The sequence below is a fragment of the Hemiscyllium ocellatum genome, chromosome 10 (assembly GCF_020745735.1).
Source record: "Hemiscyllium ocellatum isolate sHemOce1 chromosome 10, sHemOce1.pat.X.cur, whole genome shotgun sequence".
NCBI lineage: Eukaryota > Metazoa > Chordata > Chondrichthyes > Orectolobiformes > Hemiscylliidae > Hemiscyllium > Hemiscyllium ocellatum.
This window is the reverse complement of record NC_083410.1, coordinates 58,090,696-58,321,948: the sequence shown is the minus strand read 5'-3', so window position 1 is coordinate 58,321,948 and position 231,253 is coordinate 58,090,696. Positions and strand designations below refer to the sequence as shown.

Below are 231,253 nucleotides of genomic sequence, written 5' to 3'. Positions count from 1 at the left end.
CACACAGAGAGAGGGAGGCAGACGAGATACAGACAGAGACAGGGAGGCAGACATAGATAGATAGACAAAGAGTGTGAGACAGAGACAGACAGACAGAGAGGCAGACACAAAGAGAGAGAGAGAGAGAGATATAGACAGACACTGAGAGAGAGGCAGACACAGACATAGAGAGAGAAACAGACAGACAGAGACACACACACACACACATAGAGGGAGGCAGACACAGAGATACAGACAGAGACAGAGAGAGGAAGATACAAGGATAGATAGAGAGAGAGAGACAGACACAGAGAGACAGATGAGAGAGAGACAGAGATGCAGACAGACACCGAGAGAGAGAGAGACAGACACAGACATGGATACAGAGAGAGGGAGGCAGACACAGAGAGGCAGACAGGGAGAGAGAGAGACACACACACACAGACACCGAGAGAGAGGCAGACACAAAGATAGAGAGAGAGAGAGAGATAAACCCACTAAGCTAAAACTGACACAAGTTGTGTATTGGTTCTCAACAGGCAGTTGATTGGTGGAGCCTTGGGGTCCTTGTGTATGAACTGCTGACCGGAGCTTCGCCTTTCACCGTGGATGGTGCAAAGAATTCTCAATCAGAAATCTCAAGGTGGCATCAGGATAATGTTTTTTCTATTCTACAAAAACTAGTGTTGAACACTATGCTGTAATAACCCCAATAAGGCCCACAGGGAGATTAATTAGTGATTCCGCACGGGCCTTGTAGGGGTTATCACACAAGAACAAAGTACCAAGTGGCTCAGCTGTACAATTTATTAATTAAACCTTATTTTTTTCATTTAATCACTTTATTTAATGTTACAGTCAAAGATTTCAACATGTCCACATTTGTGTTTTAGTCAGTTGAAGGGGAAGAGCAATTTAAGCTGCATAATGTTGCATGGCCACTTTAGTGTGAAAGTCCCTTTTTATGAGACAACGCAAATATCAGTGTTGCCATTCTAAAAAGATTATTTCAAAGAGCTCAAAGCCAGCATTATCAATTTTGAGTCATAATTGGGATTGTTATTCATGTGTTATTCCTTTGCATTTGAATCCACAGCTGTAATGCTTAAAGCTGTATAATGCTATCAGAAAAGCAAAAATTTTAATTTGTTACATCAGGTGAACTTCAAACCTGTGCTACTGAAATTCTTAGAAGTATTCTGTTATGACCCCTGAAGTATACTGTCTGTAGTGACTGAAATTCTTAAAAGCATACTGTTAAGACGTCTGAAGTTCTTGCTGAGTTAATTTGGGTAGAATTAACCAATTTAGGCAAACAACCACAAATGAAGCCTAGTAAAGCAAAAATAATACCAATTCTGTTTACACTCTATCAACAATTGTTCTTATAAAGTGCGATTTTAGGAGGAGAGTTGTTTGGGCGGCACGGTGGCACAGTGGTTAGCACTGCTGCCTCACAGCGCCTGTAGACCCGGGTTCAATTCCCGACTCAGGCGACTGACTGTGTGGAGTTTGCACGTTCTCCCCGTGTCTGCGTGGGTTTCCTCCGGGTGCTCCGGTTTCCTCCCACAGTCACAAAGATGTGCGGGTCAGGTGAATTGGCCATGCTAAATTGCCCGTAGTGTTAGGTAAGGGGTAAATGTAGGGGTGGGGGTATGGGTGGGTTGCGCTTCGGCGGGTCGGTGTGGACTTGTTGGGCCGAAGGGCCTGTTTCCACACTGTAAGTCTAAAAAAAATCATAGAGATGTACAGCACGGAACAGACCCTTCAGTCCAATCCGTCCATGCCAACCAGATATCCCAACCCACTTGCCAGCATCCGGCCCATATCCCTTCAAACCCTTCCTATTCAAATACCTATCCAAATGCTTCTTAAATGTTGCAATTGTTCCAGCCTCCATCACTTCCTCTGGCAGCTTATTCCATACACATACCACCCTCTGTGTGAAAAGGTTGCTCATTAGGTCTCCTTTCTATCTTTCCTCTCTCACTCTAAACCTATGCCCCTCCAGTTCTGGACTCCCTGACCCCATAGAAAAGGCTTTGTCTATTTATCCTATCCATGCCCCTCATAACTTTGTAAACCTCTATAAGGTCACCCCTCAGCCTCCAACACTCCAGGGAAAACAGCCCCAGCCTGTTCACCCTTTCCCTATAGCTCAAATCCTTGTAAAGAGGGTTGCAGGAAGTTGGAGTATTGACATAGGATATGAGATTACTGCAATCTGTTTGCAGCATAATGTACTTACTTCCACAGGGCAATAGGTTGCAGTGGCAAAATGCACCAAATCCTTCCTGCTGTAATTTTAGATATGCTAACAGGTATAATTTGGTCCAAACCTCTTTGCATTTATAGACTATGCAGGATTTCACGGATCTGGAAAAGAGGCCAGGTCTTTTAAAGTTTATGATTAGCGGTAAAAGAGAACCTGAGGGGCAACCTTTTTTTACACAGAGGGTGGTATGCATATGGAATGAGTTGCTGGAGGCAGTTATTGAAGCATGTACATTAACAACATTTAAAAGGCGTTTGAATAAATACATGGATAGGGAAGTTTTAGAAGGATATGGGCCAAGTGCAGGGAAATGGTGTTAGCATAGATGGACATTTTGGGTCAGCATGACCAGATTGGGCTAAAGGGCCTGTCTCCATGCTGTAGGACTCTGACTCTATGACGCAGATTGAGCCTGTATATTGAAAATATTTTACCATTTATATCTGAACACTTTTTTAAAACAAAAAACAGGTTATGTATGCTTTGTTTGTTTAATTAAACCACTGAGCTTCCAAGATTAAAAGTTGCACAATCTTTATCTATTACATGTAACTGCGTACAAATTTCTCCTTTAATTTTGATAAAGATTGACCTCTTATTTAAATTCAATAGTTTGCCAATTCGATATTTTTTTCTGAAATTAGTTACTAGTACTGTATCTGCAGCATGCTGCATTGAGCTGATGTTTGAGTTGCAACACAAAATATGAAACACTTTCTGTAACAAAATGAATTCATAAGTACATTTTACCAACTGCTTGAAGCTCTTTAAAATAGTTTTTTGTTTTTAAAGCCCAAATGGATCATGGATATACAGTGTGGGACACTGGCTTTTCTTACTTCCAAGAGCTGCGCTCCAGATTTCAGTTGTGACCCTGTCAGGAAATGGCATCTGAAGACTGTGCAATCACCCACAGTGAAAAGAATTGAGGGGAAGAAGTCACAGGAAATTACAGTAAATGAGCATTTTGGGTGTTGTTTTGAATCACCCACAATAAATGATGGGCAGCCAACCACTTTTTAAAGCTGAAGATGGAAAGGAAATTTTACTTCGGAGAGTTTAAAAACTGCTTTGTAAAATGTAAAACAATCCATGACTTCAACCAAATTTGGAGGAACGACTAACATTTGTTATCTGTGTTGACAAGTTTAAACTTTAATTCTAAATATTGCATTATTCTAATTTTTGGTAGTAAAAATTTGTCGGTCAAAAACAGTTCCTGAAAGAATAATTGTATTTTTTTCTTAGGCGAATCTTAAAAAACGATCCTCCATTTCCTTTGGAAATTCAGCCCACTGCCAAGGATCTAGTACAGAAACTGTTGGTGAAAGATCCTAAACAAAGACTTGGGTCGGGGCTAACAGGAGCTGCAGAGATAAAGTCTCATTCGTTTTTCCAGGTGCTGTATCATTTTGAAACTACTCCAGTCATAAATATAAGTTTATCTTGTAGCAATAATGAAATGAGGAAGATAGATATAAGTTTTTAATTTTCATTAGATTTCTCAAAAATTTTTTGACATAATTGAATAAAAGCATACTTTTTGGTGGTAATTTCTAAATTTTGGGATTTGAATTTACACTGAGGTAAGATTGAGGCTAATCCAGAAGATTAACACCACGTAGCACCTCTGTCACTTCTTTGTTTCATGAAAACCTTCTTGAGTAAAAGTGGTCTTAAGACAGAAATAGCTATTTCATCGTTGTGATAATGCGGTTGGTTTAAGAGGTGTATTTTGTCCTGGTTTATTTAGAGAGGGATTGAACAAGAGATAAAGAGCTGCTTGTGGTAATGTAAACAGCTTGTGAGGCCTTGGAGTTTTTTTTAAGTTGTAACAACAGAAGCATCGTGGGTGTGGCCAGCTCTCTCAGACCAAGATTTCTGGTTTTTTCAGCTTTTAGATTCAGCAGAATCTGCTGGAGGTTTGAAGAAATAGAAGCTATTTTTTCCCCATATCTTGGTTGCAGCTAGAAGTTGGGGTTTCTGTTCTAACTGCAGGTGTTGCATGTGAGAAAATCTAATTTCTGAATTTGTCTTTTTTTGCCAAAGGGTTGTTCGTGGTATGTTGGAACTGTTAATTAGTAATACTTACAGTATCTGTTATTCAGTTAAGTTTTCCAATAGAGTTGTTAGTCTTTCATTGTATTTTAACTATAGTGTTTGAATAAATTGTGTTTTGTTTAACACCGAGTAGTTTGTCTAGTCAAATAGCATTTGGAACATCGCATTGTATATTTGTTTTTAAAATAAGCAAAAGTTAGGGATTAGTCTAACTTACTAAAATATTTTGAGGGGCTCTGGTATGGTCCATAACTATCATGCACAATCCTATTCTAGGAAATAATTATTTTGTATATTAAAAAGTATAATTGAATTTGAACTGGAATAATTTCTTTCTGCTGCACTAACTTGTTATTCACAGTTTGTCATGCCTGATATTTAGCTGTTGATTGTGTTCATGGTGCCGAAGTTACAAAATTAATGATCAAAGCATACTTGCGCACTCAGATTTTCATCTTTCATTATACCTAATAAATGCACAGAATGTTGAAAGTGCATATATGCATAATGAATGAGAATCTTGAAATTAGATGCTCAAGGGTATTGTATATTACTTATCTTTTAATTACTAACTATAACTGAAATTATTCACATCTGTTTTTCTAATAAGCTGTTATTGACTAACAAATTGGACAATATTGGTTTAAACTAAATCTCCATTAAGAAATTATAAAATATAAATCAGAATCAGTGTTCCTGACATAAGCCATTCTCAGTGGGAGTTTAGCTGTCAGATTCATTAACGTTATTGTTTTCTGCTGCTGTTCAGGAAGGCTGTATGCCAGAAAGACACTAATGCTGAAAGACAATATTAAATACACAAATTTCTCATGTTTTAATGTAGCATGGGTTGTTCAGATCAAATTGTCTAATTAACCCCACACTCTTTTTTTCATACAAGCAATCTCTAAAATAATGTGAAAATATGAGAACTAATCTGTAATTGTAACTTCACATCTGTCTCCAGTATTGGCAATTATAGATCCATAAATACATCAAAATATCGAATGATATATAGCTACCCATCAGTTCCAAATGATAGTAATAGTGGAGGTAATGGAGAGAGTACCATATTCATTTGGAAAATTACACTGATCTGACTTTGCAATTTTTTAAGCGTAACATAACATGTTCGTAAACATCATTACTAAAAGCCAGATTCTCATGGTCCACCATAAACTCAGCCTCAAGTATTATTTGGAATGTTTATTTTATAGGTTTTTAAAAAATGTATATTTCTAAACTTATCTTCAGGGCCTAAATTGGAGAGATTTAGCAACCAAGGCAATCAAACCTCCCATCAAACCAGTCATCCAAAATGAACTTGATGTCAGCAACTTTGCAGAGGAGTTTACAAGAATGGATCCAGCCTATTCTCCTGCTGCTCTTCCTCAACATACAGATTTATTTAAGGTATATTAAAATGTTCAGCATATGTATGACCAAGCATTAAAGTATTGGCAAATGTTAAATAAAATTTAGCAATAAAAGTTAGCAAATATTGTAGTTGCTGGAAATCTGAAACAATCACAAAGAATGCTACAGAAACTTAGGTGTGGCTGCAGCTGTGGAGAGAGAAACCGGGTTGATATTTCAAGGCCAGTATGACTTCTTTTCGGAGCTGAAAGGATTTGGAAAATACTTTTCTTCCACCACTTTTGAGAGATGTAGAAGAGGAAAGAAGGGAATGGATGGTGTATAGGCCCAGTACAAAAGATTCTGTAAAGCAGTCAACCGGTCTGCATTTGGTCTTGCAATGTAAAGGAGACTGAATTGTGAGCCACAAATATTTTTAAAAACATTGGAAAAAAAAGTCAAACCCCACTTCACCTTGAAGGCATGTTTTTGACAAAGCAATATACAGAGGAACCTCGATTATCCAAACGAGATAAGTGGGCACTATTTCTTTCGGGTAATCGATTATTTGGTTAATCAATTCAATGCCTTTCCTCTGGGCTCGGAGTTTATTTTAAGTTTGCTCCCCGTTCAGGTGACAAGGCAGCAACACACCACGCGTGAGCCACTGCTTCCAGCCTGGTCCCCAACCCCGTCCCCACCTGTCTCCCCACCCCCAACCCCGTCCAACACTGCCCTCCCCCACTCCCATGTGTCCGCCCCCTCTCTGGGGCAGCCGGACTTGACCAACAACAAGACTGCTGGTGCTGCTGCCTTTTGGGGGGGGTGGGCTGAGTCTCCGAATAGCGCGCATGTGCGCTCGTGCACACACGCGGACACAGCTACAGCCCCACACACAACCATTTACTGCAACTTTTTGACAGATTCCACCTTCACCCTGTACAGGACAATGTTGGAGAACTCCAGGGAAAGTGTGGGGAGAAAGAGAGGGTGGGAGGTCAGTTATTGGGAGATGTTGCCTGTTTAATCACTGTAAATAAAAGACACAATCACTGCTGGAAACACATCTTTGATGTAATGTTCCTAGTGGGACCTCAAGATCTCCTTCGGATAATCGAGGTTCCTCTGTATAGGTATTGGAATTGCAAAAAGGTATGGAGTAGATTTCATTAGTAATTGACCAGGAAATAGATTATTTCATTAGTAAAATTGGTGATTGACAATTGCTGTTATTTATACACAATTTAGACTGAAAATAATTGCGTAAAAACAAAGGCTGCAGCTGTTGGGAATCTAACCTACAAACATAATGTTGGATATCGGTCAGTTAGCAACAATAGATTGTGAAATAGAGCTAACATGCAAATAAGGAGCAGGAGTAGGCCCCTTTTAACCTATGCTCCACAATTCAATACATCATTGCTTATCTGATTGTAACACAAATCCAAATTCCCACCTTGATAACCTTTCAGCACTTACTAAATAAAAATCTATCTACTTGTGTTTTAAAAATACTTAAGGCCTCTGCTTCCCCCACTTTTTTAGGAAAAGACAGGAGAGCATCTGATAGGGGAGAAAGATCTCATCTCTATTTTAAATGAGTGATAATTAATTTTTAAATAGAGACTCCTAATTCTTGACTTTCCTATAAAGAGAAACATCCTGTCCACATCCAACCTGCCAAGCCCCCTCAGGAACTCATGTTTTAATCAAGTCGCCTTTTACTCTTCTAAACTTCAGCAAATATAAGCTTAGCCTGTCTAATCATTCCTCATAAGACAGCCCAACCATTCCAGGTATTGGTCTGATAAACCATTTCTGAAATGCTTTCAGCACATTTACATCCTTCTTTAAATAAGGTGACCAATATTGACACAGTATTGTAGATGTGGTCTTACTGGTGTCCTACATAACAGGCTTAACCTGTTTTAATTTTCCTAATTACTTCCTAGATCACTATATTAACCTTCTGTGATACATATACTAGGACACCTTGATCCCTTTAAAGCTGAGATTCCTGTTCAGCCTTCCAATTTAGGTAGTTCAGAAGATAATTTCTGCATGCATTTACAAACAACAGAGCGCGTTTCCAGGTCCCAAAATAATACTCCTAAACGACAGGTACAAGAAACACAAACTTTAAATCAGAGCTCAGCACTCAGATCGCAAGAGAGACCTCCTTCAGGCTGTAGGAGTCGCAATGCAATCCCAAGGGGAAGGAAGACTCCACTGGATAGTTTTAACCTTGAACAGAAGGTTTGCATTTTTTATTGTCAGTGTTAGATCTCAGTGTATTTTCTCAATGTGAGTCTGAATCGCTGGGCAGGTTTCTGGTGACCTTTACTTGCTTCATGACAGTAAAAAGCAAGGCATGAAAAAGCACGCAAACTTCAGAATGTCTTATTTCATATATGTTAACTTAGAGTGCATATGCGACCACCACCCCTCCCCCCGGTTACTATTAGTCAGCAGTACCGAGCTGTCACTCCGTGATTGGCTGTCTCGTACAGCATCTTTACTGAGATGGACAGGCTCAAGGCCTAACTATGGTCCTTCATGATGTTCTTGAGGCTTTTCACAATGGTTACTGTCTAGTAACATTTGCCAGAACTTCCAATTAATTAATCAAGAATTTTAAACTTATTATTAAAGGGAAAACAAAAGAATGTTGACATCTGATCAGTTCCAACAGTTATGTGGTTTAGTACATCCCAATTCACATTCCAATATCTTAAAATAGAAAAGGGACCTAAGGGGCAACTTTTTCACACAGAGGCTGGTGCATGTATGGAATGAGCTGCCAGAGGAAGTGTTGGAGACTGGTACAATTATAGCGTTGAAAAGACCTCTGGATGGGTATATGAAAAGGAAAGGTTTAGAGGGATATGGACCAAGTGCGGGTAAATGGGACAAGAGCAGGTTAGGACATTTGGTTGGCATGGACGAGTTGGACCGAAGGGTCTGTTTCCGTGCTGTACATCTCTATGACTCTATGACTCTCACCATTTAGATAATAGATCATTATTTTTCATTTTACGTGCCAAAATGAACAATTTCACATTTTCCACATCATACTTGATTTGCTAGATGTTTGCCTTTGGTGTATCCATCTATATCTTATGGTAGCCTTCCTCTGATCTCTTCACAACTTTAGTATCTTTGTGTCATCAGCAAATTTGGCAACCGTACTTTCTGTCCATTCATCCGTGTCATTTACATCAATGTTAAACAGTTGAAATCCTAGCACTGATCCATGTGGCATACCACTCATTACAACTTACCAAGCTAAAAAATATCCACTTGTCCCTAATCTGGGCTTTATATTAGCCAGACAATCTTGTATTCCCTGTCAAAATACTACTCCCACCCCCCAAACCCGGCTTCTGTTTTCAGAGGTAACCTTTAATGTGGCACTTTATCAAATGCCTTCTAAAATTCTAAGTGCAGTACTCCACCAATTCCCCTTTATCCACAGTACATGTAACTTCCTCAAAGAACTCCATTAGATTGATCAAACAAGATTTCCATTTCTCAAAACCATAATGACTCTACTTACTTGAATTTTTTAAGGGGCCTACTATATACTATTAGCTTCCATCGTTTTCTCCACAGATATTAAGGTAACTGACTTATTGTTTCATGCTTTCTGACTCTTACCTTTTTGAACAAAAAATCTATACTTGCATGCTTCCAATGTTATGGGCCCCTTCCTGAATCAGGGAGCTTTGGGAAATTAATACATCAACTTTCACGATAGCCATTTCTTTTTAAACCATAGGATGGCATTCATCAGGCCTGGGCATTTGTATATCCACAGCTCCAACAATTTACTCAGTACCATTTTTCTGGTGATTGTAAATTCTTGAGTACCAAATTTCCATTTCCTGATTTATATCTGCAACTTGGATCCTCTGTAGTAAAGATTGATGCAAACTTTGAGTGTGATTCATCTATCACTTTCTTATTTTCCAGACTCACTCTCTATAGAACCAACACTCACTTCATTTACTTTACTTTTTAAGATATTTATAGAAACTCTTATTATCTGTCTTTATATTTCTAGCTAGCCTTCTCTCATACTCTATTGTTGTTCCTTCTTGCTGTTTGTGATCTTCTGTCCAATCGTCTGACCAGCTGACTATCTTTGTACAATTATCTGTTTTTCTTTCAATTTTGATATTATATTTAACCATAACCTGTGCACCTGAATCTTTGACGTTTTAATGTGTTGGAATGTATTGAGTATGTATATTGTGAACTAAACTGACACAAGTATCTGTCTAAGCATCTCCTTTAACTCATTTTGTCAATTGCCTAGCCATCTGTTTCCTTGCTGGCCTAATTGTCCTTATTTAAACGTTAAAAACAGTCTTGGACCCATTTCTCTCTCCCTCAAAAAGAATAAAAAATTCAGCCCTACTATAGTTGCTGCTAACGAGGGATGTTTTCACAATGAGAGAGTTCATTAATTCTATCTTGTTGGACAGCACTAGGTCTAGAATGCCTGCTCCTAGTTAGCAGCAGAGAATACTATAAGACCATTAAAACCATAGGAGCAGAAATTAGGCCAATCGGCCCATCGATTCTGCTCCGTCATTCAATCATGGCTGATGGGTCTCTCAATCCCATTTTCCCCCTTTCTCCCCGTAATCTTTGATTCCCTTGGCAATCAAGAACTTTTGTATCCCTGTTTTAAATATACTCAATGACCTAGCCTCCATTGCATTCTGTTGCAATGAATTCCACAGATTCACCACTCTCTGGCTAAAGAGGTTTCTCCTTATCTCCATTTTAAAGGGTCTTCCCTTTACTTTTACGTTGTGCCCTCTCTTGTAAGAAATGATCCCAACAGCATTCTATTTTCTCCACACCTAAGCTATCTTTCCCATCTGACACTTCCAGTTTATATTTAGATCAAAATCTATGGTTACAATGGTGCCTTTCTGACAAGCTCACATTATTTCTTCCTGTATATGCAACCCTACCATTGAGGAACCTATAAACCACCCCCACAAATGACCTCTTATTTTTATTATTTCTTATCTGTTTCCAAATCATTTCCACATTCTAGCTTCCCAAACTGGTGTCACTCCTTTCTATGGTGTTAACCATCATCATTAACTAATAAAGTCACTCCGTCACGATTTCCTAACTTCCTGTTCTTCCAGCAAGTTCCCCTTGAGACTGCTCAACATTCTAGTTTGAAAATATATCACCATACCTTCAATGCCACTGAGTTAAAACCTTGGAACTCCAGGAGTGCAAGTTCATAGTTCCTTGAAAATAGAGTCGAAGGTAGATAGGATAGTGAAGAAGGCTTGGTGTGCTTTCCTTTATTGGTCAGAGTATTGAGTACAGGAGTTGGGAGGTCATGTTGTGACTGTACAGGACATTGATTACACCACTTTTAGAATATTGCGTGCAATTCTGGTCATCTTCCTATTGGAAGGAGGTTGTGAAACTTGAAAGGGTTCAGTGCAGGGCTTCTGCACTACAGCACAGAAACAGACCCTTCTGTCCAACTCATCCATACCGACCAATCCCAACCCAATCTAGTCCCACCTAGCACCTGGCCCATATCCCTCCAAACCCCTCCTATTCATATACCCATTCAGATGCCTTTTAAATGTTGCAATTATACCAGCCTCCACCACTTCCCCTGGCAGCTCATTCTATACACGTACCACCCTCTGCGTGAAAAAGTTTACCCTTAGGTCTCTTTTACATCATTCCCCTCTCACCCTAAACCTATGGCCTCTAGTTCTGGACTCCTACAATGCAGGGAAACGACTTTGTCTATTTATCCTATCCATGCCCCACATGATTTTATAAACCTCTATAAGGTCACCCCTCAGCCTCCGACGCTCCAGGGAAAACAGCCCTAGCCTATTCAACCTCTCCCTATAGCTCAAATCCTCCGATCCTGGCAACATCCTTGTAAATCTTTTCTGAACCCTTTAATGTTTCACACCATCTTTCCGATAGAAAGGAGACCAGAATTGCATGCAATATTCCAACAGTGGCCTAACCAATGTCCTGTCCAGCCGCAACATGACCTCCCAAGTCCTGTACTCAATACTCTGACCAATAAAGGAAAGCATTCCAAATGCCGCCTTCACTATCCTACCTACCTGTGACTCCACTTTCAAAGAGCTATGAACCTGCACTCCAAAGTCTCATTGTTCAGCAACACTCCCTAGGATCTTACCATTAAGTGTATAAGTCCTGCTAAAATTTGCTTTCCCAAAATGCAGCATCTCACATGTATCAGAATTAAACTCCATCTTCCACTTCTCAGCCCATTGGCTCATCTGATCAAGACCACATTGTAATCTGAGGTAACCTTCTTCCCTGTCCACTACACCTCCAATTCTAGTGTCATGTGCAAACTTACTAACTATACCTCTTACGCTCACATCCAAATCATTAATATTAATAATGAAAAGAAGTGGACCAGCACCAGGGCGGCACGGTGGCACAGTGGTTAGCACTGCTGCCTCACAGCGCCTGTAGACCTGGGTTCAATTCCCGACTCAGGCGACTGACTGTGTGGAGTTTGCACGTTCTCCCCATGTCTGCGTGGGTTTCCTCCGGGTGCTCCGGTTTCCTCCCACAGTCACAAAGATGTGCGGGTCAGGTGAATTGGCCAAGCTAAATTGCCCGTAGTGTTAGGTAAGGGGTAAATGTAGGGGTATGGGTGGGTTGCGCTTCGGCGGGTCGGTGTGGACTTGTTGGGCCGAAGGGCCTGTTTCCACACTGTAAGTCTAATCTAATCAATCCTGGTGGCATTCCACTGGTCACAGGCCTCCAGTCTGAAAAACAACCCTCCACCACCACCCTCTGTCTTCTACCTTTGAGCCAGTTCTGTATCTAAATGGCTAGTTCTCCCTGTATTCCATGAGATCTACCTTGCTAACCAGTCTCCCATGGGGAACCTTGTTGAATGCCTTACTGAAGTCCATATAGCTCATGTCCACCGCTCTGCCCTCATCAATCCTCTGTGTTACTTCTTGAAAAAAAACTCAATCAAGTTTGTGAGAACTATGTACCTATTCAGTATGTCGATGTACCTATTCGAGAAGGTGCAAAACTTGATCTAATTTTGGGAAATAAGGCAGGACAGGTGTCTGAGGTGTCAGTGGGGGATTTGGTCTATCCTTTCCATCACTATTTTAAAACTAATAGAATTGTGGTCGCTGGCCTCAAAGTGCTCCCCCACTGACACACCAGACACCTGCCCTGCCTTATTTCCCAAAATTAGGTCAAGTTTTGCACCTTCTCTAATAGGTACATCCACATACTGAATCAGAAAATTGTCTTCTACATGCTTAACAAATTCCTCTCCATCTAAATCTTTAAACACTATGGCAATCCCAGTCTTTGTTTGGAAAGTAAAAATTCCCTACCATAACCACCCTATTATTCTTATAGGTAACTGAGATCTCCTATCATATTGATGTTGCTACTCTTCTTTCCTACAGGGTTACTCATTTGTTGCACCTTCTATACTGTTTAATCGAAATGCCATAATGAACCATACGTGCATCTATGATCTGCAGATGGCCATAGATCGACCAGACAATAACACTGTTGCACGTAGTGCTATGTCAAAGGTTGGACTGTTTACATTGTTTCTTGGATATTCTATTCTACTTCGCACTACAATAAATATCTTTTGATAATCATTACAGATTTATATTTGAACGAATGAAATATTAGGCGTACAATAACTTCTAAAGACTGTAAAGCTCTATAGTTAAGTTTTATATCGGACCGTCGTCATACTTTTAAGTTTATGCACTCACCATACCTAACTGAACTAAGAGGTTCATGAAATTTTCATTCTCAAGCTATTTTACCACATGGATAAATCTGAATTTTAATTTGTGTATCCCTAGGATTCCCTCTTTTACCAGAATTATGAATTGAACATGAAAGAGAAGCCACTCGGTGAAGGAAGTTTTTCTGTTTGTCAAAAGTGTCAACATAAAAGGACTGGACAGGAATACTGTGTCAAAATAGTCAGCAGACGGTAATGACTATTGGTTTATAAAACTGAAGAGATCAATTTATTGGGCAATTCATTAAATTAATATAGCTTTGTTTTTAGTAATCTACTATTTTGTTTGTAATTTGTTTTCATTTTCAAAATAACAGATGTAAGTGGATCCTTCAGATGAATCATTACATTCTTGGAATAGCTAAGGATACCCTTTATTTAAGTTTCACTCTTTTTGCAGAAGTCTCAATCAATGATGAGGGTACATTCTGTCAAGTGATCTCTTAGAGTTAGATGAGTGAGGAGAAGTCAAATAGGAATTTTGTTTTTATGCAGCCAATTGCTGAAAGTATGCAGCAGATAATTGTCGACATCAAGTGATCACAAATTTGGGCACTAGCTTAGTTGTGGTGCGTCTAACAGAATCTGCTATTCAGTATTGAGGTTCATTAATAATTAATTCTGACTTAGACCATAAGACCATAAAACATAGGAGTGGAAGTAAGGCCATTCGGCCCATCGAGTCCACTCCGCCATTCAATCATGGCTGATGGGCATTTCAACTCCACTTACCCACATACTCCACGTAGTCCTTAATTCCTTGTGACATCAAGAATTTATCAATGTCTGCCTTGAAGACACTTAGCGACCTGGCCTCCACTGCACTCTGCGGCAATGAATTCCACAGACCCACCACTCTCTGGCTGAAGAAATGTCTCCGCATTTCTGTTCTGAATTGACCCCCTCTAATTCTAAGGCTGTGTCCACGGGTCCTAGTCTCCTCGCCTAATGGAAACAATTTCCTAGCGTCCACCCTTTCCAAGCCATGTATTATCTTGTAAGTTTCTATTAGATCTACCCTTAATCTTCGAAACTCCAATGAATACAATCCCAGCCGTATGTTAGACCTACCATTCCAGGGATCATCTGTGTGAATCTCCGCTGGACACGTTCCAGTATGTCCTTCCTGAGGTGTGGGGACCAAAACTGGACACAGTACTCCAAATGGGGCCTAACCAGAGCTTTATAAAGTCTCAGTAGCACAACGGTGCTTTTGTATTCCAACCCTCTTGAGATAAATGACAACATGGCATTTGCTTTCTTAATCACGGACTCAACCTGCATGTTTACCTATAGAGAATCCTCGACTAGCATTCCCAGATCCCTTTGTACTTTGGCTTTATGAATTTTCTCACCGTTTAGAAAGTAGTCTATGCTTTTATTCTTTTTTCCAAAGTGCAAGACCTCGCATTTGCTCACGTTGAATTCCATCAGCCATTTCCTGGACCACTCTCTCAAACTGTCTAGATCCTTCTGCAGCCTCCCCACTTCCTCAGTTACTACCTGCCTGTCCACCTAACTTTGTATCATCAGCAAACGTAGCTAGAATGCCCCCATTCCCTTTGTACAGATCATTAATATATAATGTGAACAGCTGCGGCCCCAACACTGAACCCTGCCGGACACCCCTTGTCACTGGCTGCCATTCCGAAAAAGAACCTTTTATCCCAACTCTCTGCCTTCTATCAGACAGCCAATCCTCAATCCATACCAGTAGCTCACCTCGAACACCATGGGCCCTCACCTTGCTCAGCAGCCTCCCGTGTGGCACCTTGTCAAAGGCCTTTTGGAAGTCTAGATAGACCACATCTACTGGGTTTCCCTGGTCTAACCTACTTGTCACCTCTTCAAAGAATTCCAACAGGTTTGTCAGACACAACCTCCCCTTACTAAATCCATGTTGACTTGTTCTAATCAGACTCTGCTCTTCCAAGAATTTAGAAACCTCATCCTTGATTTATTTTGACTTAGAACTGTTTCTGAACAATGAATTCTCTGATGATTTGTCTTCCATGAAGCTGTAGAAGTGAATCACCCTAACATGTTATGTTGGTTTTTAGAATGGAAGCCTGTACACACCGGGAAATTGCAGCACTGAAGCTTTTAGGGGCACATCCTAACATTGTTGAACTACGTGAAGTTTACCATGATCAGGTACAATAAAAAGATAAGATGCAAAAATAAATCTAAAACTTCAGTAATTTGAAGAATAATGATTCTCTAACCTATTAACCATTACAAGCTTAACCTGATTTGTAATGTCTTTTTGAGTTTGGCATTTCAAGCAATCTTTTTCTTAAAACCATATTCTTTCTCAAATCCCAGGTCAGCCAAATACACAAGCCAGAAAATAGTTAGCTTTAATATTATCAAAGATAATATTATAAAGCATGCATCCACACAGCTGTGTTTACAAATAAGAATTTTTGATTAGTTTTAAATTTGTCATTAAAATCTAATGTTTGAATTGCACTGTCTATGATAGGAAATTTGTAATTATTTGTATGGGAGTGTCTGCTATGCAAGCCAAAATCCCTAAAGCTGTGTTTTTTTAAAATTAGGCAAAGTCATAGAATTGTTGCCAAATATAGTGTTAACTTGTACATCAGTAACATTATAAATTGATTAACTGTTACATCACACTGATTTGTAATTATTATATATTTCACTATGCGTAATATGCAATTAAACATTCAAACAAATGTGATCAATGTTTCCCAGTATGTAATAGTCCACCTCCTTGTTAACTTACTGTCTTTGTAAATTCTCTGGTTAAATTCTTTTACCTCGTTAATAAAGCCAATAATTTATTTTTAAATGGGTAAGATTTTCCACATGGAATTCAGGATCCTGTCATCAAGGTCAACTGGGAGTTAAAAGCAGGAACAGCCATCTGGCAATGATTTTCTCTGAATTGCCCACCAGAAGCTGAGCTTGCCATTCCTAACCTGTAGGAGGACTGTCAAAATTGGAAGACAATAGAAAGATTCCACTGCTGTAGAAACGGAATCTTGCACTCCTGGACAAATGAGACTTTGGGCATCTGAAGATGTAGGTGCCCTATCTGTAATTCTGTTAATTTTAAAATTAAAAACTTATCTTCAGTAGCCATGCCACTCATATGGGATGACCTTTGGCTGAAACCAGGAAGTTGGGAAGACCTCTAAGCCTGACTGGAAAGCGAGCCCACCTACTCTGCTAATAGGAGGCCATTTTCAGGCAGATCTTTTTCCATGACATCTCTGGGGGCCTTTAATAGGCCGTTAGCAAGCTGAATTGAGTATCCGCCCCTTGCAGCTCAGTGCACATCCCCTCCCACCCTACTAAATTCCATCTCCCAACCAACATCACTAAAAATGGCTTGGGAGCAGAATTGTGTCAAGAAACTGGTACACCACTGAAGTGAATTTACAAGCCTACCTGCCTCTTATAGGTCATTAAAAATTGTTTTTCTGCTTACACAATAATTCTGTTTTGCTCTTCTCCCAGTTACATACATATTTGGTTTTGGAGTTGTTAAAAGGAGGTGACCTACTGGAACGTATTAAAAAAAGGAAGCACTTTAGTGAATCTGATACAAGAAGAATTATGAGCATGCTTGTTTCTGCAGTTCGTTATATGCACGATTGTGGAATTGTGCACAGAGATTTAAAACCGGAGGTATATTAATGTTTCAAATTTTACTTGTAATTTTGGAAACTAGTACCTATCTATTGGAGAACTTTCACCATCAAGTAATTTTTTTTAACCCAAAACATGTATAACTGTGTAACTACCAAACATTTTGATTTGAAAATTGCATTAAGTGTAATAGAAATGAATTTGTGTCCTTGCATCATTTCCAGTCTGAGTGCTTCAATATAATTTTAATACCCTTGACATTCACAATCAACATTTCTCTTGAGGTATACAGCCTGAGGGGTTTGGCAGTTTTCTGCCTGTCAGTACATAATAGCTGAAAGGCCTTAGACAGTACCTATTCCCTATTGTGTCTTTATGGTGACTGCCCCAAGTTATAGTGCACCCCTAGCATGTAGTCTTGGACTTTGGAATGTGCGAGACTACAACATTCATTTGAGGACAACTGTTTTATATTTAAAGACTAGCAAGTTAGATAGATCAAAGAGTATATTTCACAGAGTTGATGATATTCGAGCAGCAGAGATGTTTATCCCACTATGTTCCTGATAACGGCTTATAGAATGCAGAGTCCTGCGTTATCTACTTGGGATGAACTCTGACAAAAATCAGTATTTCTCTCTAGGTTCATGACTATAGATAAAATCTTTCAATACAATTTTATTTTTCAGAGCATGTACAGTTTCTTGAACCTCTCAAGTACAACTCCTCTTTTAGTTCAGCATAGATCACAAAGTTTTGCACATAAGATGATAAGAGAAATAATTTTTCTTGGAAAATGAAGGTCTAAATGGGAACAAAAATATTTAAGGACACAACTTCAGAAATCATTAAAATTTACAAGTTGGCAAGTCATTAAAAAAAACAAACATGCAGGGTCTACATCTGAATCAATAGAATGCAAAAGCAAATAAATAGTGTTAAATTTGTGTATAGTTTTGATACATAGAAAACTGAGCTATTCTGGTCTCCAATTAATAAAGAAAATGCATATTGTGGCATTGCAGAAGGTACTGTAAAGGTTTACAAGATTGGTACTAGAATTGAAAGGTTGTACCTATTATGAAAAAAAATGAAACTGGCTGATGCTCTTTTCCCTCAGAGAAACTTGGAGTGACCTTTATAGAGGCCTTTAAAATTATTAAGGGGTTTCATAATGTACATATAGTGAAAATGTTTCTTCTTATAAGGAAATTCAACACTAGGGATATAAATTTGTCACTGATAAATTGAGTAAGGAATTCATCTGAAACTTTATTGCCCAAAGATTGGTTTGAATGTGGAATGCTACCACTTGAAGTAGTTCAGGTTTTAAAAAATGCATTTTGAAGGGAATTTAAGTATTTACATGAAACATAAAGCAATAAAAAAAAGTCATGCTGATGAGTTAGATAAAGTGGAAAGGTGGCTCGTGTAGAGCAAAATATTGGGACAGACCAGCTAGGGTGAATGCTTGCCTGCTGTCATTCTGCAACTACCACTTATTGCATCTGTAATTTAATAAATTGTCTCATTATAATTCACTGGAGCATTCTAAAACAAAAATGGCACTGAACCACTTGAGTTATTTGTGCATATAACCAGAGGCTTAGTCAAAAAGGTAGATTTTAAAGAGCATTTGAAAGAGGGAAAGCAAGGTAGAGAGTGTGAGCAGCATAATCACCAAAATTGTGATTAAAATTATCCGGTTTCCTCCGGGTGCTCCGGTTAGGCTATCAACAAACCTGTTTAGTCTCAGACTGTTGTCAGAGAGGGGGATATATATTCAATAGTACGGAATGAAATTTGAAGCAATTACTGAAAACAAAGGCTCAGTCTTCCCAGTGCTTAATTAGAAGAAATTACTACTCATTCATAGCAGAAATTGATGAGCTATCTGATAACATTGTAATATCGGAGGAGTTGGGAGAGGAGATGGTGAAGTAGAACTGCATGTCTTCAGAATATTAGTGAAAACTAACACCCTGCTTCTGGATAATGTTGCTTAACGGAAGCATGGAGATGAGAAATAGAAGGAAGCATGTACCGTAAGTAATCATGTAGGAGCCGAAAGAGAAACCACAGAGTGAATCGATAAGTACAGTTTGAGAGGCGAAAACTAAATCATGAGAACATCCCACCTAGCTGGGAACAATGAAGAGCGATGGAGGAGGATAATATGGTCAACCACATCAAAGACTATGACAGATCCAGGAGGAGAAGTTTATCTTTCTCCCAATCACAAAGGATACCATCTGAGAATTTGATAGGAGCTAGTTCACTCCTGTTCACGTAGAAAACCTTATAGGAGTGGTCCAAACTAGGAAAATAGATGGACGTGGATTTAGAAGTTACACCACATTCAGAGACCTAGAAGAGTAAAGGGAGCTTGGAATTTATGGCAGGATTTACAATGATTATGGTGTCTGGGTTTTTTTTTTAAAAGAGTATTGAAATCAGACTTAAAATAGAGAAGGATAATAATTCAAGACAAAATCATAGTAACAATATTAGTTAATGGGACCTGGAGCAGGCTGTTGGATCATCAGTGATTTAGTGGATATAGAGTTGAGGGAGCAATCATTACATCTTGTGAAGTTTTGAGATGGCATTAGGGAAAATAGGAGAGAAACTGGAGGAAGATGTGTATTCAAGACTAGTATTGGAGGGAGTTATGGAAAACAATTGGCCAGTAGAGATAATGGAATTCTTAGGTAATTTCCTCGCCCATCTTGTTCTTTTGTAATTATTTGAAATTTATGTCCTCTAGATTTTGACTCCACTGATAGTGGAAACTATTCTCTTTGATGGAAAACCAATACATTGCCAAACTGTTTTGTTCTGACCAAAGCTTTAGGTTTACTTTAATAATTTCTTCTGATCCTGTTTTTAAAGGTCAATACTAATATTGTTTTGTTTTTAAAATGACTAAAGTCATGGAATACTTGAGAATGCTAAAACTATTATCTGCATTTTGCATATCCTTCCAGAAGAATCTTAAATGAACCTTATTTTAACATCCCATTGCTTCTTAAATAATTACAGGGCAAAACTTCCTGACACCAGTCTTAGAATGTTTTGACCCGTGTTCTTCTCACAATTAGATTTAAAGTCATTTTACAGATTCACCTTCTCAATCTCAGCATCTTATACACCTCTTTAAGATCACACCTAGGCCAGTTCTCTACCTGCCTGCAGTAAATTTAGTTGTAAAGGCAAAGAAATTAATGAAAAATGGTCTTAGTGATCTGTTATTCTCAGATGGACAAATGCAAAAATAATTGTATTGCTTTATATAAATGAGTGGTGTTAATTGTAACAATGATAATATATCTTGTTCTGTCAATGTATTCTTCTATATCACCCATTGCTGCACTTTATAGAGTCATAGAGATGTACAGCATGGAAACAGACCCTTCGGTCCAACGCATCCATGCCGACCAGATATCCCAACCCAATCTAGTACCATCTGTCTGCGTCCGGCCCATATCCCTCCAAACCCTGCCAATTCATATACCCATCCAAATGCCTCTTAAATGTTGCAATTGTATCAGCCTCCACCACATCCTCTAGTAGCTCATTCCATACACGTACCACCCTCTGCGTGAAAAAGTTGCTCTTTTAGGTCTCTTTTATGTCTTTCCCCTCTCACCCTAAACCTATGCCGTCTAGTTCTGGACTCCCCGACCCCAGGGAAAAGACTTTGCCTATTTATCCTATCCATGCCCCTCATAATTTTGTAAACCATAAGACATAGGAGTGGAAGTAAGGCCATTTGGCCCATTGAGTCCACTCCGCTATTCAATCATGGCTGATGGGCATTTCAACTCCACTTACCCGCATTCTCCCCGTAGCCCTTAATTCCTCGAGACATCAAGAATCTATCAATCTCTATCTTGAAGACATTTAGCGTCCCGGCCTCCACTGCACTCTGCGGCAATGAATTCCACAGACCCACCACTCTCTGGCTGAAGAAATGTCTCCGCGTTTCTGTTCTGAATTGACCCCCTCTAATTTTAAGGCTATGTCCATGGGTCCTAGTCTACTCGCCTAACGGAAACAATTTTCTAGCGTCCACCCTTTCCAAGCCATGTATTATCTTGTAAGTTTCTATTAAGTCTCCCCTTAATCTTCTAAACTCCAATGAATACAATCCCAGGATCCTCACCGTTCCTCGTATGTTAGACCAACCATTCCAGGGATCATCCGTGTGATTCTCCTGGACATGTTCCAGTGCCAGTATGTCCTTCCTGAGGTGTGGGGACCAAAACTGGACACAATACTCCAAATGGGGCCTAACCAGAGCTTTATAAAGTCTCAGTAGCAATGGTGCTTTTATATTCCATCTTGAGATAAGTGACAACATTGCATTCGCTTTCTTAATCACGGACTCAACCTGCATGTTTACCTTTAGAGAATCCTCGACTAGCACTCCCAGATGCCTTTGTACTTTGGCTTTACGAATTTTCTCACCGTTTAGAAAGTAGTCTATGCTTTATTCTTTTTTCCAAAGTGCAAGACCTCGCATTTGCTCATGTTGAATTCCATCAGCCATTTCTTTGACCACTCTCCCAAACTGTCTAGATCCTTCTGCAGCCTCCCCACTTCCTCAGTATTACCTGCCTGTCCACCTAACTTCGTATCATCGGCAAACTTCACTAGAATGCCCCCAGTCCCTTCATCCAGATCATTAAATATAAAAAGTGAACAGCTGCGGCCCCAACACTGAACCCTGCAGGACACCGCTTGTCACCGGCTGCCATTCCGAAAAAGAACCTTTTATCCCAACTCTCTGCCTTCTGTCGGACAGCCAATTCTCAATCCATACCAGTAGCTCACCTCGAACACCATGGGCCCTCACCTTGCTCAGCAGCCTCCCGTGTGTGTGGCACCTTATCAAAGGCCTTTTGGAAGTCTAGATAGACCACATCTACTGGGTTTCCCTGGTCTAACCTACTTGTCACCTCTTCAAAGAATTCCAACAGGTTTGTCAGACACAACCTCTCCTTACTAAATCCATGTTGACTTGTTCTAATCAGACTCTGCTCTTCCAAGAATTTAGAAACCTCATCCTTAACGATGGATTCTAGAATTTTACCAACAACCGAGGTTTGGCTAATTGGCCTATAATTTTCCATCTTTTGTCTCTATAAGGTCACCCCTCAGCCTCCAACGCTCCAGGGAAAACAGCACCAACCTGTTCAGCTTCTCCCTGTAGCTCAGATCCTCCAACCCAGGCAACATCCTTGTAAATCTTTTCTGAACCCTTTCAAGTTTCACAACATCTCTCCGATAGGAAGGAGACCAGAATTGCACGCAATATTCCAACAGTGGCCTAACCAATGTCCTGAACAGCCGCAACGTGACCTCTCAACTCCTGTACTCAATACTCTGACCAGTAAAGGAAAGCATACCAAATGCCACCTTCACTATCCTATCCACCTGTGACTTTCAAGGAGCTATGAACCTGCACTCCAAAGTCTCTTTGTTCAGCAACACTCCTTACATTATTAAGTGTATAATCCTGCTAAGATTTGCTTTCCCAAAATGCAGCACCTCTCATTTATCTGAATTAAACTCCATCTGCCACTTCTCAGCTCATTAGCCTATCTGGTCCAGATCCTGTTGTAATCTGAGGTAACCCTCTTCGCTGTCCACTACATCTCCAATTTTGGTGTCATCTGCAAACTTACTAACTGTATCTCTTATGCTTGCATCCAAATCATTTATGTAAATAACAAAACGTAGAGGGCCCAGCACTGATCCTTGTGGCACTCCACTGGTCACAGGCCTCCAGTCTGAAAAACCAACCTTCCACCACCACCCTCTGTCTTCTACCTTTGAGCCAGTTCTGTATCCAAATGGTTAGTTCTCCCTGTGTTCCATGAGATCTAACCTTGCTAATGAGTCTCCCATGGGGAACCTTGTTGAAAGCCTTACTGAAGTCCAAATATATCACATCTACTGCTCTGCCCTCATCAATCTTCTTTGTTACTTCAAAAAACTCAATCAAGTTTGTGAGACATGATTTCCCACGCACAAAGCCATGTTGACTATCCCTAATCAGTCCTTGCCTTTCCCAATACATGTACATCCTGTCCCTCAGGATTTCCTCCAACAATTTGCCCACCACTGAGGTCAGGCTCACTGGTCTATAGTTCCCTGGCTTATCCTTACCACCCTTCTTAAACAATGGCACCATGTTAGCCAACCTCCAGTCTTCCGGCACCTCCCCTGTGACTATCGATGATACAAATATCTCAGCAAGAGGCCCAGCAAACACTTCTCCAGCTTCCCACACAGCTCTAGGGTACACCTGATCAGGTCCTGGGGATTTATCCAACTTTAACCATTTCAAGATATCCAGCACTTCCTCCTCTGTAATATGGACATTTTGCAAGATGTCACCATCTATTTCCCTACAGTCTATATCTTCCATATCCTTTTCCACAGTAAATACTGATGAAAAATATTCATTTAGTGTCTCCCCCATTTTCTGTGGCTCCACACAAAGGCCGCCTTGCTGATCTTTGAGGGGCCCTATTCTCTCTCTGGTTACCCTATTGTCCTTAATATAGTTGTAAAACCCCTTTGGATTCTCCTTAATTCTGTTTGCCAAAGCTATCTCATGTCCCTGTTTTGCCCTCCTGATTTCCCTGTTAAGTATATTCCTACTTTCTTTATACTCTTCTAAGGATTTACTCGATCTATCCTGTCTGTACCTGACATATGCTTCCTCCTTTTTCTTAACCAAACCCTCAATTTCTTTAGTCATCGAGCATTCCCTATACCTACCAGCCTTCCCTTTCACCCTGACAGGAGTATACTTTGTCTGGATTCTTGTTCTCTCATTTCTGAAGGCTTCCCATTTTCCAGCCGTCCCTTTACCTGCAAATATCTGCCTCCAGTCAGCTTTTGAAAGTTCTTGCCTAATACTGTCAAAATTGGCCTTTCTCCAATTTAGAACTTCAACTTTCTGGTCTATCCTTTTCCATCACTATTTTAAAATGAATAGAATTATGGTCACTGGCCCCAAAGTGCTCCCCCACTGACACCTCAGTCACCTGCCCTGCTTTATTTCCCAAGAATAGGTCAAGTTTTGCACCTTCTCTAGTGGGTACATCCACATACTGAATCAGAAAATTGTCTTGTACATACTTAAGAAATTCCTCTCCATCTAAACCTTTAATAGTATGGCAGTCCCAGTCGATGTTTGGAAAGTTAAAATCCCCTACCATAACCACCCTATTATTCTTACAGATAGCTAAGATCTCCTCCCAAGTTTGTTTTTCAATTTCCCTCTGACTATTGGGGAGGGGGCGGGTCTATAATACAGTTCCAATAAGGTGATCATCCCTTTCTTATTTCTCAGTTCCACCCAAATAACTTCCCTGGATGTATTTCTGGGAATATCCTCCCTTAGCACAGCTGTAATGCTATCCCTTATCAAAAATGCCACTGCCCCTCCTCTTTTGCCTCCCTTTCTATCCTTCCTGTAGCATTTGTATCCTGGAACATTCAGCTGCCAGTCCTGCCCATCCCTGAGCCAGGTTTCTGTAATTGCTATGATATCCCAGTCCCATGTTCCTAACCATGCCCTGAGTTCATCTGCCTTCCCTGTTAGGCCTCTTGCATTGAAATAAATGCAGTTTAATTTATTAGTCCTACCTTGTCCCTGCCTGCCCTGACTGTTTGATTCACTTCCGTTCTCAACTGTACCAGTCTCCGATTGATCTCTTTCCTCACTATCTCCCTGGAACACCCCCCCCCCCCCCCCCCCCCCATTACTAGTTTAAATCCTCCCAAGCAGCTCTAGCAAATTCCCCTACCAGTATATTAGTCCCCTTCCAATTTAGCTCCTTCCAATTTAGGTGCAATCCGTCCTCTTTGTACAGGTCACTTCTACCTCAAAAGGAGATTCCAATGATCCAAAAGTGTGAATCCTTCTCCCATACACCAGCTCCTCAGCCATGCATTCATCTGCTCTATCCTCCTATTCCTGCCCTCACTAGCTCGTAGCACTGGGAGTAATCCAGATATTACTACCCTTGAGGACCTCCTTTTTAAATTTCTACCTCTCTGTAATCTCCCTTCAGAGTCTCAACCTTTTCCCTTCCAATGTCATTGGTTCCAATGTAGACAATGACCTCCTGCTGACCCCTCTTCCCCCGTGAGAACATTCTGCACCCTCTCTGAGACATCCTTGATCCTGGCACCAGGTAAATGACACACCATTCTGCTTTTTCTCCGCTGGCCACAGAAATGTCTGTCTGTACCTCTGACTACAGAATCCCCTAACACAATTGATCTTTTTTTTCTCTCTCTCTCTCTCTCTCTCTCTCTCTCTCTCCCCCCCCTGCGCTGTCCTCACCATGTGCTTCCTTTTTCTGCTCTTCTCCCTTTTAAACTACTGTTGTTTTGAATTTTTTTTCCCAAAATTTCCAAAACAATGCAACAGCATATAAAACATTAATTGCTGCTCCTGGAATTCGAGGAAGTCACCTCCAACACCTAAAATACCTCAATCCTAGAGGTTCTACTTTTGCCCTATTGTCATAATTTATGACAATTGGAGGCTGGGTGTTGTCCAGTAAACAAAATATATTACTACGACATTTGTTTTTATGTACCTTTTAAAGGTAGCAATGAAATACACCTGCAGTGAGACTGCACTTGCCAGAGATTGTCATAATGTGCAGTGCCACTATGCTTGTAGTACATCTCAATACTACCACTTGCTGGCATGCTAATGTATTTGAAAGTGTACTTTTTTTTTTGTTGTTAGGTTGCTAGATGATCATTTAACATTGTTGATGTGCAGTTGTATCACAAGACTTAGTTTGTGCACTCTAATAATGCTAATCACTGATACAGATTGCCTATTTGGAAAAATCCAGTTGAATATTTATTGAACTAGAGTTGAGAGGCTAAAGTACTTTTATTAAAATTAACCACTTTCCATATATATGATTCAGAAGGATTTATTCGTTTTTAAAAATTTTATAATACATTCCAGCCAATGTTTTGAAAATTGATTCAAATTTTGAGTTTTTGGGCTAAATGTTGGGTTTTGATAGAAGAAATGCATACTGTGTGTGTGACTTATTTTGACTGTATATTGCATGTGCCATAAGGAAACAAAAATTCAATGCTGACACTGCTAAATAAATGTACATAAGCCCATGCAAGAAATGCTTCAAAATTTAGTTATTAAATCTTAACACTTAATAATTTTATCTTTATAGCTTGTGAGCAAATATTTAATCACTTAATCATTGTTTCTTTTTATAAACAGAATATTTTGTTTACTGATCAGAATGATGATGCAGTGATCAAAATAGTAGATTTTGGGTTTGCAAGAGTTAAGCCTTCTGACAGCCAGCCATTGAAAACTCCGTGTTTCACTTTGCAATATGCAGCTCCCGAAATTTTCAAGCAAAATGGTTATGATGAGTCTTGTGACCTGTGGAGTATTGGAGTAATATTAGTAAGTATGTAAAATATTTGAATTATGCATCATTCAAACATTTGTGAAGGAAGAATTGATATTGCTGCATATTCAATGTGTAGGATTTAAGTTCCAAAGGTCCAAGCAATATGAAAGTCCAAATCTTGCAATGCTGTTAGGAATTCCATACACATCACCTTAAATGAAATAGTATATCAAAAATTAACACACAATTGTAGTCATGCTTGGAAAGGCTATAAAAAAAATAGCCAGTTTACAAGCTTTAGCCTAATCTTATTTCTGTAAGTGAGTATGGGAAAAGTTTTTCATTTCCCAACTCTAAGATCTTCGTGCCTTCAGTGACCAGAAAGTTTACATGGAAGAAAATTTACTAATTTATTTAATGGCATGGCCCTATAAAAGACTTGTGCAAATACTTTATCAAATTTATATATAGAAAGGTACAATTAAATAATAATAAAAAGAGATGCAAGTTATATCTGTGATTTCACTTGTGGTATCTTGTACTATTCAAAAAAAAATGTGTTGCAGCAGGTACATGGGTAATTCATCAAATCTATGTTCCCAATGTGAACAGATTTTTTTCTTCAAAACCAATTCATGCAGTTTTGCACTGTATCTCTGATTTAAACTTTCTTTTTGAGTTTAATTTCCTCCCAGGAGCAGCAGATCAATTAATTTATCCTAATGTAATTGCTACAGTACAAGCTTGCAGCTTCAGCCAGTGTGGAGCATTGCCGTGGAAGTATTAACACAGATACATATAAAATAATTGTAGGCCATTTGGCTGTTTGAGTCTGCTGTGCCATTCAATACGATCGTGGCTGATCATCCTGCTCAGTATCTGTTCCTTCTTTCACCCCATACCCTAAAAACTGCATCTAACTCCTCCTTAAAAACTTTTAATGTTTAACCACAACCATTTTCTGTGACAGAGAATTCACTGGCTCATCATCCCTTTCTAACATATTGCCATTAAGATAATTTTCTTCCTGTTTTTGCTACCAAATTGGATAATCACACATTTACTGGAGTTGGGTGGTGCAGGGGCTAATCTAGATTATGATATCTCAATGTACAAACGTTACCCTGATCCATTATTTTTAATTTTTGCAGAAGTTTATTGGAAGACGATTCCATACTTTTTTAAAAAATTAATCCTGATATGTGAATATAAATGACAAGGTCAGGATGTATTACCCAGCCCCTAGTTGTCAGAAGAAGGTAGTGAACCTTTGTCTTGGACTATTGCAACCAATTTTTTCTTGTGGTTGTTGCATTGTGATTTATTACAATTGAATGGGTTGTCAGGCTTCTAAAGAATGCAGTCAAGAGTCAACCTTATTGGTGTAAGACTCGAGTGGCATGCAGACAAAGATTAATGTTTTCTTCTCCAGAAATAGCATTAGTGAATCAAATAGGTTGCTATTACAATCAAGTCATTTCATGTCACTTTAACTGATACCAGATTTTTATTTCCAGATTTTTAAAAAATGAAATAAAATTCTCAAACTACCGTGATAGAATCTGAAATCCTATTTTGTCTTGATTAATAGTCCATCACTCTGAATTACCAGTCCATTAACACTGCTTCTACTAAATGTATCTAAATTTATACGCTGCCAAAGTAGTCTGAATTACACATTTGCTCAAAAACCAGGTGTAAGTGATTTTTTAAAAAATTTTTACTTGAAAAATAAATGAGAAAACTACCTCAGATCCAACCCTCTAATTCGGCACTGTCCTATCTGTCCGTCTTCCTTCCCACCTATTCACTCCGCCCTCCACTCCAACATTTCGTCATCACCCCCCACCTTCATCCACTTGTCGCATTCCTAGCTTCCTACGCCCCTCAGCCCATCCCCTTCCCATTTGTCTCTCAACCCCCTTGGGCACCCCCACATTCCTGAAGAAGAGCTTATGCTTGAAATGTCAACTCTCCTGCTGCTCAGATGCTGCCTGACCGGCTGTGCTTTTCCACTGCCACACTTGTTGATTTTATGCCATTCCTTGGCCATTCAGACTAAATTGTCACTGCCAAGAATTTCAAGTGGAGAAAGGAAAAGAAGTGGCAGATTTAATGTTCTGCTACAGGATATAGTAGCCTCCCCAAATTAAGCCAAAATCTTTTTTCTGATGCTGTCTAACATTTTTTATATATGGAGCAACAATCATCTAATTAGAAAGGTAATCTGTGAGATTGATACTTTCTCCTAATTACCCAACTATTTACTACATTTTCCATTACTTAGAAACCTAGTTCAGGTAGTGTTGCAATAAAACACATTTATGTAAACTAAAATGATGTAACTTATTTATTACTTACAAATGTGTACATATGTATAGATAATACACGTACATAGATAAAAGTAGACCAGGGAATAGTTTTTTTAATGTACCTTTATCTATTTTGGAATCTTTTAAAGATTAGAAAGGCACTACATATAATTCCTAATTACCCAAATATTTACTATGTTCCATTGCTTAGAAAATAGCCAATTATAATGGTTATGTATTTTGTTGCATTCTAGTATACAATGTTGTCAGGACTGAATCCTTTCCAAAATATGCAGCGAACTGTGATATCGAGTATTGATGAAAAAACAAGAACAACAAAAGAGGGAAACTACTCGCTTGCTGGAGAAGTCTGGAACAATGTTTCTCAAGAAGCTAAAGAGCTGGTGCAAGGTAATGTACCTTTCAATTTTAAAATTGCAAATAAATTGCTCAGGTGTTGCAACAAAAGACATTTATGTAAATTAATATGTCACTTATTTATTATTTACAAATAAATGTACATATAGATAATACACATACATTCATAAAAATAGACCAGGGATTTTTTTTAATATACCTGTATCTATTTGGGATATTTTAGAATGACAGTACATATTCTATAGGTTTACTTACTGTGGATCCAAACTCTCGTCTGAAGTTATCTAGCTCAAGATTCAACAACTGGTTTCAAAATAGCCATTGCTTGTCCTCTAATCCATTGATGTCTCCAAATATTCTTGAATCTTCCACAAACAGTTACTTCAAAGCTTCTTTTATGGTAAGATCTTAAATCAGAAATTACACTGGAATGATAATATTACTGCAATGTCTCTGCATTGGTTTGTCAGTTTATTCCAAGGCAGTAAGAAAAACTGAAATTGCTGGAAAAGCTCAGCAAGTTTGACAGCATCTGTGGAGAGAACTCTTCTGAGGAAGGATCATTGCTGCTGAAATATTAACTCTGATTACTCTCCACAGATGCTGCCAGATTTGCTGAACTTTTCCAGCAATTTCGGTTTTTGTTTCTGATTTTCAGCATCCACAGTTCTTTCAGATTTTACTCCAAAGCAGTGTTCTTTTCAAAAAAAATCAAAACAATTTTGAAGATTTACAAATATAATGCACTAGTATTCATGAAGTAAACACAAGTATCACATTTACAAAGCTACTCAAATGTTAGGATTAGCTTGAAACATTATAGCCCCTTCCCACAATGTAAATTCTAGCTTATTTACATATTTCAAATGTGACCATGTTCCAACAAGTTGCTGAGGCCATCCAGTAGTTGGTAACTAGGATAGTTGTTGGCATCTGGATTTAAGTCTAGAAAATTGAACTTATAGAAATTTGTTCATGAATAATAGCCACGTGGATGAAATAGTAGAGGTTGCCTTCTACCTTTTGAACTGTACCCCATCACAAAGTTGAAAACCTTCAGAAAAGAAGGCCGGAAAATTGGCAAGCAAAAAATAATTCTTTATGGCATTTTGCATACCTGGTTTCTCATGTTTCTTGGTGCACACCACATCTGTTTTAGAGCTGGAAGTAGCTTGGGAAAAATTGGCAATTGGAAAGAATGTGTGATATCAGCTTGTCATCATTGAAAACTTTATCAAAATTGGACAACCTCACATTGTGAACAGTTAAATTAATCCCACCATCCTACAGTTCTCCAACGCATTTAACTAGGATGTTAGGAAATCTTTCAAGAATATTTTATGTAATGTTACATTTGTTATGACAATAGCATATTTTGAGTGTTGCTTTCTACTTTAGGCTGTTAACAAGTGCAAGAGAGAAGGATTTTTCCTCCAAAGTGTTGAAAACGCTCCTTTGGCAAAGAGACGAAAGATGAAGAAAAGTAGCACAAGTACAGAGACTCGGAGCAGTTCTAGTGAAAGCTCAATTTCTTCTTCATCTCAGTCTCATGGCAGAACATCTCCCATATGTATCGTCCAAGTTCCTCTACCAGCAAAAACATCTGCATGTGTCTTCCAATTTTCTGAAACTTTAAGTAATAGTTTCAATAATACTTCACTCTAGCTATTATAATAATAATTTTCAATATTTAATGCCTTTTAAGATTGATTGGCAGCTGTACTTTTGGTCACTCAGATGCCAAACTGTGGAATCCTTCTCTAAAACCCTTTGGTACTCCAACTTTTCCTCCTGTCTGCCCCCTTTCCCATCCACTCAATCCCACTTATTCTTCATTGAATGCCTTCCAATTCTATTGAATGGTGGAGCAGGTTCAAGGAACTGAATGGTTTACTCCTGCTCCTAATTTTTGTGTTCTTTAAACTCACCTCTTCTACCAAGATTTTTGTCACCTTTCCTAGTCTTTTCTCCTTTAGTCAGTTTTAGCAAAATTTCCCTTGGACCTCCTGAAGCACAAAAATGCAAGTCAATAATTTCATCTTGTAAAAAGAGCTCAAAAGGTAACTTTGTTATGAAAGTGTGAGTACTTTACAGAAAAGTATTCTTGTACATTGCCAAACAATGAAGCTTGTTCTCTGATGCAAAGAGAAGCAGCTTTAGAGTGCAAATTTGAATAACCAAGTGGCTTAGAGTTGAAAACTTAACAGCTTAATGGTGAAATAAGGATGATTTTAAGGGTGTGTTTCTGTTGTGAAGGTGAATTGTCTCATACTTAGACGTAGCTATGATTCTGGTTTTGTTTCGGTACAGCATCTATTTACTGTTCAACCTTGGTAGGGAATTTTGATGTTTGATTTCTAGAAAGAATGGGCTAAAGATATAGAAAGAAATGTTTTACAAACAACTTGGGTGGCACAGTCATCTCAACATTTTGGGGTTTGTGAGAAGGAACAAGCAATTAGAGAGCTAACCACTGACAGATAATTAGAGGAGGATTAGGCGGAGTAGATGGGCATTAGCATAAGAATTGTTGGGGGATAGGGAGAGTTATTGTGAACTGTGAGTGTCTTAATGTGCTTGATGTGTATCTTGTAATTTTGTAAAAATTAATATCGTCAATAGGGTGCTTCAAAAGCTGTTACTTTAGAATCTCGAATCATTGAAAATATCGCAGCCCGATCGTGGAAAATTAAGCAACCTGACTCCTGACAAATTGCAATTTTGTAAGACTATGATAATGCTTTAAATGGATCTTCTGGAATAGAGGAAAAAACAGTAATCATAAGAAACACAGCAATGGTGGCACAGAGATATTATATTTTGCAAACAGATTTCTTGGAACAGGCATGCATTTAATAGCAGTTTATTTTCTTATGTTTTTGGTTTGTTGTTCTTTGCAATAATGTTGCTGTAAAAATAGATGGGCGTTATTGGGCTGGGAACAGGTGAATTAGCTCAGGGGCCTGGAATCATTGAGGCCCAAAGATGTGTTATACAGTTCTGACTGGAAGAACTTTGTGTGTTAATGTTCTTGAATTCGAAAAACAGTGCATGAAGTACGAACTGAGAGGGAGTTGTGTGTACTTTTGTAGTAGTATTATATGAAATATAATTGGCTTCAGAATGATCTGTAGGTAGACCCTTTAAAAGCATGAGTGAATCCCTTCTGGTGTTCTTTGGGAATCACAGCCCATGGAAAGTAGTTTGTTGTGAAGAGGGTGCAAAAATGAAGGCAGGTGAAAATAGGTAGACCTCATTAAAAAAAACTTATTGAACATGTTTCCAACAGATGTTGGGTGTTTTCCTGGGAAAAATGGCACAACATCTGTTACGTCTGTACGTCTAGGTCAAAAGGTCAATTTAGATTCCCATGGTAGGAACCTTTTGGCAATGGAAAGTATGTTTGTAAAGTGACCAAACAGATTGACTATCAGCCTTTAAGTCCTTCTGTATGGCAGATGGCAAGAGTGGGAGAGACTTTTGGTCAGCCATCATACAGAAGGCAATGGGAAACTACAGCAATACTTTGCCCATAGCAGTGATTTCATCAAATAGAAGTCCTTGACCCAACACATTGAACTAGACTGGGAGAAAAAACAAAGAGATGTTATTAAATCTCCAGTCATAAATTTTATTATTCAGGTTTATTCAGTTGGTGACTCAGGCAATATTGTAGCTGTAAAATACTTAAGTAATTGTTTCAATAATTTTTTTGCAGTACTTCATTTATGCATATAGTTTGTTAAAAATCTGAAGGAACTAAATGCTCTTATTTTCCCTCTTTACTCTATCATATTGGTACTTTGTACTACTTTGAATTCAATCACATTTACTTGGTAACTCAAAACAACTTCTAATTCCCTGAAATAATAACTTAACAGATGCATGATGCTATGATGTCTAATACCTCTGAAACCACACTTTCATATGAGAAACCTTTGGAAGGGCTAATGTTATGAACATGTGCTAGATGCAAGAAATTAGTTATATAGATGGAGAAACCTATTTAGGTAAACTGGGCAATTATTGCTGATATAAGCTATTAAATAAAGCAATAAAGAATATTTGTTTTGTTTGTAAATAAGCATTAATAATTATCATACTTCAAATATATTTTAAAACTTCACTGTGTGATAAATACCTATTTTGAAATAAATTTCACTTCCTGTCAAGAAAAAGAAATCTGCTTCCACTACTCTGATAATGTATCAGCTATGTGAGATCAGGCAAGCTTTTAATAATAGTTCTGAAGTTTTGTCTGTAATCTGTTAAAAGTATTTATTTTAAAGTATTGTTATAAGTTCAATTATAAATTCTTTTAATGAATAAGATATTCTAGCTGGTCTAGGAGAAATAGTCATAACTGTTGCAAGCTATTTTCTATTCTGTACGTCTGCGGTTGTAAATTATTACTAATCACATGGCTGCTTTGAGTAAAGAAATGAGATACCATCTTCCTGATGTGTTCTTTCTTTAAACACAATATTTTGATTTTTATATAGTTTGCTTTTTGTGCAGTTTAATTTTAAATATATTTATTTGTCTCTATTAGAGTAATTGGGTACAGGAAACAAAAACAATTCAAGCAGAAACGTTCCTTAGAGTGGAAAAGTGCTTGTATTTTCCAATAAACTAGTTCAAAATCATTTCATGTATATGTTTGTGTTTTATTAGCAGTATTTTTAGATTCTTCTTGCATACTAATAATCATACAATTTTCTGCAGTTATTTCAGAATCTTAGAACAGTTATAGTTCAGGAGGACGATTAGCCCAATGTATCTGTGCTGACTCTCCGAAGAAACAATTCATCTTGTGTAACTCTGCTGCCTTTTTCCCTCAGTCTTGCTTGTTCTTCCTATTTGAATAATGAACCAGTTCCCTCTTGAGAGCTTTGATTGAACCTGACTCCATATAACACTGCAGAAGTCTAAACCCTCTACTAATTAAAACCAAACACCTGTGAAACTTGCTTTGTACTCAGTTTAAAAAATGTGAGAGTGACAGAGAACTCCTAATTTCCACTATTTAAAGGAAATTAACAATTTCTTTCCCTAATAAAATGCAAAACAAAAACTATTAACAAATCCAAACAGGGGTGGCACGGTGGCTCAGTGGTTAGCACTGCTGCCTCATAGCGCCAGGAACCCAGATTTGATTCCTGCCTCGGGTGACTGTCAGTGTGGAGTTTGCACATTCTCTCTGTGTCTGTGTGGGTTTCCTCCGGGTGCCCCGGTTTACTCCCACAATTCAAAGATGTACAGGTCAGGTGAATTCGCCATGCTAAATTGTCCATAGTATGAGGTACATTAGTCAGGGTACATATAGGGTAGGGGAATGGGTCTGGGTGAGATATTCTTCAGAGGATTTGTTTGGCCGAAGGGCCTGTTTCCATATTGTAGGGAATCTAATCTAATTACATAAACTTGAGATTTAAGTCCATATAGTCTCGGTCTTCTCCACTGTCTTCAACCTTTCACTTGATCTCCCTGGTCATCATTTTTACTACTTTTGCAGGAAAAGGGACCTTTCAATATAGTGTGCCTTCTTATTTCTTTGAGAACAAGATGTTCAGTGGGCAGTTAGCTCTCCAGCTCCACGGCAGTTGCTCTGCTGTTCGATGGCAGTTGCTCTGACCCATTTTCAAATGTCCTGGTTTTGTATCACCCACTACTGTAACCTGCCAATACAATAAATTCAAACTCAGTTGAGTTTTAGTATGCTGGGCATAATTTATATTAATTGGTTAAATTTGAATTGTTGTCAAAACAGTAACCAAAACTCAAGTACTCATTTAACAGCTATTTGCTACATGTATCTACTTTGGGACAGCCCATCTTTTAACTGTTCTGTTCTGCAGCTGTGGCTGTACTTTAAATTTACTTTATAAATTCAGAAAACATTCTTAAAATGAACATACACTCAGACAGTGCCTTCCAAATTCTAAATACTCGCAGCGTGAAGATTTTCCTTCCAAAGGCCATTGCTGCTTTTACCTGTTATCTGTGCTCTCCAGTTCTAATAGGAAATTTTCCCCATCTGCTCTGTCCATACCCCAAATGATTTTGGATACGTCTATCAAGTCTCTTCTCAACACTCTCCAAGAAAAACAGTTTCAGATTGCCTACATAACTAAGTTTTCTGACCCTGAAATAATGTTTTTGAATCTCTTCCACATTCTGCCATCCTCATCTGGCCAACGTGTGACTCCAGACCCACAGCAACGTTGTTGACTCTCAATTGCCTTCTCAATTGGCCTAGCAAGCCATTCAGTTGTATCAATCACTACAAAGTCTCAAAAAAAATGAAACTGGATGGATCACCTGTGATCAAACTAGGCACCAGAAAAGATGACGACAGAAACAGCCCCATTGACCCTACAAAGTCCTCCTTACTAACATCTGGGGATTAGTGCCAAAATTGGAATAGCTGTCTCGAGCAACAGCCTGACAAAAGTCATGCTCTTAGAATCATACCTTACAGACAATGTCCAATACATCACCATCCCACTGGCAGGACAAACCTGGCAAGAGGTGGCAGCACAATGGTATATAGTTGAGATGGAGTTGCCCTGGGAGTCTTTAACATTTAAGCTAGACTCCATGGCTTCAGGTTAAAGGTGGGCAAGGAAACCTGCTGGTTACCACAGCTGATGAATCGGTACTCCTCCATGTTGAACAACATTTAGAGGAAGCACTGTAGATGGCAAGGGCACAAAATGTACTCTGGGTGGGGGAATTTCAATATCCACCACCAGGAGTGACTAAGTAGCAGCTACATGTTGAGATGGTCATATCCTAAAAAAAATAGCTGCTAGACTGGGTCTGTAGTAGGTGATGAGGGAACCAACAAGAGGGAAAAACATACTTTACCTCATCCTTACTAATCCTTACTAATCTGCTAGCTGTAGATGTATCTGTCCATGACAATATTGGTAAGAGCGACCACCGCACTGTCCTTGTGGAGTCAAAGACCCACCTTCAAATTGAGAATAACCTACATCATGTTGTGTGGCACTATCATGGTGCTCAATGAGACAGACTTTGAATAGATCTAGCAACTCAAGACTGGACATCCATGAGACACTGAGGGCCATCAACAATAGCAGAACTGTAATCCAGCCTAATCGGAAATCTCATGGCCCGGCATATTCCCCACTCAACCATTATCATCAAGCCAGGAACAGCACAAGGTATTCCTGAAATGAGGTGTCAATCTGATGAAGCAACCAAACAGCACTACTTGCACGCCAAACAGCATAAGCAGCAAATGTTAGGCAGAACTAAGTACTCCCACAACCAACGGATCTGATCTAAACTCTGTAGTTCTGCCACATTCAGTTGTGAATAGTGGTGGACAATTAAACAACTCACTGGAGGAGGCAGCTCCACAAATATCCCCATCCTCAATGTTAGAGTCCAGCACATCAGTGCAAAAGATAAGACTGAAAATTTTGCAGCAATCCAGTCAGAGGTGCTAAGTGAATTATCCATCTCTGCGTCCTCCTGTTGACCCCAGCATTACAGATACCAGTCTTCAGCCAATTTGATTCACTCCACATGAATATCAAGAAACGATTGGAGACACTGCATTCAGTGAAGGCTAAGAGCCCTGATAACACTCCAGCAATAGTGCTGAAGACTTGTGCTCCAGAACAGTTACAACACTGGTATCTATCCAACAAAGCGGAAAGTATGTTCTGTACATAAAAAGCAGGATAAATCCAATCTGGCCAATTCCTGCCCCATCAGTCTATTCTCTATCATTAGCAAGGTGATGGAAGGTGTCTGCAACAGTGCAGCTGCTTAGCAATAACCTGCTCGGTGATGCCCAGTTTGGGTTCCGCCCTTGCCACTCAACCTCTCACCTCATTACAGCCTTGGTCCAAACACAGCCAAAAGAGCTGAATTCCAGAGGTGTCATGAGAGTGACAGCCCTTGACATCAAGGCTGCATTTGACCGAGTGTGACATCAAGGAGCCCTATCAAAACTGGAATTGACACATAGGAAGATGGTAGTGATTGTTGGAGGTCAGTCATCTCAACTCCAGGAAATCTTTTCAGGAGATCCTCAGTATAGTGTCCCAGGCCCAACCATTTTAAGCTGCTTCATCAGTAATCTTCCCTCCATCATAAGGTCAGAAGTTGGGATGTTTGCCAATGATTGTGAAATGTTCAGCAGCATTCAGGATGACTCAGACCCTGAAGCAGTCAGTATCCAAATGCAATACGATGAACAATATCCAGACTTGGGCTGACAAGTGGCAAGTAACGTTTGCGACACACAAATGTCAGGCTATGACCATCGAAAATAAGACAATCTAAACACTATCCCTTGGTATTCAATGGTGTTACCCTCACTGCATCCACCACCGTCAATATCCTTGGGGTTGTCATTGACCAGAAACTCAACTGAACTCACTATATAAACATTGGCTAAAGAACAGGTCCGAAGCCAGGAATATTGCAGTGAGTAACTCACCTGATTCCTCAAAGCCTGTCCATCATCTTCAATGCACAAGTCAGGAGTGTAATGCAATATTCCCCATTTGCCTGGATGAGTGCAGCCCCAACAACACTCAAGACACTTGACACCATCCAGGACAAAGCAGTCCATTTGATTGGCACTGCATTCACTCCCTTCATCACTAATGCTTAGCAGCAGCGGTGTGTACTATCTACACGATGCACTGCAAAAATTCACCAAAGATCCTCAGACAGCACCTTCCAAACTCAGGCTACTTCCGTCTAGAAGAACAAGGGCAGCAGATATGTGAGAACAATACCACCTTTAAGTTCCCCTTCAAGCCACTCACCCTCCTGACTTGGAAATATATTGCCATTCCTTCACTGTCACTGGGTCAAAATTCTGGAACTCCCTCCCAAATGGCATTGTGGGTCAACAGGTGGACTGCAGCAGTTCAACAAGGTGCTCACCACCGCATTCTCTAGGGCAACTCGGGATGGCAATAAATAAATACCTGGAGACAGGCCAGCAACACCCACATCCCACAAATGAATAGAAGAAATAATTCACTGGTATCTTCACATTCGTTCTGAAGTGCGATACCCAGATTTGGACGTGATACTCCAGCTGAGGCTAAACCATGCTTATGTAAAAGCTTAACGGAACTTCTTTGCTTTTGTACTCTATGCCCCAATAATGAAGCAGAGCATACTATATGCTGTTTTGCTCTTTCAATCTGTCCTGCCACCGTCAGTGATTGATGTACATATACCCTCAGATCCCTCTGCACTTCCACTTCTCTCAAACTTGTACTTTTTATTTTCTACTGTCTGACCACATTCTTCCTACCAAGGTGAATCATTTATGCATTATATTTCATTTGTCTTTCCATTTCATCAACTTGTCTGTGTTCTTTTGAAGTCTACACTTCTACCCCCTTCTCCATGTTCACAAAATTTCCAAGTTTTGTATTGTCTGCAAATTTTGAAATTTGGTCCTTATTCCAAAGTTTAGGTCAGAGCAGAGAACAAAGCTTGCCCCTGGAGAGTTGCATTATAAACCTTCCTCCAATCCAAAACACATTCATTAGCCACTACTTTATTTCCTGTCACTTAATAAATTTGCATTCATGTAGTTTCTGTCCCTCTTATTCTATGAGCTTTAATTCTGCTCAAGTCTGTTTTGCAGAAGTAAATGTATATTATATCATAGTGTTAACCTCATTAACCCTCTGTGATTACTTACTCCAGTAAATTTGTTAAATGCTATTTGACCTTAACAAATCCAGGCTCCTTTTCCTTAGTTAATATACGTTTGCACAAATGACTATTAATTTCTTCCAAAATAATTTTTTCTCAAAGTCCTCCACTTCAGAGGTTGAGCTGACTGACCTGTAGTTGCTGAGCAACAAAAGCACAGAAAGACAATGTAGTAGATTTACCTCCTCCATCTACCCGCTCCCCAGCTTCACCCACCTCCCATTTATCTCACCGTCCCCTCGGCTCACAGCCTCATTCCTGATGAAGGGCTTTTGTCCGAAACGTTGATTCTTCTGCTTCTCTGATGCTGCCAGACCAGCTGTGCTTTTCCAGCATCACACTCTCAGCAACATCTGCAGTCCTCACTTTCACCTAGATCTTACCATACGTAGGTCCTGGTACAGCTGATTCTCTGGGAATTGCTCAAAATGTTGCAACTTCTGATTGCTAATTATTTGTCATCTAGAGTTCTCAGAAAAAGTCCCAGGTGTCAGGATTCCCATTTATTACATTAATGATTAGCAGGAAAAAATTAGAATTTAAATTTTCTCTCATGCTGATTAATATTAAACTATGAAGACCCCCAAAACCCCAATTCAACACTGACCACTTCATCACCCTACCCTAACCTGTACTCCACAGGAGCCATCTGATACTGAAACCTAACCAGACATAGCTAAACCCCTCCCTTCCCCATCTCATCAACTGCCAGCCACTCTCACCTGACACCTTTACTTCTTCATCCCTCCAGACCCCCAAAACCTCAAATCAAAACAACCTCTCAATGTACATGGACCTGACACCAAACCCCACCAGACATAACCGCAACCCCCTCCACCATCTGCAATCCCCCTTCAGCTCCCTAATACAAACACAACCCCATCCCATCAGAACTGCACTCACTGATGTACCACAAGCCCTCATCTGATTATCTGTCACATTTCTCCTCCCACAAACCACCATCACCAACCGGATATATATTGCATTTGCCTCCCTGGCATGATACACCTTCGCTCATCACCCCTGGCATCAGTGCCTTCCTAACTGCCAAATGAATCTGTATATTAATCTTGAGACAATGGACCAAAACCAGAAATTGCTGGGAAAACTCAGCAGGTCTTTCAGCATCTACGGAGAGAAAGCAGCATTTGTTTCTGGTCCAGTGACCTTTCAAATCAGCTTATATCCTGGAATCTGATGCACTTCCAACATAAATAGAAAAACGTTGCCCCATTTAATTTAACCCTTCTGAGTTTCACGCTACTACTCAAACTTTATGGCTCACCAACTATTTTGTTTAAAGCCCTAGTTATATAATTCGCCAGGACTCTGGTCCCAGCACTCAAGTGGAGCCTGTCCTATCCCAACAGCTCCCTCCATGTCCAGTGCTGATGCCAATTTCCCAGAAATTCTAACCCAGTTCTCCCACACCAATCTTTCAGTCACCTCTAATTTTTTTGACCTTCTGCCCATTTGACCTTGTCAACAAGGGGGGCACAGGTAGTAAGTTGGGGATTATTATCTTATTGTATCTGTTTAATTTAGCTTCTAGTTGCTCAGAATCCTTCAGCAGAACCTCTTTCTATCTATATCACAAGTAGCTACACAGACTACACAACTGAATCTTTCCCTTTCCACTCCAAGTTTCTCTGAAGCTGAGGGGATAAATCCTAAACTTATTACCAGGCAGGCAATGCAGCTTCAGAACTCTCAATCCTGATCATAGAGAACAGTGTTTATTGCCCTGACTGTACTATCCCTGATACTATACTACCTATACTATCCATATTTAATGCATCTATCTATCTATCTATCTACTAATCTTCCCCAAAGCTCCCACTCTTGTTTACACAGGGACCAAGAATCTCAAACCTGTTAGACGAGCTCAAGAGCTGAGGCTCCTTCACTACCTCCTGGATCGCTTAACCTGACTTGCTCATAGTCACACCCTCCTGTCCCTGACTCTATACAGATAGTTAATCTAAGGGGTGTCTGTCTCTTGAAACACAGCATCCAGGTAACTCTTCCCTCTCCCCGATTAGTCGCAGTGTTCAAAGCATAGATTCTAGTTCGTGAACTCAGGGCTGAAGTTCCTCAAGAAAAAAAATTTTTCAATTTCAAAAATATTCTTTATTTATAAAAATATCTTTATACACATAGTCACTAAAGCAGTTCGGTTCAATACAGTAGCATATGAGGAAACAAACATTGACTCTATCCAGCAAATAAACCAAACGCCAAAGACTTTTCTTACTTGTACAAAATTATATTTACATACATCTGAGGCATCAGAAGGATCCAATAACTGTATGAACCTCCATTTAACTTTGACAGAAAGATCTTATACGGTCATCTTTCCCCACTATGCCTTGGCGGCAGCTGCCCCAAGCTTTGGTGCATCTGTCAACACTTATCACAGATGTGGTCATTATGAACCACAATGGGGTCCACCAACTGCCACATAATGCTGGTCCAACACATCACCAGGTGCTATTTAATTAGTTATTCATTTCCTTCTTAATTTCCTCATGGTCTTTTAGTTTATCTGTATATCATAATATATGATTATCTGTAAATATTTCTCCTATTTACCTTCAATTTGAAATAACCTATAATGAATACTCTAATTATTACTAGCTATTAGCTAGTTATTAGCTATTACTAACTAATGAAGTTATGGTTTTCATGTGATGCTACTCTGTTTTGAGCCAGGCTTCAATTTATCTAGTTTTTTAAAAAAACCTAATGCACTATGAGCCAAAAAAGCACCTTTTTCCCACTGCTGCTTCCAAAGTCTCCAAACTATTTTCCCACCCCTATGTCTTAGGGGAGGCAATGGACTAGTAGCATCTTCATTGGACTGTTAATCCAGGAAATGTAGGTAATGTTCTAGGGTCCTGAGTTCGAACCTCACCTTGGTAGAATTTGAATTCAATGAAAATCTGAAATTAAGAGAGTCTAATAATTGCCACAAATCCAATATCAATTGTCAGGAAAAACATCTAATGCCTTTAGGGAAGGAAACTGCCATCTGTCTGGCCTACATGTGACTCCAGATCAACAGGAATGTGGTTGACTCTTAACTGCCCTTGAGGCAATTAGGGATGGGCTATACCTGCCAGCCTTCATCTCATGAATAAATAAAAACTCCGGCTCTGACCTCTCCTTCTTGACCATGTGAAACTTACTGATCTTCCACTTTCAACAGGCCTTCTCTTCCATAGAGACAAAAAAACCTGCAGATGCTGGAATCCAAAATAGACAGACAGGAGGCTGGAAGAACACAGCAAGCCAGGCGGCATCAGGAGGTAGCGAAGTCAACATTTTGTTTGTAATCCTTCTTCAGGGCTTGGGGTGGGTGTAGAGGGAGCTACAAATAAAAAGGGGTGGCTCTTCCATAGAGCTGAGATGACTCACATTAAGACTCAGTAGTATTCCAGCTTCAGGTTGCTACCTTATTAATCTTTTAATTGGAGTACTGAATGATAAACCTTTTCTTTCTCCTTTTTAAAAGTTTATCAGTTATATTTCCACACTGCCTCCAAAGTCCCCGAACAATATACTCATTTTTTTTTATTTTCCTTAGGGTTTTCTGCCTCCACTTTGCTTTTTTCTCCTTATCTTGGGCATGCAATCTTTATCTAATGGAATCTTGAATCAGGAGGGCTTCAGAGATATTCTTAGCTTGTGAGAAGCCTGCTTGCCATACACTAGAGCAACAAGAAATCATGGCACTTCATTTCAGTTGACCTCCAAAGGTCTTGGCAAGGTGCTTATCCTCATTGATAATTAACACATTATCAATGAGGATGCACATCTCGCCAAGACCTTCCTCACACCTCCACTGCTCACCTTTAAACAACCACCTTATCTCAAAAAGATCATTGTTCGTAGCAAACTGTCAGGCTTTCAGGGCAACTCCATACAACCCTGTCATGGTAGACGCTGCAAGACAAGTCAGAGCATGGACATGGATACCACCATTACATGTGGAGACATCTCCCATCATGTACATGGCAAGTACTCATGTGATTCAGGCAACATTGTCTATCTCATATGCTGCAGGCAACGATGCCCTGAGGCATGGTACATTGATGAAACTGAGCAGAAGATACGGCAACGGATGAATGGGCACCACACAACAATCAACAGACAGGAGTGTTCCCTCCCAGTTGGAGAACACTTCAGCGGTCCAGAATATTCGACCTCGGACCCTCAGGTGACCATCATCCAAGGCAGACTTCGGGACCGGCAGCAGCGAAAAGTGGCCAAGTAGAGGCTGAGAGCCAAGTTCGATACCATAGGGATGGCCTCAACTGGGACCTTAGGTTCATGTCACACTACAGGTGACCCCCATTGCACTATCCCACACGTACCCTCTCACAGACTTATACCCCTTTACACTGACACACACATATACACTCTCTTACAGGCACTCTCAACCAATCCCCCACCCACCCACACACACAGGTTTGTGGGGTGAATTTGTACTTGCAGAGTTACATTGTACTTTGCTCAAAAACTGCATGAATCCATGTAAAATTCTGTTAATTCATTTTTTTAGATTAGAAATCAGTCTAAACATTATGGCACAGACAGCAATACACAGGGGTGCTAACACCTTCAATGCATTATCTGGGCTGACACAAAATTGTTAAAGTTCACTTGATAATGTAACTTTTTAAAAATGTTCACAATTTACATATAAAAGAAGAGAAACTAACATGGTCATTCTAACAGATGAGAGACTTTGAAAAATACCTTGATTGTTTGCCATGTATAATTTCAGTTCTCTCACACTGTAAATGTTTGCTCTAAATTCTGTGTTTTACAATGGTGTACTCCACAACCACCTGAAGGAGCAGCGCTCCGAAAGCTAGTGCTTCCAATTAAACCTGGCGTTGTGTGATTTTTAACTTTGTACACCCTAGTCCAACACTGGCATCTCCAAATCATCAATTATTAAACCCATGTTTGCTCGAAATTCTTCCTGTCATTAAGTTAGGCTTATTAAACCAAACAACCATGGCTAGACAAAAGCCCTAATTAAAATGGTGGACAGATCTGCTTCCAAATAATTCAAAAGGACTGCCATGTATTATAAAAATTCAGCACCACATTTGTAAGAAAGTCCTAAGGAATGTGTTCCATAATTAACTTATGCCAGCCCGGCAGACCCGGGCAGGTATTCTCAGGCACCCAGCACATCAGAATGTTCTTCTTCATACAAAAAGTGAGGATGCTAAAAAGCTTTCTCTCATGTACATCTAAGGGAGATGAATTTGGCGAACCCAGGAGAAGAGAAACCAGGTCTACCGTGACTTTGGTCCCCAAGACCCTCTCTATTACTTCTGCCACAGCGTTCCAGTATGTACATTTGCCTGTGGCAGGACCACAGACAATGGTATTTGATTTTACATTTGGGGGCACATTAAAGACGCACACTGCTTAAATTTTGCAAGACAATCTGGGGACCAGGTGAGCCCTATGAAGAATCTTCAACTGCATAGAATGGGTCCTATTACATATTGAAATCTTCCTCGCATTCTCACAAATATCCTCCCAAGTTTCCGGAGTGATCTCCACTCCTAACACACTCTCCCAGACCTCCTGCAATCACTCGATGTCACCCGAGGAACCTCTCCTCAATAAATGAGAGAGAGTACTCACTGAAAGAGTGGTCTTAGCCTGAAGCACCCCCTTTTCCACATCAGATCTATAATCCTCAGTCAGAAGTGTGGTTTCTTTTCGGATAAAATCTCTGATCTGAAAGAAATGGGAGAGGTCCCTTCTCGATAATCCATACTTTTGAGTTATTTGATCAAATGACATTAATGTTTCATCTTCAAAAAGGTCATCCAAACAAGAGACTTCCCTATCTGCCCAAGACTTAAACCCAGAATCCACTGTCCCTGGCTGGAAACCTGGCATTCCAAATATGGGAGTACAGAGAGATGTTTTGAACATATTACCCTCCATCTGTCTCATTGCCCTACATGCTTTCACAGAGTTAATAACTATCGGATTGTGGCAATGTTTGGCAACTACCCATATTTTGTCCAGAAACAACAGGTTAATAAGAGGACACTTTGCCTGGGAGGCCTCAATGTCCAACCATATCAGCACACAGTCCTCACAGACCCAATCACTCCCAAAAGATAAAAGGGAGCTCAACTGATACCTTCTGACATCCAGGAGATCACCTCCTCCAACCCTTGGGACATTTGCAATTTCATAAGCCTGATAAGGGGCCACTTATGGTGCCAAATAAAAGAACTAAACCAACCATTTAATTTCTGAAATATTTGTCAAGGAAAAAGCAAGGGAATCATCCGCAGTGAGTATAATAAGCGAGGAAGAACATTCATTTTAACAAGAGCAACTTGACCTAGCCATGATATTGGAAGGCCCCCCCCCCCCCATCTTAGAGATCTTGTTTAATCTTGTCAAACAAAATGTACAAGACTAGCCTTGAATAACTGATCAAAACGAGGGGTAACAGAGAGGCCCAAATAAAGAAAGCTTCCCTGTGCCCACTTAAAGCGGAACACACCTTCAAATGTCCAGTATCCCCCAAGACCCCCCATAGGCATAGCCTCCAATTTTGAAAGATTGATCTTGCACCCTGCGAAAAAGCCAAATAGGGCACCAAAACTGTCAGATTCAAAAAGAAAATGACAGCATCATCTGCATATAATGTGATCCTATCCACCTTCAACCCTACCTTTGGGGCAGCTATATTAGGGTTCCATGAATGGCCTCTGCCAGCAGCTCAATCACCAATGTGAGGAGCAAAGATGAGAGGGGACAACCTTGCCAACTACCCTTACTAATGTTAAAATTATCAGACCTTATACTGTTAGTGAGAACTGCTGCCAGAGGATCAGTGTAAAAGACCCTGACCTGTCTAGGAAACACTTCACCCAGGCCAAACCGCTCCAGGGTATAAAAACAATCTGGCCAAATTGCCTTCTTCGTGTCCAAGGAAACCACCAACCCTAGGACTGACCGTTGCTGGCACACTTGAAACATGTTAAGTAATCTCCTAACCATTATTAGAAGATCCCCGACCCTTTATAAAGCCCATCTGATCCTCCTTAACAACACCCTTTCCAACCTCAATGCCAGAGTTTTTGATAAAATTTTAAAGTCAGAGTTTAAAAGCGAGATGGATCTGCAAGAAGCACAGTCTTCTGGGGTCTTCCCTTTCTTGAGGATAAAGAGAAATATTAGCCTCTCTCAAGGATGTTGGGAGGCAATCCTGACTATATGAACAGTTATACGTGTCTAACATTGGTCCTGACAGTATATTTACAAATTCTTTATAAAACTCACTGGGCAAGCCATTAGAGCCTGGCGCCTTCTCAATTTGAAGTTGCCTCACCACCCCCTATAACTCTTGGGCTGTTAACGAAGCACTAAGGAGAGACACCTGTTCAGCAGACCCACCAGGAAGATCCAAATTCCTAAAGAAAAGACTCCATCTTGTCCCATCTGTCCTCACAGCATTCAGACTGATGAAGTTCAGAGTAAAGCCTCCGAAACGCCTCTTTGATCTTTTTAGCATCATAAGTAAGAGACCCATTCCCTTCCCTAATAGAAGCAATAGATGGGAGGCATTGTTCTTCCTGACCTAAAATGCCAAGTACTTACCCGGCCTATCACCATGCTCAAACAGTCTCTGCTTCGCAAAGAAAAGTTCCTTCCTTGCTGTACACGTTATCATGGAGTTTAAGGCGGATCACAGAGCTGTGGTTCACTGCAGCTTAGTCACTGCCAGTCCACTGTAATATGCCATCTCAGCTGCCTTCAGTCGTGCCTTAAGCAGATGCTGCTCTCCCTTCTGTTGTTTCTGGCTGGCAGACAATGAGCTAATTATCCTTCTACCATACGCCTTAGCAGTCTCCCAAAGAATGGACGGTTTAGTAGCTGTACCTGAGTTGGTGGCCCAAAAAAAGCATCAAATTCCCTAAAGTATTCTACAAACTTGCTGTTCTTGAGGATGAAGGAATCCATTCACCAGTTTGTGAGCCCATTGCATCACCCTTAATCTAACCCATTAAATACACTGCTGCATGATTAGAGATGATCCGAATCGAACAGGATAACACCAATCTAAAAAACTGCAGGAGTTAGGAAATAATCAATCCTTGTGTGGCATTTATGATTGAAAAGAATGTAAAATCTTTGCCCATTGGGTGTAAACATCTCCAAACATCCAGCAACCCCAGTTCCACACATAGATCACCCAGCTGTTTAGATTGTGAAGGAAGCTTTGGGAGGGGTCTTTGGGCATTCTATCCAGCACAGGATCCATAAGGCAATTAAAGGTACCTCCCCCCCTCCCAATAATAATATGGCGCAAGGCCTAGGCCATCAGCTTAGATAGTACATCTGACTGATGTACTAACACCTTTTTCCTTTTAACTGGTGAATGAATCCCTCTGTTATTCCAGGTGCATCATTTAAGAATGCTGCTAATCATGATCTTTTACAATCACCGTTGACCTGCCAAAAGGAAGAATTCATCTTACAACACGCCATGCATACTCAAAAGGAGACTCATAGATTCAATTTACACAAAAAAACCCCAAAAAAATAACTAACTACAAAACACAAAAGGCACTTAATGGGGGACTCTACCCTCTGCCCACAGAGGGCGCTTACATTTCCCACACACAACTACATTCCCCCCTTCCTGCTCGAGCCGCACCCCAAATCCAACCAATGGAAGAAACCAAACAAAAGGACATTGTAAACACAAAGATATTAAAAAAAGTGAGCACTCTCCCCCCCTCACACAATATATCAAAACCACTCCAGCTTGGACAGAAAAAAAACCCCACCAACAACAGCTTCTTTGGGAAAAGATTGAAAGTACAAGAAATAAGAGCAAGACAAAAAAAAAAAGCCAGACACTATTGTCCATGTCCATAAATGCATGTACATTATTTTAAAGTATCCAAGTAGTTTTTGGCTTGCTCCAAGGAATAGAATGACCGCACAGTCTCCTCATAAGTAATACGAAACATCGCTGGGTATCTCATCAAATATTGTATAAGGAGTTCCTTTTATCTTCTCAACAAACGATTTCCTTTAATGGAGCACTGCCACAAAAAAGTCCTGGAAAAACATTACCTTAGTTCCCTGATATGTCAGGGCCTGTGGATCTCTCCCCAACCTTCTAGACGTTTCCATGACTTTCTGCTAGTCCCTGTAGCATCAAAATTGTATCAGAACCGGGCTGGAGCACTGACCCTGACCGAATCTGCGCACTGCAACCCAGTGAGCTCTGTCAAACTTCACCTGGGCCACCTCGGTATCGCAGCCAAGTCTAAAAAAAACTTGCTGACTGCCCACCTTCTACTCCCTCCAGCAGCCCAACGATCTGGATATTTTTCCTTCTACCCCTATTTCCCAGGTCATCAATGTGCTCAGTCGGGGCCCAAACCTGTTTCTCAAAGGCCTGGATCTGCCCCGCCAAGGTCTTGACCTTGGTCTCCGATGCCGCATCCAAAATTATGATTTTGAAATTCTGATAAAATATATCGGAAAATTTAAACCTCTGAAAATCCAATAAAACCCTGAATTCAAATAAAGGTACTAAAACAAAAAGACTATCCTAGTGCAAAAATAAAAGTTTAATCCTTTATGTGCCTATTATGTTTGCAAACAAACAAGAAATTTTATCAAAGACATATTCTGTTATTATAGTTCATAGAAGTTTTTACCTGCAGAGCTGAAGCCATTATCACCTGAAGAAATCCAGGTGAAGCATTTAAAATCGCCACAGCTGTCAAAACAAATGTTTCTGAAAAAGGGCCAATAGCAAGATTGGTACTAAACTGGATGTGGGATAGAAAACATTAACAGTTAATGGGTATTTTCAGGCTAAAAGGTGGTTTGTAGTGGAGATCCCCAGGGTTCAGTATTGGGACCGTTTGCAGCCAACATAAATCTTGTCAGAATTGTTGAGATCTATGACAATGCTTCTAGGGATGAGGCACCAGTCATATGGAAAGATTGGAAAAGTTGGGATTGTTATCCTTAGAGAATGGAAGGCCGAGAGGAGATTTGATAAAAGTTAGATAGAGAGAAACTGAGTTCAGAAATAAACTTTTTCACACAGCAAGTGGTCAGGATGTAGAATGCTCAGCCAAGTTCAAGCCAAGCATTCACGAGGGCACGGGATGATTATTTAAATAGAAACAATGCGCAAGGTTATGGGAAAAAGCAAGATATTAGCATAGAGTTGAAGTTATGTCTCAAGTAATTAATTGGATGAGAGGTTTAAGTTTTCTTTTTCTTGACACTGTCTAATGAAATGGAAGCGAGGTCAGAGTCCAAAACAACAAGGTTAAAAGGCCTGCCTTCATTCCCAAAATAAAACAAGCCCAGTATTTCTCAGTCAATTTCAGCCATCTACAGGTGAACCTTGACCACTTTAAGCCCCCTACCAATTGCCAACTTTATGTACAGAGCTCATGGATTCTATTATAACAGTTGAAAGTTGTTGAATTGTCCATAAAATTTCATGCATAACTGAATAGACAGACAAGGTAGTTGAATTGCAACGGAGATTCCATAATACTCCGAGTAAACAAAAAGAACTGCAGATATCTGGACTGAATACATAAAAGCAAATGGTAAAAAATGAAATATTTCCACTTGGCTATCATACTGGGTTAAAATCTTCGAGGAGAAAGCGAGGACTGCAGATGCTGGAGATCACAGCTGAAAATGTGTTGCTGGAAAAGCGCAACAGGTCAGGCAGCATCCAAAGAGCAGGAGAATCGACGTTTCGGATCATGCCCGAAACGTCGATTCTCCTGCTCTTTGGATGCTGCCTGACGTGCTGCACTTTTCCAGCAAAACATTTTCAGCTATCATACTGAGTTACACTTGTATTCTTAAAATCCACTCTACTGTTATCCATTAAATGCACATTTTTTTATAACTCATTTAAAAACTTCCTCAATTATATAATGTTGACCTCTTACTTGATTGCTTGGCATCTGGCAGAAGTAACAAACTAGCAAGCATGTTGCTTAAAGTTTATTTGCATTGTCCAATTACACCACTGTTACAATTCAGCTTATTCAACATTGGTACACCTAACATTACATCATTCAATAATGGTTTATAAAGGGGGCAAAACCATTTCACTTACCTTATAAACTCTTCTAGCTTCCAAAGCCTGCAGTTACTCTAATACCCAACAACTGCTTGCTAATTTTCATGGACCTGGCCAGAGTTTAACAGCATTCTTTCAAATCAGTAATCCCCCAAGTTGGATAGTGTGGAAAATGGGAAACTGTCACAGTGAGATATAAGGAATGACTTGTCCGATTTTGGAGCAGGAGCATACTTTTAGGAAGGAGTAAAGATTTATTCTGCATCAAATTATGTTTAATCTGATTTCAGATTGCTTGATAAAAGATGACACATATTCAAATGGAAATTTATGTATGCCTCCAGCATTAATTTCACCTCCATCTCCAAGGAAATAAATGACAAAACATTGCATAATGAACATTTTAATAAAAAGCAAATAAACTCACACACACTGAGTGATTCTCTTCTTTTTTTATATAATTGATGGGAAAAGACAGAATACAGCAGGTAATCAATAACATTTGAGACAGTGGCATACTTCATTAATACAATGGATGAACCCCTGCTAAAAATTTAAAACCATGTAGAGGGAATATTTACTGCAATGTAAGTAATCTCAATTTCAAAAAAAAGTTACTGTAGAAATTGACTACATCCAGCCAGTTGCAAGTCATTTCATTTAAGTGTTTGTTTCTATTTTAATCAAACTTTACAATTGTAGGTTCATGTCCTGTTTCCTTCACAAAATGCAAGAAGTCTATAGGCTTAATACCCATAGTGGCTGAATTAATCATTGGATGAAAATAGATTCTTTCATGTCCTCCATCCACGAAGTTTGAATCTAACACAAATTTTACATCACCTTGTTTATCATAAAACAAAGCAAGAGGTGTTGCGCAACCTTGACCAACTTTTAATTTTTCCAGCATTGTTCCTTCATCTGCAAAGCGCAGATTTCCACTTCCACAGCCCAGCTTCTTTGCTAGGTCATTCAAGTTGATTTGTCTGTTGTGTAAGACTGTCACTAACCATAAGCTTTTTTTCTTCTTGTCTTTCAAAAACAGATTCTTACTGTGGGCCCCTTTAAGGTGTTGTACATAAGGCATCATGGCTTCAACGGTGAACACCTACAGAAAAAACAAATTTTCTAAACTTTCATCATAAATTTAGTCTTTGTAGGATATAATAGTCAAATCTGCTTATATATTACATATGAATCTTTTGTCTGCATTCACTTCCTGTCATCTAATTTCTGGTGTATTTTAAATTCATACTTATAATGGGAAATAATCTAGATAAACCTGTACTAATGTTATTCCAGTGCGTGAGAGATCAAGGGAATACTCATGGACATAAACATTTATCAAGTAAATATTCCAATAAGACCAGAAATGGATCTTTTAAAATTGGGCCTATGAATTCTGATACAATTATTACCTGTCCCAAAACTATTTCACCTGTGAAATGACAGAAAACACAACCATTAATATATCAGGACATGTGTGCAGTCCCTTAAAAATGATGTGTAATAATTTCCTGTGGAAAATTCCACTGCAAAAGAAAAGTCTACATATTTATTCCCTAACATTTATCTCATCACTTGCCTGTCATGATTCTCTGTACCACCACAATGTGGCGTTACATCATCTTTTAACCATAATTTTCTTTCAGAATTTGTGATTTATGACCATTTGTTTTCAGTGATTGAAACTTTGAATGCTTTTTAGGGACATTAGAATGTAGTAATTATATTGCTGGACTAATAATTGTAGAAATGTGAAATCAAGACCACCATGACAGTTTAAGAATTTGAATTCAGTTTGAAACCAACCATAAACAAGAAGTTACTATCAATTAAACAACTACAATTCTCTCAAATTTATGCAGAAACCCACTGGTTCACTTAATCTGTCCTTACGCTGAATGACTGACTCCTATCACACATAACAACATGGTTGATTCTCAACAGCCTTCTGAAGTAGCCTGGAAAGACAAGCAGTTGTATCAAATCATGACAAAGATATACATTATCACTTATCATGATTCAGTTAGACACTCAGAGCCTGTTTTTGTGTTTTTAGGTGATATATATTCTGGGTGTCTGTGGTTCAAAATGGTCCACTACCCCCGTCTCAGTACAGCTAGGGCAGGGCAATAAATGCCAGTCACATCCACATCCTGAGAATGCATTTTTAAAATGCCATTATTTTCTTCATTTTATTGCCATCATTCATTATTTCAACCTTCTGAGAGCCTTAGCCTAGATTTGAATGCTGATAGTGCAGATAGGATTGCCAAACCTCCAGTTTTGGCCATAAATTGAAGGTCAATCTCCAGGACATAGCTGTTTGCAATCATAGGCACAAAAGTCACAGGCATTAATTATTTTGTTATTGATGTTTCCTATAATTCATCATGTTCTATCCATATTTTTTCTTTACCAGATATAAAAATATTGAAAAAGGAATAAAATTCAGCTTGGCTAACAGTCAGTAGTGAGTCCTTTGCTTTTGAATTGATAGAAGAAAGCAGCATGATGTAAGGACTAATGTTTTTGACAACTAATGGCTGGAATGTGGGGCAGAACATATAATGGAACCTCGAGGAATACATTTAATCTGTTGGCAACCCTAAATGCAATCTGAGCATATAGTATTTAACCAATTTGTAAAGATGCTTCAGTGCAAATTAACAAGTCAAATGAGCAATAATTTCTTTAGAATTTAGCACTTTCTCATCCAATGTTTCTTAAAATTAAAGAAATTCCAGGGCCAAATTTCAAAAGCCTTAGTTGAAATTTATAATTAATCTTGCCTTTTTAAATACAAAGAAGCTAGGAGAGAAAAATGGCAGGCTGATTACACACCCATGCTAATTTTTCTGCATTTTCAATGCTTAGGAAAGTGGGGGTTGGTCAGCTCAATTGACTGGTTTACAATGCAGAGCAACACCAACAGTGAGGTTTCAATTCCAACACTGGCTGAGGTCACCGCGAAGCTCCTGCCTTCTTGACCTCTCCTTCAGCGGAGGTATAGTTAAACCAGATGTCTCCGAGAGAGCAGCCGTATGGGCCTCTAGGAGCAATGACGACTTTATGCTTCAGAAAACATTAAATTTACAAAAATGTTCCACACATTTTCAAAAAGGGCTGAACTGTGAAGAGGCAGAAAGCCCCGAATCTCTTGGACACTGAAATAAAATGTCAACTTTCCATTGAATGACAACTGTGTTTGAAAGACACAAACATACAGTTCTAGATCGAGGATTCATACAGTGCACATGTTTTTAAAAGCCAAGTGTAGGCAGGTTACAGTGCATGCAGGGAATTAAATCCTTGGACATTGACATCAAATAGAGATTCTGACATCATCCAGTCCCTGCTTGGCTTACCCCAGGTGTGTTTTGATGCCAGCAGAGTATCATTTTGGCAGCAAAATAGTGTGGCACTGGAAAAGCACAGCACATCAGGCAGCATCCAATGAGCAGAAAAGTGAATATTTCGGGCATTTAAACCCTTCATCAAGAATGTAGCATGGGAAGGGGCTGGGAGATAAATAGAGGGATGGGGTAGGCCTGGGAGGGAAGGTAGTTGGGAAGGCGATTGGTAGATGCAGATGGGGGGCAATAGTGATAGGTCAGTGGAGCAGATAGGCGGAAGGAACATGGACAGGTAGGAAAGGGGAACAGGGCGTTGCCAAGTTAGAGGGGTGGATCTGGCATGAGTTGGGGGGGGGTGGGGGAAGAGATTTGGAAACCAGTGAAGTTGATGTTGATGCTGTGTGGTTGAAGGGTCCTAAGGTGGAAGGTGAGGTTTTCTTCCTCCAGTTGTGATGACTTTGTTTTGGCGGTGGAGACAGCCCCGGACTTGCATGTCCTTCGGGGTGTGGGAGGGAGAGTTGAAGTGGGCAGCCACAGGGTGATGAGATTGTTTGGTGTATGTGTCCCAGAGATGTTCTTGGAAATATTCCGTGAGTTGGCATCCTGTCTCTCCAATGTAGAGGACATCACATCGAGAGCAACAGACACAGCAGATGAGGTGGGTGGATGTGCAGGAAAATCTCTGCATGATGTGAAAAGATCCTTCGGGGCATTGGATGGAGGGGAGGGTGGAGGCGAGTGTGGGTTTTACACCTTCTGCAGCAAGGTGTGAAGGTGCCGCGTTTGGAGGGTGGGTTGTGGACCTAACAAGGGTGTCACAGAATGGTCTCTGTAGAAAGCAGATAATGGGCAGGGAGGGAAATATATCTTTGGTGATGGGATCTAATTGTGGATGGCAGAAATGGCAGAGAATACCAGAGATTAGTGGGATGGAAGGTGAGGACCAGGGAGTTTTATCTTTAGGAGAAGATTTATAGCTCGGGTGCTCGTTGTTGTGATTCTGTTCGCCGAGCTGGGAATTTGTGCTGGAGATGTTTCATCCCCTTTCTAGGTGACATCCTCAGTGCTTGGGAGCCTCCTGTGAAGCGCTTCTGTGATGTTTCCTCCTGTATTTATAGTGGTTTGTCTCTGCCGCTTCCGGTTGTCAGTTCCAGCTGTCCGCTGCAGTGGCCGGTATATTGGGTCCAGGTCGATGTGTTTGTTGATAGAATCCTAGAGGCATGGCACTCACCCACAGATTCTATCAACAAACACATCGACCTGGACCCAACATACCGGCCACTGCAGTGGACAGCTGGAACTGACAACCGGAAGTGGCAGAGACAAACCACTATAAATACCGGAGGAAACATCACAGAAGCGCTTCACAGGAGGCTCCCAAGCACTGAGGATGTCACCTAGACAGGGGACAAAATGTCTGCAACACAAGTTCCCAGCTCGGCGAACAGAACCACAACAACCCGTGTTTGCGTGGGTTTCCTCCGGGTGCTCCGGTTTCCTCCCACAGTCCAAAGATGTGCGGGTCAGGTGAATTGGCCATTTGGGCCGAAGGGCCTGTTTCCACACTGTAAGTAATCTAATCTAATCTAATTCTATCTTTGTTGCGGGTGAAGTTCAAGGACGGAGGTGTGAGAAGTGGAGGAGATCCACTGGAGGGCATTGTTGATCACATGGGTGGAAATTGCAGTCCTTGAAATATGAGGCCTTCTGGGACTGACGGGAGTGGAACTGCTCCTCCTGGGAATAGATACAGTGGAAGCAGAGGAATTGGGAGTAAGGGATCACTCTTCTATGCAGTGATGGGGGTAAGTCAAGGTAGCTGTGGGAGTCGATGGTTTTGAAATAAATGTCTGTATTGAGTCAGGTACCAGAGGTAGAAACAAAGAGTCCAGGAAGGGGAAAGTGATGTCACAGATGGTCCATGTAAACTTAATGTCAGGGTGAAAGGTGTTTGTGAAGTTGATGAACGGTTTAACCTCCTTGTGGGAGCATGAAGTGGCGCTGATACAATCATCAATGTAGCGGAGGAAAAGGTGAGGGATGTTGCCAGTGTATCTGTGGAAGATGGACTGTTCCACATATCCCATGAAGAGGCACAGTATATTATCCTCTGCATTTCTGCCACCTACAATCAGACACTACCACCAAAGATTCTTCTCCCTCTTCACCCCTATCCACGTTCTGCAAAGACCATTCCCTCTGTGACACCCTTGTTAGATCCACGCACTCGTCAACCCACCCTCCAAAACCAGCACCTTCCCATGCCACCGCAAGAGGTGTAAAACCTGTGCCCACACCTCGCCCCTCACCTCCATCCAAGGCCCCAAAGGATCTTTTCATATCTGGCAGAGATTTTCCTGCACATCTACCCACCTCGTCCACTGTGTCCATTGTTCTTGATGTGGTCTTCTCTATATTGGAGAGACAGGACACTAACTCACAGAACATTTCAGGGAACATCTCTGGGACACGTGCACCAAACAACTCTAACTCCCTGTAGCTGACTACTTCAACTCCCCAGACAACTGGAGGAAGAACACCTCATCTTCTGCCTTGGGACCCTTCAACCACACATCATCAACATCAATTTCACTAGTTTCCAAATCTCCCCTCCCCCCACTCATCCTAGATCCAACCCTCTAAATCGGCACTGCCCTCTTGACCTGTCCTGTCCATTTTCCTTCCCACCTTGCCCCTCTCCCTTCCTCACTGAACTATCACTATTATCACCCCACCTGCATCCACCTACCACTTTCCGAGCTATCTTCCCTCTCAGCCCCACATTTATCTCTCAGCCCATTCCCCCTCCACATCCCTGAGGAAGAGCTTATACTCAAAACACTAACTCTTCTGCTCCTCGGATGCTGCCTGATCTACTGTGCTTTACCAGCGCCACACTTCGACTCGGAAGCTCCAGCACCTTCTCTTAGCAAAACAATCGAATCAATTAAAAGGTCAATAGGATTTTTAATATTGGATTCCTTCTTCCTCACCCAGTGCACAGGTTCCACAGTGTCCAAACCTTGCCAGTTTGTAAAAGGTGGGTGCACTGTGGGCAATTTTTATTGAGTAAAATGTACTACTGATAACAGTAAAAAGGCTGAAATCAGCCAGCCAATGGTTAGTAGTGAAAGGCTAGCATAAATAGTTGTTTCTCCCTGAGTTCACTGATCTTGCTGGAGCAGCAACTTTGTGTAAGTTCTAATGTGTCTTGGGTTCTAAGGAGAGTAATTTCACTCAAGTGCCAAAAGACTTTCCTGTAACATAGGAGCTACATATTACAAAGTTATTTGGAGCTCAGAGGAGGTACATCATGCTTCAACAAAGCACTTTCAGCAGTGTAGAAGTTGTGACAATCACATGCAACTGATTGGACACAAGGTTGTATGTTGGAGAAGGCAATATCCTCAGTGCATGTTCTGTTGGCTAAGGGTCATCTTCCACAGTATTACTGAAAGCAATACCTTCAAGGCTTATGCATGTGGTTGCTGATACCTCTGCAATCTCTTCGAATGCATTCATCTACATCTGGTGTTGTATAGTGACTATCACGCCCAATTTCAGGTTCAGGTCTGGTGACATCTTTAAGATCTAACATACTACAACAGCCAGTTCCACAAAACCTTGTTTGCTAAGACTTCCATCTTTATTCACTTTGATACAGATAAGGCCAGTTAAACCTGGAGGGTGTTGACTTTGTTTCCTTCACAGGATTTCCTTGCAGGTCCAGGGGTCATAGGTGGCACCTTTCCTTTGCCCATGTGTGCAATCAGTCCAGTCAAGTGTCCTAATTGGACAGGTTTTCACTCAATGTGCAACTGGTCAGTGACCACTGCAGGAAGCTTACACGGCAGGTTATTAATTACATAGTTCAATGAAACAGCAACAAGTCATCTTAATTAGTTTTTGTCATTTATACAAATGATTTGGATGTGAATATAGGATGAATGGTTACTAAGTTTGCAGATGACACCAAAGTTAGTGGTGCAGTTGACAGTAAAGGAGGTTATCTCAGAGTACACAGAACCTTGATGAGATGGACCTATAGGTCGAGGAGTGGCAGATGAAGTTTCATTTAGAAAATGTGCATTTTGGAAAAGCAAATCAGAGACCTTGGGGTGCAAATTCATAGTTCCTTGATGGTGGAATCACAGGTAGAGAAAGAGTAGTGAAGAAGGCATTTGGTATGCTTGCCTTTATTGGTCAGTGCATAGAGTACTGGAGTTGGAATATCATGTTGCGGCCGTATAGGACATTGGTTAGGCCACTTTCAGAATACTGTGTTCAATTCTAGTCTCCCTGCTACAGGAAAGATATTGTTAAACTTAAAAGGGTTCAAAAGAGATATAAGGATGTTGCCAGGGTCAGAGGGTTTCAGAAATAGGAAGAGGCTGAATAGGCTGGGGTACTTTCCCTGGGCTGTCAGATGCTGAGAGTTTATAAATTTATGAGGGGCATGGATAAGATGAATAGCCGAGGTAGGAGAGTCCAAAACTAGAGGGCATAGGTTTAAGGTGAGAGGGGAAATGATATAAGGTCCTAAGGGACAAACTTTTAATGCAGAGGGCGATGTGCGTTTGGAATAAGCTGCCGAAGAAAGTGGTGGTGGCTGGTATAATTACAACATTTAAAAGGCATCTGGATGGGTCCATGAATATGAAGTGTTAGAGGGATATGGGCCAAATTTTCTTAAATGGGACTAGATTAATTTAGGATATCTGGTCGACATGGACAAGTTGGACCAAAGGGTCTATTTCCGTATTGTACAATTCTATGACTCAATGAGATTCAAAAGGTGGTCCTGCTTTTCCACGAGATTTCAATTGACACACACTTCAGACTTGTCTTTTCCTCTCAATATCTTTGAAATTCAGAGAATTCAAAGATTCTTTTCAGGAAAATTGTAAGGGTGGAAAAGCAGATATGGCAATGAAGTTAAGAAGTCACCTTTTTTTGCCACTGACCAACAGGCAGAGTGAGTAATAGAAGTCTAGGTAAGTGACTGTAGAGCAAGTGGGAAAGAAATATTCAAGATTTGAGTTGAAGTGGTAGAGGCAGCAGTGGAAATGGCAGTTGAAACTATGAAAAGGCAAAGGGGTAGATTGCATGTAAATAGTAGTATGAGTGACGGGGAGAGAAGAATTATTTGGGGATGCAAGCCATGTTTCCCTCAGAATTTTGAAAGGTTAATACAGCCTGCAATCCAGCCTCAGTGGTAATTTCTCCTGTCACACTAAGTACCCAAACAGAAAGATAAAGACAAGAGACATGGTGAAGAGGGCAATAAGAGTTAAGAAAGGAGAAATTGAAAAAGAAAAACAGAAATAGAAAAAGGAGACATGGAGAACTAACACAAAGGCAACAGAAACAGTAAGGAGATTAACTGTGAAATACCACAGGAGGTGAACCAGTTTCATTTAATCACATTTATCAAGAACTACACTGCTCTAATCTATGCTTCCTATCAACCAAACTTACCCCTCACATGAATCCTTAAGTAAAGATGTGACAACTGGCTTGGGAAGAAATTATTCAGAACAGCATTCACTTTTCCCAATTAGGGCAAAAACACATCAAGCCCATTATTACAGTATTAAATAAAATCTGAAAGAACAGCAAATGCTTTAATTCAGAATCAAAAGACATTGATCAAGGAGCATAGCAGGATCTGTTCTGAGGAAGGGGCACTGGATCCAAAATATTAACTTTGATTTCTCTTCACAGATGCTGCCAGACCTGCTGAACTTTATGTTACATTTTTAAGCTCTTCATTACAGACACTATGTTGTTCTTCAGACTTCAGTACTGAAGACAGTCAGGATATCATCTAATTTTTTTTTGTTTAGATTTATTTTTGCTCACAGTGAATAACTCCAACTTGATCAATGGATCCCAGATACAACAGGTGGGGGATAAGGGAGACTCCCTCAGCTACTGTTATATTGTGCATTAGCCATTGGAAAAGCCTCTTAATAAGGAGTACCTTGTGTATGGTTTTCCATCATATTTTCATATCTTAAGTAACTTTTGCCATTACGGATGTTCATTTTTCATTGCTCACGAGTCATTTTAAAGCAACAAGAGATCGTTATACCATTCACCTGTAAGATACAACCATGACCTATTTGGAAATTTTACTTTACTGATCGACTATATATGCTTTTCAGGGAATATCGCTTACCCGTATACATTCTTTGGCTGCAGGCATTCTGGGAAGTGTGTTAAAGGAAACTCACCTAATTGACCATTTAACATCTTAATGAGTACAGTACAATCACAACCTGTTAAGCCCGAACAAACTCACTTCCATGGATAACATAACACTTTGTAATCCACTGAAGTACGAGAACAGCACTGAAAAAGGCCATGTCGCTCAACATGTCCGTATCCATGTTTATGCTCACCAGAAACTTGCTATTCTCCTTCACCTTAACCCATCAACAGGACGTTCTTTTCCCCAGTTTCTCCTTAAACGTTATCTATGCTAGTCAGCTTAACTACTCCTCAGCAAGCTCCACGTTCTCTACGCAAAAAGATTCCACTTGAATTAAATAACTCACTCTGTTAACAGCATCATATTTGTAAATACCATGGCATTTATTTGCGGAGAAGCATTAAAATAGATCCGAACGTGCGCTCGGTTTCCCTTTTAATTTCGGTTTAAGTTTAGCAGTCCCCTGGGCTGCTGACCCGGAAGAAGGGCTCAGCCTGCGCCCAGACGGTGGCTCAGCCCGTTAGACACTGCAAGATACAACCATGACCTATTTGGAAATTTAACTTTATTGATCGATTATATCTGCCTTTCATGAAACATCGTTTGCCGTTAGGCATGCTTTGGCATTCAGGGAAGTGTATTAAAAGAAACTCATCCAACTGAACACTTACCTCGGGATGTTCCTCACACACAGTCTCGATGTTCAACCCTTTCAAATAATCTTCCACTTCTTTGCGCAACTCGGCTGCAGCCATTTCCCGCTGCTTAGTGCTGCAAGTAGAATCAAAGAGTGTGTCCCCAAGAGCCACGTCTCAGCTGTACTGCTCAATCACATCCTGCAGGATCGCTCTTCTAGAGTCACGCAGCACGGAAACACACCCTTCGGTCCAAATAGTCCATTTTTATTCCTGATGAAGGGGTTTTGCCCGAAACGTCGATTTCGCTGCTCCTTGGATGCTGCCTGAACTGCTGTGCTCTTCCAGCAACACTAATCCAGAATCTGGTTACCAGCATCTGCGGTCATTGTTTTTACCAAATAGTCCATGCGGACCAAACTAAAGTAGCCCCATCTTCCTTCGCTTGTCCCATGCCCTACTATATTTTTCTCATTCATGCACTTATCAAAATGTCTTAAACGTTATAACTGTACCCGCACCCACCATTCCTCTGGAAGTTGATAACACATACAAACCACTGTCTGTACAAAATAATTCTTCAATTTAAAAAAAAATTTTTCCTCTCACCTGAAAAGTATGGCTCCAAATCTTGAGATCCCCCACCTGAGGGAAAAGACATCTGCCACTCACATTGTGGATGCTCCTCATGATTGTATAAACCTCTGTAAAGTCGCCTCTCAACCTCCAGTGAAAGAAGTCCCAGCCTCTCCCTGTAGCTCAAACCCTTCACTCCTGGCAACATCCTGGGAAATCTCTTCTGAACCTTCTCCACCTTAATAATATCCTTCTTATAACAGGGCAACCAGAGCTGGACATAGTATCCCAGGAAAGGCCTGATCTCTGTCATGTACAACCTTAATATAACACTCCAACTCAGTGCTCTGATCAATGAAGGCAAACCTGCTAAACATCTTCTTAACCACCCTGTATGTGATAAAAACTTCAAAGAATTATCTGAATCCCCAGGTCTCTCTGTTTGACAGCACCATCCAAGGCCCTACTTTTAACTGTATAAGTCCTGCCCTTGTTTAATTTACCAAAATGCAATAACTGGCATTGATCCAAATTAAATTTCATCTGCCACTCTTTAGACCATTGCCTCAATGGATCAAACTTTCTTTTTAATCTTAGATTACCTAGCATTGATCCCTGTTGTACATCAGTGGTGACAGGCCTCCAGACTGAAAAATAGCCCTCTTTGTTACTTGAAAACATCACTTAGGCCTTGAAAGTAACAGTTTCACAATTCATTTCAATGTGGTTATCACAATGACTAGTATTAATAAGACAGAAAAGAAACACAGTTGTCAATCAACATCTGTGGAGAACAGAAAAGTTAACATTTCAGGACTGAACCCAGTCCTCGAGTGTGGAAGGTTTTATCCTTCAAGCAAAGCAAACTATTGCAGATGCTGGAGATCTCAAATAGAAACAGAAAAACCTGAAGAAAATCAGGTCTGGCAGCATCGTCCGTACCAGAGTCATGTAGGACTGAAAACATTTTCTCTCTTTTTGTCTTTCCACAGCTGCAGCCAAGTGTAATTAAGAGCTACTTCAAATCAGATGCAAGCTAGCACCATCATTGGGGCAAGTATTTATTTTCAGCAAAATTTTCTCCCAACGACTAATTACCATTTCTTCCCAATACTAAAACTAGTATTTTGCCCCAAAACTCCTGTAACCCAGAAACTGCCTTAAATTGGAACCCAAAAATCACAGAATTCAGTGCAACAGGACATCTAACAGCATCAGCCATTAATTTATTGGCCCTTTACTCTTAAGCTCAAAATATTTGCTTGCAAGGTTGCTAGACGTGCAAGCTGTTTAATGGTGCAGCAAGTGATGGGCAAGTACAACAGATGAACAAGGAACCATTCAACCCCTTGAGCCAGTTCTGCCATTTAATAATTCATGGCTGCTCTGATTGTAACCTCAAATCCACATTCCCACCTACCCCTGATAACACGTCAACCCCCATTACCAAGAATCAATCCAATTTGGACTTAAAAATATTCAAATACTTTGTTTCTCTTAAGCAAGAGTTCAAATTTCTTATGACCCTTTGTGAGGAACTAAATCATATACTTTGAATCAATGATCCCTTATTATTAAATAGTGGCCCTATGAGAGGAAACATTTCTCAACATCTACACTGTCAACACAATTAGGATCTTCCATGTTTCAAATTCCCTGTTACTGTTTTAAACTCCAGCAGAATCAAGCCTAACCTGTCCAACTTTTCCTAATAAGGCAACTTGCCCATTCCAGATCGTCATCTGATAAGCCTTCTCTGAACTATTTCCAAAATATTTACATCTTACTAAATAAGGCAACCAATATTGTACGCACTACTACAGATGTGGTCTCATCAGTGCCTTGTAAATTGAGAGCATAAAACAAAAATAGAAATTGCTGGTGAAACTCAGTAGATATGAAAGTTGCCCACATCATAACAGGGCCTGAGGTAAGCAGAAAATCAGCATCTCATTTCCATTTGGGAACCCTCCTTCCCTCAGGATTCAATATCAATTTCAATCATTTGAGAACTTGAATGTCTTCTTCCGTGTCCTTTACTTTTCCCACATCCAGGCCCTGTCATAAGAGGGGCTGCTTTCAGCACAACCAACATATTTTCACCTATTTATGATCCTCATTATCAGTTTTCTTTCTCCCTGGCATACCATCACCTATCACTTTGTCTCCCTTATTGTCACAGAGTCATAGAGATGTACAGCACGGAAACAGACCCTTCGGTCCAACCCGTCCATGCTGACCAGATAACCCAAACCAATTTAGTCCCACTTGCCAGCAACCGGCCCATATCCCTCCAAACCTTGCTATTCATATACCCATCCAAATGCCTCTTAAATGTTGCAATTGTACCAGCATCCACCACTTCCTCTGGCAGCTCATTCCATACACATACCACCCTCTGTGTGAAAACGTTGCCCCGTAGTTCTCTTTTATATCTTTCCCCTCTCACCCTAAACCTATGCCTTCTAGTTCTGGACCCCCGACCCCAGGGAAAAGACTTTGCCTATTTACCTATCTGTGCTCCTCATACTTTTGTAAACTTCTATAAGGTCACCCCTCAGCCTCCGACGCTGCAGGGAAAACAGCCCCAGACTGTTCAGCCTCTCCCTATAGCTCAAATCCTCCAACCCTGGCAACATCCTTGTAAATCATTTCTGAACCCTTTCAAGTTTCACACCATCTTTCCAATAGGAAGGAGACCAGAATTGCATGCAATTCTAACAATGGCCTAACCAATGTCCTGTACAGCTGCAACATGATCTCCCAACTCCTGTACTCAATACCCTGACCAATAAAGGAAAGCATACCAAATGCCTCCTTCACTATCCTATCTACCTGTGACTCCACTATGAACCTGCACTCCAAGGTCTCTTTGTTCAGCAATACTCCCTAGGACTTTACCATTAAGTGTATAAGTCCTGCTAGGATTTGCTTTCCCAAAATGCAGCACCTCACATTTATGTAAACTAAACTCCATCTGCCACTTCTCAGCCCATTGACCCATCTGATCAAGATCCCATTATAATATGTGATAACCTTCTTCACTATCCACTACACCTCCAATTTTGGTATCATCTGCATACTTACTAACTATACCTATTATGCTCACATCCAAATCATTTATATAAATGATGAAAAATACTGGACCCAGCACCGATCCTTGTGGCATTCCATTGGTCACAGATCTCCAATCTGAAAAACAGCCCTCCACCACCATCCTCTAACTTCTACCTCTGAATGAATTCTGTATCCAAATCGCTAGTTCTCCCTGTATTCTGTGAGATCTAACCTTGCTAGTCATGGGGAACCTTGTCAAATGCCTTACTGATGTCCATATAGATCACATCCACCATTCTGCCCTCATCAATCTTCTTTGTTACTTCTTCAAAAAACTCAATCAACTTTGTGAGACATGATTTCCCATGCATAAAGCCATGTTGACTCTCCCTAGTTAGTCTTGCCTTTCCAAATACATGTACATCCTGTCCCTCAGGATTCTTGCCCACCACCAACGTCAGGCTCACTGGACTATAGTTCCCTGGCTTGTCCTTATCAGCTTTCTTAAACAGTGGCACCACGTTAGCCAACTTCCAGTCTTGCGGCACCTCACCTGTGACTATTGATGATACAAATACCTCAGCAAGAGGCCCAGCAATCACTTCTCTAGCTTCCCACAAATTTCTAGGATACACCTGCTCAGGTCCTGGGGATTTATCCACTTTTACCCATTTCAAGATATCCAGCACTTCCTCCTCTGTAATATGGACATTTAGTAAGATGTCACCATCTACTTCCTTACAGACTATATCTTCCATATCCTTTTCCACAGTAAATACTGATGCAAAATACTCATTTAGTATCTCCCCCACTTTCTGTGGCTCCACACAAAGACTGCCTTGCTGATTTTTGAGGGGCCTTCTTCTCTCCCTAGTTTACACTTTTGTCCTTAATGTATTTGTAAAATCTCTTTGGATTCCCCTTAATTCTATTTGCCAAAACTATCTCATGTCCCTTTTTTGCCCTCCTGATTTCTCTCTTAAATATACTCCTACTTCCTTTATACTCTTCTATGGATTCACTCGATCTATCCTATCTATACCTTACATATGCTTCCTTCTTTTTCTTAGCCAAACCCTCAATTTCTTTAGTCGTCTAGCATTCCCTATACCTACCAGCCTTTCCTTTCACCCTAACAAGAATCTACTTTCTCTGGATTCTCGTCATCTCATTTCTGAAGGCTTCCCATTTTCCAGCCGTCCTTTTACCTAAGAATATCCGTCCCTCCTTTTGAAAGTTCTTGCCTAATACCATCAAAATTGGCCTTTCTCCAATTTAGAACTTCAACTTTTAGATCTGGTCTATCCTTTTCCATCATTATTTTAAATCTAATAGAATTATGGTCACTGGCCCCAAAGTGCTCCCCCACTGATACTTCAGTCACCTGCTCTGCCTTATTTCCCAAGTATAGGTCATGTTTTGCACCTTCTCTAGTAGGTACATCCACGTACTGAATCAGAAGATTGTCTTGTATTCACTTAACAAATTCCTCTCCATCTAAATCCTTAACACTATGGCAGTACCAGTCTATGTTTGGAAAGTTAAAATCTCCTACCATAACCACCCTATTATTCTCACAGATAGCTGAGATCTCCTTACAAGTTTGTTTCTCGATTTCCCTCTGACTATTGGGGGGTCTATAATACAATCCCAATAAGGTTATCATCCCTCTTATCTCTCAGTTCCACCCAAATAACTTGCCTGGATGTATTTCCGGGAATATCCTCACTCAGCACAGCTGTAATGCTATCCCTTATCAAAAACACTACTCCCCCTCCTCTCTTGCCTCCCTTTCTATCCTTCCTGTAGCATTTGTATCCTGGAACATTCAGCTGCCAGTCCTGCCCATCTGAGCCATGCTTCCGTAATTGCTATGATATCCCAGTCCCATGTTCCTAACCATGCCCTGAGTTCATCTGCCTTCCCTGTTAGGCCCCTTGCATTGATATAAATGCAGTTTAATTTATTAGTCCTACCTTGTCCCTGCCTGTCCTAACTGTTTGATTCGTTTCAGTTCTGAACTGTACCAGTCTCAGATTCATTTCTTTCCTCACTATCTCCCTGGGTCCCACCTCCCCACCTGACTAGTTTAAATCCTCCCGAGCAGCTCTAGCAAATTTCCCTGCCAGTATAGAACATAGAACATTACAGCGCAGTACAGGCCCTTGGGCCCTCGATGTTGCGCTGACCTGTCATACCAACCTAAAGCCCATCTAACCTACACTATTCCATGCACATCCATATGCTTGTCCAATGATGACTTAAATGTACTTGAAGTTGGCAAATCTACTACCATTGCAGGCAAATCATTCCATACCCTTACTACTCTGAGTAAAGAAACTACCTCTGACATCTATCCTATATCTATCACCCCTCAATTTAAAGCTGTCCCTTGTGCTCACCGTCACCATTCTTGGAAAAAGGCTCTCCTTGTCCACCCTATCTAACGCTTTGATTATCTTACACGTCTCTATTAAGTCACCTCTCAACCTTCTTCTCTCCAACGAAAACAGCCTCAAGTCCCTCAGGCTTTCCTTGTAAGACATTCCTTCCATACCAGGCAACATCCTAGTAAATTTCCTCTGCACTCCTTCCAAAGCTTCCACATCCTTCTTATAATGCAGTGACCAGAACTGTACACAATACTCTAAGTGCGGTCTCACCAGGGTTTTGTACAACTGTAGCATAACCTCATGGTTCCAGAACTCGATCCCTCTATTAATAAAAGCTAAAACACCGTAAGCCTTCTTAACAACCCTGTCAACCTGGGTGGCAACTTTCAAGGATCTGTGTACCTGGACACCGAGATCTCTCTGCTCATCTACACTACCAAGAATCTTACCCTTAGCTCAGTACTTTGCATTCCAGTTACTCCGACCAAAGTGAATCACCTCACACTTGTCCGCATTAAACTCCATTTGCCACTTCTCAGCCCAGCTCTGCAGCTTATCTATATCTTTCTGTAAACTACAACATCGTTCATCACTATCCATAACTCCACCGACCTTAGTGTCATCTGCAAATTTACTAACCCACCCTCTACGCCCTCATCCAGGTCATTTATAAAAATGACGAACAGCAGTGGACCCAACACCGCCCCTTGCGGTACACCACTAGTAACTGGACTCCAGGATGAACATTTCCCATCAACCACCACCCTCTGTCTTCTTTCAGCAAGCTAATTACTGATCCAAACTGCTGTATCTCCCACAATCCCATTCCTCCGCGTTTTGTACAATAGCCTACTGTGGGGAACCTTATTGAACGCCTTGCTGAAATCCATATACACCACATCAGCCGGTTTACTCTCATCTATCTGTTTGGTCACCTTATCAAAGAACTCAGAATTCTGTAATACTGAGTATTCTATAATACTCAGTACTCAAAAATCTCAGTATTCTCCTTGACAACATTGTCGTTTTCTAGAATGAATACTGTCGAAAAATATTCATTTAGTGCTTCCCCTATATCCTCTGACTCCACACACAACTCCCCGCCATTATCCTTGATTGGCCCTAATCTTACTCTTGTCATCCTTTTATTCCTAAATACCTATAGAAAGCCTTAGGGCTTACCCCGATCCTATCCGACAACAACTTCTCATGTCTCCTCCTGGCTCTTCTGAGCTCTCTTTAGGTCTTTCCTGGCTACCTTGTAACCCTCAAGCGCCCTAACTGAGCCTTCACATCTCATCCTAACGTAAGCCTTCTTCTTCCTCTTGACCAGAGATTCAACTTCCTTCGTAAACCACAGCTCCCGCGCTCTACAGCTTCCTTCCTGCCTGACAGGTACATACTTATCGAGGACACTCAGGGGCTTTTCTTTGAATAAGCTCCATATTTCTATTGTGCCCATCCCCTGCAGTTTCCGTCCCCATCCTATGCTTCCTAAATCTTGCCTAATCACATTGTAATTGCCTTTCCCCCAGCTGTAACTCTTGCCCAGTGGTATACACCTATCCTTTTCTATCACTAAAGTAAACATAACAGAATTGTGATCGCTATCATCGACTTCCAAATCTAACATCTGGCCGGGCTCATTACTCAGTACCAAATCTAATGTGGCTTCGCCCCTTGTTGGCCTGTCTACATACAGTGTAGGAAGCCCTCCTGCACACACTGGACAAAAACTGACCCGTCTATAGTACTATAGTGTTCCCAATCGATATTGGAAAGTTGAAGTCCCCCCATGACAACTACCCTGTCTCTCTCACTCCTATCGAGAATCATCTTTGCTATCCTTTCCTCTACATCTCTCGAACTATTCGGAGGCCTATAGACCTCTTCTTTCCTGTTTCTAACTTCAGCCCATACTACCTCAGTTGACGAGTCCCCAAACATCCTTTCTGCAACTGTAATACTGTCATTGACCAACAATGCCACACCTCCCCCTCTTTTACCATCTTCTCTGTTCTTACTGAAACACCTAAATCCTGGAACCTGCAACAACCATTCCTGTCCCTGCTCTATCCATGCCTCCAAAATGGACTTAACATCGAAGTCTCAGATACCAACCCATGTTGCAAGTTCATCCACCTTATTCCGGATGCTCCAAGCGTTGAAGTAGACACACCTCAAACCAACTTCTTGTTTGCCAGTGCCATCTTGTGCCCCTGAAACTTGATTTCGGGCCTCCCTACTCTCTACCTTTTCTATACTCGAACTACAATTTTGGTTCCCATCCCCCTGCTGGGTTAGTTTAAACCCACCCCAGTAGCCTTAGCGAATTTCCTCCCCAGGATATTGGTACTCCTCTGGTTCAGATGAAGACCATCCTGCTTGTAGAGGTCCCACCTACCCCAGAAAGAGTCCCAATTATCCAAGAATCCAAAACCCTCCCTCCTGCACCATCCCTGTAGCCACGTGTTCAACTCCTCTCTCTCCCTATTCCTCACCTCACTAGCATGTGGCACGGGCAACAAACCAGAGACAACAACTCTTTTCGTCATAGCTCTAAGCTTCCATCCTAGCTCCCTGAATTTCTGCCTTAAATCCCCATCTCTCTTCCTACCTATGTCATTGGTGCCTATGTGGACCATGACTTGGGACTGCTCCACCTCCCCCTTAAGGATCCCAAAAACACGATCAGAGACATTACGAACCCTGGCACCTGGGAGGCAACACACCAACCGTGAGTCTCCCCACAGAACTTCCTATCTGTCCCCCTAACTATGGAGTCCTCAATGACTACTGCTCTGCTCCTCTTACCCCTTCCCTTCTGAGCAGCAGGGACAGACTCTGTGCTAGAGCCCTGTGCCCCACTGCTTTCACCTGGTAAGTTGTCCCCCCCAACAGTATCCAAAAGGAAGAGTATATTAGTCCCCCTCCAATTTAGGTGCAACCAGTCTTTCTTGTACAGGTCACTTCTACCCCAAAAGAGATCCCACTGATCAAAAAATGTGAATCCTTCTCCTATATACCAGCTCCTCAGCCATGCATTCATCTGCCCTCACTAGCTCGTAGCACTGGGAGTAATCCAGATATTACTACTCTCAAGGACCTCCTTTTTAAATTTCTGCTTAACTCTCTGTAATCTCCCTTCAGAATCTCAACCTTTTCCCTTCCTATGCCATTGATTCCACTGTGGACAATGACCTATTGCTGGCCCTTCTCCCCTGTGTGAGAACATTCTACACCCTCTCTGAGACATCCTTGATCCGGGCATCAGGGAAGCAACACACCATTCTGCTTTTTCGCTGCTGGCCACAGAAATGTCTGTCTGTACCTGGGACTAGAGAATCCCCTAACAATTGATTTCTTTGAACCCGATGTACTCCTTGTTGCATTAGAGCCAGTCTCAATGCCAGAACCTTGGCTGTTCGTGCTACGTTCCCCTGAGAATCCATCACCCCCTACATTTCCCAAAACAGCATACCCGTTTGAAGTGGGTATATTCACAAAAGATTCCTGCACTAGCTGCCTACCTCTCTTACCCTTCCTGGAGTTAACCCATCTATGTGACTGTATCTGAGACTTTCCCCCTTCCTATAACTGCCATCCATCACATACTGTTGCTGTTGAAAATTCCTCATTGCTTCTAACTGTCTCTCCAACCGATCCATTCGATCTGAAAAGATTTGTAGCCAACAGCATTTATGACAGATATAATCCACAGTAACCCTTAAACTCTCTTTAAATTCTCACATTTGACAAGAAGTGCATATCACTCTAATAAAGGCCATTTTTGCTCCTTCACAATCCACGGACCCAGAAAATAACACCATCTTATTCCTCTACAAACACTGTCCCAGGTTAAATTAATAGTTATAGCTTATATTTTTTGTTTAATCAAGAGACATATCTCCAAAAACATATAATCAAGAAAGAACCCATTCTACTCACTGCAGATTCTCTGTAGGCCACACTTAAAAACAACGACTAACTTATCTGATTCTGTGCTGTGAACTTCTCCCAACAGTTCCTCCAAGACCAGTTGTGAATTTCACTGTTTGTTCATTTTCCCAGATGCACTCAGATATCCAGCGATGCATGAATTCAAACAGCAAAGGCGGTAATTGTGCAGGTTCTCTCTCTCTCCTGCAATGACCTCACCATGTGCTTCCTTTATCTGTTCTTCTCCCTTTTAAAACTGCTGTTGTTTTGACTTTTTTTTTCCCAAAGTTCCAAAACAATGCAACAGCATATAAAACAGTAATTGCTGCTCCTAGAATTTGAGGAAATCACCTCCAACACCTCAAATATCTCAAAAAAGGAGCATCTGTTACAGCCAGAAATTTTTTCCGTCCTCCATTTGGAAGGCCACTTCTACCCCAAAACAACCTCCAATGATCCAAAAATGTGAATCCTTCTACCATACACCAACTCCTCAGCTATGCATTCATCTGCTGTATCCTCCTATTCCTGCCCTCACTAGCTCGTAGTACCAGGAGTAATCCAGATATTACTACTCTTGAGGACCTCCTTTTTAAATTCCTGCCTAACTCTCTGTAATCTCCTTTCAGAACTTCAACCTTTTCCCTTCCTATGTCATTGGTTCCAATGTGTACAATGACCTCCTGCTGGCCCCTCTCCCCCTTGAGAACATTCTGCACCCTCTTTGAGACATCTTTGACCTTGGCACTAGGGAAGCAACACACCATTCTGATTTTTCGCTGCTGGCCACAGAAACATCTGTCTGCCACCCAGACTAGAGAGTCTGCTAAGACAATCGATCGCTTGGAACCCGACATACCTCTCATTACATTAGAGCCAGTCTCAATGCCAGAAACTTGGCTATTCATGCTACATTCCCCAACAATCCATCACCTTCTACATTTTCCAAAATAACATACTTGTTTGAAATGGATAGCTACAGAAGACTCCTGCACTACGTGCTTTCCTCTCTTACCTTTCCTGGAGTTAACCCACCTATGTAACTGTATCTGTGACTTTCCCCTTTCCTATAACTGCCATCCATCACACTCCCTTGCTCTTGTAAATTTCTCTTTGCCTCTAACTGCATCTCCAACCAATGCATTCGATTGGATAGGATTTGCAACCAATGGCATTTATTGCAAATGCAATCCTCAGTAACCCGTAAACTCTCCCTTAACTCCCACATCTGACAAAAGCATATCACTCTACTAACAGCCATTTTTGCTTCTTTCAATCTATAGACCCAGAAAATAGCACTGTCTTATTCCTCTATAAAACATTGCTTCAAGTTAAATTAATCGTTATGGCTTATATTTTAGGTTTAGTGAAGACAGATATCTCAATAAAACATATAATCAAGAAAGAACCCACACTACTCACTACTGCAGACTTAAGACCACGCTTAAAACATCTGTTATCTGTTTCTGTGCTATGATCTCTCGCAACAGGTTCCTCCTATTTTTTTTCTCTCTCTCTCCTGCAATGATCTCATCATGTGCTTCCTTTGTCTGTTCTTCTCCCTTTTAAAAGTGCTGTTGTTTGCATATAAAGCAGTAATTGCTGCTCCTGGAATTCGAGGAAATCACCTTCAACACTTAAAATACCTCAAAAAAGGTGCAGCTGTTATAGCCACACATTTTCCCCATCCTCCATCTTGGATTACCCAGATCCTCCCACTTTAAATTCAGAGATTACTGATCTCGTTAGATGTAGAGACGGCGTTTGATCAGGTTGACTGGCCATACCTTTTTTACACATTAGAACGATTTGGTCTAGGTGAAGTCTTTATTAGGTGGTTAAGGGTACTTTAAAGTGATAAAGGTGTAAAATCCAGCAATTTTACTATCTGTAGGGGAAGTTGGTAAGGTTGACCCCTCTCACATCTACTTTTTACATTGGTGATCGTCTCTGCCAGTGTTTCATCTGTAGGGATCCTAACATAACTGCTCCAGAAGTGGGATCAAAGGCACGTAAGATTACATTGTATGCGGATGACGTTCTTACCTTTTTGATAAACCCAGTAGTATCTGTACCCCATATGATACAATGTTTTAATTTATTTGGCTCCTTTTCGGGCTTAATTTTTCAAAACTGGAGGCTTTGCCAATGGGAGATCTTGGGGGGAATCTGATATTAAGGGTGAGTCATAAAGTCATAGAGTGGTCACAGGGGGATTTTCTTTATTTAGGTAGTTTTGTTACTCCTGTCTTCGATCACTTATTTAAGGCTAATTTTGTCCACTTGCTTGACAAGATTAAACAAGATCTTCACAGATGGGAGGGCCTTCCAATATCCTGGTTAGGTTGAGTAGTCCTTATTAAAATTAATGTCTTTCCTTATATCCTATGAAAATGCTTCCTTTGACTTTTCCCAGGCAAACATTTCAGAGACTTAATGGCTGGTTTAGCTCTTTTATCTGGCACCACAGACAGCCCCTATTAAGCTTGCCAAATTGCACTTGCCCCAAGGGCTGGGGGAAGTGGACCTCCCGGATATTAAAATATATCAATTAAGCTCCCTATTATCTTTTGAGAGTGACTGTGTTTGTGAGGACCCGGCATCAAAATATTGATGCCAGATATTGAGGCCTCCCAGGCAAAGTGTCCTCATATTAGCCTATTGTTCTTAGATAAAATGAGGATAGTTGCAGAATACTACCATAATCCAACAATGATTAATACTGTCAAAGTATGGAGAGCAATGCAGCAGAGTGAGGGTAACACATCTAAAACATCTTTCATTGTCTTTATAGTTGGTATGCTGGAGTTTCGGCCAGGGATAACAGACTGCAGGTTTAAACTCTGGGCAGCCAGGGGAGTTTCCTGTTTGGGTGACTTACATGAGGGTGAAACAATGATGTTCTTTGACCAAATAAGCTGCAAGTATGGATTATCTAGCAGAGACCTTTTTTTGTTTTTCAAGATTAGGAATTTTATTCAAAAAGAAACTATGCTTTTGACCGACTCCTACAGATCTCATACAGAGAAGAGGGTGCTTCATGCCAAGGGCATGCTCTCAGTTAGTACTCCTTATCATCTGTTGGAGATGGTTCCTCGGATGATATTGAGCAACTATTTGAGGTCTGCGAGAGAGAGTTAGGAGTTGAGATCTCCTCTAAGACATGAGAAGATATTTGTGAAAATGCAAGAAATATTTCAATCTGTAATAGGACGCATCCCATGCAGCTGAAGATTCTTCAGAGGGTCCATCTGGCCCCAGACCATCCTTCAAAATTTAAGGAGGGAGTATCCTTAGTGTGCCCCAAGTGTAAAGTAAGTACTGGTACTCTCTGCCACTATCTGTGGTCCTGCCACAGGCTTCGTATATACTGGAGGAAGGAAATATCTTTCTGGTGGTGGGGTCCATTTGTAGGTCGCGGAGGATGATGCGATGTATGCGGAGATTGGTGGGGTGGAAGGTGAAAACCGGGAGCTCCTCTCCTGGTTGCGTTGGGAGGGGTGGGGTTCAAGGAGGGTGGTGTGGGAAGGCATCGTCGACCATGGGAAGGGAAGTTGTGACCTTGGGAAGAAGGAGGCCGTCTGAGATTTTCTAAGGTGGAATTGGTCATCCTGGGAACAGATGCAGTGGAAGCAGAGGAATTTGGAATAAGGGATGGCATTTTTACAGGAAGTAGGGTGGAAAGAGGTGGAGTCTAGATAACTGTGGGAGTCGATGGGTTTGTAGTAGATGCCCATGGTTAGTTGCCGGAGATGGAAATGGAGAGGACTACTAAAGGGAGGGCGGAGCAAATTCAGGTTTTTCTTCTTCTAAAGGATTTGGAGCCAAATGTAGGGCAGCCCACTATCCACCTTGACTCTTTTTACCCAATTATGGGCAGTTTTCCTCATGGAATAAGAAAGAACTGATCTTAAGACAGATGAAAATGCATAGCACTGCTGTTAACATTGGTGCATGTGGCCCAAGCAAGTGAGTAGGCAGCACAGAAGGCATGCAGTGTTGTTGGTATTGGGGATCAGGGTGGATGAGAGTGAGTGAGGGAAGATGTTACAAGCAATAGTGAGAGTGATAGAGCATGAGCCTTGGTAGGTGATGTTGTGGTTGCTGAGGTATTGGAGAGAACATGGTGGCATGCTGGCGGAGTGGTCACAGTCATTTCCCTTCTTTCTACTGTGCTGGGCAATCCTCTAGATGGCTGAGGCTGCACCTACCAGGGTGGCAAGCTCAGACCAGACTACCATGGTCTGGTATAAAATAAAGCATCGCGGATGCTGTAAATCTGAAACAAAAACTTAAATTGCTGGGAGAACTCAGTAGGTCTAGCAGCATCTGTGGAAAGAAACAGTTAACGTTTCCGGTCCAGTGACCCTCCTTCAGAATCTGTTTGGCCTATGGTTTGCTCAAGGAAAATAGTACGATGTAAAGCTTTTAAACAGTTTTTTTAAACTTATAAGCAACTCATCAACAGCTCATGAACTTTGAGCTGAACCTATTCAAACCTCATTTACTGCAATTGCGTTCGCCCTGATCAGACTGACATCCAGAAGCTCACACATACTGCAGCTGTAACACATTACGCATCCTGGCATCCCTAATGTGACCTGTTAACTGAACAAATTTCTCCCACCAACCCAGACCTACCCTAAAACCTTCATCATTTACCTGGCCCCATGCCATCTTGCTTCCTAGCACTCTTGGTACACAGTCACTGGCATCCTACCCCCAACCTAGCTGATAACCTATCCAGCTGGCGCCCTACTTATCTGACACTCTGCCCATCTGGCACCCTATTTATCTCACATACTTGCACCTTCCCCAACTGGAACCCTACTAAACTGGTACTCAATCACCTGACACTTTACTTACATGGCACCCTACCCCGCTCCCATCCTCCTGGTACCCTAACCATACAATTTTACGGATGTAGGTTTGCTCACTGAGCTGGAAGGTTTGTTTTCAGACATTTCATCAACATGGGCGGCACCGTGGCACAGTGGTTAGTACTGCTGCCTCACAGCGCCAGAGACTCGGGTTCATTTCCCGCTTCAGGTGACTGACTGTGTGGAGTTTGCACATTCTCCCCGTGTCTGTGTGGGTTTCCTCCGGGTTCTCCGGTTTCCTCCCGCAGTCCAAAAAGGTGCAGGTTAGGTGAATTGGCCGTGCTAAATTGCCCGAGGTGTTAGGTGTAGGAGAATGGGTCTGGGTGGGTGCGCTTCGGCGGGTCGGTGTGGACTTGTTGGGCTGAAGGACCTGTTTCAACACTGTTAGTAATCTAATCATACTAGGTAACTTCTTCAGCGAGCCTCCGGATGAAGCACTGGTGGTGTAGCCCACTTTCTATTTATGTGTTTGAGATTCCTTGGGTTGGTGATGTCATTTTTAGTGGTGACATCATTTCCTGTTATTCTGCTCAAGGGATGGTAAATGGGATCCAAGTCAATGTGTTTGTTGATAGAGTTTTGGTTCGAATGCCATGCTTCTAGGAATTCTCGTGTGTTTCTCTGTTTGGTTTGTCCTAGGATGGGCGTGTTGTCCCAGTTGAAGTGGTGTCCTTTCTCATCTATATGTAAGAATACTAGTGAAAGTGGGTCATGTCTTTTTGTGTAAAAAATGAGGTCTGCAGATGCTGGAGATCACAGTTGAAAACGGGTTGCTGGTTAAAGCACAGCAGGTCAGGCAGCATCCAAGGAATAGGAAATTCGACGTTTTGGGCATAAGCCCTTCATCAGGTTCCTGATGAAGGGTTTATGCCCGAAACGTCGAATTTCCTATTCCTTGGATGCTGCCTGACCTGCTGTGCTTTAACCAGCAACCTGTTTTCAACTCATGTCTTTTTGTGGCTAGTTGATGTTCATCTATCCTGGTGGCTAGTTTTCTGCCTGTTTGTCCAAAGTAGTGTTTGTTACAGATCTTGCAAGGTATTTTGTAAATGACATTAGTTTTGCTTGTTGTCTGTAAAGGGTCTGTCAAGTTCATTAGCTGCTGCTTTAGTTTTTTGGTGGGTCTGTGGGCTACCATGATGCCAAGGGGTCTGAGTAGTCTGGCAGTCATTTCCGAGATGTCATTGATGTAGGGGAGAGTGGCTAGGGTTTCTGGATGTGTTTTGTCTACTTGTTTGGCTTTGTTGCTGAGAAAATCAGTGGACTGTGTTCATATGGTACCCGTTATTTTTGAGTACACTGTATAGGTATTCACTTGGATTCTATTTATCATCCCCTGAGGAAAAAGAACAGGAAATGACATCACCAACCCAAGGAAACCCAAACACAAATAGAAAGCGGGATACACCACCAGTGCTTCATTCAGAGGCTCACTGAAGATGTTACCCAGTATGGTGATGAAATGTCTGAAAATAAACCTTTCAGGTCAATGAGCAAACCTACATTCAGAACCTCAACCTCAATCTGAGAACTTGCTGACAATTTTATGTACTTGCCATTTGTTAGCAGCTGTCAAAGTAACTCTCTCTTTGATTTGGGACTATAAAATTCCAGAATACAGGACCTAACTGCTGTGAGTAGGGATTGTGGTTTGCCCCCTATCAAAGAACTGTCAGAATTGAATTACAGCTCCACATTTCTGAAGGAACCCTGATCAGAATTTCCTGTCAGAAATGCAGAGTTCTCGCCTTTCGTAAAAAAAGAGATGGAGTGGCAATTTGCATGAGACTGCCATTCCTTAGAACATCTGGTCATATACTTCTTATAATTGTTCACAGTTAATTTGCAATGTCAAAGACATTGATTGACAGTTATTAGGTGGCTCAGTGGTTAGCACTGCTGCCTCACAGCGCCTTGGGTGACTGTCAATGTGGAGTTTGCACATTCTCCCCCTGTCTGTGTGGGTTTCCTCCAGGTGTTCCAGTTTCCTCCAGCAGTCCACAGATGTGCAGGTTATGTGAATAGGCGATGCTAAATTGCCCATAGTGATGGGTGCATTAGTCAGGGGTAAATATAGGGTAGGGGAATGGATCTGGGTGGGTTACTCTTCAGAGGGTCGGTGTGGACTTGTTGGGCCGAAGAGCCTGTTTCCATATTGTAGGGAATCTAATCTAATTTTAAAAATCAATGGTTACAATATTAAGAAGTTTATGCATGACTAATTACTGTATTTTGGATTAGTGGTGCTGGAAGAGCACAGCAGTTCAGGCAGCATCCGAGGATGCTGGAAGTTTGGAACTAGGGTGAGGTGGGGGAAGGGGAAATGAGGAAACTATTGGAGTCCATATTGATGCCCTGGGGTTGAAATGTTCCCAGGCGGAAGATGAGGCATTCTTCCTCCAGGCGTCTGGTGGTGAGGGAGCGGCGGTGAAGGAGGCCCAGGACCTCCATGTCCTCGGCAGAATGGGAGGGGGAGTTGAAATATTGGGCCACAGGGCAGTGTGGTTGATTGGTGCGGGTGTCCTGGAGATGTTCCCTAAAGCGCTCTGCTAGGAGGCGTCCAGTCTCCCCAATGTACAGGAGACCGCATCGGGAGCAATGGATACAATAAATGATATTGGTGGATGTGCAGATAAATCTTTGATGGATGTGGAAGGCTCCTTTAGGGCCTTGGATGGAGGTTTCACCCTAGTTCCAAACTTCAAGCTCAGCACTGTCCCCATGACTTGTCCTACCTGCCTATCTTCTTTTCCACCTATCCACTCCACCCTCCTCCCTGACCTATCACCTTCATCCCATCCCCCACTCACCTATTGTACTCTATGCTACTTTCTCCCCACCCCCCACCCTCCTCTAGCTTATCTCTCCACTCTTCAGGCTCTTTGCCTTTATCCCTGATGAAGGGCTTTTGCCCGAAACGTCGATTTTACTGCTCCTCAGATGCTGCCTGAACTGCTGTGCTCTTCCAGCACCACTAATCCAGAATCTGGTTTCCAGCATCTGCAGTCATTGTTTTTACCTCATTGTTTTTACCTAGTTGATTTTAACACGACTGAGAATCCTCTTGCAAGGATGCCTGCCTTGAAGAAGTTTTCTTCCTCTCTCTACAAGAATCTCAGGGAGTCCCTCTCCCACTGCAACTCCCAGGTCATTTCCTCTGCCCTGAAGCTCTTCAACCATGTCCTGAAACAAACTCGCTACCACATCCACATTTGCTTCCTCAGTGCCTGCCTCCATAACCAACTCATCCCACACGAACTCCGGATCATCTTTAAACCAGCAGAGTTCAGACCAGAACAGGACAAACAGTACAGACTACAGATTCAAAAACATCAGCAACGGTTCTCCTTCAGAATCCTCCGCTCCACGCTTGCAGCAATGCACCAGCACCTAACCTCTCTATAGTCAGCCCTGCCTCAGCTAAGGGCCACACTCTCTCAGAATTGCAAAGGACCTACTCTGTACTACATCCTCAGGAGAATTCATACTCTCAACAAACAGTATTTCAACTCCATCTCAAACATCAAAAACTGTAAGTACAACAAACTTTTATCTAGCCACCTCCATAACCAGCACTCCTTAAACATTACAGAAGATCCCCCTGGCCTCTGGAACTGCTCGGACGCCATTAGCCATGCGGCTTGTGCAGCTGCCACCCTCACGCTGATTGATGATGTCACTTCCGCCCCCATCATGGCCATTCCCACAGCCACTTCCCCTCACAATTCCTCATGTATCACATGTGATATCACTTCCGCCCCTCATATCATCGCTGATATCACACGCTCAGTGACTTCCGCCATCCTACTGCCATGTCTGTCACCACTTCCGCCCCCACCAACGCCCCCCACAGATCCCACTGTCACCATTCCTGGCCCCTAGAACCCTGAGGGAAACACCACCCCTGCTCATGACACCACCCCCCTTCCCCCCCACCATCACACCCACTCCAGTTACTGGTTCCGCCCCCACTCCCAGCTCCACACCCACACCAGATCCCAGCTCCCAGCCCTGCCGAGTTTTCACCATCCCTCCAGACCTCCCCCTCGCTGAGGACAAATGATCAGTCCTCAACAAAGGACTCACCTTCATCCCCCTCCATCCACGCATCAATGAATTTAATACACGCCGTGACATCAAACACTTCTTCCGCTGCCTCCATCTCCGAGCTTACTTTCACAATCAGGACTCCCGCCCACCTTCCGAGGACCCCTTCGCCCACCTCCAACACACTGCATCCACCTGGACACCCACGCTGGCCTATTACCTGCCCTCAACCTCTTCATTTCCAACTGCCGCCGGGACGTTAACCGCCTCAACCTGTCTACCCCCCTCCCCCACTCCAACCTCTCACCCTCACAACACGCAGCCCTCCAATCCCTCTGCTCCAATCCCGACCTCACCATCAAGGCAGCAGATAAAGGGGGTGCAGTGGTAGTCTAGCGCACTGACCTCTACACCGCTGAAGCCAAATGCCAACTCAAGGACACCTCTTCCTACCACCCCCTTGACCATGACCCCACCCCCCATCACCAAACCATATCTTCCAGACCATACAGAACCGTATCACCTCAGGAGATCTCCCACCCACAGTCCGGGAACCCCTCACTGCCCGGTTCTACCTCCTTCCCAAGATCCACAAGCCTGACCACCCTGGCCGACCCATTTTCTCAGCATGCTCCTGCCCCACTGAATTCATTTCTACCTACCTCGAAACTGTCCTATCTCCTCTTGTCCAGGAACTCTCCACATACGTTCGAGACACCACCCACGCCCTCCACCTCCTCCAAGATTTCCGTTTCCCCGGCCCCCAATGCCTCATCTTTACCATGGATATCCAATCCCTCTACACCTCCATCCGCCATGACCAGGGCCTCCAAGCCCTCTGTTTTTTTCCTCTCCCGACGCCCCCAACAGTACCCTTCCTCCGACACTCTTATTTGTTTGGCCGAACTGGTCCTCACCCTTAACAATTTCTCCTTCGAATCCTCCCACTTCCTCCAGACCAAAGGGGTAGCCATGGGCACACGTATGGGCCCCAGTATGCCTGCCTCTTTGTTGCCTACATAGAACAGTCGATCTTCTGTAATTACACCGGCACCATTCCCCACTTCTTCCTCTGCTACGTTGATGACTACATTGCCACTCGTGCTCCCATGAGGAGGTTGAGCAATTCATCAACTTCATCAACACATTCCACCCTGACCTTAAATTTACCTGGACCATCTCTGACACCTCCCTCCCCTTCCTGGACCTCTCCATCTCCATTAATGATGACCGACTAGACACTGACATTTTTTACAAACTCACCAACTCCCACAGCTACCTGAATTAAACTCTTCCCACCCTACCTTTTGCAAAAATGCCATCCCGTATTCCCAATTCCTCCGCCTCCACTGTACCTGCTCCCAGGAGGACCAGTTCCACCACAGAACACACTAGATGGCCTCCTTCTTTAGAGACCGCAATTTCCCTTCCCACGTGGTTAAAGATGTCCTCCAACGCATCTTGTCCACATCCCGCACCTCTGCCTTCAGACTCCACCTCTCCAACCGAAACAAGGATAGAACGCCCCTGGTGCTCACCTTCCACCCTACCAACCTTCACATAAACCAAATCATCCACTGACATTTCTGCCACCTCCAAAAAGACCCCACCACCAGGGATATATTTCCCTTTCCACTCCTTTCCGCCTTCCGCAAAGACCGTTCCCTCCGTGACTACCTGGTCAGGTCCATGCCCCCCTACAACCCACCCTCCCATCCTGGCACCTTCCCCTGCCACCATAGGAATTGCAAAACCTGCGCCCACATCTCCTCCCTCACGTCCATCCAAGGCCCTAAAGGAGCCTTCCACATCCATCAAAGTTTTACCTGCACATCCACCAATATCATTTACCGTTACTCCCGATGCAGTCTCCTCTACATTGGGGAGAATAGACGCCTCTTAGCAGAGCGCTTTAGGGAACATCTCCAGGACACCCGCACCAATCAACCACACCGCCCTGTGGCCCAACATTTCAACTTCCCCTCCCACTCTGCCGAGGACATGGAGGTTTTGGGCCTCCTTCACCACCGCTTCCTCACCACCAGACGCCTGAAGGAAGAACGCCTCATCTTCCGCCTTGGAACACTTCAACCCCAGAGCACCAATGTGGACTTCAACAGTTTCCTCATTTCCCCTTCCCCCACCTCACCCTAGTTCCAAACTTCCAGCTCAGCACTGTCCTCATGACTTGTCCTACCTGCCTATCTTCTTTTCCACCTATCCACCCAACCCTCCTCCCTGACCTATCACCTTCATCCCCTCCCCCACTCACCTATTGTACTCTATGCTACTTTCTCCCCATCCCCACCCTCCTCTAGCTTATCTCTCCACCCTTCAGGCTCTCTGCCTTTATTCCTGATGAAGGGCTTTTGCCCGAAACGTTGATTTTACTGCTCCTCAGATGCTGCCTGAACTGCTGTGCTCTTCCAACACCACTAATCCAGAATCTGGTTTCTAGCATCTGCAGTCATTGTTTTTACCTAATTACTGTATTTGAATAGTTAGAATCTTGCATGCAAATATAGCAACTTTGGCTCAGAATACAAGGGTCAGAGAGCCAATTTGCCCCTAATGTCTCCTAAAATGTTTGGGAAAATGTAAGCACTGGGACAACCAATCAGAAAAAGATCATCCCACAAATAGAATTCATAGAATTGATGCTTTCTGTTGCGGATTCAGAGTGTGTTCCCAATCACAGAGGAGTTTTCTCCAATGCTGTCTACTGACAGGTTCTCTAATGAGGAAAAATGTGGCTGCTAGTTTTAGGGTGGGGAGAAGGAAGCTGCTGCTATCCTTAGTATTTTTGTTTGATTTGTCTTGCTTTGAAAATCTTATCCACTTGTGCCTGCTGATGTGTGGAAACCTGCAATGTGATTCTACAGTGGCTCAGTGGTTAGCGCTGCTGCCTGGCAGCACTAAGGACCTGGGTTTGATTCCAGCCTCGGGAGACTGTGTGGAGTTTGCACTCTATGTCTCTTCTCGATTTTAGCACTTTTGGGAGTCAGGGTTACCATTTATACCAGTGGCCTCGTTGATTCTCAGCTTTTGGATGGTCTTTTCAACTTCATGTCAGGCTAGGGTTGTACCGGAGTGGTGACAGGTAGTGTGCTCTAGCATTTGGTCAAGGGCATAACATTGTTGACCAAGGATCTCCTCAGCTGTGACCCAAAGAGTTCCTTCCAATGAAAGCTGATAATCTGTCTGATCTTGATGAGTATTACTACTTTCAGTGAGTTAGATCCTTGGATTGTAGATGGATTTGAATCCACTGAAGATTTCCAGCTAATTGCTTCCACCAGTAATTTGTTCCTTAAGTTACAGGTTTTTTTTGTTAGACCTTGGCCTTCCTTTGTCTGTGAACCTATTCTTTTTTCCCTGATATTTTTGATGCTGATTCCAGTTCAGGTATGTCTTGCACCTGCAAATTAGTAATTCCTGAATCTCCAGGTCATTCTTGTCAAACCAACCTTAGTAGAAAACCTTAGAGTCTCCTTGGAGTGGTATTTACAATGGATTTAAGGACAGATCAGTCACTGGGGACATTGTGTTTTCTGTTCATGGAGTGTTGCCGGGTTAGCAGTGAGGCACTGACTGAACAGGTGTCCCCTTGCAAAATCCTTGATTCTGTCAGAACTGAATTTCCTGTGACAGTGCTTCTGCTGCTACTGCAATTTCTGGGCTAGGCAAATGGAAACAGTAAATCATGTTAGGCTTTGGTTGGTTTATCAGTTGTCATCTTCTGTTATGGGGTCAGGTGATGTAAACATCCATGGGTCCCTTACTCAGACATGACATTGTCAAGCAGGTACCAATGTCTGAAATGAAGGTACTGGTATGGGGTCCTGTATTTGCTTCTCTAATGAAATAATGATTTGGAGATGCCGCGTTGGACTGGGGTGTACAAAGTTAAAAATCACACAACACCAGGCTATAGTCCAACAGGTTTAATTGGAAGCACTAGCTTTCGGAGCGCCGTTCCTTCATCAAGTGGTTGTACCTGATCAACCACCTGATGAAGGAGCAGCACTCCAAAAGCTAGTTCTTCCAATTAAACCTGTTGGACTATAGCCTGGTGTTGTGTGATTTTTAACTAATGAAATAAGGTGTTCATTATGACCAGGCCATGCACTCTGCATATTTGCAGGAGTAGGACTCCATTGGTGTTTGCCTTCTTTGCCAATGAGCTTTCCAAAGGGTTGTATCCTTCCCAATTCAGGTAATGAAAATACTAAGGAAATAGTGCTTTGTCTCTCTTTGGGATACAGGATGATTGATAGAGTCTGGAGTAAAATTTCTCCTTGATTTGGAACATTTGCAAGGTGACTGTGACATACTGTTTCTGGGTTAGGGTGAGTTGAAGGGTGATGAGGTTCTTTTTAGCCCACAGAAGTCAGTACTGAGGTTGTCTATGAGGGTCGTGATATTCCACATCAGTTTGATAGGGTGAAAAGTGCCTGTATATGGGTTCTTTTAAATTGATAACAGAAGAAATAACTGTAGATGCTAGAGATCAGAACTAAAAACAGAACGTTTTGGCGAAACTTGGCACATCTGTTAGCATCTGAGGGGAGAAAGCAGAATTAATGTTTCAGTCATCGGAATTGCCAACAATTTCTGTTTTTGTTTATTTTAATGTGTGGCAGCCATTGCACATTGACTATTATAGGATCCTGCCCTGAACAAGATGTTTATCAAGTGGTAGCAATAGTCAAAATTAGAGACCAGGCACCGTTGCACTAACACGTGCAGATGTTACAACACAGGGTAAACCCTCCTGCTTAATTTAAAACAGCAACACAGAAAAGATTTATCCCGTGCAGTAATCTGTAAAACTTCGAGAGGCAAAGAACTATTTAAAGTAAAAATTAACAACTTTATTTTTTAAAGTACAACAGAGAATAATTAACTCACAATTATTTACACCTCCTTTCTTTACCGTCCCTTCTATAATACTTGTCTGATAAAACTTCCAATTAAGATTTACAGGAAAATTCAAATTTTAAATCCAGCCAGCATCCAAGTCTTATCTTTATCTTCGCTGGTGGATTGGCTCTCCAGGTCGATGTTGAGGTTTTTCTCTGGGCAAACTCTCTCTCCAGACAAGTACTTCTCAGAGTTGTTGGTCTGGTCACAGTTCTCCTCCCAACTGTTCTATTTTCCTCAGTCTTATACCCTAAAGCATTGGATTGTGTCATTGGCTTTTAAGATTGTCAATATACTCAATACAAACTTGGTTGGAATTTGGTATTTTGCAGGGTATAATTTAAACTGATTGGCCTAATTCGAATCTGTTTTGTAGTTTCCAGGCAACCAGCTACCCCAGTAGCTGGAGCACATGTTACATTGTGTCTTACGGAGAACACTTGATGCTGTCACTGTTAGCTTTTACTCTCTTAAAAGGTATCTTCATAGCACAGATCTTATCATTTCTAATTTGTTCCTTCCTAAGAATTTGCAGTCCTGCTCTCATGTTGGTCAGCATCAGAGCAGAGAGGGCACTCTATATTGATCAGCTTCTATAAAGATCAGCAACGACTCATTGCTGCCACAGCAGCAGGTTACATGCTCCAATTGGTGTTTATACTATTTTCAGTTGTTGAGGCAATGTTTCAAGCTCTCTTGTCCCTCTCCCTTCCCTACCATCCCCAGTCAGGTGCTAAACAATGTATTAAGAAAGAATGAGAGATGGAGGTTCAACATTTAGTTAGAGGAAATTAGTGGTCATCTATTACTTGATTACAGTCAAGTTATCTGCTAATTTAGAGACAATGAAGAAGTCAGGAAAATTAATGGAGCCTTAGAGCCTACGTCATAAGCATACAAATAAAGACTGATGCTGGTTTTCAGATAGTATCACAACAGCTTCGGGATTTCTGCACTGAAGTATACATATCCGTTACTAAAGTTACTATCAAGTTGTTGGAAGGAATCCTGAAGGACAGGATGCATGTGTATTTGGAAAGGCAAGGACGTATTAGGGAAAGTCAACATGGCTTTGTACGTGGGAAATCATGTCTCACAAACTTAATTGAGTTTTTTGAAGAAGTAACAAAGAGGATTGATGAGGGCAGAGCGATGGACGTGATCTATTTGGACTTCAGTCAGGTGTTTGACAAGGTTCCCCACGGGAGACTGGTTAGCAAGGTTAGATCTAGTTGCCTGGTTAGAATATAGGGAGAACTAACCATTTGGATACAGAACTGGCTCAAATGTAGAAGGCAGAAGGTGATAGTGGAGGGTTATTTTTCAGACTGGAGGCCTGTGACCAATGGAGTGCCACAAGGATTGGTGCTGGGTCCACTACTTCTCATCATTTTATATAAATAATTTGGATGTGAGCATAAGAGGTATAGTTAGTAAGTTTCCAGATGACACCAAAATTGGAGGTGAAGTGGACAGCGAAGAAGGTTACCTCAGATTACAATGGAATATTGATCAGATGGGCTGAGACGTGGCCAATGGAGTTTAATTTAGATAAATGCGAGGTGCTGCATTTTGGGAAAGCAAATCTTACCAGGACTTATGCACTTAATGGTAAGGTCCTAGGGAGTGTTGCCGAACAAAGAGACCTTGGAGTGCAGGTTTATAGCCCTTGAATGTGGAGTCGCAGGTAGATAGGATAGTGAAAAAGGCATTTAGTAGGTTTTCCTTTATTGGTCAGAACATTGAGTATTGAGGTTGGGACGTCATGTTGTGACTGTACAGGACATTGATTAGGCCACTGTTGGAATATTGCGTGCAATTCTGGCCTCCTTCCTATCGGAAAGATGTTGTGAAACTTGAAAGGATTCAGAAAAGATTTACAAAGATGTTGTCAGGATTGGAGGATCTGAGCTATAGGGAGAGATTGAATAGGTTGGGTCTGTTTTCCCTGGAGTGTCAGAGGCTGAGGGGTGACCTTATAGAGGTTTATAAAATTATGAGGGGCATGGATAGAGTAAATAGGCAAAGTCTTTTCCCTCTCACCCTAAATCTATGCCCTCTAGGTCTGGACTTCCCCAACATAGGGAAAAGACTTTCTCTATTTATCCTATCAATGCCCCTCATGATTTAATAACCTCTAAAAGTCACCCCTCAGCCTCTGACGCTCCAGGGAAAACAATCCCTGCCTGTTCAATCTCTCCCGATAGCTCAGATCCTCCAACCCTGCCAACATCTTTGTAAATATTTTCTGAATCCTTTCTAGTTTCACAACATCTTTCCGATAGGAAGAAGAACAAAATTGCATGCAATATTCCGACAGTGGTATAAGCAATAAACTCCCAACCTCAATACTCAAATGTTCTGACCAATAAAGGAAAGCATACCAAATGCTTTCTTCACTATCCTATCTAACTACGACTCCATTTTCAAAGGTTATAAACCTGCACTCCAAGGTCTCTTTGTTCAGCGACACTCCCTAGGACCTTACCATTAAGTGTATAAGTCCTGCTAAGATTTGATTTCCCAAAATGCAGCACCTCATATTTATCTAAATTGAAGTCCATCTACCACATCTCAGCCCATTGGCCCATCTGGTCAAGATCCTGTTGTTATTGGAGGTAACCCTCTTCACTGTCCACTTCACCTCCAATTTTGGTGTCATTTGCAAACTTACTAATGGTACCTCTTATGTTCGCCTCCAATAGGAAGGGTTTAGAGGGATATGGGCCAAGTGCTGACAAATGGCTCTGGATTAGGTAACAATATCTGGTCAGCATGGATGAGTTGGACTAACGGGTCTGTTTCTGTGCTCTGGATCCTGAAGCAGAGTTCCACCCAAATCTTTTCCACTTCCTGATGCTGCCTGGCTTGCTCTGTTCTTCCAGCCTCCTGCTTGTCTACCATTAAAGTATATTCAAGGCAGAGATAGACAAATTTCTAATCATTAAAGGAATCAACAGTAATAGGGATATGGCAGAAAAGTAGCATTGCTAATTATCAGATCAATCATGATCTGCTCCTACTTCCTATTGTGTTGTTATGAAGCACATTCAAACATCCTGAAATAATGAAATGATAAAGCATCAGAGAATAGCAAATCTTCAGGGTGTAGGTTTGCTCACTGAGCTGTAGGTTTGATATCCAGACATTTCATTACCTGGCTAGGTAACATCATCAGTGGCGACCTCCAAGTAAAGCGAAGCTGTTGTCTCCTGCTTTCTATTTATGTGTTTGTCCTATATGGGGTTCCTGGGGTTTGTGGTGATGTCATTTCCTGTTCGCTTTCTGCGGGGTTGAGAGATGGTATCTAGATCTATGTGTTTGTTTGTGGCATTGTGGTTGGAGTGCCAGGCCTCTCAGAATTCTCTGGCATGTCTTTGCTTAGCCTGTCCCAGGATAGATGTGTTGTCCCAGTCGAAATGGTGGTTTTTTTCATCCATGTGTAGGGCTACAAGAACAAACCATGACAAGCAGACCAAACACAGCCAGAAACCCTAACCACCTTACCATACATTAAAGAAGTTTCAGAAATGACAGCCAGACTACTAAGACCCCTCGGAATCCTAATAGCACAAACCCACCAACACTCTCAAACAAAAACTAACAAACTTAAAAGACCCAGTACAACCCATGGACAAAACCAACGTCATCTACAAAATTCCATGCAAGGATTGCCACAAACACTACATAGGACAAACAGGAAGAAAGTTGGCCACCAGGATACATGAACACCAGCTAGCCACAAAAAGACACGACCCTCTCTCCCTCGTAGCCCTAAACACGAATGAAAAAACCCACCATTTCGACTGGGACAACACATCTATCCTGAGACAGGCTAAGCAAAGACATGCCAGAGAATTCCGAGCCGCCTGGCACTCCAACCACAACGCCATAAACAAACACATAGATCTAGATACCATCTATCAACCCCTCAGAAAATGAACAGGAAATTACATCACCACAAACCTCAGGAACCCCATCCAGGACAAACCTATAAATAGAAAGCAGGAGACAATAGCTTCGCTTCGCTTCGCTTCACTTGGAGGTCGCCACTGATGATGTTACCTAGCCAGGTAATGAAACATCTGGATATCAAACCTACAGCTCAGCGAGCAAACCTTTACCCTAAACCTCAACCTGTGCTACAAACCTTGCAATAGGAAATCTTCACGGTCATAGTTATTTTTATAAAACATATTACTGGACTATTTAATTGCAAAAAGGAATCACAACCTTTCCTCTGGGGTTTCCTCCGGGTGCTCCGGTTTCCTCCCACAGTCCAAAGATGTGCGGGGTCAGGTGAATTGGCCATGCTAAATTGCCCGTAGTGTTAGGTAAGAGGTAAATGTAGGGGTATGGGTGGGTTGCACTTCGGCGGGTCGGTGTGGACTTGTTGGGCCGAAGGGCCTGTTTCCACACTGCAAGTAATTTAATCTAATCTAATCTAAACCAATCCTGATCACATAAAACACTTAGTTATATGTCACCTTTCATGTTCACTACACATACCAAGCACTTTAAAGACAATTAAGTATTTTTGAAATGTAGGTAACTTGAATGTAACAAATATAGCTGTCAAATTGTATACAAGTGTTCTACAAAAAGTCATGTGATAATTACAGGTAATCCGTTTTTAGTGATATTGGCTAAGGAATAAATTTTGGTCAGTACGGCAGGTAGAAACCCTCTGCCATCTTCAAAATTATTCTTTTATAACAATTGAGAGAACAGACGAAACAAGGTCTCATCCAAAAGACAACACCTGCAACAATCCAGCACTCCTAATACATGTCAACCTTGACATTCAAACTCAAATGGGACTCGGATCTCCAATTTTTTTTGTAGAGTGGGCTACCAACTGAACCACAACAGACAATCCTACAAAAGCACTTTTACCACAGGTTGCTCGATTGGTAGTGGACCTAATTTACTTCCCAAATTAATAGAAGTGAAATCTTATAGTAATATCTTTCACATATCCCAGAAAAGAACTGATTAAATTCATAGTCGATAAAGTGTGGCGGTGGAAAAAGCACAGCAAGTCAGGCAGCATCCAAGGAGCCTTCATCAGCATTTGCAGTCCGCACTATCTCCTGATTAAATTCGTATCCAGTTTGAAATAAAATTAGCAATAGTTTTCAACTGAGAAGCTCAACAAAATTAATATACATGCCATACATGTTGGATTTTTAAATTATACTTTTCCGATTTGTTTAAATGCAAATAGAATCACAGAACAGTTAGGAAGGCCATTTGACCTAACACCTGTTCTGACCCTATAAAGAGGCAGGTAACGCAGTGTTACTCTTTGCCTTTTCCAGGTTGCTTTACATTTTGTCTCCTCTTCACTGCAATTTCCTTTCGAAAGGCTCAGCTACCTCCACGACATCTTTGGACAATGCAGTCCACACCCTAAAACAATTTATATGTGAAAACATTACCTCATACCACCAGGGCTTCATGTAATCAACTGTTTGTAATTTAAGAACTTATTTTTTATAAATGCTTGTTCCAGCTAACATGCACTGGTTACATTAGTTCTCTAGGAACGAGGATCACACATGATTGACCTAAGGGCTAATTACAAACCGCGGGTTACTCTCCGTTACTAAAATAGTGATCAGTCTCAGCTATCGACTATGTTCGTCTTCACTATTGAACTCGGCTCCGGACTCCTTTACTAAGATGGCCATTCAAATCGGCTGTGGGCTATGGGTTCCTTTAGTAAGATGGCTGCACATGCGGCATCGGCGGTTTCCTGTCGCTTGGCATTGTGGGAACGATAATGGTGGCTTCCACAGTTTGAAGGCGGTGAGGTACGACAGCAAATAAATTCTTAATTAATTTGCCCTGTATGGTCGATTGTCAGCCGAACTTTGGTTAGCGGTGGAGATTGTTCATACCGGTTTGGGACTGTAAGGACATGTGGGTTTTTTTTTGTGAGTTGTGTGTACTCACTTTAAGTAAAGGTTATCCCATCGGTTTTTTAAAATGAATTTTCTGTCTTCTACTCGTAAAGTGCTCGTTCGAGTACTGGGTGAATAATCCAGAAATTTAAGCTGAAGTTCTGGGGACATGGGTTCTGCCATGTCAACTATAGTGAAAAACTAGTTTAATGGTGGTTATGAATCTCACTGATGTCTTTACCAAACACAAACACGAAAAGCGCTGGAGAAACACAGCAGGTCTGGCAGCACCAGTGAAGAAAGGAAATGAGTTAATGTTTTGAATCCAAAGTACTCGTCTTTCAGAACTTTTATTTTAATTGATTTCTTTATCTATCTGGCCTCCATGACTCCTTATTCGATGGGTGTTTCTCCCTGAATTAGTCTAATAAATTACTCAATTGTATCAAACTGCTGCAAAGTCTGAAAGGAATGAAATCAGATGATCCAAAGCATGCTGTAAGCTGCAGAAGTGTTGACTCCTTGAAATCCTCTTTACTAACAAATTGCCAAATGTGTCAATCGGGAGAGCTGTCCCACAAATTAATCAAGCAAGTCATTCTTACACCGCCATCATTATATTTTGGTGTGTGCTGTCTGACTGGCAGGAAATAACAACCAGTGATGATGATACAATAGTGTGCAGTCAGAAAAGAGTTGCCCTTGGAGTCCGAACAGACTCATGAAGATTTCAATGGTATTTGGTCAAACCTCTTGGAAGAAATATTGACTCTGGAAGATGTCAACATCCATCACCAAGTGTGGGTCTGTAAAGCTGGCTGAGTCCTAAAGGACATAGCTGCTACACTGGATCTGTGGCAGGTGGTGAGGGAACCAACACAAGGGAAAGCCAACTTGACTTCCTGGCCAATGTTGTAACTGCATCTGACCATGATAATAGGAACGACCACCCGCACAGTCCTTTTGATGATGTGAGTGTCATCTTCAAATTGAGGACATCGTCCCCCATGTTTATTGTCATTACACAGTGCTAATAATGGATAGATTCAAACAGACCTAGTATTTCAAAACTGCATCCATGAGGTGCTTTAGGCTATCAGCAGCAGAATTGTATTCAACCTAATATCTCTATCTTAATCAATATCATATAAAATGATGACCCAACATGTTCCCCCTCCACATTTTATCCTCCAGCAGATGGATGCCCCTGGTTCAAGGAAGAGTGCAGGAAGGCATATCAGGAGCAGAACCAGCCACATCTAACACTGAGGTGTCAGTCTGGTGGTGATGTTCCTAGATTCAACATACAAATCATCTCATGTTACAACATGTGGTAGACAGAGCTAAACTATCCTCCCTCAAAGAATCAGATCTAAGCTGTGCAGTGCTGCAGACAATTACACAATTGTCGATAATTGTGGAAAATACACAAAAATCTTTACTCTCCATGATGGAAGAGTCCAGCACGCCAGTGTAAAATATAAATCTGAAGCATTTCCAATCAACTTCAGAGAGTTGCTAAGTGGGTTTACTCCTTTAGTACTTAGCATCACAAATGCCAATCTTTAGCCAAGTTGATTTATTCTGTTTAATATCAAGAGACATGTGAAAGCGTTAGATATTTCAAAGGTTATGAAATCTGACAACATTTCAGTAACAGCTTTGAAGAGTTGAGCTCGGAACTTACATGCTCTAGCCAGCTCCTCCAGTCCACCTGCAACATGACATCTAGCCAACAATGTCAAAAATTTCCCAAGTTGGTGATGCCCACAAAAATCAAGACAAATCTAACCTTGCCAATCACTGCCCTATCAGTCCACATTCAATAATCACCAAAGTTATAGAGGGAGTAATTGACAGTGCTATCAGTCACTTAGAGTCATAGAGTTATGTAGTATGGAAACAGACCATTCAGTCCAATTCATCTACACCAACCAGATATCCCAATCTGCCCTATTTGCCAACATTTTGCCCCATCCCTCCAAACTCTTTCTATTCATATACACATCCAGATTTTGAATGTTGTAATTGTACACGACTCCACCATTTCCTCTGGCAGCTCGTTCCATACAAACACCACCTCTGCATGAAAATATTACACCTCAGGACCTTTTTAAATCTTTCCCCTCTCATCTTAAACCTATGCTGTCTAGTTTTGGACTCTACCACCCTAGGAAAAGGATCTTGGCTATTCACCATATCCATGCCCCTCATGATTTTACAAACTCCTAAGGTCACATCTTAGCCTCTGACAGCTCCAGGGAAAAAAGCCCTAGCCTATTCAGCCTCTCCTGATAACTCCAACCCTCCAGTCCTGCCAACATCCTTGTCAATCTTTTCTGCACCCTCTCAAGTTTAACAACATCTTTCCTCTAGAATGGCAACTTGAATTAAATGCAAAAGTGGTCTCACCAATGTCCTGTACAGCTGCAACACAACATCCTAACTCCTCTACTCAGCTTTCTGACCGATGAAGACAAACATGCCAAATGTCTTCTTCACTACCTTGTCTATATGCGACTCCTCTCTCAAGGAACAGTATACCTCCACCCTAAGTCTCTTTGATTGGCACCATAGCCTGCTTTCCTATGGTTAATTTGGGTTCCGCTGGGACTACTTGGCTCCTGACCTCATTACAGCCAAAATTCAAATGTGGACAAAAAGAACTCTGGAGGTGTTGAGAATTACCTTGACATCAAGGCAGCATTTGACTCAAAGTCATACCAAGTAACCCTAGGGAAACTGAAGTCAGGAGGGATCAGTTGAAAAGCTCTTTATTGTTTGGAGTCATAACAAGACAAAGAAGGATAGTTGTGGCTGTTGGACATTAATCATCTCAGTCTCAGAATATCTCTGCAGAGGTTCTTCATAGTTTCCAAAGCCCTCTGCTTCGTCAGTGACCTGCTTCTCATCAGAAGTCAAAAGTGCTGATATTTGCTGATGATTGCACAGTGTTTAACACCATTTACAATGTCTCAGGTAATCATGCATTCTTTGTCCAAATATAGCAATAACTGAATAACATCAAAGGTTAGACTGATAAATGGCAAGTAACATTCATGTCAAACCAGTGGCAACAATAACTGTTTCCAAAGTCAGAGAATTCAACCATCTCCCTTTAACCTTCAATGCATTGCCATCACTGAAAAACCATATCAATTGACAAAACTGAACTGGACAAGCCATATAAGTTCTGTCCCTCGAAGTATAGGTCTGTGGGTAGGAATTCTGAGGTGAGTAACCTGCCTCCTAGCTCCCCAAAGTCTGTCCACCATCTACAAGGTTCAAATCAAACTGAGATGGAATATTCTTCAATTGGTTGGATAAGTGCATCACCAACAACGCTTGAGAAGCTCAATGCTATACAGGATAAAATAAATCACTTTATTGGCATCCCATCCATCACCTTCAGCATTCATTGTTTCCACCATCAGTGCATGTTGACAGAAGTGTGTACCAATCACATGATGCATTGCAGAAATTCATCAAGGCTCCTTTGATAATACTTTCCAAACCCAAACCTACAACCTGGAAGGACAAGGCAAATACAAGAAAATACTGCCACTTGCATTTCCCTTCAAGCCACACATCATCCTCAGTCAAAACTATATTGCCACTCCTTCATGGTCTCTGGGGACCAATCTTAGAATTCTTTTCCAAACAGCACTGTGGGCATACTTACCCCCATGGACTGTAGTGGCTCAAGAAAGCACCTCACTGCCAGTTGCTTCAGGGCAATTCGAGTTGGGTGATGCATGCTGGTATCTAGTGAATCACGGCCCTGTAAACAATAAAATATCTAGTCCAACAAGCTTAACTTTCCCAAGGTGCCTCAATTTCAACCATTTTCCTGAACCAGCCTATTTCTCTACTTCCTCTCTGAGTTGATCTTATCCATGAGACCCATCTGTTGCTCCCTTTACTTAATTTCCACCAAACCCTGAGGCATCTGACTGCTTTGAAATTGTTAGAAATTCACTGTCCACAGATATTAACCCACCCCAATAAAATTTTGTGATTAACACTCTCCCGTTGTAATGTCCACCTTGACTGATGAGCTCTTTGATTGTTTTTTGGTGTGTAAGGCTTGGCCATTTAAATACATTTTTTTTTCTCAGCTTTTTATGTGTGATGATTTAAAGATGTAAGAATAGCATACATGCTGCTATCAGCATTACTGTGCGGTATCTGTGTCTTTCAGGGAAATATTATCTTCAATATAATATTTGTCCTTGAATTGATACCCCATCTCCTACTCACCCTTCCTCTCATTTGTTATCTTGCCTGCAACTTCATGTTTGATTCACTGTAATCAGGTTGTCATTTGGTTTCAAAAGTGTAACTGCCCTAAAGAAAAGCCAATTAACATATTAAATGATGAAATGGTGCTTGCTGATTGATCTCAACTTCTCTGCAGCCTTCAGTCTGATTTATAACAGTATTCTTCTCCAAAATCTCTCCTTCATCATCCGGATGCTATTCATTCTCCTTCATCAAACTGATGCAATTCTTCACTGTATTCGTAGCCAGAGAATTACCTCTCATGAGATGCACCCATACCTTAATCTCTGGATTCCCAAAGACCAATGTTTGTCCTCTTTGTCTCATCTACTTTTCATCATCACTGAAAAACATCAAGTCAGGTTCAACATGACTGATGATAGCAGCTCAGTCTCTCCACTACCACTCCCAAACACTGAGTGGTTTCTGATTTGCCACTCAGCTGTCCAATGTGCAGTGCTGGGTGCTGAAAACATTTCTCCCTGTCAAATGTTATGAAAATGAAAACCATAATTTGCACCATAAAGTTTGCTCCCTAGCCACTGATCTTTCTTCCTGACTGTAGCTGAACCAGTATGTTTGCAACCTTTTGTAATGTTTTTGACCTTGAGATTAACTTTCAATGACAGATCCATTCTATGCTACCATGATTATGTCTCACACTTATAAACGCCAGAGAATATTGTCCCATTCTATTCATGTGCTCTCATTGCCAGCCTTCTTTTCTCAAGTCAATTGGATAAGGATTGCAATAATCAAGTCTAGTGGAAATTAACATATAGAATTGAATGTTTTGGCAGTAGAATTGCTGCAGCAGGGCATGGTCTGTTAATGTTATGAAGTCAAATGGTGTTATGTGGTATCCAATGGTACACTTATGTAGAAACACTTGAAATGTTGGAGCTGTTTTTGTTGGGGGATTGAAAAGACTTGAAGGTCTTTAAAATATAATATGGGACAGAAAATATTGAAATAGAATATTTCAGTAATTGAGGGCTTTCAATTATTGGGGAAAATACACTTAAATGCAAGATATTTAAAACAGAAGAAACTCTTTTCACAAAGGGTTGTGGTGCTTTGAAATGTAATAACAGAGTTAATCGTTGAAACGTTAACATTTAAGTTGATCTATTTTCTGGGTCACAACCGAGAGTGCAATGTAAGCAGGGTGGCAGATCCTGACAGGAGAAACCAGAACACACTCATGTTTCACATTAGAAGTCATCTTAATTCCACGACTTAGTTCCTATATGCTTTCATTCCTCTTTCCTTGCACACTTGTTAGCTGAATTTCATCTTGAAGTGAACAAGCAGAGATTTGGTAGATCCGTCCAGCCCAGTTATCAATGCTGGATTATTGTGGTGTTTAGAGGTGAAGGTTTTGTGCCTTAACCGTTACGTTTATCTATTAAAGTAACAATTTGAATGTACATATTTTAAAAATATGATAGTAACAGTTCTGGTACATTGTTTAATGTAAAATGTAGCGTTATTGAACAAGAATGCTTACTTTGATGTTGTACCTTGATTTCTTCAACATACCCCCAAAGTACTTTAAAACAAATGACATAAACATTTTATGAATATCCTTTTAAAACATTGTCAATATCGACAGTCTTAATGATTTTTTCATTAAAATCATTTATTTGCAGTTGGTGATGATGATAAGACGTTTGCTATTCAGACTGAAGCCTGCAACGTGGAAGCAGTGTCTCCATGAGATTCATACTCTGAGATGGAGAGATACTCATGATCTGCAGCTACACTCAAGTCTGTTTACCTGGGGGCAAAGCTGGTTACTTGGGGGCATCAACAAATTCAACCTGCCACTTAATAGGCTTTTAGCAACTAAAAGGGTAAGGTGGTTTATTATAGTTTTTGATCAAGCGATAATTTGACTCTGACTTACTACCATGCAAATAGGATGATTGAACTGGTTAATTCTAGCTTTGTTTTCAGATGCTATTAACTTTTATTTTTTAAATTGTGGGATTTGGATTATATTAAATTTAATTTCCAACCATATATTCACTCTATACAATCATGATTACATTTTACTCTTTTATAAATGCCAGAGAATATTAGTCCATTCTATTTAGTCTCCAATCAATCTAGTGAAGATTGCAATCGTCAAGTCTAGAGGAAACAAAGCTAGAGTTGAGTGTTTCAATAGCAGGATTGTTGCAGCAGGGCAAGGTCAGTTGATGTTAAGAGGTCGAAGTATGTAGTATTGTGTGGTATGCAAATATACATATATGTAGAAACACTTGAAATAGTGGTGATTTTTTTTGTTAGGAGATTGAGTGGTAGTTGTAGGCATCTATGCTAATTTACATTTTCTGAAATCGATGAAATAATAAATATTTTCTGCTTCCCGTTCAGTGCAAAAAAATCTAATTCATTTTGCAGTTGATCCAATTAACTTGATCAAAATTCCATTTTCCAGTTAGTTACATAGGAGTTAGGAATTGTAAGTTATACTTCAGTCATGATTAAATTTCATTGCAGTGGGAGAACATCCATATAACTATGCAAGAGGTAGCATTGCAAAGTAATTGTACTTCTGTACTAATTCAACTATCAATCTAGATAACTCATATATAGTCGATCACTTCTATCTGTGCAAAGAACACAGATAAAGTACACAATGGCATGAAACAATCTAGAACTCATTATTGCTATATTAGGAAGGTGAACAACCACTAGAGTGAAAGGTTTGGTACTACATGCATGTCAGAGAAAATCAGAGTGACTATATCCTGGAACTGTCGGAGCTATACTAGTGAGAGCTAGAGTGCTTAACAAATTAATCAGAAATCCTATTTTGCTTAAATTAACCACAGATTGCTGTTCATTACAGAGAAATGATTGCAGAATGACCAAAGTTGATAAGTAAGTAGTGTGAAACTTGATAAGCAAAATGGAAAAGGAGGCCCCAAGTAAGAAAAATGGAATAATGGCAGTGCAGAGAAAAGATTTTATCTTGGAACATCAAGTTGTAAAATCAGCTTGGGTGGAGCTAAGAAACACCAATTGGCAGAAAACACTGGTAGGCATAGTTTAAAAGTCTTCTAAAAGGTGGCTGTGCAGAGTAAATTTCAGAACATTAAAAAAATGTGCATAGCAAGGGTAAAACAGTATTCACAGAAATTTAATTTTCATATGGACTCTTCAAAACAAATTGGCACTAATAATTTAGGAGATGAAGTCATAGCATACAAATTGTTTTTTTTAATATTGGGAGGAACCAAACAACAGGAAATTTCAGATCTTGAATTGTGTGATGAAAAAGGTTTTGTTAATAACTGTTCAGTAAAGGGACCTTTAGGGAAGAATAGTCAGGTACAGCTGTATTGTTGATTTTGAGAGTTGTTTGAGTGTGACACTAGGGTCTTGTGTCTGAACAAGTAAGGGTATAAGTTGAGAAAATAGGCTGATTACTGAAAAGAGAAGTACGTCAAATATTTGGAGGATTTTAAAATCCAGTAAGGGTTTCGAAATTGATAGTAAACGAGGAGGTTTGTAAAAGTTTTAAGAAGTAGAAGGTACATGGGTTCGTTAGAAACAGAGACTAGATAAATTATCATGGTGAATAAGGAAATGACATTTAGAATTATCAGAATAAGATCAGACAAACTCATAGCACATTTTTGAAAGGAAATTGTATTTTACAAGTTTCAACCTTTTGAGGATGTCAAGTAAATAGGAAGGAAATAGATAGTGCATTGGCATTTTGAGCAAATATTTAATAGGGTACTTCGTAAGGATTTTACAAAACATTAAACCTCACGAGATTGAGATTACATAATACCGTAGTTTAAAGATAGCTAAATGGACAAAAAAAGAGTGAGAATTCAGTTGGCAGGATTACAACAAAGATAAATGACTGGATTTGTCAGTTTGAAATCTGTAGAAGTGTTTAGATGAAGAAGCTGAGTGCAGTGATTCCAAGGAGAAAGTGAGGACTGCACATGCTGGAGAGTCGGAGTTGAAAGGGGTGGCACTGGAAAAGCACAAAAGGACAGGCAACATCTGAGGAGCAGGAGAGTCAATGTTTTGGACATAAACCCTTCATCAGCAATGTGGAGGGGGAAGTGGGGTAAGAGATAAATCTGGGGGTGGGTTTGGGGCTGGGGGAAGTTAGGTGGGAAGGTGAAATGTAGATGTAGATGGCTGGTAATTGTGACAGGTTTAGATTAGATTCCCTACAGTGTGGAAACAGGCCCTTCGGCCCAATAAGGCCACACCGAGCCTCCAAAGAGTAATCCACCCGGACCCATTTCCCTCTGGCTAATGCAACTAACACTACGGACAACTTAGCATGGCCAATTCACCTAACCTGCATATCTGTGGACTGTGGGAGGAAACCGGAGCACCCAGAGGAAACCCACGCAGACACGGGGAGAATGTGCAGTCTCCATACAGACAGTCGCCCAAGGCTGGAATTGAACCTGGGTCCCTGGTGCTGTGAGGCTACAGTGCTAACCACTGAGCCACCGTGTCATGGGGAGGAAGATGGACAGGTTAAGAGAGCAGTGCCGAGTTGGAAGGTTGGATTTGGGATGAGGGAAGGTTTGGAAACTAGTGAATTTGACATTAATGCTGAGTGGTTGAAGGGTTCCAAGGCAGAAGAGGTGTTCTTTCTGCAGTTATTGGGTGGCTTGGATTTGGCAGTGGAGGAGGCCTAAGACTTATCTGTCCTTGGGGAGTGGGTGGGAGAGTTGAAGTGGTCGACCATAGTGCGGTGGTGTTGTTTGGTGCATGTCCCAGAGATGTTCCCTGAAACTCTTCACGAGTTGGTGTCCTGTCTTCCTGAGGAAGAGGAGGCTATATCGAGATCAATAGACACAGTAGATGAGGTGGGTGAACGTGCAGGAAAATCTCTGCTGGATGTGAAAAGATCTGTGAGGCCTTGGATGGAGGTGAGGGGGGAGGTGTGGGTGCAGGTTTTACACCTCTTGCAGGGGCAAGGGAAGGAGGAGAGTGGGTTCGTAGGGGATGTGGACCTAACAAGGGAGTCACTGGGAATGGTCTCTGCGGAGTGCAGATAGGAGTGGGGAGGGAATGAATCCAAGTTTGCTGACAATGTAATGTTGGTTAGAGAAGCAAAGAAGCTGGGTTTGCTTCAAAGGGTGAGTGGTCAGACTAGAACATGGTAAATGGAATAAAATATGGGTAAGTGTGAAGTTATCCACTTTGGAAACAAAGATATAAGCGGAGAATACTTTAAATTGTCAGTAATGACTATTTGAACAATATCCAAAATATTACTGAATAAGAAAAAACATGATCTTAGTGAAGTCATAGAGATGAACAGCATGGAAACAGACCCATCCGTCCAACTCGTCCATGCCAGCCGTATATCCTAAATTATCCTAATCCCATTTGACAGCACATAGCACATATCCCTCTAAACACTTCTTATTCATGTACCTATGCAGATGCCTTTTAAATGTTGTAATTATACCAGCCTCCACCATTTCCTCTGGCAGCGCATTTCATATACACACCACACTCTGTGTGAAAAAGTTGCCCCATCGGCCTCTTTTAACTCCTTCTCCTCTCACCTTAAACCTATGCTCTCTAGTTCCAGGCTCCCTCGACCCCAAGGAAAAGACCTTGTCTATTTACCGTACCTATGACCCTCATGATTTTATAAACCTCGATAAGGTCACTCCTCAGCCTCCTTTTCTTGCAGATCCCGCACCTTTACATACAGGGAACAAAAGACAAAGATTGTAGGGAGAAGAGATTTGAAGGGCCAAATTGCCTACTAATTCTCATTACTTTTTAATGCTCTTATTCAAATGAATCGTCTCAGTTGACATTTTGTGTTTATTTATTTCTTATCTGTCTTGTATGTTTCCCCCTTTGTAATATTCAGGGATGTTGGGATATTAAAAGCTGACATCTTCCCTATTTAACTGTTCTAAGTGGCTTTAAAAATGAATTGGGAAGATTGGTGATTGATCTGTTAATCAGAAACAAGTTATACATTTCTGTGCTTTGGTGAACATTATAGTTGAATATTGTAGAAAATAATACCATTTCATGGATGATTGTGAACATGTCAATCGTGCAGCAGAGCTTAAATATTACATTAAATTGTCAGTAGAGACTACTTGAACAATATCCAAAATGTTACTAAATAAAAACTGAAAGAACTGCAGATGCTGGAAATCAGAAACAAAAACAGAACTTGCTGGAAAAGCTCAGCAGGTCTGACAGCATCTTTAGAGAGAAAAATCAGGATTAACATTTCAACACCGGTGACCTTCCAGCGGAACTGATGGTAGTTACCTTTTATGCAGAAGGTAGGGTGGTGGGGGGTGAGGTGTAGGGTAAGGAGTAAACAAATAGATGGAGATAGAGCCTTAGGAGAGAAAAGAGATAAAACACTGCAGATGCAGGAATCCAAAGAAGTCGGGCAGGAGGCTTGAAGAACACAACAAGCCAGGCAGCATCAGGAGGTGGAGAATTTGACATTTCGAGTGTAATCCTTCTTCAGGCCTGGGTGTAGTGGGAGCTGCGGATTATTGGGTGGTGGGGGCAGGGTAGTGAGGTGGGGTTAGGTGAAAGCAGGTAGAGGCTACAAGCTGGTTGGTCAATGGGAGGAATGAATCTGGTTGGTGACAGGGAGTAGTGGGATTTGGGGTGTGAGGGGTGTCACTTGGTACTGGGAAGAGAGTCTGGGGATGGGAAGGGAGGTTATTTGAATTCAGTGTTGAATCCTCTGGGCTGTACACTGCCCAGGCGGAAGACGAGGTGGTGTTTCTCCAATTTGCGGTGTGTTCCTGCTGTGGTCTTCTCTACACTGGGGAGACAGAACATAAACTTAAAGAATGGTTTGCCAAATATTGCAGCTGAACCCACAAAGGCCGATTGGACCTCCCAGTCACTGTCCATTTTAATTCCCCTTCCCACTCCCTTTCCAAATTGACCATCCTTAGCTTCTCCATTGCGACAATGAACCACACTGCAAATTGGAGGAACAACACCTCATTCTGCCTGGGCAGCCTACAGCCCAGAGGACACCATGCTGAGTTCTCCAATTTCAAATAACCACCCGTCTCACCCCCGACTCTCTTCCCAGCATTTCCAGCAACCCCCACTCCCCCACCCCTCACCTCAGGTTGTACCCTCTACCTGCCTTCAACTGTCCCCACTTCACCACCTTGCCCCACCATCCCCTTTATCTGCAGCTCTCCCTACACCCACCCCCAGACCGGAAGAAGGGTTACACCTGAAATGTCGACTTCTCCATCTCCTGAGGCAGCTGGATTCTTCCAACCTCCTGCCTGTCCACTCGAGAGAGAGAAGAACAGTTAGACAGAGGAGTGGATAATGATCAGTCTGGGACAATGAATAGCTATAAATGGGGACAATTACTGGCTAACATTAGGTTGTGTGTGACAGCTGACCATGTGATAATATGACTTGATGTGTGGGGGTTGTGTTAAGGACATGGAAGAAGATGCCTCAAGCCCTAATGATAAATATTTGTTCAGCCTCTACAATGTAGAGGTCAGTCTGCCAGATAACAGCATCACCACCCTGGTCAGCAAGCTTAATTACAAAGTCAGAGTTGGATCTGAGAGTATGGACTACATCAGTTCACTGAGAGATAGGAAAAGATTCCTCAAGCATATCTCCTTATCCCATCTGGCTTCTGGAGCCAAAGTAAACCAAAGGAAGAGGAGGCCATGTTCTTTGGAACCTGGGCAAACTGATCCTTTATCCCTTTCACTGTCAGGACAGACTACTTGAAGGTGCTAGGAATATAGTTCAGAGGGGCTGGGGTGTGTGCAAAATCTTGGGAGGAGCACATCGCCCAGGTGAGGCAGCAACTGTGCTTTTGGGAGCACCTCTCCTTCTTCATTATGGGTAAAAACTGGGTCATTAGTTGTGAGGCATTCTCTGAGTTGTTGTACGTGGTGTAGGTTTGGCCCATTCTCAGAACTTGCACCATTGTTATCACCTTAGCCATCTGCACCACCTAGAGGTCTAATATGGACTGTGTCCGAAGGGATACCATGTATAAAACTCTGGATAAAGGGCAAACGAAAGTACACAGTGCCACTCTCATCCTGATGGCCACCTTTGTCTGTGGCTGTAGACAAACACCAAGTGTCATTACATACTGAGTTCTACCTGTCCTGGAGTTGCAATCGATGGGACTGCCCTTGTTGCCATAGAATGCTTCAAGTAGTTGGACCATTCCATATCACCTGTCCTTCATGGAGAAATTTGCAAAGAAAAATACCTTTGACCTCAAGTCCATCAAAAAATGGTCAGTGCATATAGTCCTCGAGACCCTGTGGGAAAAGGAGAGAGTAGATTTTGTCATGTTGCTCTCTGAGCAACCTGTTAAAATCATTTGGTAGAACACCTCATCATTAGAACTTCCAACAAGCACCAAGACAGCGCTTAGTTGGTGGTGAGACGGCACTACCTGCTGCTTCTTGTATGCCCAGTCTATCTGTGCCATCGCACCCTGCCTTTGAAGCAGCTGCGGTGGGTAGAGATTGTATCACATCTCCTGCTGGAATGTGCCTTTGCAAAGGAAGTCTGGAGAAATATGCGGTGGTTTTTGTCGAGGTTCGTTCCAAACAACTCCATGACACAGGACTCTGTGCTTTAAGGACTGTTCCCTGGACGCACACCAAGGCAAGCATCAATTATGCCTGTAGGACCACCAACTTGGTGACAGATGCTCTTTGGTCTGCCTGAAACTTGTTGATCTTCCAGAACAGGGAGTTGACACCAACCAAATGTTGTAGACTGGCAAGTTCCAAGGTCTGGGACTACCTGAAGGACATACTAAAGCTTGGGTAGCTGCTGCCAAGGTGCAGTGGTGAAAGAGCACTGTCTGAGGTCTTTCTGCTGAAGTTAAATGGGTGTCAGTACAATTGTTAGATACCCTATGCCTCCAATACATGTATATATAGTCTTGTACAAGTAAGAGGTGCTTTTGGTTTGTTTGTTGGAGACAGTCAAACTCCAATATTTGTTTGTTTCCCTCATATGGTACTGTACAAAACCAAACTGCTTCAGTGGCTATGTATATAAAGATTTTTTTTATGAATGAAGTATAACTTTTGAAATAAAATTAGTTTGATTTCTCTCCTCAGATGCAGCCAGAGCTGCTGAACCTTTCCAGCAATTTTTCTTTTTGTTTCTAAAATGTTACTTGCGAGCACACATAGTAAAGTTCAACACAGAAAGTTGCAGTAATGCAACTTTGCAGTTTAAAAAAGGCTCTTGTATGCAAAGTACAGGCTTCAGAAATAATAACCCATATATATACTTCTTGCAAAGAAAGGTAGATTGAAGAGTATAAGGATGAACACAAAATTAGAATCAAATATGTGAAAGGTGCAGATGAAAATTAATGGTTGGAAAATCAACAAAGCTGCATGATATTAGGGTTGATGTTCTATTTAGTACGAGAGACACTTACTTGCCCTCAACCTCTTTACTCTGACTCTGACACTGACCGCCTCAACCTGTCCACCCTTCTCATCCACTCTAACCGCTCCTCCTTGCAAAGTACAGCCCTCCCTTCCCTCCACTCAACATCACTATTAAATCAGCGGATAAGGGGAGCATAGTGGTAGTTCGGTGCACCGATCTCTACACCACTGAAGCCAGGCGCCATCACGTGGATACCTCCTCCTACTGCCCCCTTGACCACGACCTCATGTCCCATCACCAAACTATCATCTTCTAGACCATCCACATCCTCATCACCTCAGGAGAGCTCCCATCTACAGCCTCAATCCTCATAGTTCTGCAACCACACACCACTCGGACCTACCTCTTACCCAAAATCCACAAACCTGACTGCCTTGGTCGACCTATCGTTTCTGCCTGCTCCTGCCCCACCAAACATATGTCCTCATATCGCAACACTGTCCTGTCCCCCTTGGTCCAAGAACTCCCCACATGCATTCAAGACACCACCCACGCCCTTCACCTTCTCCCTGATTTTGTTTCCCCAGTCTCCAATGCCTCGTCTTCATCATGGACATCCAGTCCCTATACACGTCCATCCGCCATGGGGAAGGCGTCTGTTCCTTCCTTTCCCTCCAACCCAGTCAGTACTCCTCCACTAATGCACTCATTTGATTGGCAGAACTCGTCTTCACCCTCAACAACTTCTCCTTCAAAGCCTCCCACTTCCTTCAGACCAAAGGGGTAGTGGCATCCACATAGGCCCCAGCTATGCCTGCCTTTTCATAGAATATGTGAAACAGTCCATGTTCCACAGTTACACTGGCACTATCCCCTGCCTTTTCCTCCACTACATTGATGATTGTATTGGCCCCACCTCGTATTCCCACACTGTGGTTGAACAGTTCATGAACTTCACTAACACATTCCACCCTGACCTTAATTTCACCTGGACCATTACAGAGAATGCCATTCCTTTCCTGGACCTCTCTGTCTCTGGCGACCAACTCAACACTGACATCTATTTAAAACCCATTGACTCCCACAGCTACCTGGACTACACCCCCACCAATAAAAATGCTATCTCTTACTCCGAATTCCTCTGCCTTCACTGTGTCTGCTCCCAGCAGGAGCAATTCCACTTGAGGAAATCCCAGATGGTCTGTTATTTCAAGGACTGCAATTTCCCCTCCCTGCAACACATCTCCTCCACTTGCTGCACCTCCGCCCTTGAACAGTACCCCCTCCAACCACAACAAGGATAGAACCCCCTGTCCTTGCCTTCTACCCCACCAATTTCCACACGCAGTGCATTATCCTCAGCTGTCCGCCCCACCTCGTTCCCAAGCGGTGGTTGAACAGTTCATCAACTTCACTACCACCTTTCCACCCTGACCTTAATTTCACCTCGATCATTATGGACACCTCCCTCCCTTTGCTGGACCTCTCTGTCTCTGGCGACTGACTCAACATGGACATCTATTTAAAACTCACTGGCTCCCACAGCTGTCTGGATTACACTTCCTCTCCCCCCTCAGTAATGGATACAGCACATAATGATCATCTATACATTGGGGAGACAGGACACCAACTCATGGAATGTTTCAGGGAATACCTCTTGGACACATGCACCAAACAGCCCCACTGCTCTGTGGCCGACCACTACAACTCCGCCAAGCACAAGCAAGTCCTGGGTTGCCTCCACCACCAAATCCAAACCACCTGACGACTGGTGGGACAATTTTCGCCTTGGGACCCTCTGCTATTTCCACCACTTAGAATTAGACCCCACCCTTATCTGCATTCCACAAGAACCATTCCATCCTTGACTCCCTTGTTAAGCTTACACCCCGTTCATGAACCCACCCTCGACATCCGGCACCTTCTCTTGCCCCAGCAAGAGATATAAAATCTGTGCCCACACCTCCCCCTTCACCACCATCCAAGGTCTCAAAGAATCTTTTCACATCTGGCAGAGATTTCCTCTACATCCAAACACTGTGTGCATTGCTCTCGATGTGATCATCTATACATTGGGGAGACAGGACACCAACTCATGGAATGTTTCAGGGAATACCTCTTGGACACATGCACCAAACAGCCCCACTGCTCTGTGGCCGACCACTACAACTCCGCCAAGCACAAGCAAGTCCTGGGTTGCCTCCACCACCAAATCCAAACCACCTGACGACTGGTGGGACAATTTTCGCCTTGGGACCCTTTAACCACACGTTGTCAACCTCAACTTCACTAGTTTCCAAATCTACTCTCCCCTCCCCCACCTCATCCCACATCCAACCCTCCAACTCAGCACTACCTCTTGACCTGTCTTACCTGTCCATCTTCCTTTCCCACCGATATGCTCCACCCTCCCCACTGACCTATCACAATCAACCCCCACCTGGACTGACCTATCGCCTTCCCAGCTAGCTTGTCCTCACCCTCCTATCCTCCTCTTTACCTCTCAATCTCCGCCATATATATATATATATATATATATACACACACACACACACACACACACACACACACACACACACACACACACACACACACACACACACACACACACACACACACACACACATCCCTGATGAAGGGCTTATGCCCGAAATGTTGATTATCCTGGTTCTCAGATATCGCCTGACCTGCTGTAGTTGTCTAGCACTTTTCAACTCTGATCTCCAGCATCTGCAGTTCTCACTTTCTCCCAGGCTTGATTTGTATCTACTGGAGTTGAAAAGAATAAGAGGCACTTTGATTGAAACTAATAAGATCCTGAGAGGCTTTGATAACGTGCATGTGGAAAAGATATGTCCTCCTTGGGGAATCCAGAGGTAGCACAGTCACTATAAAAAGAAAGGAGATTTCCATTTAAAACAGACATGAGGGAATTTTCTTTTTCGGGAGTCGGGGGGGGGGGGGGGGGGGGGGGGGGTCTCAACTCTTTGGAACTTGACTTCAAAAGGCAGTAGAAGCAGAGTCTTTGAAAATTTTAAAGGTTGATATAGATTCTTATTGAGCAAGACATTGAAAGTTTAATAGGAAAGGGTGCATATGTGGAGCAAGCAGCCATGGTTTTGTTGAATGACAGAACTGACTGAGTCGAGTGGCCTACTTCTCCTCGTTTATGTGTACTCTCGGTATTGTATTGAAGTAATGCCAGTTCAGCGATAACATGGTAGTTCCGTTCTTGTGCAATGCTGCTTTATAAGAAAATCGTGTAATAGCAGCACCATTTAATCTAATGGGGCTGGAATCGCATCATTACCAATGCACACTTTAAAAGTTCACACTTTAGAAACAATGTCCCCCAAGTCATCAATCATGCTAACAAAATATGTTACAGCAGAACGCCCCAAAATAACTAGATTGCAGCTTGATCTCAAAAATATTAACAATAAATGGTTCCATTCATATTTAAAGTGACTCACGGAGACAATACAAACACAACCATCAGTGGTTATTATATTTTGGTGGTGGCAAGTCAAAGCATTCTTGATTTTTAAAATATTCTGTCCTCTTTTGAAGTTATCTCATGCTGAGGATGTAATTTTTCATTTTTCAGAGACTTGAAACCATAACCAAGTGGAGGGGCTGACTCTCCAGTGCAGTATTGATATCCTCCGGTTTATTGTGTGTACACGCTTTTACAAATTTATTCTTTTGTAAATTCCTGTTTCTCTCATTCAAGCAAGATAAGTGTAAGATTGCTCCAAAGAAGCAAAAGCAAGTGAAAAAAGAAGTGGAGATAAAGCAAAAGATGACTGTCACTGAACTTGCAGAAGCAATGGATAAAGATGTAGGTAAGTATAACGTAAATGTAGTTAAACCCGCCAAAACACTAAATATAATATGCTTATGGAATGTATTGGAACAAAGCCAGTAAGGAGTCACTCTTGTTCAATGTTCTGTGAAATCATTGAGTCATTTCTACCATCTCAAGCATTTTACAAATCTCTGGCCTGTTGAGATTTCTAAATGCTTATGCCAGCTTAGTCGTGTGATGTTGCTGACAGATCTTCAGATTTCAGTTACTTTCTCTGAAGTAGTACTTGCAGTTGTTTGCATTCACCTTTGGGATTTTATACTGTTGCGGATAGCCCAGGGGAACTGAGGTTGAGGTTATAAATTTCTATATGTCGACCTATTTAGTAAATAGAAAGCACAGATTGGAAACAGTATGTGCTAATTATAACCTTGACAAACTTCAAACAAACGTCAAACAGGTTAGACAAGCAAATCATAGATTATGCAGCTCCTAGAATTCAGTTTTATAGCACCATGGATTAACTGTTCTTGGACAGAATGATGCATGAGTGACAAAACACAGTATTTACCTCAATTTTAATATATTTGTTGTTTCATTACAATGCTTTCAGGGTTAAAGTCAGGTTCATAAAAACAAATTACTCAGTCTGAATGATGGAAATATAACACTGGTGTATAAGTCAGTTAAGTGTTCAGCTGCTATTAACTTATGTCTAATTTTGTTTATCTGATGGCTTTATTTCAAACGGAGCCTTGTAATGTTCTGTTAGGATACATTTCTTACTAATTTGACTCTGGGAAAGAAGTAATAAAGTGTGCATATTTTGATGTACTTTGTTCCTGGTCAGGTATTACCAGACACCTCAAGTATGCTTTAAGCACCTTCTACAATTATCAGTGAAGCAGAAGGCACCATAAATATTATCAAACAACTCTATCCCGAATGCAGTTTTATTTTATTTTGTGTCATTTCTTTTATTTTGAGGAGGAATGATATTGTGCTGAGTTTTGCTGTAAAGTATTGTATTGCTTCTATTGCTATATGTCTGTTTACAATTGATAAAATGGATGTTCAGCTTGAGAGTCTCTCAAAGATTCCTCTCTCCTCTCCAACCCTCTTCTGTTATTAGTGCAGTCAAACATTTTGGCCACTAATTAGTCTTGTACGAGCCATCAGCTGTTTCTTTTAACCCAGAGAAGCTATTTAGGGAAGGCCCTAGAAATTCTAAACTCAGCCCTAATTTGAAATTCTGCTGTGCTGATGTGATAATACCTTCAGCTACAGTCCACTGCTTTGGACTTTAAGAAACATTTCCTCGCAATTTACTTAAAGATAGCATTTGACATGACAGCAATTGTTGGTGAGGAGTCTGGGGTTGAGAGACCCAGAGGAACATTCCTCTTTCTCCCGGCTAAAAGGAAACCATTTAAGCAGAATTAAATAGTTTACCTCGACCTCCTCTGACCCTTGATCATATCTGCTGCAACCTTTCCATGAATTAAGCAATGCAGCTGTCACCCCAAATTAAAATCCTACTGATATACAGCTGATTGCTATTGGACTCTGAATTTCCACATCAATCCATATGGTAAGTGGCCTTACTTCTTCCAAAAGGCATAGTTCTTTCTACACTTACCGTTACATATTCACGTCATAATTTCTTTCTGAATATAGATCATGTATATGAGGCTCTACTCCACACAAATATTGACATAGACTCCATTGAACAGGATATGCTCTTAGATGAAAAATGGATTAAAGAGGTTATAAAGAAATCTGGAATGAAATTTAAATGGGCAAAACTTGCAGAAGAAAAAGTGAAAGAAAATAAAGATGCGGTGAGGAGGTAGGTTATGTGTTTAATTTGCATATAATTAGAATTGAATGGTTATGCTTAATGTCTTGGTAAAATATCAATATATTTACACAGAAAAAGTCATGCTGTATTGAAATATTTCATCTATCTATTCTATGCAAGTTAAATCTAACCAGATTCGAAATATTGAATATAAATAAGGCTGGAAGGACCACCAAGCATCAGCCTAGGCACCAGATGCAATGAAGATACACCTGACCCACTTGATCCTACAAACTCCTTCTCAGTAATATCTGAATTCTTGGCCAAGTAATGGGATATTGTCCCACAAAGTAGTTAATCAACAGTCTGACATATACATATTAACTGAATTATGCATTGCTGCCAATGTCTCAAGTTCTAACATTGCCATCTGTGTGATTTCCTGTTCCATTGATAAGACAAACAATTTCAGCATAGTGGTCGGACAGGAGTGGTCCTGCTACTTCTTAACATTGACTTCAGATCTCACAATCCTCATGGGATTAGGTCAAACAAAGATAAAGAAGCTTCCTACTAATAACCACATACAACATTCATGTATGTGGAGGAGCCAGTGTTGGACTGGGGTGGATGAGGTTAAAAAAAATTCATGCAACACTAGGTTATTGTTCAACAGGTTTATTTGGAAGCACTAGCTTTCAGAGCACTGCTCCTTCATCAGGTAGTTGTCGAGCTAGGCCATACAACACAGAATTTATAACAAAAGATTACAGTGTCATTCAATTGAAATGATATATTGAACAAACCTAGATTGTTGTTAACACTTTCATCTTTTAGAATGGGTTGCAGGTTTCGGTTCATTAATATCTAAATCTCAGAATTTCTTTTAAGTCACATTCTTGAGATAACTTAAGGTTTTTTAAAAAAAAGGTGACATTTCAGCTCAGACACTGCACTAAAGTTTGTGAAGTTAAAGTCTGACTATATCCCACTTTTGAGTCAGACTGTTGCTGTTTCCAAAGTGGGATTTACAAAATGTTACATTGGATTCACTCCCTGCATTGACTGCCTGCAGATTGTGCATTTTTTTAACAAAATAGAATGTATATGCAAATACAAATTCACCCCACAGACTTGTGTGTGCACGTGCGAGAGAGACAGTGAGTGTGTGCATGTGAGAGAGTGTGTGTTTGCATGTGTGCAAGTTTGAAAAAGTGTATGTGTAAATGTGATGGAGTGTAAGCCTGTGAAAGGGGATGTGGAGGGTGTACATGTTTGTGTAAGCTAATGCTTCCAAATAAACCTGTTGGACTATAACCTGGTGTTGTGTGATTTTCAACTTTCACCCAGGTGGAGAAGCAGTCCCACTCCATGATGAAGATCAGGTGGGAGAAACACTGAAGATATGAAATAACACAGAATGTACTTTGTGTGGGGGCCTTCAGTCTCCCTCACAGAATGACCTGTTAGTACTACGAATGCAGAGTTCACTGAGATCTGAATGACATAATTGCCAGACTTAGTCTGTGGCAAATGACAAGAGAACGAACAAAGGGAAAAGCTATTTAATCCTGTCTTGACCAGTCTGCCTGCCACAAATATAGTATCCTTGACAGTAATGGCAAAGAGTGGCTACTATGAGGTCTCTTTGAAAACAAAAGTCCTGCCTTCACACTGAGGGGACTCATAATCATGTTGTCTGGTACTACAACAATGCTAAATGTTATTAATTTGGAACAAGGAATGCTTCAAGAAACTCAATGTTCTAAGTTGCTGCAAACGATCAGCAGCAGTCGAACTGTATTCCATTGCCATTTACAAACTAAATTAAAAGCAAAGAACTGCAAATACTGAAAATCAGAAATAAAAAATAAAATGCTGGAATAACTCCATGGTTCTGAGAGTGCCTATGACGAAAGAAATAGAGTCAACATTTCAAGCCCAATGCAACTCCCTTTCAGAGTGTGACCTAAATCATCATTCTTTCTGGAAATTTGTGCCCTACACCAGAGGGAAAAATATTGAATGTTCTAATTTTTCAAGGTTTTTTTTCAGAATGAGAACTGCTGAGAAATTGGTTAACGAAACATGACATTCTTTATGTATTTCTCTTTAAGGCCACCTTCAGATCCAGCTATGTTGGTTCCCAGGTCACCAGTGGTTACTATAATGGGTCATGTTGATCATGGAAAAACAACATTACTTGACAGTTTGAGGAAAACCCAGGTTGCAAGTATGGAAGCAGGAGGTATCACTCAACATATTGGAGCATTTCTTGGTATGTCTTGCATGCTTCTGTATACATGTCAGTATTATACCCGATAAATAATATTTTAATTAATCACAGGTTTTAAAAGGTATGCTGAATATATTTTCAGGAAAGTTTTATTTTGTTGAAGGTGTGCTTCTCTTGTTTTTTTTTGACATTCATTGGAATGTACGTAATGTGTCAGCTTTTTAATCATAGTCGTATTTTCCGAAAATATCATCCCTTAAATTTTGCTTTTCTGTTATTATCTGTCTATATGTTATAGCTCTGCTGTAATTGTGACGATTGAAGTCAGTCCACAATCCACTGATTGGATAAACTGCTTATTATCCATCATTTTCATTCAAATGGGAATTTCCTCAGTTCCTTGAAATGGATCTGAAGATGGGGTACAGGGAATTTTAAGGAAGTAAGCATTTGGTCAGTGTACTAAGTTCCCACTTCTGACAGATCATGCTAGAACCACTGGTAACAACCCATGTGTCTATGATAGTCAACCCGTTTAAGGAAGTTAAGGGATTCTTTTATCATTTTGTTTCCGCAACAAAGCAATTCTGCCTGTATAGCCCCCTGTCACCCCAGCACCCCATCACCTCAAGAGGAAATGACTACACAGTTAGAGATTAGAAGCACATTAGGTCTTGAGACCTTTTGATATTTATCGACAAAAAATGAGAAAGCCAATGCATTTCTATGTCAGAGGCTTGCCACAGTGTAAGGAACTCCTGAGGGACTAATGTCTCTTATTGTACAAAGACTGATGCTATACCAGCTACTGTCTTGATAGTATTGATATCTCTGTTACTCCCCTCCTGGGTCTCAGTAGCAGTATTTCGTGATGGTTGCTGACATTGTTCACATTGTATCCATCTTTTGTCTTCAGAGCTTGTCTCATACACTTTTGGACGGTGTTCCCAGAGGTGGGTGCTTAATTGGTCACGATATTGTGCCTGAAAATCTGCTACTCCTGTGCATTGTGCCAAGACCTGAAAATTGCCTGAAGCCCAGAATTGTTCAAATCATTCACAGTCCAAAAGATTTAGCCAAATGCCATTTAAGAAGATTCCTGATATGTATTTTTTCCTATTCTAATGCTTAAACTAGAAAGATTGAAATTTATATCTAAATTTTCCAGAACACCTCTCCTCCTTCAATTATATGAAGCTTGTCACAGAGTTTTAGTGTAACTCTAGGATAAACTTAACCAGTGAAAATTCAACCACAATCTGTTTTCAGGTTCATGCCTGCTTTGATTAAATTCCATAGTCTCGCATGTATGTTATTGCCTGAAGACATTACCCCATTATTAATGCAAAAGATCTTGATTTTACACAGCAACTCATTTGTTGCTTCCATAATTGCTCCTCTGATTCACATACAATGAGTTATTTTTAAATGTTGCGATAGTTTGTAAAATGAAGTTAGATGCATGTGTGACTTGGTGCTGATAAATGTTAAGTGATCCCAATAATCCTTATACTTAATATGAATGCAAACAATAGTCAACAAACCATGTACATTTTTCTACAAAGTAGTTTCTCCTGAATTATGTAATCTCTAATTGAAACTGATCATCATAATGTTACTAAACATAAAATGTATGGAAGTAAGCTCTGGTAAGTTTATTATAAAAATGACCACAAGGAGCCTAAAGGAGTTTGATCTAAAATTAAATATGCACATTCAGACCTGTTGAGTTGCATTTGAGCCCACCAGTTCTTTTTGCACTTTTCTTCCTTCCTGTTATTTTTTTCCTCTCTACATATCATGAGAAATGCAGGGTTACGGGGATAGGGTGGGTCTGGATGGGATGTTCTTCAGAGGGTCAATCTGGATCGATGGGCCAAATGGCTTGCTTCCACACTGTAGGGATTGTATGAATGCAGGGATCAGTACTAAGTCTCATGTTTCTCGTGATTGAGATGAATAAATCAGAGTATAAATCATTTCCCCTAGATTTAAAAACCTCAGATATAGAACTTAGCTGAGTGATTGATAAGGAAGATAATTGTAAACTATAAAAAGATATTGGTGCATTGGTAGGATGGGTAGGTAAGCAGCAAATATAATTCAAATATGTATAAGAGTGAAGTTACGTATTTGGGGAAGATACACAAAGCAAAGGAGTACACGTTGTCTGGTTGAATACTGAGGACTGTAGAGGAATAAAGGGAACTTAGATGAGACATCAGTTCATGTCCACAGATATTGATGGTGACAGAATAGGTAAATAAGGTAGTTAAGAATTTACTAAAGCATAAGTATAAGAACAGGCAGATCATGGTGAAACTGTGAAAGAAAGGAATAGTCAAAGCATAGTGGGAGCTCTGTTTTGGTTACTGAGTTACAGGGTGAATGTTCCCATGAAAGAGATACAGAGAAGATTGTCAAAAATGGAGAATTTTAGCTATCAGAAGAGATTGGATAGATTTTTGTTTGGAACAGAGGAAGGAGAGAAGGCATTTTAATTGAAGTACATAAAATTGAAAGGCCTGGATAGATTGGATACAAATAAGCCATTTCTCTTAGTTGGCATAGATTTAAAGTAACTGGCAAAGAATTAAAGGAGAAATGAGATATTTATTTTGGCAAAGAGGATATTGGGAGATGGCACACTGTCTGAAAGCTTGTTGGAGGCAGAAACTGTCATCACATTTTAAAAACATTTTGGTCTGCATTTGATCAACTTTAACCTATAGGGATATGAACCACGAGTTGGAAAATGGAATTATGCTGGAAAGCTCTTTTTTGACAGACTTGCTAGCCTTAATTACCTTTTATTCCATAAATTTTCTGTTTCTATCCTTCCTGTCATGCCTCTTTTATTTTTTTCCATTTGAGTGCTCTACCTTCCCACATCCCTCATAAAATTACAGCAGTAAACACAAGGCTATTGCCGTCATTGGTTTGACTTTGATTTGTTTAATTGCTGTCATATGTACCAAGATAGTAAAATGTATTGTGTTATGTGCTAACCAGACAAATCATATCTTATATAAGTTCATCAGGGTAATAAGAACACAATGCAGAATGTAATGTTCCAGAAGCTTTGTAATCTTCTGCTGCTATTCCAGGCTTGACTGTCTCCTTGATAAGCCCACAACTTTCTACAGTGCCTTTCCTGGCACCTTCTAAAGGCCTCATTGAGGCATATTGTCATATCCAACTCAAGTCAGCCATCCTCCTGCACAGTTTGCCCTGTAGTTGCTCTCTAGCCAATCTTTTCTTTGTCCAACTTATTCCTTTCATTGCTGACCCTGTGGATTCTGTCAGTGGATAAACTCTGACCAAATATTCCTTAAGAGTGTTTGTTCACTTGTGAACAAGGCTCTTGCCATCAGTGGTTTGATTTTGGTTTGATTTATTGCTATCACATGTACTGAGATAGTAAAAAGTATTGTGTTGCATGCTAACCAGACAAACCGTACCTTACATAAGTTCATTAGGGTAGTAGAACACAATGCAGAATACAGTGTTACAGAGAAGGTGCAGAGAAAGATCAACTCTAAGAGGTCAATTCATAAGTCTGACAAAAGCAGGAAGAAACTGTGTTTTCAAACTTGCATCTTCTGTCCAATGGAAGAAGGTAGAAGAGAGTATTACCAAGGTGGAAGAGGTCTTTGATTATGTTGACTGCTTTTTGGAGACAGGGGGAAGTGTAGGCAGAGTCGATGGAAGGAAGGCTGGCTTTTGTGATGTACTGGGCTGCTTTCACAACACTGTAATTTCTTACTGGCTTGGGCAGAGATTTACTATACCAAGCTGTAATGCATCCTGATAGGAGACTTTCCATGGTGCATCTATAAAAATTGGTAAGAATCATTGTAGACATGCCAAATTTCCTTAGCCTTCTGAGAATGTAGAGGCATTGGTGTACCTTTTTGACTGTAGCATTGACTTGGATGGACCAGGATAGATCATTGATATTTACTTTTAGGAATTGAAGATCCCAAACACCTCCACCTCAGCACCATTGATAGATAGAATTGTATCTTCCACACTGTTTCGTGAAGTTGATGACCAGTTCTTTCGTTTTTCTGTCATTGAAGGTGATATTGTTGTCTTTACACAATGCCCTAAGCTGTATATTCCTTTTGTGAACTGTTCTGATCATCGTTTGAGATCCGACCCCATACAGTGATGTCGTCAGCAAATTTGTAAATGGAGTTAGAGCTGAATTTGGCCACAAAGTTGCAAGTATAGTAAGGGGCTGAGTACACAGCCTTATGGGGCACCAGTGTTGAGCTTTATTGTGGAGGTGGTGTTGTTACCTATCCTTATAGACCGTGGTCTGCAGGTCAGGGAGTCAAGGATCCAGTTGCAGAGGGGGAAGCAGAGTCCTAGGTCACAGAGTTTAGTGACAAGTTTTGTTGGAATTATGGTGTTGAAGACAGAGCTAAAGTAAATAAATAGGAGTCTGATATTTCAGATTAGACTAGATTCCCTACAGATTAGATTCCCTACAATGTGGAAACAGGCCCTTTGGCCCAACCAGTCCACACTGACTCTCCGAAGAGTAACCCACCCAGACCCATTTCCCTCCAACTAATGCATCTAACACTATGGGCAATTTAGCATGGCCAATTCACCTGACCCGCACATCTTTGGAGAGGAAACTGGAGCACCCGGAGGAAACCCACGCAGACACGGGGAGAATGTGCAAACTCCACACAGACAGTCACCCGAGGCTGGAATCGAACCTGGAACCTTGATGCTGTGAGGCAGCAGTGCTAACCACTGAGCCACCATGCTGCTGTGTCCTTGTTATCCAGATGTTCCAGGGATGAGTGTACGGCCAGGGAGATCGCGTCTGCTGTGGACCTGTTGTGATGATAGTTGAATTGTAGCGGATCAAGCCAATCTGGGAGGCTGGAGTTGATGTGGCCATTATTAACTCTGAAGCACTTCATAATGATGGATGTCGGGGCCGCTGGGCAGTAGACACTAAGACATTAAGGACCATGTGGAGACTCAACACGAAGACCTGATCAGATGAAAAACAAACCCTCAGAGTGCCCGAGGCCACAACCAGTGCCATTGGATGCACTCACTTAGTTTCCGGAATGGCAGACCATGCACTCTGAGTCCCAGGCCCAACCCAGAATCTGCCACTTAACCAATGAGTCTACAGTGGATGATTCAGTTAATACCATGGCTTTGACAGAAACCTGGCTAAGGAGCGATGAACCCTCTCTGTCTGCCCATCCCATCTACTATCCACCTTCTCTAGACATCAAAAGATCGAAAGAACTGTGGATGCTGGAAATCTGAAACCAAAATAGAAACAGCTGGGAAATCTCAGCAAATCTAGCAGTATCTGTGGCGAGAAATCAGAGTTAATGTTTCAGGTTCAGTGACGCTTTTTCAGAATTGAGCCTTCTTCAGAACTGCTCTGGAGAAGGGTCACTGGACCTGAAACGTTAACTCTGACTTCTCTCCACAGATGTTGCTAGACCTGCTGAGATTTTCCAGCTATTTATGTTTCTGTCCAGACATCATGTGGCTCTTATCAGTAAATTACTCCTTGTTTGCTCCAATTCACTGGCATGTATTCCTTCTTTTTGAATTTCATCTTGTTCCACCCTTTTCCTAAGTCCCTGCTATCTGCTACTCACCCAAATATCATAGGATATTACTTTTCAAGTTATATTCACAGCCTTCCTCATTCAACTTTGGTGATTTTAAACTTTATCTCAACTCTCTCAAAGAAGGATGAATTAGAAGGGTGTTTTGTAACCATATGTTTGAAAACTAATACTCTGCTTTCTGGTGATGTCGTATGGAGACAGCAGATAGGTGAGAATCTGAGATCAAGGATGTATCCTTGTAATTCACCAGATGCAACAACTTGGAAGGGAATTAAAGCCATTACAAGTCATGCTGCAAGAATGATCAGAATGGAAACGGGCAAGAGCAATCCCAATAGATGAATAAAAGTAGAGAATGTTAGAAGTGGATTGTGTGAAAGGCTGCGGAAGAGTAGGAATAGTTTACCTTTCTCACCGTTATGTAGTATGTTCTCTGTAACTTTGAGAAGAACTTATTTGGCTGCGGCAGAGATGAGATCTGATTTGATGGAGTCACCTATGGAGTTTCAGATATAGCTGGTGGCAACATATTCTTGGACTTCAGAGAAAAGAAAGGGAGTTTGGAGTCCAAGATGGAAGCTTATAAGGATGGTAGGATCAGGAGTTAGTTTCTTGAGAAAGATATTAAGGGCAAATTTAAAGGAGAGAGGAAAAGCACCGAGACAAAGAAAGTTTTTCATAATATCAGATAATATTGCAATCGGGAAAAGAAGTTGGGTGATGATCTGTTCAGTGAGAATACGGTCAAAGAGGCAGGAGGTAGACAACTTGGAGAATTTGTCATGGACAAGTTGAGTTCTGAGATGAGCATGAGGGAAGATAAGAGAAGAACTAGAGAAAATGTAAGCTTAGAGCTAATTATAAGGGGTGAGCAGTTGAGAAAATTTCAACCAATGAACTAATGGAAGGGAAGGAATTGGCAGAAGCTAATTATCAAGTAGTCTCAGGTTTAGTGGCAAAAGTCCATGGTGGAGGAGGGGGGCAGCAGTGTTGGGAGTGGTGTTTTAGGAGATGGGTTGCAGTATAGAAAGAAGCTGTTCCAAAATGATCTTGGAAGAGAGACAAGACCTTGATAGGTGGTGATTAGATTTCTGTGATGTGTCAGATCATGGTGCCAGCACCACCTCCTGCTGCATTCTTCTTTCACATTACAACTAGTGCAATAGCGTGATCTTTCAGTTGTTCTGTCCTTGAGAGTTTTTTAAAATTGCACTTTGGCTGTTTTTCCTGATTTTCTGTCCACAGATGCCCTACCAGGAGCAACGAGCTCCTGATGATATTGCTGCAGGGATCATTGGAATACACAAGCCTCTTGCTAAATCAAGGTGGCGATCCATGGAGAATTTCTCATTTCAAAATGCCTTCAGTGGCAGAGCAGCATTTCAGAACTGGAAGGAGTTTGCCTAGAATGCTTGTGGACTTAATTTCAGGGACATCAGAAGTTGTTCAACTCTCTTTCCATTGAATCCATAGGATTCAATGGAAACATTTCTAATGGAATTTTCTAGGTCTCAGCCCATACTTGAAGTTGTCAAAACAAAACTTGTGTATCAACAGACGTCTGCTTTGTGAAATATTCCACCTCCCACTGGGATGCAGCAAGAGAGTTGGAATATCAAGCAGTACCAAAAAAACTGGATACGAAATTGGAAGAGGAGAACATCTGAGAGAAGAGAATTTAAATGGAGGAGCATTGATATTAGGGAGTGTCAGGAGAGGTAAAGAGAAAAGTAGTCATCAAAAAGAAAAAGTGTGGAAACAGAGTGATGATCTCAGGTCTGGAGAGCAGTCAAAATGTGCATGCAAGAGGACACTGGAAAATTTGAGTCTATGTGAATAAACTTTACCCTTGCATGTATATTTTTTAAACAGATCTGGCATTTCCTCCTTCTCCAACCTCTGAACATCTTGTACACTCTCAGGCAGTTGTCTAACTTCCCTTTTGCTTTTTGTTACCAGTCCAATAACACTTCCAGGCATGTCTGGTTTTCCTGCATCTAGCTTTCCCCTAGCCCATCAACACTGTGATTTCGTGTGGCCCACATTATTACAATGAAAGCACCAGAGCTTTTTAACTTCTTCGTCCCCCTCACTGGTTTCTTTTTTACCCTTTGGTAAGTTATCCTTATGATCTTTGCTGAGATCTACCTTTCCCTTTCCACGTGAGGATTTGTCTTTGCCCCCAATTTCTACCTCTCGTGGACTGAAATTGATTCTGGAAGCCAAACTGAGTTTTATGAACTAGCTTATAATCATCAGCCACTTCAACTGCTCACCTTGTTGTTTTAACTCTCTGCTCTTCCACATGAGTTCATTCTACTTCAGGCAGTGATTTTTTTGAATTCCTCCAAAACAATCACTTCTATAAAGGCATCATAGGTTTACTTGATTTTTAAAACTCTTATCCATCTTTCGAAATTACTGTTTGATCCTTTCAAACCCAATCTCGGCTTAACCAGGATCCATCCTTAGATTCCTGAAACATTATCTATAGGCTTCTGGTACAAGCTCATGTGCACTTAAAATGGCTTTTTTCACCTCATACTCCCCAGATTCCTCCTCTGATAGTGATGCGAATACCTCACCAGCCCCACCGACAAGTTTTGTTTGGATCAACAAAACCCACATTGCCACTGGCTACTGCATTTGTTTAGCCACCTTTTCAAATGAGATGAAAAAGGCTTCCACATCCTTCTCATCAAATTTAGGCAATGCTTGAACATACTTAAACAGTTTCTCACTAGGCTTCTGATTACCAGGAGCTTGCTCATCCTCACTCTCTTCCTCACTAAACCTACCCTCAGCCTTTATCTCCAGCCTTTTAAGCTGACTTTCCTTTTTAAGTGTCAGTTTTTGAAGTTCAAAAGGTCTCTCTTTTTCCCTCTCTTCTGCTGCCCTCTCTTTTTCTCTCTGTTCTGCTGCTCTTTCTTTTTCCCTCTCTTCTGCTTTTAATTGTAACTTAAATTATTCCATTTCTGCTGCCCTTTCCTTATCTCTTGTCTCTAACTCAAGCTGCTTCATTTGCAATTGAATTCTGGCTATCTCTATAGATTCTGATGATTTCTCCATCAAGTTTAAATGCTGAGCTACTGCTGTAATTATTTCTCCTTACCTCACAGAAGCAGGCAGTTCCAATTCCAGTTTCTCTGCTAATTCCTGCAGCTTGGGTTTTGTTCACTTTTTGCAAAACTTCCCAAAGTCACTGCATCCACATCCAGAAAACTTCTGGCAACTGAAAGAGCCATTACTATTCCAAGCTTTGTCTACCCAACCAAACCAACACCCAATAAAAACACTAGCACCTACTACTCGCTGTTTAAAATCCCACAAAGAGCCCCCAGTCTGTTATGGACTAGGCCACATCACTCAAAACATTCTTAACCAGGCAGCCCAGACCATAACTTTGTAAATTGTTTTGTTAAGGGTACAGTGAAAATTACCTGGATTAAGTTAGTGAGGTTGATTGCCAGGTTTAAAACAGATAAAAATGTTATTCACAAAACTACACAATGAAACACAAAGAACAGAATAAAGAACCCCTACAGAACTCAGTCTATCCAAACTGGACTTAAGTGTGCTGTTCTGAATATACACAACAGTCCCAATAAACAAGCATCCTTTAAAACCCAGTACAAAAAAGGGTCAGATGCTTACAGGTTGAATTTAGAAGCGCAGAAGAGATAATTTCCACACACTCATTGTTGAACCCCCAACCAATTCTGGTCTGAACTAAACTGCTCAGCTCAGCTAGAGAGCTGATCAGTCCCCTTTCTTTATACAGGTCGCTTCTAAAATATGACAACTTTGGCCCCTGAAGTTTCATCTGTTTACATATAAACAAAAAGGTGTCTCAATACCGTTTAATCTTTGTACCAAACCAGACTAATCAGAACCTGGCCTGGTTTATTACCCCTCCTACAAAAATCAAGGACAGAGTATTGTTGAGCCAAGGAACAGTTTTTAGAAAAAAAGGACTAGCTTTGTGACAGGTAAATTATTTTCCATTCTCCCCAACCTGCCATCAGCCTTGCACAGAGGTGACCATAACACTCTTCTTTGAAACCCAGCTAAGTAAACTTAAGCTTATCTGGTTCCAATTTTACCAATTCAATTGCAGTGTGAAAATTGCTTGCTATACTTTTCTTTCTGTTCCCATACAGTTATCTATGGCTCCCCCACAGGTCTAACCTTGGGTCCCTCTTATTTTACATTCACGTGCTGTTCTGCAGTATGACGGACGAAATGGGCCTTGACCCATTCTTTAATTTTAACATCATCCAAAAACAAATCCGGTTCCACAAGTATGTTGAGAATTCCTATCTCTATTGGATCACCACATCCCTTGATCCCTGTGTTGTTTCTAAGTTGTAAAAATTGTTTGTATAACATCTGCCACTGGATGAACAGGAATTTTCTCTCAGCCATTCTACACAGGGCAGTCTGTTCCTTAGCTGTTAACTCCACTTTCTACTGGCAACTCAAGACAATTTTTTGCAATCCTTGTTTATTATATTTAACCCCATGATGAGCTTCGAACCATAAATCTGTGCCTTCACCGAGGCCATCTACTTCCATCTCCCTAACATTGCCCATTTCCATCCCTGTTTCAGTTCACCTGTTGCTAAAATTCTCCTTCGTACCTTGTTATCTCTGGACTATTCCAATGCAGCCCTGGCTGGACTCTCAACTTCCATGAGTTTAAACTCATCCAAAATTCTGTCCATATCCTGATTTGCACCAAAGGCCTTTCACCCATTACTCCTGCACCTGTTTACTTAATTGCATAAGGTTAAGCAATGCCCCAGTGTTAAAATTCTGAACCATGTTTGTAAATCTTTTGATGACCTTGCTACTTCCTATCTCTTTAACTCCCTCCAAGATATTTGTGCCCCTTCAATTTTGGTCTGAGCATCGCTGGTTTTAACATTTCCATAATTTGTAGCCATCCCTTCACAATGCTTCTAACAATGGAATTCCTTCACCTTAAGCGTCTCTTCCTCTTTTTATCCTAGTGCTTTCTTAAAACCAATTCATCTGCCCCAAAATGCCTCTAGGTCACTCACCAATCAACCCCACCATCCCGTGGCCAAACATTTCAACTCCCCCTCCCACTCTGCCAAGAATATGCTGGTCCTGGGCCTCCTCCATCGCCACTCCCTCACCACCTGACACCTGGAGGAAGAATGCCTCATCTTCCACCTCCGGGCATCAATGTGGACTTCACCAGTTTCCTCATTTCCCCTCCCCCCATCTTCGCCCAATTCCAACCTTCCAGTTCAGCACCGTCCTCATGAACTGTCCTACCTGCCAATCTTCCTTTCCACTTATCCGCTCCACCTTCATCCCCACCTACAACTACCTATTGCATTCTTAGCTACTTTCTACCAACCCCACCCACTCCCATTTATCTCTCCACCCCAGAGGCTCCTGGCCTCATTCCTGATGAAGGGCTCCTGCCCAAAACATCAATATTCCTGCTCCTCAGATGCGCCCTGACCTGCTGTGCTTTTCAAGCACCACGCTAATCTTGTAGTGAATTGGTGTCAGTTTTTGTTTTTTAACACCACTGAAATCCCTAAAAACATTCCACTGTATTAAAAATATTGATAATAGCAAGTTGTTGTTACATTCCAAATGGTCCCTGTGAGATTCCATAATGAAGAAGTTCTGCTTAACAAAAAAAAACGGTTTTTTTTGGTGTGTGTGTAATTTGAGCCATGAGCTAAGTTACATTCTCTCAAATCATCTCTTGAAAATAATTTTGCAAACAAGTCATTAATTAATGGCATGCATCCTTTTTAGAAAGGATTCTTTCTCTTCTTTCCTGACATAAAAGTGTCACTGTGTAGGCTAACATATATTGTCCATCTCTAATTGGAAAGGCCACCTTCCTGAACTGCTATATTTGATGTGTAATTGCTCTACAGTGATGTTAGGAAGGGAATTCCAGGATGTTGATGCAGTAACAGCGAACGGATATAGTTCCAAGTCACCGTGGTGTGGCTTGGAGGGGTACTTACAAATCATTGTAGTCACTCACAACTGATGATCTTGTCTTTCTGAGCAGTGGTAGACCTCAAAGGTTTGGAAGGTGCTGTTAAAGAAGTTGTTGCAGTGCATCTTGTAGATGATGCACACTTCTACCACTATGCATCAGTGCGAGAGGGAGTGAGTGTTTCAGTAGTGGATGGGGTCAAAATCAAGCAAGATGGTGTGCTACCTTCTTGAACAGCAGCAGTCCATTGTGTATAGTTATACCCAAAATGGTTTTAGGGAGATAGTTCCAGGATTTTGACCCAGTGAGACTGAAAGGGCAGAGAAACATTTACAAATCTGGGTAGTGAGCACTTGGAGGGGAATATGCAGGTAATATTCCCATGTATCTGCTGCCCTTGTCATTCTAGATGGTAATGGTCATGTGTTTTGAAGAGGCTGTCAAAGGAGCCTTGGTGAATTTCTGCACTGCATCTTGAAGATAGCACATGTTGCAGATACTGGATGTCAGTGGTGAAGGGACAAAATGTTTGTAAGATGTGGTGCCAATTAAGCAAGTTGATTTGTCTTGGATAGTGTCAAGCTTCTTGAGTGTTGGTTGGAACTGTACTCATCCAGGCAAGTGGGAAGCATTTCGTCACTCCTGACTTGTGTCTTGTAGATGGTGGACAGACTTAGGACTTTGTAGCTAAATACTCATATGACCAGGCCAGTTCAGTTTCTGCTCATTGGTAAACTCCAGGATGTCGATAGTGGGGCATTCAGTGATAGTGATGTTACTAAATATCAAGGGATGATAGTTAGATTCTCTCTTGTTGTAAATGATCATTGCCTGGCATCTATGAGTTGTAAATATTAGTTATCACTTGTCATCCCAAGCCTGGATATTGTACAGTTCTTGCTGTATTTGAACATGGACTACTTCAGCATCTGCTGAACATTGTGCAGTCATGTGGCCTTGATGTCAAAAACAATGGCTCTCACCTCTTGCATTCAACTCTTTTGTCCAAGTTGGACCAAGGCTATAAGGAAATCAGGAGCTTAGTATCCTGATCAAACCCAAACTGAGCTTTTATGAGCAAGTTATTGTTAAGCGACTGGTGCTTGAGAGCACTGTTGATGACACTATCACTTTATGAATGATTGAGACTAGACTGTTGGGGAGGTAATCACTCAAGTTGGAATTGTCCTGTTTTTGTGTACAAGACATATTTGATTATTGACAGTATAGTTGAAGGTCACATTTAACAACCACAAGCATCTTCCTCTGAGCTAAATATGCTTCCAGCTAGTAAAGACTTGTCAACTGATTCCCATTGGCTGTAATGGGGTCAGGAGCTGAGTGGCACTGGCAGAACCCAAAATGAACATCAATGAGTAGGTTATTGCTGACTAAGTGCCACTTGATATCACTGTCAATGACCCCTTTCAGAACTTTGCTAATGATCAAGATGAGGCAGTAATTGGATGGATTTGTCTGGAATTTTTGTGTGTGTACTTCAGTAAATTTTAACCAAAATTTCTTATGTGATTGTGCATTTAAAGAATATGAAGCATACCAAAACATTTAGACTTTTTGTACAATAAAACTCTCTGAAAGATGCCACACTTATTCTGGAGTTTAACTAAAGCATGAATGTTTGTTCTTCTAATTTCTATAGTATTCACTTCTTTATTATAAAAGTCTACCAGTGCCTTCCTGATAACAAACCATTTTTTGTTTGCATTTCTCAACTGAAATGTTTTATTTGATTACACAGTGCACTTACCATCTGGTGAAAAGATAACCTTTCTAGATACACCAGGCCATGCTGCCTTTTCCGCAATGAGAGCCCGTGGTGCTAATGTGACAGACATTGTGATACTGGTGGTTGCTGCAGATGATGGAGTAATGGAGCAAACCGTAGAATCAATTCAACATGCTAAAAATGCTAATGGTAAGTTCAAATCTAGAATTGTGCAGATTTCAGAAACTAGTGTGTGTCACTTGTCAGTGGATGCTTCATGTTTCTTTTCCTTCAGTCGCAGGAAGTGGCTAATATCATTTGCTTATATTGTCATGAAGGTAGTGTGGTTACTTTTAGAGTTTGTTTTGTGTAATTAAGAGTCTTGCTTGGCATATCAAAGGGTATAAACAATCAACATATTGTCTAGAACCAGAATCAAATGCCAGCACAGATAGGCATAACAGGTTTCCTTCCCTGAGACACATTAATGTTTTCCATCCCAATTACATTGCAGGTAATTGTTGTCTGATGCCAGCCTATGAATTATCACCTAAATAATGCTTTCAGTTTCACAGTTTATCATGATGGTATTTTAACTCAAAATCTCTGATACTGCAAACGTTACATCATTGTGCACCAGAAATATTGGAGAAGGGTAGCATTTGGCAGTTTATTCACTCTTTTGAAAATCACAAAATCTTACAAGTATCTTTTAACAAATGAATTAAAATCGCCACTTCCTCTCTTGAAACACAGTAAAGATCAGCTGATTCTTTTGTTTAGCATTGCATGCAATCTGCTTCAGATCTAGTGTAAGTGCAACTTTAAAGTTTCAATCACCTGAGTCCTGATCTGGTGGCAATTCTACTGCAGTTAGCCAAACCAAGCTTTAAAAAGCTTAATTCTTTTCATGAATGTAAATGACTAAAGAGCTATGGAAATTGATTATTAAAAGTAGCTGATAATGAAAATGTTTTCAAATTTCTTTTACTATTGTACCACGTTATTTATTTCCATCTAATTTTAACTGTTCTCATTGCAGTTCCAATAATTCTTGCAGTAAACAAGTGTGACAAACCAGAATCAAATCATGAAAAAGTAAAAAAGGAGTTGTTAGCTTATGATGTGATTTGTGAAGAATATGGTGGTGATGTTCAGTCCATAAATATATCAGCCCTTAAGGTAATTTATTTTAATGGTATCCTTCATTCACTGCAGTTTCAATGTTGTAATTTTATCACATCTACCAAAAATGGAGTCATACAGCACAGAAAACAGGCCCTTCAGCCCAACATGTCTATGACGACTAATAAACACCAAACTACATTAACTCCATTTACCTGCACTTGGTCCATAGCCAACTATGCACTGGTATTTTAAGTATTTATCCAGATGCTTCTTAAATCTTGCAAGAGTACTTGCCTTCTCAGGGAGTACATTCCATAACTCAGGGAGCAGCAGAGCCTGTCAGGATACATGAGTACATGCTTTAAATTTCGTTTAGTTCCGTTTTTCCTTCAGCTCCTGGACGCAGTCAAAGGTCATGAGGTCACATATTTGAGCAGTTGCTTTACCCAAAAACTACTCAGGTAGTGTCTCCTACCCATCCTCCTCCTCAAACAAAAAAAAAGTTATGTGCATTGGTTGGTAAGGTGACTAGTGTTTTCTTTAGTGTTTGATTTGATTCCTTTGTTGGCAGTCTATTTGGGAATTTAGAATAGCTGGAATGTTCCTCCTGCAGTATGTGGAAGGTGAGAATCACTCTGGTGTCCCTCCTGACTTCATTTGTGAGAAGTGCACCCAACTCCAGCTCCTTGAGAGCCATGCTAGGGAACTGGAACTGGATGAACTTTGGGTCATTCAGGAGGCGGGAGGGGTTATTGAGAGGAGTTACGGTCAGGGGTAGGAAAGAGAACCGCAGGCAGTACAGGGATCTGCTCTGGTGGTTCCTCTCAACAACAAGTATACTGTTTTGGATACTATTGTGGGGGGCAACTTACCAGGGTAAGTAATGGGGCACAGGTTTCTGGTGCAGAGTCTGTCCCTGGTGCTCAGAGGGAAAGGGTGTGAAGATGAGCAGAGCTTTATTCACTGGGGACTCCATAGTTAGGGGGGCAGACAGGAGGTTTTGTGGGAACAACAGAGGCTTACGATTGGTGTGTTGTCTCCCAGGTACAGGGTTCGTGTTGTCAGGATCCTTCGGGGGAGGGGGAGCAGCCCCAAGTCATGGTCTACATAGACAACAACGACACAGGTAGGAAGAGAGACCGCGGTTTAAGGCAGAAATTCAGGGGGCTATGGTGGAAGCTTAGAGCTAGAACAAACAGAGTTGTTATCTCTGGTTTGTTTTGCATGCCACATGCTAGTGAAGCGAGGAACAGGGAGAGCGCAGTGCTGAACATGTGGCTGCAGGGATAGTGCAGGAGGGAGGATTTTGGATTGTTAGATAATTGGAATTCTTTCTGGGGAAGGTGGGACCTCTACAAAAAGGATGGTCTTCACCTGAACCAGAGGGGTACCAATATCCTGGAGGGACATTTGCTAATACATTTTGCGGGGTGGGGGAGGGTTAAACTATTGTATCAGGGGGATGGGAATGTGAATTATAGGTCCAGTGTACAGGAGGTTCAGGGTAGTGAGGTCAGGGATAGGTTTACAAGGTTGCAAGAGGGCACCGGCAATCAGGATGTTGGTTTAAATGTGCGTACTTCAATGCCAGGAGCATCCAGAATAAGGTGGATGCTGGATGGGTTGCAGCATGGGTTGGTACCTGGGATTTCGATCTTGTGGCCATTTCAGAGACATGACTAGAGGAGGGACAGGAATGGTTGTTGCAGATTCCAGGATTTAGATGTTTCAGCAAGAATAAAGAAGATGGTAAAAGACCCAGGTGTGGCATTGTTAAACAAAGGTAATATTACAGCAGCTGAGGACTCATCCACTGAGGTAGATTTTTTTTTTAGATTACCTACAGTGTGGAAACAGGCCCTTCGGCCCAACAAGTCCACACCGACCCACTGAAGCGCAACCCACCCATAACCGTACACTTACTCCTTACCTAACACTACGGGCAATTTTTTTTTGCATCACCAATTCACCTGACCCGCACATCTTTGGACTGTGGGGGGAACCCAGAGTACCCGGAGGAAACCCACGCAGACACTGGGAGAACGTGCAAACTCCACACAGTCAGTCGCCTGAGGTGGGAATTGAACCCGGGTCTCTGGCGCTGTGAGGCAGCAGTGCTAACCACTGTGTCACCGTGCCGCTCACGGTGCTGAGGTTTGGGCTGAGGTTAGAAAAAGAAAGGAGGGGTCACCCACTGGGGGTTTTCTATAGGCCTCTGAATTGTTCCAGAGATGTAGAGGAAAGATAGCAAAGATGATTGACGATGGGAGTGAGAGTAACAGGGTAGTTTTTATGGGGGACTTTAATTTCCCCAATATTCAGTGGGAATACTATAGTTCAAATAGTTTAGATGGGTCAGTTTTTGTTCAATGTGTGCAGGAAGGTTTTCTGACACAGTATGCAGACAGGCCAACAAGGGGCTATGCCATTTTGAATTTGGTACTGGAGACTGGGGAATGAACCCTGCCAGGTGTTAGATTTGGAGGTAGGTGAGCACTTTGGCGATAGTGACCATAATTCGGTTATGTTTTCAATAGCAATGGACAGGGATAGGTATATACCCGCAGGGACAAAGGTACAAATGGGAGAAAGGCAATTATGATGCGATTAGGCAAGATTTAGGACGCATAGGATGGGAAAGGAAACTGGAGGGGTTGGACACTTTTGAAATGTGGACCTTATTCAAGGAACAGCTACTGCGGGTCCTTTGATAAGTATATGCCTATCAGGCAGGGAGGTAGTTGCCGAGAGAGGGAGCCATGGTTTACTAAAGAAGTTGAAGCTCTTGACAAGAGGAAGAGGAAGGCTTATGTGAGGATGAGGCATGAAGGCTTAGGTAGGGGGCTTGAAAAAGGTTAAAGAGAGGGTTAAGAAGAGCCAGGAAGGGACATGAGAAGTTGTAGGCGGATAGGATCAAGGAAAACCCTAAGACCTTGTATAGGTATGTCAGGAATAAAAGAATAAATGGACTAAAATTAGGGCCAATCAAAGATAGAAGTGAAAAGTTGTGTGTGGAATCTGAGGACATGGGGGAAGTGTTTAATGAATACTTTTCGTCAGTATTCACATTGGAAAAGGGCAATGTTAGTGAGAATACAGAGATACAGGCTACAAGATTAGATGGGATTGATGTTGACAAAGAGAAAGTTTTAGCAATTTTTGACCATCTGAAAATATATAAGACCACAGGGCTGGATGGAATTTATCCTCAGATTCTCTGGGAAGCCAGGGAGGAGATTGCAGACACTTTGGTTTTGATTTTTATGTCATCATTGTCAACAGGAGTAGTGCCAGAAAACTAGAGGTTAGCAAGTGTTGTTCCCTTGTTTAAAAAGAGGAGTTGGACCAACCCTGGTAATTATAGGCCAGTGAACTTTACTTCAGTTTTGAGTAAGGTGTTAGAAAAGGTTATAAGAGATAGGATTTATAATAATCTGCAAAGGAATAATTTAATTAGGGATAGTCAACAGAGTTTTATGAAGGTTAGGTCATGCCTCACTAACCTTATTGAGTTCTTCAAGAAAGTGACAAAAACAGGTGGATGAAGGTAAGGCCATTGTTGTGGTGTTTATGGAATTCAGTAAGGCGTTTGACAAGGTTCCACATGGTAGGCTATTGCACAAAATAAGGAGTTTTGGGATTGAAGGTGATCTAACAGTTTGGATCAGAAATTGGCTAGCTGAAAGAAGACAGAGGGTGGTGGTTGATGGGAAATGTTCATCTTGGAGCTCAGTTACCACTGGTGTGCGGAAGGATCTGTTTTGGGGCCACTGCTGTTTGTCATTTTTATAAATGATCTGAAGGTGGGCATAGAAGCATGGGTTAGTAAATTTGTAGGTGACACTAAGGTAGGCAGAGTTGTGGACAATGCCGAAGAAGGGACCTAAGGGGCAACTTTTTCACGCAGAGGGTGGTACATGTATGGACTGAGCTGCCAGAGGAAGTGGTGGAGGCTGGTACAATTGCAACATTTAAAAGGCATTTGGATGGATATATGAATAGGAAAGATTTGGAGGGATATGGGCCAGGTGCTGGCAGGTGGGACTAAATCGGGTTGGAATATCTGGTCAGCATGGACTGGTTGGACCAAAGGGTCTGTTTCCATGCAGTACATCTCTATGACTCTATGTTGTTGGTTATAGAGGGACATAGATAAGATGCAGAGGTGGGCTGAGAAGTGGCAAATAGAGTTTAATGTGGAAATGTGTGAGCTTGTTCACTTCGGAAGAAGTAACAGGCATGCAGAGTACTGGGCTAATGGTAAAATTCTTGGCAGTGCAGATGATCAGAGGGATATCAGTGTCCTAGTGCATAAATACCTGAAAGTTGCCACCCTGGTTGGTAGGGTTATTAACAAGGCATATGGTGTGTTGGTGTTTATTGGTAGGGGCATTGACCTTCGGAGTCACGAGGTAATTCTTCAGCTGCACAAGACACTGGTAAGGCCGCACCTGGAGTATTGCGTGCAGTTCTAGTCACTGCATTATCGGAAGGATGTGGAAGCTTTGGAAAGGCTTCAGGGGAGATTTACTAGGATGATGCCTGGTATGGAAGGAAGGTCTTACAAGGAAAGACTGAGGGAACTGAGGCAGTTTTTGTTGGAGAGAAGAAGGTTGGGAGGTGGCGTAATTATGGCATATAAGATAATCAGAGGATTAGATAGGGTGGATAGGAGAGTCTTTTTCCTTGGATGGTGAAGACTAACACAAGGGGACATAGCTTTAAATTGAGGGGTGATAGATTTAGTACAGATATTAGGGTAGTTCCTTTACTCAGATTGTAGTAGGAGCATGGATCAGCCTGTCTGCAACAGTAGTAGACTCGGCAATGTTTAGGGCATTTAAACGGGCATTGGACATATGGATAATAATGGAACGGTGTAGGTTAGATGGGCATCAGATTAATTTTGCAGGCCGGCGCAACATCGAGGGTCGAAGGGCCTGTACTGCGCTGTAACGTTGTATGTTCTATAATTTAGTACCTCACATACACACTCTCTCAAGCACGCACACACAGTATCTCGCTCATTCATTCTCACTATCTCTCTCACACACACACACACACACACTCACTTACATAAATACAAATCTATAAAAGATGCATATTTGAAGTATAATTTGCAGATACATTCTATTTTGTTCAAAAAGCAAACAATTTGTAGCCAGGCAGTCAATGTGGCATTTTATGAATTCCTACTTTGGAAATAAAACCAGTCTGACTTCAGGTTAGGACACAGCCGACTCTCAATAAGGCCTTACACCTAAAATGCATTGTCTGACCTAGATGTCATCTCTTTTATGCTGATAAAGCTTTAAGTTATCTCAGGACAGTGACTTGAAAGAAATTCTGGGATTTATATATCAATAGGAACCTGCATCTCCATTCTAACCTATTAAAGATTTAACATTCATCTAGGTTAGTATGTTATATTTGCATCAGTTGTATGACCGTTTGATCTTTAACTTATGAATTCTGTGTCTGATATATCCTCTTCACTAACACCTGAAGAAAGAGTGAGGCTCCGAAAGCTTGTGCTTTCAAATAAACCTGTTGAATTATGACGGGGTGTCATGTCGTTTTTGACTTTTCCTTACTGAACATCCAAAATGCATCACATCACACTTATTGGGATTAAATTCTATCTGCCATTATTCTGCCCAGTTTTTCAACCACTTGTTCAAAGTGGTTACATTCCCATGTTGGATTTCTTTAGTGCGGAACCATCAAAAAGGACAAAAGTGATGATTCACAACAAAGTCTTTGTTCAAGTTGTTACTATGAAACCAGAGTTAAAAATCACACAACACCAGTTTAAGGTCCAACAGGTTTTTTTGGGAACGCTAGCTTTCGGAGTGCTGCTCCTTCATCAGGTGGTTGTGAAGTATAAGATCGTAAGACATAGAATTTATAGCAAAAGTTTATAGTGTGATGTAACTGAAATTATACTTCGAAAAAGTCCTGGATTGTTTGTTAAGTCTCTCATCTTTTAGAATGACCATGTTGGTTTCAGTTCTTTAACACATAAATCGCAAAGCTTTTTTAAAAGTTACATTTAAACTTTTGCTATAAATTCTGTGTCTAATGATCTTATACTCCACAACTTCCTGATGAAGGAGCAACATTCCAAAAGCTAGTGCTTCCAATTAAACCTGTTGGACTATAACCTGGTGTTGTGTGATTTTTAACTTTGTACACCCCAGTCCAACACCGGCGTCTCCAAATCATACTATGAAACCAGCTGTTTATGAACACACGGAAACAGACGTGGAAAAAATAGCATAACAACATTTTTGAAAATTCTGGCTGTTTCCATTTTGAATGTTGCTCAGTAGCATTTTTAAATTAGGCCAAAGCTAGTAAAGGTATTTGGAGTAAGGGGATAAATTATAATTATTTTCCAGTTACTCAAACAATGTAACATTCATTCTTTGAAACAATCTCTAGTAAACAGAAGAGCATGTAATTCTGGCAGAAATAGTTCATTTCCTTTTAAGAATATAATATTGTCTATGTTCCTTTGAAAGGTAAACTGGATGCATTTTGGATTTAGAACACAAAATCTCTACAGTGTGGAAGCAGGCCATTCAGCCCTTTGAGTCCATACCAACCCTCCAAAGAGCATTCTACCCAGACCCAACCCCTATCCTATAATCCTGCATTTCCCATTGTTAATCCATTTTACCTACACAGCCCGGGACATTGTGGGTAATCCACCAAACCTGCACATGTTTGGGCTGTGGGAGGAAACCAGAGCACCCTGGGGAAACCCATGCAGACACTGGGAGAATGTGCAAATTACAGACAGTCACCCAAGTGTGGAATGGAACACAGGTCCCTGGTGCTGTGAGGTAGCTGTACTAACCACTGAGCCACATGCCGCCCCCAACCTGTGTTTATTAGTATACAGAACATGTAATCCCAACTGTCTAGTCTTTGCACTACAATTTTTCATAATATTTCTGAAGTTACTTGCTTTTCACCACCTTCAATGACCTCATCCTCATTAGAATTATGATTTTCTCATAGCAATTACTCCCAATTATATTCTTCATCTTCTTTCCCTCAATTCCAGAGATGCCAATTGTTACAATAACAATTTTAACCATGTATTTTTCATTTAAAATCATTATCAGATGATGTCCCAACATGAAAAATGAACACTTTAAAAAGATCAGTCAGAAATGCAAACAGAATCCCTGCCTTCTCTTCTCAGCAACAATCTTCTTAAATCCCCTCACCTCAAAGTATGTACAAGGAGTTCATGGATTGTTGCGTACAAGGACTTAAACAATGTATTTAGCTGAGCTATCATTGCCTTCACTTCCACTACTGCATCAGGACAAACTTTGCCAAAATGTTCATTGCTCCTTTAGATGTGAACCCAATTCTGTCTAGATTCTATTCATCTCCCGAAATACCATCACAAACCTTTTGTCGTCCATCCAATTTCAGCTTCCCTGACCCTAACCCAACCAAACTGTTGACCACATTATAATTTCAGCTAACATGGCACCCAGAAGCGAATTTAATGGTTCACTCTCCTCAGGTACTTACTCATACCTCACCCCCCCCAACCACAAATCTGTCATCATTCTTCAAAAATATATTGATCATGTCCCCTCTGTACCCACAAACTTTTGCCCCAGTTCCAATCTTCCTGTCTGTTCCAGTGTCCATAAACATGTCATTGCTTCTAAAGTTCATTCCTCTTACCCCCAATTTCACTTTACAATGCACCAACTAGGTTTCTATAGTACTGAAACATTCTGGGCAAAGTCACAAATTATATTCTTTGGAAAGGCAAGTGTTATAAACAATTCCTTTTCACCCCTGTTTGTAACCTTTAACAGTTAAACTTCAACAACCTGTGTTGAAAATCTCTCCATTATCCAACTGAGATGGAACTATCCTAACCTATCCCATTCTTATTTAATCACAGATTGTTGATCTCTTGAACTGTATACATTTTTTAAACTGTAATTAAATGTTTTAATATGCTGTAAATGTTTATTAGGGAGACAATTTGATGGCTTTAGCTGAGGCTGCTGTTGCTCTGTCGGAAATGTTGGAGTTGAAAGCTGATTGTACAGGACCTGTTGAGGGTGTTGTTATTGAATGTCGGAATGATAAAGGAAAAGGGTAAGTTATTGATGATACATGACCTGTCTCTGAAAATTGATAATGTATTTCCTAATAAAATTATAAATTATAGTTGACTATTGTAGCACTAATATGTTGTAATAAACCAGTAAAGAAAATGTTTGATTCTTAATTTTTCAGTGCTGTATTAACGATTGATGTGTATATATTTAGTTTTCTGAAATTTGCTATAATAATGCACTTACCATGTATTTGCAATGAACTGTCAAATCGAGCAAACTATTGTTTCATTATTTATTGCTTAAATAATTTAAACCTAAGCCAGTAAACATGTTGTAATGGCTATAAATTCATTTCTACTAGTCTCTACATTGAAAGTGCCCAACCTCATGAGTTGGTGCTGAGTGGAGTCCAGGCACATCACGAAACAGCAACACAGAGAGTGGAGGAAGAATTATGTCAAACTGTATTCTTTAACTTCTGAACAGCTCACATTTTTTTGAATGACAATAACGGAAATTTGGAATAGATTCCTTTCTAAGTTGTAGATGGGATATTTATTTTTTTAAAAATCTTAACTCCATCAATTGCAAATCTTTGGAACTTTAGAAGTAATTTCTCTTCTTATAATGGCCAAAATCATCTCTGTCATCCATATTTCTGACACTTCAACTGAAGATGTAAAATGATTAAATTACTTTCGGCTACACCTGCTAAGCTATTATTGTGGAGGGAGCCCTTTCTACAATGTGGCCTGCAGCTGCATTTGTGGATCTGTGGCTGGAGTCGCTCCAGAAACCTCTCCAGAAGGATAAATAGAAGAGGCCTTTCTGATCCTACATAACTGCATGGAGGCTTCTTCCATGGTCCTATCAAGGTTCACCTAAGACGTTGGGCCCAACTACTACCAGTAAGATCCTGGCAGTATCTTCAATCTCACTCCAAGTAGCTAGTCAATAGGCATTAATTGGCTACCTCTCATTTGCAGGGAGGCAGCTGGTTCCATTGTTAACTCACATCCAGAAAAATTATCTGCAGGCAGCAATACTTCAGGTGATGGACTTAATGTATTATTTTCAAAAACTCTTTCACCACCTGAGGAACTCTTGCAGTGATGTCCTGGGATTGACATGATTGATCTTCTGCATAAATGAGGATCTTTCTTTCATATCACCACCATAAATGTATTAAATTTGTCAAGTCCCTTTTTGTTTTGATAGACCAGTCACCACAGCTATTATCCAACGTGGAACGTTAACGAAAGGTTGTATCCTAGTGGCAGGGAAGAGTTGGGCTAAAGTACGGTTAATGTTTGATGAGAATAACAAACCAATGAAAGTTGCTGGACCAAGTACCCCAGTGGAGATAGTTGGTTGGAAGGAACTTCCATCTGCTGGAGATGAAATTCTTGAAGTGGAATCAGAGGTATGGAAGCCAAATGTTTTATTCTATAAATGATTGTTAGTATTACAACTCTTTATAATCTATTGTCAGTGATGACAGCAAAATATCAAGTCTCTTGCCGCTTTGGTTCAAAGTGAATGATGTATATCTTTTATGAGGCTTTACAAAAGAAATTGCTAATATGAAATCTATATTACAAACTGTTTAAATGGGTTAGAACTCTGAGATTAATCTGGTAATTGAACATATTTCTAGTGATTCCATGGGAGCATCTACTGCTATTTAGAATGTGTGGAAAGACAAAATTTTTGAGAGGAATACATCTTAGTTCTTGTAAAATGTTTCTCACGATCAATTAAGACTCCTCAGAATAGGTTTATTATTATCCTATGCATGTCTCATGGGCAGTGATTTGCTCGAAAACATGAATTCTTCAGTTTTCTAAGTGGCATTCTTGGTTGTTTAGCAAAGGGCCAGAGAGGTGTTAGATTGGAGGAAGTACGTTGAGACACAAGAAAAACTTAAACAAGACCTTGAGGTGATTGAAGCAAAACAGAAGGAACACCAGGAAATGTACAAGAAGGAACGGGAGAGCTTTACTAGCATGAGCTGGAGACGGAGAAAATCGGCTATGTACAAGGCCAATAAACACCTAATGGCAACAAGGCCTAAAGAAAGGACTGAGACTGATGAGCTTTCACTTCCAATAATAATAAAAGGTAAATGTATATGTGCATGTGTTGTCCTGAGTCGTGCCCCCTTCCACCACTAATACCACACCTCCAACCTGCTACTCGTGGACCTGTGATTGTTCCATCCTATGCATCAATTCTCAGTGCAGTGGGTCTGCAATAAGATTTTCTCATTAAAGTATGAAAGCCCTCTAACACTTTGCCTTAGTGTCTGTTATGTGAGGATAATGCTTGATTGTGAATGTGATTATTCTATTCAAGAGCAGCCTGGTTTCTACTTATGTACTTGGCCAGCATCTTTGTATTCTTCTAAAATTTGGAACTTCAAAGATTTCAATTTTTTTTCTCCAAAACCAAATCCAGTTATTGCAGCCGTACCGTGTTCCTAGCTAGATGAGGATTGCACTTGTGTAGCTTTCTTCATGTATATAACCTAACTCTCATTGAATAAACTTGAAGATAATGAGGTGCTTAATTGGTGCAGTACAGCCATATTAGATTCTTGATTCTACATACTGTATATTGTTGTTATCTTTCTTCATAGGCTTAAGAGATGGGCAGTTTGGTTTTCTGCTGGGCTATTAGGTTGCTGTCAGACATTCTCAATCCATCTGATTTTGGATGAAGCTGTTGCCAGTTGGATTTATTGCTTGCATTCTTGTTTTGGTGATGAATATATTTATTTCCTTGTTGCTTTATCTCTTTATCCAGTGTTGGTATGTTGTTCTGTCTTGGTTATAGGTACCAGTTCAGAAACCTAAACTGAGGTGGTGTGAATATTTGAAAAGTCTATTTTATTTCCCTGTAGGTGATGTTGATGGTTCTGTAGAGGCCATTCTAAACATCCTTGATAGTTATGACGCTGATGAACAGTGTAAACTCAAAGTAATTCACTTTGGTGTTGGAGATATCAGTGAAAATGATATTGTTTCAGCAGAGATTTTTTCAGGTAAGGGTTCAATTCTGCTTTTAATTACGTTTTTTTTACAACATGCCTTTGCATTTGTGCTGGAGATTTGCTTCCCAGCCCTTACCTTACAACCCAAAGGATGTGAAGGGAAAAGAAATTGGTAATCCTCTGATTTCACACCCTGCACCTATGCATACATTGGGAAAGCATAAGACAAATTAAACCTGGCTGAGTTGAATCGAAGTTCCAGAACATTTACAGAAACGTAACTCTTTTAAAGTCAGATTGCCAACAGGATTCTTGAAATGTCCTGACTGTAGTTGGCCAGGCAAGAGAATGGAGAGCTTCCATGGTTATTGCTCTATCATATTTATTTTTGGATCCTGATTTCAATTTTAATCTAGAGTGGTGAAGTGAAAATTGAAGCCATGATGAAAGACTAAATGATCCTAGGTTTTTAGGCCTTACAGTATTAAGGCAATATGTTAACTTTTACTGAGATAATAAGATGTGAAATGACAAATAAAATGAGCCCAGAATATTACTGTTAAGGTTAGGCATATAATAGACAAATAGTACAATTTTAATCAAGAGAAAATTTGAAATAAATCTTAGAAAAAGTTGATATTCAAAGGACAATTCACATTCAGCAAGCCATATTCAGTAGGATAGTGAAATGAAAGATGTTTTGTGAAGTTCAGGCTGCAATTGAAAGCTAGGCTGAGGGAATTAAAATGCTAAATTTAACTTGAACTAGCTGATTTTGGCAAATATGTTTCATTCCCTAGCACCAACAAACCCTTGATTCAGTTTTCAACCTTGTAGTAATGCTTGTGCCATGCTAAGATGGTTCCTGTTGTTAAGCTTTTTACATTATCTATGCAAGTTAATAATTCCAGAGATACTTAGCGGAATCAATACTAGGTTCAATTAAATGCAGAATATAACATCAGATTTACGTCATGAAATGTTTCAAGAATACATAAGAAACCATCCCAAGTTTCTGTTACCTTATCAATCTCAGTATGTGTACTTAATGCCTATTGACATTAAAATTCATATGTATTTTTCAAATCTGACCATTAAAATGTTTCAAATTCTTTTGAAAGCTACCATTTATCTTGTACCTATCACTTAACTGTAATGTTTAATGTCATCAGCAAATTTTATACTGCCAACAGCTGCCATCGTATTATTCATAGTGAAGAGGGATTTGAAGCACTGACGCACCTCAATATTTCTATTGTTATTGTTCAACCAATTTTGGCTCTGCTGTTTTCATAAATGAATTGTATGAATTACATTATTTTTATTTGACACTACCTATTCCTTCTAAATCCATGGTGGATTGATAGAATCTCCCTGAAGTTTAATAAATGTTGATAACTGAAAACCTATAAGGAACTTATTGCGGGAAATATTGTCAGACATTTATGAACTTATTTGGAATTAGAAAGCAATACTGAGGCAATATGAATGTAATTTAATCATGTAGCTACATTAGGTGAAAAACATGTAGAAATGTTCATTTCCTGGCAGAGGGTGAACTTATCCTTCCCAAAGTTCTTTTTCATCTCTCTCCTACAGTGAATGTTTTCCTGAATTTATATTGTGAATACAGTTGAGATAAGATTCTGGTGTAGGATAAGGAGTAATGACATGTATGACTGCAATTACAAGCAGTACATGGAATATGCCTTGAAGAGAAACAGCATTCTTCTTGAATTTTTAGGTCTTGTGTTTGGTTTTAATGTAAATGCAAGCAAAGAAGTACAACAGATGGCTACCAAGAAAGGAATAAAAATCAAATTGCATAAGGTTATCTATAAACTCATTGATGACCTCAAGGATGAACTGAGTGATAAGTTGCCACCAGATCTTGAAGAAAGTATAATAGGTATGTTTTGTGTTTTGCTACTTATAAATTGAATACATGTTCTTTGTGAGATGCAGCCTTTTAAACTCACTTTTTTGTCAAAGTGTTGTAAATATGATCTGATGTATGCCCAGTTCTTAACTGTTTTGATATGTATTTTACAAGAGCAGTTTTCATGATTCTTTAATTAAATTTTGTTTTACTTCCAGGAGAAGCGTCTGTGTTGGCACTCTTCCATGTAACAATAGGTAAAACAAAGGTTCCTATTGCAGGGTGCAGAGTCCAGAAGGGTCAGTTGCACAGAAAGATGAAGTTTAAGCTCATCCGTGATGGAAATATTTTGTGGAATGGCAAGTTTACCTCTTGTGCAGTTCTGTGTATATAATCTACAAAAGTGCTCCTGTACTATAGACTCAACCACGCTCTTTCAGAAACAGCAATTTTCTTTCTTTAAAAACCAGGTTAATGTGTATTTTGCCTATTATGAGTCTTTTAAGGGACTTTATCAAGTTGTTGTGCAATTGTATTTACATACCTTCTATGAAATTCCCTTATTTAACAAATTAGTCCCAGTATGCCTGCAATAATTCCAACAAGAGGCAAAGCATTGTGAACATCATTCAGTAACTTACTACAACTCGAGAATGATCTATAAAATGTAAATATTTATTTAAACAAATAGTGAAATTTTTAAAAAATTATCAGAAGAAACTCTCTTTTTACGAAGTCTGGTGGTAGGAATAGGGCAGGTTTGACTGCTTTGTTGACCAGGGATGATGTGTGGCCATAGAGGTACTGCAGTGGAAGCTAGGAAGAAGATGGTGCCAAGCTTTTGATAAGGTTTCGCGTGTAAAATTAAAGAGTATGAGTTTGGCGTTGTGCACTACCAAGGATAGAGAACTAGGAGAAAGTGAGGACTGCAGATGTTGGAGATCAGAGTCAAAATGTGTGGTGCTGGAAAAGCACAGTTGATCAGGCAGCATCTGAGGAGCAAGAAAGTTAATGTTTCAAGCATAAGCTCTTCGTCAGGAAGGATAGAGAACTGGCCAGCAGACAGAGAACAAAGAGTTGGAATAAACAGGTAATTTTCTGAGTGGCAGTTGGTGACGAGTAGCATACCACAGGGATCAGTGCTTAGATCCCAGCTAGTCACAGTATGTTTAATGATTTAGATGAGGGAATTAAATGTAATATCTTTAAGTTTGCAGGTGATACAAAGCTGCATGGGAGGGTGAATGGTGAGGGGAATGCAGAGAAGTTTTAATGTGATTTCGACAAGCTGTTAGTGGGAAAATATAAGGCAGATGAAGGAAAATGTAGATAAATGTGAGGATACCCACTTTGGTAGCAAAAAAGTATCTGAATAATGATAGATTATAAAAGGGGAAGTTGCAATATGACCTGGATGTCCTTGTACACCAGTTGCTTAAGGTTAGCCTACAGGTTGTAGCAGGTGGTGAAGAAGAGAAATGTAATGTTGGTCTTTATAGCAAGAGAATGCAGGGATGTATTATTACAATTGTAATAAGGCCTTGGTGAGAGCACATCTGGAGTATTGTGTTCAGTTTTAGTCTCCTCATCTGAGGAAGAATAGTCTAGCTATGGAAGGAGTACATCAAAAATTTACCAGTCTGATTCCTGGGATAGCAGGACTAACATATGAAGAGGGTGGGGTGATCTCATATAAAATTCTAACAGGGTTTTGGCAGGGTAAATGCAAGAAGGATGTTCCTGATGACTGGAGAGTCCAGAACCAGGGATCATGGTCTAAGGATATGAGGTAAGCCATTTAGGACTCTGGTGAAGAGAAACTTCTTTACCCAGGGTGTGGTAAGCCGTGTGGAGGCCTCTGCCACAGAAAGTAGTTGAGACCAAAATATTAAATGTTTGTAAGAAGGAGATAGATATTGTTCTCAGGGCTAAAAGGATCAAGGTGTATGGGGCAAACGCTGAAACAAGATACTGAGTAGGTTGAAACAAAATAGAAAATACTGGAGAAACTCAGCAGGTCTTACAGTATCTGTAGAAAAAAAGCAGAGTTAACGTTTCAAGTCCCGTGACCCTTTGCAAACCATTTCAGAAGAAACTCAAAATATTGACTCTGCTTTCTCTCCAGACACTACCAGACTTGCTGAATTTCTCCAACAATTTCTGTTTTTGCTTCAGATTTCTAGCATCCACGTTCTTTGTTTTATATTACTGAGCATGATGATCAGCCATGGTCATACTGAATGGCAGAGCAGGCTCAAAGAGCTGACAAGTTAGTTGCATATGTTTTTAAATGTTTTGTTAAGTATTTGTTATTAACAGAATAAAACCAAATTTATAGTAATGAAAAAATGTTGCCTTTCGTTCAGGTTTTCTCACCTCTCTCAAACATCTGAAGGACGATGTCCCAGTTGTGAAGACAGGGATGGAATGTGGCCTCAGCTTGGATAAAGACCTTAATTTTGAGCTTGGTGATGAAATTATTTGTTATGAAGAAAAACAAATTCAGCAAAAAATATCTTGGGATCCAGGATTTTAAACTTGATTACAAGAGCCTAAGAATTTTTAAATTTAATTAAATTGCACTGTTAATATAAAGACCAGTGAAATGACCAAATGGAAGATTTAATAATGATGTATTCAGCTTTTTGTTTGGAAAACTGGCCAACATGAAATGTGTCGAAGTATTTCATTGGGAACTACTTTGAAGGATGATGAAGGTTAATTCAGTGGATCCACGCAGACACCATTTTGAATGTAACAAGATCCTTGAAATTACTGTCTGGTATGAATATTGCAAAGTCTTGCTACGGCCTGGAGAGTTTTAAAGTCACAATTTGAAATGTTCTTCATATAATATTGTGTGCATTTTTGCTCCCTGGTGCCAGGTTAAACATTAATTATCAATGAAACATAACAAAAACAGGTTAAATATGGATCTAGATGCCAATGATATATCTGGTAATGTATGCGATGTAATTGTCTCCATTGTGCTTTTCCATTGAAGGAGTGTTGTTGGCATTGGCAGCATTCAACATAAATTATTTGGCTCAGAATCCCAATGGTATTGAAGAACAGGATTTTCACAAGACTCAACTGCAACTGAATCTCCACTTATAACTAACAGTATGCAAAATAAAGGAGTAGTACTTGTGGTTACAGGTCTTCCTTGGAATTTAAAAATGGTTATAGGAAACAAAGATTCAAACTAAGCTTGTTAAAAAAAATCATATACTTCCAGTAGATTTAGATACTGAATCATAATTTTAAATATCATATGGAAAGAACCTTATAATTGCAAAATTGTTTTCTCCACTTTGTGTCTTTGAGTTGTTCTGAAAATTAGGTAAAAACAATGACTGCAGATGCTGGAAATCAGATTTTGGATTAGTGGTGCTGGACGAGCACAGCAGTTCAGGCAGCATCTGAGGAGCAGCAAAATTGACGTTTTGGGCAAAAGCCCTTCATCAGGAATAAAGGCAGAGAGCCTGAAGGGTGTTGAAGTAACTGTAGGGTGTTTGAGCACGTTATGGTGATGGAAGGCACAATAGGATTTCATTTCATTCTGGGACTATTTAGCATTGATATGGGTATAACAATTTATTAAGATTATTGCCAAAGTATTGAAAATGATAGAGACATAATCACACTTCTGCGTTGGAATACTGAGACAGTAATAAGTCCAAAAGCAGAGGGCGTAGGTTTCAGGTGAGAGGGAAAACTTATAAAAGGGGAGAGGTTCCTTGTGGTTTTCTATTGGAGAGGTTAATTATGTAAAAATTATTAGGAGCCAACTTTGATAAAATAATGTATGAATATAGTCTGGTAACATAATTTATACATGGAAAAAGTGCATGAATGCTTTGTTACAGAATGCAAATCCAACTGTATCCGGTTGCAGATCCTTGCGATCAATTTCAACTGTGACCCTCTAACGCCTGCTTGCCATTTGGGCATTCCTGAAAACTACTGTGGTCATGTAAATTGAACAATGTGTATCAAATCAGATGAAGATAATAGAGCTTGAATTATTTCTCAATTACTTTAGTCTTTCGATAACCTATCTGTTAATCAGCCATAGTCAAATGTAACTCCACCATTGTTACTTTGCTCAAAATTTAGTCATTTTAGCATCTATTTTTATAGATTTGGATAACTTCATTAATTACTTTTAGATCTGCAATTTACAGCATGGGGAAAAAGACCAGCAGATGACACTATAAAATACAAAATGGTCAATGTGATGTACTTTGAGAATGAAAGTGTAAGAAAGCCCCACGTTTGCATATGTTTTCTGTTTATGAAAGTACTTGCATACAAGTAGTCAGCTAAATTGTACTTAAAACAGGAAAGCTTTTTTTTGATAGAGGCAGTAAATCCAAGTAACCCAATGGACTAGCAAAGAATGAAATGGAAACAACAATGGTGACTGCAGTATCTTTGTATTCTTTTACCCCACCCAAGCTCCAAAAAGATGTATTTTATATATCAATAATTTGAGTTCTGGATTTCGAAATAGAGGCAGAAGGATGTGGGTCAGATCTGCGAAGGTCATTTCTTTAAACAGTTTAAGAAGTCAATTGAACAGTGTCCAAAGTGCATCAATTCCAAGAAGACATGTGACTGCTGTCAGATTCCTTGGAGAATCCTTCTGGCATTAATGGATTGAGTGTTTATATTGCTGACAAAATACTGAAGAACCACAGTTTAGTTTTGTCTTCAGAAAAGAAGATTCAAGGTTATTGTTCAGAAGGGAGAAAAGTTTCTCTTAGGAGGTACATCACGCGTTTGTTCGAGGGAGCCAGTCACTCTAACCAAAGTGTTTTCATGTGAACTTCCAAGTTAGTTTGAATAAAAACTTTCTTGGAGCTGAAAATATTCATGGGGAAGGATGTTGTGAAACTTGAAAGGGTTCAGAAAAGATTTACAAGGATGTTGCTAGGGTTGGAGCATTTGAGATACAGGGAGAGGTTGAATAGGCTGGGCCTGCTTTCGCTGGAGCGTCGGAGGCTGAGGGGTCACCATAGAGGTTTATAAAATCATGAGAGGCATGGATAGGATAAGTAGACAAAGTTTCTTCCTTGAGGTGGGGGAGTCCAGAACCAGAGGACATTGGTTTCGGGTGAGATGGGGAAGAGATAAAAAAGACCTAAGGGGCAACTTTTTCACGCAGAGGATGGTATGTGAATGGAATGAGCTGCCAGAGGAAATGGTGGAGGCTAGTACAATTGCAACATTTAAAAGACATCTGGATGAGTATGTGAACAGGAAGGGTTTGGAGGGATATGGGTCAGCTGCTGGCAGGTGCGACTAGATTGGGTTGGGAAATCTGGTGGGCACGGGCGAGTCGGACCGAAGGGTCTGTTTCCGTGCTGTACCTCTCTATGATTCTATGACCTCAGCGGCAACTTTTTCACACACAGGGTGGTACGGGTATGGAAAGAACTGCCAAGGAAGTGGTAGAGACTAGTACAATTACAACATTTAAAAGGCATCTTGCTGAGTACATGAATAGGAAAGGGTTAAAAAAATTAGGGACAAAATGCTGGCAAATGACACTAAATTAATAAAGGATATTGGTAGATGGACCAAAAGGTTTGTTTCCGTACAGGACAACTCTATAACTCTTTGACTCATTCCCGATGAAGGGCTTATGCCCAAAATGTTGACTCTCCTGCTCCTTGGATGTTGCTTGACCTACTGTGCTTTCCAGCACCACAATATACCATCCAACAAACATCAAAATACACTAATCCCATTTACCTGCACTTGGTCCATAGTCCACTATGCTGCTGGCATTTTCAATATGCATCCAGATTCTTCTTAGGTTTTGTAACCGTACCTGCCTCTTCCATCCTCTCAGGTTTCATACCTTTACCACTCTCTGGGTGGAAATTTTTTTTTCTCAAATTTCCTCGAAGCCACTTACTCCTCACCATAAACTTAAGCCCATCTGTGGTTAGATTCTCACTGTCTACTCTTATAATTTTGGAAATATCAGTCAAATTCCTCCTCAACATTCTCTGCTTCATGAAAAGCAAATCCAGTCCATCCAGTCTCTCCTTATAAATGAGACTTTTCACCCCAGGCAATATCCTGGTGAATCTCCTCAGTACTGTCTTCAATGTTCTTCTGATAGTGTGGTGTCCAGAACTGCACACTGTATTTCATCTGTGGAATGCTTTATAAAGTTGTAGCAAGGCTTTCTTGGTCCTATATTCTTCACGCTTGCTGTGAAGGCAAACATTCCATATGCCTTCTTCACCACCATGTCGACTGTACTTTCAGGGATTTATGGATTTTAACACCAAGGTCCCTTTATTCCTCAGTACTTCCTAGATACCTATCATATTTTGTATATCCTTCCCTTCTTAAAGTTTCCAAAATGCATCACCTCACACTTATTGGGATTAAATTTCATCTGCCATTGTTCTACCTAATTTACCAGCTGATCAATTTCACACAGTAGCCTGAGACCATTCTCCTCACTATCAGCAGCACTCCCTCTTTTTGTGTCATTTGCAGACTTACTAATTAAACCTCCTAAGTTCACATCCAGATTGTTAATGTACAAAACAAACAACATGGATCCCAGCATCAATCCCTGTGGACACCACTGGCCACAGACTTCCAAGTACAAAAACAATGTTCTACCATCACCCTTGGCTTTCAACGTGTAAGCCAGTTTGGGACCTTTAATGTATGGAAAAACAGAATCACATTTTAATTTTCTTTTCATTGATATTAAAATATATTTATATTATATTTTAAAATATTGGCTTCGTTGACTATTTCTGTATTAAATGTTCTAAGAGATCCATCTGTCTGGGATAAAATTGATGCAAGCATTGTTACTTTATTAAAGCTTTTCAAAACACCCATTTACAGTTCAAAAGTGCAGCAATTATACAATTTGGCTCTTGACAGTGGTTGAAATTTTTAATGAATTTTAGAAGCTGCATCTTACTCAATACTTGATAGAGCATGGTGCCAAGTAGAAATGCTAATTTGGAACAGTGGTGCTGGAAGATTGGCATAGTGATGTTCTTCAGAAACCAGCGTTAATTTTAAAGCCATCAGCACTAATGAGATCACTTAGTATAATTCCTTAAATGCTTTTAAATGCAGCAATGTTTCAAATTTAAATATCTCAAACTGCTTAAGTGTAATACCTAAAATATAAACATAACTTGGATATGTTTTCAAAGTGTACACATATCAATGGTTCAAAAATGTACTGTTCAGTCAGTTGGTTATAATTATAACAAATGCAATGAAGACTGACCACCATTTCAGTTTCCTTTCCAGGTGACATCCTTTGCACAATAGGCTATTACTCCCTTCACATCATCGTGCAGAGCTTCTAAGACTTTTTCCTGATGTGAGCCTATTTTAATGACACAGACTTTGTGTGAAGATTTTGGAGGCTATGAGAGCTTTTGAGGGGGATCAGGGACTTTACATAAAAACTTCCAGAGTCATTATTGTTTCAAATGCTCAACATGAAAAGCTTAAAGTAATATATAGTACAAGTCACACTGTAAATTGGACTCTTACATAATTATTTATAATTCTCTTTATAACTTAATAATTGTTAGCTGCATAAAATCTTGAAATTCCACTTCTATATCTACAGGACATTTGATATAAATAACTGTGGGTTACACACACAACCAGATTTTATCATCGTCACCCCATAGGTTTAGAGTACACAACAGAAAACATTAGTGTGATATTGTTGTGGAAGTTTTCCATCCTGTGAAAATGTTATGACTCATTTAATGTTTAACAAGCATGTATATATATTTAATTTTTAAAAACTGCCTGTGCACACCTAAAATTTGCCCTGATTTGCTTGAGCTTCGGCCACAGATCAAAGAAGAGATGGCAAATTTGTTGCATCTATCTCAATATCCAGGATGTGGGTTTCTGTTAGTTAGCTATTCACTAGTAAGTTGAGCAGGAAAAAAACTTACAAGAAATGAAAACTAGCACGTGCTTTTTAAAAGGCTTTATTTTGTGGCAGTGCTACAAGACTGCATGGAATTTGCACATTATCCCTGTATCTGCATGGCTTTCCTCTGGGTGCTCCGGTTTCCCCCCACAGTCCAAAGATGTGCAGGTCAGCTGAATTGGCTGTGCTAAATTGCCCATAGTGATTGGTGTATTAGTAGGGGATTGGGTCAGGGTGGGTTACTCTTCGGAGGGTCAGTGTAGACTTGTTGGGCCGAAGGGCCTGTTTCCACACTGTAGGGAATCTAATCTAAGAGTCTTTATGGCCACCAATAGACAAAAATTGATTTACAGGGGCACCTCTGCTATCAGTTCAAGATCCTTTGTGCCTCTAAATTGCAATCCAAAACCCATTTTTATGTGGGGGATATTGCCCACAATTTGGGAAGCCCTGTCATTGCAGATATTGTATGCTAATACTTGTACACGACATGGTTTTTATTTTTTCTGTTTTCAGATTTAGTGATCATGAGTTGTAGAACACGGATTTTAAAAAAGCATTTCCTGTGCATTTTGTATTGCGATGCAATGTTTAGGAAAAGGTACTCTACTCAAAGAAATTACTGTCTAGATTAGAATGGTGCTGGAAAAGCACAGCAGGTCAGACAGTATCCGAGGAGTAGGAAAATCGATGTTTCGGGCAAAAGCCCGGCCATCAGTCCTGATGAAGGGCTTTTCCCTGAAATGTCAATTTTCCTATCCCTCAGATGCTGCCTGACCTGCTGTGCTTTTCCAGCACCACTCTAACGTAGACTCTGATTTCCAGCATCTGCAGCCCTCACTTTTGCCTCAAAGATATTACTGCACTTTGTTTCTTAATTGTGTTTTTTTAACTCTAATTCTGATTTTTTTCATATCCTTTTGCAAACAATTGTTATAGCTTTTCATATCCATTAACAATGAATATGGCTAAAGATAACAATCCCCTTACAGTGCTCAACTTAAAAAAAAGTCAATGTCAAAAGTTTTTAAAATATATGTCAGGGTCCTCTTCTGAAATGCATACTTGGATGTCAGTCAAGAGTAATGCCTGTGACTCTGGAACAGTATAAGATTTCTAACAACCTAAATTACAACCGGAAAAATATGAAAATGTTCTATTTTGTATGCTAGCATTTTTCATCACATCCCTATTCTTCTAAACTTTCAAAAACCTCTCAAGTCCAAAGATTCGCATGTTAGGTGGATTCGCTATGCTAAATTGCCCTGTAGAATCCAGGGACATGCAATTTAGGTGGGGTTACAAGGATAGGTTGGGGCTTGGATGGGACGCTCCTCAGAGGGTTGGTATGGACCTAAGGGGTGAATTACCTCTTTCTGCACTGTAGGGATTCTATAAGATTCTATGAAAGCTAACCCCATTTAACCTGCGTGTCCCTGGATACTACAGGGCAATTTAGCATGGCCAATCCACTAACTTGCACATCTTTGGACTTCTGGAGAGGTTTTAGAAAATTTGAAAGGATAATTTAAAATGAAAAATGCCAAGAAACTACTAGCATGCGTTACAGAACATTTTATATATTCTGATATATATTTTGTGTTGTAATTATAAGTTATTAGAAACTCCAGTGTACTGTTGCAAGTGTTCCTCAGGATTCTGCCCTACACCTTCATCTGACACATTGACCGTCATTACAAACTAAAGTGGGAACGTTCACTCAGTTCCATTTATCATGCCATAAAGAAGTGATCATAAGACATGGACATAAAAGCTAAGTGATTTTGTTTTGGTGATTTGTATGATTACAAGTGAAGGGTACTCCCCATGACTTTCAGGCTTCAGATTTGCCAGCACACCTTGATTCAGAGTCAAATGCTGCCTTGATGTCAAGGGAAGTCACTCTCACCTGATCAGTGGAATTCAACTTTGGTCTATGTTTACATCACAGCTGTATTGAACAGAGTGGTTCTACTGAAAACTAAACCAAGCACTGATGGGCAGGTTATTGTTCAATAAGCACCTCATCAGGACTGTGGATCTGTTTGATCTCAATGGACTATAACCTGGTATTGTGTGATTTTTAACTGTAATTCTGTGTCTTATGATCTTATACTTCACAACCACCTGATGAAGGATCAGTGCTCTGAAAGCTAGTGCTTCCAAATAAACTTGTTGGAATATAACCTGGTGTTGTGATTTTTAACTTTATGCACCCCAGTCGAACACCGGCATCTTCAAATCACGACCTATTCCTTCCAACACTTTGAGTAGGCTGGAGGAGGGGGTATAATTGGCCAGATTACACTTGTGGTTTTTATAGATGGAACAATTACAACATTCCACTTTGTTAGATTGATGCCAGTATGGTACTAAATCAGTGTGGCTAGCAGTTTAGCTTGTTCTGGAGTACAAACCTTCAGCTCTATGGGATCCTGGATTAAGTCTTTAAATCAGCCATTTCTCAATTTCACTTATTATTTCAAAGTTAGCCTTTAATGTTAGGAATGTCAGGGAGCAAAGATGGATAATCAGTTCGGCACTCTGGCTGAAAAATGCCATCCATGTGCTGAATTTGCTAACAGGGATGATCCTGAAGTTCCTTCTTTCATTTCCCCCACCTTACGTTAAGGTGTGGTATGATTCTGTTCTTATCTCATTTGTAAAATTATTTCACTCCCTAATATGCACAATTGTGTTACAGCTACACTAGATTGGCACTTCACTTTCAGCTATGTCTGATTCTTATGCTGGCATGCACTTGTAGATTGATGAAACCAAGGTTAGCTATTGTTGGTTTACAACATTCTATGCATGCCTCATTTTGAGGTAGGCAACAGTGGTGCCATGTGTACACTCATGAAATCATTGAAATGTATGTCCCTGCCTGTTAAAAGACAAAATTACTGCAGATTAAGAAACACAAGTCTGACAGCATCTAAGCAGAAATAAAGTGAATTAACATCGAAGTCATAGCAGACTCAAAATATTACACAACAGATGTTGGCAGAACGTAGAGTTCCTCTAACCCTTTCTTTGCTGCTGTGTTTTAACCTTTTTGAACCCAGCTCTTTCAATGGTATTTTGAATGTCTATATCCACCACCTGACTAACATTAAGTTTTGGTACCAAACAGTTTGTGGTTGAGTGAATGCCGGGGATGGCTACTTCTAATTAAGACAATCCAGATTTGTGGGGAAAAAGATTTGCTTGTCTTGGAAGCCTGGTGCACTGAATGCAAGACTATGGCATTTCTCAGGTTATGTCAAGGTGTTGATACAACTGCAGACTTGCTAGTCAATTTCAGAATCAGTAAGGTTGACATATCTTCACAAAACCCCATTAAAATTAAAAACACCATCATTTCTTTATCACCATTAGTGATTACATCTTTCATCCAAGTTAGAGGTCCAACTGTGGTGGAATTTAAATTCAGGTGTCCACTAACATAACCACTATGTTATTATTCATTAGATGTATTGCTAATGCCATCAAATCAAATTCAATGACATAGGAAAACATATAGGACTAGTTGTGGAAACAGCAAGAACAACAATTACATGCAACAGCACCAACATATGGACCATGTAATGTTTAAAAGCCATCGAGGCAAATACCTTAATTCTTTTTATTAAATGCCTCTTTCACCTACTCGCAAGAGTACTTGCTACTTAAAAGTCAGTTATATTTCAAGTAAGTATCTTTCAAAGAACAACTAAGCACTTAACTAAAACCTGCAGCCTTTAAGTACATTGACAAGATAATAAATATTTTAAATGGCCAAATTCAATTCAGTTCACCCAACTAGTCCAAGATATTGCTCCATACAACTCTCTTTCAACAGTACATTTTTCCTTGTTAGCATATTTTTCTATTTTCTTTTCTCCTTCAATTATTTAAATTCACCTCTAATGCAACTATACTACTCACACTAACTGTTCTTTCTGGTAATATTCAATATTCTAATGCCCTCTGCTACTCTACAAGTAGTACATCAAATACCCACATTTCTGCTCACAGAACATTCCTCTTATGATTAGAGACATGTAAGGTTATAAGTTTTTATGCTGGTAACAGCTGACAGTCCATAATCTTAATTTAAGCTTGGCCAGTGGGTAAAATCTTGTGGCCTGCTGCTATGGATGACTCTACTATTGCTCAATTTCAAAGAAATAAACTGAAGGAGTAAGATACTCGATTGAAAAAAAAAGAGTTCAACAGTTTTCCATCTAGTTTATTATACATGTGTAATTATGCATCTTCATTCTTGTTGTAGCAGTATGTCAGACAGCACTTGCCACAGTATTGTCTATTGAAGTGACTGGCCATGAAGACACCAGCACCACACTCTTCTGAAGGACATTCACGTCTCAGGCGAGAGATTTTTCCATGCTCGTCAACCTAAATCAAAATGATGAGTTTAATTTTGTGCAAAGTAAAACAAAAAACACAAACTATCTCCCTAATAAGCTATACAAGAGTGGATGATGAGCAAATCTCACTTTACACTTTAGAAAAACTCTTGAGTACTGATGATTATGCTTGTCAAATTATGAAAGATTATGCCAAATCTGCTAATATATGTTTGTCACTTTTATATTATTTTGAATAACATTGTACAAATTAGGTCTTGTAATGATAAAATTTCTTTTTGTATAAAGCAGAGTGTTGCAAGATGATTAAAGTTTTTTGTCTCCACTAGCTAGAAGAACTCAGAATCTAGACTAATTGTTCTTATACAGAGTAACCCTCTCAGCAAACAATTTAGAATCTAATTCAGGTGAAAATACTTGAAATCAAAAAAGAAATTTAATTGAAATGACTTGGAGCATCTTGTTTAGAAATCAGTTATAAAAATTCAAAAATTCTCTAACTTTAAACAATGTCTTCTGTGCATTAACAAAGAGGCCATGCCTCTTTAATCTATCAACTAATTCTGCCCATTAATTGTAGTTAAAGATTGTCACTTTTCATTCCATACGATGGAAGGAAAGTCTGCATAATATTCCTTGGAACCTTATTTTCTTGTTGCATTGAATTCAAAATATTTCAAGTTTCTTTTCCTGCATAATATTCAGTATCTTATACCAGTTTTCATCTGCCCAAAGCACAGTACTGTACCACATTTGATCAACAACTTTAAATGTCAAAATGTGCCTTTAGGAAAAGCAAGCCACCTGTGATATAACAAAAAAAAAGTGTCAACTCTGCAATCATACAACTATTACCTTGTAATACTTAAGGACAGCAAGTTTGACCTTCTTCCTCTTATGCTGGTTTTTCTTTGGTGTGGTATAAGACTTCTTCTTTCTCTTCTTGGCACCGCCACGCAGTCTCAATACAAGGTGCAAAGTTGATTCCTATTGAACAGTACCAAGTTTTGTGAAGCATCAAGTATATAGTCTCACTTGTTCTGGTGCATAAAAGTATTGTTATAAAAAAAAAGTCAGGTTCAGTACACTAACCACAAATTCAGAGTCAAAATTAAACAAAGTAAATATACCTTTTGGATATTATAATCAGAGAGTGTACGGCCATCCTCCAACTGCTTTCCAGCGAAGATCAGTCGTTGCTGATCAGGGGGTATACCTATAATAAAAGTACAGAAAAAGTGTTATCACACCTGAATTTGATAAAGATGCCAAGCTAGCCAGAAGGATATAATACAGCAAAACTTAATTTCTGTAAACATGATACAAACAGAATGCTAAAAGAAAAGCAAAGTTGTCATCATCAATACAAGAAACTTGGAAATTAATTTCCTTCTATAAAGAGGTCTTTAAAGAGGGACTTTATTTCTGCATGGTATTTCAATTGTTAGAAATTTTGCTGAAGTTGGAAGCCATGTATAGATGGAAAAGCTTATAAATTTAGTTAGTTTATATATGTAACCATGTAATTTAGTTTTCAGAGAATGATTAAGCACAACCTTTTGGAATTTTAAAACATCCCAAAGCTCTGTCATTTAATACCACTAAAGCAGATGGCCTAATTATTTCTGAAATTGGAGGCCTTGCACGTGCTTTTTCTCTACATTTGTATACATAACTAAATAGTATACACAAAGTAACTTACTACCTTAATATAATGCAGAACTTCAAGAATCTTAAATAGGTCACAGGTGAATGTTACTTGCGCTCAGGTTGTAATCCAAAAGGAGTGATGTATTTTGATTAATTGGAGACCAAGTGATTTAGTCATGGTGGATAACAGAAAACATACCATGGTTGATTTGGTGATGGGAACAAAGCCATTTGGTTGAGGGGGAGGGGCTAACACTTACAGATAAAAGAAAGATAATTCAAAGGACTATCATTCTCCATGGATCAGTCAGTGTGTTCAGCTGTTAAACAAAAAAAAGGTTGTGGTCGGAGATCACCCAGATACAAAACTTCCAAGGGCTCTTGTGGTCTCTGAGCCAGGAGATTCAGGTTCAAGGCCCAGCTGCACTAAAAGATATGAAAAAGACAAACCTGAACAGACTGCCTTTAAAATATCTAGTACCAGAATCCATGAGTGTACTTATGGTGCATCAGTAGTGTTCCCATCTGAGCTAATAGGTCTGAGTTCAGGTTCCACCTGCTCCCGTCTATAATGGCATCTCTGTTGAAAGAGATTAGAAGTGCCTAGAAATAAAATCCACCTCCATTTTAGAAGGAAAAGGGTCAAATATCTGCCCATTCTATACAATCACTATTGAGTGCTCAGGCAGAACTCCAGAATCAGCAGGACACCATAATTTTGGCTTCCAGCATCATTTTAAGAGTTCAGCATCTTCCAACTCGGGTGAAAAAATGTGACATCTGAAATAATGTTCATAGTGCATAGAATGTTTAAAAAAAAAAACAAACCCCCCCAATTCAGTCTCTGACCTCAGCCAAAAAGTATCTTTTGGGAAGTCAAGCCTCAAGAGTGTAAATGTAAAAAGACGTTCTGAAGTACTCTATTCCGAGAATGTTATAACAGTCTTTTCTCCTGGACTTCCACTGAATATGACATATCCATTTAAAACCATTTAAATGCTGCTTATGATTAAGAAATGAAAAGCGCAAATCACAACTCAGTGATGTTCACTTGTATTGCAAATTTTGACTCCATGTTAAGTTCTTGGAAGGCTAACAGATCAGTTTTCCTAAAAAAATTTAAATGAAAACTACTCCATACCTTCCTTGTCCTGAATTTTAGCCTTTACATTTTCAATAGTATCAGAGGGTTCAACCTAGAATAAGAACATACAAAAAAAAGCTCAATTAGACTGACATTCCACTTATGAAAAAAAAATTCTTAAATAATTCAATATCAGCTTTGAGCACAATGTGCTCACTAGCAATTAAGGCAGTTACAAACCAAAAAAAAAGTCATTCTGATCATTTAAAAATTGTAAGAAAGTATTCTCTTTCTGCATTTTGTTTAGAATAGTTGCTCAAAAACAGCTTCACAATGACTTTAAAAACCAATGAATCCAAGAACATCAATCTTTCTAGTTTAAGCTTCTCAACTGATTTAATTTGAGACTACTCCAACTTTGAAGCAAAAGTAAGTGACCTGAAACATTCACATAGACCTAAAAGGCAGGACTGAAAACAAAATATTTAACACAACTACACCAAACCTGCAAATTAACAAATTTGAAATATTAACAAACATTTTTTAAACATAAAACCTTACATCAGAAGTTTTTTTTTCGGCAGCAGTTGGGAATGGGAAGAGCAACTGAGAGGACCAATGGCCCAACGGGAAGGTAATTGTTTAATATAAAAACTTACCTCGGGATTTTCAGGTATATTTTGGCAGCGGCTGAATCCCAAGACGCTACATGTGTAGTGTCTCCCACCCGTGCCCCCAACCACACACTCCCCCCAACCAAAAAAAAACTCTTGCGTGTTGCTAAGGTAAGGTGTTTCAATTGATATTTCTTGTGTATTGAGAGACTGATTAAAAGTTTACTATTAATTGAATAAGACGATAGAGAAGTACCAAACATTATTTAATTCAAATTTGTATGAATTAATTAAATAACACAAATCTGGGCAAGCAGGGACAAGATAAGACTAATAAATTAAACTGCATTTATTTCAATGCAAGAGGCCTAACAGGGAAGGCAGATGAACTCAGGGTATGGGTAGGAACACGAGACTGGGATATCATAGCAATTACAGAAACATGGCTCAGGGATGGGCAGGACTGGCAACTTAAATTTCCAGGATACAAATGCTACAGGAAGGATAGAAAGGGAGGTAAGAAAGAAGGGGGAGTGGCATTTTTGATAAGGGATAGCACTACAGCTGTGCCGAGGGAGGATATTCCAGGGAAGTTAGTTGCGTGGAACTGAGAAATAAGAAAGGGATGATCACCTTATTGGGATTGTATTATAGACACCCCCCCCACCCCCGCCCAAAAGTCAGAGGGAAATGGAGAAACAAACTTTTAAGGGGATCTCAGCTATCTGTAATAATAGGGTAGTTATGGTAGAGGATTGTAAATTTCCAAACACTATGGCAGTCCCAGTCGATGTTAAAGGTTTAGATGGAGAGGAATGTCTAAAGTGTGTACAAGACAATTTTCTGATTCAGTATATGGATGTACCCACTAGAGAAGGTGCAAAACTTGACCTACTCTTGGGAAATAAGGCAGGGCAGGTGACTGAGGTGTCAGTGGGGGAGCACTTTGGGGCCAGCGACCATAATTCTATTTGTTTTAAAATAACGATGGAAAAGGATAGACCAGATCTAAAAGTTGAAGTTCTAAATTGCAGAAAGGCCAATTTTGACAGTATTAGGCAAGAACTTTCAAAAGCTGATTGGAGGCAGATGTTTGCAGGTAAAGGGACGGCTGGAAAATGGGAAGCCTTCAGAAATGAGATAATGAGAATCCAGAGAAAGTATATTCCTGTTAGGGTGAAAGGGAAGGCTGGTAGGTATAGTGAATGCTGGATGACTAAGAAAAAAATGGAAGGTTTGGTTAAGAAAAAGAAGGAAGCATTTGTCAGGTATACACAGGATAGATCAAGTGAATCATAAAGGAAGTAGGAGTATACTTAAGAGGGAAATCAGGAGGGCAAAACGGGGACATGAGATAGCTTTGGCAAATAGAATTAAGGAGAATCCAAAGGGGTTTTACAAATATATTAGAGACAAAAGGGTAACTAAGGAGAGAATAGGGCCCCTCAAAGATCAGCAAGGCGGCCTTTGTGTGGAGTCACAGAAAATGGGAGAGATACTAAATGAATATTTTTCATCAGTATTTACTGTGGAAAAGGGTATGGAAGATATAGACCGTAAGGAAATAGATGGTGACATCTTGCAACATGTCCAGATTACAGAGGAGGAAGTGCTGGATGTCTTGAAATGGTTAAAGATGGATAAATCCCCAGGACCTGATCAGGTGTTCTGGAGAACACCGTGGAAAGCTACAGAAGTGATTGCTGGACCTCTTGCTGAGTTATTTGTATCATCGATAGTCACAGGTGAGGTGCCGGAAGACTGGAGGTTGGCAAATGTGGTGCCACTCTTTAAGAAGGGTGGTATGGTCAAGCCAGGGAACTATAGACCAATGAGCCTGACCTCAGTGGTGGGCAAGTTGTTGGAGGGAATCCTGAGGGACAGGACGTACATGTATTTGGAAAGGCAAGGACCGATTCAGATAGTCAACATGGCTTTGTGTGTGGGAAATCATGTCTCACAAACTTGATTTGAGTTTTTTGAAGAAGTAACAAAGATTGATGAGGGCAGAGCAGTAGATGGGATCTGTATGGACTTCAGTTCGGCGTTCAACAAGGTTCCCCATGGGAGATTGATTAGCAAGGTTAGATCTCACGGAATACAGAGAGAACTAGCCAGTTGGATACAGAACTGGCTCAAAGTTAGAACACAGAGGTTGGTGGTGGAGGGTTGTTTTTTCAGACTGGAGGCCTGTGACCAGTGGAGTGCCACAAGGATCGGTGCTGGGCCCTCTACTTTTTGTCATTTATATAAATGATTTGGATACAAGCACAAGAGGTATAGTTAGTAAGTTTGCAGATGACACCAAAATTGGAGGTGTAGTGGACAACGAAGAGGGTTACCTCAGATTACATCAGGATCTGGACCAGATGGGCCAATGGGCTGAGAAGTGGCAGTTGGAGTTTAATTCAGATAAATGCGAGGTGTTGCATTTTGGGAAAGCAAATCTTAGCAGGACTTATACACTTAATGGTAAGGTGCTAGGGAGTATTGCTGAACAAAGACCTTGGAGTGCAGGTTCATAGCTCCTTGAAAGTGGAGTCATAGGTAGATAGGATAGTGAAGACAACGTTTGGTATGCTTTCCTTTATTGGTCTGAGTATTGAGTACAGAAGTTGGGAGATCATGTTGCTGCTGTTGAGGACAATGGTTAGGCCACCAATTGTGTGTAATTCTGGTCTCCTTCTAATCGGAAAGATGTTGTGAAACTTGAAAGGGTTCAGAAAAGATTTACAAGGATGTTGCCAGGATTGGAGGATCTGAGCTACAGGGAGAGTCTGAACAGACTGGGGCTGTTTTCAATAGACAATAGGTGCAGGTGTAGGCCATTCTGCCCTTCGAGCCTGCACCACCATTCAATATGATCGTGGCTGATCATCCTTAATCAGTATCCTGTTCCTGCCTTATCTCCATAATCTTTGATTACACTATCCTTGAGCACTCTATCCAACTCTTTCTTAAATGAATCCAGAGACTGGGCCTCCACTGCCCTCTGGGGCAGAGCATTCCACACAGCCACCACTCTCTGGGTGAAGAAGTTTCTCCAATCTCTGTCCTAAATGGTCTACCTCGTATTTTTAAACTGTGTCCTCTGGTTCGGCACTCACCCATCAGCGGAATCATGTTTCCTGCCACCAGAGTGTCCAATTCTTTAATAATCTTATATGTCTCAATCAGATCCCCTCTCAGTCTTCTAAACTCAAGGGTATACAAGTCCAGTCGCTCCAGTCTTTCAGCATAAGGTAGTCCCACCATTCCAGGAATTGACCTCGTGAACCTACACTGCACTCCCTCAAAAGCCAGAATGTCTTCCCTCAAATTTGGAGACCAGAACTGCACACAATACTCCAGGTGTGGTCTCACCAGGGCCCTGTATGGCTGCAGAAGAACCTCTTTGCTTCTATACTCAATCTCTCTTGTTATGAAGGCCAACATGCTATTAGCCTTCTTCACTACCTGCTGTACCTGCATGCTTACCTTCATTGACTGGTGTACAAGAGCACCCAGACCTCTTTGTACTGCCCGTTTACCTAAATTGATTCCATTTAGGTAATAATCTGCCTTCCTGTTCTTGCCACCAAAGTGGATAACCATACATTTATCCACATTAAACTGTATCTGTCATGCATCTGACCACTCACCTAACTTGTCCAGGTCACCCTGTAATCTCCTAACATCCTCCTCACATTTGACCCTGCCACCCAGCTTAGTATCATCAGCAAATTTGCTAATGTTATTACTAATACCATCTTCTACATCATTAATATATATTGTAAAAAGCCGCAGTCCCAGCACTGATCCATGTGGTACCCCATTGGTCACTGCCTGCCATTCCAAAATGGAGCCGTTTATCACTACTCTTTGTTCCCTGTCAGCCAACCAACTTTCAATCCAAGATAGTACTTTGCCCCCAGTACCATGCGCCCTAATTTTGCTCGCTAACCTCCTATGTGGGACTTTATCAAAAGCTTTCTGAAAGTCCAGGTATATTACATCTACTGGATCTCCCTCGTCCATCTTCAAAGTTACATCCTCAAAAAATTCCAGAAGATTAGTCAAGCATGATTTCCCCTTCATAAATTCATGCTGACTCTGATCTATCCTGTTACTACTATCCAGATGTGTTATAACTTCATCCTTTATAATAGACTCCAGCATCTTTCCCACCACTGAGGTCAGACTAACTGGTCTATAATTTCCTGTTTTCTCTCTCCCACTTTTCTTAAAGTGGTACAACATTAGCCACCCTTCAATCCGCAGGAACTGATCCCGAATCTATCGAACTCTGGAAAATAATCACCAACGCATCCACGATTTCTCGAGTCACCTCCTTCAGTACCCTGGGATGTAGACCAGCAGGACCCAGGGACTTATCAACCTTCAGACCTAATAGTCTCTCCAACACCAATTCCTGGCAAATATACATTCCCTTCAGTTCAGGTCCTTCAGCCACTGTTACCTCAGGGAGATTGCTTGTGTCTTCCCCAGTGAACACAGATCTGAAGTACCAATTCAATTCTTCTGCCATTTCTTTGTTCCCCGTAACATATCCCCCTCTTTCTGTCTTCAAAGACCCAATTTTAGTCTTAGCCATTTTATTGCCTTTCAAATACCTAAAAAACCTTTTACCATCCTCCTTTATATTTTTGGCCAGTTTACCTTCGTACCTCATCTTTTCTCTGCATATTTCCTTCTTAGTAGTCCTCTGTTGTTAAAAGCTTCCCAGTCCTCAGTTTTCCCACTTATCTTTGCCACGTTATACTTTTTCTCTTTTAACTTCCCTCGCCAGCCACTGCCACCCATGCCTTCTCCTAGGATCTTTCTTCCTTTTTGAATGAACTGATCCTGCATCTTCTGCATTATACACAGAAATATCTGCTATTGTTCCTCCACTGTCATCCCTGCTAAAGTATTGCACCATTGAACTTTGGCCAGCTCCTCCCTCATAGCTCCATAGTTCCCTTTATTCAACTGAAATATTGTCACTTCCGATTGTACCCTCTCCCTGTCAAATTGCAGATTGAAGCTTATTGTATTATGGTCACTACTTCCCAATGGCTCCTTCACTTACAGGTCCCTGATCAATTCTGGTTCGTTGCACAATACCAGATCCAGAATGGCCTTCTCCCTGATAGGCTCCAGCACCAACTGTTCTAAGAATCCATCTTGGAGGCACTCCACAAAGTCTCTTTCTTGAGGTCCAATACCATCCTGATTCTCCCAGTCTACCTGCATGTTGAAATCCCTCATAAGAACTGTAGTAACATTTTTGTGACAGGCCAATTTCAGCTCCTGATTTAACTAACATCCGACATCCAGACTACTGTTTGGGGGCCTGTAGATAACTCCCAAGAGGGTCTTTTTACCCTTAGAATTTCTCAGCTCTATCCATACTGACTCTATATCCCCTGATCCCCCTACATCTCTGGAAGCCCAGTGATGGGAGATAAGGAAATAGCAGGAGAACTTAATAAGTAATTTGCATCAAGTCTTCACAATAGAAGACAGGAGTAATATCCCAACAATTAGAGGGAGTCAGGGGGCTGAGTTGAGTATGGTTGCCATTACACAAGAGAAAGTGCTAGAAAAGCTAAAAGGTCTTAAATATGATAAATCTCCTGGCCCCGATGGGCTACATCCTAGAGTTCTGAGGGAGGTGGCTGAGGAAATAGCGGAGGCATTGGTCGAGATCTTTCAAAAGTCACCGGAGTCAGGGAAAGTCCCGGATGATTGGAAGATCGCTGTTGTAACCCCCTTGTTCAAGAAAGGATCAAGACAAAATATGGAAAATTATAGGCCAATTAGCCTAGCCTCGGTTGTTGGTAAAATTTTAGAATCCATCGTTAACGATGAGGTTTCTAAATTCTTGGAAGAGCAGGGTTGGATTAGAACAATTCAACGTGGATTTAGTAAGGGGAGGTCGTGCCTGACAAACCTGTTGGAATTCTTTGAAGAGGTGACAAGTAGGTTAGACCAGGGAAACCCAGTAGATGTGGTCTATCTAGACTTCCAAATGGCCTTTGATAAGGTGCCACACGGGAGGCTGATGAGCAAGGGGAGGGCCCATGGTATTCGAGGTTAGCTACTGGTATGGATTGAGGATTGGTTGTCTGACAGAAGGCAGAGAGTTGGGATAAAAGGTTCTTTTTCCGAATGGCAGCCAGTGACAAGCGGTGTCCCGCAGGGCTCAGTGTTGGGGCCACAGCTGTTCACATTATATATTAATGATCTGGATGAAGGGACTGGGGGCATTCTAGCGAAGTTTGCCGATGATACGAAGTTAGGTGGACAGGCAGGTAGTACTGATGAAGTGGGGAGGATGCAGAAGGATCTAGACAGTTTGGGAGAGTGGTCCAGGAAATGGCTGATGGAATTCAATGTGAGCAAATGCGAGGTCTTGCACAGTGGAAAAAAGAATACAAGCATGGACTACTTTCTAAACTGTGAGAAAATTCATAAAGCCAAAGTACAAAGGGATCTGGGAGTGCTAGTCGAGGGTTCTCTAAAGGTAAACATGCAGGTTGAATCCGTGATTAAGAAAGCTAATGCAATGTTGTCATTTATCTCAAGAGGGTTGGAATATAAAAGCACCGTTGTGCTACTGAGACTTTATAAAGCTATAGTTAGGCCCCATTTGGAGTACTGTGTCCAGTTTTGGTCCCCACACCTCAGGAAGGACACACTGGCACTGGAACGTGTCCAGCGGAGATTCACATGGATGATTCCTGGAATGGTAGATCTAACATACGAGGAACTGCTGAGGATCCTGGGATTGTATTCATTGGAGTTTAAGGGGAGATCTAATAGAAACTTACAAGATAATACATGCTTGGAAAGGGTGGACGTTAGGAAATTGTTTGCGTTAGGCGAGGAGACTAGGACCCATGGACACGGCCTTAGAATTAGAGGGGGTAAATTCAGAACAGAAATGCGAAGTCATTACTTCAGCCGGAGAGTAGTGGGTCTGTGGAATTCATTGCCAGAGTGCAGTGGAGGCAGGACACTAAGTGTCTTCAAGGCAGAGATTGATAATTCCTTGTGACATCAAGAATTTAAGGGCTACGGGGAGAATGCTGGTAAGTGGAGTTGAAATGCCCATCAGCCATGATTGAATGGCGGAGTGGACTCAATGGGCCAAATGGCCTTAGTTCCACTCCTATGTCTAATGGTCTTATTCTAGGTCCCTCCACGCAAGGGACTGAATATCATCCCTTACCAACATGGCCACCCCACCCCCTCTGCCCGTCAGTCTGTCCTTACGATTTCCCTGGAGCGTTGGAGGTGGAGGGGTGACCTAATAGAGGTTTACAAAATTATGAGGGGCATGGATAAGATAAATAGATAAAGTCTTTTCCCTTGGGTCGGTGAGTCCTGAACAAGAGGGCATAGCTTTAGGGTGAGGGGGGAAAAGATATAAAAGAGACCTACGGGCAACTTTTTCATGCAGAAAGTGGTACGTATATGGAAAGGGCTGCCAGAGGATGTGGTGGAGGCTGGTACAATTGCAGCATTTGGATGGGTATATGAATAGGAAGGGTTTGGAGGGATATGGGCCAGGTGCTGGCAGGTGGGACTAGGTTGGGTTGGGATATCTGGTCGGCATGGATGAGTTGGACCAAAGGGTCTGTTTCCATGCTGTACATCTCTATGACTCTAAGTAGAGATGGCTGAACGTGATTGCTGTAGCTGTATGGTGTGGGAGCTGGTAAACTGCAGTGACCACATCTGCAGCAAATGGTGGTTACTGGAAGAACTCCAGATCAGAATTGATGATCAGGAATCTGAGGTTCAAACACTGTGGCACATCCAGGACAGGTAAGAGTATCTGGACGCTTTGTTTCAGGAGGCGGTCACACCCGGTAGATTAAGTAATTTGAATTCAGTTAGTGATCAGGAACAACACAGTATGACCGTAAATTAGGCAGGTTGGGGGATTCTGAGTTCAGGAGTGGAGGAGCCTTAGCCCTTGACCTTGTCCAACAGGTATGAGATATTTGCTCCCTGTATGGATGAGGAAAAGGGCTGTGGATAGGATGAGCCAGCTGACCATGGCACCATGGTGCAGAAGGCCATTTTGGGGGGGGGGGGACAGAGTTCAATGACAAGTAGTTGATATAGGGGATTTTATAATTAGAGGGACAGATAGTATCCTTTGTGAACTGGATCAAGAGTCCGCATGGTGTGTTGCCTGTCTGGCACCAAAGTGCAGGACATCTGACTGGCTTGAAGGAATATTGGAGGGGGAGGGAGAGAATCCAGCTGTTGTAGTCCACATTGGCAATGCTAGGAAGAAGGACCTGTTCGGGGAGCATCAAGCACTATGGAGGAAACTGAAGAACAGGTCCTCAAGGGTCACAATCTCTGGATTACTGCCCAAGCCACGTGCTAATTGGCATAGGCATAAGAAAATTAGGGAAGTAAACATGTGGCTAAGAGATTGGTGTGGGAAGGAGGGATTCCATTTCATGGGACATTGGAATCAGTTTTGGAACCGGGGCGAACTGTACAGATGGGACGGTCTTCATCTGAACTGATCTGGAACCAGTGTTCTGGTGAAAAGGATAAACAGAGTGGTCACTAGGACTTTAAACTTGAGAGTCGGAGAGGAAGGGAAAGGGAAAGCAACACGGAGTATGGAGTCCAGTAGAAAGGTAAGCAGCAGGTTAGCATATGTGCAGCTTTTAATTTCGAGGTAGACTAAAAATGAAGCAAAAGGAAGGATAACTTAGGACATATTACGAGGGGTGATGGAGATCATGAGGTTAAGAAAATTAGCATTAAACTGCTTTACCCAAACACTCGTAGTATTTGGAACAAAGTAGATGAATTAACGGCACAAATCACCATGAACGATTATGACGTGGTAGGCATCAGAGACGTGATTGCAGGGGGTTCAGGACTGGCAGTTAAACATCCAAGGATTTACAACTTATTGAAAGGATAGGGAAGTGGGCAGAGGGGGCAGGGTTGCCTTGTTAGTTAAGAATTAAATTAAATCTATGGCACTGAATGACAGAGTCAGAGGATGTGGAGTCTGTGTGGGTGGAGCTGAAGAACTACAAAGGCAAAAAAAAACACAATGGGAATTATGTACAGACCTCCCAGCAGTGGCCAGGACCAGAGGTGCAAGATGTACCAGGAAATAGATTATGCCTTTCTGGCATGCCCTGTCACTGTGATCATGGGGGAACTTCAATATGCAAATGGGCTGGGTAAAAAGCATTGCTAGTGGATCCAAAGAAAGGAAATTCATGGAATGCTTACAGGATGGTTTTCTGGAACAGCTTGTGATGGAGCCCACACAGGAGCAGGCTATTCTGGACGTAGTGCTACATAATGAGCCAGACTTCATAAAAGATCTTAAAGGAAGGGAACACTTAGGAGGCAGCTATAATAATATGGTAGAGTTTAGTCAGAGAATGCAAAAATCGGATGTAACAGTGTTACTGTTAAATAAAGGTAATGACAAGAGCATGAGAGAAACTGACGAAAATTGACTGGAAGCAGAGCCTAGTGGGTAAGACAGTACAACAACAATGGCAGGAGTTTCTGGGTGTATTGAGAACACAATTCAGAGATTCATTCCAAAGAAAGATTATCCGGGGTTGGGGGAGGAATTAGACAACCATGACTGACAAAGGAAGTCAGGAAATATATCACAGAAAAACAGAGAGCCTATAAAAGTGGCTAACAGCACTGGGAACTCAGAAGATTGGGAAGACTACAAAAACAGAGAATAACACAAGGGAAATAAGGACAGACAGGATCAAATATGAAGGTAAACTAGTCAGTATTATTAGAAATGATAGTAAAGGTTTCTTTCAATAAATAACAAATAAGAGGCAAAAGTAGAAATTGGGCTGCTCCAAATTGATGCAGAAAGGCTAGGTGATGAGAAATAAGGAAATAGCTGAAGAACTTAAATACTTTGTGTCAGTCTTCACAGTGGAAGACATGAGTAAAATCCCAACAACTAAGGAGAGTCAAGGGGCAGAGTATAGTAGCCATTATAAAAGAGAAAGTGCTAGAAAAATTAAAAAGGTCTAAAAATTGATAAATCTCCTGGCCTGGATGGGCTACATCCTAGAGTTCTGAGGGAGGTAGCTGAAGAAATAGCAGAGGTGTCGGCTGTAAACTTTCAAAAATCACTAGAATCAGGGAAAGTCCCAGATGATTGAAAAATTGCTGTTGTAACCCCCTTGTTCAAGAAAGGATCAAGACAAATTAAATGAAAAATTGTAGGCCGATTAGCCTAACCTCAGTTATAGGTAAAATTCTAGAATCTATCGTTAAGGATGAAATTCCTAAATTCTTGCTAGTGCAGGGTCAGATTAGAACAAGTCAGCATGGATTTAGTAAGGGGACTTTGTGTCTGACAAGCCTGTTAGATTTATTTGAAGAGGTAGCAAGTAGGTTAGAAACCCAGTGAATGTTATCTACCTAGACTTCCAAAAGGCCTTTGATAAGGTGCCTCACGGGAGGCTGCTGAGTAAGGTGTGGGCCCATGGTGTTTGAGGTGAGCTACTGGCATGGTTTGAGGATCGGCTGTCTGACAGAAGGCAGAGTTGGGATAAAAGGTTCTTTTTCGGAATGGCAGCGAGTGACAAGTGGTGTCTCACAGGGTTCAAGGTTGGGGCCATAGCTGTTCGCTTTATATATTAATGGTCTGGATGAAGGGCCTGGGGACATTCTGGCGAAGTTCGCCGACAATACCAAGTTAGGCGGATAGGCAGGTTGTTCTGGGAAGGTGGGGAGGCTGCAGAAAGACAGAGCTGAAAATGTGCTGCTGGAAAAGGGCAGCAGGTCAGGCAACATCCAAGGAACAGGAGAATTGATGTTTCGGGCACGAGCCCTTCTTCAGGAATGAGGAAAGTGTGCCAAGCAGGCCAAGATAAAAGGTAGGAAGGAGGGACTTGGGGGAGGGGCGTTGGAAATGCGATAGGTGGAAGGAGATTAAAGGTGAGGGTGATAGGCCAGAGTGGGGGTGGATGGAGAGGTCAGGAAGAAGATTGCAGGTTAGGAAGGTGGTGCTGAATTCGAGGGTTGGGACTGAGACAAGGTGGGGGGGGGGGAAGAAGAAATTAGGAAACTGGAGAAATCTGAGTTCATCCCTTGTGGTTGGAGGGTTCCTAGGCGGAAGATTACTTAGATTACTTACAGTGTGGAAACAGGCCCTTCGGCCCAACAAGATGAGGCGCTCTTCCTCCAGCCGTCGCGTTGCTATGGTCTGGCGACTGAGGAGTCCAAGGACCCACATGTCCTTGGTGGAGTGAGAGGGGGAGTTGAAGTGTTGAGCCACGGGGTGGTTGGGTTGGTTGATCCGAGTGTCCCAGAGGTGTTCTCTGAAACATTCCGCAAGTAGGCAGCCTGTCTCCCCAATATAGAGGAGACCACATCGGGTGCAGCGGATGCTGTAAATGATGTGTGTGGAGGTGCAGGTGAATTTGTGGCGGATGTGGAAGGATCCCTTGGGGCCTTGGAGGGAAGTAAGGGGGGAGGTGTGGGCGCAGGTTTTGCATTTCTTGCGGTTGCAGGGGAAGGTGCCGGGAGTGGAGGTTGGGTTGGTGGGGGGTGTGGACCCGACAAGGGAGTCACAGAGGAAGTGGTCTTTTCAGAACACTGATCGGGGAGGGGAGGGAAATACATCCCTGGTGGTGGGGTCCGTTTGAAGGTGGCAGAAATGGCGACGGATGATACGTTGTATTATGGAGGTTGGTGGGGTGGTAGGTGAGGACCAGTGGGGTTCTGTCCTGGTGGCGACTGGAAGAGCGGGAAGTGGAGGAGATGCGGTGGAGAGCATCATCAACCACGTCGGGGGGGGGGGGGGGGGGGGGGGATTGCAGTCTTTGAAGAAGGAGGTCATCTGGATTGTTCGTATTGGAACTGATCCTCCTAGGAGCAGATGCAGCGGAGACGAAGGAATTGGGAATATGGGATGGGGTTTTTACAGGGGGCAGGGTGGGAGGAGGTGTAGTCTAGGTAGCTGTGGGAGTCGGTTGGTTTATAGTAAATGTCCATGTTGATTCAGTCGCCTAAGATAGAAATGGAGAGGTCTAGGAAGGGGAGGGAGGAGTCTGAGATGGTCCAGGTAAATTTGAGGTCGGGGTGAAAGGTGTTAGTAAAGTGGGTGAACTGTTCAACCTCCTCATGGGAGCATGGGGCAGCGCCGATACAGTCATTGATGTAGCAGAGGAAAAGGTGTGGGATGGTGCCAGTGTAGGTGCGGAAGATTGGACTGTTCCACATATCCTACGAAGAGGCAGGCATAGCTGGGGCCCATGCGGGTGCCCATGGCTACTCCTTTGGTTTGGAGGAAGTGGGAGGATTGGAAAGATTCTCTTGGACTCCTCCATCGCCAGACCATAGCAACGCGACAGCTGGAGGAAGAGCACTGCATCTTCCGCCTAGGAACCCTCCAACCACAAGGGATGAACTCCGATATCTCCAGTTTCCTCATTTCCCCTCCCCCCGCCGTGTCTCAGTCCCAACCCTTGAACTCAGCACCACCTTCCTAACCTGCAATCTTCTTCTTGAACTCTCCGCCCCATCACCCTCACCTTAACCTTCTTCCACCTACCACATTTCCAACGCCCCTCCCCCAAGTCCCTCCTCCCTCCCTATAATCTTAGCCTGCTTGGCACACTTTCCTCATTCCTGAAGAAGGGCTTGGGCCCGAAACGTCAATTCTCCTGCTCCTTGGATGCAACCTGACCTGCTACGCTTTTCCAGCAAAACATTTTCAGCTCTGATCTCCAGCATCTGCAGTCCTCACTTTCTCCTTGCAGAAAGACTTAGACAGTTTAGGAGAGTGGTCCAAGAAATGGCTGAAGAAATTCAGCGTGAGCAAATGCGAGGTCTTGCACTTTGGAAAAAAAGTACAGGGAGACTATTTTTGAAATGGTGAGAAAATTCATAAAGCCAAAGTACAAAGGGATCTAGGAGTACTAGTCCAGGATTCTCTAAAGGTTGACTTGCAGGTTGAGTCCATGGTTAAGACAGCAAATGTAATGTTGTCATTTATTTCAAGACGGTTGAATTGTAAAAACAGCAATGTGCTATGGAGACTTTATAAAGCTCTGGTTAGGCCCCATAACTCAGGAAGGACATACTGGCACTGGAGCATGTCCAGCAGAGATTCACACAGATGATCCCTGGAATGATGGGACTAACATGCAACGAACAGTTGAGGATCCTGGGATTGGTTTCATCAGAGTTCAGAAGGTTGAGGGGAGATCTAATAGAAACTTAGAAGATAATGCATGGCTTAGAAAGGGTGGACGCTGTGAATGTTTCTGTCAAGTAGGGATACTAAAACCAGTAGGCACAGTCTTAGAATTAGAGGTCACTTTAAAACAGAAATTTCTTCAGCCAGAGAGCAGTGGCCTGTGGAATTCATTGCCATGGAGCGCACTAGAGGCCAGGATGTTAAATGTTTTCAAGGCAGAAATTGATATTCTTAATCTCACAAGGGATTAAGGGATACAGGGAGAGTGCAGGTGAGTGGCGTTGAAGTGTCCATCAGCTATGATTGAATGGTCTCAATGGGCCAAATGGTCTTATTTCCACATCTATTTCTTATGGTCTTAAGCGCTCACATACTTAAGGCGTGGAATCAAGTGATTTTCGAGTGGAGTAACTAATGCCAAACTAAACTTTAATTTATGATGAGATTAAAACAAGAGTTAATGTTAATAGACCGCACTCCTTAATCCTCAAAACTAAATTACTTGTGTAGCCTTGTGTAAATGAATAAAAACACCGATAAATTCACAACCACTCCCTTAAAAAATTTACATAAGATATTTAAGGCCTTGGGATTCGTAAACTGGAGAAGACACTACCCGGATTCTCAGCGCATACTAAATACAGCTTTAATCGACATTACATTAAATATTAATTTTCAGCTCGAGGCATTTGCACGTTTTGTTTCGACTCGAGACCTGGAGGAGGCCTCTAGTCAGCGCCGGCTGCCCGCCCCGCACTAACCTCGAGGGTTATCGTTTTCCCCGTGAGGGTTTTTACGAAGATCTGCATTTTTAAACCTCGATCCACCTACATGGGGCCAAAAAAGATCAAAATAAAAATCAGATGACAGATAGCTAACGCTGTATAACATATCTGCTAAACCGGGAGCTCAGACTTACCAACTTCTGCACTCTAAAAGCACAGTATCGAAAGAGGACCTTGTGCCCAAGCCACGGGGTTTTCCAAACCTTCCAGCAGGGCGTGGGTGTCTAGGCAACTCCGTATTCGATGCACTTCAAATTTTCAAAATATCATTCGCTTTTCGAGGCATTGAAACAAGTATTAAAGTAGATTTCAAAGTATTTCCACATGAAATCGATACCTTGATTTCTAATAATTTTATTCAAGATCAAGACAGCCTGATGCATTGCATTGTGGGAGTTAACTAACTAACGATAAAATATTGTTTAAAGTTAATACTTTTCACATGTTGCATATGCAACTAGATAACTTGTTTCTGTTCAACAAAATTAAATCCGATTATGAAAAGAAACGTTGTCTTTTTGAAAGACTGATGGAGCTGAAACTACATTTCCCAGAAAACTGTGCGGTGTGTCCTTTATCTCCCTTAGCAACCAACTGTTCATTACTGTTCATTACTGTTAACACCGATCGTCAATGTAATGGGGGACAAGATCTTAAAAGTTCTTTTAGATACATGTCACGATTCGGAGACAAATGTCGACCCGAGGAATATGAAATATTGAGTGTGAGAGGCTAGGCCACCACGGACAAAGCCGTGCACTGACGGCCTGCTCATCAGGACAGGTACCTGGGCTGGGGAAACTCAAATGGCCACCGAAGGGCTGTCAACAGCGACCCCGGACAAGTCTCAGGCTCGTTCACCAAATCCCGCTGACCGAAACCTTTGCCGCATTCGGACACACATTAACACCGAGACCGAGGCGCTGGGCTGTCCTGATCAAGGACCAGATGAGCAGCGGTACATTATTTATAGGAATGTGTTTGATAAGGTAAGAATGGCAGACCATCCACAACGACCTGAAAATCAAGGTCTCTGCAGATATAATCAGAACCGAATGAATGACTTGAAGTCAACTTCAACTACTTATTTATATTTTCACTCTTAAGTAGATTCACAATGAATTACAATGGGAATTCAGAATAAACTTTTTTGGGGGAACCCAAGCTCACAAATATTCATTTTCAAATTGCTCCCTGAAGCACGTCAGTTGCTTTAGGTCAAGCAGATTAGAGTGTTAAATGGCTCGATGTGATGTGCAATTCTATAATAACAACTATGGATATAGGCCTTTAAGCTAACAGGTTCAGGTGATTGAGATTTAGAAATTTAAAAAAAAATCAAACAATAGAAATATAACAATTTGGGTAAGTTCAGTAATGGTGAGATAGGAATCTGTGAATAGGCCAGAAGAACAAAAGGAGAGGCAAAAATAGACATTGGACCACTGGAAAATGACACAGGAGAAATACTAGTGGGGAACAAGGAAATGGTTGATGAATTGAATTATTACTTCACATCAGTTTTCATGGTGGAAGACACAAGTAATATCCCAAATATTCAAGAGAGTGAGGGGGCAGAGCTGAGTATGGTGGCCATCACCAAGCAGAAGGTGTTAGAAAACCTGAATGGCCTGAAGGTGTACAAATCACTTGGACCAGATGGAACTACACCCAGAGTTCTAAGGGAGATAGCTGAAGAGATAGTGGAGGTGTTAGTGGTGATCCTTCAGGAATTGCTAGAATCAGAGAGGGTCTCAGAGGATGGCAAAATCACCAACGTGACACCCTGTTTAAAAAGGGAGTAAGGCAAAAGACAGAAAATTCTAGATCGATTAGCCTAACCTTGGTCATGGGTAAGATCCTGGAATCCATTGTGAAGAATAAGATTTCTGAATACTTAGAAGTGTATGGTAAAATAGGGCAAACTCAGCATGGGTTCATCAATGGGAGATCATGCCAAATCTACTAGAAATCTTTGAGGAAGTATTGAGCAAGTTAGATCAAGGAGAGCCAATAGATGTTATCTTCTTGGACTTCAAGAAGCCCCTTGACATGGTGCTGCACAGGAGGCTACTGAGTAAGATAAGGGCCCATAGTGTCAGAAGCAAGCTGCTAGCATGGAATGAAGTTTGGTTGTCTGGCAGAAAGCAGAGAGTAGGAATAAAAGTGTCCTTCTCGGGATGGCAGCCAGTGACAAGGCTCACTGTTGGGGCCACAATTTTTCAATTTCATGAGTATATAAAAAAGAAGAATCTAGCTGAAAGTAAATGTTGGTCCCCCTTAAACAGAGATGTACAGCATGGAAACAGACCCTTCGGCCGAACTCGTCCATGCCGATCAGATATCCCAACCCAATCTAGTCCCATCTGCCAGCACACGGGCTTTATCCCTCCAAACCCTTCCTATTCTATACCCATTCAAATGTCTTTTAAATATTGCAATTGTACCAGCTTCCACCACTTCCTCTGGCAGCTCATTCCATACACATACCACTCCCTGTGTGAAAAAGTTGCCCCTTAGGTCTCTTCTATATCTTTCCCCTCTCACCCTAAACCTACGCCCTCTAATTCTGGACTCCTGACCCCAGGGAAAAGACTTTGTCTATTTATCCTATCCATGCCTGTCATAATTTTGTAAACCTCTATACGGTCACCCCTCAATCTCTGACGCTCCAGGGAAAACAGCCCCAGCCTGTTCAGCTTCTCCCTATAGCTCAAATCCTCCAACCCTGGCAACATCCTTGTAAATCTTTTCTGAACCCTTTCAAGTTTCACAACTACTTTCCGATTGGAAGGAGACCAGAATTGCACGCAATATTCCAACAGTGGCCTAGCCAAATGTTGTACAGCCGCTACATGACCTCCCAACTCCTGTACTCAATACTCTGACCAATAAAGGAAAGCATACCAAACGCCTTCTTCACTATCCTATCTATCTGTGACTCCACTTTCAAGGAGTTATGAACCTACACTCCAAGGTCTCTTTGTTCAGCAACACTCCCTAGGACCTTACCATTAAGTGTATAAGTCCTGCTAAAATTTGCTTTCCCAAAATGCAGCACCTCGCATTTATCTGAATTAAACTCCATCTGCCACTTCTCAGCCCTTTGACCCATCTGGTTAAGATCCTGTTGTAATCTGAGGTAACTTCCTTCGCTGTTCACTACACCTCCAATTTTGGTGTCATCAGCAAACTTACTAACTGTACCTCTTATGCTCCCATCCAAATCATTTATGTAAATGACAAAAAGTAGAGGACCCAGCACCGATTCTTGTGGCACTCCACTGGTCACAGGCCTCCAGTCTGAAAAACAACCCTCCACCACCACCCTGTGTCTTCTACCTTTGAGCCAGTTCTGTATCTAAATGGCTAGTTCTCCCTGTATTGCATGACCTTGCTAACCAGTCTCCCATGGGGAACCTTGTCAAATGCCTTATGAAATCCATATAGATCATATCTACAGGTCTGCCCTCATCAAACTAATAATGCGAAAGAGAAAATGGTTGAAATATGAAACTGTTGGGGAAAAGTTAACATTATTTGCCTGGAAGCCATTGTCCTGATTCAGCTGAGAGTTCCATTTTGTGTCCCCAGCCAGAACTTTGCTGGCTATGCATTCCCTACTATGAGGTAATGTGAAAGGTTGCCCTTATCTTCCTTCTCAAGATAGTGTCTCCTCACTTTGCTGAAAAATCAGCGCAGGCTGTAGAACCAGTCAAGCTGACATAGACTTTCCAATTAGTCCCCCTTCCTTCTCTAGTTATTGCGTCTTCACGGTTAATCAGCCAATTAGGGATATCTCTGCTTAGTATTAGCAATCTGTGTAACTAGAGCAGGTGACGATACCATTTGATCTGTCCACTTGTAGAATGCGTAAAAGTGCTTTAGTTTTGAACTTAATGACTAACCTCTAATTTAGTACCAACTTGTAAGCATGCCAAACTGTGTAATTAATGATCAGCTCCTATCTGTTTTCTCTATATAATCCTGTAGTATCCTAATGTACTTCGGAATAACACTGAGCCACAGTTAGGATGGTGAATTCCTGATGATATATCGTGTAATAAACTAATCAGTTCGCAAGGTCTGAGTCTGAGAGCTTTCTTCAACAGAAACAAACGTTTTATGTGCAATTTTATCTTCTGAGGCTAATTGTAAGAGTGGGTCTAAAAAATGTATACTTCACTTCAGGATTGTGATAATCCCTACAAAGGAAATTCCTAATTAATCTCCATATGGAGCTCTTTACAATATGAGTTCCTCTGGTAACGGCAGTGACCTGCCCAACTTATAACTCATCACCTGAGCAGACCTAATTTGAACTGCCCATAATAGGCTTTACATAGATATTGAATTGGCTACAGGGTATTTTTACTAGTAGTGGATAGTAGTTTAAAAGCAAACACACAAAGAAAAGCAGATCCAGGAGTAATAAAAGATAAACCAATACTGGAATAGGTGTGCAGAACTGTTTGTTCCTGACTAGGAAAAGGCTGTGCATGCCACGAATAATGGCTCCAATTTGGTGTTCAGCAATATGATGTTCCTTTACAGTCAAGATTCCTGAGTTATTACAGGGACAGAGCAGATTTTCCACAGTGCCTATGTTCTTCTTAACTTATTACATTATGCCTGTGCACATAAGATGGCACACTCTATAGGCAGGATGTCCAGCAGGATCATCTGGATACCAACATCTGGGCACCATATTTAAGAGATACCCAGATAGCCCTGGACTGTCTGCAACACAGAGCATCTTTCACCTTTGCTTATCAATCCCACCCCATCCCAGGAAGTATTAGAGACCAGGCAAAATTTTCCTGAAGACCCTCCTGGATAGAGGAATGTTCTTTTGTCTATGAATGGCAATAAAGGCAGCCTGGGCAGAGCCTGAGGAGGTCAGAGCTCATGGATAGCTCAAGAGAACCTGGATCCAGTACCATATGAGGATGAATGATTTCCTGTACCATCATTTACACCATTGTCTACTGAATGCTTCACGCTCGTGTGAGTGTGATTTAGAATTGTAGTACTGTCACTGAAATATACGAAAGTGGGTGCAAGGAATCTCTACCAGAAGCCTCGTGCAATTACAGTAAACAACGTAACATTATTGGCATCACAGCAATGCTGCCTCTCAAACATCTGCCAGGGTTTAAAATGTAAAAGAAACTGCAACATTCAATGGCTCTTGCACTGTCAGGTTGCTTATCTTTCATGAAAACTAGGAAATTGCACATAACTGTTAGCTTGCATGGAACAAGGATAAAGCCACAAAAAATAGCCTTTAGAGTTGAATTGCTCTTTTGAATTCAGCCTGACCAAATTTGATGACATAGAGTCATAGAGATGTACAGCACAGAAACAGACCCTGCTTCGAACTTGTCCATGCTGACCAGATATCCAATATTAATCTAGTCCCATTTGCCAACACTTGATCCATATCCCCGGAAATCCTTCCTATTCATATACCCATCCAGGTACCTTTTAAATGTCATAATTGTACAAGCCTCCACCACTTCCTCTGGCAGCTTATTCCATACATGCACCACTCTTTGCATGAAAAAGTTGCCCCTTAGGTCACTTTCCCGTCTCCCTTAAACCTACGTCCTCTAGTTTTGAACTCCCCACTGGGGCTGCCTCGATTGAATAATCTTGTTGGCCCATTCAGGGCTCACCTCAGATTGTAAGGGTGGAATCTTCCCATTTGCAATTAATGTTTTGTTGCGACATTCATGGCCCACAATTTTCCATGATTGGAGCAACTTCTGTCATTCCACGTTTCACACTATTAATTATGCAACTGACCTGTTAAACCCTTCGAACCCAAATTACACAGCAGAAGGGACGAAAGTACTCAACGCTGCTGGGACCTTCTGGCATGTACAACGCCGGTGCTATATTTGGAATCCGGGCTGCGCAACACTTCAAATGCTGCAAGCCAGGAAGTGGCATACCATCCCTCAGCTGTTGAATCAGTATTTCTTTATGTTAAATGCCATTTGGAGGTGGCACCGAAGGTGGCAAGGGTGCAGAATGTACTTTGAGTGGGGACTTCAATGTTCACCACCAAGACTGACTCAACAGCACTACCACTGACTGAGTTGGTTGAGTCTTAAAGACGTAACTATTAAACTGAATCTGTGGTGGGTGATGAAGGAACCAACAAGAGGAAAAACCATCTTTAACCTCATTCTCATCAGTCTATCTGCCACAGCCGCACCTTTCCATGATTGTACTGGTATGAGTGACCACTGCACAGTAATTGTGGAGACAAAGTCCCTTTTTCATACCAAGAATATCCTAAATCATATTCTATGGCCCTTTCACCATGCTAACTGGATTGATTTTGAACAAATCTAGCAACTCTGAACAAAGAGACCTAGCGGAACAGGTACATTGTTCCTTGAAAGTGGTGTTGCAGGTACACAGAATGGTGAAGAAGGAGTTTGGCACACTTGTCTTCATTGGTCAGGAGTTGGGTATATGAGTTGGGACATCCTGTTGTAGCTGTACAGGGCATTGATTAGGCCACTTTTAGAATTTTGCATACAACTCTGGTCGCCATCCTTTAGGAAGGATGTTGTTAAACTTGAGAGGGTACAGAAAAGATTTACAAGAATGTTGCCAGAACTGGAGGGTTTGAGTTATAGGGAGAGGCTGAATAGGCTGAGTTTTTTTTCCCTGTAGCGTAAGAGGCTGGGTTGTGACCTTAGAGATGTATAAAATCATGAGGGGCATGGATAAGGTGAAAAGCCAAGATCTCTTCCACCAGTGGGGGAGTCTAAAACTAGAGACATAGGTTTAAGGTGAGAGGGAAAAGATGTAAAAAGGTCTGAGGGGTAACATTTTCACTCAAGAGGATGGTGTGTGTATGAAGCAAGCTGCCAGAGGAAGTAGTGGAGTCAGATACAATTACAACACTTAAGAGGCAAATAGATGTGTATATGAATAGAAAGGGTTAGGAAGGATATGGGCCAAATGCTGGCAAACCAGACTATCAGATTGGGATGTCTGGTGGGCACGGAACCGTTGGACCAAAGGGTCTGTTTTTGTACTATATGACTCTATGACCCGATAACTCTAGACTGGGCAGCTGTGAGGTGATGTGGGCCATTAGCAGCAGCAGAATTTGACCAAACACAATCTGCAGCCTCATGAACTAGCATATTCTGCCATTCTGCCATTAACACTAAGTCAGGATATCAACGTTGGTTCAATGAAGAGTGCAGGAGAACAGCACCAGACACACCTAAGCAGGAGGTGTCAGCCTGGTGAAGCTACAAAGAAGGATTACTCACATGCCACAGAGCAGACCTAACCAATTCCCCAATCAATATGTCAGATTTAAGCTCTGCAATCCTGCCACATCCAGTTGTGAATGGTGGTGGTCAATTAAACAGTTCATTGAAAAAGGTTTTTAAACACCCATCCTTCTTGACTAAGATCAAGTACGTCAGTGGAAAAAATAACGTAAAGCATTTACACCAACCTTTAGCCATAAGTGCTGAGTTAATGATCCATCTCAACCTTACAGATGTCAGATTTTAGCTGATCCCATTCATTCTCCATGATATCAAGTAATGAGTGGAGGCACTGGATACTGCAAAGTCTATCAGCTTTGACAACATTACAGTAATAGTACTAAGACATGTGCTTCGGACATTGCTGTGCCCTCAGCTAAGCTGTTTCCAGTATAGCTACAACACTATCATTTACCCAGCAATGTGAAAAATTGCTCAGGTTTGTCCCACCCCCACCCTCCTTTCATTTATCTCTCCACCCTGCAGGCACTCTGCCTTTATTCCTGATGACGGGCTTTTGCCTGAAACGTCGATTTTCCTGCTCCTTGGATGCTGCATGAACTGCTGTGCTTTTCCAGCACCACTCTAATCTAGAATCTGGTTTCCAGCATCTGCAGTCCTTGTTTTTACCTATAAGCAGGACAACTCCAATCTGGCCAATTACTATCCCAATAGTCAACTTACGATCATAAAGTAATCGATTACGTCCTCAATAATGCTATCAAGCTGCACTTGCTTAGCAGTTTCCTGCTCACTGATGCATAGTTTGCATTGCACTATGGCCACTCAGTTCCTGATGTCATTGCAAATCATCATTCAAACATGGACAAAAGAGTTGAATCCCAGAACTGAGGGAACATCAAGGCCACATTTGACCAAGTGTGGCATCAAAGAGCCCTAGCAAAATTACAGTCAATGAGGATCAGGGAGAAAACTCTCCACAGGTTCAGTTATACGTGGCACAAAAGAACATGGTTCTTGTTCCAACAGTCTTCAGCTGCTTCATCAAGTCAGAAGAAGGGATGTTCACTGATGATTACACAATGTTCAACAGCATTCTGACTCCTCAGACAATGAAGTAGTCCATGTCCTAATGCAGCAAGAGCCGGACACTGTCAATGCTTGGGTTGAGAAGTGGCAAGTGATGTTTGTGCCACACAAGTCCAGGCAATGACCATCACCGACAAGAGATAATTTAATTCAAAGCTGCTACTATCACTGATCTGGGGGGGCGATGGGTTAATGGTATTATCAGTGGACTGTTCATCCAGAGACCCAGGGAATGTTCAGGTTGAAGAATTTGAAATCAATACAAAAAGAAATTCTGGAATTAAGAGTCTAATGATAACAATGAAACATTGTTGATTGTTGGAAAAACCTGGAGAAATTGAGGACTGCAGGTGCTGGAGATCAGAATCGAGAGTGTGGTGTTGGAAAAGCACAGCAGGTCAGGCAGCATCCAAGAAGCAGGACAATCAACATTTCGTGCATAAGCCCTTCTTCAGGAATGAAGCTTGTGGGTTGGGGCTGAAAGATAAATGGGAGGGGGTTGGGGTTGGGGTTGGGGGGAGGTAGCTGGGAAAGCGATAGGGGGATGAAGGTGAGGGAGAAGGTGATAGGTCAGAGGGGACAGTGATGGACGGGTCCGGAAAGTGGTGCCGAGTTGGAGGCTTGGGACTGGGAATAATTTGAGGTGGAGGGGAAATGAGGAAGCTGTTGAAATCCACATTTATCCCGTGTGGTTGCAGGATCCCAAGACAAAATATGAGGCATTCCTCCTCCAGGCTTCGAGTGGTAACGATTTGGTGGCGGAAAAAAAGTGAAGTGAGCAGGAAACTTAAGCAGTTGATAATTGGATTACTAAGTAGATGGGTTGATATTATACTTTTTTTAATGATAAATTCACAGAACTAGAAAGTAAATATTACCAAGTTACCAATATTAAATATATCAATTTTTAAGCAAAATTTTATTGAAGACATTATTTTAAAATAATAAACAGCACTGATTTGTGGCAGATTTTGCATTTTATGTAATACAAGTAAGTTTGAGAAGTGTTGGAGGTGTGTTGGGACGAGGAAGAGAAACATAAGGGAAACAACTTGCATTAAGATTTCAGCTCAAAGTGGGAACTCTACCCCATATCAAGTGGAGAAACATAATTACAAAAACATTGGTCATACAATCAATTTAAAACAAAAAACAAAGAATATGTGTAGATACATGAACATGTTGTGTTCAAGTGTGTTATGTACGTATTTGTTTCATTTCACAGGTCATTGAAAATGCAACAGCATACAAAAATATCCTCACATCCATCAAACAAGAGTATGAAGAAAGTATCAATGTTTTACACAAAGGGAAAGGAGATTCTCTGTTTCTACGGAGGAAGCTGAAATCTATGGCCTTTGAACCAATGACTTACATGGCTTACAAAAAAAGAGCCATGCAGCTTCAAAACAAGTAGGAAAAGAATCCTTAGCAGAGATCTTTTCATAGCTCATAAATCATCTTGTGAGAATTATTTGATATTCCAAACAAATTAGGAATTTCAATCATATGGTGTTTGATTACACGTCCTTAATACTTGGGGCAACAAGAAAAGACGTTTAAAAATAATATAGTATGGTCAATTTGTGAACAATTGTAATTCTTCTAAAGCTTTCAAGTAATATGTTACTAATTACAAAACATAAGCAGAAAATATAGAAATGCTACAGTTTTGAAATTACATGTGGACTTTACCAGGTCCTGCTGTATTTCTGATGGAGATCATATAGAACGTACAGGAAAGATAAATACCTGATTGCACTAAGATTTAGCCATTTCACAGATTTAATGAGCCTAATGAGTGGTGAAACTACTTGTCTTTTGTAAGGCAAATGACATACAGGGGGTATGAAACCTTCCTAGCCTGGAAATTCCATTCAAGAGCTTCAGACAGGACCCAGTGTCGTAGTGCTGACAGGTGTACTGGCCTCCCTATGTGAACTTCTTGGATGAGTCTAACCTACCATAACAGCCTGGACCCTAAAGAACTATACATATTTTTAAAAAGTCAAATCAGTATTATTCAGGTGTTGACAGGACTAATTGTGCTGTTAGAATGTGGTCTATGGGATCCTACTATGATAGCCAATGCTGGAGTTCATATTAGGTACCACCGTTGGATGTAAAATATGCACACAGAGAGTGCTACATGTTTGACTGCCTCATGCAGATGGAGTGTTCCCGAACTAACCCCATAAACCATTACAGCTTTCGTGTTAAAGGAAACAGTCAGGCCCAATCCTAACCCTTTAACTGAGTCCAAGGACCAATCATCTTTCATCTTAGAGGCAAGAATTGACAGTCATAAGAGTCACAATTCCACCTCCTATCCAGTAGTGCCTGCCAAAGCTATTTTCAAGACGGAATGTCAAGAATTGGCTGGAGTCAGGCCTGCCAGCCTTCTGTGGCAGGTTTGAGACAGACACAAGCTGATGATAAGGAAACAGGTTAAAATGCCCATCTCCTGGAGATAATTATGAAGCCAACTCACTGTCTGATCACCCACCCCCATTTCCATCTCACCACTCCAACCCTCCCTTAAGTGCTGGTTACCCCATAACCCTGCACTCTCTAACCCTCTGATCACCTCCTCATACTAAATGTTCCCTAGTATCCACTACGTAGATAAAACTTGTAAGCTCTATAATAACATGAACACCTCACAATTTTGTAAACATGAACCATCTGCTTCAAAATCTACTTAAAAATACACAATTCTCTTAGGTGTTCATAAATCTGTCAAAGTAAACAAAATACTTCAGCCCAATGGTGTAAAGAAGTTGCTGTTCTGTTTAATAGGCAGTTAGGCGGAATCTGTGTCCAATATTACCTGGCAGGTTTAACTCTGCAGTTGCTGATCAGTGAAATGGTTGCTTGTTACAACTGTCCTAGTGTGTCAATTGGAAGCCCCCACTCATACAGTTTTGTCTCCCCATGTCCAACATGCCCTCTACTTCCATGTCATGGGGTCTGGCAGCCTGGTTCCAGCGACATATTGGCACATCTCCTTGGTCTACCTTTAGCACCAATGGTAGCCTCCACTAACAACTTTATGAGACAGAATAGTCTTGTGGATATGGACAGATGGTAAAAAGAAGAGCTGCAAATGCTGGAAACCAGATTCTAGATTAGAGTGGTGCTGGAAAAGCACAGCAGGTCAGGCAACATCTGAGGAGCAAGAAAATCGACGTTTCGGGCAAAAGCCCTTCATCAGGAATAGAGGCAGAGTGCCTGCAGGGTGGAGAGATAAGTGGGGGGGGGGGGGGGGGGGGGGGTAGAGAAGTAGCATTGAGTACAATAGGTGAATGGGGGTGGGGGTGAAGGTGATAAGTCAGGGAGGAGGATGAAGTGGATAGGTGGAAAGGAAGATAGGCAGGTAGGACAAGTCGTGGGGACAGTGCTGAGCTGGAAGTTTGGAGCTCGGGTGAAGTGGGGGAAGGCGGAAATGAGGAAACTGGTGAAGTCCACATTGATGCCCTGGGGTTGAAGTGTTCCGAAGCGGAAAATGAGGGAGCGGCGGTGAAGGAGGCCCAGGACCTCCATGTTCTTGGCTGAGTGGGAGGGGGAGTTGAAATGTTGGGCCACAGGGCGGTGGGGTTGATTGGTGCGGGTGTCCCAGAGATGTTCCCTAAAACACTTTGCTAGGAGGCGTCCAGTCTCCCCAAAGTAGAGGAGACCGCATCGGGAACAACGGATACAATAAATGATATTGGTGGATGTGCAGGTAAAACTTTGATGGATGTGGAAGGCTCCTTTGGGGCCTTGGATGGAGGTGAGGGAGGAGGTGTGGACGCGGTTTTGCAATTCCTATGGTGGCAGAGGAAGGTGCCAGGACAGGAGGGTGGGTTGTTGGGGGGCGTGGACCTAACCAGGTAGTCACGGAGGGACTGGTCTTTGCGGAAGGCGGAAAGGGGTGGGGAGGGAAATATATCCCTGGTGGTGGCGTCCATTTGGAGGTGGCGGAAATGTTGTCGGATGATTTGGCTTATGCGAAGGTTGGTGGAGTGGAAGGTGAGCATCAGGGGCGGGGGGGTGGGTTCTGTCCTTGTTACGGTTGGAGGGATAGGGTCTGAGGGCGGAGGTGTGGGATGTGGACAAGATGCGTTGGAGGGAATCTTTGACCACGTGGGAAGGGAAATTGCGGTCTCTAAAGAAGGAGGCCATCTGATATCTTCTGTGGTGGAGCTGGTCCTCCTGGGAACAGATATTGCGGAGGAATTGGGAATATGGGGTGGCATTTTTGCAGGAGATAGGGTGGGAAGAAGTGTAATCCAGGTAGCTATGGGAGTCGTGGGCTTGTAAAAAATGTTGGTGTCAAGACGGTTGTCATTAATGGAGATGGAGAGGTCCAGGAAGGAGAGGAAGGTGTCAGAGATGGTCCAGGTAAATTTAAGGTCAGGGTGGAATGTGTTGGTGAAGTTGATGAATTGCTCAAACTCCTCGCGGGAGCACAAGGTGACGCCAACGCAGTCATTAATGTTGCGGAGGAAGAGGTGGGGAGTGGTGCGGTGTAACTACAAAAGATGGACTGTTCTACCTAGCCAACAAAGAGACAGGCATAGCTGAGGCCCATATGGGTGCCCATGGCTACCCCTTTGGTCTGGAGGAAGTGGGAGAATTTGAAGGAGAAATTGTTAAGGGTGAGGACCAGTTCAGCCAAACGATTAAGAGTGCCGGTGGAAGGTACTGTTGGGGACGTCGGGAGAGGAAGAAACGGAGGGCTTGGAGGCCCTCGTTATGGCAGATGGAGGTGTAGAGGGATTGGAGATCCATGGTGAAGATGAGGGATTGGGGGCCGGGGAAATGGAAGTCTTGGAGGAGGGGGAGGGCATGAGTGGTGTCTCGAACGTATGTGGGGAGTTCCTGGACGAGGGGGGATAGGACAGTGTCGAGGTAGGTAGAGATGATTTTGGTGGGGCAGGAGCATGCTGAGACAATGGGTCGGCCAGGGTGGTCAGGCTTGTGGATCATTGTGGATTTCATCAGTTTCCTCATTTCCCCTTCCCCCACCTCACCCCAGCTCCAAACTTCCAGGTCAACACTGTCCCCATGACGTCCTACCTGCCTATCTTCCTTTCCACCTATCCACTCTACCCTCCTCTCTGACCTATCACCTTCATCCCCACCCTCACCCCATTCACCTATTGTACTCAATGCTACTTTCTCCCCACCCCCACCCTCCTCTCATTTATCTCTCCACCCTGCAGGCACTCTGCCTCTCTTCCTGATGAAGGGCTTTTGCCCGAAATGTCGATTTTCCTGCTCCTTGGATGCTGCCTGACCTGCTGTGCTTTTCCTTAATCTCTCAATATTCTGACCCCATAACACTAATTTGTGGTTCTTAATATTGAAATTGGATATTCAGAGTTGCTAGGCATTGAAAAGTAAGTACATTTCAGAATCCTGTTTCATGATAACTAAGAGCATTTTCAGTCTATTTTGCAGCTTTTTTTTGCTTTTGTTTCACAGATGAATGATAATATTTAGTGGTTAGTGATTGCGACAAGGTCAGCCACTGGACCTTAGAGTATGAATTCTTTGATTGGGGCTGTTAATCTGGTCCAATCAGGGAAAATTGGTTGACATAAAAGGGTGAATATCAGGGATATTGGGTCCACTGAATGTCTGACTCAAGGTGAGGCAGTGCTATACTCAAAGGCTATGCATTTGTAAATAAAGCATGATTAGTGATGGGATGCCAGCCTTTGAAGAGTTATTTCACGTAACGCAATCGTGTTTTTGCAGTAAGTGTTGAGTTTGCACATGGATGTCTCCTTGTATTTGCAGGTTTTCAGTTGTAGAAAGTAGAAAAAGAGCAACCAAGCAGGCCAAATACCCATTGGTTTGAGCATCCATAGGTAGAGGCTTACTTATATTGTTTTAACAGAAGATTGTGTAAAAGCTAATTATCAATGGAAGCTGTGATATCAAATCTAATTTCACAAATAGAACATGTAAATACCTAATCAATGTTGACAATTTTGAAAACATTCCAATTACATAGTTCTATGTACAATACAAAAGTATTTATAGGAAGTTATGCATGCCAAGCTGGTCAATGGAAAGCTAAGGTTGAGCGGACACATCTGCCGTGGTGCTAGCAAATATAATTATAGGCAGTAGCACTGATAAGGATTGGAAAACTAGCTTTGCATCCCAATTAACAGAAAACCTGGTGTAGCATTCTGACATTTGCTGCATTGATTCCTTCAACTAACATGAACATGGATGAAACTGTATAATTATTGACATTAACAATCCGGTCTTAAGTCTGACTTCAAATCCTTTGAAGTAAGTTGTGGTGATATTCCTATGGGAGGGTGTTCCGGAGTCACCACTGTCTGCACTGACACCTGATCTAGAATCATCCCCATTTCACTAGCTAGAAAATGGAATAGGTATGGTGATGGCATGTGCAGTTTTTTTTTCATTTTACTGCTTAGTCCACGTTTCTGCACATATAATGAGACAGTTCTAGGCAGGGTACATTTCAAGATTCTTGGTGATTGGAGTGAACCTCTCAATAATGCGCGGAGCCCCAAACAACAATGTGCACCTCTGATAATGCATTATTCGCATCTTCCTCTGCCTCTTACTAGTTCCCCTTCTTATCTTCTTCACCCTCAGAATCAACCAAAAAAGCTGTTTTTGTTCATCCTCAGTATTCAGATTTTGCTAGTACACAACGTTATGCACAATGCAGCATATCTGAGCTATTCTGGAAACGCTGGCTCATGTTTACTGAAGTTGCCTCCAGTCATATCCAGGCATCCGAAGTATATCTTCAAAATGCTGATAACTTTTACATCTAGTGATCATATAACATGAATTGTTTTCTTTTCATGTCTCTTTTCTCAGGTTTCTGAAATGTGTCTCTTTCCAAATTTTATGTAGCTATCCCATATCCTAAGCAACCATCTGATTACTCAACTTCCAGTTGAAAAGATATTCAGTAAAGGGGAGAGCCACTTTGGAGATATGTGAAGGATTCACTACACTGACTCTTAGCATGAAGAAGTTATGGAAAAAGGTTGCGGTTGGGCTTATACCCATTTCCCTCTACACTTCCATCCGCCATGACCAGGGCCTCCAAGCCCTCCATTTCATCCTCTCCCAATGTCCTCATCAGTACCTTTCCAATGACACTCTCATTCGTTTGGCTGAACTGGTCCTCACCCTTAACAATTTCTCCTTTGAATCCTCCCACTTCCTCCAGACCAAAGGGGTAGCCATGGACCCAGCTATGCCTGTCTCTTTGTTGCTGTGTAGAACAGCTGCAAATGTGTTGCTGGTCAAAGCACAGCAGGTTAGGCAGCATCTCAGGAATAGAGAATTCGACGTTTCGAGCATAAGCCCTTCATCTATTCCTGATGAAGGGCTTATGCTCGAAACGTCGAATTCTCTATTCCTGAGATGCTGCCTAACCTGCTGTGCTTTGACCAGCAACACATTTGCAGCTGTGATCTCCAGCATCTGCAGACCTCATTTTTTGCTGTGTAGAACAGTCCATCTTCCGTAGTTACACCGACACCATTCCCCACCTCTTCCTCTGCCACATTGATGACTGCATCGGCGTTACCTCATGCTCCCGAGAGGAGGTTGAGCAGTTCACCAACTTCACCAACACATTCCACCCTGACCTTAAATTCATCTGGACCATCTCTGACACCTCCCTCCCCTTCCTGGATCTCTCCATTTCCATCAATGACAACCGACGTAACACTGACATTTTTTACAAACCCACCAACTCCCACAGCTACCTGGATTACACCTCTTCCCACCCTACCTCCTGCAAAAATGCTATCCCATATTCCCAATTCCTCTGCGTCTGCTGTATCTGCTCCCAGGAGGACCAGTTCCTCCACAGAACACACCAGATGGCCTCCTTTAAAACCTTTATTTCCCTTCTCATGTGGTTGAAGATGCCCTCCAACACATCTCAGCCATGTTCCGTACCTTCGCCCTCAAACCTCATCCCTCCAACCGTAACAAGGACAGAACCCACTATTCTCACCTTCCACCCTATCAGCTTCCACATAAATCGCATCATTCGCCGACATTACCGCTACCTCCAAACGGACCCAATCACCAGGGATATATTTCCCTCCCCACCCCTTTCCGCTTTCCACAAAGACCGTTCCCTCCGTGAAATCCTGGTCAGGTCCAAGCCCCCCAACAAACCACCCTCCCTCCTGGCATCTTCCCCTGCCATAGCAGGAATTGCAAAATCTGCACCCATACCTCTCCCCTCATCTCTATCCAAGGCCTCAAAGGAGCCTTCCATATCCATCAAAGTTTCATCTGCACATCCACCAATCTCTTTTATTGTATCCGTTGCTCCTGATGCAGTCTCCTTTGCATTGGGGAGACTGGATGCCTTATCACAGAGCGCTTTAGGGAACATCTCCAGGGCACCTGCACCAATCGACCCCACTGCCCCATGGCCGAACATTTCAACTCCTCCTCCCACTCTGCCCAGGACATGCAGGTCCTGGGCCTTCTCCACCGCCACTCCCTCACCACTCAACGCCTGGAGGAAGAATGCCTAATCTTCTGTCTCGGAACACTTCAACCCCAGGGCATCAGTGGGAACTTTACCTGTTTCCTCATTTCCCCTTCCCCCACCTTACGCCAGTTCCAACCTGCCAGCTCAACACCATCCTCTTGACCTGTCCTACCTGCCAATCTTCCTTCCCACCTATCCGCTCCATCCTCCTCTCCCACCTATCACCTTCATCCCCACTTCCATCCACCTATTGTACTCTAGGCTACCTTCTCCCCAGCCCCACCCCCATCCCATTTATCTCTTCACCATGCAGGCTCCCCTGCCTCCATTCCTGATGAAGGGCTTTTGCCCGAAACGTCGATTTTCCTGCTCCTCGGATGCTGCCTGACCTGCTGTGCTTTTCCAGCACCATTCTAATCTAGACTTATACCCATTTCAGTTTCGAAGAATGAGATCTGACTTTATTGAAATATAAAAGATTCTGAAGTGGCTTGACAAAATAGATGCTAAGAGGATGTTTTCCCTCATGGAGTGTATTTAAAGAAAGGGGCAATGTTTCAGAATAAAGGATTGCCCATTTAAGAGGAGAAAAATTACTTCCCTAACTTCACAAAATTGTTTATACGCTGGACTTTAGTAGATAGAGGAAAATCAACCTCTGATTTTCCTCTGTGATTGTTTTCGCAATTAGCAGTGCAACACACTTGAAAAAGGTGGAATAATTAGAAGATAAATTTTGTATGCCCACCTCTTAGCTAAAGCATGACCTTTGGAGGGACCTGATAGAAAATCACGTCAAGAAAAATATGGTTATTTGAGGATTGTGGCAAATAAAAATTGTATTCTTCACTCATCCTCATAAAAAATAAGCTTTTTGTGGCTTTTTGTTAACCTGAGGTGAATATAAAATCTGTAGAAATGTAAGTTCTTTCTTAATTTGTTAAATAATGGACGTTCTTTTAACAGAATTGATCTCATTAAACAAAATACAGCTGAATTAGAAGCTCAGCTGCAGGCAGTAAAAAAATCAAGAGATGTTCAAAAGGAGCAAACGAAGCAGACTTTACCGCCACAGGAAGATGTCTTCCGTATTACATGTATTCCAGGTCTGAAATTTGTCTAAATGTTTTGAAGTATCTTTTTAGTCTTTGTTATGTCTTAAATATTTAATATAGGATAAGTGCTCACTTTCCAAAAATTCTTGTATTTAAATGGTTATTGAATTATATTATTCCATTATTCTTGTTTGAATCTCTCAAACCTTACATCAGTCATAACCAAGATGACAGCCTGGTTCCAGGACCTTACAAATGACAGGAAAGGATAGCTTGGAGGTGTACAAGAGCAATTGTCCCTTCAATATTCTGTGCCATCTTGTGAGGAATTTTTACTTGTCATTTCCGTATTGCAGTGGTCTAGTTTGAAAGAGTCAGAACAAGAAGAATTGGACATTTGCTGCTAGTCCTGATTATAGTCTGTGCTACTTGTGACCACAGAATTGCAGGACTACTACAGCTTCCCACAGTTTAGTTTAAATGGCATAATTTGTTTGTATTGTTAGAAATCTGCAGTTTAGAAATGCCAAACCAAATATCAATATGCTGCAGTAACAATATTTAGAGTCTTGTCAAGATATCAATTTAATTAATCATCTAGGTCCTTCCAACCATAAATGGAACAATTATTGGCTATGCATTCTGTAGGCAGGACTTTTTAATGTAAACAGGAAGCAGCTGCAGTACAGTGTTTTGAAACTGTATTTTCTTTTGCACTGTTCTGTAATAGGTCTGACATTGCAGGAATCTATAAATGTCGAGGTTCTATGTAAGCACCTAAGGAACCTGGAAAAGAAACTCAAGAGCCTAGAATTTGCAAAAGAAACTAAATATGTGCCAATCCAGATCAAAACTAATATAATCCAAGATATTAATCAGAAAATGCAACAATGGGAAGTACTGGACATTGTGAATAAGCAACTCAAACTCAGGTATTCAAAAATAATATTTTGTTGATGTCTAATATGAGCAGTTAAGTTACCATTTCTTTTCAGCATGGGGCGGCATGGTGGCTCAGTGGTTAGCACTGCTGCCTCACAGTGCCAGGGGCCCGGGTTCAATTACTGCCTTGGGCGACTGTCTATGTGGAGTTTGCACATTCTCCCCATGTCTGCGAGGGTTTCCTCTGGGTGCTCCAGTGTCCTCCCACAGTCTAGCACTGTATCCACCAGTATGGATCCTTCTGTATGCCCTACTGTTCACTTTGCATGAATTTCCATTTCAGGCAATTTTTTTTCCATCTTTTTAAAAGGCTTCAAACCTTCACAAAAACATTGACTAGACCTGACATCCTCCTTTGTCATTAATTACTCTATAATTTAATGACTATATGTTTTGAGCAATACATAGACAAATTAATAAATGATGAAATGATCAATCCCTTGATGGAGTATCATAACAAAGACAAAATTTGGAAGGAAACCTATCAAAATTAAATTTAAGCATTGTTTTAAAACTGAAATTTTAGTATGAAAAGTCATTTATACTTTCAAAATTTTATTTATATTGAATGTAACTCTGACAACCTTTATTTTTACCTAATGTTATCTGTAAATTATGGTTTTTGCAAACATTAGTCAAAATCTCTACACACAATTCCAGGTACAAGCGAATAAAGATCTTAGCAGATGCAGTTGCTGCTTGGGGGTACTCTGATAAAAGTATTTCTCTCACTGAATATATTTTGCCAAGCTTGACAGAAGCAATTTCTCTCAAAGGTACATCAATTTTTGTCTTATTTTAAGTTGTGGTTTATTTTCAATCCAAAATAATATTTGAATGTTTCGCAACTGTATGGTGATAAGATGCACTTTTGGCAAAAAGAGGAAATTGGGTACATACAGCAGTCAGAATTATATTGGTTATACAAGGGTAGCTTTTCTTTAATTGCCATCTGGGGGTAGGTTCCAGTTTGGGTTGAACTGGGAGTTAACTGCAAACAGTCAGAAAACCAAAATGATGCCACCTCTCCTGGGTTTTAATAAACTTTGTTCCTAGACAAGCTAAAAAAATACCTGGGGATCTATTCAGGTAGTGATTTAAATACACAAATAAGAAAATAATTGTGCTTTAAACTCAGGATTCTGATCTTATTGCCAGTGTATATGTCATAGAGTCATAGAGTCACAGAGATTTACAGCATGGAAACAGACCCTTCGGTCCAATTCATCCATGTCGACCAGATATCCCAACCCAATCTAGGCCCACCTGCCAGCACCTGGCCCATATCCCTTCAAACCTTCCAATTCATTTACCTATCCAGATGCCTTTTAAATGTGTTAGCCTCCACCACTTCCTCTAGCAGCTCATTCTATACACGTACCACCCTCTGTGTGAAAAAGTTGCCCCTTAGGTCTCTTTTATATCTTTCCCCTCTCACAATAAACCTATGCCCTCTAGTTCTGGACTCTCTCACCCCAGGGAAGAGACTGTGTCTATTTATCCCATCCATGCCCTTCATGATTTTGTAAACCTCTAGAAGGTCACTCCTCAGCCTCCAAGGCTCCAGGGAAAACAGCCCTGGCTTGTTCAACCTTTCCCTATAGCTCAAATCCTCCAACTCTGGCAACATCCTTGTAAGTCTTTTCTGAACACTCAAGTTTCACAACATCTTTCCGATTGGAAGGAGACCAGAATTGCATGCAATATTCCTACAGTGGCCAAACCAATGTCCTGCACAGTCGCAACATGACCTCCCAACTCCTGTACTCAGTACTCTGACCAGTAAAGGAAATCATACCCCCCTTCTTCACTATCCCATCTACCTGCAACTCCACTTTCAAGGAGCTATGAACCTGTACTGCAAGGTCTCTTTGTTCAGCAACACTCCCCAGGACCTTACCATTAGGTGTATAAGTCCTGCTAAGACTTGCTTTCCCAAAATGCAGAACCTCACATTTATCTGAATTAAACTCCATCTGCCACTTCTCAGCCCATTCTTCGCTGTCTACTACACCTCCAACTTTGGTGTCATCTGCAAACCTACTAACAATACCTCTTATGCTCACATCCAAACATGTTTCCAGAGCTAGGTGGAATTAACTAGGCAAGAACACCTTGCACAGTAATTGATCAATGAAACTGACAGGCATGAATTATTGCTGACCTGTCTATGTAAAAGGCTTGTATTCAAAATGCTTGTTCAGACACTTTGATCACAACAATTGATGGATGATTTCCAACAATTTGGAAGTCATTTCACCTACCTTGGACTTAACTTACTTTGATCTGATCCTCCTTGTTGTCATACCTTTTCGACAGCATGAGAACTGTTCATACAGCTAAAGCCTGGATATTTAGAGGAACAAGAGGATTAGATGCACTGTCTGGAGCAGCAATAACACCCACAGCAACAGCCAAGCGTTTGTTTCTCAGGACATATAGACACAGAATTCAAACTCAAAAGAAAAAATTATCTGAATCTTCTGATCTCAGTCAGAATCCCTATTTCCCACCCAATCAGACTAAAAGTTGCCCATTTACCTTTACTGCAGTTTATCAAGAAAATTTGAGACCAGAGGCTTCCCAGCAAATGCAACATAGTCACAGGCTGAAATCCACGTAACCAGTAGCAGAGTGGATCAGCACTAAGACAACCTGTCTTTTCTGAGCAGTAAGTGCTACAATCTGTGGTTTAGGTCTCCTTAAGCCACTTTGACAGTTACTGAGAAAAGGGATAAGTGTGTATAGGTGGCAAGTGGCTGGAGTGTGAGGGTGCCAGATGGGTGAGATAAAGTGTCAGGTGGATGAGATATGAGCTAAGCAGCTGAGGGGGTAGGATGCTAAGTGCGTGATGACTACAGGTGTCAGGTGGGTGGGTGTCAGTTCAAATCAAGGGAGAAAAGTGCTTCCTGGGAAAGGTAAAACAGCTGGAGATGGAGCAACCTTTCTATATCTTCAATCATTGCATTCTATCTTCTGCCTTTTCAAAGAAACAGAGAGGGTCAATTGAGAGTTGGATGGAGAATTTGACTTACCAGAATTTCCGAGTCAAACTTGCAAACTGAGTGAAGGTGTTCAGTAGAGAAATCACTCAGCTTGCATTTAGTCTTCAATTGTGTAATTTGTTACTCTCCAGTTGTTGCTGTATGTTACCATGTAAACTGGAATGACTCCTTCAAAAAGCCTTCAACTTTCTTACATTCTTCTAGTGAACTCTTGAAGTTATATGAGTGCCAGTATTACACTCCATCCCCACTTTTTTGCCTGGAGTAAGCTTATAACTTGGACATTATGCAAAGGAAAAAGGGGTGGAAAACAGGCATGAGGGGTCTCTGACTCCTTTGCATTTCAAACATCATTGCAAAGTTTCCTCTGAAAAGACAGAACAGATGCAAGTATTTAAATTAACTTGAAGTATTTTAGGAGTTATGTCATGGTACCTTCACCTTACTACCAAAGTAGCAAATGCTACAGCAAGTGGGCCTTAGATCTTGCATCTAACTTGCTCAGATTGGGTAATTGACAGGAGTCAAACTTCTTGTGGCACTAGAAATTTAACAACTTTTTAAAAATATGGACTTGCACGTGACCATTAGGAGAAAGAAGATTCTGTTTTTGGATAGCAACTCGAAGACCCGAGGCTAGTGGGCATTACTGCTAACACAGACCTCTTAAATACTTTGAGAATGCAAATAGTACAAATTTTTGAGCAAGAATTTTGCAGAAATCTTTGGTCTCCTGAATTTAAGCTTTGATGTTCTGTTTATCAGTAAATAACAAGGCTCAATGGATCCGAAAGAAAACTGGGTTTTGACATGAAATCATGTTTGACTAATTTATTAGAATTCTCTGAAGAAGTAACAAACGATATGTGTAAAGAGGAAACAATGGATGTACGATACAGTGATTTCCAGAAGGTATTTTGCAAAGTATGACATCAAGAGTTATTACCCAAAATATGAGGTCATAGATTAGGGATAACATTGTAGTGTGGATAGAGGATTTGTTAGCTAATAAAAAACAGAGGGTGGGAATAAATGGGTCAGTTTTGCCTTGAAAGATTGTGATGTGTGTTGTGCCACAGGATCAATGTTGAAACATCAATTCTTTTAAATTTATTCCTATGACTTGGATGAAAGGACTGAAAGTATAGTTGCTGATGATACAAAGATAGATAGAAAAGTGAGCTGTGACGAGAATTTTAGATTGGTCGATGGAGTATAATGTAGAAAATGAGAATGTGTCCACTTTGGCAGTAAAACTATAAAATCAGTGCATTGTTTAAATGGAAAAAGGATTGCAGTATTGTAAGGTACAGAGGGATCTCAGTGTCTTGGTTCAAGAATTACAAAAGATGAGATGGACTGCAAATAATTAGGGAGGCAAGTGGAATGCTGGTGTATAGTTTCTTGACAAACAGATGAGTGAGTGGTACCCAGGTTAGGGGGAAATGTGGAGTTAAAGTCACTAACAGAACACGTAATTGAATGGCAGAGCAGTTGAAGAGGCCTAATAACCCACTCCTATGTTTGTATTTAGGATCATATTATGCAATACAGATAAGCTTATCCAAATTGCAAAATACAGATCTATGATCCTAATTACAAACATAGGAATTGGCTATTTGATCCTTGTAACCTGTTCTGCCATTCAGTTAGTTGGGGAGTGTAAAGTGAGGACAGGGGAGAGGAGAGTGAGGATAAGGGAAGGGGATGAGTGAGGATGCCGGAAGGAGTGTGGACACAGGGCAATGGCAGAGGGCTTCCAGGACACAAAGTAGCAGGGACATACGCGTCATGAGGGCAGGGGAAAGGATTGGACTTAGGGGTGTCGAGAGAATGGAGGCACAGGGGAGGAGGACAGAGGGAGATGAGAGCTGGGGAAGCAGAAGAGGAGGGTGAAACAACCCAGAAGTAGAGTGGGGAGTCCTGATCCCAACCCTGTCCCACCCTCATTCTCGCCCCAATTCTCAATGTCCTAACTCCCCTGATCCCCAACTTCACCCCCCCATCCCCATCTTCACTTCCCACTTTCCTGCATCCTCACTCCCCCTTTGCACTCATCCTCACTTCCCATATTCTCTGTCCTCATTTCTGTCATCTTGCATCCCCAATCCCACTGATCCTCGCTCCCATTACCACATTCTCAATCACACTTCTATCGCACATTCTCACCCCCCATCTCATGTCCTTACTCCCTCGTTCCTCCGACCTCATCCCTTATCTTTCTGTGCCCTCACTTACCTTTTGCCAATGTCTCCATTTCCAACATCCTGAGTCCTCACTCCTACCAAACCCATATCCTCAACCTCACCCTATCCTCACCTCCCCAACCTCTATATCCTTCCTTCTGACCTCAAGTTTACGCTCCATCATCCTGCATGCTTACTCCCTTCCCTATCCTCACCTCCACCACCCCACGTCCTCACACCCCTGCCCTCGCACACTGTCCCATGGCCTCAGTCCTGCATCCTGTCTACCCTCATGTCCTCACTCTTTTCGTCCTACATCTTCATTCTCCATGTTCCACATCCTCACTCACCCCATCCTGTGCGCTCACTATACTGTTGCCTAACACCACTAGCGCCCCGATATCCTCCCTCTGCTTCCCCACATCCTCATTCACCACTGTCCAGCATTTCACTATCTCCCATCCTCATTCCCCAACTTGCTAAACACCATTTGAAAATCTCATGCTTCTTCTCTGAACGTGCACAGTCCAATATAACCTCATTCTTAAATTTTGCATGATGACACTGTGCCTGAAATTGTGCGTGTGTGTGTTTCTGGATTGGTCAGCAAACGCTGCCATCTTTTAAGTACTGTGAAGTTACTTGCAGAAGGCAATTAAGCACTCTAATTAAAATGCCTTACTGCAAAATTTGGCTTTGTAGCTCCTGTATTTTGGGGTACAAATGGTGTTGGTACTGCGTATAATCCTTGTGGATACTGTTTTTTGGTGGAGTATTAGGGTGGGCATTAGGATCATGTGTCAGGAGTAAGCAAAGTAGGCAAATCATGTTTTTAGTATATAACTAGTTCAACTCTATGGCGACATTTACGACCTCAAAGTTTGTGTTAAGGCCCTCCTTTAAAGGCTTACAACAACTAAGCAGCAGGAAGGATCCCCTTACCTGTACTACTAAAAAAGGTGTTAGTTTCTGGCTGATTTTTACTTCCTTTAATTGAGTTTGTAGAATTGCTGTGTTCTGTCGAGTTCTCCACTGTTGTTTACAATTTATAGAGCCTGTGGAGGATATTTTGCATTGGATGAATGATTTCAACTTGAAGGTTTCTGCTCAGATCACTTGCTCCCAATCGAGGGTGCTGTAGTTACCAAACCCCTTCACCTGCAGCATATGAACGATTGAGCAAAGGCGAGCAAAATTTGGCAGAGAGGGGAGGAGGATGGGGAGAAGAGATTTCTGTAGGATTTGGACACTCAGAGGTCCTTTGCCTCTATTTCAGTGTGGAATGTACAGCTTTGGACTGTACTGTCTGTGCATTGGCAGTAGCAATCTGGGCTGGCTACAGCAAAGGCCCTGATAGAGGGACAATGGTGGGACAATGTGTATAATTGTGAGCCCCACATTTATCTGTCATTGGAAAGAATGTAGATGTGATTTACAAGAATGGTTCCACAAATGAGAAACTGCAGTTATGAGGACAGATTGAAGAAGTTGGGACAGATCTCCTTGTAGAAAAGGCTGAGAGGAGATTTGATAGAAGTTTTCAAAATCACAAGTGGGCTTGATAGATTAAATAAGAAGAAGCTGTTCCCAATCATAAAAGTAAAAAGAACGAGCAGACAAAGCTTTAATATGATGTTCAAAGAAGGGCGATGTGAGAAAAATGTTTTCACATGGCAAGTAACAGCATTCAATTAATCGAATATCGGATTATCCGGCAAGATCGCAAGGTCCTGATGCTTGGCTAAAATATGTTTTCCAGCATTCGATTATCCAGAATTTGATTTACTGAACGAAATACTTCCCGCCCATGTCCTTCGGAAAAACGAGGTTCCTCTATAGTTGAGTACAGAAAGCATTGTCTGGAAGTTTGAGGGAGGCAATTTCAGTTGAGGCATTCAAGAGAACATTGGATGATTATTTGGATAAAAATGGTGTGCAGGGATATGAGGAAAAGTCAGAGATTTTCACTGGGTACTAGAACTGACACAGGCACTATGGACCAACTTGCCTCCTACTGCACTGCAACAATTATGTGATTCTAGTAGGCAAATGCTGTCACTGTGAAGTCATACAGCAGCTTAATGGTCCAAGGATCTACTGATATTCTCCACGTACTATGTCTCGGCAGTTCTGAGACATTAGAAGCTCATGTGAAAGCTGATATTTACACCCTTGATGATAGCAGTTTTAAACTCTCTAGCTTTAAACTATGCTATCACAACAGGAAGGTGAGATTATATCACTTGACAGAATTTCTACTATAGTACTCAGGCTTTGGGTAGCTTTGCTTCTGTTGCAATAGATGCTGAGATATTGGCCATCAGACACTACATGATGGGTTGAGTCTTTGAGAATTCACATGACATGAGCCATCTCTTCTATGTGGAAAGGATGGTCTTCAATATCTGCACAAAACAATGCACAAAATCAATCCTGTCTATGTTCTTTGACTGTGACTGCAGGCTTTCCTAGGTACAAGTCACTTTGAATTTTTTTTCATTGACCTGCTTTTCTAATTAATCTGCTCAGAGATATTACTACCCTTTTTTATTTCAAAAAATATACTTCATTCATTGAAGTTTATTGACACAAAAGCAGTTCAGTTCTGCACAGTTGCATATCAAGCAAACAAACGAAATGTTGAACTTTGACTATCCCAAAAAACCTAAAGAACTCTCTTACACAAAACCAACATTTACATATTTGAGGCAGTAGGAGGGTCTGATAACAAAATGGACCCCCATTTACCTACGGCAGAAAGAGCTCAGACAGTAGTCTTTCCCCACTGTGCTTGCTGGCAGCTGCCCCAAGCTTTAATGCATCACTTAGCACATTGTCCTGGACCTTGGAATGTGCAAGTCTGTTTCACTCAGTCAGGTTTAACTCATTGCTGTGGAAGACCAACAAGGTTCAGGCAGACCAAAGAGCATCTTTCACTAAGTTCTTGGTCACGATGTGCATCCCGGGTAACAGACTGTAGAGCACAGTGTCCTATGTCATGGAGCTACTCAGGACAAACCTCAACAGATGTTATTACACATCTCTGGAACAGGTGGGACTTAAACCTGGGCCACCTCAGTTCAGTGTAAGGGACATTACAAGAGGGTCCCCTTCAAGTCACTTTGTCAGCATCTGCTCAAGGAGAAATGCACCTCCTCTTTTAAAAGGCGCAGGCTTGCTTTAAGTAACAAAGGTGAGCTGGACTTCCTGATTTTGCAGCCCCTACTCAGGTGAGCAGCCATTCAAAATGTACTTTGTGTTAGCTGCATGTAAATGAGCAATGCAGCACAAAGTTTGTGTGAGGTTGCATTAGAATGAATAGTGATGAAAGTTAATCAGGCATCATATTCCCTATACGTTTTCAGTCTTATTCAATTTTTTTCCTTCTTTTTGTCATAAATCCACTTCCAGCAATAATAATAAAACAATACCAAATTGCCATCTTTCAGGAATATTTTCAGTGCTAAACTATCTTTGGAAAGACTTGCACTCTAAAATATTGCCCGTTTATGTTATTTAGGCACAGCAACGAAACAGATCTTCAGTCCAACTCATTCATGCTGACTAGATTTCCTAAATTAATCTAGTCCCATTTGCCAGCATTTGGCCCATCGCCCTCTAGCCCCTTCCTATTCATATACCCATCCAAATGTCTTTTATATGTTGTCATTGTAGCAGCCTCCACAACTTCCTCTGGCACCTCATTCCATATACCACACTCACCATACCATTCTCTGCATGAAAAAGTTCCCCCTTAGGTCCCTTTTAAATTTTTCCACACTTAACTTATTAGTTCATGGAAGATTTCACAATAAGCAATATGCAAATAATGTAGATGGAGAAAATAACATGACAGTTTGCTTTGGAAAGCATTACAAGGCCTACTTTATACATCAGTGCACAGTACCTGCTGTGCTTTTCCAGCAACACGCTCTCAATTCTGATCTCCAACATATGCAGACCTCACTGTCTCCTTTGTAGCAACCTGTAGAAGCTGAGCAAGATAAAAGACACCTGTAACCTTCATATTGTGACCTGCCTTAACTTTGGCTGGAGGTCTCTAAGACATGCTCTAAACTTCGTAGGTGTTTCCATGATGATTCAGACTATTTGGAATGATCATTCAGCCAAATTTGGTCAGTAAAATTAAGATGAATGAGAGTAGTTTCTCTATGGTTTTCCTTCATGCTGTAAGAAAACTCACAGTCTTTGTTCAACATCTTCTCTGATTAGTTAGTCAGGATCTAAAACTCTTCCTTAAGTATATAAAGATTCATGACACATTTGATAGAATGTCAATTGTATGGTTGTATCACAATGTATTTTCTTATCAATTGAAATTTTAATGCTTAACTAACAGTACATACATGAATCTGTTAGATTGTTGTATTCCATAATAAAATATTGCATTTTGTCCAGATACAGAAGTTGATAATCTTTGGCCTGAAATATTGCATGCTGATGATCCGAGCACCATTAATGAACCAGCATACTTGTTAGAATATGTTGAGAGGTGAGCTAAAATGACAAATTGAGTATGTGAATATTTTCATTGTTCAAAGAGTTATCTACTACTTTTAATCAATTATAGGATTGCATTGTTCCATAAAAAAAGAATGTTTATGAACATGAAAAAAAGATGAGCAAAGTGATATAGAAAGTTGTCCATCAACCAAAAGGTGGCTTTGACACCTCAAAAGATTCTAGACATCTAGTTTCCTCAACAAAAGCTACAGATACAATCAGAAAGATGGGTTAACTCCAGGAAAAGTAAGAGGGGTAGGCAGGTAGTGTAGGAGTCTTCTGTGGCTATCCCCATTTCAAACAGGTATGCTGTTTTGAAAAATTTAGAGGGTGTTGGATTCTCAGGAGAATGTATCATTGAACAGCCAAGTTTCTGGTATCGTAACTGGTTCCAATGTAATGAGGGGTAGGTTAGATTCCAAGCGATCAGTTGTGATTGGGGGTCTCTCTAGTCAGAGGCACAACAGATGTTTCTACAGCCAGCAGCAAAGAATCAGAATGGTGTGTTGCCTCCCTGATGCCAGGATCAAGTATATCTCTTTTCCTGAAGAAGGGCTTATGCTCTCCTTTGATGCTGCCTGACCTGCTGTGCTTTTCCAGCAACACATTTTTCAGCTCTGATCCCCAGCATCTGCAGTCCTCACTTTCTTCAAGTATATCTCTCTAGAGGTGCAGAATGTTAAAGGGGAGAGGGACCAGTAGTAGGTCATTGTACACATTGGAACTAATGACTTAGGAAAGGAAAAGGATGAGATTCTGAAGGGAGGATATAGAATGTTAAGTAGGAATTTAAAAAGGAGGTCCTTGAGGGACCTCCTAGATTACTAGATTATCTAGATAATCTAGATTACTGTCGATGCTATGAGCTAGTCAGGATAGGAATAGGAGGACAGAGCAGATGAATGCGTTGCTGAGGAACCGGTGCAGGGGAGAAGGGTTCACCTCTTCTGGGTAGAAGTAACCTGCAATTGAATTGGAAGGGGACTAATAAACTGGCAGAGAGATTTGCTAGAGTTGCTCGGGAGGACTTAAACTCGTAAGGATGGGGGATGGGACCCAGGAAAGTAGTGAGGAAAGAGATCAATACAGGACTAGTGGAGTTGGGAAAAGGAGCGAGTCAAACTGTCAGGGCAGACAGGAGCAAAGCAGAGAACAATGTAGGATTATTAAATTAAGCTGCCTTTATTTCAATGCAAGAGGTCTAACAGGGAAGGCAGATGAACTCAGGGCATGGTTAGAAACATGGGACTGGGATATCATAGCAATTACAGAAACGTGGCTCAGGGACGGACAGGACTGACACCTTAATGTTCCAGGGTACAAATGCTATAGGAAAGATTGAAAGTTGGAGGGGGGGAGCCTGGGCATGAGAGGAGGGGGAATGGGCATTTCTATTAAGGGATAGCATTGCTGCTGTATTTAGGGAGGATATTCCTGGGAATACATCCAGGGAAGTTATTTGGGTGGAACTGAGAAATTAAAAAGGGATGATCACTTTATTGGGGTTGTATTGTAGACCCCCTAATAGTCAGCGGGAAATTGAGAAACAAATTTGAAAGGAGTTTTCAGTTATCTGTAAGAATAATATTGTGGTTATGGTATGATTTGAAGATGCCGTTGTTGGACTGGGGTGTACAAAGTTAAAAATCGCACAACACCAGGTTATAGTCCAACAGGTTTAATTGGAAGCACACTAGCTTTCGGAGCGTCACTCCTTCATCAGGTGGTAGTGGAGGGCTCAATCCTAACACACAGAATTTATAGCAAAAATTTACAGTTTGATGTAACTGAAATTATACATTGAAAAATTGATTGTTAAGCCCTTCATCTGTTAGAATATTGTGATAGCTTCACTTCTTTCATGTGTAAATCACAAAATTTTTTTTTAAAAGTTGCATTCTCGAGTTAGCTGTTAACAATGGTGATAGCTAGACAATATGTTGAAGGTGTTGGCCCCTGTGTTCTCTGTCTATGCCATGATGCTTAGATTGATTCTAATCTAAAAAGTGAGATAACGGAGTTTTACATGAATTCATGCAGTTTTTGAGCTCAGAGTTCTCAATGAATGCATGCAGTTTTTGAGCAAAGTACAATGTAACCCTGCAAGTACAAATTCACCCCACAAAATATATGTGTGCGTGCGTGTGTGTGTGTCTGTCTGTCTGTCTGGGTTGGGGGTTGTGTGTGTGTGTGTGTAGTGAGTGCAGAGCATCTAAAGTCTGTGAGGGGGTGCATGTGTGAGTGTATGTGTCTGTAAGGGTGTGTGTGGGTGTCTATGTGCGCGTCTGTGTATATGTGTGCCCGTGTGTATGTATGTATAGGAGTGTGTGTGTGTAGGAGTATCTGTGTGTGTGTATAGTGCAATGGTGGTCATCTGTAATGTGACATTAACCCAAGGTCCCGGCTGAGGCCCTCCCTATGGGTACCAAACTTAGCTATCAGCCTCTGCTCGGCCACTTTTCTCTGCTGCCTGTCCCGAAGTCCACCTTGGAGGATGGTCACCCGAAGGTCCGAGGCTAAATGTCCTGGACCACAGAAGTGTTCCCCAACTGGGAGGGAACACTCCTGTCTGTTGATTGTTGTGCGATGCCCAATCATCCGTTGTCATAGCCTTTGCTCGGTTTCCCCAATGTACCATGCCTCCAGGCATCCTTGCCTGCAATGTATAAGATGGACAACGTTGGCTGAGTCACATGAGTACCTGCCATGTACAAGGTTATGGTAGGGGAGTTTTAACTTTCCAAACACAGACTGGAACTGAGTGAAGAGTGTGGTGCTGGAAAATCACAGCAGGTCAGGCAACATTTGAGGAGCAGGAAAATCGACATTTCGGGCATAAGCCCTTCATCAGGAATGAAGTTGGACAGGTGACTGAAGTGTCAGTAGTGGAGCACTTTGGGGCCAGCAAACATGATTCTATTTATTTGTTTTAAAATAGTAATGGAAAAGGATAGATTGGATCTAAAAGTTGAAGTTCTAAATTGGAGGAAGTCTAATTTTGACAGTATTAGGCAAGAACTTTCAAAAGCTGATTGGGGGTAGATATTCGCAGGTAAAGGGACAGCTAGAAAATGGGAAGCCTTCAGAAATGAGATAGCAAGAGTGCAGAGACAGAATATTCCTGTTAGGGTGAAAGGCAAAGCTGGTAGGTGTAGGGAATGCTGGATGACTAGAGAAATTGGCGTTTTGGTAAGAAAAAGAAGGAAGCATATGTCAGGTTTAGACAGAAGAGATGGATTGAATTTTTCAAAGAATATAAAGGCACTTAAGAGGGAAATCACAAGGGCAAAAAGAGATAGCTTTGGCAAATAGGAAATCCAAAGGAATTTTATAAATACATTAAGGATAAAAGGGTAACTAGGGAGATAATAGGACCCTTCAAAGATCAGCAAGGTGGCTGATGTGTGGAGCTGCAGAAGATGGGGAAGATACTAAATGAGTATTTTACATCAATGTTTACTGTGGAAAAGGACATGGAAGATATAGAATGTAGGGGAATAGATGGTGACATCTTGAAAAATGTTTGTACTATAGAGGAGGAAGTGTTGAATGTCTTGAAACGCATAAAAGTGTATAAATTCCCAGCACCTGATCAGGTGTACCCTTGAACTCTGTGGCAATCTAGGGAAGTGATTGCTTGACCCCTTACTGAGATATTTGTATCATCGATAGTCGCAGTTGAGGTGCCAGAAGACTGGGGGTTGGCTAACATGGTGCCACTATTTAAGAAAGGACGTAAGGAAAAGCCAGGGAGCTATAGGCCGCTGAACCTGATATTGGTAGTGGAAAAATTGTTGGAGGGAATCCTGAGGGACAGGATTTGCATGTATTTGGAAAGACAAGGACTGATTAGGGGAAGTCAGCATGGCTTTGTGCAAGGGAAATCATGTCTCACGAACTTGATTGAGTTTTTTGAAGAGGTAACAAAGAAGATTGATGAAGGCAGAGCAGTAGATGTAATCTATATGGACTTCAGTAAGGCATTCGACAAGGTTCCCCATGGGAGACTGATTAGCAAGGTTAGATCTCATGAAATACAGGGAGAACTAACCATTTGGACACAGAGCTGGCTCGAAGGTAGAAGACAGAGGGTGGTAGTGTAGAGTTGCTTTTCAGACTGGAGGCCTGTGACCAATGGAGTGCCACAAGGATCGGTGCCGAGTCTACTGCTTTTTGTCATTCATATAAATGATTTGAATGAGAGTATAGGAGGTACAGTTAGTTAGTTTGCAGGTGACACCAAAATTGGAGTATAGTGGACAGCGAAGAATGTTACCTCAATATACAATGGAACTTGATCAAATGAGCCAATGGGCTGAGGAGTGCAGATTGATTTTGATTTTAATTTAGATAAATGTGAAGTGCTGTATTTTGGAAAAGCAAATCAGGGTAGGACGTATACACTTAATGGTAAGGTCCTAGAGAGTGCTGCTGAACAAAGATACCTTGGAGTGCAGGTTCATAATTCATTGAAAGTAGAGTCACAAGTAGATAGGATAATGAAGAAGGTGTTTGATATGCTTTCCTTTATTGGTCAGAGCATTGACTTTAGGAGTTAGGAATTTGTGTTCCAGCTGTACAGGACATTGGTTAGACCACTTCTGGAATATTGTGTGCAACTCTAGTCTCTTTCCTATCGGAAGGATGTTGTGAAACTTGAAAGGGTTCAGAAAAGATTTACAAGGATGTTGCCAGGGTTGGAGGGTCTGAGCTATAGGGAGAGGCTGAATAGGCTGAGGCTGTTTTCCGTGGAGCATTAGACGTTGAGGGGTAATCTTATACAGGTTTATAAAATCATGAGGGGCATGGATAGAATAAATAGACAAGGTCTTTTCCCTGTGGTGGGAGAGTCCGGAACTAGAGGGCATAGGTTTAGGGTGAGGGAGGAAAGATATTAAAAGGGACCTAAGGGACAACTTTTTCAGACAGAGGGTGGTACGTGTATGGAATAAGCTGCCAGAGGAAGTAGTGAAGGCTGGTACAATTACAGCATTTAAAAGACATCCGGATGGGTATCTCAATAGAAAGGGCTTAGAGAGATATAGGCCAAATGCTGGCAAATGGGACAAGATTAGGTTAGGATATCTGGTTGGCATGGACGAGTTGAACCAAAGGGTCTGTTTCTGTGCTGTACATCTCTATGACTCTATGGTAAAATTGGATATTTAGTTAATAAGGCAAGATATACAGTTAATGAGACCAAAAATAAGCTTCTTGCTGCTATCTAGTGAGAATCTTGTTTTGCTGTCTAGACCTTAGTTGGAAATGAAGCTAATTGCTTCCAAACTTGAGAAAGGCCTTACTCAATTTCTCATACGATTCTCCCAGATTTCTAGCCTTAACTTGTGTTGTTCTGGGTTCTATAAGCTTCCATTCGTATTCCTCTACTACCTTGGGTCAGATTTGCCAAAGATATTGGACAGTAAGGAGACAGGCCTGAGGACACAATTAAAATATTGTGTTATTTCTGCTGTATGAGTCTGAAAGGATTAACATTTGATTGTAAGAGTGTTTGGAGATGTCGTGGCAAAGTGGTAATGTCATTGGACTACTAACTCAGGACCACAGGTTAATGTTCTGGGGACATGAGTTCAAATCCCAACTGGGCAGAGGTGAAATTTGAATTCAGCAAAAATCTGGAATTAAAGAAAAAAGCCAGCCAAATGATGATTGTATAACCTGTTGTTAAAAAAAATCTTGTTCACTAATGCCCTTTAGAGAAGGAAAATCTACTGTCCTTACCCTGTCTGGTAAATGTGTGATTTCAGAAATGTGGTTGATTCTTAACTATCCCTCTGGAGAATTAATAATGGGCAATAATTGCTGGCCAGACGAGTGATGCCTATGTCCCATGAATGAATAGAAAAAGCACAACCCACTGTGATGTCTCTACTCTGAGCCCCATGACAAGTTTATAAGAGTCGAAAAGAGTGATTTTGGAAAAACACAGCAGGTCAAGCAACATCTGAGGAGCAAGAGAGCCAACATTTCATGCATAACGTCTGCTGTACTTTTCCAACGTCACCCTTTTCGACTCTGACTCTTCAGCATCTGCAGTCGTCACTTCCTACAAGTTTGTAAGAGACTCATCTGGTGTTAGTGTGCTCCTATCAGTTGTCGAATCAGATTTTAATTAGCAGGAAACTGTGAGAACAAAAGAAATTAACAACACTCAAAAAAAATTTAGATTCGGAAGCTAGTGTCCTCTGCAAGGGATGAGGGGTCACAGTGGTCAGCCAAGGGAGAGAGTTAGGCCAAGATTTTAATGCTTACCTCGGGTGCCCGTCTGCCCCTTATCCCTAGGCTGCGGCTGGATCGCTTCTCCAGTCCCCTGACAGAATTCAGCCAGGTTATTTGGTTTTTGCTCGCAGCACCAAATGTCAAATTGGATTTTAATTAACAGGGATCTGTGAGAGCAAAAGATAGCAACAATACTCGAAAAAATCAGTTTGAACTGACAATAATCAGCCTTTATTGATAATGCTGCAGCAGTTTTGGCTAAAACTCGAGAGAGGAAGAGATAAAAGTTGTTCTCAATTTCTCTTCCAGGTTTCACACCTTTACAAAGGAAAGAATAACATTTATATACTTTAAAATATGCTGAGAAGTGACAAATTATCATGAAATGCCTATCATCCATAACATTGAATTTTGCCTTATTGGTTTTCTGAAATATTAATCATTCGCATCATTCCATGACTTTGTTTTTGTGTACGGACGTTTTGTTTAGGCTAAAATCTGCAGTTCAAACTATACAAGGAACTGTTAAGATTACTGAAGTTTTGCCAAGGTTGCAAAATTTGTTTACATTCAGTCTGTCATGAATGTTGTTTCTGACCTTTTGTCACAGTCCTTTTTAACTTGCTGATCTATTTAATAAAAGTGCTTATAAAAAAATTTACTGATCTATTTTTCAAGAGTTGGCCAATTTTTCCCATCATGCAATTTTAAATGTTCTCCACAATACCACAAGTCTCTGCACTAATATAAGTCATTTTCATCCATCCTATAATTGTTGCAGTAATAGTTAGGTATTGTTTATTCAATATGACTCCTCTACTTATACCAGCTAGGTGGATATCCTAATCCATACCAAACAACTTTGGGGTTGAAGGAATCCATTCACAGCTGCTGCTAAACTGAAACTTCCACTTTTTTTCTAGATTTAATAAACTGTTTGATGATAAGCAATATAAGGCAGCTGCAAAACATGTAGCAAATTGTCCCAGAGGAATTCTTCATAATTTGGAGGTTATGGAAAGGTTTAAAGGTCAGTTGTGCTTTTTGTTCATTGCTATGTTTTATGCAACAAAATAGGGAAACTTAATCCTGTATCAGCAAATGTTTCCTTCTGACTTTTACAAGTTCAAGAATTAAAAAGGGCTGCTCAGTAGTTCAGCAACTATGTCTATTAGAATGTTTCCTTAATATCATTATATTCATTTTGTTTTGTAGAATCTGTAAAAATTAGATCATTACAGCAAAATATTTTAGCAGTTAACAAATGATTTTCAATAGCAATCTCTTCTAGATCAACTTTTTATGTCATATAAAAGTAGCACACCTTCTTTAAAATAGTTCATTTAAGGACTCAAGTCACACTTTTTTCTTAGAGACTGCAATTAGTTAATTTATGTAACTACTATTAAACCGGTACATTCACGAAGGTATAGGTATGCTTATCACTCCCTCGGTCCTACATTGTCATAGGTTATGCATATTGAAGAATTGGTGTAATTTTATTTCTGACATATGGTCCCACGAAGCACTACTCCCTACTGGGAGCTCAATATTAGTCAAGCATAATCAAATTGAAGTCCATGGGGAAACCAGATTATTATTAATTACTTGTCATTTAATAAAATACTATAAAATTATTGTATACATATAATAAGAAAAAGCTAACTTGATAAATAACAGATCTTGAAACTCAAAACTAGCATGCAAGTGTAACTGTTCAAGGGCAATTAAGGATAGGAAATAATTTTGGCTCTCAAAAATTTCCACATTCCAGAAGTGAATTAAAATATTTACATTTATAAAATTTCTACTGTCAGTGATGCTCAGGAAGCCTTCTTTAGCTAAGCAGCCAATCTTGAGTTACTATACATATTGCATTCCCACTTGAAGTCTGTCTCTGCTGAAGATCATTGAGAGCAAGGTAACTTTTCTTTGTCAAGTTAGCATGAATATATGCTTTTAAACAGTGGATTACCATATAATTTCTAAATTTGGAGTAGAACTGAAAATATCTCTGTGATCATTGCTTCATTATAATTAAATATTCAAATTAATAACAACAATTTGCTTTATAGCTTTTTTACTAATAATTCTGAGATGGACAACAGTAAAAATATAGTGTTTATTGCCCATAACTAGGGAAGACATTAAGAGCCAATCCAAAATTTTGTGATCGGAGTCACCCTAGGCCAGATTAGGTCAACAATTGAATTTTCACCATAAAACAGCAGGTATCATTGGGTTCTTCTGTCACAGTAGTACCCTGCCTCTGGGCCAGAGGTACAGGTTCATGAACCACCTGCAATGCAAATATATCTCTCTATACATTCAGACAGGTTGATTCAAAATATTTTCAACAATTATTGTGGTCATTTTTGATTCCAAATGATCAAAATTATTTAATTGAATCTCGTAACCTATTATGATGGAATTTGACCAAGCAAATTCTAGGTTAGCAATCTAATGAAAACCAATGTAGAGGCTGTAATTCAGCACTGTAGGGCCTTCCTTTTTAAAAAAAACACATTCTAACTTGAAGTTGTTGTACAATAGTAAATAAAAACACTTCTAGTATAAAGTTCAAAAATATACTGTAAAAGAAATCTGGTAATCTTTTTACAATGCTTACCCTCATTGCTGACATTACTTGTCACCTATTCTGCTGCCATACCTGCAGCTATCGAACCACCCTGATTTCTGGTGACACTCCAAATTGAAGCCTGTGCCAAACTCTAATACATCCTTAAGCTGCCGATCCTCCAATTTGCAGTCTCTGCCACTCCTCTCACTGAACCCCTTGTTCCCTGACTCTGCTGCACATTGCTTCCCTTTCCCAAACCCTATCAGTGAGTGAGGAAGCTGTGGCGAAAGCACGACTATGAGAATGTGACTGAATATCATAAGGCTGTTTGTGGCATTGATGAAAACAGACATTGATGAAAACTACCTCTGTTCAACACTTCTGTATTCAAGCTTTCACAACTGTGAAACTTTGGCTTTGGAGCCCACAATCTCAGTAAAGGAAATGTGCAGATTGAGTCATGCAGCCTGATGGACAATGACTTAAAAACAAATTGGGCAACTCTGACTGACAATATAGGGCTCATTGACAGAATAACATTGAAACAGAACAACATAAAATGTCAAATTTAAAAGAGAATTTTCTATATATGTGAAAGATTTGTCTTAATTTTCCCTTCAATTTGAGGAATTGCTTTGCTCATACTAACAGGCTCTCCATAATAAAAAAAAACTGAGATTCAGAGCTAGCAAACATCGTCATCCTTGCTCTGTTAAACACAATGAACTTATTTAAGATAGGTCATTTAAAATGTATAACAATTGTGTATGAAGGTGTATTTTGTTCTTCGACCAACTGTAATAATAACATTTTCTCCCTCAGCTATCACAGAATATGAAGGGCATATTTCTCCTCTCCTGCAATTCTTTGAAGCTGTAATGAACTCCTTTTCTGCTGTCAAACATTCACCTAACGCAAAAATGTCATTAGAAGGAGTAGAATGTGCACTGACGCAAAACCGACTGGACCTGGTCATTCACTGGATCATACAACAGAGGTAATAATCTAAACTCAGTAGAATCATGTTATTAAAAACAGGGTTACTTATTACTGTACAAGGCACAAGGAAAACAGTTGTGTATTCCACGGATAAGCAAAAATGTGACTTACAGCTGAAAATTCTATATTTGAAAATATCATACTTTGTGACAGTTCACTGAAACATTTTGATGGAGCAAAGTTGCAACAAGTTTGGACAGAATGTAAAGCATAAAAACTGCATAGAACATAGAACATAGAAGGATACAGCGCAGTACAGGCCCTTCGGCCCTCGATGTTGCGCCGACCGAATCCTACCTAACCTATACTAGCCCAATAACTTCCAAATGCCTATCCAATGCCCGCTTAAATGACCATAAAGAAGGAGAGTTCACCACTGATACGGGCAGGGCATTCCATGAACTCACAACCCGCTGTGTGAAGAATCTACCCCTAACATCTGTCCTATACCTACCACCCCTTAATTTAAAGCTATGTCCCCTAGTAACACCTGACTCCATTAGCGGTAAAAGGCTCTTAGTATCTACCCCATCTAAACCCCTAATCATCTTATACACTTCTATCAGATCTCCCCTAAACCTTCTCTTCTCCAATGAGAACAGCCCCAAGTGCCTCAGCCTTTCCTCATAAGATTTTCCTACCATTCCAGGCAACATCCTGGTAAACCTCCTCTGCACTCGTTCTAAAGCTTCCACATCCTTCCTATAGTATGGCGACCAAAACTGCACACAATACTCCAGATGAGGCCTCACCAGAGTCTTATACAACTGCAACATGACCTCAGGACTCCGGAACTCAATTCCTCTGCCAATAAAGCCCAGTACACCATATGCCTTCCTCACAGCACTATTTACCTGGGTGCAGGAAACAGTTAGGAAAATTACTGGTCTAAGGGCATATAAAACATAGCAATACTGAATAAAGTACATATCCTAGAAATCATAGAATCCCTACAATGTGGAAGCAGACTACTTGGCCCAACAGTTCCACACCAACTCTCCGAAGAGTAACCCACCCAGATCCACTCCACTACCCACTACTGTATATGCACGTTCTCCCTGTGTCTGCGTGGGTTTCCTCCGGGTGCTCCGGTTTCCTCCCACTGTCCAAAGATGTGCGGGGTCAGGTGAATTGGCCATGCTAAATTGCCTGTAGTGTTAGGTAAGGGGTAAATGTAGGGGTATGGGTGGGTTGCGCTTCGGCGGGTCGGTGTGGACTTGTTGGGCCGAAGGGCCTGTTTCCACACTGTAAGTAATCTAATCTAATCTAATCTAAATTTACTCCTGACTAATGCACCTAACCTACATATCCCTGAACACTGTGGGCAATTTAGAATGAACAATTCACCTAACCTGCACATTTTTGGATTGTGGGAGGAAACCAGAGCACCCGGTGGAAACCCATACAGACACAGGGAGAATGTGCAAGCTCTGCACAGTTGCCCGAGGCTGGAATCGAACTAGGGTGCCTGGAACTGTTTTTCCGCGTTGTTTATGTCAGTCATGAAGCTGATATTTGTTTCACCTTAATATGATTTAAAATGGCAGTAAACACCAATTTGAACGAACTAATTTAGAGAACTATTTTGAGTTAGCAATGGAAATGTTAATACACGTAGGAAATCTGGTAGCAAAGGGTTGAGCAAAGTAATTGGATAAACCAAAAGACATGTAAAAGTATGGCAAAATATAATTAAAGTAATGAATTGTTAGGTCAGCACGAGATAGACTTGATCTGTGTGAGACCCTGGCTGAGTATGTCTGGGAATTTGGTTCAAAGTAGGAATTTAGTGCAGCAGGGGAAACAGATGTTTTAAGTAAAGTTTACTGCAAGATATATAGTTTGCTGAGTGAAGAGTTTGGTCAAGGTTGGAGAGTAACCCACCCTGACCGATTCCTCTATCCTATGACTCTACATTTACCCTAACTAATGCACCTAACCTATGCATCCTTGAACACTATGGGCAATTTAGCATGGCCAATTCATCTAACCTGCATATCTTCAGATTGTGGGAGGAAACTGGAATACCCAGAGGAAACCTATACAGACACAAGGAGAATGTGCAAACTCCATACAGTCTTTTTCCTTCTACTCTTTCAGTAAGTTCATTGGCTGTTAAGAAACTGCTGTTAGGGACTATCTTTAAGTTATCGTAGAAAACATATTATCTTTAAATGAGTAGCTAATACTTGGATTTAACTAAAAAAAGACTAGAATTAAGGATAAGTCAGGGAATACAGTGAAGTAATATAGGGCGGCACAGTGGCTCAGTGGTTAGCACTGCTGCCTCACAGCACCAGGTTCCAGGTTCGATTCCAGCCTCGGGCCCGTGTCTGCGTGGGTTTCCTCCCGGTGCTCCGGTTTCTTCCCACAGTCCAAAGATGTGTAGGTCAGGTGAATTGGCCATGTTAAATTGCCCATAGTGTTAGGTGCATTAGTCAGAGGGATTGCTCTTCGCAGTTCACTGTGGACTTGTTGGGCCGAAGGGCCTGTTTCCACATTGTAGGGAATCTAATCTAATCCAGAGCAAGACAAAGTTAACATAAAGGAGATAAAGTTAAGGCATAGCAGTGCAACTCATTGAGTGTAATGTATGGTCTGTAATACATGTGAAGACAAGGAGCCCACTGATGTCCTAGATGGCCATATGTATAGGACATGTTGCCATTTGCAGAAGTTTGCATTCCAGGTTTCAGAATTCAAGTGGTAGCTGGTGTCACATCCACAAGGCTGAAAGTTACAGAGCAGCTGCTGGTCATTTTTGTAGGGGGTATGTGTTCTTTCAAAGATTATAGTCCATGTTGGTACCAATGTCTTTGTTAGGAAGGAATATATAGTCCTGTGACTCGAATCTAGGAAGATAGGGAGAAAATTAGCAAGGAGGACTTAAAATGTTTTATATCTGCAGATTACTTCAGTACCATGCGCAAGTGAGTACAGAAACAGGCAGGTTAATACATGGCTGAAAAGATGCTGCAGGAGGGAGGGCTTTAAATGCTGGGAACACTGGAACTGGTTATGGGGAATATGTCACTTAAACAAGCTGGGCGGGTTGCACCTGAACAGAGCTGGAACCCAGTTCCTTGCGGGGAGTTTTGCTTTTGCGGCTGTGAGGGCAGTATTTGGTGACTTGGCAGGAGTGTCAGAACCAAGAGAGGGTATTAGAAAATAATACCAGGATTCACAAAATATTTGGAGAGATATATAGCACTAGCAGTATAGTAAGTTCATAGTTGAAGTCAGAGTAAGGGATGAAGTAATGAAGTCTAAGTGAGAGTTAGTATGCATCTCTGTATTGTGTGTATAGCATAAGTCAGGTAAATAAGATTTGGTAGTTCCAGACACAGATTACTTTGTGGGAAATATGATATTGTGGCAATAACAAAGACCTGGCTAAAGGAAGGGCAACATTGGATGTTAGATATTCTTCGGTACAAGCTATTCCCAAGTGGAGGAGGAGGGCATGACAGTATTAGTTAAGGAGATCATTGTAGTGTTGAAAGAAGAGGATGTTCCCTATGATGGGGGATTTCAAGATCGGGGAGGGGGGGCACACATTTTTAAGGTGAGAGGAGAGGGATTTAAAAAATACAAGACAGGCATATTTTTTACACAGAAGGTAGATCATGTGTGGAATTAACTTCTTGAGGAAGTGGCGGATGTGGCGACAAGGTTTCAGTGGTGGAATTAGGCTGGTGCTAAGGAACAAAAAGATGCAGAGACATTGCTTGGTGTGGTCTATAAACCACCAACTAAAAGGAAGACTGTACAGGAACAAATCTACAGGGAAATTACAGAAAGATGCCAATATTATATTGTGTTTATAATGGAAGACACACAATTACCCAAATATAGATTGGGGTACTGGTAATGCAAGAGGTATTGAGGGACATGTGTTCCTAGACTGTGTTCAGGAGAATTTCCAACAGCAGTATGTTTCTAGTCCAACAAGAAAAGTTGCACTGTTCTTACTGGTTCTTGAAATGAGGTGGGCCAAGAAAACCATGTGTCAGTGAGGAACATTTGGAAGGCAGTGATCATTGTATTGTGTGGTTTAGGATGATGATAGAGAATGACAAAGGTCAATCTAAAGTAAGAAAAATCTATTGGTTAGGAGCTGACTTCAATATGGCAATAACTGAGCTGGAGCAGGTTGACTGGAGCAAAACCAGTGGGAAAACTGTAAATGAGCAATGGGTTACCTTCAAAGGGAAGATGATTAGTTGTAGTTAAGATATTTTTTTTCTCGAAATGGAAATGTTGGGCAAACAAATCCAGAGGTCCTTGGATGACAGAGGAATACATCTCCTGGATTTGATAGTTTGCATCTTAGTCTCATATTTTTCCTCTGGGGTCAGGTCCACAAGCCTCAAGCAACTTTGATTTTGAACTGAAAGATTTTGACTCCAATAGTGGATGGTGGGCAAGTGAAAAGTGAGGTCAGACCTGATGACCAAGAAGCAGGTAATGGAACTTGTCCATGGTATAAAATCAGGACCTGTAAAGAGTTCCTGATGTAAAGCAGGAAATGGTGTCATTACCCAGAGGAAACATCAGTCAAGAGTCAAGTGAGCACCACCTGTATTGTTTGTTAGCTGGTTGCTGACACTGAAAGATGTGGTCTGCCATGGATTTCCAACAGGAAAATATAGTAATAATTGAAAATGACTGTAATACAGTCATATAGTATGGAAACAGACCCTTTGGCCCAAACCGTCCATATTATGAACATAATCCTGAACTGAACTAGTTTCACCTGCCTGCTCCTGCTTCATATCCCTCCAAGCCTTTCCTATTCATGTACTTCACCAAATGTCTTTTAAACATTGTAATTGTCGCCACATCCGCCACTTCCTCAAGAAGTTAATTCCACGCATGATCTACCTTCTGTGTAAAAAATATGCCTGTCTTGTATTTTTTAAATTCCTCTCCTCTCACCTTAAAAATGTGTGCCCACACCCTCCCCCCCCCCCCCCCCCCCCACCCCCCGATCTTGAAATCCCCCATCATAAGGAAAAAAATACCTATCTTTAACCTTCCATAAGGTCACCTCTCAACCTCCTGTGCTCCTGCGAAGAAAGTCCCAATCTATCCACCCTTACTTTATAACTCCATACCTGGCAACATCCTGGTAAATGCCTTCTTGTCCTTGATATAAAGGTAGCATTTGACCAATTGTGGCACTAAAAGTCCTTAGTAAAATTGAAGTCAATGGAAATTTGAGGAAAACTCTCTGTAAGATGTAGGAGCACAAGTAGGTCATTCAGCCTATCAAATCTGCTCTGCCATTCAGCGAGATCATAGCTGACTGATAATCCTCAAGGCAAAAGTTGGTACTGCAGATGCTGGAAATTAGAGTCAAGACTAGAATGGTGCTAGAAAAGCACAGCAGGTCAGGCAGCATCCAAAGGGGCTGCCTGACCTGCCGTGCTTTTCCAGCACCACTCTAATCTTGACCCTGATAATCCTCAGTTCCAGTTTCCACCGTTCCCTCTTTACCCTTGATTCCCTCACTTATTAAAAATCTGCATATCTCAGCCTTGAATATACTTAATGATCCAGCTGCTATAGCTCTATACAGTAAAGACTTCTACAGATTCACTACCCTCTGAAGGAAGAAATTCCTCATCTCTGTCCTAACTGGGCAACACCCTTACTCTGACAGTGTACCCTCTAGTCCTAGATCTCCAACAATGGTATCTATCTGTCAAACCCCCTAAGAATCTTAGATGTTTTGATAAGTTGCCTCTCATTTTTCTAAACTCCAATGAATACAGGCTCAACCTACTCACTGTCACCTTGTAAGAAAAGTCCTTCATACCTAGTGAACCTTTACGAGGTTGCCTCAAATGGCAATGTATCTCTCCTTAGAAAAGGGGAGTAACATGTTTCACAATATTCTAGGTTTGATCTAACTAGTGCCTTGTACAGTTTTCATTCAAACATTCACTCCCTCCACCATCAATGCTCAATAGCAACAGTGTGTACCATCTACAAAGGTGCACTGAAGACATTCACTAAAGCTCCTTAGATAATATCTTCCAAACCCACATCCAGTGCTATCTAGAAGGACAAGGATAGCAAATAGGAAATCACCTTCAAATTCCCCTCCAAGCCACTTTACATCCTGATTTGGAGATAGATTGCCAATTTCTTTCAGCGTCACTGGGTCACAATCTGGAACTCCATTTCTAATGGCATAGTCGGTGTTTCGGTGTACGAAATGCATTGCAATGGTTCAAGGTGCAGCTCACCACCATCTTCTCAAGGGCAACTAGAGATGGGCAATAGATGCTGACCAGCCAATATCAACCACATCCCATGAGTGAATAAAATAAAATCCCCTTGTAATGAACAATAATATTCTATTAGCTATCCTAATTATTTTCTGTACTTGCATACTAACCTTTGGCAATTCATACAAACAAAGTGCCCAGATCTCTATGCATTACTGAGCTCTCCAATCTCTCGCCATTTAGATAAAATGCTTCCTTTATATTCTTCCTGCCAAAATGGAGAATTTCACATTTGTCACATCTTTATCAGCTCACTTAGCCTATCCATATTCCTCTTCAGTATCCTTGTGTACTCTTCACAACTCACTTCCCAACCTATCTGTGTGTTGTCAGCAAATTTAACAGTGATACCTTTGGTCCCTTCATCAAAGTAATTTACATAATTTGTAAAAGGTTGAAGCACAGCACTGAGTTCTGTGGCACACCATTTGTTTCATCTTTCCAAGCAGAGAATGACCTTTTATGCCCACTTTCTGTTTCCTGTTAGTTAGTTTCTTCCTTGTTGCTAGGTCAAACTCCTAGAATTCTCTCTTTATCAGAACAGTAGGTGTATCTCATAGAGTCATAGTCATGTGCAGCACAGAAACAGAGCCTTTGGTCCAACTCATCCATGCCAACTAGGTATCCTAAATTAATCTAGTCCCATTTGCCTGCATTTGGCCTATATGCCTCTAAACCCTTCCTATTCATATATCCATCCTTTTAACTGTTGCACCTGTACTGTCCACCATCACTTCCCTGGCGTCTCATTCCATACACCACCCTTTGCGTGAAAAAGTTGCCCCTTGGATCCCTTTTAAATTTTTCCCCCTTACCTTTAAACCTATGCCCTCTAGTTTTGGACTCCCACATCCCTGGGAAAAAATTCTTGTCTATTTACTATATCCATGTCCCTCATGATTGTATACACCTCTACAAGGTCCACATTACAGTTCCTGAAGATGACTCACCACCACCTTCTCAAAGGAATGGGCAAAAAATGTTGTCCTTGCCAACAAGGTTCACATCAAATGAATGAATGATAGCTAAACTATTTAGTTCAGAAGGTCCACGTTCAGGTTTTACCTCGCCAAAGCTGTGTGAGAACATAACCAAAAAGGTTGATTTAAAAAAGATGTTAGCATTTTAAAATACTGAATAAAAAGAATATCTATACTGTGAACTGACAGTAATTTAAAATGAGGTTGCTGAGGCAATGGGATATTTCATCCCATTAGTCTAGCCTAAATAATGACCCTAAAAATGAGGGGTGTGTATATTAACTATCTGTGCTAATTATTCTGTGGTAGAATTGAGAATGCAGTGGGTCAAATCTGTGGCACTGATTAGCAGAATCTAGCTTCCTACATTCAGCCTACTTTTGTTTGAGTTTGGTGATAGCATACAGATTATTTATGTTAACAAGAGTCCTTGCCACAACATGTTCTAAAGGCGTACACAATTCCTGATAAACTGAACAATTATATGAAACAGTTCTTTTCTAATCAGACTTCTTCTGTTCAAATAATTAAATTCCTTAGGACTTTGGATCTTTCAAACAAAAATTTACTATTTCTTAGGAATTTTTAAGATTATTTTAAACTGTACTGTTTACATAACTGTAGCAGCTAATCTGTTTATTGGTGTCCATAAATATTCTTCTTGTTTTATCACAGAAGTGAGATACTCCAGGACAAGAGCTTAAGAGATGTAATGCACTCAATGTAATTGTCAGGATAATATTAATATTCATTTTTCATGTCGTGAAACAGAGACTGTATCGCTTAGACTTCACAAGGGAGGTGGGGGAAGGCTGTCCTGTATTAGATTACTTACAGTGTGGAAACAGGCCCTTCGGCCCAACAAGTCCACACCGACTCGCCGAAGCCCAACCCACCCATACCCTTACATTTACCCCTTACCTAACACTACGGGCAATTTAGCATAGCCAATTCACCTGAATCCGCACATCTTTGGACTGTGGGAGGAAACCAGAGCACTCGGAGGAAGCCCACGCAGACACTGGGAGAACTTGCAAACTCCACACAGTCAGTCACCTGATTCGGGAATTGAACCCGGGTCTCAGGCGCTGTGAGGCAGCAGTGCTAACCACTGTGCCACCGTGCCACCCACCTTATAGCACTTCTAAGACTGCAAACATTTTTGTTATCTCTTGTGCCCTGCACAATTTAGCATTTTAAAGAAACTAACAATAAAACATTGATGTATTCAGGGAGGCAAAAGATAAAACAGAATTGAGCCAACTTTATTCTGCCACCCTTTCCTATTCCACTGTTCTTGGGTGTATTCACGGTATACCCAGACACTTGTGTTTAAGTTGACCACTAGGGAGTAGTAAAGTAACTGAAACTCTGGTACTGGTATTGAAAAGGAAATGTATAATGTCTAGGACAGCACAATACCTTGTGAGAAATTCAATAAGACCAGGGAAGTGAGGTCTGGTCAACCTCATCTCAGGGCCTGATTCAAATAATGTGCTGCAGACCCCAGCTTAACAGCCAGGAGCAGGGACAGGTGCTGTTCCTAGCCTGGACTTCTGAACCAAGAAAATCAAGGAAGTAATGTGGCAATGTAATGGAAAGAAGTGGGGTCAGAGAACCTGATAGCTTGTTATTTCAACAGACTAGTCCAGAAGTAGAGGGCATAAGTTTTGGGTGAGAGGAGAAAAATTTAAAAGGGACCTAAGGGGCAACTTTTTCATGCAGTGGGTGGTGCGTGTATGGAATGAGCTGCCAGAGGAAGTGGTGTAGGCTGATGCAATTACAACATTTAAAAAATATCTGGATGGGTATATGAATACGAAGAGTTTAGAGGGATATGGGCCAAGTTCTGGCAAATGAGACTAGATTAGTTTAGGATGTCTGGTAAGCATGGACGAGTTGGATTGAAGGGTCTGTTTCCTTTCTGTATATCTTTATTACTCTATGACATGGTAGAAATTAGGGTCTCCATTTTACTGCTGCCTTTATCCAATTGCCTAATACAATGAAGTAAGAAGGTAGGATGAATTTCATTCCAGCTATCTCTATCGTACACCCAGTTTTCATTTTTGTTCACTTCAAGGGGGTGTGTAATAGGCAGCCAATTCAGTGCTCCATATTTTTGTTCTAACATTATTTTGGAGATGAAGATTTCCCTTGCATCAATCAAAGTTTTCTGTAGAAAATATTGTAATGTTGTGATAAATCATGCAGTATAATAACAATGCAGTTTGAAGTTCTGGGTGCTATTCATCATTAAATATCCTCGTTATCTGATAGCTTGGCTGTGTATTCAGCATATTGGAGCTATTCATATCTCGCAACTTCACAGATGATGAGCTCTGGTTAACTTGTCTACACAATATTCAAAAATATGCTAAAGTAAACAGAAATTAAGCGGGCGATATTCAGTTTTTGATGAGAGTTAATGTAAAATGAACGAAAGCAGACTGGCTCCCACAGCAAATTCTCTTTTCTGTTGAGTCAGGCAGGTTGTACGGTCAGCTCCTGATCTGCTTATACGTACATGCTGTTGAAATTGAATTTCACCTCCTAAAATCCAATAATTGATAGCTCATTTTAGATGTAACAAATAGAATATATTTTGTTGCTTTATTGAAAATCCTTTTAATTTTTGATAAAATGTTTTCTTCCTCTTGTCATCTCTAGAGTAACGTGTTCTGAAGAATTGGGAGACTTGATTTACAATTATGGAGATACTGAACTGCGGAATATGGACACATGCATGGTCCTGGCTCAGATTGTCTACAATAAATGTGATGTGCACAAGAAAGCTGCTCTCTGCTTGTGCAGGTGCAGGCAGATTTCTGGAGCAATGGAATATATTCATGACTCTAAAAAGTTCAGCTTGGGTAAGAGCTTGAGAAGGGATTAGGCTATACTTTAGTCAATGTAATTAATATTGGAATGGGAATTTAAATTGAAAGTTCCAGCTGAGTCATTAATTGTTACAAAATCGCTTCTCTCTATTACTTAGCTTGAAGTGGAAATGTAGTCTATTGAAAACACTAATAGTCATAAATTTTAATATGTAAATTTTTGAATTTAATTGGTCTGAAATTGGTGTTTGATGTTTTAAAACTTTTGCAGAGATTTAAGGGCTTTTTTTTTGCATTGCCTGGGTATACCTGCCAGAACTGCATCACAGCAAGCATCAGAATGGTGAGAAGGTGGTAGAATAAATTTGACAATAGAGGAGGCATTGTGACACTAGCAATCCAGTGGTATGGGTACATGTATTCAACTCTCACCATGACATTGGCAGAATGTAAATCTAATTAATAAATCTAGAATTAAAAGCTAGTTTCAGTAATGACAGCCATAAAATCATTGTCATAAAAACGCAACTGCATGACGATTTAATGTTGGGAAAGGAAATCTACCCTGTTTACCTGATCTGGCCTATTTGTGACATCAGACCACAGCATTGTGCATTCTTAAATACGCATAAATGGCCTAGCAAGCTCAACTGCTGTGAAAATATCAGTAAGGAATGATATTGGATAGATCTCCCGACCTCAGTGTAAGTGCTGAAAATGACAAAGGAAAATCTGGTATTTTCAACTCTGTCAAGTCCTCCTAACTAATATTGGGGCTTGAGTTGTACCTCAGCCTAATTAAGCATCAGGGAGTATGTGAGGACTGCAGATGCTGGGGATCTGAGTCGAAGTGTGGCACTGGAAAAGCAAAGCAAGTCAAGCAGCATCCGAGAAACAGGAGAATCGACGTTTCGGGCATAAGCCCTTCATCCTCCTGATTAAGCATCAGCCTCACATTGATAAACTCATGGAATCAGACTTTATAGATTGTATCCTAACACCATCATCATCCCTGGACATGTCATGTCCCAGTGGCAGATAGGATAGCTTAGTAATACCAATCCTCAAAGTCATTGTTGCTAAACCGGATCTGTGACAGGTTGGGAGGGAACCAATGTGAGGGAGAAGCCTACTTGACCTTGTCCTCACCATACCCTATATGGCAGATACATTTATCCAGGAAAGTATCGGTACAGCGACAACCACAAATTTCCTGTGGAGATGAAGTCCCATCTCACATTGAGGATACCATCCATTGTGTTATGTGACACTATCACTGTGCTAAATGGTGTAGATTTCATATAAATGTAACAAATTGGGCATCCTTGAACTATCATAATCAGCAGAATATATTCAACCAACCTGTAACTTCAGAGCTTGGCATAGCCCCCATTCAGCCATTACCATCAAGCCTGGGGATCAACCCTGGTCAATGAAGAATTTAGGGAAGCATGCCAGAATCACCAGTAGGCAAACATTAAAATGAGAATATTGATCCAATTTGCATTCAATGTTCTTTCTAGTCTGAGGTACTGGGTCCTTTTCACATGATTCAATATGTCTTATAGCAACATTTATGTGAAAGTTTGAATTTACTCAAGCAGTGAGTAAACCCTTCAGGTAGACGATGCAAGTGAACAATCCACCTATAGCAATTATCCATAGCCTTTCCTACTCCAAAAAGGAATTTAAACAGTCTGTATAAATGAATAGATTCATATCAATAAATTCATATAGTTATTCTGCCCAAATTCCTCAGGAGTAAAGCTGACCTCCTTGTCTGATGTGTACAATTTTGAATCTCATTGTGTTGAGAAAAGTGATCCCGAACCAAACTATTAGAGGAAAAGAAGTTTATAGCACAGACAGAGGCAATCCATTCTCTTGTGCCAATTTGACAGTAGCGCAAATCAAAACTAACCCTGCTGTTCTCTACACATTCAAATTTCTTCTTTTCAAAAGTTTTGTGTAGTTTTTTTTCCATAAAAGTTGCAAAGTCTGTTGAAACTGTTTCCTGTTGCAAAATATTTAGAAGTTGAAGTTTATCTTGGGCAGTGGTACAAAATGGTATTATCTTTCTGATGCATTCTGGTACATGTTGGTTGATGTGTTGTCAGTCTGTCTTGCATTGACCTTTTCTAATTTCTTGTTTTAATTATTTTCTTGTAAGATGATTATTTATTTTTGGTGAATAAGTGCCCAAACTCTGAGTTAATTCAGTGTCTGACTAATGAATGGAATGGAAACCCAGCAGTTCTTTCAACTGGGATTGCTGTATTGTGGCTGATTTCAAATGATCACGAGGAAACTGGATTTCATCTTCTGAAAGAAATATATGATTCAGGTCAAGGTAAGCAGACAGCTAGAGTCATTTAACTCCATTAACAAATTAAAACATTTCAATGCTCTACTTAAAAGTTCGAGAATGTTTGAATCATTCAAATTGGAGAATTCAGAGCCTTCCACTGCAGCTACGTAAATCGTTCCCAAGCAAGGTTAGACCATTAAATACCTAATTTAAGTCCTAAGCAATAATTCAAATGTCTCCCCAACTTAATATACATCTCAATAGCAATACTTTCCCCAGAACCCTTATACTCCCAAGACCCTGACCTCACATCACCCCTCTATCCCTGGGACCCAATATCCCCTGTCACCTGCCACATCTGGCACCCATCCTTGGATCTGTGACTCAAACAGCAAAGACATACACAAATATCCCCATCAGACCAGATTTCTCCCATCACCCTGACCTGTCCTAACCAGACACCATGTCCTCCAAGCACCGGAACCTCATATCTATCTTATGTAGTTATTCTTTCACAAAACTAGATACTGGACCTTTAAGTCACAAATTATGACAACTGACGTTTTGCAAAAGTACATTTTTTGCAATCCCCCAAAAGTCCTGTATTACAAAAATTATGTTAGAATAAAAGTACAGCTTCATATTTCTAAAGGAGCCCTGATTGGAATTTCTTGTCAGAAATGTAAAGGTCTTTCACTGTGTAATAGAAGGAATGGACTGTAGTTGCCACTCCTCGGAAAATCCAACTCATTAACTGTGTTTCTTTCCACGGTTGTGGCCCGATCTGTTAAGTTTTTCAAACCTTTTTTGTTCAGATTTCAGACTTCCAGTAAATGCAATATTTTACTTTTGTATAAGTAATAGTAGAATAATGGGTGAGCCAAACTTCTTGTGAATTAGAATACATGTATTTTCTACTTCCCATTTAGACCCTTAGATACCCTCTTACAGTACAGCATGGAGCTGCCACTAATGGACCCCAGAGGCACCAGAGCTTTTTTTGAGGAATATGCATGGCAATCAGGATAAGATTTCTGGCCTTGGGTAAGTGTAAACTTAAGAATTTCAAGCATAGTTGTTTGAATGCAAAATTCCCTGAAAATGTCGCACTAAATCGATAAAGGCGTAAAATATGACAACGGCATCTGGATTTTACAAATGTAACTTGTAGTATGAGAATAAATAAGTAATTATAACTTTACAAAACATATTGTTTTAGATGCTTTATTTAGAGAAACATCTTTATCATGCTGTTTCACTCTCAACTGCAAGGATGGGGTCTTTTTAGTTTTGTGTTTTTTAAGATTGTAGACTGAAATGAATGGCTTTAACCCCTTAATTAGGCTTAGATACATTGTTTTGAAAAGACAGCTATATGTTTTGAAAAGCAAATAACCTTACAGCCAAAGCAAGCATCTAAAAACTGTTTATAAGAATGAGAGGAGATGTAGTGAGGTATATAAGATTCTGAAGAGGTTTGACAAAATAAGTGTAGAGAGGATGTTTCTTCTGTTCTAAAGAAGGGTTGCTGAACCTGAAACATTTATTCTGCTGCCAGACTTAATGAGTTTTTCCAGCAATTTCTTTTTTTCCAGCATCCACGGTTCTTTGCCTTTTTAAGAGAATGTTTCTCTTGTAGGGCAATCTAGAATGAGAGGCCATAGTTTTAGGATGAGGGATAGCAAATTTAAAACAGAGATGAGGAAAAATTACTTCTCTCAAAGGATTGTAAATCTGTGGAATTCACTATCCCAGAATGTGGTGGATGCCAGAACATTAAATAAATTTAAGAAGGAAATACAGGCTTTTAAATTAGTAATGGATTGAAGGGTTCTGGGTAATGGGAGGAAGGTGAATATGAGGCTGAGATGACGTCAGCCATGATTGTATTGAATGATAGAACAAGCTCGAGGGGCTGAATTGCCTACTTCTGCTCCTAGTTCTCTAAATAAAGCATCTAAAACAATATGTTTTGTAAAGTTATAATTACTTATTTATTCTCATACTACAAGTTACATTTGTAAAATCCAGATGCCGTTGTCATATTTTACGCCTTTATCGATTTAGTGCGACATTTTCAGGGAATTTTGCATTCAAACAACTATGCTTGAAATTCTTAAGTTTACACTTACCCAAGGCCAGAAATCTTATCCTGATTGCCATGCATATTCCTCAAAAAAGGCTCTGGTGCCTCTGGGGTCCATTAGTGGCAGCTCCATGTTGTACTGTAAGAGGATATCTAAGGGTCTAAATGGGAAGTAGAAAATACATGTTTTCACTTCCACCTCAGATTGGATTCTCCTCAACTAGGAAAGGACAGGATTTTACAACTTTTGATATGTGCCCTTTACACATGTAACAATGGATCTTTCCACAATGGCCCAGAATCTCCCAAACTTTTAACAGCTTGTTTCAAATGAAACAGAATACACCTTATAGGGCATTGACAGCTCAAAGATCTGCTACCAAGACAAATTCCAGGAAAAGAATGCAAGGTAGGCAGAGGTTGGATTTATGCTGACTGGGGCATTGAATGTAAGGCTGGATGAAGGTACAGAATAGAATAGGATTAAGTCATGGAAAGACTGGTAAATAGGTAAAGGATTTTGAATTCAATGTTTTGGGAAGAGAACTACAGAATGTCTTAATAGCTTAAAGTGATGAATATGTGGCATTTATTTGAGGACAATATGTGGATAGTGAGGTTTTAACCAATTTAGATTTTATGCATTGAGAAGTTTGGAAAATATGAAGGATAGTGAAGAAGGTGTTTGGTATGCTTTCCTTGATTGGTTTGAGCATTGAGAATAGGAGTTGGGAAGTCATGTTGGGGCTATATAGGACATTGGTTAGGCCACTTCTAGAATATTGTATGCAAATCTGGTCTCTGACAAGGATGTTGCCAGGGTCGGAGTGTTCGAACTATCGAGAGGCTGAATAGGCTGGGGCTGTTTTCCTGGAGCGTCAGAGTCTGAAGGGTAACCTTATCAAGGTTGAAAGATCATGAGGGGCATTGATAGGGTATATAGACAAAGTCTTTTCCCTGGGGTGGGGGAGTCCAGAACTAGAGGACATAGGTTTAAGGTGAGAAGGGAAAGATTTAAAAGGAATCTAAGAGGCAACTTTTTCATGCAAAGGGCGTTGCATGTATGGAATGAGCTGCCAAAGGAAGTGGTGAAGGCTGGTACAATTATATATTTAAAAAGCATCCGGATGGGTATGTGAATAGGAAGGTTTAGAGGCATATGGGCCAAGAGCTGGCAAATGAGACTAGATTAGTTTAGGACCTCTTGTCAGCATGGACAAGACATCTATGACATCTATGACTCTATGACATCAGAGATCTTCTACGGATGAAAGTTCTGTTTACTGTACAATTTCAAGATCACAATAATAAGAACCAGATTTCTATTAATTTCTTCTTTATTGTAATAATTTATGTGTTTAGATGCCATGGAACGAACTATCCTTAATGACGTTAACTGTACATTGGAAGATTGGCAGGAGATTGCAGCTAAGTGCAACACACACAACCTCAATGAGTTGGCAGACAGCATTTTTACTGTGCTGACATCACAAGAAGGCGGAACTGTGATAACAATTACAACCGAATCTGATAATGATGGTGCAAAATTAGTAGAACATATTTTTTTGTAGCTCAGATTCTTACTTCAAATTTTACAGAGTTTGTTCTTCCTTTAAAACAATGTTTTTAAAGCATTCCAACTAAAATATAGCAATTTTACTGAAATGTTACAATACATTCTTAAATTCATGTAGTTTTACATATCACACCTTCGGGTCATGCTCGTGTGCTTTTTGATAAACGGATTATTTTTGAAATGCTGTGTTGACAAACACTGCAGTCAAAGTATGCACTCCAAGAAGACTCCACAAACAGTAAATAAATGAGTGATTAGACAATCTGTTTCTTTTGTCATGGATAAAGTATGAATGTAGCCCAGAACATTGGGAGAAGTTCTCACTGTTTCAGTATGCCATGAGATTATTCACATCCACATGAATAAATAAAGGGGATTTTGGAATAATTTCTCTTGCAGAAGATTGCATTTCTTTTTTTAATAAATATTTTCATTGAAAAGAAAAAGGCTTTTCAGTTTTTTTTACAAAATTAATACAAAATAGTGTTACCACTTTACAATATAATAACAGCATCAATATAAAATTAAGAAAACTAACTACTAATCTACTCTACAAACTACCAAAACACAAAATACAATATAAGAAAGAAGACTCTATATACAAAGAAAGACCACAGTATAGTACATAAGTAACAACAAAAAAAGGTAAATAAATAAGCATTCAAAATAAAATTATATCAAATCATAACAATACTCATATTTATACCGGATTCTTCCTTCCAGGGGCCCCCGAACGAACAAACATCATCCTCACGCCTAAAAAAAGACCCTAAACAGTATGGCCAATACATCTGCATAGTTCAAAAAGGGCAGCCATGTTCTATAAAATAATTCCGTTTTTTGGTGCAACATATTCGTAAGGAAGTCCAGGGGAATATGTTCTATAACTATCCTATGCCAATTCGAAAGTCCTGGGGGAACTTTCCGATACCCAACTTATTAAAATGTTTTTCCTCTCATAAAAGGAACGGATAGTACATAGCTTCTTCTCGTATGCATGTAGAGAAGGAAGATTTGGAAAGCCCAAGAGGAGAGATGCCAGGTCCAACTCAATCTCCTTTCCCAAAATCTTTGCCAAGACATTCGCTACATTGTCTACAAATGTTATGGCATGTCCACAAACAATTAGTGAGAGTACTAACTTCAGTTTTACACTTAGGACACATTGGGGATGCTCCTGCCTTGAACTTTCGAGGTCATCAATATGCCCTTCTAAGGCCCAGACTCGGCGTTCCAGAGCCCAGACCTAACCCACAGAAGATTCAGCAGCAGTCTCATTTGCTCACATGCTGCCGGAATTTCTTGATCTCTCAGTTATGCTTCTGCAGCATGACCGAGATCGAATCCCACCTGGACCAGGTCTCTTCAATCGACGTGTCAATCTTCTCTCAGAGCCTGACAAATTCCAAGATCAGGCTCGCCTCTGCGGATAAGTCCCCTGGGGTGGCCATGGACGCATCTGTTGCTGCGGGTGGAGGGGTCCCTTCCTGTTGCGAACTCCGTGATCCTTTACCTTTAGTCATTTTAGAATTACCAAACTGCTGGGAAAAAACTTGTTAGAAGTTTTAAAAGTAGGTACCCCACTTTGTCTGAGTCCTGGGCAGTGCTCAGCAGACTCAGACCTACTGGTTTGCTGCCATCTTGAATCCCCCAGAATGGCTTCTTTAACAGGTCTGCACTCAGGTCGTGCTTCTGCGATGGCCCAGTGTGTGGTAGAGAAGTCAACGGACCCTTTAATGATGGCCTAAAGTGTGCCAAATGCTAAATGGAGCAGTGTCTAGACACCCTGAGGCAACCACTTATAGATGTCACAAATTTGCAAAAGTCATTTGTAGAACGGAACTGGATGCTTAATCGGATCGGGGGCATCCTGGTGTACATCCCAGGCCTCAGTGTGGGTCCATGGTTTCTCAAGCGGCGTGTCAGCAATCATTACCCTGGGCAATGCACTCCAAGAAGACTCCACAAACAGTAAATAAATGAGTGATTAGACAATCACTCATTGGGGTGGGGGTGGGGTGGAGATAAGGGAGTCTCCCACTTGACCCTTGCCTTTCAGATCTTTACCATGGCGCTTTTGTGTCCTTTTGGAAGGAATGCAGTGATGCGGGCCACCCTTCTCGGCAGGATGAGGTAGACCTGTCCCCAGGGGCAGCCCATTGCCAGCAGGTTTTGAGTTCTGTGATCCCATTGAAACAAGAACAAAGACAAACCACAGAGCAAGCAACAAATATAAGCACCCTGCTCAATCCCTCAAGGTCTACAGAAGCAAATAAGGTTCTGACAGCATTCTTTCCACCCCCCCCCCCCCCCCCCCCCCCCCCCCCCATTTCTTGCCGCAGCTTCGTTCTCCAACCTGGGATCAGCTTATTGGTTCGGGGAGGATCACGCAGTCAGTCAAATGTGTAATTTTGAAACTGGAAAGGGTGAACATTCCAGCTTCAGCCTGCAGCCTCAGCGGGAACACCCAACGGGTAAGAGATTCACACCAGACATACTCCCAAATGAGCACTACAGCCTAGGTAGTCGTTACCAGTGTCTAGATTAGAGTGGTGCTGGAAAAGCACAGCAGGTCAGGCAGCATCCGAGGAGCAGGAAAATCGATGTTTTGGGCAAAAGCCCTTCATCAGGAATATTCAGGGTGAGAACCCTGTAAGTAAGGGGAACTGCCAACTACACCAATTGTTGAAGAAATATCTTTTGAATAAATCTCATATACAGACCTTGAGTTTTGATAAGTTTATTTCATGATATATCACGGGGAGAGAGACAGGGACCAAGACAAATGAATAGTGCTGAAGCATTTCAATGAGTTACAGAGTTCCACAGGTCTTTATAGTCTTACAATTAGCTGACCACTAACTATAGGATAATAGACAGGCATGGGGCAACTTGTGTAACTTTAGCCCTGGTCACGTAGCATCTTGTTTTGCAAAGGTTAGTAGCTGATAAGCAGAAGTTAACAATGCGGTTAGACAATGGCCTCATACAGAGAGAAGAATTTATTTATCACTATGCAGGCTCAGCTAAAATGGTTTCTTCGGGACAGAAATGAATATGTGACAAAATGTCTTTCACAATTTACAAACATGCTTGCCATCTTCTTGAGTTTTTCGAGGGTATAACTAGTAGAGTTGATAAGAGGTAGCTAGCTGATGTGGTTTACTTGACTTTCAGAAGGTTTTTGATAAGGTCCTACATCAGAGATTAGCATGTAAAATTAAAACATATGGGATTGAGGGCAGTGTACTGACATGGATAGAGAATTGGTTGGCAGACAGGAAACAAAGTAGGAATGAATGTGCCCTTTTCCAAGTGGCTGCCAGTGACTAGTGGGGTACCACAAGGATCCCAATAGCTTGGACCCCAGCTATTCACAATATATAATGATGATTTAGTAGAGGGAACAAATATAGTATCTTCATATTTTCAGATGACACAAAGCTGGGTGGGAGGGTGAGCTGTGAGGATGATGTAGAGATGTTTCAGTGTGATTTGCTCATATGTTGACCTTCATTACAAGAGGATTCAAACACAGGAGCAGAGATGTCTTGTTGTGATTACACAGGGCCTTGGTGAGACCACACCTGGATTATTGTGTTCAGTGTTGGTCTCTTTATCTCAAGAAGGATGTTCTGGTTCTGGAGGAGTACAACAAATGTTTACGAGATTGGCAGGACTGACATATGAAGAGAGATTGCATCATGGAGGACTATATTACTGGAGTTCAGAAGAATGAGGGGTATCTCATAGAAACCTATAACATTCTAACAGAAAGAGACAGAGCAAACCCAGGAAAGATGTTTCTGAGGAATCCAGAACCAGAGATCACAGTCTAAAGATATGAGATAGGCCATTTAGACTAAAGGGATCAAAGTGTATGGGGACAAAGAAGCAACAGAGTATTAAGTTGGATGGCGAGTTATGATCATATTGAAGATGGTGCAAGCACAGAGGGCTAAATGGCATACTCCAGCTTCTATTTTCTATGTTTTTGTATAAGTGGTAAGGGGGTAGGGATTGCTAAGGTAAGTTGATAGCCAGCTCCAGCAGGTAGGGTCGAGCTGGAAGGGTTGTCAGCTCTTACATGACCATTTGAACTTTACAGCAAATATGGTATTAGATTCAGAGGACTGATGGGGGAATTAGGAGGGTGTTTCTGCAGCTGAGTGGGGGGTTGGATTGGGATCAACAAGGCCATGTTGTGGGAATGATACAGAAAAATACATATGGGGATTTTTTTCCATATCTTTTACAGTTTTTTTTAAATTGAGCTCGTAGGAAATAATTTTATTTCTTAAATGGCATTTATTGTATTTTATTCTTTATCATATATATTAGATATTTTAGCATTTGAATTGAACTGAATGATTGAATGTTACTTGCATTTAACAAATAAATAGTGAAATGTACAATATGTTGTCATGTCCTGGTGCTATTTTGAGTTACAGAAGATATTAAGATATAACTAGAATATGACTAAAAACAGAGTTTCTACTCCCTTCTTGTGCTCTGTTCAACATGAAGGATGTGGTAAGGTCACCACAGCAAGCTCCAGGCCCACCAACACCCCTCATCACATTCCATTCCAGGAGTCTCGTTCCAGGGCCACCATTGCCACTACTGCATTCTAGGAACACCACACTGTGACTACTACACTGCCACTGATACAACGTCTGCTCCCTTCAATCTGCCGGGAGTACCAATTCAGGCCTGCCATAGCTGAAGCCCAACAGCCCAATTCCAATGCCACAGATGCCACCTTCTCTGTTGACCACAGGGGCTGCCCTGTTGTCACCACCAACTTGAAACCTGGTGCTGCCAACACCACCTCGAGTTCTGTACTGGTGGACCCACCAACGTCGAAGTCGCCATGCTCTGACACTATCTCTCACTACTGAGCCCACACTTGCTGTCTTTGCAAGCTCTCTAAGGACTCCGTGGTGGGCTTGCTCTCCCCAAGAGTCAACTCCTACTGCTGTCAGGAGGCAAGGCCCACTCTCATCCTGCCGAAGGTGCCAAAAAGGCTTTTTAAAAGAAAAAGAAAGAAAGCAAAAGAAAAAGTAAAAATAAAAAAACAAGAAAAAAGGAAGAATATGGAACTGAATGAACCCTGCCCAGGAGGCAGGAGCACTGCTACTCTGCTACTATCTTGGAAACAAATTTTTGTTTACAACTATTAGTGAATTGTAATTGTTAAGCACAGAAGCATGCCAGTTGGGACAATTATTTCTGATCCATTGGTCCCTTCATAGTAACTGCTATCTGTTCTAGTTTTATTTTCATCCTCATTCTTTGTGTTCTAATATTCTTCTTCAAATGTTTGTCTAACCTCCTTTTAAAGAATGTGGTCAGTGGAATTTTAAACTCATCTGGGATAATGTTTCCTATATTCTATTAATCCTATGCATAAAATCATTCCTTGTAACATTGTTTGTACATTCAGCACTAATACTAAATTATTACCTTTGCCACATACTTCTAGTCTTCAACCATAATTTTTCATGAATCTACGGTCTACCTTTTCCATACTTCTATTTCTTCACATTGTTTGATATTATACTTTTAATGAAGTGTAATAATGGAGATTCAGTGGATTTCCTTAAAATTAATGCAGTGTGACTGCTGCTTAGGAAGTGCCAATTAGTCTATTTGATTCTGGGCTAATAATAACAAGAACTGGTGAGAACTTCAAACAAGCGTTGACCAAAGTGACTGTGCTAATAAACATGCTGCAGAACTCAGACAGGCTGCAGCTACAGGCAGACAGCATGCAATAGGCCCAGCAGCTGCAGACAATACAATGTACAACTTGATTACCATCCCCAGTATAATCAGAAACATTGAGGTGTTGGCCAGACACAGGGGTGCCTCACAACCTTCTTTGGAGAGGGCTACCTGACCTATGTGCACCTAACACCTCCAGGAATGGATACCCGAGGCCCACACTGCCATCAACATGTCACTGCCTGGTTGGTGCTGATCAATCAGGATGATCGAGCCCTGATTGATCTATTGGAGGACACTGAAGACCTCTCAAAAGGGCTGGAACATCGACTAAGTATAAGAATTGCAGCAACACCATCCTCAGGGGCAGTAATTTGAGACCAACCACGAGATACCACGAGACCATCAGGAGAAGATGAGACCACCATCAACATGCAGATCAAGGCCAAGATCTAGTATGGTAGTACATGATCTGCCAGAGTTCATTTAAAGCACATGACAGATTTGTAGTGTAAATCGTTAGTTTATAGTCATAGAGTCATAGAGATGTATAGCATAGAAACAGACCCTTCGGTCCAACCCGTCCATGCCGACCAGGTATCCCAACCCAATCTAGTCCCACCTGCCAGAACCCGGCCCATAATCCTCCAAACCCTTCCTATTCATATACCTATCCAAATGCCTCTTAAATGTTGCAATTGTTTCCTCCGACACGCCAGGGAAAACAGCCCCAGCCTGTTCAGCCTCTCCTTGTAGCTCAGATCCTCCCACCTTGGCAACATCCTTGTAAATCTTTTCTGAACCCTTTCAAGTTTCACAACATCTTTCAGATAGGAAGGAGACCAGAATTGCTCGCAATATTCCAACCAATGTCCTGAACAGCCGCAACATGACCTCCCAACTCCTGTACTCAATACTCTGACCAATAAAGGAATGCATACCAAACGCCTCCTTCACTATCCTACCTACCTGCGCCTCCACTTTCAAGGAGCTATGAACCTGCACTCCAAGGTCTCTTTGTTCAGCAACACTCCCTAAGACCTTACCATTAAGTGTATAAGTCCTGCTAAGATTTGCTTTCCCAAAATGCAGCACTTCACATTTATCTAAATTAACCTCCAGTAAGGCATTCAACAAGGTTCCCCATGGCAGAACGGTTAGCAAGGTTAGATCTCATAGAATACAGAGAGAACTAGCCATTTGGATACAGATCTGGATCAAAGATAGAAGACAGAGGGTGGTGGAGGGTTGCTTTTCAGACTGGAGGCTTGTGACCAGTGGAGTGCCATGAGGATTGGTGCTGGGTCCACCACTTTGTGTCATTTATATAAATGATTTGGATGTGAGCATAAGAGGTGTAGTTAGTAAGTTTGCAGATTATACCAAAATTGGACGTGTAGTGGACAGTGAAGAAGGTTACCTCAGATTACAATGGGATCTTGATCAGATGGGACAATGAGCTGAGAAGTGGCAGATGAAGTCCATATAGATCACGTCCACCACTCTGTCCTCATCAATCCTCTTTGTTACTTCTTCAAAAAACTCAATCAAGTTTGTGAGACATGATTTCTCATGCACAAAGCCATGCTGACTATCCCTCATCCGTCCTTGCCTTTCCAAATATATGTACGTCCTGTCCCTCTGGATTGCCTCCAATAATTTGCCCACCACCAACATCAGGCTCACTGGTCTATAGCTCCCTGGCTTGTCCTTATCACCTTTCTTAAATAGTGGCATCACATTAGCTAACCTCAGGTCTTCCGGAACCTCACCTGTGACATTTGATGATACAAATATCTCAGCAAGTGGCCTAGCAATCACTTCCCTAGCCTCCCACAGAGTTCTAGCGTATACCTGATCATATCCTGGGGATATTATGTATTTCAAGACATCCCGCACTTCCTCCTCTGTAATATGGACATTTTTCAAGATATCATCTTCTATTTCCCCACATTTTATATGTTCCATCTCCTTCTCCACAGTAAACACAGTTAAAAATCACACAACACCAGGTTATAGTCCAACAGGTTTAATTGGAAGCACACTAGCTTTCGAGCGCTGCTCCTTCATCAGATGGTTGTGGAGGCCATCATTGTAAGGCACAGAATTTATAGCAAAAATTTACAGTGTGATGTAACTGAAATTATACATTGAAAAATACCTTGATTGTCTGTTGAGTCTTTCATCTGTTCGAATACCATGATAGTTTCACTTCTTTCATGTGTAAATCACAAAACATTTTTAAAAAGTTGCATTCTCAGGTTAGCTGTAACAATTGGTGTTAGCTAGAAGATGTGTTGGAAGGTGTTAGCCCCTGTGTTCTCTGTCTATGCCATGATGTTTA

General features: G+C 41.1%; 5 protein-coding genes across 7 annotated transcripts in view; 3 read left to right on the top strand and 2 right to left on the bottom strand.

The window, feature by feature from the left end:
* The window catches only part of LOC132819772 (ribosomal protein S6 kinase alpha-5-like), a 127,997-nt gene extending 94,177 nt beyond the window's left edge, over positions 1 to 33,820 (top strand). For both annotated transcript variants that reach the window (XM_060831518.1, XM_060831517.1), the window contains 11 exons: positions 519 to 622; positions 3,503 to 3,653; positions 5,570 to 5,728; positions 13,153 to 13,284; positions 13,570 to 13,703; positions 15,572 to 15,665; positions 17,001 to 17,171; positions 26,425 to 26,616; positions 29,130 to 29,286; positions 29,499 to 29,653; positions 30,652 to 33,820. In XM_060831518.1, the coding sequence (XP_060687501.1) occupies positions 519 to 622; positions 3,503 to 3,653; positions 5,570 to 5,728; positions 13,153 to 13,284; positions 13,570 to 13,703; positions 15,572 to 15,665; positions 17,001 to 17,171; positions 26,425 to 26,616; positions 29,130 to 29,286; positions 29,499 to 29,653; positions 30,652 to 30,918 (1,716 nt within the window). In that variant the 3' untranslated portion in view covers positions 30,919 to 33,820. The remainder of the gene's footprint in view (positions 1 to 518; positions 623 to 3,502; positions 3,654 to 5,569; positions 5,729 to 13,152; positions 13,285 to 13,569; positions 13,704 to 15,571; positions 15,666 to 17,000; positions 17,172 to 26,424; positions 26,617 to 29,129; positions 29,287 to 29,498; positions 29,654 to 30,651) is intronic.
* Positions 33,821 to 50,582: 16,762 nt separating this feature from the next.
* prorsd1 (prolyl-tRNA synthetase domain containing 1) lies at positions 50,583 to 60,516 on the bottom strand. Its single transcript, XM_060830945.1, has 2 exons — positions 60,355 to 60,516; positions 50,583 to 51,218 (listed from the first exon to the last, which is right to left on the bottom strand). The coding sequence occupies exons 1-2, from the start codon at positions 60,436 to 60,438 to the stop codon at positions 50,790 to 50,792; spliced, it is 513 nt and encodes a 170-aa protein (XP_060686928.1). The 5' UTR covers positions 60,439 to 60,516; the 3' UTR covers positions 50,583 to 50,789.
* Positions 60,517 to 89,906: 29,390 nt separating this feature from the next.
* Positions 89,907 to 145,734, top strand: mtif2 (mitochondrial translational initiation factor 2). Of its 2 annotated transcripts, XM_060831515.1 has the most exons (14): positions 89,907 to 89,949; positions 95,973 to 96,176; positions 107,468 to 107,579; positions 109,220 to 109,391; positions 111,461 to 111,621; positions 124,955 to 125,131; positions 125,964 to 126,103; positions 134,064 to 134,188; positions 135,370 to 135,574; positions 136,020 to 136,272; positions 137,054 to 137,194; positions 138,888 to 139,052; positions 139,241 to 139,381; positions 141,389 to 145,734. In XM_060831515.1, exons 2-14 carry the CDS (start codon positions 95,979 to 95,981, stop codon positions 141,556 to 141,558), a joined length of 2,160 nt encoding a protein of 719 aa, XP_060687498.1. In that variant the 5' UTR covers positions 89,907 to 89,949; positions 95,973 to 95,978; the 3' UTR covers positions 141,559 to 145,734. The 2 variants fall into 2 exon arrangements, with proteins under 2 accessions (XP_060687498.1, XP_060687499.1); XM_060831516.1 differs by lacking the exon at positions 89,907 to 89,949 and having other exon boundaries at positions 96,109 to 96,176; positions 107,472 to 107,579.
* A 5,452-nt stretch (positions 145,735 to 151,186) lies between these two features.
* LOC132819770 (ubiquitin-ribosomal protein eS31 fusion protein) lies at positions 151,187 to 168,909 on the bottom strand. The gene is made up of 6 exons (XM_060831514.1): positions 168,839 to 168,909; positions 168,681 to 168,746; positions 154,138 to 154,192; positions 152,477 to 152,562; positions 152,202 to 152,333; positions 151,187 to 151,374 (listed from the first exon to the last, which is right to left on the bottom strand). The coding sequence occupies exons 2-6, from the start codon at positions 168,726 to 168,728 to the stop codon at positions 151,225 to 151,227; spliced, it is 471 nt and encodes a 156-aa protein (XP_060687497.1). The 5' UTR covers positions 168,729 to 168,746; positions 168,839 to 168,909; the 3' UTR covers positions 151,187 to 151,224.
* A 389-nt stretch (positions 168,910 to 169,298) lies between these two features.
* LOC132819438 (clathrin heavy chain linker domain-containing protein 1-like) lies at positions 169,299 to 223,563 on the top strand. Its single transcript, XM_060830943.1, has 9 exons — positions 169,299 to 169,693; positions 178,284 to 178,471; positions 186,531 to 186,670; positions 187,350 to 187,551; positions 204,440 to 204,546; positions 206,920 to 207,094; positions 217,043 to 217,245; positions 219,383 to 219,562; positions 222,969 to 223,563. Exons 1-9 carry the CDS (start codon positions 169,511 to 169,513, stop codon positions 223,175 to 223,177), a joined length of 1,587 nt encoding a protein of 528 aa, XP_060686926.1. The 5' UTR covers positions 169,299 to 169,510; the 3' UTR covers positions 223,178 to 223,563.
* The last annotated feature ends 7,690 nt before the right edge of the window (positions 223,564 to 231,253 follow it).

Bases quoted from the DNA above. Each gene is read 5' to 3' on its own strand.
- LOC132819770 (XM_060831514.1), bottom strand. From the start codon at position 168,728: ATGCAGATCTTCGTAAAAACCCTCACGGGGAAAACGATAACCCTCGAG. The intron at 154,193-168,680 runs GTTAGTGCGGGG...TTCTTATTCTAG, and splicing joins GGAAAACGATAACCCTCGAG to GTTGAACCCTCTGATACTAT. The intron at 152,334-152,476 runs GTATATTTACTT...ACTGTTCAATAG, and splicing joins CTGATTATAATATCCAAAAG to GAATCAACTTTGCACCTTGT.
- prorsd1 (XM_060830945.1), bottom strand. From the start codon at position 60,438: ATGGCTGCAGCCGAGTTGCGCAAAGAAGTGGAAGATTATTTGAAAGGG. The intron at 51,219-60,354 runs GTAAGTGTTCAG...TTTTTTCTGTAG, and splicing joins TGTGTGAGGAACATCCCGAG to GTGTTCACCGTTGAAGCCAT.
- mtif2 (XM_060831515.1), top strand. From the start codon at position 95,979: ATGATGATAAGACGTTTGCTATTCAGACTGAAGCCTGCAACGTGGAAG. The intron at 111,622-124,954 runs GTATGTCTTGCA...TTGATTACACAG, and splicing joins ACATATTGGAGCATTTCTTG to TGCACTTACCATCTGGTGAA. The intron at 139,053-139,240 runs GTATGTTTTGTG...TTTTACTTCCAG, and splicing joins TCTTGAAGAAAGTATAATAG to GAGAAGCGTCTGTGTTGGCA.
- LOC132819438 (XM_060830943.1), top strand. From the start codon at position 169,511: ATGGCCACCGAAGGGCTGTCAACAGCGACCCCGGACAAGTCTCAGGCT. The intron at 186,671-187,349 runs GTCTGAAATTTG...GTTCTGTAATAG, and splicing joins CCGTATTACATGTATTCCAG to GTCTGACATTGCAGGAATCT. The intron at 187,552-204,439 runs GTATTCAAAAAT...CTTTTTTTCTAG, and splicing joins AATAAGCAACTCAAACTCAG to ATTTAATAAACTGTTTGATG.